This window comes from Aquarana catesbeiana, linkage group LG10 (genome assembly GCF_042186555.1).
Source record: "Aquarana catesbeiana isolate 2022-GZ linkage group LG10, ASM4218655v1, whole genome shotgun sequence".
Classification (NCBI taxonomy): Eukaryota; Metazoa; Chordata; class Amphibia; order Anura; family Ranidae; genus Aquarana; species Aquarana catesbeiana.
In genome coordinates this window covers 87028759-87317116 of record NC_133333.1, presented here as the reverse complement: position 1 = coordinate 87317116, position 288358 = coordinate 87028759, and the positions used below count along the sequence as shown (strand labels likewise).

Sequence of the window (288358 nt, the reverse complement as noted above, 5' to 3'; positions counted from 1 at the left end):
AGATTTTTCATAGTTGATCTTATATTGCATGCTACCAAGTTCATAAGGTGAGCAGCGGGTCCTCCATTCACTCCATTTAGAGTCTCCTGATGGAAGTCCGTGCACGCCCCTGCCAGGCCTTGGTTTCTATCCAAGGCTTCCTGAGAAGTATTGAACTCTCAGGTTTGCAACAACTTTTATTTTTTTTTCTTCTCTTTTGTTTGGTGTTATATCTGCTGTTTTTTTTACTCATTTGTCCATGTTTATAGATTTACTCTATAAATTGAAATTACATTATCCTGTCTTCTTTATTCTGGAGCTGTCCGGGGAGGGAGGAGCCTGGTAATGGCTCTGTGCACGGCGTGAGGATCCTGAGAACCCTCTCCCTGCAGCTGAGAGGAATGATCGGCCTGATGAGAAGGTGTAGGTAGCTTCCCTCCCCGCCCCCCCTGCTCATCACTCTCTGAGCTGTCTTGCAGTGTAAGCCAGAGGAAGTCTGTACCTGCATCTGCCTGCATCCCCCCCCACCCCTCCGTAGTCGGACGGGCTAGAAGGCTTATCGAGGACGGGGGGTTAGGAGAACTGGAAAACCGCGGAGATCGGAGCGCTTCGGAAGCGACGGCAGCAGGGAAAACGGTGCGCTGCTGGGGGCTGTTTCAAGTCCCCAGTGGAGTTGCCGGCCGCGGAGAGCGGAGGAACCAGCTGAAGTGCACCGGGGAATTTCGGAGGAGAGAGCCAGGAAGGTGGGTGAGCGGAGCAAGGAGCAGCGGCAGCGGACACTGAAGAGCTGAGAGCGGAGAACAGCTGCGACTTCAGCGGGTCAGACAGACCTGGGCAGATTGATAACATCAGAGAGCAGCAGCAAGCAGTAGTGAGCGTCCCTTTGTATCCCAACTTCAACAACAACTAAAAGATAAGTACCGTATTTTTTTTTTTTTTTTCCTCTTTTGGCTTTTTTCTATTGCAATTGTCTTGAAGTGAACAAGCAAAGGAAAAGTAATAGAACAAAAGAAAGGGAAAGGGAAAGAACACATTGAAATAAAATGGAATGAAAAGCGAAAGTAAATGAAAGTAAACGAAGGCGAAAGAGCTGAAAAAGTAGAATCAAGTGAGCTAAGAAAAATAATAAAAACAGGGGGGGGAACAGGGGAGAAGAGAAGGAGAAGGTGAAAGAGAGACAAGCCAACGGAAGAGTTGTCTCCCAGCCCCCACCTGTTTGCTGCTGCTGCAGTATCTCCCTTTCTTGTGATTTTTTTTTTTTTTTTTTCTTTTTTTTGTTTGTTTTTTGGTTTTTGTTTTTGTTTTTTGCAAATGGTACTAACTATAGGCTTGATAGTACAAACTATAGAATAAGAAGAAATTTCATAGTAACAAAAATGTGGAACATATAAGCTCATACTGGAACTATACTGCTGAATATATAAATCATCTTGCTGAATACTTGAATTAGATTGCATTATATCGCTAAAACATTTGAATTATTTTGCTGAGCACCTGGGCCCTCATGCACACGGGCTGTTAGAAAAGCGCTGTGAAGACGCCGGTGTCTTTGCAGTGACTTTTTTAAACTTTTTTCAGCTTTTTGCAGCGTTTTTGCAATAGCGTTTTTGAGCGTTTTTGAGCGTTTTTTTTTTTTTTTTTTTTGCAGCTTAGGAACGCCTATGCCACTTGCAGCTTAGAGACGCCTAGGTGGGCATGAAGCCATAGACTAACGTAGACAGGCCTTTTTGAGCTGCAGAAAGGGCTTAGAAAAGCAGCTGTAGAGATGTCCGTGTGCATGGGGACTTAATACTATGGTTTAAACAATTGAATAGCACCAAGGAATGCTTAATGTACTTAAGGTAGTAACATAACTTCTGGGAAACGGTGACTACTCATATCTCATTAATTATCTCTATTATTGGATTGTGGGGAGGATGGTGGGTATGAGAACGGAACAAAAGAAATATTAGTAAAAATAAGTCAATTTAAGAAGGCTGGGAGATTTTTTCATCATTAAGAGACCCCAACCAAGGGGTATTCTGGAAGGCAGCTTCGAAGATCCTATAAATCCAGCCATAGAAACAAACATGAAGGGGAAAACAACAAGAAGTGCGGGAGCAATACCGAAATCACCTAGGACCAGCCTAGGCCCAAGTCCAGGCCCTATGAACAGGTATATACAGCAAGGAATCGGAGAAGGAGAGAAACAAGTGGGTTCAAAGGGCAGACAAATAGATACAAAAGAGAAGGACAACAAGGATAAAAAAGGCCAGTATAAAGTACAAATAGAAACCAGCCACCTCTCAGAACCCAGAATGGAGCCAGAAATGGGAGAGGAAGACAGAGGAAAGGAGGAAGGACAACAAGGGCCACAGTTGCCAACAAAACAGGATATGGAAAAAATGTTCGCGGCACTAGAGAATTCCCTAAAAGCAGAGATATCAACACTCCATAAAGACATGGGATATATGTTAAACAGAGTGGAAGAAGTAGAGATCAAAGTAGACCTACATCAAAAAAACATAAAGGAACTGGAAGAGGAAATAAAGAAACTAAAACGGGAACAACAAGAACAATCATATAAAATAGAAGAGCAAGAAAATAGAGATAAAAAGAAAAACTTGAGAATACGCGGGTTACCGGAAACAGAACAAGCAGAAAACCTAATAGAAAAAATGAACAATCTCCTCAACCAAATCTTGGGAAAGGATGCAACCAACATAATAGGAATAGAAAGTGTCTTTCGAGTAAAAAAACCTCAAAGGTTCTCAAGGGAAACACCTAGAGATGTAATAGTACGCTTCGAAAAATGGGAAGAAAAAAAACAGATCTGGATAAACCTAAAGAGGAAAACACAAATAGAGTTTGCGGAAGGTAAATTACAAATATTTCAAGATTTGTCTCAAGAAACGTTGAAAAGACGACGGACATTAAAACCACTATTAGGAATCCTCCGGGAGCAAGAAATTCAATACAACTGGGGTTTTCCAGCATGTCTAATAGCAAGGAAAAACGGAATAAGTGCGAGGCTAAGATATGTGGAGGAGATTCCGGACTTTTGCAACAAACTAGAAATCCCCTCCCCAGAACTGGAAAAATATGCAAATAGACAGGAGCGAATAACGGCAGGGGATGACCTGCAATGGCAATTAAATTCAAGGAACAGACATCAAGATGTGGAATCTCGAGGAAATTAATAACTGAGAAAATACCACACATTAGTGAAAGGGGCCTTAGAGTGGAAAGGGGGGGGGGGGGGGGCTGGGGTTGATGGGATGGGAAAAAAGGAAAGTGAAAGGATTGGTAAAACACAACAAAAATGCAGGGAGAGGAAGACAGGGACTCACGGAGTGGACAGGGGGTCGCCCTATTAGTGCTTAGGCGAGGGGGGAATAGGGTGTCTCACAGAGCTCCGCCTCACAATAAATAGAGCAGAGGGGGCAGGGTGTGCCCCACAAAACAAAGTAAAATGCTCTCAGCTCTAGAGAATATGGGGGTAAAAAACCCATATCAGAAAAAAGGGAGGGGGAGGGTGGGAGGAGGGAAAAGGGAGGGAAGGAGGGAGGGGAGGGAAAGGTCTGATCCACATGAGTGGTTACATAGGCGCACCTATTTTGAGACAAGAGATGAGGAGACCCCGTGCGTCCGCTGGGTGTCCCCTCCACCCGGCCTTCTAAGAGGACCGGGTGGGGGGGAGGGCCGGAGGACGGGCGGAGAAGAAAAGGCACAAGAATGGAAAACGTAAACAGCATAAAAATAATCTCCTATAATGTCCGAGGACTAAATTCCCTAGGGAAGAGAAACATCATTCTCCGAGAACTAGAAAAAAGTAAAGCAGAAATAATTTTCCTACAGGAGACGCATATAACCCAAAACTCAAATACCAAAATTTATTCAAGAAACATACCAACATGGTATCAAGGAGACTCGCCAATAAGAAGGGCCAAAGGAGTAGCCATCGGTTTAGGGAAAAATGTACGTTTTCTAATAGATCAAAGGAAAATAGATCCGGAGGGTCGATATCTTTTTATTACAGGAACTATACAAGGGGTAAAATATACATTGGCTAATGTAAGCTAATGTAAGCACAATACCACACCCACTGAGAGACGAAACGAAATTAACCGCACTGGAAAAGCTATGTAGCAATGAAATACCATTGAAAAACGGAACATCAAAAATTTATAGTACACTGACAGATTTGGAAGCACAAGAAAGACCAGAATACATAAATCAATGGGAAAAAGAAATGAATATAAAAATAGATAACCAAAAAGTGGAAAAAATGATAGAAATGGGATATAATAAGGCCTGGGACATGAAGACTATTGAAATGAATTATAAACTAGTATCAAGATGGTATATGACCCCAGTAAGAATACACAGATTTCATCAAGACAAAACCTCTTTGTGTTGGAGAAAATGTGGCCAAATAGCAACGATCATACACATATGGTGGGAATGCCCAATAATAATGGAGTACTGGAAGGAAGTGTTAAATAACATAAAAGAAATAACTGAAGAAGAAATAGAACAAAACATCTGGACTTGCCTCTTCCATATCTATAATAAACCTAAGAAACAATATAGAAAATCAATAGTACCTAACCTCCTGAATGCGGCCAAGGCCTTAATTTCCAAGAATTGGCTAAAAAGTGGAAAACCAGATATTAGAAACTGGCTAAAGGAAATAGATTATCACTACAAAATGGAAGGAGGAGAGAAAAGGAATAATAGTAGATGGGAAAGTTGGAAAAAATACAAAGTCTCAGACATTTATTTAGATAAGATAAAAGAAAGAATAGGTGCAGAGCCAAGTGGATAAATAAATAACATAAAGGAACGGACCAAACACAGGGGAGGGGGAGGGGGGGTGGGGGTAAATAAGAGGGACTGAGAGAGAATAAGATAATAGTGGGTTCATATTTATAGGAGGCGTTTTGTCGTCGATTTTTAAAATTATTAAATAATATCCTAGAAGGGAAAAACAATAAAGATGTGACGGAAACAATCCACAATGATGTGAAAAATGAGAAGAGATAAAGTTTGACATATAAAGTTGAAATAATGTCTCTCAGAAAAATTTTCGCTGAAGTGGAAAAAAAAAAATTCTGGAGCTGTCCCACCACAGGTTGTGTATGTCCATACCTAGATACCGAGGACTAACGAGTTTTGGTAACACTCACACACAGCATTATATCTATTTTCATGTATTCGATATTATATACTTTATCCCTTTCATGATTCTCATACTAGCCTATCTGAATAGACCTCATCCATGGCCTTGAGGATCTTATCATACAATGTGAAGGGTTTAGGTTCTATTAGCAAGCGCTGGATGGCCCTGAAGGATTTCAGGGCTTCTGGCACTGATGTGATATTGATACAGGAAACACATTTCCGAGCGGGAGGTTCATTTAAATTTGCCTCAAAGTTTTTTCCCACCTCCTTCCTTGCCTCTGATTCCACGGGTAAGGCAGGAGTAACCATATTAATAAGGAAATCATGTCCTATTCAGGTCAAAAAGTCTCACGTTGACCCCTACGGAAGATTCCTTGTTTTGGACTGTGAATTTATGTCCACTTCTTTTACTCTGGTTAATCTATATGCCCCTAATATAGGCCAGATCGACTCCCTTAACAAACTTTTTGACTCTCCCCAATACTACTCACAACCTTTTATGGTTAATGGCTGGGATTTCAATCTGATTATGTCACCCATTAGAGATAGACAAACCCTCCTCGGTAATATACCTTCCAAAAAGATTATATCCCAAGCTGCTGCCTTTCGTAGATATATTAGATCTCGTCGGCTATTCGATTCATGGAGGATAAGACATCCCTCTGCCAAACAGCTCACGTTTTATTCGCCGGCACATAAGATGTACTCACCTCTTGACCACTTTTTCATCTCAGCTCCACTTATCCCCTATGTGGTTGAGTCTGACACTCTCCCTATTACATGGTCGGACCATGCACCCATAATCTTGGATCTAACGCTCTCCAAGACATACCCCAAATCCTGTCATTGGCGTTTAAACGATCATCTCTTACAGTCCGAGGTTTCCCGTTCTATCCTAGAGAAAAGTCTAATGGGGCGTACACACGGTCGGACTTTTCATCTACAAAAGTCCGACAGCCTGTCCGACAGACTTCCGGCGGACTTTCGGCGGACTTGCAGCAGACTTTCTAACGAACGGACTTGCCTACACACGACCACACAAAAGTCCGACGGATTCGTACGTGATGACGTACACCGGACTAAAATAAGGAAGTTCATAGCCAGTAGCCAATAGCTGCCCTAGCGTGGGTTTTTGTCCGTCGGACTAGCACACAGACGAGCGGATTTCGGGGTCCGTCGTAGTTACGACGTAAAGATTTGAAGCATGTTTCAAATCTAAAGTCCGTCGGATTTGAGGCTGAAAAAGTCTGCTGAAAGTCCGGAGAAGCCCACACACGATCGGATTACCAGCCAGCTTTAGTCCGTCGGCGTCCGTTGGACTTTTGTAGACGAAAAGTCCGACCGTGTGTACGCCCCATAAGAGATTATTTACAACTTAACACAGGATCAGTACCTCAGTTCTCTACACTGTGGGAAGCGCACAAAGCCGTGTTTCGTGGTAATTGCATTGCTGAAAGCTCTCGGTTGAAGAGAGATAGGTATGCACTTATACAGCCCCTGAGATCTGCTCTGATAGCTGCTGAGCGTAGGCTGCTGTGTGCTCCCACAGTGGCGAAGCTGCGTAGAGTCACCTCTCTCAGAGAACAAAATAAACTGATAAAGTTAGAAAAAACAACTAGGTCCCTACTGTGAACAAAACATAAATTTTACGCATACTCTAATAAACCTCATGTTAGTAAATAAACTGTGCCCACGACCATTTAGCTCATTCCCTGACTTCCTCCAGCAAGCAGACGGATCTAGAACGCATTGCCCTCATGAGATGTTCAAGATTTTTGGTAAATTCTATAGCAAACTGTATAACTGCTTAATTTTAATTTTTCCCAGGAAAAATTTGAATCCTTCTTTTCTAATATAAAGCTACCGACATTATCTGCGACAGATCTAGACAGTTTGAACATGCCCATAACGGCTGAAGAACTCCTGGCTGTGGTTAAGAATCTCCCATTACATAAGTCACCTGGCCCTGATGGTCTATCTTATTTTTATTACAAAACTTTTTTTGACGTTCTCTCTCCACACATGTTAACTCTATATCACTCTCTGCTTAAAGGTACATCCCCACGCCCACATTTCTCCCACTCATTCATTTCAGTTATCCCGAAACCTGGTAAGGATCCCTCTATCTCAGATAACTACAGACCCATAGCCCTTCTAAATTTGGACTATAAAATATTTACCAAAATCCTCGCTTCCAGATTATCCAAACTTATCCCCAAACTGATTTATAGGGACCAGGTGGGTTTTGTGCCGGGCAGACATGCGGGGGATAATACCCGCCGTACAATAGATCTAATAGATCTTCTTGACAGGTCTTCCCGCTCGGCACTGATCTTAAGTTTAGACGCACAGAAGGCCTTATATGTTTGCCACCTTAAAAACATAGTTTTAATGGCCCTTTTTTAAAAGCTTTAGAGGCTCTTTATTCCTCTGTCATGGATCAAGTACAGATGTCATCCTTCCTGTCGCCTGGTTTCCCCATGACTAATGGAACTCGGCAGGGTTGTCCTTTATCACCCTTACTTTTTATCCTGTGTCTGGAACCACTGGCCGAGTCCATTCGTACTCATCCGGATATTCGTGAGGTGCTGATGCGACAGGGGGAATATAAACTGTCACTCTTTGCAGACGACATTCTGTTAACTATTACCAACCCACTGATATCTTTCCCTTCTTTACACAAACTACTGACCTCCTTTGGTGCCATCTCTGGGTACAGAGTCAATACTTCCAAAACTGAAGTCCTTCCCATACATATTCCCCCGCCACTGCTATCTCAGCCTAAAGACTCATACCCTTATAAATGGTGCACTGCTTCTCTTAAATATTTAGGTGTCGTACTTACCCCATCTTACTCTTCCCTTTACTCCGCAAATTTTCCTCCTTTGATCTTAGATATTAATAAATCTTTATCGACTTGGACAAAATATCCTCTATCTCTATTAGGCAGGATTAATGTCCTCAAGATGTCTATTTTACCCAGGTTGCTTTATCACTTTGAGACATTACCAGTTGCCTTACCCTCCTCTCAAATGAAAGGACTCCAGAGGAATTTCTTAAAATTCATATGGAACGGCAAAGCTCACCGCATTGCAGGCTTGGTAGTATTTTCTTTGAGATCCAGGGGAGGTTTGGGTGCTCCGGACATCACCAAATATTATTACGCCACACACTTGAGGGCTATCGCATTGTGGTCCTCTCTACATGCATCTAATCAATGGACTGCTATTGAAAAGGGAGTCCTATACCCGGTTCACCCGTGTTCTCTGGTTTGGGGTGCCCCCCCTTCCCTGGATCCCATATACAAACGTCAATGCACTGCTTCAATGGCTTTTATCCTAACCATTTGGCGTAAGTGTCTCAAAAACTATTCTCTCGCTTCGTCATGTTCTCCTCTTGCTAACGTGCTATTTAATCCGCTCATACCAGATAGCTTGTCCCTGGGTAGGGTCTTCCCATGGCTCACCGCAATCCTCTTCCAGCTCCGAAACCCAGTCCACCCCATTACACGAAAATTACATACTTTCAACACTTTATGTGAGAAATGTAATATACCCCCCTATCTCTTCCATTTCTATATGCAGGTAAGACACTTCTTTCAATCTAAATCTTCAACTCTGACCCTTGACATATCCACTGCTTTTGAACACTTATGTGCACAGGGTCCGCCCCAATTACACTTAATTTTGTGCATCTACCGTATCCTCCATGAATCAACTCCCCTCGCGGAGACCTCACACCATTACATGAGAAAGTGGTCCCATATACTAAGCCGACCTATCACGGTACAAGTGTGGGACAAGATTTGGTCCTCTATTTTTAAATCTTCAAAATGTGTAACCCAGAGAGAGACATCCATTAAGATCCTTATGTTCTGGTACAGGTCTCCAGATGTAATTCATAAATTTGACCCCTCAGTCTCGCCGCACTGTTGGCATTGCGGAAGACACTGAAATGAATAGGGTTCTACTAACTGAAAGAAGTTCCACTTTAATAGAGCGTCCTAAAAACACTTGTGACTCTAGATTTAAATGGTCTTTTACCACCACTCATTCTACCTAATCCAAACAAATCAGGGAAATCTTTAGAAGACACTGGAGGGTGCTTTTAAATGATAGATTGCTCGGCCCTGCGCTCCCTGAACAGGCTGCAGTCATTTTCAGGGGTGCACGGTCTATTCAGGGTCAAGTCGCCCCAAATATTATTGACCCCCCTAAAAAAAGTGTCTTTCTTTCAAGACTGTAAGGGTTATTACCCATGTCGCAAATGTAATGTGTGTTTGCACAATGTTGGAGGGAGGTGTAAGTCTGTTACGTTTAAATCTACAGTTAGTTTCCAGATTTATCACATGAAGTAGTTTGCTACTTGCTCCTCCCAATATATTGTTTATTTGCTTACCTGTCCCTGCCACAACAATACGTTGGTCGTACGATCAGGACCTTTTCCATCAGGGTCAACGAGCATGTGGCTGGAATTAAAGGTGGCAAAAGCAAACACACTGTACCACGTCACTATTTACAGTACCATAATAAAAATCCCTCGGGTACTTTGTTCCAGGTGATCAACAGGTTTGTCCCCCATTGGAGGGGTGAATCTCGTCTTCGAGGCGTTTCACGCCTCGAAACGTATTGGATACATGAGTTGAGGTCCTACTTTCCATTTGGGTTGAACGTTGAGTGGGACCTCAACTCATTCATCAATCAATCGTAGATATTTTTTCCTCTCCATGACTCTCATTCATTACTCATATTGGCCTCAGTCTGTATATGCGATTTGTATATTTTTATTATTTCCCATATTTTTTAGTGCCATCACACTTTTTAATGCTTTTCTACTGTGTAGATTTATAATTTGCATTATTCTGTTCCCAACTTTATATTTGGCAGATATAAATTTTTATTATTACACATTTCCGAGTTTTTTCTTTCACTATATGTGTTTTCCTTCAGTGACCTGCGACAGGTGTCATGTGGGTTGGCCCATCTGTAAGTTGGGAGGCACTGCGTTTGCCGCTGCGGTTGTTTCTCACCGATCTCGCGAGACTCTTTCCCCACTTTGGTTGTGTGGCGCTCCCCTCTCATGTGTCATGTGTCCTGGGATCGCCGTAGTGATTGCTTTTTGCGGTAAGATCTCCGCCCGTCGCGGTCACGTGGCACTTCCTCTTCATGGGTCACGTGATTGAGGATTGACATTTGGCGGCCTTTTTGGTGCTACGTCATATCCTTTTGTTTGACACGCTGGCTGATGGCCTTACTGACGTGACCTTCCCGTCGGTCAGTTGATTGGCTCTTAGACCTGCCTGTCTTTTTTAAAGTGCATGTCATTTGTTAGTTCTATCACGTGTTCCATTTGATAGTCAGATGACCTCCTTAGCCCAATGAGGTTTTGGTTTGATCTCTTCCTTTGTTATTGGTCTTGTATCTTTTATTTATAAATATAGGCAACATGGAGCAGGTTGTTTATGCACCAGTAGAAGACCATTAGGTCGAAACGCGTCGGACTGTCATACCTTCTTCATGTTGCTCTTCATTTTATTGTGATCACGTTTTTTATACGCCTGTTTTAAAAAAAAATAAAATCACCTTTTATCTGCACTATGTGGAAGCATCTCTTTTTTCTCCACATATTACTTTGATGGGAGAGAATGTCCAGTCTTTGCCATACGGGGTATACTTACCTTCAGGATTTCCATCTTGAGTTCCAGTGGTGACGATCCACCTTGAGTATCTTTGGAGGTCCTGTGGAATCCACTTCGGAAGCTTTCAACTGCCTGGATACTCCTCTATCTGCCCTGCTGGGCACATTGCCTTTAAGACTCCATGTCGCTGACAAGGGAGTCCACCGGATCCGGTAAGAGTATGCATTTATCATTCATCTATTGATGCAGACCTTTGTGACGGTGTTCTTACCCAGCGATCCACTTCACCCTTACCAGCCTTTGGATACCCACCATCCCTGAGTGATCGTGCTTGTATTTTTTTCACAGTGGCCACTCCATCACTTTGTTAATTGTGTTTATATATGGTTTTGGTGGTTTTCATCTTGATTATATTTTATTAGGTTCCAATGACTTATTCACATGGACTTATTTTGTTGTCATAACAGAATTTTTTAATATGTTTAGTATGCGCTACATTTCTTTTCTCTTTTGCATAGGTTGCTTGTCACACTGTATGTAGCTGCTCCTCTCTTTCAGTGGTTAGCGCAGTGTTTTGCATTTTTGTTTTACCATTACAGTAATCTTGAAGGAGGGGAAAGACGGGACGATGTGCTCCAGCTATAGGCCAATATCGCTGTTGAATGCAGATACAAAACTGTACGCCAAAGTACTAGCAGGTCGGATTAAAGGAGTGATGACTCTCCTGGTACATCCAGACTAGGTGGGCTTTACGCCTGGAAGGGAGGGAAGAGATAATGGGGTAAGAACACTCCTCCTCCTCCAGAGGATAAAAGAAAGTGGGCCCCCAGGTCTACTTCTGTCAATAGATGCCGAAAAGGCCTTTGACAGGGTAGACTGGGGGCTCAAGATACAGACTCTGGAAATCATGGGAATTGGCCCAAGAATGATCCAGTGGATCAAAACCCTATACCATCACCCAACAGCAGCTATAAGAATAAACGGTGCACTGTCCACACCCTTTGAGATGAAAAATGGGACAAGTCAGGGATGCCCGCTATCCCCGCTCTTGTTCGTACTATCTCTGGAACCACTACTGGCCACGGTACGAATGAACCCCGACATAAGCGGATTTAGGATTGGAGAGGAGGAGCACAAACTTTCAGTCTTTGCGGATGACGTATTGTTTTATGCCTCCAACCCGCGGATCACATTGCCTAACTTATTAAATACTTTGAAACACTACGGGGAGATATCCAACTTTAGATTAAATCTAGCAAAGTCAGAAATTCCCAATATAAGTATAAGCAAGATAGAAGAACTAACATTGAAAACGGAATTTAAGTTTGCCTGGAGGAGGGAACTGAATTATTTGGGAATCAAGCTAGCGAACACTATGAACAAGATTTATAAAATAAATTTTATACCATTATTGGATGAAATTAGAACCGAGTGCAATATAATAGTTCGGAGGCCTATATAATGGATAGGCCGTATAAATATTATAAAGATGGTTCTTCAACCAAAGATTTCTTATAAGTTTCTGATGTTGCCAATAGCTCTGCCCCTATCTTACTTTAGAAAATTAAAAACAATAATCATGAACGCAATATGGAAATATAGAAAACCGAGAGCCTTTTCTAAGACAGGAAAAGGAAAGAGGAGGTTTAGCGGTTCCAGACATCCACAGCTATTACAAGGCAATTGTGTTGTCGAGAGTGGTGGAATGGGCCAAGGAAAAGAACAAAAAAAGATGGGTCAAGATAAAAAAAACACTTAGTAGGGCACAACTAGGAAATATAATCTGGAATCCATCACACTATAGAACGATTGATGTAAATACACCCTCACTTACACGGAATGTCTTAAAAATATGAGATCAAATGTATAAACAATTAAATGGGAACTATAATTCTCCACTAATTGGGTTAAAATATAACGAATTTTTCGCACCTGGGGAAAAGGTAATAGGGGGAAATTTGATAAAAAAAGACACAATACAGTTAAGAGACATAACTAAAAAAGGAAAAATTCTCTCACTTTTAGAGTTAAAACACAATAATAACTTTTGGTTGATAGATGAGTGGCAGTATCTCCAGCTGTATCACTTCATTCAGAGTCTTCCTCACCCTATTAGATCAGGGGAAGAGTTGACTCCGTTGGAAAGGGTTTGTAGTGCTGACAACGCAAAAAATAAGATCCTGCCATACATTAGGAAATGGGAACAGGAGTTGGGGTCACATAGGGATAATATTAGCATTGGAAAAATACTGACCTTGACACATGGCTCAGCGGCTGATACCAAAACCGCAGAAATGAATTATAAATGCTTAACGAGATGGTATGCTACCCCCGACAAAATTAGCAAATACCAAAAGGATAAATCAGCAGATTGTTGGCGAGGTTGCAGGGAAGCAGTGACTATGGTACACATATGGTGGTTCTGTCCCAAAATTAGAAAATTTTGGAGAAAGATTATTTATTACATAAAAGAAATCACTAAAAAAGAAATAGTGGAAGATCCGTGGGTGGTATTGTTCCACAGAGTAGAGGGAGACGTGAAGCAATACAAGGATTCATTAATACCACATCTCTTAAATGCGGCCAAAAAACTCATCCCCAAGAAATGGCAAGAGGAGGAAAGCCCTTCAACATGGGATTGGATCAACATGGTTGAGGAAACATTTAAAATGGAGCGCTTGAGAACAAATCTTGAAGATAATAATGAAGGGTTTAGAGCGAAATGGGCTTGCTGGAGGGAGTTTAAAAGATCTTGGAGTTTTCCTGAGGAATTGAGACTATAGCTTTATCAGGGAAGTAGAAGAATTGAAGTTTCCTTATAGGGCAAATACGCAGGGGTGGGGGAGGGGGAGGGGGGAGGGGGGAGGGAGGGAGGTGGTAGACCGGGCTCTAGACTGGGTATTACGGATGGTGACCCCTGGGGAATGTTTGTTTGTAATTTTTCTATCAGTACATATATTAAGCTACAATGATGTGACAATGAATTGGGATAGCAATGAGCCCGAACTGTGATTTAAGCTTCCCTATTAGAGTCTGCTGAAGTGGCAACAAAAAAAAAAGAAAAAAAAAAAAGATGATTCCCAAAACCACATTTACGTAAAATATATTGCATGTATGGCCAAGTGACAGAGTCAAATGGCTTTCTGATATCAAAAGAAAGGAGGCAGGTTGGGGTACGTCTATTTTAAGCAGCATGAATGAGTAAGAGGGTCCGTTGAATATTATCTCCCGCTTGTCATGTGGGCATGAATCCTATTTGATCACGATGGATTAAATGGCCTATAATGGGATTAAGACGATTCGCTATTATTTTAGCTAAAAGTTTAATGTCCAGGTTCAGTAGAGATATAGGACGGAAATTGTTCCAAGAGATGGAATCTGATTTGTGTTTAGGGAGCATAGTTATTATGGTGGTCAACGTTTCCGTTCTAAACGTGTGTCCATTAAGTATGGGATTGAAGGCTCTAGTTAATATAGGTGTCAGTGTGGGAGCAAACTATTTATTATAAGATGCTGAGAACCCATCCGGGCCTGGTCGTTTGTGAGGTTTCAAAGCTTTTATGGCATTTCGAACTTCTAATTCTGTAATGGGATTCTCAAGATGGGCAAGCTGTTCACTGTCTATAGAGGGAAGATTGATAGTATCAAATAGGGTATCTGCTTTTGTCTCATCAAAGCCTGAGGTGGGAGAATAAAGTTTAGCCAAATTAGAACGGAACACCTCAAGTATTGCAACAGGGTTACTAGTATATACATTTTGTGATGTCTTTAACCACTTGAGCCCCGGACCATTATGCTGCCTACAGACCAGAGGTCTTTTTCCAATTTGGCACTGCGTCGCTTTAGCTGCTAATTGCGCGGTCTTGCAATGCTGTACCCAAACGAAATTTGCGTCCTTTTCTTCCCACAAATAGAGCTTTCTTTTGATGGTATTTGATCACCTCTGCGGTTTTTATTTTTTGCGCTATAAATGGAAAAAGACCGAAAATTTTGAAAAAAAATGATATTTTCTACTTTTTGTTATAAAAAAAATCCAATAAACTCAATTTTAGTCATAAATTTAGGCCAAAATGTATTCGGCCACATGTCTTTGGTAAAAAAAATGTCAATAAGCGTATATTTATTGGTTTGCGCAAAAGTTATAGCGTTTCTTAGGCCATAGAGATGTTTGGAGCCACTCTGGTCTCTGATCAGCTCTATGGTCAGCTGGCTGAATCACCGGCTGCATTCTCAGGTTCCCTGTTGAGACAGGAGAGCCAGAGAAAAACACGGAAGACGGTGGGGGGGGCATTCCCTCCCACGGCTTGTAAAAGCAGTCTAGAGGCTAATTAGCCACTAGGATTGCTTTTACATGAAAGCCGACCGCTGGCTGAAAAGAATGATACCAAGATGATACCTAAACCTGCAGGCATCATTCTGGTATAACCACTCAAAGTCGTGAATGGCGTACCTGAAGACAAAAAAATGGTTAACAATAAAGCACAGTAAACGGTAAAGTATAAAAAATTGCATACCTGAAAAGCAAACATGATAAAACATAATAACAATAAAACATTGCAGAATAGAATACAGTAAAAAAGAGCAGAACAATAGAGAGAGAGAATAGAGAGAGAGAGAACAATAAAACGACAACAATTTTTTTTTATTTTATATATATATTTTTTTTTTTACACTTTTTTTGTAACTAACTTTTATAACTGCAACAGGTTCCAGGTTCGGGTCTCTCAAAATGCGATGGCATCTTGGGAGACCCTGTGAAAGTGTGCCTAGTCTGTGCAATGCTGTACCCTACACTAATACTCAACTAGTGCATAGTAGCGTTCAAAACATTCACCAATGCAAAAACCAGGTTTGTCAGGACAGGAGGGACAATAATAGCGGGTGTCACGCCTATATCCGCGCTTGCTGCAGACATGACATCTTTTTTGGGGGGTTCGTTGGGTAGGGGTACTCGGGAGGACATAAAGAAAATGCCTCTCATGCAGCCGACTGCACTTGGTTGGGGATGTGAATGGGGGAAGTACGGGCGCTGCAGAAGTGGTGGGTTCCCAATTAGGATTGGCGAATGCAGCAGGAAGGGCATTATGGGCACGACGGGCCTGTGTTTGTCTTTTTGGTGGCAGCGGGACACTACTTGTGCTTGCCACCTCACCAGCTTGAACTGCACTTATGGGACTCGCCACGTCACCAAGTGTTACTGCAGTGCTGGTTTGACTACGACCGGGGTGCAATGGCGACCCTAGGGGGGGGGCAGAGGGGGCCCTGACCCCCCCAACATTATGCTGTGCCCCACCATGTGCCCCCCCAAAAAAAAAAAATTTTTTTTTTTTTTTTTTTTTTACAAAAAATCAATGTCTAAGAGGGAGAGAGTCCCCAGTCAGCTCCTGCGGGTGATTCCTCCCCCCTCCCCTGCTCGCTGACACTGCATAATGCGAGCGCTCACACAACCACGGCCGCCTGATCTGCTCCTTCACCTGCATCCTCATTGGCAGGGAGAATAGCGAGTTGCAGGAAGGACTCCACCAGGACTTTCAGTTACTGAAAAAACAGACTGATTTCTCCCGTCCTTAGGACAGGAGGACCAGCCTGTAAATTCCAAGAGATGCCAGACCAGCGCTGTCAATAGCAGGGGCAGGACAGCAAGAGGAGGCTGGGGAACCCCACAGTGGCAGAACACCAGGGCCCGGAGGCAAGACAACCTTTGCAACCCTGATAGTTCTCCCACTGCTTTGGATCCTTATATTTTCTTGATATGCTGGTGACATATATCTCTTGTTTTCTGCCACCCTGGGGGACCCCAATACAGTAGGAAGGGAGCTCACTGCAGAACATGTGAAAGGGCCCGTTGTGGGGTCGTAGTAAAGGGCCCCAGGATATATATATATATATATATATATATATATATATATATATATATATATGCATTTTATAGTTGCCCCCCTACTTTTGTCCCTGTCCCCCCATGTGCCCCCCCTAAATTTGAAAGCTGGAGACGCCACTGCCGGGGTGTACTAGGCCACTGGTGCTTGCCAGTTCACCAAAATGCTACAAAAAACCTGTTAGCGATCGCAGGGATCAGGCCTGACTCTGCGAACGCTGCAGTTATGCGTTTACTGTTTTGTAAGTGACAGTGATCGATCAATACTGCACTTGGGTGGGCTGGGCTGGGCCGGGCGGAGGGGCAAAACGCAGGTGCTAGCAGGTATCTGGGCTGATCCCACTAACACTGCGTTTTTGGGAACCCTAAACTGCTGGGGACGCTAGTATAGATCTGATCGGATCAGATATTGATCCGTTCAGATACTATACCACTAAGGGAGGTGTACGCTGCGTGCGTGGGTGTTAGCGGTACTGGCGCTAACCTGACGCTGCTTGGGGCTGGTGCTTGCCAGTTCACCAAAATGCTACCAAAAAAACTGTTAGCGATTGCAGGGATCAGGCCTGACTCTGCGAATGCTGCAGTTATGCATTTAGTGTTTTGTAAGTGTCAGTGATCGATCGATACTGCACTTGGGTGGGCTGGGCGGGGCCGGGCGGAGGGGCAAAACGCAGGTGCTAGCAGGTATCTGGGTTGATCCAGCTAACACTGCGTTTTTGGGAACCCTAAACTGCTGGGGACGCTAGTATAGATCTGATCGGATCAGATATTGATCCGTTCAGATACTATACCACTAAGGGAGTTGTACGGTGCGTGCGTGGGTGTTAGCGCTACTGGCGCTAACCTGACGCTGCCTGGGGCTGGTGCTTGCTTGCCAGTTCACCAAAATGCTACCAAAAAAACTGTTAGCGATCGCAGGGATCAGGCCTGACTCTGCGAACGCTGCAGTTATGCGTTTAGTGTTTTGTAAGTGACAGTGATCGATCGATACTGCACTTGGGTGGGCTGGGCCGGGCGGAGGGGCAAAACGCAGGTGCTAGCAGGTATCTGGGCTGATCCCGCTAACACTGCGTTTTTGGGAACCCTAAACTGCTGGGGACGCCAGTATAGATCTGATCAGATATTGATCCGATCAGATACTATACCACTAAGGAAGGCGTATGCTGCGTGCGTGGGTGTTAGCGGTACTGGCGCTAATCTGACGCTGCCTGGGGCGACGCATATCACCGCCGGGCGATTAGGGGGCTAAACCTTTATTCGGTAATAAACGGCGGGTGCCCTGACACTATAAAAAATAAACGAACTAACCAGCGTCACCTGTAACGGTTATACGGTGATCAGTGGTGAAAGGGTTAACTAGGGGGCCATCAAGGGGTTAAAACATTTATTAGGTAGTATATGGGGGTCCCTGACGCTATAAAACACTGACGGCGAACCTAAATATTTACGTCCCTAACTAGCGTCTCCAGCAACACTAATACAGCGATTAGAAAAATGATCGCTTAGTGACACTGGTGACGGGGGGTGATCAAGGGGTTAAAACTTTATTAGGGGGGGTTAGGGGGGTATCCTACACCTACAGGGGGCTAACCCTAACTGTCCCAACACTGTAACTGTCACAAACTTACACCAATGCAGTAATCAGATAAAAAAAAAAAAAACTGCTTGGTGTCAGTTTGTGACGGGGGGGGTGATTGGGGGGGGATCGGGGGGCGATCGGGGGGGGGATCGGGGTGTTTTGTGTGCCTGGCATGTTCTACTGTGTGTGTTTGTGTTTTACACTCACATAGATGTCTTCTCTCCTCGGCGCTGGAACGGAAAATACCGAGCTGAGGAGAGATGACATCACTTCCTTTGCTGCTGTTTAGCATACAGCAGCAAAGGAAGATTCTCATTGGCCGGCGGCGATCGCGGGGGGGGGGCCGCGAACGGATGGCCTCCCCCTCACCTCCGATCGCCGGGGGACAAAACAGGACCGCCTCGGGCACTGGGGGGGGGGTCGGATCGGACCCCCCACCCGCGGGAGGCAAATCACGTATATGTACGTGATTTTGCCTGCCCGTGTCGCCTTGCCGACGTACATCGGCGTGAGGCGGTCCTTAAGTGGTTAACCTAATTGGTGTCTGAGTATACTTTATCGCATTTAAACTCCGTGCCATATAGGTATCAGGTTTATTAGTTTAAAAATATTGGGTATGTTGACGTTTACGTATTAGTCTCTCTGCTGAGTCTGTTAAAAAAAAAGATCTAGGTCAAGGCAAGCTTTATCTAGTTTCACATTATTGGTGGCTGTCAGGGATGATTGAAAAGTTAAATGACACGCGTTAAAGTCTAGTTTAGCAAATAAGCTAACGTGTTCTTTTAAGAGCTGCAGCATGTTGTATTAATTTGCCCCTAATTACAGTTTTGTGAGCTTCCCATAAAGATCAGAGACATCTGCTGTGTCATTAACCAAAAAATATTCTGTGAGTGCTTTTTCGATCTCCAAATGATGAGAAGGATGGGTCAACGTAGTATCATTGATATACCAAGTTGTGTCCTGTGACCTGGGTATTAGAGAGGCTATAGTGGTAAAGACTGCACAATGATCCGTCCAAGGGGAGGGAATGATTTTAGAGGAGAGTATCTCCGGGATCATACTAGATAGGACAAAAATGTGGTCTATGCGCGAAAAGGAATTATGTGGATAAGAGTAATGTGTGAATCGTCTACTAGTTGGGTGAAGTTCACGCCATGTATCAAATAATTTAAAAGGGAAAATAGTCGCATTTGAATCTCCACATAAGATTACTGTACCAAACTTATGTGCTTCAACAACCTGGAGAAGATGTGATAAAAAGGCCACTGGGTGTTTATTAGGGGCATAGTAAGATACAGTTGTGATTGCTGTGACGGATTCTATCCCACACTCTGCTGAGTGATTCCGTCAGTAATACCGCTTCCTCCAGTCTGACCATCAGAGAGATTTATTATTATAGCTGCAATGAATACAAGTCTAGCAGAAAATAGCTTGTAGAATCTTGAATGATTTATTATGCAGAATACAGCCTTTTTATACACTTTTAACACAAGGGGTTAGATAATGAGGTAGGGCTGGCTCATGGATATGTCCCCCTCCCCTCTAGCAACAACTTAGCAGACAATTATATAATTAACATAATTAACACAGCAATTAATGCAGCCTAGGTGACCAGACAGTCCGTCTGTGCAGGTCAATGTGATCAGCTCTTTCAAGGATCATGTATTGTTCAGAATTAACAACCTAAAATAGTCTTTGGGCAAGTCCAAGAAAACAGTCTCTCAAAAATGTAACAAAAAAAAGACTAATATAGCAATACCAAATAACAGGGTGAATGTGGACAGAAAATGTCCCTGCAGCCAGTGTCCGCAACAATTGCCATATCCAAAATATAACCTATGAGTAGAAGATATCTGCCCTCAGGATCTTTCATTTGTGAGGTAAGAGTCAGCGGGTCAGCTTGGGGCTGTTCGGGAGAGTCTTATAGTTCAGTTTGCCGGGAAAGTCCATCAGCGTTCCCATTCTGCTTTCCTGGCCGATACTGGATGGTAAAATTGTAATGCCCTGTACACATGGTCGGACATTGATCGGACATTCCGACAACAAAATCCATGGATTTTTTCCGACGGGTGTTGGCTCAAACTTGTCTTGCATACACACAAAGTTATCGGAAAATCTGATCGTTCTGAATGCGGTGATGTAAAACATGTACGTTGGGACTATAAATGGGGCAGTAGCCAATAGCTTTCGTCTCCTAATTTATTCTGAGCATGCGTGGCACTTTGTGCGTCGAATTTGTGTATACACGATCGGAATTTCCGCCAACGGATTTTGTTGTCGGAAAATTTTGTAGCAAGCTCTCAAACTTTGTGTGTCGGAAATTCCGATGGAAAATGTGTGATGGAGCCCACACACGGTCGGAATTTCCGACAACAAAATCCGGCCGTGTGTACGGAGCATAAGGCTGCAGGGCCAAGCTTCATTGTAACAAACCTCCATTATCCCTGGAGACGCGATTAAGCCAGATTAATTGATTGTGGTCGGTGAGCACCGTAAAAGATTGTCCGTAGAGAAAAGTTTGGAATTTCTTGAGAACCCACACCAGCGCCAAACACTCCTTCTCCACGGCTGCATAACTGACTTCCCTTGGTAGCAGCTTCCGACTGATGTAGGCCACTGAGTGCTCACTGCCATCAGGTCCTACTTGGCTCAGTACTACCCCCAGCCCAAATGTAGAGGCATCTGTGTGGACACAAAAACTTTTGGTTGGGTCAGCTAGAACAGGAGCTGAAGTTAGTGCATTCTCTAATCGTTGGAAGGCAGCTTCACACTCTGGGGACCACAGTACCTGTCGGGGAAGGTGCTTCTTAGTCAGGTCTGTCAGGGGCTTAGCGATAGAACTATATTGCGGGACAAACTTCCTATAGTATCCAGCTGTGCCGAGGAAGGCCAGGACCTGGGTTTTAGTGTGGGGGGTCAGCCACTTGGCAACTGCCTTGATCTTAGCAGGCTTGGGTTGTTGTTGTCCACTGCCTACTCAATGTCCAAGGTACTGTACCTCGGACATCCCTATGCTGCATTTTTCTGGCTTAAGGGTTAGTCCTGCAGCCTTGATGCGGTCTAACACGACACCCAGGTGAACAAGATGGTCCTCCCAGGTATCACTCTAGATCGCAATGTCGTCCAGATATGCACTAGCATAGTCCTGGAGGCCATCGAGGAGTTGGTCTACCATCCTCTGGAAAGTTGCCGGTGCATTCTTCATCCCAAATGGCATTACTTAAGACTGGTATAGGCCAAATGGAGTAATGAATGCCGATTTCGAAATAGATTCCGCATCCAGCCGAATTTGCCAGTAACCTTTGCATAGGTGGAGGGTTGTCAGAAATTTTCCCCGAGCAATGCGATCTAACAGATCATCCACCCGGGGCATAGGGTAAGCCTCAGTGGTGGGGCACTCATTTAATCTGCGGTAGTCTACGCAGAAGCGAGTCGTGCCATCCGGGGAAGCCCAGGGGCTGCTAGATGGCTCAATGAGTGAGGATACGCGGTATCCGGTAAGCCTCCTGTCTTAGTGGCAGTTGTCCTGGGGTCTCCACTCGGTGCACTGCCATAGTAGTGTACCCAGGGACTGTGGAGAACATTTCCCTTCTCTGACTAAGTACCTGTCTAGCTTGTTCTCTCTGTGTCGGCCCTAGCTGGTCATCAAGCTTTATCGTCTCTATCCTTGCAGTAATTCTATTTAGCTCCGGGAGCACCAGCAGGGGTAGGTTCTCAGAATCTTCCATAGATAGAGCACATATAGAGGCTACCTCTCCTGATCTTTCCCAGTATGCTTTCAACATGTTCACATGAAAGGTCCGTCGGACTCTTTCATCCGAACATTTAGCCACTAGGTAGGTTGTGTCACAGAGCTTTGCCACAACCTGGTAAGGTCCCTGCCAAGTAACTTGTCCTGTTGGTTGGCCTGAGGGCAAGAACCTTCTGCCCAACCTCCAGAGTGTGGTTGCGAGCAGTACGATCGTACCATCGTTTCTGCCGCCTTTGGGCAGCCCGAAGGTTCTCTTGGACAGTGTCTGTGAGCTCCTTCAGTCTATTCCTAAACTCAAGAACGTATGCTATGATAGAGGACCCTTGGGGATCAATTCCCCATTTCCAGTGGGCTCTGACTAGATCTAGGAGCCCCCTCACCCGCCTCCCATACAGTAACTCAAACGGGGAGAACCCGGTAGATTCCTGCGGCACCTCCCGATAAGCAAAGAGAAGGTGTGGCAGATATCTCTCCCAATCCCTGTGAGAGGATGCGAATGTCCTTAACAGCTGTTTCAGTGTTCCATTGAACCTCTCACACAGTCCATTGGTCTGGGGGTGATAAGGAGAGCTCTGTAGAGTCTTTATCCCACAGAGCCTCCATAACTGCTGAGTGAGCTCAGCAGTGAACTGGGTCCCCTGGTCGGAGATAATTTCCCGAGGGAAACCCACCCTGGCAAAGGTCTGAAACAAGGCATCAGCCACGGTTTCTGCGTGGATATTTGCCAGGGGAATGGCCTCTGGGTACCGGGTGGCTTAATCCACCACAGTAAGGATATATCACGTCCCAAAAGGACTAGGTCGGGGCAATGGTCCAACCAGGTCTACGGCAACGTGGCTAAAGGGTTCATCAATGATCGGTAAAGGGTGTAGGGGAACTTTCAGTGGGCCCCCATGCTTATCCACCCGCTGGCATGTGTCACAGGTCCGGCAATACTGTCAGACATCCCCTGTAATCCCTGGCCAAAAAAATGACTGAATCAGACGGTGTAGGGTCCGGGACATCCCCAGGTGTCCGGCTAAGGGTATGTCATGCCCAATGCACAGCATGTCATGCCGATATTTCTGCGGCACAACCAGCTGCCGCTTGGGTGGATGGGAGGCTGTCTTTCCCTCAGTAATCCCTGGACTCACTCTATGCACTCCCCCTCCAACCCCCCCGGAGTCCAATCCTGCTCTTTCCCTATAGATAGCCAGGGAAGAGTCGCTGAGAGTTGCCTGTGCAAAGTCTTGGGGAGAAGCCCAAGTCGGGGTAGGAATAGCTGGGGTAGTACAGTCTAGGTCAGGGGTGACAGGTCTTACCTGGGTTCCGTCCTCCAGGGAGCACACCTCCATCCGGGCTTGCTGGCTGGTGGTAACAGGACAGGCTTCCGGGGATACATCCAGGGAGAAGGCTGAATTTAAACGTCCCAAATCGTTGCCCAACAAAACCTCTGCAGGTAAGAGCTGCATTATTCCAACTTCCACTTCTTTGGCCCCCGAATCCCAATCAAGGTGAACCCTGGCAGTGGGGACCCGCATAACATTTCCCCCGGCCACCCGCACAGTCCCGTCTGCTCTGCCAGGGTTATCATCTGGGACTGTATCAGGGTAATAGAAGCTCCCGTGTCCCACAGTCCCTGGGCAGCCCAACCATTAATCCACACGGCTTGTCGATGGTGCAAATGATTATCCGTAGCGGCAGCTTGCACAGGGTCTGCCTCATGTAGAATTCCAATATTCTCCTCACTTGGGTAAGTCACATCATCTCTCTCCAGACAGTGTGCAGCAGCAGGCCCGAGAGGGGCCTGTTGTTCTGCGTGTCCTGAGGAAACATTCTGCGGACAATACCTGCTAACATGCCCTTCTTGGTTGCATCTGTAGCAGAGGTCCCCTTTCTCTTGTGAAGATGGTAGCTGAGTGGGACCGTAGATTGATGGCTGGTGTGGAGGGGCAATGCTCCATGGAATGTTGGGGAAAGGCCGGGCTGGGGTCTTAGGCTCTGGTTGTACAGTCCGACTTGAATCCATGTATTGGTCAGCTAGGGTGGCAGCTTCATTTACTGTGACTGGCCACCGATCCTTTACCCAGACTCTAACTTCAAGTGGGGTACGATCGTAGAATTGGTCCTGGAGGATTAGCTGGAGTGCATCTGCCATTGTAACAGCTTGGCACCCGGTCATCCAACTCTCCGCTGCTCGGGTCATTTGATGAGCCCATTCTGTGTAAGGCTCTCTCTCCTTTCGGCATCCCACAGCTTGCCACCAATTGTGATGGATCCTATCCCACACTCCGAGTGCTTCCATCAGTAATACCGCTTCCTCCAGTCTGACCATCAGAGAGATATATTATTATAGCTGCATTGAATACAAGTCTAGCCGAAAATAGCTTGTAGAATCTTGAATGATTTATTGGGCAGAATACAGCCTTTTTATACACTTTTAACACAAGGGGTTAGATAATGAGGTAGGGCTGGCTCATGGATACGTCCCCCTCCCCTCTAGCAACAACTTAGCAGACATTTATATAATTAACATGTTAATTAACACAGCACTTAAGGCCGCCTAGGTGACCAGACAGTCCGTCTCTGCAGGACAATTTGATCTGCTCTTTCAAGGATCATGTATTGTTCAGAATTAACAACCAAGAATAGTCTTTGGGCAAGTCCAAGAAAACAGTCTCTCAAAAATGTAACAAAAAAAAGATTAATATAACAATACCAAATAACAGGGTGAATGTGGACAGAAAAGGTCCCTGCAGCCAGTGTCCGCGACAATTGCCATATCCTTTCATTTGTGAGGTAAGTGTAAACAGAACGTTACAATGGAAACCAATCAGTGTACCTCATTGCTTGACTGTGGCTGAAGCTGTGTAAACATGAGGATAAGAAGCAGATAAGAATTTAGGGGTAGTTTTGTCATTGAAATGGGTTTCCTGTAAACAAATATGTGCTCTTTTGGCTGAGAAAAAGCGCATTGTTTTAGTACGTTTGTGTGGAATGTTGAAACCTTGCACGTTTAAGGATATAATATTTAGGGGTGCCATAACACGTCTAGGACAAGTATCATGACAAGAAAAGCTAATCTTGAGACCAGAGCTGCAACCACCACCAGGGGAAAGGGAGGAGAAGGGGAGGAAGCTAGGAAGAAAAAACAAAACAATATTTATCAACCCTAGTAGGAATAAAAAATATATATAAATAGCTGAACAATAGGGTATGAGAACATCTCAGGGGAGCAACAAATGGACCCTGAGAGGTTCCAGGGCCTCCATCAGAATCCCGCATAACTGTAACAGGAGACCGAGGTTGGTAAAGGGGGCAGCAAGACGCTCCCAAAGGCAAGACAATACCGGAGAACCACAAACCATGTAAGTTAATATGAGTTTAAACACAAGCTCAATTATAGATAAATTATAACAAATTCAATTTAGCCAGAATTGCCCTAAAATGTATAATACCTATTGAGTAAAAGAAAAATAAGGGTAATAAGGAGGAAAGGCACAAGAAAAAGTATCTTAAGCTAAGGATTACTAGATTATTAAATTATGTGGGTTAACGAGGTCTAATGGGTAATAGGTGTATAAAAATAAAATTTACTTGTATTAATGAACCCAATGGCATATTGATTCGTATTAATGCAGAGACTCTGCGTACAGAGACCAGGCTTGAAACAGCAATATATCTCACCAACCTAAGAAGACCTAACAAATGATTTTAGATGAATTACAAGCTTTATAAAAAATTAAACAAACACAGACATGTAAAAAAGTAAGCAAAAAAAAAAGAGGGGGCGGGGGGTTCCTGGATAATTTCCTGGAAAAAAAATCTAAATATTAGGTCATGTCAGGACAAGTATCTAGGCCGTATAAAGTTGCAATGTAGTTAACGGTGTATATAATCGATGTAAATTGCTGGAGTATGAAGGCAAAAAAAGAAAAAGAGTTAAGCAAACAAACAATTTTCAATCCATCGTATCCTCATTGATTGGGGATGAATTATCATAGCATCCACGTTTATGAAGATTTTGCCGTGTGGAGATGGAAGAACCTGAGTATGTCATCTTTTGCTGTGAAGGGGATTGAGAGGCCGATCGTCTGCAAGTGTGATTACTGGGTGAAACTCGATCCACAAGGCCCATTTCTATTAAGGCCGACTGTAGTTCATCAGAGGTTCGACAAGTATATTTAGTTTGAAGATGAGTGAAGCGGAGAGAAAATGGAAAGCCTCAGTTATATGCAATTTCATTGCATTGAAGTATTAGTAGCTAGGGTTTGAGTGCACGTCTCTTAGTTATTGTCAGAGGGTAAAGATCTGCGAAGAGTTGATAAGTGTGACCCTGGAAATTAAGTGGGTCCTTCCCTCTGGCTGCTGCAAGTAATTGTTCCTTGCTGCGATAATAATGTAGCTTAACTCTTATGTCCCTGGGAGGACCATTAGGCTTACGTGGAGCTAAGGCTCGGTGAGCTCTATCCATTTCTAACCTCTCAACAGGTATGCCAGGCTGTAATTCCTGAAAGAGAGCTAACATGGATGCCTGGATAGCCACAATAGTTTCAGGAATCCCTCTGATTCTCAAGTTGGAACGACGGTCCCTATTTTCTTGGTCTTCAATGCGGGATTGTAACATTAAATTTTCCTCTTTAAGAAGTTCAATTTCAGTAACATAATGTTGCGAATGGCTCTCTATTTCATCCACTCTCACTTCCAATTCTGCTGTTCTCTGTGACAATTCTCTAATTTCTCTTGTTAATTTATCAGTAATATGGTCAGAAGTTTGTTTCAGGGAACTTTCTGTCCGATCGGGCAAAGGTAGCCCATATTGTATCCCTCCTGTCCGGCGAGGCGTTAGCCTGGGCTGCCCCTCTGTGGCAACTGAATGATCCAGTGGTATCTAACCTTTGGTGGTCTTGAGATTGATGGCACTGTTCTCCCAGAGGGCCCTATCCACTTCCAGACCCTCCCTGTTAAGATGTCGGTAGGGACACTCGACCAGGAGTGGATATCCTTCCTTATCTTACCTAAGGCCTCATCTCCTATCGTTTTAGGTCTTCCTTGGTTATGGCTCCATTCTCCACAAATTGACTGGACTGCTGGACAGATCTTGGCTTGGAGTTTCTCCTGTTCCTCATCCTGCCTACTGAAGGTTGCCCCAAAAGAGAAACTTCCTGTTGCTACCATCCCAGTATCTTCTGCTCTTCCCCCAGCATATAGCGATTTCTGGGATGTGTCCTGCAATAGTCGGACTGATGGACTCTCTAGGTCATGTGGCAATCTGGATGAGGAGCCCACCTGTGAACCTGAGCCGATCATTTACTCCAGTTTGCATAACCATTTAACCTTGCCTGTCCCTAAACTCCCTTGGACACACAGCCAGGTTAACTTGTCAGCAAGTTCCACAGTCGCTACTCCCTGCGATGCGATTGAGGTAGTCGCTACACCTGGCAATGCTATTCAGTCGGCCTTTGCACCAGTTATGCCAGCCAAGCCCATGCCCAGTGAGCTTCCTGCTTTTTCCTATTCAAGACCTTGTGTAACCTGGCCTCACTCTACTACTATGTCCATTCAAACTTGTCTAAGAGGCTCAATCCATCCTTTGGATAGACTGCCTCATTTGGACAGGTGGGGTTTTCAACCTTTCTTTCTGGACTCTCTGCATTCTGCTTGTGTTTCAGCTATCCAGCTTGACTCTTGGGACACATCACCTTCTAACCAACCTGGTCTCAGGGATCCACTGACCTCTGCCCAGTCTGATGGTCTTTTCATGCCCTTACCCGTTCCCATAAAGTACGAGGTTAGTCAAGTTCTGGATTCCCTGCGCCGTAGAGGGATTCTTCAGTCCCTCGTACATCTGAAAGGGTTTGGTCCTGAGGAGAGGTCTTGGATCACTGCATCTGAGATCTTTGTGCCTCGTCTGTTGAGAAGGTTTCATCTGGAGTTTCCCTTCAAACCTGGGCCCAGGTGGGGGAGGGAGAGGCCTCGTAAGGGGGGGGGGGGGGTACTGTCATGGTTATGCAGTAATCTTTCTCTGTCAGCTTACCTCTCCTCCATGTGTTCACCTTTAGAGGCCAGCCACCCTCACCTGACTGCTTATATAATCTTCCCTCAGCATAGCTCCACCTCAACCTCTAATTTGGAACACTATATTAACCTGTGCATTGCAAGCCAACCTTGCTGATCAACCATTGTGTGTTTAGCTTTCGTGTGCTACTTGCTACTTGATCTTGGCCTGTTCTTGACTATCTCTGTCTGCTTGTGACCCTGACCTTTGGCGTGTTCTATGTTTATCCTAGTCTGCTAGTCACCCCGACCTTGGTTTATCCCTTTACTATCCTTGTTGTTCCAGCCTGCTGTTTCCTTCCTCTTTCTCCTGTAGTCTACCGTGAGCGAGAGCTGTGAGACCCTGGGGGCCGCGACCTGGAGCCAGACTGCAGCGCAGTCCATCCTGACCACTAGAGGGCTCTGGTGGACACTAGACATGTGCAGGATGAAAAAATTCGTTTAGTTTCGTTTCGTTTCGATTCGTTATTTAACTTAATTCGTTTAGTTAAATTCGTTGCACTCATTACATTCGTTTTCGGAATTCGTTTCGTATCGCATTCGAAAAAATTCGACCGTATTCGAAAAAAACTATCAAATTCGAAAAAAATTCTAACACATTCGAAAAAAACTGTCAAATTCGAAAAAATTCTACCACATTCGAAAAAAACTATCAAATTCGAAAAAATTCTACCACATTCGAAAAAAACTATCAAATTCGAAAAAATTCTACCACATTCGAAAAAAACTATCAAATTCGAAAAAATTCTACCACATTCGAAAAAACTATCAAATTCGAAAAAATTCTACCACATTCGAAAAAAACTGTCAAATTCGAAAAAATTCTACCACATTCGAAAAAAACTATCAAATTAAAAAAAAAATATTACTACATTTGAAAAAAATATTAAATTCGAAAAAATTCTACCACATTCGAAAAAAACTGTCAAATTCGAAAAATTTCTACCACATTCGAAAAAAACTATAAAATTCGAAAAAAACAATAACTGAATTTGAAAAAGTAAACTATATATAACCATTTTGCGAAATTTGACATTCGTATAGAATGAAATCGAATTCCAATAGAAAAGATTAGGATAGAATAGAAAGTATAAAAGAATAGCATAGAAAAACAATAGATCAGAATAGAAAAAAATATAATATATTGTATTCTAAGCTTTTCTATTTGAATTCGAATTCATTCTGTACCAAATTCCAATTTTGGAAGATGGTTAAATATATATATTATATTTTTTTTCTATTCTGTTCCATTGTTTTTCTATGCTATTCTTTTCTATTCTATTCTAAACTTTTCTATTTGAATTTGAATTAATTCTATGCGAAATTCGAATTTCGGAAGATGGCTTCTAAAATTAGAATTTGGTACAGAATGAATTCGAATAGAAAAGATTAGAATAGAATATTTTATATTTTTTTCTATTCTGTTCTATTGTTTTTCTATGCTATTCTTTTATATTATTTTCTGTTCTATTCTAATCTTTTCTATTTGAATTCATTCTGTACCAAATTCCAATTTCGGAAGATGTGTGTGTGTATATATATATATATATATATATATATATATATATATATATATATATATATTTTTTTTTTTTCTATTCTGTTCTATTGTTTTTCTGTTCTAGTCTTTTCTATTAGAATTCGATTTCATTCTATTTCATTCTGTTTCTGTATAACCATTTTCGGAAATTCAAATTTCGTATAGAATGATTTTGCATTCAAATAGAAAAGATTAGAATAAAATAGAAAAGAATAGAAAAGAATAGAAAAACAATAGACCAGCATAGAAAAAAAATAAAAATAAAAAAAATATATATAAATATATATACCGTATTTATCGGCATATAACACGCACTTTTTTCCCCTTAAAATCAGGGGAAAATCATGGGTGCGTGTTATACGCCGATCCCTTGCGATCCTGAGCTGACAGATCTTCAAAATCGCCGACCGCGATTTGAAAATGGCGCCGAAATACACAGAGCCGGTCCTCGGCTCTTCTCGGCCACTTTCGGCTTCACTCGAGTGCCGCCCAAACCTAGCCAATTGTACTCGGCTAGGTTCGGATAGCTCCGCTCACAGTCACGCCCATCCCGGGCGGGACTACAAGTGGAGCCGAAAGTGAACGAGAGCCACCGAGAAGAGCCGAGGACCGGCTCTGTGTATTTTGGCGCCGGCGGCACCATTTTCAAATCGCGGTCGGCGATTTTGAAGCTCAGGATCGCAGGGGATCACAGGATTTTCAAACTGCGAGCTGCAAGGCTGCACTGGGGCAAGGCTGCACTGGGGCAAGGCTGCACTGGGATAAGGCTGCAATGGACACTGGGAAGGCTGCACTGACAAGGCTGCACTGACAAGGCTGCACTGACATGGCTGCACTGGGGCAAGGCTGCACTGAGAAGGCTGCAATGATGGGCATTTAAATGTAAGTTTTTTTCCCTTAAACTTCCCTCCTAAAAGTTTTTTTTTCCTTAAAATTCCCTCCTAAACTTGGGGTGCGTGTTATACGCCAGTGCGTGTTATACGCCGATAAATACGGTAATTTTTTTGTATTATTCTCTTCTATTTTTTTTTATGCTTTTCTTTTCTATTATTTTATATTCTATAATAGTCTTTTCAATACAAATTCATTCTATACGAAATTCGAATTTCGGAACATGGCTTCTGAAGTTTGAATTTCTTATAGAATGAATTCGAATTAGAACAGAAAATAATAGAAAAGAATAGACTAGAAAAACAATAGAACAGAATAGAAGAAAATATAATATATATATATATATATTATATATTATATTTTCTTCTATTCTGTTCTATTGTTTTTCTAGTCTATTCTTTTCTATTATTTTCTATTCTATTCTAATCTTTTATATTCAAATTTGATTTCGGTCTACATGAAATTCGAATTTTGGAAGATGTTTTATATATATATATATATATATATATATATATATATATATATATATATATATATATATATATAAAATTTTCTATTCTGTTTCATTGTTTTTCTATGCTATTCTTTTCTATTCTATTCTAAACTTTTCTATTCGAATTTGAATTCATTCTATACGAAATTCGAATTTCGGAAGATGGCTTCTGAAAGTGGAATTTCGTATAGAATGAATTCGAATTTGAATAGAAAAGATTAGAATAGAAAATAATAGACTAGACAAACAATAGAACAGAATAAAATATAATATATATAATTTTTTGTATTCTGTTCTATTGTTTTTCTAGTCTTTTCTCTTCTACTCTGTTCTAATCTTTTCTATTCAAATTCGAATTCATTTTATAAGAAATTCAAATTTCGGAAGATGGTTTTATATATATATATATATATATATATATATATATATATATATATATATATATATATATATATATATATATATATATTATACATATACATATATATATATATATATGTATAATATATATATACATATATATATATTATACATATACACACACACACACATATATATATATATTATACATATACACACATATATATATATATATATATATATATATATATATATATATATATATATATATATAAAACCATCTTCCGAAATTTGAATTTCTTATAATATGAATTCGAATTTGAATAGAAAAGATTAGAATAGAGTAGAAGAGAAAAGACTAGAAAAGCAATAGAACAGAATAGAATAAATTATATATATTATATTTTATTCTGTTCTGTTCTATTGTTTGTCTAGTCTATTATTTTCTATTCTAATCTTTTCTATTCAAATTCGAATTCATTCTATACGAAATTCCACTTTCAGAAGCCATCTTCCGAAATTCGAATTTCGTATAAAATGAATTCAAATTCGAATAGAAAAGTTTAGAATAGAATAGAAAAGAATAGCATAGAAAAACAATGAAACAGAATAGAAAATTATATATATATATATATATATATATATATATATATATATATATATATATATATATATATATAACATCTTCCAAAATTCGAATTTCATATAGACCGAAATCAAATTTGAATGTAAAAGATTAGAATAGAATAGAAAATAATAGAAAAGAATAGACTAGAAAAACAATAGAACAGAATAGAAGAAAATATAATATATATATTATATTTTCTTCTGTTCTGTTCTATTGTTTTTATAGTCTATACTTTTCTATTATTTTCTGTTCTAATCTTTTCTATTCAAATTCGAATTCATTCTATACGAAATTCAAACTTCAGAAGCCATGTTCCGAAATTCGAATTTCGTATAGAATGAATTTGAATTTGAATTGAAAATACTATTATAGAATATAAAATAATAGAAAAGAAAAGCATAAAAAAACATATATATATATATATATATATATATATATATATATATATATATATATATACATATTCTATTGCTTTATTATTTTATATTCTACCTTATTGTTTTTTTTAGAAAAACGTTTTCTATTTTTTTTTAATTTGATTATGTTTTCGAATTCGATTCGAATATGTTTTCGAATTCGATTCAAATATGTTTTCGAATTCGATTCGAATTCGTTCGTTTTTTTTCGGATTCGTTTAAATTCTTTACTTTTGTCATTCGGAAATTCGGATGCATCCGAATTTCCGAATAATGAAAAATTCGTCCGAATTTCGATTTGGAACAAAACGAAATGCACATGCCTAGTGGACACCTGCTGGCTCTTAGACTCCGCGCCTTGGGGAATCTATGCTCTAGCTCCCAGTGGGATCTGTGTTGATGCTCCAGTAGACCTGATTCCTGAGCCTCCCAGAGTTCAATCCTCAGCAGTCAGTCCTAGGGTCCACTACCTTAGCGGTGCACTCCTGACTCCTACGGAGTGCATCTGTCACCTGGACTCAGGTGACCTGACAGGTAGTCACTCTCAGTTTAATACCCATAGCGATACCTCAGACATACCTATTTCAGTTAGTAGCCCTGGATCTTCCTTGCATGCATCTACCACTTCAATAACCACATGATCACAGTCTCACAGTCTTCACTTCCAGGTACTTTTTTAGACCAATTGAGGGGCTACACACAGGCCCACCAAAGGAAACTTCAATCACATCCATCCAAAATTCACAAAACCAACAAGTAAAAACCACATTAAATGTGGTTAATTTATCTTCACTTTCACTTAGTTCACATGAGATGGATGTCCTTGCGCATGGCCTCACTTTCTGCCTAGACTCTAGTCTGGACAGATTTGGGGCCATCGAGGACATCCACCTCTTTATTCGTAAGATTCTACTAAAAAGTTTATATGCAAAAAAACAAAGTCCAGAATCCGGACAAACCAGTCAGGATATGCAAGCACTGGACAACCTAATTAATCTACTAGAAGAGAATGAACCTGAAAACCTCATAGATTCAGTTGACATAGAGGCCCTTTTTGCAGCAGTAGACGACATTCCCACCATGCAAACAAAAGCACATGTTTCTGACCCTTCATTAAAAAAGAAATCCACTTTGTATCCCTCACCAAGCTCAAACCACAATGCATCTGTCTTTTTAAAACTTGTGACAGCAGATAATAAGAAAATGAGAAACTTCCCTAAACCGCATGGTAATCTCGATCGTAATGAACGAGCTGCACTTGATGCATTGGCCCACAACCACGACATTGTGATCAAACCATCCGACAAGGGTGGTCATTTCGTGGTTATGGACAGCGCTCAGTACATCGAGATGTGCAGGAACATACTCTGTAACTATGAGTGGTATCAACCGATTCAATGGTCTTCACTGACCAAATTTACCAGGGATTTCTATCTATTGGTGGACACGGCATTCCACCAAAATGTTATAACTAAACATGTGTGGGAATTTATTAGAACCAGTCACCCCAGAGAAGCCACTTTCTACGCATTGCCCAAACTACACAAGCAGAAAAGAAAACCAGCTGGCAGACCTATCATTTCCGGATGTGGCAATCTTACTGAAAATCTCAGCCGCGTGGTAGTCAGCCATCTAAAACCACTTGCTGCTTGCCTGTCATCATATGTGCGTGACACCATCCATTTTTTGCAAACATACAGGTTTTGCACATTATGGATGGTGTCTTATTAGTTACCATAGATGTCGAATCACTGTATTGCACCATTCCCCCATGAAAGGTCTAGCAGCAATGCGTTATGTATTGTCGCAATTCAGTGAATGCAAACTCGAATATACAGAATTCATTCTGAATTCTCTAGAATTCATACTGTATCACAATGTTTTCTGCTTTGATGGTTCCCACTACCTACAGGTACAGAGCGTGGAGATGGGGACATGCCCCATCGTACGCAAACCTATACCTGGGGGAGTGGGAACATTCACTGCTTACCAACGATTCGTTATCTGTCTATATGTGCCATGTACTTACATGGCGACGATATATAGATGATGTGTTCCTTACATTGGATGGCTCAGTTGAGCTCTTACAGGAGTTTTTTTCCTCCATCAACAATAACGAGTTTAATCTCAGCTTTACAATGTCACATAGTACAACTGAAATTACATTTCTCGATATACTTGTTAAAAAACAATAGAGCTGGCCTTTCAAGCCAGCTCTATCACAAACCTACAGCAGGGAACTCGTAAAAACTGTTCAGATGATATCACATTAAAAAATGAGGCTGCGAAGTTAAGAGAAAGACTCCTCGAAAGAGGATACTCTAGTACTTGCCTCAAAAAGGCATACAAAAAAACCACAATGGTGTCCCACCATGACTTACTCAATGTACAAAAACAACCTTCCACTGATGATACAACTAGAATCATCACCACATACACAAGCAGAAAAGAAAACCAGCTGGCAGACCTATCATTTCCGGATGTGGCAATCTTACTGAAAATCTCAGCCGCGTGGTAGTCAGCCATCTAAAACCACTTGCTGCTTGCCTGTCATCATATGTGCGTGACACCATCCATTTTTTGCAAACATACAGGTTTTGCACATTATGGATGGTGTCTTATTAGTTACCATAGATGTCGAATCACTGTATTGCACCATTCCCCCATGAAAGGTCTAGCAGCAATGCGTTATGTATTGTCGCAATTCAGTGAATGCAAACTCGAATATACAGAATTCATTCTGAATTCTCTAGAATTCATACTGTATCACAATGTTTTCTGCTTTGATGGTTCCCACTACCTACAGGTACAGAGCGTGGAGATGGGGACATGCCCCATCGTACGCAAACCTATACCTGGGGGAGTGGGAACATTCACTGCTTACCAACGATTCGTTATCTGTCTATATGTGCCATGTACTTACATGGCGACGATATATAGATGATGTGTTCCTTACATTGGATGGCTCAGTTGAGCTCTTACAGGAGTTTTTTTCCTCCATCAACAATAACGAGTTTAATCTCAGCTTTACAATGTCACATAGTACAACTGAAATTACATTTCTCGATATACTTGTTAAAAAACAATAGAGCTGGCCTTTCAAGCCAGCTCTATCACAAACCTACAGCAGGGAACTCGTAAAAACTGTTCAGATGATATCACATTAAAAAATGAGGCTGCGAAGTTAAGAGAAAGACTCCTCGAAAGAGGATACTCTAGTACTTGCCTCAAAAAGGCATACAAAAAAACCACAATGGTGTCCCACCATGACTTACTCAATGTACAAAAACAACCTTCCACTGATGATACAACTAGAATCATCACCACATACTCAACACAACACAAACAACTGAAATAAATTTTGAATAAATACTGGCACTTACTAACTATGGATTCCTCACTGTCTCCATTTGTATCTGATACACCTGTTCTTACATATAGGAGAGCTCCCTCTGTGGGTGATAAGGTGGTTAGAAGTGAACACAAATCTTACAGAGGCGATTCATGTAAAACGTTAGGTACTTTCTTATGCGGAGGGTGTCCATATTGCCAGTATATGGACAGGCGTAAGGACATAAACCTACCAAATGAACATCATTTCTGTCCTAAGCACTATATCAACTGCAAGACTCCCAGCATAGTATACTTACTCACATGTCAATGTGGGTGTTACTATGTCGAGAAGACAATCAATGAGTTCTGGAAAAGAAAATACCAACACATCTCTACAATCCGTAAACGTGATCCTGATGTACCTATTGGCCGTCACATGGCTTCAGTACATCCAGACTCAATCCCCAAGATTTATTTCTTGGGACTTGACCGTATCCACTTCCATTCGAGAGGAGGCAACTTTAACAAATGCCTCCTCCAATGTGAACTAAGGTGGATATTTAATCTACAGGCCACCTCGCCACCAGGATTAAACAAGGCTTTCAACTTTAGATCGTTCCTTCCAGGATTCACCTCTGGGGTCTGTGAACTAAATCTTTAAGGTTTCAGATATAAAATAGATATTCAAAACAAATATCTTAAAATCCCACTCTCGCTTCAATGCTTTTCTCCTCCTCTCCTTGCACCATCAATTTTTGACATATTTCAACATGGCCTTGTCCTCTTTGATCGAGTACTGGTTTGCCAACATAATTAGATATACAGTGACAAATCTGAGTGACAGGGATGTCCCTTCTTTACATCTGCTTCCTCAGTTATATTAATATACTGCTATTACTATGTCCCCTCTTTATATAATTTTCTATTTCCATTCTTGTACGCCCTCTCTAGGACCATGACCATGTTTGTTTGCAACCTAGTATTTGCCTCCATGGGTTCTCCCTGCTCTTAAGATCTGATGCCTTAATATGTCATATGTATGTACTATAATAATTTTTCATATATATACTTTTTACCATTTCTCTTTTGTCCTTCCCCTTTGTAAACATGCTGGCTGCTATGATCTTCTTTGTCCACTAGGTGGCTCTAAGCTCCGTTCCCATGCCGCTCTGCTTGCACGCAGACACACAGCGGGTAAGCTCCACTGGCGCTGGATGGGCAGATGATGAGCTGTTTTTCGCCCCTGCTCTGGTCCTACTGCACTAGGAGGAGCTTGTCTACATCCCTGCCGTTGTTTCCATGATGAGCAGGAAGCATTCCCCCGCCGGTGACGCGGCAACATGTCACATCATCGCGCCCTACGGGGCGTGGCTATGCCGTGTGCCCCCCATCAGAGAGACACTCTGATTTCCGCAATCAGCTGCATGTTATGCAGCTGAGCATGCAGAATGGACAATCTGATTGTCTGACACCAATCAGACTTGGTATGTAAATGCTGACACTCGGCTGGTCTGTGTCAGTTCACTGGCTGCCGCCTTGATGTCAGCAGTGCATACAGCTCTAATCTGAGGTAATTACTCCCACTATAACAGACACTGTTTGGACATGCCTTTTGTCCATGTGTATACCAATACCTTTTTTACTCCTTTTACTATACTCTGACAAAAGGAGGCTTGTTTCAAACGTCTCCTTGTCATAATTGTCCCCACTGTGCTAACTCCGATCGCTGTTGGTATAATCAGGCATCCCTTGTGAATGAGTCCCAGCGACCGGCCTGTGGGTACACGAATTACCATCTATGTTGTGTGTATGTGGACTCATACAGCCAGCATGTATCCTTCCTTGCTGTTTTTATCTCTTTAAATCTTCAATGAATCAAATATATGGAAGTACTTTTTGGCCTTGATAAGATTCTGATGTCTTTGCCAAATTACTATGTAAATATTATTATACACGTATATATTTGTGTTACAGACAAGAAAATATCATACCCAACTGTAAACCTCCCCTGATGAAGGAAAAAAAATGTTCCAATGCGATTTTTCGAAATATGTCGGGATGTATGCTACAAATCTTAAACTGAACTCAATTTAATTTGAGCAGTATTTTGGATTACTAGCTTTGGGTGGTATATATTTGTATGTCCTACTGACCTTGATTCATTGGTGTATTGTTTATACTTTATAAGCAAATTGTGTCTATATTTTATAATTTTTCAATTTTTGTATACTAATAAAGTTGGCACCCTTGTGCCTTTTTTTACTTATTTACCTTACATTACTTCTTTCTGCCATTTTAAAGTCCAAGGGGCGTCCTCCCAATGCACTTTGCTGCATGTTCTTTTTACAGCTTCTTTAGCAAGGCAGTGGTCGTCTTGGAGGTGTGTTTGGGGTCTTTGTCATGTTGGAATACTGCCCTGCGACCCAGTCTCCGAAGGTAGGGGATCATGCTCTGCTTCAGTATGTCACAGTACATATTGGCATTTATGGTTCCTTCAATTAACTGTAGCTCCCCAGTGTCGTCAGCACTCATGCAGCCCCAGTCCATGACACTCCCACCACCATGCTTGACTGTAGGCAAGACGCACTTGTCTTTGTACTCCTCATCTGGTTGTCACCACACACGCTTGATACCATCTGAACCAAATAAGTTTATCTAGGTCTCATCAGCCCACAGGACATGGTTCCAGTAATCCTTGTCATAAGTCTGCTTGTCTTCAGCAAACTGTTTGCAGACTTTCTTGTGCATCATCTTTAGAAGAGGCTTCCTTCTGGGACAAGAGGTGTGCAGACCAAATCGATGCAGTGTGCTGCGTATGGTCTGAGCACCGACAGGTTGACCCCCAACCCCTTCAACCTCTGCAGCAATGCTGACAGCACTCATCCGTCTATCTCCCAAAGACAACCTCTGGATATGACGCTGAGCATGTGCACTCAACTTCTTTGGTCGACCATGGTGAGGCCTGTTCTGAGTGGAACCTGTCCTGTTAAACCGCTGTATGGTCTTGGCCACCGTACTGCAGCTCAGTTTCAGGGTCTTGGTGATCTTTTTATAGGCTAGGCCACCTTTATTTAGAGCTTCAATTTTTTTTTTTCAGATCCTTAGAGAGTACTTTGCTATGATGAACTTCCAATGACCAGTATGAGAGAATGAGAGCGATAACACCAAATTTAACACACCTGCTCCCCATTCTCACCTGAGACACTAACGAGTCACATGACACCGGGGAGGCAAAATGGCTAATTGGGACCAATTTGGACATTTTCACTAATGCCGCGTACACATGATCAGAATTTTCATCGGAAAAACCTTGGATGGAATTCCGCTCAAGCTTGGTTTGCATACACACGGTCATACAAAAGTTCTCTGAACTTTCGATAGTCAAGAACACGGTGACGTACAAAACGTACGACAGCACTAGAAAAGGCAAGTTCCATACAAAGCGCGCCACCCTTTGGGCTCCTTGTGCTTATCTCGTGTTATTAGAAGTTTGGTGAGAGACAATTCGCGTTTTTCAGCCTCGTGCTTTTTAAGATCATTACTGCTCTTCAGTTTGTGCTTGTGGGTTCATAATGACATGGACATTCACTGTACTGTTCATTTAAGAACAAGAGACTCCATTTTGTTCTCACTGATGAAATGTGTTCTGTAACCTTCACCTAACACACAGACACTTCTCCTACTAAACGCTCTCTACTCCCCCCTCCCTTCTCAAGGTTTTACTTTTGCAATTGTTCTATTCCCTAGTTTTTAATAATATATTTCTATTTGTTAGCTTTTAATAACATATTTCTGTTTGTTAGTTTTTAATAACATCTCACACCACCCCTTTCTTATCTATGTATAAAATAACATGTAATAATAAATTTTGACGGAACGGACATTTTAAACACAGTGATTGAGTCCTGTGAATCTGCAGCTGCAGTATTAACTTTGTTTTAAAGTCCCAAACAGGAACAATACCCATGATAGCAATGCCTCTTAAATTCACTGATCTAAACAGGACCAGAATAAATGGCTCATACATAGTCTCCACGGCTAATGAGCACAGATCAGTAACTTTGATGGTTTCAAAACAGATAAACACTCCACAGATTTGTTTAAACATTACATGCCCGTTTAACACTAAATGTACACGGTTGGGCAATTCAGATTGCACAAGAGCAAAAATTACAGTTTATGGAGGAAACTATGGTCAATATTATTATATCCCAGATCCAGAACTAAATAGAACCCGTTATAGTACAAATTGCTCACAGTTCCCAATATGTGAAAATATCGGTTACCTGAGATTCCATGTTATTGCTTCCAGTTTTTTAGGAGCAGGCATACCGTCCATACGTAGAGGGTTATATTATATATGTGGAAATAAACCTTACGCCTGGCTTCCTACTAATGTTACAGGTACATGTTATATTGGGAAGTTAGCACCTGCTTTGGCTGTTCGCAAAGATACAGTGCGACCAGATCAAAGTCCAGAATACCCTTTAGTGTTCAAAAGAGAGGTGTTCACTGGAGGTGACATGACATGGTCATGGTTCCCTTTCTGGAAAGGATGGGGAATTGAAGCAATGAAAAGAATAAATAATTACACTAGAATTGTAGATGAAATTACTAACCTTACTACCACTGATATAGGTTTATTAAATGAAGAAATGGCTCAGCTTAAAAAAGTAGTATTAGAGCACAGATTAACACTAAATTATCTCACTGCAGCTAAAAGTGGGATGTGTAAGGTATTTTGCACTGACTGTTGTATATACATTTCTGATAATGAGGACATTATTAAAGGGCATCTTGCTAAGATAAGAGAACGACAGAATAAGGCCAGGGATATTGCTAAAGATGGATGGAACCCCTTTCAGGGTTTAGGAGGTTTTGGTGATTTTTTTATATGGCATAGCAACATGGTTACAGAAACTAGGCATTTACATTGTGATGTTCCTATTTCTCATATTTGTTATTTACTTCCTCATCAGGCTATGCCTCTGTGTGACTACCCACTGTACCAACAAATGTACCACCAGCCCTGATGAACCCATTATTGTGAGAAAGCTAGGAGAGAGCTGAACAGGACGCCGTCTCTCTATGCCAATGTAACAAGAGTTACCAGCAATCGGCTGAATGTAACGCGGAGAAGAATGGTATCAAATAAACAAAAGGGGGGAAATGAAATGGACATTCACTGTACTGTTCATTTAAGCACAAGAGACTCCATTTTGTTCTCACTGTTGAAATGTGTTCTGTAACCTTCACCTAACACACAGACACTTCTCCTACTAAACGCTCTCTACTCCCCCCTCCCTTCTCAAGGTTTTACTTTTGCAATTCTTCTATTCACTAGTTTTTAATAATATATTTCTATTTGTTAGCTTTTAATAACATATTTCTATTTGTTAGTTTTTAATAACATCTCTCACCACCCCTTTCGTATCTATGTATAAAATAACATGTAATAATAAATTTTGACGGAACGGACATTTTAAACACAGTGATTGAGTCGTGTGAATCTGTTCCTGCAGCTGCAGTATTAACTTTGTTTTAAAGTCCCAATCAGAAATCATTCATATCAGCGTGGCGAGCCAGCCAGGAGTTTGGCAGAGTCTCCAGAAGGAACCGCGCTTTGAACCGGGATCATCGGGAAACTCAGATCTCAAATGCCGGCTAGGTAAGCTGCCCTTAAGCTTGCTGTATTTCTGCCTTTTCCTATGTATCCTATCTGTCAGTTCTCAAGGAAACCAGACCACTCTCGGACCTTTCTGGTTGGGTAACGTGTGTGTGTGAATGTGTATGTGTCCCCCTTCACGGGTTGGACTGTGTGTGGATAGGAAAAATCCTCTGCAGTTCCCTGCGTCGACTCCTTGCGGGCGACCTGGGTCAGAGGCACATGGTAGGGTCAGATAAAACTCACAGAGAAGAGACGAGGAGGGTCTCTTAATGAGTGTTTTGTCTATTGTCATAAACCCCTTCTATCCACGTAGATAAGTGGAGACTATTCTTGTGAATCTGCAGATTTGCTGTACTATTTGTTTTAGAGGCAAGAGGGTATAGGCACAAGTAGAGAAGACTGGCCAGTCATTATGGGCATTAAATTAATTAAGGGAATGAAGGGAGAGAGGCCTTCAGAAAATGCCCAGCGCAAGATGAGCGCTAGAGAATATATGAACCGAAAGTACGGTTCCACCTATACTGAGCCCCTAGATAAATGGGAAGAATGGAAAAAGGGAACAGCTAAACCTTTAAAATCTGAAGGGACTTTTGATTTACAAGTATGGCAAACTTTTCTGCACGATTATGGCCCACTACTGTGCAGTGAAGGAACGTGGAGAATAGCTTGCACATGGGAGACAGAAGCTAAAGTAGCAAATTAAACTGGCTTGACAGAGATGTTTAATAAAAGTACTGCCCAAATTTACTACGTTCGGCCAGAAGACTCTGCAGAGGAGGACCCCCCACCTTATGTGGCTGCCAGTTTGGCTTTAAGGGGTCCACGCACAAAAGCAAAAGAATTAGATTACATGGAACACACAAAAGATGAGCTATGCAATATAGTAGAGAGCAGAGGTTTAACAGCCCTATATCAACCTACAAAGAGGATTTTGGCTCGTATCCTAGAAACAGATGATTGGCATAAATCAAAAGGCACATATGCAAAACTAGATCTCTCTGAACTTAAGGCTTTGACCAGAGAAAGAGAGATAGAGTCTGAACTTCCGGAGCAAACCATAATTTCCAAATTGTGGCAGCAAGATGAAGAGGGAAGGAAGGGAGATGCCAGCCCTTCTTCCCCTGGCACAGAGCAATCTGTTGCAGTTTATCCTGTCAGAACCCAATTAGTTTTGGAAGGTAATGCTGTTGACAGTAAGTCTCAAATTAAATGGCATGTACCTTTTAGTCCCCAAGATATGAGAGCCATATTAGAGGGATTGGGAGATCCTAGAAAGAATCCAACTGGGTTTGCAAACAAACTTAGTGCTGCACAGGAAGCATATGAGGCTTCTGCTACTGACATTCATCAGCTTCTTATTAAAGCAGTTGGAAGCAACATGTCTGGCTATATACTTAAAGAATGTGGTGTAGACGTCAAAAATCTATGTAAGATGGTTAGTGGATGGGAGGTTTGTGAGAAATTGAAGGAAAAATTGCCCCAAATATATGGACAAACCAGACATGCTGAATTTATGAATGCTAAGCAAGGGAAAGAGGAAGCCGCAGGGGCTTATTGGAGACGGTTAAGCGATATGGCTGAGGAAGCAGGCATTAAAATAGAGGAAGAGAAGGCGGGAGAAACTGCAAGTCCATCTACACAACTGGTGAAACCAAGGTTTCTTGATAGTTTAATACCCCAGTTGAAAGAAAAGTTGTTCACAGCAAGGCCTGAGGCAGGCAATATGTCTATTCGAGACATCCTGCCTATCCTGTTATCCATAGAAAACAGGATTAACCAAAAAGACAGCAAACCCAAGGTTATGTACATAGGGAAGCAGAGAGGAAGAGGAAGAGGCAAAGGCAATTTCAGAAATCATGGCAATCGGGGACCAATTATATGCTACAATTGTGATGGGGAAGGACACATAGCCAAATTCTGCCATCGTCCTGACCGTAGACTGGAAAAGAGCTTAGAGGCACCTCATGCTGATCCCAGTTCTCTGCCAAAAGCAGTGGATCAGGCATAGAAAAATGGCATGCCAGTATCAATCATGTTAAATAAGGGAGACAATGGTCCCGAGGCCAGAGTAAAAGTATTTTTACAAGAACTCCCCTATCCTGGAGGAGAAACAGAATTAACCTGTTTAATCGATACTGGTGCAAGCCGAAGTGTTTTTAATATAGAGGACTTACCTCCAGGAATATTATCTACAAATGTTATCTCTGGTGTTGGCCTAACCGAGACCTCTACTGATTTGGTTGAGTCCAAGCCACTTAAACTCAGGCTAGGACAGCAAACAGAAATTGTCACTAAAGTGTCAGTTTCAGACACAGATCCTACAAATCTTTTGGGAGCTGACATTTTGAACCAAATTTTAGCAAACATAGACTACACTCCTACAGGAGTCCAGGTGGTTAGTAGTCTGTCAGGAGAAGTTTTAAATTCTGCCTGTGGAGTATTTTTAATCCAGGACTCCACTCCGCCATTTCCACCAGAATTGAAAGTGATTCCCGCTGAATTATGGGCCACCAGCAAATATGATGTAGGTCTGCTGGATTGCACCCCAGTCATGATAAAAATTAAACCAGGAGCCCATCTCCCACAGATTAAACAGTACCCACTGAGTATTGCTCAGACTGAGGGGATAAAGGATCAAATCACTCAACTGAAAGCAGCACGGGCTGTTGTACCAATTAAGTCCCAAGTCAATACACCCCTGTTCCCAATTGCAAAGAAGCCAGACAAGAAGGGTGGGCAGGTGATATACCGCATGGTGCATGATTTTAGAGCCATTAACAATATAATAGAGGCAGATACCCCGATCGTGCCCAACCCCCGCACTTTACTAAGTGGAATACCTGCCTCCAGCACCTGCTTTACAGTGATTGATCTTGCAAATGCTTTCTTTTCGGTGCCCCTGCACCCAGATTGCTGGCACCTTTTTTCATTTACCCATGATGCCCAAAAGTTAGCATGGACAAGATTGCCCCAAGGCTGTGTGAGTAGCCCCTCTGAATATAATACTGCGTTAAAGCAAGTATTGGACCAATGGTCCCCCTCACACCCAAACACAGTTTTGCTTCAGTACATAGACGATTTGCTTATTTGTTCTGATACAAAGGACATTTGTAGCAGAGAAACAGTAAGTCTTCTCATGTTTCTCTATAACAGTAACAACAAAGTTAGCAAAGATAAGCTACAATACTGCCAAGAGAAAGTGATCCTCCTGGGTCACTGCATTTCACATGGAATCCGTCACCTAACCCCAGATCGAGTTAAAACTCTACAAAACTTTGAAAAGCCAAGAAATGTACGGTAACTACGTGCCTTCCTGGGGTTAGTGGGATATTGTAGGGACTGGATTCCAAATGTATCAGAACTTATGGCTCCTCTATATGAGGCTACCACTAGAAACCCTTTCAACTCACATGGGACAATGAATTACAGATGAAGGAGCTTATTAAAATTTTGTCTGAAGCTCCCACCATTGGACTTCCTGACTATACTAAGACTTTCTCGTTGTTCTGTCATGAAGTCAATGGATTTGCTGCAGGTGTACTCACCCAGCTACATGGAGATAAACAGAGGCCTGTGATGTATGTATCAGCCTCATTAGACCCTGTCATCAAAGGCTCCCCCAGTTGTATGCGAGCCATAGCAGCCTGCATTTTGCTGCTAGACAAAGTAACGGAGCTTGTACTAGATTCTGCTCTGATCCTGTATGTGCCACATGCAGTACAGGAAATCATGTATCAAGTAAATACCAGACATGTATCTGCCAGTAGATTTGACAAGTACCAGTCTGCTCTTTTTGCTCCATCGAATTTAACAATCAAACGATGTGTTACTTTAAATCCGGCTACTCTTCTTCCTATAATTGATGAGGAAGATGCAACAAATGGTACAGATGTAGAACCTGAGAGTTTTTCTCATGATTGTATGGCTCTGATGGAGGTAGAAAGGGCCTCTGTCACACCAGCAAAAGATGAGCCTTTATCAGATTGTGACACACACTTATTCGTAGATGGTTCCAGATTTTACACTGATGGTGGTCAGCCACACACAGGGTTTTCTGTAACCACTACAGACACCATTTTTACATCAGGAAGCATTGACACCACAGATGTCAGCACAGGAAGCGGAGATGTGTGCTGTAGTCAAAGCATGTCATCTCCTAGAGAATCAAAGGGGAAACATTTACACTGACAGCAGATATGCATTTGGAATAGCCCACGATTTCGGGCCTATTTGGAAAGCACAGAACTTTCTGACTAGTGCAGGGAAGCCAGTGAGACATGCAAAACTCATAGAGCAGCTATTTGAGGCTTTTCAGAAACCAGCAGAAGTTGCAATCTTGAAGGTAAAAGGGCATGCAAGGGGAAACGACATGACAGCCAGAGGAAATGCTTTAGCGGACCAAGCGGCAAAGGATGCTGCCCTTATGGCATTTGGAGTCACACCCACTGTAGGGGTCACCCAGGTAGCGGGGACAGATTCCCCTCATCAGGAGCAGTGGGATGTAAAAAATCTAATTCAGTTGCAGAACCAGGCCCCTGATGAAGAGAAGGATAAGTGGATCAAATGTAATGCTACCCAAAATCAGCAGGGCCTGTGGAGCGCTGACAACAGGTGGTGTCTACCCAGGAGTTTGTACCCAGTTTTAGCACAACTGGCACATGGCATCAGTCATCTTGCTAAGGGTGCGATGGTGGCACTTACTGACTGCTATTGGATAGCACTTGGATTTAGTGCATTTGCAGCCAGGTTTTGTGCTTCATGTCTCACTTGTGCTCTGTACAATGCAGGGAGGCCTGTCCATGTTCCCCAAAAGCATTCTCCTAAGCCAGATTTCCCTTTTCAAAGAATTCAAATAGACTACATTCAGATGCCCAGAATAGGCACCTATGAGTTCGCTTTAGTGTGTGTTGACATGTTCTCAGGTTGGCCCGAGAGCTGGCCAGTAGCTAAAGCAAATGCAAAAACAACAGCAAAGAAAATTTTGAATGAAATAGTTTGTAGATATGGAGTTCCTGAAACTATTGAGAGTGACAGAGGAACCCATTTTACTGGGGAAGTAATGAAAGAGGTAATGGAAGCACTTCACATACAGCAAGCTTTCCATACACCTTATCATCCACAAAGTAGTGGTAAAGTTGAGAGACTTAGTTGAATTTTGAAAAACAGATGTACAATAATTAAAGCTGATACAGGAAAAGGATGGGTGGAAGCTTTGCCATTAGCCCTATATTCTGTACGAACTACCCCTAAACAACCACATGGACTGTCCCTCTATGAAATTTTATTTGGAGGCAGGGGCGGATCCAGTGGGGGCAACGGGGCAATTGCCCCCTCCGAGAAATGCAGGTGAGTGACTGTCAGAGTGAGAGAGCCGCTGGGCGGCTCCGTGAGTGAGAGAGCCGCTGGGTGGCTCTGTGAGTGAGAGAGCCGCTGGGCGGCTCCGTGAGTAAAAGAGCCGCCGGGCGGCTCCGTGAGTGTGAGAGAGAGAGCCGCTGGGCGGCTCCGTGAGTAAAAGAGCCGCTGGGCAGCTCCATAGGTGAGAGAGAGAGAGAGCTGCCGCTGACATGTGCCACTCGATGTGTTTGTGGACGGGCTGCTGGCCAGTCAGGGAGCCGGCGGGCGGGGGAGCAGAGAGATGACATCATCTCTCACCGCCCGGCGCCCGCCCTGCATCCCTGCAGTCCCCCACCACCATGCAGGCAGCTGCGGCAGCAGAGAGATTACATAATCTCTCTGCTGCCTGTCTCTGGGACACAAGAGACCACCTTAGCAGGTGGCAAGTGACAATCTGCATCTGGTGATAGGCGACATGGCAAGTGACAATCCGTAACATGTGGCAGACGACGTGGCAAGTGACATGGCAAGTGACAATCCGCAACGTGGCAGGCGATGTGGCAAGTGACAATCTGCATCTGGTGACAGGCGACGTGGCAAGTGACAATCCGCAACATGTGGCAGGCGACGTGGCAAGTGACAATCTGCATCTGGTGACAGGCAATGTGGCAAGTGACAATCCGCAACATGTGGCAGGCGACGTGGCAAGTGACAATCTGCATCTGGTGACAGGTGACGTGGCAAGTGACAAGCCGCAACATGTGGCAGGCGACGTGGCAAGAGACATGGCAAGTGACAATCCGCAACGTGGCAGGCGACGTGGCAAGTGACAATCTGCATCTGGTGACAGGTGACGTGGCAAGTGACAATCCGCAACATGTGGCAGGCGACGTGCCAAGTGACAATCTGCATCTGGTGACAGGTGACGTGGCAAGTGACACACTCGGGGCTCCCACTGATTCTGCATTATGGTGAGTTAAACTATTTAATTTTTTATAACAATGTAATAATAGTAATAATGTGCTTCAACCATCCTGACACCATAACAACCATGGTGCCGTGATGATTGAAGCGCCAACACCAGCCATTTCCCCGATAGATGTACCCCAAAATAATATATTTTCTGGCAGTGCCCCTCCCGAGACTAGACTCTGGATCCGCCCCTGTTTGGAGGGCTACCCAAAACAGGGCTATATTTTCCCCAACAGTTGCAGGCTTCTCACTCGAATATGTTCAGATTTTGCAAAGAACATTGAATAAAATACATGAAGGTGTTTATAAATCTATCCCCGCCCAGATTCTGTTTCAGGTATTCACAGAATCCAACCAGGTGAATGGGTGGTGGTCAAGCGACACGTCAGAAAGCCACTAGAACCAAAATTTGATGGACCACATTTGGTGCTTTTGACAACCGGTTCCGCTGTCAAGTTGGAAGGAAAGCCCACCTGGATTCACGCCAGTCACTGCAAGAAAATCCTGAAGTGATGATATCCTTTGAAAAAATGATGATAATGTTTCCTTTCTTTTTGTTGTTTGTGAGAACTGAGACATGGAAAAATAAAATTGTATGCAACCCATAGCAACGCTATTAACCGCTGGGTGTGTTCTCACTTACATCCCCAAACAGGAACAATACCCATGATAGCAATGCCTCTCAACTTCACTGAGCTAAACAGGACCAGAACAATCGGCTCATACATAGTCTCCACAGCTAATGAGCACAGATCAGTAACTTTGATGGTTTCAAAACAGATAAACACTCCACAGATTTGTTTAAACATTACATGCCCGTTTAACACTAAATGTACACGGTTGGGCAATTCAGATTGCACCAGAGCAAAAATTACAGTTTATGGAGGAAACTATGGTCAATATTATTATATCCCAGATCCAGAACTAAATAGAACCCTTTATAGTACAAATTGCTCACAGTTCCCAATATGTGAAAATATTGGTTACCTGAGATTCCATGTTATTGCTTTCAGTTTTTTAGGAGCAGGCATACCGTCCATACGTAGAGGGTTATATTATATATGTGGAAATAAAGCTTACGACTGTTACAGGTACATGTTATATTGGGAAGTTAGCACCTGCTTTGGCTATTCGGAAAAGATACAGTGCGACCAGATCAAAGTCCAGAATACCCTTTAGTGTTCAAAAGAGAGCTGTTCACTAAAGGTGACATGGCATGGTCATGGTTCCCTTCCTGGACAGGATGGGGAATTGAAGCAATGAAAAGAATAAATAATTACACTAGATTTGTAGATGAGATTATTAACCTTACTACCACTGATATAGGTTTATTAAATGAAGAAATGGCTCAGCTTAAAAAAGTAGTATTAGAGCACAGATTAATTATTAATATCTCACTACAGCTAAAAGTGGGATGTGTAAGGTATTTCGCACTGACTGTTGTATATACATTTCTGATAATGAGGACATTATTAAAGGGCATCTTGCTAAGATAAGAGAACGACAGAATAAGGCCAGGGATATTGCTAAAGATGGATGGAACCCCTTTCAGGGTTTAGGAGGTTTTGGTGATTTTTTATATGGCATAGCAACATGGTTACAGAAACTAGACATTTACATTGTGATGTTCCTATTTCTCATATTTGTTATTTACTTCCTCATCAGGCTATGCCTCTGTGTGACTACCCGCTGTACCAACAAATGTACCACCAGCCCTGATGAACCCATTATTGTGAGAAAGCTAGGAGAGAGCTGAACAGGACGCCGTCTCTCTGTGCCAATGTAACAGGAGTTACCAGCAATCGGCTGAATGTAACGCGGAGAAGAATGGTGTCAAATAAACAAAAGGGGGGAAATGACATGGACATTCACTGTACTGTTCATTTAAGCACAAGAGACTCCATTTTGTTCTCACTGTTGAAATGTGTTCTGTAACCTTCACCTAACACACAAACACTTCTCCTACTAAACACCCTCTACTCCCCCCTCCCTTCTCAAGGTTTTACTTTTGCAATTGTTCTATTCGCTAGTTTTTAATAATATATTTCTATTTGTTAGCTTTTAATAACATATTTCTATTTGTTAGTTTTTAATAACATCTCACACCACTACTTTCTTATCTATGTATAAAATAACATGTAATAAATTTTGACGGAACGGACATTTTAAACACAGTGATTGAGTCCTGTGAATCTGTTCCTGCAGCTGCAGTATTAACTTTCTTTTAGAGTCCCAATCAGAAATCATTCATATCAATATCTTTTCTTCAGTACGTGTAGTCAGTTCGTATCTGGGTTTCAGTGCGTATTATTATAGTACGTATTTGTTTCTCAGTGCGTTCTTGTCCGCTCATTTCTGATTTTCAGATCACTCTTCTCAGGCTTTTCTGTTTTTTCAGTGCTCTTTGTTAGTTCGTTCTGACCAGCCGACTGTTTTGAAGCCATGTTGCAGTTACGTACTTGTCGTAGAGTTCGTGCTGTGCAGGGGGCTTGGTGTTGGGGTTCTTGCTTTGACCCAAGCCCAGTCCATGAACAGGGCGGGGAGGAGTTCATGGACCAAGAATTGGTTACTCCAGCTTGACCAATTCTGTTATATGCTTTTGTTGCAGGAGATCCAGGAGAATAATCCTGATGATTTCAGGAATTTTCTCCGGATGACGGACCTAATTTTTCACCGTCTGTTGGCTTTGCTGTCCCCTTATATTACGAAGCAGGACACCTGCATGCGGCAAGCCATCACTCCTGAACAGAGGCTCATCACCACGTTGCGGTACTTGGCAACAGGGAAAAGTCTGCAGGACATCAAGTTCTTGACAGGCATCTCCCCCCCAGGCTCTGGGGATCATTATTCCAGAGACCTGTTCTGCCAATTTACAGGTCCTGCAGAAGGACTATATTAAGGTAAGTTTTCTCCTTTAACATCACATTCTATCTATTTAATGTTTGTTAATGTATTGTATTTCTTTCATCATTCCCTAATTACCATGATTGTAATATGCTGTGAGTGTCCCCTTTGTCCTCATGCATGCTGTAAGCTTTTAATGCTCCTTATTTGTCCTTCATGCATATTTGCTTTCACTAACCTCCCCAGCATGCTATCTTGGACCCATACACACCTAGCCTAGTCACTTAACAATGTATTTTGTCAGCTCCATAGTAGTGCTTTACCCTAAACACCCCCAAAAATGTGTACAAATGTTATTGTTGTCCTTAAATTCAGGCAGTGTGCCATAATCTTTTTTTTGAGGTTTGAAACTCATCTAGAACCCCTCCCCCCACCCTAAAATTTTTACAATGGGCCATTAGAGGGGGTGAGGAATATGATATAAGTGTACCTTATCTTTTTGTCTTTAAATACTCCTTAAAATAAATGTTATACTGATGTTGGCCAAGAATGTTTGTGTCTAATCTGCTTGCAATGTTATGTGCAAAAGTACTAATTTTATTTTTTCTGGTTTGACTCCATAGGAAACTTCAACGCCACAGGAATGGCAGACTGTGGCCTCCCAGTTTGCCGAGCGGTGGGACTTTCCCAACTGCGGAGGGGCAATCGATGGGAAACATGTCCACATCATCCCACCACCCCACTCGGAGTCATACTATTTTAACTATAAGGGGTTTCATAGTATCGTGTTGATGGCGGTGGTGTCGGCGACATATGAGTTTCTCTATATGGACCTGGGGAAGAATGGCCGGATGTCGGATGGTGGAGTCTTTGCCCAGATCGAGTTCTACTGACGTCTCCAGAGTGGTAGCTTGGGATTGCCACCTGCTGAAGATAACGTGGAAGGACTCCCGTTTGTGTTTGTCGCGGATGAAGCATTTGGTCTGGGTGAACATCTGATGAGGCCATTCCCCCAGAGGTCCCTCACCCCAGAAAAGAGAGTTTTTAATTACCTGCTGGGCAGAGCCAGAAGAGTGGTGGAGAATGCGTTTGGTATAATGGCCAGCCGGTTCCACCTATTCCTTACGGCAATCAACTGAATCACATAGTGCTATCATGCTGTATTCTACATAATTATTTAAGGAGAAATGCTCCACATTATGTGGTCTCAGTTGGCCCTGAGGCTGCAATTCAGGATACAAATCCAATGACGGCCCTGGAAGCTGGCCATCCTGGCTTGCCCCCCCAAAGAGCCCGTGATGTGCAGCAAAAGTATCTGGACTATTTTACGGGTAGGGTGGCCATTGCTATGCCAGCACATTTTTGATTCTTTTCTAAAATTTAAAATTATTTTGATCTGAAATCATCTTGAATTTGATTTAGTGCTTGTGTTTAGCTGTCTCCTCGGTTCTCCTAGTGCACTTGTAGTGCCAAGTGGAATTTGCTTTATTAAATAACCCCCATTGTCACTGTAAACACCAACTTAATACAAAAACTGGTATTGAGCATTGAAAGAAGAAGCCACACATTGTTGAGGATAAAAAATTTAACTCCGTGCACGTTCACATGTGCGTTTTAAAACATTTTTCCACCAAAAATACATCTTTGTTTAATTAATTTTGACATTTTTAGTTTTATATTTTGCTTTAACAGGCATGTTTCAAACCATAACATACACAACTCTGTTTTCAATTTCTCTTTATTAAATTTTCTTTTAAAAAAAAAAAAACAACCCATACATTGTCATTCATACAACATTTCATATTCTTTACAATCAATTAAAAACATCTCTAATTCAATGACCAATCTCTTATCACTCCCCTCTCTAGTTGCTTTTATTTCCTTCCAATCATCCAATTCCTTCCTTAACCTTCATACATACAGAAAAAAAAAAAAAAACCCTAAATCTGTTCCTATCATATGAATTTTAACACTTCTTTTGAGAACCGAAACTCGTCCCATTTTTGCCATATTTCTAGCAGTTTATTTATTATATACCCTTCTTCTCTCATCTGTTTTTCCATATACTGGATTTTGTTCATTTCACATATCCATTCTGCAATTGTAGGTCCTTCTTCTCCTTTCCATTTTCGTGCTATTATTGTTCTAGCCACAGATGTCATGTGATGCAAGATATCTTTTCTAATTTTCTTTATTGGATCTCTTGTCAGAGAGAATATCGAGATTTCTATACTTGGTTTTACTACTTTTCCTGACACTTTCCGGGAGATCTCAAAAATCTTATTCCAAAATTCCTTCACCCTCTGACAACCATACCATATATGATCCATGGTCCCTCTCTCCCTCTTACATCTCCAACTCTGAATTTGCCTTATTCATTCTATTTAATGCTGGCACCTATACCATCTCATTGCGATCTTGTAATTTCTCTCCTGATATTTATTTGCTATAGTTGTTTTGTGTATTATTTCAATTTTTTTTTTCCCATTCTTCTTCTTCTATTATGTCCCCCATTTCTTTTTCCAATTCTTTCATTCCTATTAGCTCTCTAAAGGGGCCAGAAGGGAGTAATAGATCACATATCTTTGATAATCAAACCAAAGAAAAGGGAATACAGGGATTATAACGGTGCCAGGGCAAACACAGTACATTCAAAAGTTTTTTAAAAAGAGTAATTTTTATTAATACATAGAGATTATAAAAAATAGACAAAGAAATCACAAAAACATGGTGTGCATAGACATTAAAAACATATCTGTAGCGAGCTTCACGTTGCTTGGCCTCAGGAATGTAACGGCCAAAGCAGTAGATAGGTATTTTAAGTGCCCGACATGTTTCGCCAGTATTGGCTTCTTCAGGGATAGATTGTTAATACCTAAAGCTCTACAGTAATTCTATAGAAAGAAATATGACAATCAGTATACATACTAAGACAAATGATACATTCATTGCACAAAGGATATCAAAGATCTAAACATACATATGTTTGCGAACTGTCAGTGTAGGCCAGCCCCCACCACCACCCAAAGAGCGCCAAGAGAACCTCCCCACACATAAGGCACCAGATGCCCTAGACACCCAACCAGACATTCTAAAGATGGAAATCAAGTACCTGCAAATCACCAGGGGGGTGTCACACACCTCTCCAGGGCCAAGCCTCCAGCATAGATCACACTAGGTAGCTGCAGGGAGCAATAAGAATGACCTGGCCGAGTGTACGTCTAAAAGGTATAATTATTTGTAGATAGATTAATTATCAAAAGGGGTCAAGTGTCCTCCATTAGTTAATGAAAATATATAGGACTAACATAGTCTCAAGTTGCTTTACTTACAAAGAAATACTCCTTGAAATTAATAGCAGGACACCGATAGATCCCTAGTGTTGAGGAGAGTTTTTCTCTTTCAGCCACAGCAAAAAACGTATCTCTATGGATTAAATAGAAAGAGGATTCTATGGCACTGTGAAGTTTTCTAAAGAATAGTATAAGTTGCACATTAGCTAATCCATAAATAAATTTGAACCAGCAAAGGACAAAGTAAATTTAACACTCACCACTAAATATGTATAGAGTGAAATGATGGAGTAAGAAAGAGCCTGCAGCCAATTACAGCGTCAGATGGAATATGCTAAAGGGCAGAAGATAATGTCAGCAAGGGATAAATCCATTTCTCCCCTGAAAGTAAATGATTCATAAAGATGCCTACCGGATCAGAAAGTAATAGGTACGTGGGTGTCCTGGAACATCCCTGGCGTGTCTGATGGCCTGGGCTGCCGGCGTTCTTATGCCCCCCACACACGTGCGGCGTCTGACGTCACCGCACGTGTGAGCGGACGAAAAAGAGCCACATCGCATGTGCCGCCCGCAGATCCATCCAGGCCTACAAGGTCCAGAGGGCATTGCGGTGGTGTCTATGGTGATGTGTAAACACATCACAGACAAACCGCGGTAGTCAAACGCCGCTAAAGGCAGCGTGATACCTGGAAGTTGGTATCAATTTCCAATGCGCCGTGGCTAAAGTGGGCAGAGGATAATCCAATGCCCTTAGGTGTCCATACAGCTGATTGTGTCCCATAACAGGGGGCCAACAGCGCCAGATCGAATGCGCATCCACCATAGCGAAGTGCAGGGACTCGAGGCAAAGAAAAACAAGAAGGGGAGGGAATGAAGAAGAAAAAAGGAAAAAGAGAAAAAGGAGGGAGGGAAGGAATAAGAGCCAGAAAGGGAAGGGGGAGGGGAAGGAAAAGATGGGGCATCTGGAAGTGCGGAGATGTCACCAGGGCAATCAAAGGGGAGAGGCAGGGGTGGGTGAAGACAAGCCAAGGATATATTTTCAAGATGGTCTTTGCGAACTGTCAGGACGACCTGCGTGGACACATCCCAGGGATTCAGCCCCCCTCTATTGTTCTTTTCTATTTCTGTCCCAATTTTTCATGCCTTGTGTGCAGGCGACCCTTTGGGGCTTACATATATCCTTGGCTTGTCTTCACCCACCCCTGCCTCTCCCCTTTGATTGCCCTGGTGACATCTCCGCACTTCCAGATGCCCCATCTTTTCCTTCCCCTCCCCCTTCCCTTTCTGGCTCTTATTCCTTCCCTCCCTCCTTTTTCTCTTTTTCCTTTTTTCTTCTTCATTCCCTCCCCTTCTTGTTTTTCTTTGCCTCGAGTCCCTGCACTTCGTTATGGTGGATGCGCATTCGATCTGGCGCTGTTGGCCCCCTGTTATGGGACACAATCAGCTGTATGGACACCTAAGGGCATTGGATTATCCTCTGCCCGCTTTAGCCACGGCGCATTGGAAATTGATACCAACTTCCAGGTATCACGCTGCCTTTAGCGGCGTTTGACTACCGCGGTTTGTCTGTGATGTGTTTACACATCACCATAGACACCACCGCAATGCCCTCTGGACCTTGTAGGCCTGGATGGATCTGCGGGCGGCACATGCGCTGTGGCTCTTTTTCGTCCGCTCACACGTGCGGTGACGTCAGACGCCGCACGTGTGTGGGGGGCATAAGAACGCCGGCAGCCCAGGCCATCAGACACGCCAGGGATGTTCCAGGACACCCACGTACCTATTACTTTCTGATCCGGTAGGCATCTTTATGAATCATTTACTTTCAGGGGAGAAATGGATTTATCCCTTGCTGACATTATCTTCTGCCCTTTAGCATATTCCATCTGACGCTGTAATTGGCTGCAGGCTCTTTCTTACTCCATCATTTCACTCTATACATATTTAGTGGTGAGTGTTAAATTTACTTTGTCCTTTGCTGGTTCAAATTTATTTATGGATTAGCTAATGTGCAACTTATACTATTCTTTAGAAAACTTCACAGTGCCATAGAATCCTCTTTCTATTTAATCCATAGAGATACGTTTTTTGCTGTGGCTGAAAGAGAAAAACTCTCCTCAACACTAGGGATCTATCGGTGTCCTGCTATTAATTTCAAGGAGTATTTCTTTGTAAGTAAAGCAACTTGAGACTATGTTAGTCCTATATATTTTCATTAACTAATGGAGGACACTTGACCCCTTTTGATAATTAATCTATCTACAAATAATTATACCTTTTAGACGTACACTCGGCCAGGTCATTCTTATTGCTCCCTGCAGCTACCTAGTGTGATCTATGCTGGAGGCTTGGCCCTGGAGAGGTGTGTGACACCCCCCTGGTGATTTGCAGGTACTTGATTTCCATCTTTAGAATGTCTGGTTGGGTGTCTTGGACATCTGGTGCCTTATGTGTGGGGAGGTTCTCTTGGCGCTCTTTGGGTGGTGGTGGGGGCTGGCCTACACTGACAGTTCGCAAACATATGTATGTTTAGATCTTTGATATCCTTTGTGCAATGAATGTATCATTTGTCTTAGTATGTATACTGATTGTCATATTTCTTTCTATAGAATTACTGTAGAGCTTTAGGTATTAACAATCTATCCCTGAAGAAGCCAATACTGGCAAAACATGTCGGGCACTTAAAATACCTATCTACTGCTTTGGCCGTTACATTCCTGAGGCCAAGCAACGTGAAGCTCGCTACAGATATGTTTTTAATGTCTATGCACACCATGTTTTTGTGATTTCTTTGTCTATTTTTTATAATCTCTATGTATTAATAAAAATTACTCTTTTTAAAAAACTTTTGAATGTACTGTGTTTGCCCTGGCACCGTTATAATCCCTGTATTCCCTTTTCTTTGGTTTGATTTTCAATTTTTGGGATGAGGTGCTGTATTACATTGAGGGCCGCCCAGCCACCTAGTAATTTACATATCTTTGATAGTTTTTTAATTGGGTCCTTCTCCTCTACTAGTATTTTGTTCAAATCTAGTTAATGGTCTATTTATCTTCAATATTTTTTCTTCTATAGATGATTTTAACTGCTGATATTGTAGCCATTTATTTTTATATTCAAATCCTATATCCTGCAGTTTTGGTATTTTCCCGTCCTCTAGTATCCGTACCATCCTTATGTTCTTGTTTCTATGCCATTTAAGGTATTTTATGACCCCCAGAGCTGGCGGGAATTCGGGGTTGAAAAACAGGGGTGTCATGGGTCCAACTATTGTGGAGAGTTTTTCCCCTTTTATTAAAGTATCCCAATTCTTTAGTGTAGCATTAACAGAAATTGTTAATTCTTTTTTTTTGGTCTTAATTGGGGATTTATCCATGGGAGAAACCTCAATTGTGGACCTATTATCTCTTCTTCTAATTTGACCCATTGTTTGGCCTCTTTATTATGATGCCAGTCTATAATACTAGTCAATGATGCTGCCTGAAGATATTTTACAAAGTCTGGCACTGCCAATCCTCCATTTTTTTTTCCTAAATAATGTTTCACTCTTAATGCGGGGATTTTTGTGAACCCATATAAAGCTCACTACAGCTTTCTTTAAGTCCGTCAATAGCTTTTTAGGAGGAGCAAGAGGGATTGTTTGAAAAACATATAATAACTTTGGAAGTATGTCCAATTTAACTATATTAATTCTTGCCGTCCAAGAACGTGCTATTTTATCATATTTTTGTAATAACTTAATCAGTTTATAAATTGTCGCCTCATAATTCAACTCCTGTAATAAGTCCAAGTCTTTCGGAATCATTATTCCCAAATACTTGATTGCTTCTTGTTTCCATTTAAACGGGAAATCTTTCTTCAAGAGTGAGTATGTTTGTTTATTTATTTATTTATTTATTTCAGGTACTTATATAGCGCCGTCAATTTACGCAGCGCTTTACATATATATATATATATTATACATTCACATCAGTCCCTATACCCTCAAGGAGCTTACAATCTAAGGTCCCTAACTCACATTCATACCTATACTAGGGCCAATTTAGACTGGATCCAATTAACCTACCAGCATGTCTTTGGAGTGTGGGAGGAAACCGGAGTACCCGGAGGAAACCCACGCAGACACAGGGAGAACATGCAAACTCCAGGCAGGTAGTGTCGTGGTCGGGATTCGAACCAGCAACCCTTCTTACTGCAAGGCGAGAGTGCTACCCACTGCACCACTGTGCCGCCCATATGCCGTTTGTTCTGTTAATGATATGTTCAGCATCTCAGATCTATCGTAATTAACTTTAAAATTACTTATTTCCCCAAATCTCTTAAATTCTTTTATTACATTTGGTATTGTTATGATAGGATTAGTTACATATATTAGCAGATCATCTGCATATACAGCAGTCTTATATTCCTTATCTCTCACTTTTATACCTTTAATGTCTTTATTTTTTCTTATAGCCGTAATTAGATGTTCCATTGCTATTATATATAGCAATGGAGAAAGGGGACATCCTTGTCGAGTTCCATTTGATATTTGTATGTATTCTGATAGTATTCAATTTGTTCTCACTTTGGCTCTTGAGTTGGAATATAAAGCGACAATTCTACTAAGCATCTTTGGGCCCATCCCTAGTTGTATTAATGCTTCCTTTAAGAACCACCATCCCACCCTATCTAATGCTTTTTCTGCATCCACTGTTAAAAGGCATGTCTGGATGGCGGCTCTCTGGCATATTCCACCAGTGTACATGTTTTTATAATATTATCTTTAGTTTCTCTTCCCTTCATAAATGCTGCCTGCTCTAACTTAATATAGTTAGGTAAAATGGGTGTTAATCTATTCGATATAATTTTTGAGTACAGTCTAATATATTAGTCAGGGATATTGGTCAATAATTTTTACATAATGTATGGTCTTTCTCTGGTTTTGGGATTAATATGGTATGGGCTTCTGTACTCTGTGGTGTAAAAATTTGTGTGTTGGATATAGAGTTATAAGTTTTCTTAAGAATAGGAATAATTAGATCTTGAAATTTTTTATAGAATCTGGCAGTATACCCGCCCGTTCCAGGGCTTTTTCCTGGGACCAGTCCGGTAATAGCTTGTTGGATCTCTTCTGTAGAAATTTCTCTCTCCAGATCCACTATTATTTCTTTAGAGAACCTAGGCAATGCTGTCTCTTCCATATATTCCTTAATCCTCTCCCAATCCTCGTCTCTTTCCTTATTCTCTGGATGTGATCTAATATTATACAATTTAGAATAATATGTATGGAACGTTTTAGATATCTCCAATGGGTCATAAGTTAATTCCCCATTTGTTTTTAAAATCTTCAGGGTCAGGGGTTGTTGCTCCTTTAATATTTTCGCCAATAATTTGCCTGTTTTATTACCATATTGATACCATTGTGTTCTATTTCTATCTCTTAACCGGAGGGATTCCTCAACAAGCACGGTTCGTAATTCCATCCGTTTGTTTTTTAAATTTATTTTGTCTACTGAGTTAATACTCTGCTTATGTTCTCTTTCTAATTTATCAATTTCTACCATCAACTGTGATTTTTTTTGTTCTTTTTAGTCTCGAACCGTGCTTGATGAACACCCCCCTCAGAACACACTTTAGTGCTTCCCACTGCATTGGGATTGATGTTTCATCTTTTTCATGGATTAATAAAAACTCTTTTATCGTTTTCTTTATATCCTCTTCACATTCTTTATGCATTAATAGGTTATCGTTCAATCTCCAAGTCCCCCTTGATTTTACATGTTCTGTTATCCTAAGTTCCAAATATATCGGGGCATGGTCTGACCATAAAAACCACCTATATCCGTTGAGGGAGTCAGCATCATTCCAAGATGGTTAATAAAAAAAAAACTATTCTATGATATGAATCATGTATGTTTGAATAATATGAATAATTCTTTGCTTTTTGATGCTGGACCCTCCAAATATCCACTAATAAAAATGTTCTCAATAACTCTTAAATTCTTTTAAGTGGCCATTTTTTCTATACGTATGGATCTTGGTTGTATCCATGTCAATATCCATAATGAAATTTAAATCGCCCCCTAGGATAATTATGCCTTCCGCCTTCTCCATAGCACCTGATAGGGCCCTTACCCCATACTTAATTTGATCTTGGTTTGGTAGATACAAATTTACAATTGTGAAGATTTTGCCGTATGTTATCACTTTTAACATCAAAAATCTACCATCCTTTCCTTTATCAACTTGCATCAATTGATGGGGGACATCCCTATGAAGTGCTATAGATACCCCTTTTGATTTGGAGTATGAGAATGTGTCGTGAAACCAGGTAGCATAATTTCTATTGTTTATTTTCGGAATGTGATCTGAACGAAAATGCGTTTCTTGAAACAGAATAATATCTATCTTTTGTTTATTAAATGAGTTTAATATTTGATTTCTTTTGGAGGGAGAGTTTAGGCCTCTTGCATTAAAGGAACATAATTTAATCCCACCCATAATAAAAAAAAAAAAAAAAGAGAAAGAAAAAAAAAAACCCCACACAAATACACAGTTAACTCACTCACTTCCCCTTTCAACCTAATTCTATTTGACTTCTATTAAGTCTTTCTTACAATCGTAAGTTCCCTAGTGAGGGGGGAACCGGATTTACCGTTTCCAATATGGCGCCCGATCGGTTGCCGCATTCCACATTTTCTTTTCCTTATGGTTTACCTAACCTTATTCCTTTTTCTGCTTTATTAAGCTATTCTTTCTAACCTTTTTCTCTTACCCTTTATTCCTTACTTCTCCATTATTACTATGTTACCCTTATACCGCTTTCAACCCGTTCCTAATTCCCACCCCATAAATCCTTTCCCCTTATTAAACTCAAAGAGGCTGTAGAGGCTTAGAATGGAGAAGAAGGAAAGAAGGAGAAAGGAAGAGGAGAAAAGAAAAAAAAAAACACAAACACCCCCCCCCCCCCAGGTGTATTGTTTCTTGGACTGACCATATTATAACCACAAAGCTTGTATATATAACTTAATTCTTCAAATATATACATATTACAAATAACAGTTGTATTTCATAACCCTCTAAATTCTCCCTCCCCATTACACAAAAAAAAAAAAAAAAACCCACATTACCTCTTATCAATGTAGTGTGCCACAATCTAACCATTTTTTATTCATAGTGTTGTGCATATTGTTCCTATATTTTAGTAAACACAGTGAACTAACAAAACATACAAATATTATAAATTCCATTTGTGATTAATAATCCATTCAACCTCCCTCCTTTCTTCCCACAAAACAAAACAAACAAAAAAAGACCCCCATCACTCATTTCACCTAATCTGTGTAGCGTGCCACTATCCCATCAATTTATATTCATAGTGTTGCAATCACAGTGAGTTTACAAAACATACAAATATTACAAGTTGCATTTCTAATTAATAACCCATTTATCCACGCCTCCCCCCTTCCCATACCAAGAGAAGGAAAAAAGAAAAACACCTCCTGCCTATCAGTGCATCCTATTTTGATCTGGCCTTTTTATGACCTTAGAGTTAATTCCTATTATATCTAACTATTATCATTCACAGTGAACCTTCAACACGTGCAAATTTTGTATAGCACAATTCCACTTAATAAAACCATTTATCCCTCCTCCATCCGGAAAAAAAAAACCCAGTCTCCTTTATCTACTATGATATTGTACCATCATATCCATTAATCCCCTTATTCCTCCCTTTCTCCATTCTCCCTCCCTCCCCCCCCCCTCCAACCCTCTCCTCCCCCTACTTCTTTTAGGGCCTATTCGTAACCTCTTTTTCTATTTTAAAAGAATTTGTGTATACATGGGGCCAATCCGGTAGTGTTATTTCTGGGATTTGAAAGTTTTTCAAGAACTCTGGTAAGTCCTCCAAGTCCCTAAATGTTGCTGTAAGTCCTTCATGTTGAACTAGTAGCTGGAATGGGTATTTCCATCTATATTGAATATTTTTCTTTATTAATTGTTCCAGCAGGGGTTTTAATGCTCTTCTTCTATCCAATGTAAATTTAGATCAGTTATTCCCCTTCATATTGAATGTTTCTGTTTTGTCGTGCTGCATACATTATCTTATCCTTAACTTGAACATAATGCATTTTACAGATAACGTCCCTTGGTTTGCTAGGGTCTGGTCTTCTTGATCCTATAACTCTATGTGCCCGGTCGATTGTTAAGTCCTTTACATCAAGGTCCTGTGCCATTTCCTGGAATATCTTCTGCAATACCGTTATCATATCCCTTGGGCTCATGTTTTCAGACAACCCTCTAATTCTTATGTTACCGCTTCTATTTCTATTTTCCTGTTCATCCACCATATTTATAATTTGCTTTACTTGCTTATCTTGCTCTAGAATTTTTTCTTTTACTTTTATCAGATCTTGTTCCACGCAAGTCACTTTTGTATCTATTATTCCCAATTTTTCTTGTGTATTTTTGGTAGATAATTTGAGCTCTTGTATTTCCTTTTTATATGAGTTTTCCAGTCTATGCACATAATTGTCCATGTCTGCTCTAGTCGGGATTGATTGTATATAAGAGCTCATATCCCATTTTTCTTTATCAATTTCTTTCTGCTCTATTGATGTCCACATTATGTCAATTGGTGAACTAATTCTAGGGTGGTCTACCTGTTCCTCCCCTGATGATCTTTATGTTGTAGAGGATTCAGCTATATTTAGTAATTCCTGAGATGTCTGAGACGTCTGCAGCACTTGCCCCGATTGGGGAGATTGCAACTGCAATTGCTGAAAATATTCTTTAATGTCTGTCGTTTGTGTTGCTTGCGCCCCTGTAGTGTTTTTGTTTAAATTTTCCGCTTTATCCCCTTTATTCTTTTGAGATTGTGGTGACGTGTTGCCTTTCTTAGGTGCCATAATAAATCCCAAGTTACCACCAGCTTGATAAACGGACAGGAAGGGAACAAATTGCCGTCGGCCAATAATTTGTAACTATCAGCAAAGATCACTTATTTTGTTCTTAAATCACAGTAGAACCTTCTTTAAACATTGAAAGTGCTGTATCTTTTAAGAGAATCCCGTTCTTATACAGTCTGTAAGCAGTGGGCAGAATATAATCTTAGTGATAGCAAATGTATCTTAAACTCACCCCTCTCTTCTTCTGACACTCATCCTACTCAGGAGTCCATCTTCAGTAAAGGCAGTGTAAATCTATTTATTTATTATTTACCTTCTTTACTTTTCTTTAATTTCACCTACTTTCCTCCGCATTTATTCATCTGCGTCTGATACTGCTTGCTTTCAGCGTCCTCGTGTCCTCAGAGCTTCCCAGGAACCTCCTGATCACCACTGCATGTTCTCTGGGAGACCGCCGGAGGTGTGTTGCCTTAATCCTTGATAGGCTTCATGAACAGCGTTCATGCAAGCCTCCTGTGCTGCAGCATGCTATCCTCCCGACCTTACTCGGCAGCCATACTGGTCTGCAGCAGCTCCTCTCCCCTCACAGATGAAGCATTTGGTCTGGGTGAACATCTGATGAGGCCACATTATGTGGCCTCAGTTGGGCCTGAGGCCGCAATTCAGGATACAAATCAAATGACGGCCCTGTAAGCTGGCCGTCCTGGCTTGCCCCCCCAAAGAGCCAGTGATGTGCAGCTAAAGTATCTGGACTATTTTACGGGTAGGGCGGCCATTGCTATGCCAGCACATTTTTGATTCTTTTCTAAAATTTAAAATTATTTTGATCTGAAATCATCTTGAATTTGATTTAGTGCTTGTGTTTCTTTTAGCTGTCTCCTCGGTTCTCCTAGTGCACTTGTAGTGCCAAGTGGAATTTGCTTTATTAAATAACCCCCATTGTCACTGTAAACACCAACTTAATACAAAAACTGGTATTGAGCATTGAAAGAAGAAGCCACACATTGTTGAGGATAAAAACTTTTTCTCCGTGCACATTCACATGTGTGTTTTAAAATATTTTTCCACCAAAAATACATCTTTGTTTAATTAATTTTGACATTTTTAGTTTTATATTTTGCTTTAACAGGCATGTTTCAAACCATAACATACACAACTCTGGAACTTACAAAGTTCAACGTACAAAAAGTGAAGGCAATATCAGACATGAGTATGTCAAAATTGTGCTGATCTTGCCTTCATCAGATGGGGTGATGTCACTCCTGTAAAAGCTAAATTTTGAAGATGCACAAAATTGGGATTCAAAATGGGGATTTCCCTCCTGATCCCATGCCCCTAGTGTCAACATGTGCTATCTCCCATCATGGGGGTTCAAAGGACGTGTTTTGGGGGTGCAACCCCTTCCTCTCACCTACTAGAGTTGCGAGGAAGGGGTTGCACCCACAAAACGCGTACATTGATATCCCATGATGGCAGATAGCAGATGTTGACACACTGTGTGCATCTTCAAAATTTGGCTTTAGGAAATTTCTCAAAAAACTTCTAAAATGGTGTCATTTTGTTGTTATTTAGATTCTACTTAATACAACAATCATGTTCTTAATTTTTTGTTCAACATCATTGTTTTTTGCTTTATGATGTCTAAATCCTGACTACACACCATTATGTCCTGGATTAGCATTTGTGCCATTGCACTGGTGAAATGAGGAGATTGTTCTTCCACAACATGCACATCACCTAAAATAAAAAAAACACACCATGTGTTATAAGTATGCAGGCATACATCTATTACCTGAAGCTGTGGTCTCAGACACTCACCTGTTGTGGTCACTATTTTAACCACGTCATCCACCTCTCTTTCCTTCACATCCTCAGGTTGTGGATGTTCTCCCCTTGAGGTTGGGGGTTCCTGGTGTCCTCAGACGTCCCGAGTCTTTTCTCCCCTATGAGAATTAAACAAAAGGTGTACTTTGCACACAGATATTTGAGGCCAGAAATAGGAATATGAAACATTGCTTGGAAGTGTGGTACAATTGTCGGTTTTGAGCTGTGCCCACGAGCCTGAAAGTTGCCATTTAAAACTGTACAACAGTAAAGAAAAGCACATGGAGCAGCCTGCAAGTAATAATAATAATAGGAACACACGACAACTACTTACTTTTTAGAAGCAGTTTCTTGATCCTTCTGTACTGATCCTACTCCCTCAATTTCAGGTCTGACTAGCGTTTCCTTAATTGCTCCTTGGATCGCCGTACCCCAAAATTCCTGTGCAGACTTCTCACAACTTTAGACATGATCTTGGCCTTTCTTACATTTGGGTTTAGGTAAGGTCCATACTTACCATCATAGTCGGCCCTCTTCAAGATGTCCACCATCTCCACCATCTCTACAAAGGACATGTTTGAGGCCTAAGATCTCGTGATCGTGACATTTCTTGCTCCAGGCTTTCCTCGTCATTACTGGAATTCCGCACCTGCTGTGTCTCCACCATGTCCTCTCCCACTGTTCTGAAAGAGAAGGGGTGGGGAATATTCTAGCAAGAACGTCAGGGGCGGGCGCCGCGGCGGAGTTTCACGCATGCGCAGTGTATATAAAGGGTAACGCGCGTGCGTCCGGCGTACGATCTGTGAGTGGAGGAAGTGCCGATCGTGAGAATGAAGGTAACATTTTAACTTGGGGGATCAGTGGCCTATACTGCTTCTAGATTGAGGCCTATATTGTGATAAGATTATGAGAGTTTAGCCTGACTAGTATTTTTCTCTTGTTTTTTGTCTTGCAGAAATAATGAATCCGTTCATAAAGCCTGAGTTTATGAGCCAGTTTATCTATAGGTACAGGGAGCTACCCAGTTTGTGGCAAACATAATTTATTTTATAACAGACCAGCTAGGAAGGCAGTGCTGGAGAAACTGCTGGAATTTGTAAAGACAGAGGTCCCCAATGCAGACAGCGATTTTTTTGGACAGTAAAATTGGTAGCTTGAGAAGCACATACAAGAAGGAGCATAATAAGGTCCTGGCATCCCAGAGGTCAGGAGCAGCAACAGAGGAGGTGTATGTGCCCAGTCTGTAGTACTACAACAAAATGCGTTTTCTGGAAGACCAGGTCAAGTGAGGTCATCACTTTCCACACTTCCTTCCCCCCCAGCTGAGGCTTCCGAGGACCAACCTGGGCTTTCCATCCAGGAAGAAGTGGAGGAGCCCAGCTTGAGGCAGGTATAGTATTTTTCTACATATTTCTTGTCCTAAAATTAATGATGTTAACTAGATGTTATTATTGATAAGAAATTAATGATTGAACAAAAACTGTTTTACATATCAATAGACAGTAGTGGCCAAAACTTATTGGGACAAGAATGAAAATGCTGGGGTCAGAATGATAGTCTTTTCTATTTATTAACATTCAATTTGCAACAGTCATGAGCTGAAAATTGTGTGTGATTGATGAAACAAAAACTAAAACTATGTCCCTTTTTCATACACAGGAAAGCCTCAGCCAGGATGAGGGTCTGGAATGTGGCAGGGGGAAGTGGCAGCCAGGAGGTGGCCAGGCCCAGTGGACTGACCCAATCCCTATTCTCTCCCCTCCGCCTTCCATCCAAAAGGCCCAGGAAGGGGAGGAACGTGGAGGAGGCAGCACTTGCCCTCCTTCAGGATGCTCATGCAACCCTGAGAGACCCCCCCAGCGTTCAAGAGGGCTATGGCTGCATAGTAGCAGCAAAAATGCAGGAAATGGAGGAGGGCCAATGCTTCATCTGTGAGAACATAATTTTTCTGACCCAAAATAAGGGGTTGAGTGGCCAACTGACAGAAAATACACACCTTTCTAAGTTTGTCCATCCACCTCCTCCACCTCCCCCTCCACCTCCTCCACAACTCGACAAACAAAGCCACAGTGTGCAGGGAAGCATGCAAGTAAGACAAGAAAGTGTTGGCCTGGGTTCAGACTGGTCTGACAGAAGACACAGGCTGTGGTAGTACCATAGCCTGGGGACGTATGTGTGATCTGCTGCTGTTCCTGATCTCTCGGAGTCCAGGACCAGATTGTGCTCCCTATTGTATGGACTCCTCAGGCTACCAATTTTCTTTTTTAAATAGTTGATGTGTGCCATCTCCAGCGTTGCCTGCCCTCTTTCTTTTGTTATGACTCAGAATAAATGGTAATTTTGTTTTCAGCAAATACTTGCCTATGTGTCAGGAAATGTTCCATCCGCTGGTAATATCTGTTATTCGGGATGCAGTACTGAGGTCCACCAGCAGGTGTCTCCTGGCAGTTTGGAACTGTCAGGAGAGCTTTTCCCTGATGATGTTATGTCATCTTTGGGCTGCAGTACTGGCGTCCACCAGCGGATGGATCCTGGCAGTATGGAGCAGGTATTCCTCTCTGCAGACAGGTGTCACCTGACATTAATTAGCAGAGCTGCAGTATAAATACCCGGCAACTACACACTTATGTTGCCCTGGTATTGTCCTTGAGCCCTGATCTGCATCCTGTTACCCTGATCCTGTAACCTGAACCCGAACCTGAACCCTGCTTCCTGGAACCTGGAACCTGTTGATCCTGTTTCCTGTCCGTTACCTGAACCCTGGACTCTGCACTATGAGCCTTGTACCTGACCCGTCCCTCCTGTATCCATCCATCCTCTCTTGTCCTGTTTATCTCCCTTCCCAGCTACTGATTCCGTGTTTATGACCCTGGCCTGGCTTGACTACGATTCTGGTACTCCCTCTTGCTACATATGCTGGTTGGTTTTATATCACTGATTGTTTGGTTGTTCACTTGTATTTGTGGTGTGTTCACATATGCATTTTCCTTAAATAAACTTACTTTCACCTATTTATGTCTGGTTCACTCTGTTGCAGTCACACAGTTCTGGTTACATCTGGTTTATGACAGAATACCAGGGCCATCCCTGACCAGAAGTGGCTGCACTGGGGAACCATTTTGATTCAGTTGGTTGCAAACATGAATGCCGATGAGGTTATTTATTTTTCTCTGCTGGCATCTGAAAGTAGTGATTATTGCCGCTAGGCTTAGAAAGGATGGTCTAGTGACCAGTTGTTTGCCACTATACGTTTGGCTCACTCACTGGTCGATCAGGGTTATATATTGTTTGGGGAAGTGCAGCCTTTGATCAAGATCTGTACTGAGCTGGCCTCCATTCCAGAGGGCCGTGATGATTTCACTCCTCCTTTTGATTTGAATCAGGTTGTATACCTAGTGTGGCTTTTTGAAGATGATCCAGCCGATTTTTGTGAGCACTATTCAGCCTGTTCCCCACAGGTGATTGCGGAGTGTATTGTGTCTGCTCAGTCTTTTGTTAGACAGGGAGATTTAAAAGCACAGTTTGTACAACCTATACTTTCAGCATGGTCTGACATGATGCAAGCAGCTCCAGCCAAACAAACCACCTCTGCCACCAAACACCAGCCTACCCAAATGTATGTTTCCCCATCACCTGTGTCAACCGCGGTTGCAGCTCAGTATACGCTACTCCCAACCAAATATTCATATCCAGTCTCTGCTCCCTGTACCTATCCTGCATTCAACCCACCTGTCTCTTCTCAGCTGCCCACAAACCCACAGGAACTTTCTCCAGCTACTGTTACCTCTTCTCTACCATATCCCAATCCTCCTTTCCAGTCTGCTGCACCCCTCACCTACAGAGCTTCAGTGGCTAAGCCAAAGAAAAAACGAAAGTTTTTTCCAACCAAGACAATCCTGCCAGTAACCCAACCTGCCTCCGCACCAGCTAATCCAACCCAGTCTGACATCCCAGTGTCCGCCTTCCAGCCTGATGTCTCTGTTCCTGCCTTCCAGCCTGATGTCTCTGTGCCTGCCTTCCAGCCTGATGTCTCTGTGCCTGCCTTCCAGCCTGATGTACCTGACTTCCAGCCTGATGTACCTGCCTTCCAGCCTGACGTGTCCGCCGTCCAGCCTGATGTATCGTGCCTGCTTTCCAGCCTGATGTATCGTGCCTGCTTTCCAGCCTGATGTATCGGTGCCTGCCTTCCAGCCTTACGCCTCGGTGCCTGCCTTCCAGCCTGACGCCTCGGTGCCTGCCTTCCAGCCTGACGCCTCGGTGCCTGCCTCCCAGCCTGACGTCTCGGTGCCTGCCTCCCAGCCTGACGTCTCGGTGCCTGCCTCCCAGCCTGACGTCTCGGTGCCTGCCTCCCAGCCTGACGTCTCTGTGCCTGCCTCCCAGCCTGACGTCTCGGTGCCTGCCTCCCAGCCTGACGTCTCGGTGCCTGCCTCCCAGCCTGACGTCTCGGTGCCTGCCTCCCAGCCTGATGTCTCGGTGCCTGCCTCCCAGCCTGATGTCTTGGTGCCTGCCTCCCAGCCTGATGTCTTGGTGCCTGCCTCCCAGCCTGATGTCTTGGTGCCTGCCTCCCAGCCTGATGTCTCGGTGCCTGCCTCCCAGCCTGATGTCTCCAAGCTTGATGAGCCCGCTGCCCAGCTTGATGAGCCCGCTGCCCAGCTTGATGAGCCGGCTGCCCAGCTTGAAGTGCCCATTCCTGCTGCCCAGCTTGAAGTGCCCATTCCTGCTGCCCAGCTTGAAGTGCCCATTCCTGCTGCCCAGCTTGAAGTGCCCATGCCTGCTGCCCAGCTTGAAGTGCCCATGCCTGCTGCCCAGCTTGAAGTGCCCATGCCTGCTGCCCAGCTTGAAGTGCCCATGCCTGCTGCCCAGCCTGTTGTGCCACCGTCTGCTGCCCAGCCTGTTGTGCCACCGTCTGCTGCCCAGCCTGTTGTGCCACCGTCTGCTGCCCAGCCTGAAGTGCCAGTGTCTGCTACTCAGCCTGTTGTACTAATGCCTGTGCCCGCTGTCCAGATTGAGGGTCCAGTACCTGCTGCCTGGTCTGATGTCTCGGTACCCGCTGTCCAGTCCGATGAGCCTGCTGCCCAGCTCAAGGACCCGGAGCCCGCTGTCTGGCCTGATGTGCCCGCTGTCTGCCCTGAGGTGCCTGATGCCCCACCTGAAGTGCCTGTGGCCCAGCCTGATGTACCGCCATCTGTTGTTCTGCTTGATGCCATAGACTATGGACAATTACAACCAGTTGGAGCGTCCAGGGGCCGCTCCTTTGAGGGGGAGGTACTGTCAGGAAATGTTCCATCCGCTGATAATATCTGTTATTCGGCATGCAGTACTGAGGTCCACCAGCAGGTGTCTCCTGGCAGTTTGGAACTGTCAGGAGAGCTTTTCCCTGTTGATGTTATGTCATCTTTGGGCTGCAGTACTGGCGTCCACCAGCGGATGGATCCTGGCAGTATGGAGCAGGTATTCCCCTCTGCAGACAGGTGTCACCTGACGTTAATTAGCAGAGCTTCAGTATAAATACCCGGCAATTGCACACTTATGTTGCCCTGGCATTGTCCTTGAGCCCTGATCTGCATCCTGTTACCCTGATCCTGTAGCCTGATCCTGTAACCTGAACCCTGATTCCTGGAACCTGGAACCTGGAACCTGTTGATCCTGTTTCCTGTCCGTTACCTGAACCCTGAACCCTGGACTCTGGACTCTGAGCCTTGTACCTGACCCGTCCCTCCTGTATCCATCCATCCTCTCTTGTCCTGTTTATCTCCCTTCCCAGCTACTGATTCCGTGTTTATGACCCCGGTCTGGCTTGACTACGATTCTGGTACTCCCTCTTGCTACATATGCTGGTTGGTTTTATATCACTGATTGTTTGGTTGTTCACTTGTATTTGTGGTGTGTTCACATATGCATTTTCCCTAAATAAACTTACTTTCACCTATTTATGTCTGGTTCACTCTGTTGCAGTCACATAGTTCTGGTCACATCTGGTTTATGACACTATGTGTTTTTATTAAAAAAGGATAGTTTGTTTGTGAGTAGGCAGGTACATTTAAAAAATACAATGTCAAATTAACAAGGGACACCAACCTCCTTGAGGTTAAAAAATACAAGATAATAATGTTGTTGTGGTAACTTGACACAAAAAAAAAATATGGAGATCATTAGAAAATAATTTTAAAATAATCAAAAAAAAGGAGATTTTGATTTAAATTAAAAAAGGAAAAAAAATCACTATAAAAAAATAATTCTAAACATTATTATGGAGATTTGGCTTTAGAAAAATAAAAATATTATTAAGGAGATCACAAGAAATAATAAAGAAATAAGTTTGTCAGAACTCTGTGTGATTACCAGCAGCAAAACAACTTCATTCTTCTAGCATTAGAAAGAACAAAAGAATGCGCTGCATTAAAAGATCCAAAAATTGACAGCGTGACGAATGTGCTATCTCCATTACGAACTGTGGATGGCTTCCCTGGTGGTCCTGGGCGGCTTCCCTGGTGGTCCTGGGCGGGATCCGAGGTGGGGGCTTTGCTGATAAACAATCAGCACAGACCCCCCCCCTGTCAGGAGAGCAGCTGATTGGCTCTCCTCTACTCGCGTCTTTCAGACGCGAGTAAGGAAAAGCCGATTACCGGCTCTTCCTATTTACATCATGATCAGCTGTGATTGGACACGGCTGATCACGTGGTAAAGAGTCTCCATCAGAGACTCTTTACCTAGATCGGTGTTGCGGGGTGTCAGACTGACACACCACAACAACGATCGCCACGATGCGTGCCCCCGGGGGCACGCAGCGGCGCCCAGCGGCTCGATATTTCTGATCACATCATAGGACGTCCGGTCAGGAATATCAAACCACTTTGCCGCCGTCATTTTGTAATAGGGTGGGTGGCAAATGGTTAAAGCACTAAGTTGTTTTTATTTGTGTATTAGTACTGATTTTAAGTGTGATGTATTTCATTTCAGATAGTGAGATTTTTTTCTCTTATCTGTTGTATCTTTGAACTTTGGTCGTGTCCTGAAGAAGCCTAACGGCGAAACGTATAGACGCGCAAGGGCTCTCTGTACAACTGTATAATGCATATGTATGATGGTTTTTTACCTTTACATTAATTATGTGTACATTTTGTAATTTTCAATAAATATGGTGATGTATTTGTAATATTCCTTTTCCATTGTTTCCTGGCCCATAAAGTCAGATTTTGGTAATATCGTTAGTATTACCCCCCTTTTCCCCCTATACTACGGACATGGCTCTAGAGTGGCTCTGGAGTGCCTTTTTTCTATTTATGTGTGTTGAATTATTTTGAGGGGACAGCAAATTTACATTGTTATACAAGCTGTACACTCACTACTTTACATTGTAACAAAGTGTCATTTCTCCAGTGTTGTCACATGAAAAGATATCCAGGGGGTCCCCTAGTTACAAACATCCGACTTACAAACGACTCCTACTTACAAATGGAGGGAGACAACAGGAAGTGAGAGGAAATCTACCCCTAGGAAGGGAAATTCACTCCTGTAAGAGCTATTATGGGGAAAAGGTACCTCTACTGATGCTTTATCACCAAGGCTTGTTTCCACAACAACCCAAAATTTTCAAAATCCAACTGTCATTGGGACAGAAAGTGAGGTGAAATCTTCTGAACAGGGGCACACACAGCAAAACAAATGTTAGGGGGGTGATAACCCTTCCCTATGCTATCCAAAAAGCTTAAAAATATTTTTTTTGGCTGGAGCTACACTTAAAAAATTTACCTGTTCCGTCTTGCAAACAGATTCAACTTAAGAACAAACCTACAGTCCCTAACTTGTTTGAAACCGGGGACCCCTTGTAATAAAATATTTACAAAAATGTGAGGGGTGTATTCACTTTTGTGAGATACCGTATATAAATATATACGCACGTATGTGTGTTTGAGTTTTGGAATGCACGCTGTAATGCAATAGGCTGCGCACACCTATGCTGCTGTAACAGCCTCTACATTTTAGTAAGGGAGGCACACTCTTTTCCTTGGATGCAGCCTGAGCTGAAAACATCTAGGAATAAACAGAAAACAAGCGGGACTGCTGAGAGCTATGCACAGGCTGTACTTCTGCCTGGTTCTCTCCTCCTCACTCCCAGGGCTGAGCTGACAGTAGTGATGCCGCTGTCACTACTTCTGCCAGCGGCGGCACCCTCTAACTTCCATTTTTGCTGCACAGCTTGGTCTGGGGCGCTGCAAAATAACAGCAGGATCACCAGGTAAAATTACATGGGGGGGGGGGGGGGGGGTGCGATGACATGACAATCCTTGTGGCAGACTGCATCATACAGTATATGTCTTTTTTTTTTTTTTTGCCTTAAAGTGATTATAAATGTAATTATTATTATTATTTTTATTACTTTAGCCGCTTCAGCCCGGACCATTTGTCTGCCCAAAGACCAGAGCGTTTTTTGCGATTCGGCACTGCGTCGCTTTAACTGACAATTGCGCTGTCGTGCGACGTGGCTCCCAAACAAAATTGACGTCCTTTTTTCCCCACAAATAGAGCTTTCTTTTGGTGGTATTTGATCACCTCTGCGGTTTTTATTTTGTGCGCGATAAACAAAAAAATAGCGACAATTTTGAAAAAAACACATTATTTTTTACTTTTTGCTATAATAAATATCCCCAAAAAATATAAAAAAAAAACATTTTTTTTCCTCAGTTTAGGCCGATACGTATTCTTCTACATATTTTTGGTAAAAAAAAAAAAATCGCAATAATCGTATATTGATTGGTTTGCGCAAAAGTTATAGCGTCTACAAAATAGGGGATAGTTTTATGGTATTTTTATTAATAATTTTTTTTTTTACTAGTAATGGCAGCGATCAGCAATTTTTTTCATAACTGCTACATTATGGCGGACACGTCAGACAATTTTGACACATTTTTGGGACCATTGGCATTAATACAGTGATCAGTGCAATTAAAAATGCATTGATTACTGTAAAAATGTCACTGGCAGTGAAGGGGTTAACACTAGGGGGCAGTGAAGGGGTTAATGTGTGTCCTAGTTTGTGTTCTAAAGTAGTGAGCAAACCCTGCGAGCCACTTACGGATGAATGCCTACAAAATGGTGAGTAATTAGTCTTAAGTGGAGACCAGCTGCAAACACTCAGTCACGTTTCATAATCGTGAAAAATGGTAAAAATGAAAATAAAATAATGTGTCTGCGCTGGAAAAAAATCACATCAATCAAAAATTCAGCAATAATAAACATAAGCAACATGGGTGTTTAACAAATAATACACTTGAGTGAAAATACCACTAAGTGCTAAAGTATAAAGTGCACAGTGCTATATAAAACACACAATGTGAGTGATCAATCAAAGAACATATCACATAGATATTGAATCAAATGAAATGTGAAGAGATATAACTACTGGTGAATGAAATAAAGTCCAAAACAGTATATATCCAGAAATATAAGAGTGACCAGAAAAAACCAAAGTCCGGAGATTTAGTGAAATTCGCATATCCTTCCTTCCAAAAGTGTGTCACCAAGAAACATGATGTAGTGTCTTCCAGCCACCCCCACAGGTGTATATGCTCACCTTCCTGTGTGTGACACAGCGATTAAACTATGTCAAACAAAGCCTTGGAGCCACTCCTGTGCTCGTTTGGAACCAGCTGTACAGACCTCCAATGCTCTCAAATGAAGATAGTATATGCAAAAGAAAAAGACTCCATAGCGCAATATTGCAAGTGTAATAAAGGATTTTAATAAAAAAGTTTCTCTCCCCTTGCTGGGGTACTCACATACTATGGGTGCGTGAGTGCACCATCCTTAACAAACAAAGAACGGTCAATCTCGTGGTGTGGCATGCGATACGGTGTGTGTATTGAAACTCTCCTTCTCCCTCTCTGCTGACAGCTCCGTCCAGGGGCCTGGACGGAGCTGTCAGCAGAGAGGGAGAAGGAGAGTTTCAATACACACACCGTATCGCATGCCACACCACGAGATTGACCGTTCTTTGTTTGTTAAGGATGGTGCACTCACGCACCCATAGTATGTGAGTACCCCAGCAAGGGGAGAGAAACTTTTTTATTAAAATCCTTTATTACACTTGCAATATTGCGCTATGGAGTCTTTTTCTTTTGCATATACTATCTTCATTTGAGAGCATTGGAGGTCTGTACAGCTGGTTCCAAACGAGCACAGGAGTGGCTCCAAGGCTTTGTTTGACATAGTTTAATCGCTGTGTCACACACAGGAAGGTGAGCATATACACCTGTGGGGGTGGCTGGAAGACACTACATCATGTTTCTTGGTGACACACTTTTGGAAGGAAGGATATGCGAATTTCACTAAATCTCCGGACTTTGGTTTTTTCTGGTCACTCTTATATTTCTGGATATATACTGTTTTGGACTTTATTTCATTCACCAGTAGTTATATCTCTTCACATTTCATTTGATTCAATATCTATGTGATATGTTCTTTGATTGATCACTCACATTGTGTGTTTTATATAGCACTGTGCACTTTATACTTTAGCACTTAGTGGTATTTTCACTCAAGTGTATTATTTGTTAAACACCCATGTTGCTTATGTTTATTATTGCTGAATTTTTGATTGATGTGATTTTTTTCCAGCGCAGACACATTATTTTATTTTCATTTCTAGTTTGTGTTCTAACTGAAGGGGGATGGGGACTGTGCAGGGAAACTAACAGATCGCTGTTCATACTCTGTATGAACAGACGATCTGTCAGTTCCCTGCTCAGAGAACGGGAAACACACAGTTCCGGGCTCTCTAAGTGTCCCGAGCGATCGCGGGAGCGCGGCGGTGATCGAGACCGCCGGGCACTCACATCGGCTCGGGGAGCGAGCGGGTACAACTGCGGCAGTTAGTCGGCATGTGGTTAAAATGACAAACGTGTTATACGTACCTGCTCTGTACAATGGTTTTGCACAGAGCAGCCCCAAAGCTTCCCTTCTCGGGTTCCTCGTCTGGCACTCCTGGCTCCTCCCCCCACCGAGTGCTCCCGTAGGAAGCTGCTTGTCATGGGGGCACTCATGCAAGCTCATTTCTGAGCCTCGCTGTCTATTGACACAGACAGCAGAACTCGGCCCTCCCCCCGCTCCCTCATCACTGGCTGTGAGTGACAGAAGCAGGAGCCAATGGTGCCCAAGGGCTCTGAGTCAAGGAGACAAAGGAGGGAGAAAGCAGACAGAGCTTCTGCTCTAGTGCACATTGCTGGATCGTGTGGGGGTGGGGGGGGGTGGTTTAGCTTGCAGAAGGTTTTACGCATTCATGCATTAAAGTAAAAAACCTTCTGCATTTAGGTATCACTTTAAACTAAACATGACCCTAACCTTAATTTTCAAACGGAAGTTAAACCCTTTAATCCCTGACCCTAATAACATTAACATACCAATAAAGTACACTAAACCAACCCCAGCTAATCCCTTCAGCATGTTCACATTATCCTGTTCAAGGAGGCGCTGCTGCAAACCCTCACATTTCTGCTCATAGCTCTGTATGGAAAGACATCACAGTTCAGCTGACAACAGCTAAAGGTCTGATCTTTCTATCCAGACAAGTGCATTGAATTCCAAAAAAAACTCAAACTATTCTATTGGCCAATAAGGCTAACACTGTGGTCTTAAAGCAGTATTAAATCAAAAAGCAAATATTTTATACAGTATAGTCCAGATTACCAATCCTTAAATGAGGTGTCTGCATCCTTTTTATTAGTTTTTTTCCCCTTTATTTTCACCTGGCAAGCCAGCCTCCTGTTTTAGGATGTCTCTAATCCACTGGAGGAGCAACAGAGGCACTTTTGTACAGCAGCATTGTCAATCTAGGAAGAGTATAGTATTTAGACTAGTAGATTTAGACTTGACTAACAACTCCAGCTTACACTTTATGTAACTACAGCGACAGTTTTTTTTCCTTTTGGGATAAAGGTTTTAGCATAGGCGTGTGCAAATGGTATGCCAGGTGTGCCTGGGCACCCCCTAATACTGGGGTTGGCAACCCGTCAATCGCTGGTAAGAGACAGGCCAACCATGATCCTTCCTTGCCAACCCCCAGAACCTGGACAGAAGAGCCGGCGGGGGTGGAATTTTGTGGAACAGATCTGTATTTTCCTCCTGCAACAGATGAAAGTAGGCTTCTCCTCCTCTCCCTCTCGCCGACATTCAGCTGCCGCAGGAGGAAAATACAAGGGATCAGTACCAATATATGCAACGGGCGGGGGTGGAATTTTGTGTAACCGATCTGTATTTTCCTCCTGCAACAGATGAAAGTAGGCTTCTCCTCCTCTCCCTCTCGCCGACATTCAGCTGCCACAGGAGGAAAATACAAGGGATCAGTACCAATATATGCAACCCCTCCTGTCCCTGTTCCTTTTCTTTCTGCTGCCCAGGTCCCCCTGTGTGCTCCCTTGTTACTGCCTTCCCCCATTGTTTCAGGATAGAGAGCAGGGAAAAGGCCGGTAAATATGGCACAAACGCATATGTGTTGGAGCTTTAAGGTGCTCACCCTAATGCCACAGGCTGCGCACACCTATTGGTTTTAGATAGATGAAAAAAGTTAACTATTGTATGCAGGGCAGCCATTAGAAATTTTGGGGCTCCTTTCACAGCTTAAGGCCAGGCCTTTCCCCCAGGCCTGACCACCAACATTCCCTTAGGGCCCACCCACTGGCCGTCCTACCGAATCCACCCACTGGCCATCCCACTGAGTCCCATCCCATGTCCTCCTCTTTCCCTATCCCACGTCCTCCTCCTCCATTCGCATCTCGTCCCCCCATACAGGAGGGGGACAACGTGACAGAGGGAAGGCAGCGAGACAGTGGGTGCATCGTCACAGGAGGGGGCAACATCACAGTAGGGAGGCAGTGTCACTCTGATTACACACACACCTTGGTAAGCACCAGTCCTCCCAGCTCTCACCTGTCCTGTCTCATGTGTAGGACAGGTGACAGGAGGGGAGCAGTGGGATAGGCGGGTGGTAGTGTCACAAGAGATGGGCAGTGTCACTCTGATCACACACACACCTTGGGAAGCACCAGTCCTTCCAGCTCTCACCTGTTCTGCAGCGGCTTCTCCAGATGGTGTCAGAGGAGAGGATCTGGTGTGATATGATGTCCACCAGAATCTCCGGTGGCAGCTGCTACAAAGAGCGAGGGGGCTCCTCCACCCTGACCTCTTCTTCTTCTTCCTCCTCCTCCATGCGGCACCCCTTGGCCTGACCCTCCCTGCACAGCTGGGCACACACTGCCTTACTTGACCAGAGCCTGCCTGACAGTGGGCCCTGACTGCTCCCTGCACACACTTGGGATCTTCCCACCACTCCAACCTTGTTGGGGCCCGGGTCCCCTACATGTGTATGGGCTGTCCCTCCCCCCTGATGGCAGTCCTGATTGTAAGCATCCCTGTCAGTGTTAAATGGTTTGTCTCAACATTCTAAAGCCGGCCATACATGGATTGAAATTTGGCAGGTTCAGCAGGGACCAGCCAAATTTTGATCCATGTATGGGCACTTTAGTTGTACAGAAGTCGATCTACTGATTGAATTCTGTACAACCACCCAGTTTTCCCTGCTCAGTCAGGCTATAGCCTGCAGCTCTAATCAGCGTATTCTGATGGCGAGGAAGTCTCCCCACTGTCAGAATACAAAGGCTCAGTAGGGAGGATTCCCCTATCCACAACTAGTGTGTAGATGGGAGGAAAAGAGTAATTGTTTTTCATTCAACCTGCTGGTTGAATGCAAAAAAAAAGACTTTTACTGGACAGCTTACTAGGTGAAAAAGGAAAAAAAAGCCTATAAAAGGGAAACTAGTGCAACCACCACATCTAACAATAGAGAAACCAAAATAAATTTGATTTTTGCTTTAGGGTTTAATATCACTTTAATAGTTCATAAAATGTTTTCTCGCACCTTTAGCATGGCTATGTGCATGCAATAATAGTCAGTACCCACTAGGGGATGCTCTAGCCTAGAAGGTTCTCCTTCATTATCTTCCATTAGAATGCAATTTCTTGAATGGCTGCTTAGCCGTGTACAACATTATATTTGTATCGCTGCTAGCTTTTCACATCATTGCACTCTGTTCTATCTTTCATATGCATGATAATTGACAATCCATTGCCTGCCATCCAGTCCAGCAATGACTGTTCTGCTGCTGGCTTTCTTTGTCATCATTGTGTGCACAGCATCCGCCCCTGCCTCCCTGTCTCCTGAGGACCACAGCAGATTAGATGGGGGCAGGAATGTTATAGAAGGATTCAACATCTCTAGCCAAGTAAGTAGCATTTCAAACACCGTAATATATTAACTGACATAATGGGTGGATCTGAATAGGTGCATTTAAAGGGGTTGTAAAGGTTTATGTTTTTTCACCTTAATGCATTCTATGCATTCTTATAAAAATGCTAGGTGAGTAGTAATCTTTTCTGAAAGTGGAAGTAAAGTCTTGATATACACATGTACCTATAGGTAAGGTTATAATGGAGCTTACCTGTAAGTACTATGATAATCTTCTAAACCTGCATTGTTTAGAAGGTATTCACTCCAGCTGCAGCCGGTGAGGTCACCAATGCATGCATAGTAGCTCTGCATTCAAGGCATACTGTTTGTGCTGTCAATCCAGAGAGCAATGTGCTGCGATGGTGATTCCTGTACGCATGCGTGGGAGTGACGTCATCGCAGCCCAGTCATTCAAATGGCCAGAGCTGAACCAGGAAGAAAGACCGGGCAGTGATGGAAGTGCTGGCAGCGGTGATAGCACATTGCTGAAGGGCTCCATTTAAAAGGTAAGTTTGTCATAATGTGCTAGTATGTAGCATAAGTTAGCACATTATGGCATCAGTCTGCAGGGGGAACATGAAAAAAAAAATTGATAGAATTTACTTTTGCTTGAAAGTGTATGCTACCCTGGCTCTTGAAAACTATAGCTGCATAAGCAGCATATTCTGACATTAGTGCTTGCTACTAATACAGTCCAAACACATTACTGTAAAAAGCCATGTTACACAGGTGATTATGTCACCGGCAGTGCTGTGCGACAGGGCCATCTAGAGCCCAGGGAGAACATACCAAATTGCATCCCCCAAGATGTATGAGCATTATGTGTCAGCAAAAATCTCCCTACAAAAACACTGAGCACTTATCTCCATGCCTACTCTCTAAGCATAAATTCCCCATTCTCCAAGTACAAATCTGCCCCCCTGCTGAAATCCCCCGTCTCAACACAATCCCCCCTTCTAGCACAAATCCTCTACCCCTAAAATTTCCCCTCTTAGTACACATCATCTCCCCCTCACTTCAAAATTCCCCCTCCCAGCACAAATCCTCCCCCCCCTTCTTTCCTCCACACACAAATCCCCCTAAAGCATCCCTCCCAAATTTTCGCTCCTAGAATAATACTTACCCCTTGTTGCCCCCCCAAATTCCCCCTCCTAGAACAATACTTACCCCCGTTGCCCCCAAATTCCCCCTTCTAAGACAAATCCCCTCGCCCCCAATATCCCCCCCCCAATCTCACATGATATGATCAGTTTATGAAGCTGCGATCTCAGCACTTCACTGGTGATCTGAGTCAGAATTCACACTCCCCGATTCACCAGCTCAGAGGTGGAGAATCGGGGAGTGAAGAGGGAATCTCAGGGGATCTGAGGGGGAAGGAGGAAGATTTTTAACTTCCTTATGCCTCGTTCAGCCCCCCAACACTGTAACCATGTCCCCCTGTCATATTTATGTGTATACATATATATATATAAATATAATGTGTGTGCATATACATGTATATATAATATGTGTGTGTGTGTATACATATATATATAATGTGGGGGGAATCGTTATTTTTTTAACATTAACCACACCGTCTGTCAGTGTATTGAGCGGTGATAATTTATCACTGCTTAATAAACTGACAGCTCGGTGTTTCTGTGAATTTCTGGTGCTGTAATCTCGTAAAGTCCCACGGGATTCCAGTATCAGGGGCCGTTCTCCACTGTTGGAAGCGTTGGTAGATCACTTCACTCCTCCGAAGGTGACGCGATCTACAAAGCTTCATAAACAGGCACACAGAGAAAGATCTCCTCTGTGAATGCCAGAGAATGAAGCACTAAATAGATTTCACTGCTTTATAAACGGACACCTAAAGGAACAACTTCATAAGAAAAGTTAATTTTCAGAATTTTTCAGTAAACTATACCCTTAAAATACATTCAGTTGTATAATATAACAAGGGATACCAATAAACTTTGCAAATGTAATCTGTTACCTCTGTTTTTTTCTTTCACTGTGCCTTTAAAGCTGTTGGTAAATACCTGTGTCAGTTTTAATTGTTGCCATTTTTACTTATCTTTTGTATCTTGTATCTACTGTATCCAGTGGTGTATTTAGGTTTTGTGCTGCCCTAGGCCTGACTAAACTTGTGCACCCCCTAATTTAAATACGACCCACCCTTTCCTGTCAATGCCATGCCCCTTCCTGTTTAAGACCTGCCCTGTCATCTGTAAACCACACCCTTTCCTCTTTACGCTCCACTTTTTCTTCTTAGAGCTTCACCTCTTTCTCTCTGTACATTAACCACCTCCCACCCGGCCACTGCACATAAACGGCCAGGTGGTCATTTCCTTGTCCTGAGTGAACATTCAGGAACGTCCCTCAGAGCAAGTGCTCACAGCACGGCTAAAAGGTGCACTGCGGCTTGATCCTGTAATTATTATGATCACAGAATCCAGCTGAGCAGAAATCTGGATATGGGTGCTGTGATCGGCCCTCCCGATCACGTGATGGCTGTGTCCAATTGCAGCCGTCAAAATGTAAACAGAGGCGCATGTCTCTGTGAAAGTTCTCCCCGCCAAGCTCAGTGTGGTGGGGGAGGGGGGGGGAGGGGGAATCTGCAGATCTGTGACAGCTCTCTGTGCGAGAATGATTTTACACAAAGAGCTGTTACAGATTACCCCACAAACAGTACACCAAGCACCACTGTCACCCCTGTCCCCATACACACAGGGCTTTTTTTCAGGGGGAACTTGGTGGAACTCAGTTCCACCACCTCTGGCTCAGACCCTTTGGTGCCTGCTCACCACAATCACTTGTAAACACAGAAGTCTGGTTTCTGTGTTTACAAGTGACAGCTCTGCACTCTGTATGTAACCCCCATGAACTCTGCACTCTGTATGTAATGCAATCCTGATATTTAATGCCCCTTTAAGACCCTTCTACTGTTTGTGAAATATGACCATAACCACTATTTTATGTGATTTGGAGGGTGTGTGGGTGGAGAGGTTTTGGGGGGTTGTGGTTGAGTTCCAGCACCTATTGTTTGAGAAAAAAAGCCCTGCATACACATGTCTGTGTCCCCATAAATCATCTGTCTGTCCCCCATCACTGCCAACACTAAATAAACACTGATTTGGGTTATTTTTACCAAAGAAATGTACCAGCATCATTTTTGGTAAAAATTTATCAAAAGAAAATACTTATTTGCAAAATTTTATAACAGAAACTAAGAAACATGCTTTTTTTTTTTTTAAATTGTCAGTCCTTTTTTATTTGTAGCGTAAAAAATAAAAATCCCAGCGGTGATTAAATACCACCAAAGAAAAGCTCTATTTATGTGAAAAGAATGGTAAAAATGTAATTTGAGTACAATGTAGCATGACCGTGCAATTGTCATTCAAAGTGTGACAGTGCTGAAAGCTAAAAATTGGTCTGGGAAGGAGAGGGTTGAAAGTGCCCAGTATTGAAGTGGTTAAAAGTGGGTACCAAGTGCAGCCTCATCGTTGCCCATCAAAGCAGCCTCATTAGTGCCCATCAAAGCTGCTTCATTAGTGCCCATCAAAGCAGCCTCATCAGTGCCCATGAAAGCTGCTTCATTAGTGCCCATCAAAGCAGCCTCATCAGTGCCCATCAAAGCTGCTTCATCAGTGCCCATCAAAGCAGCCTCATCAGTGCTCATCAAAGCTGCTTCATCAGTGCCCATCAAAGTAGCCTCATCAGTGCCCATCAAAGCAGTCTCATCAGTGCCCATCAAAGCAGCCTCATCAGTGCTCATCAAAGCTGCTTCATCAGTGCCCATCAAAGTAGCCTCATCAGTGCCCATCAAAGCAGTCTCATCAGTGCCCATCAAAGCAGCCTCGTCAGTGCCCATCAATGCAGCCTCGTCAGTGCCCATCAATGCAGCCTCGTCAGTGCCCATCAATGCAGCCTCATCAGTGCCCATCAATGCAGCCTCATCAGTGCCCATCAAAGCAGCCTCATTAGTGCTCATCAGTGCAGCCTCGTCAGTGCCCATCAATGCAGCCTCGTCAGTGCCTATCAAAGCTGCCTCATCAGAGCCCATCAGCGCAGCCTCGTTAGTGCCCATCAGTGCAGCCTCATTAGTGCCCATCAGTGCAGCCTCATTAGTGCCCATCAGTGCAGCCTCATTAGTGCCCATCAATGCAGCCTCATTAGTGCCCATTAATGCAGCCTCATCAGTGCCCATCAATGTAGCCTCATCAGTGCCCATCAATGTAGCCTCATCAGTGCATGGAGAACAGGGATGCACATCGTTCCTGTGTGATCCGAGGCCGGTTCCAGTGTGAACTGAGCCTAAGCCTAGGTTCACATTGGAGCAAATTGTCATGCGATTTGAGAGATCAAATCGCATGACAAGTCGCATGCTATTGGAGGCAATGACACTGTTTCAATCGGTGCGACACTGATTTTGCAGCGTCGCACCGATTTGCAAAATTAGTTTCTGTACTACTTTTGCCGATTTCAGGTGCGACTTCAATAGACATCTGTGAATGAAGCCACACAAATGTCTATCAAGTAGCACCTAATATCGCGCTGACCTTGCTACTTTGAAATCACGCTACTTCAAGTGAAATAGCGTGATTTCAAAGTAGCATCAATGTGAATCAGGGCTTAGAGATACAAGTAGCTATGAAAGGTTAACCACATATACAAGCAGACACTAAGGTGTTAAATGCCATTGATTCCAGAAGCACCAGACTGCAGATATTGAGCTGTAAAGAGTTAACCATATATGTAAGAATCAGTGTACATGTGTCCATTGAAACAGAGTAGTAAAGCATAGCAAGAACACAGAGGGTTAATTATCAGAGAGTCCTATTTCAGATAACAGGGAGATAGGAGAAACAAAGTCAGAGCACATATAAGGCTTGTGTGAGGTTTTCAAGGAGAGACAGTGAAGAGGAACGGGATTTTACTCTCACCCTCCAGGATTAGCAGACTGTAGCTGGGTCTGTCCACTGAAGCCACAATCCGAGCAACCCTGGAATCACAACACCGGAGAAGACTGAGAAGACGCTGACAAGTTCTCTCTCCCTCCTGTCTGTGCAGAGGGAAGGGGAGGGGGGAACTGTGAGCACACGCTGTGTGTGCTCCATGTAAGAGACGCTGCAGCCAGCAACCTCCTGCACTGAATGGGAGGTTGCTCGGGTGGCAGAGGGGGTTTTTTTTTCGTTGGGGGGGGGGCGGCGCCGACCGCTGCCCCCCCACAAAGTGCCGGCCTGGGCCTTGTTGGCCTAGGCCAAAATACAGCACTGACTGTATCTGCATACAAGGATTTATAACAAGGCATCTATATACCTGTTTGATTCGATTTGGTCGCTGCTAGGAACCATAAAGAATGATTTCTATGCTGTGCTGCACTCATATAATCAGAGAAGATCACAATCCGCTAGAAGCAGGCAGCTCCTGCAATTTAGTTCCCAGCCATCAGTATATGGGAATGAACCAAAAAACGTGTAAGGCTGGCCGGAGGCTAGCCTGTATTTGTGGGAGGAATCCGAGAGCGCTATTTAAGCCTCCTCCTCTGTCAAGGCTAAGTGTTGTTGGCGTTTCTGGGTGGACGCACGTCATTTCCGGCCTCCTTACAGAGCAGCGGTCAGCCGCAGCTATGGTGTCGGTTCCTCTCCGGGGCACCACCGTCCACCCGTCCCCCCTGTCATCCGTGGGGGCCGCCCCGCCCGTCCTCCCTTTCAGCCCCATGTTCCATCCAGCATCGTGGGGGGGCCACCCGCCCGCTTCTCCCGGCGCTCATGCAGGGGGTCTTTCCATCCTCCACCCACCCTCTTTCCCATGGCTCCATCTGGTCAGGGTACTGCCCACCCGCTTCTCCTGGCGCTCATGCCAGGGGGAGCGGGGGGGCCGTCCGTCCATCCATCACCTTAGCTGGGCTCAATCCCGCATGGTCAGGGTGGGCCCGCCTGCTTCTCCCTTTCATCCCTGTGTTCCTGCCAGCGCCGTGGGGGCCACCCGCTTCTCCTGGCGCTCATGCCGGGGGGGAGTGGGGGGCAGTCTTTCCGTCCATCCATCCTCCAACCGCCCACTTTCCCCACGGCTCCATCTGGCCAGAGTGCCGCCCGCCCGCTTCTCCCGGCACTCATGCTGGGGGGGAGGGAACGGGGGGCGTCTGTCCATCCATCCATCCTCCAACCACGTGCCACTCACCCGCCAGTTCACCTCCCTGGAACCACGCTGTGCATCATGAAGGGACGCCTGCACGCCTCCCAGTTCTCATGGGGGTTGCTCACCCACCTGCTCACCTCCCGGTATTCACGTGGGGCATCATGGGGGGATCCCGCACGCCTCCTGGGCATCCAAGTGTTTATATTGTGGCGTTTCGGCCCAGGTTTTCTGTCATAGCGTTTCTGTCCAGGCATTTAGTCTCAGCGTTTTTTTTCTGTCATAGCGTTCCTGTCATAGCGTTTCTGGCTTAGCATTTCTGTTGTAGCGTTCTGCCCCAGCATTTCTGTCATCGCTCCTGTAGACGTCCAATGACGAAATGGGTTTACGAACGTCTTGCGTCACCTCCAGTCAGACGAACACAGGCCATTTTTGACGGTTCTTATCCTTCCATGCTTATACTAACCTTTTAAAATGTGAGTACGATCTTTGCTTATGTTAAAATAAAGCTTTTTAAATGGTTTTACGCTATGGGCATCCCTTCTTTTTCATATGGTGAACACATTAAAAGTCGCTAGACAACATTTAAAGCACGGACCAGAGCTATCCAGGGTTGCTACACAGTGGCAGATACTGTGACCGCGTAATACCCCTGCAGGGGTGAGGCTATTTGGTGAGTGTATGCACATTAGGAGCACGAATAAGAAGCGCTATCACCAAGCCAGCACCTGGATAAGAAGATCTTTAAATAATATTGTCTCTCAATAAGGACTCACTTTTTCTGAGCACAAGTCACTTTGCCATATAAGAAGACCTTTTAAAACAAAATTGTTTTTCCAGAAAGTACTGGTTTTCCTTTGGAGCACAAGTCACTTTGTTAATTAACCTTTTGAGCACTAGTCACTTTGCTAATTAATAGCTGCTAAACTAGCACACATTTTTGATCACGAAGCACTTTTTGCACTTTTACTAAAAAATTCATTAATGCAATTGTACGTGATATAACATTGGGCACATATTTAATGTAATTCCATTTTTATATTTGTAAAATAGCGTATATTATTTGTGACTAACATTCAAGGAGTGTAACCCACACCACCTTTGGTAAACAATACACACTGAAGCACATTCTATGGCCACTGAAACTACACTGCCAAGCAGCCGCCAGAGGTTGTAACACAATCCAAAATCCATTGCAAACTAGGCGACAGAGGCTGTAACACATGTTGTTTCTTTTATGTTTTATTCATTCACCTATTTTTGTTTGAATTAGTCCAATTGCTAATGGACACCATAAGTTTGTAGCACCACACTGTGATTTATGTGCACACATACAAGGTTTGAGGCACTTGCCACTAATTTATAGTATATACAATTTAAACCATCCAGCTTTCATACCTAGTCTAGGAGACTACACAAGGTATAAAACAGTGGTTTTACCATCAAATATTTACTCCACTAGAACAGCGCCACATCTACATTTGTTCTCTATATATATTCTAGTACACTCCACCCAGGTGGAATTGTACCTGTAGAGGCAGCAGTTTTATATTCCATCTGTACCCATATCCACTACGCGGACTTATATTATATTCTTCATTTCTGTCATGGCGTTCGGCCCTAGTGTTTCTGTCATGGTGTTTCTGCCCCAGCTTTTCTGTCGTAGCGTTCGGCCCCAGCATTTCTGTCGTATCTTTCTGCCCAGCATTTCTGTCATAGCGTTCAGCATTTCTGTCTTAGCGTTCTGCCCTAGCATTTCTGTCATAGCATTCAGCATTTCTGTCTTAGCGTTCTGCCCTAGCATTTCTGTTACAGCATTCTGCCCCAGCATTTCCGTCATAAGCGTTCTGCCCCGGCATTCCTGTCTCGGCGTTCAGTCTCTGCATTTCTGTCATAGCGTTTCTGCCCCAGGATTTTTGTCATAGCGTTCTGCCCCAGCATTTATGTCATAGCGTTCTGCCTCAGCATTTCTGTCATAGCGTTCTGCCCCAGCATTTCTGTCATAGCGTTCTGCCCCAGCATTTCTGTCATAGCGTTCTGCCCCAGCATTTCTGTCATAGCGTTCTGCCCAGGCATTTTTGTCATAGCGTTCTGCCCCGGCATTTCTGTCATAGCGTTCTGCCCCAGGGTTTCTGTCATAGCGTCTCTGCCCCAGGATTTCTGTCATGGCGTTTTTCTGTCATGGTGTTTTTCTGTCATGGCGTTTTCTGTCATGGCGTTTTCTGTCATAGCATTTCTGTCATAGTGTTCTGCCCCAGCATTTCTGGCTCGGCGTTCAGTCTCAACTTTTCTGTCTCGGCATTCAGTCTCAGCATTTCTGTCATAGCGTTTCTGTCCCAGGATTCTGTCTTTGCATTTCTGCCTCAGCGTTTCAGTCTCAGCGTTCTGTCATAGCGTTTCTGCCCAGGATTTCTGTCATGGCATTTCTGCCTTAGTGTTTCTGCCCCAGGATTTCTGTCATTGCATTTCTGCCTCAGCGTTCTGTCATAGCGTTTCTGCCCCAGGATTTCTCTCATGGCATTTCTGCCTCAGCGTTTCTGCCCCAGGATTTCTGTCATTGCATTTCTGCCTCAGCATTTCAGTCTCAGCGTTTCTGTCATTGTGTTTCTCCCCAGGATTTCTGTCATGGCATTTCTGCCTCAGCGTTTCTGCCCCAGGATTTCTGTCATCACATTTCTGCCTCAGCGTTCTGTCATAGCGTTTCTGCCCCAGGATTTCTGTCATGGCATTTCTGCCTCAGCATTTCTGCCCCAGGAATTCTGTCATGGCATTTCTGCCTCAGCATTTCTGCCCCAGGAATTCTGTCATTGCATTTCTGCTTCAGCATTTCAGTCTCAGCGTTTCTGTCATTGCGTTTCTGCCCCAGGTTTTCTGTCATTACGTTTCTGCCTCAGCATTCAGTTTCAGCATTTCTGTCATAGCGTTTTCTGTCATAGCGTTGCTGTCCTTGCGTTTCTGCCCCAAGATTTCTGTCATAGCGTTTCTGCCTCAGCATTCAGTCTCAGCATTTCTGTCATAGCGTTTCAGCCTCAGCGTTTCTAAGAGGGGCATTGTTGTTCAGTCACGGCATATACTACGGTGGCTGTTTTCAACTTCGTTGGTTGTCATGTCTTATCGTTTCTTTGTTCATGTTTGTACCTGGGTCAGTTAGCTAGGGCTCACATGTCAGGATCTGTCATGTCTACAGATCCATATGGGCAGAGGTTTCGTTTTTTAATGATTGTTGGCCACAATCTTCTCGCCCGTATACCATGCGTCATACGATGCACGTTCACTCACCACACCTGTATGACTACCCACCACGGTCTGTGGGTACACCAGCGCTGAGTTTTCAGTTAATTACCTGTCTCGGCGCTGCAGGTTACTCAGGCTCACTCACTACTTACGCGCAGTGGTCTTGATAATTCTGTTCATGTTCCCATACTTAGGTAGGCACAGAGGGGCATTGTTCTCATGTCTGGTTGTCTGTCATTTCTCTAGTTTGTGTTCTCAGGTTGGGCTGCATTGGCATCCATACCGTTATCAACCATGCTTGCACTCACGTTCATCAGCCCTGCCCGTTGTTAGGGCTAATTTATTGGTGCCGATGTCGTTTCGCCACTGGGCTCACCCTTGGGTCGGAAGCAGTCGTCAATCTTCTTTCAGTTGACGTCCTGTTGCTTAGAGGCCCTGGTTACCGCCAGGGATTCATAGTCTCTCTCAGGGTGTGTGCTGAGCCATGTCCCATTGACGGACCTTAAGTGGTAGGTTGGGCAAACGTCATCATTATTCTGGATTCCACTCTCGGCTCTGATCTCTTGTCTAGGATGTTGCCTGGAGAACTGCTCAGGGACGTCAGTCCAGTCATCTTTTCCAATCCCCAGCCTGTTCCAGGTAGAGGGGCTTCAGCCACTTTGGGTACGACTGTATCATGGCATGGGACTTAATTCCCCGGGGTGGAGTCTGGCCCTCCTTCCTCGGTTGAGGATTCAGACTCGGTTGTCAGGTCACAGGCTGAAGCACGACCCGATCTAATCAGGTGGGACCAGTGTTCTGTGTCTGGCATGGTTTCTCCATGTTGACAATGTTTATTGCCATAGTGCATGGGCCTCATCCGCCTACTCCATCACATTCTTCAGGTATTCAGCATTTTGAACTCCTGCCAGTTGTCCTTTTGCAGTCACCCTCACACTTCCCCATACCAAGTATGGGTAGGCCAGGGGTTGGGGGCTTTTCACTGAGCACTTCACTGATGTCCGTTTGAAGTTTCGATCTTCTCGGCCATCATTTTGCAGGGGCTCCTCGGGCCAGCCATTGCTCCCCTTCCCCCACGTATCCTCTCATTCACAAGCACTTCATTCTCATGTCTGGGTTGTCTCGGGTCTCAGGCTCAATCCAATCTTTCACGGGACGTTTAGTTGGGTTCTGGGTAGCTTTGCAGGTTCTATAGGGGGTTCCGTCTCATCACCAAGTCAGGAGTTGTGGGGGGGTGTTTCTCCTATCATAGCGGATACTTACCGGATACATACTGTTGCCATGCGGGCGCGCACTACTCCACTTGATGGATTGTTACCTTTCCTTCTTCAACTAAATTTGTGTCTTTTTGCCCTCTTTCAGGCATACTGACCAGCCAGGCCAAGGCACACCTCAGGCCTTTGTGCTTAGGAGTATCACTTTCTCACTTGAAGACTCTGACTTCAAATACAGTATAGTGTAGTATAGCATAAGTGTAAGGCTGGCTGGAGGCTAGCCTGTATTTGTGGGTGGAGTCCGAGAGGGCTATTTAAGCCTCCTCCTTTTTTCAAGGCCATTAGTCGTGGGTGCCTCTGGGTTCCCACCCACCCGTTTTCCCCAGCCTTCATACATACTCATAGTACTTTTTCTTATTCTTACATTCAGGGTATGCCCTCTTTCAGGCATACTGACCAGCTAGGCCAAGGCACACCTCAGGCCTTGGTGCTTAGGAGTATCACTTTCTCACTCGAAGACTCTGACTACAAATACAGTATACAATATTAGATCTATTGCTATGAAACCCACAGATCAGTTCTAATTAGATACATTAACCACTTGCCGACCGGCGCACGCCGATGTACGTCCAAAGTTTGGCGGCAGATATTGTTGTTATGGCAGCAGCTAGCTGCCATAACCCCGGTATCCCCGTTTTCGTGCGGCGGTCGGCTTTCAGATAAAAGTGGTCTCTGCGGCGGATTAGCCGAAGATCACTTTTATCAGTGGCGGGAAAGGGGCCACCCCCCCTGCACCGACGCGATCCGGTGCCTTCCGCCGCTTACCGGAGCCGTCGGTAGCGGCGGAGGCGATCGCGTCTGTCTCCCTACTGTGCCTGGAGACGAGTGAGGCTAAGATGGTGCCCACTCGTCTCCATGACACTGCTGGGCGGAAACGACATCAAAATGTTACTTCCGCCCATACGTCTTAAAGGCACATTTTTTTCAATGTCATTTTTTTAATGACTTTTTTTTTCTTTTTTTTTATTGCATTTTGGTGTAAATATGAGATCTGAGGTCTTTTTGACCCCAGATCTCATATTTAAGAGGTCCTGTCATGCTTTTTTCTATTACAAGGGATGTTTACATTCCTTGTAATAGGAATAAAAGTGACACAATTTTTTTTTTTTTTTTAAACAGTGTAAAAATAAATAAAATCATGTAAAATGCTTCTGCGTCCGGACAAGCTCATGCGCAGAAGCAAAAGCATATGTGAGTATGAAAACGGTGGTCAAACCACACATGTGAGGTATCGCCGCAATCGTTATAGCGAGAGTAATAATTCTAGCCCTAGTCCTCCTCTGTAATGCAAAACATGCAACCTGTAGAATTTTTTAAACGTCGCCTATGGAGATTTTTGAGGGTAAAAGTTTGACACCATTCCACGAGCGGGCGCAATTTTGAAGCGTGACATGTTGGGTATCAATTTACTCGGCGTAACAGTATATTTCACAATATACAAAAAAATTGGGCTAACTTTACTGTTGTCTTATTTTTTTTATCAAAAAAGTGATTTTTTTTCCAAAAAAAGCGCGCTTGTAAGACCGCTGCGCAAATACGGTCTGAAAAAAAGTATTGCAATGACTGCCATTTTATTCTCTAGGGTGTTAGAAAAAAAACAATATATAATGTTTGGGGGTTCTAAGTAATTTTCTAGCAAAAAAAACTGTTTTAAACAGATTCCCCCAGAGGTTCTCCCCCCAGTGTATAGATTGCATTCATATTTTTGCCACCCAAATGCATTATTTTACATTTTTCTACATTGAACCTGATTTGCCATGTAGTTGCACACCCCATTAATTTGTTCAGATCTTTTTGCAAGGTTTCCACATCCTGCGGAGAAGTTATTGCCGTGCTTAGCTTAGTATCGTCTGCAAATACAGAGAATGAACTGTTTACCCCATCCTCCAGGTTGTTTATGAACAAATTAAACAGGATTGGTCCCAGCACAGAACCCTGAGGGACCCCACTACCCACCCCTGACCAGAGTACTCCCCATTTATCACCACCCTCTGAACTCACCCTTGTAACCAGTTTTCCATCCAGGTACTCACCCTATGGTCCATGCCAACGCACCTTATTTTGTACAGTAAACGTTTATGGGGGACTGTGTCAAATGCTTTTGCAAAATCCAGATACACCACATCTACGGGCCTTCCTTTATCTAGATGGCAACTCACCTCCTCATAGCAGGTTAATAGATTGGTTTGGCAAGAACGATTCTTCATGAATCCATGCTGATTACTGCTAATGATACCGTTCTCATTACTAAAATCTTGTATATAGTCCCTTATCATCCCCTCCAAGAGTTTACATACTATTGATGTTAGGCTAACTGGTCTGTAATTCCCAGGGATGTATTTTGGGCCCTTTTTAAATATTGGTGCTACGTTGTCTTTTCTCCAATTAGCTGGTACCATTCCAGTCAGTAGACTGTCAGTAAAAATTAGGAACAATGGTCTGGCAATTACTTGACTGAGTTCCCTAAGTACTCTCGGGTGCAAGCCATTTGGTCCCAGTGATTTATTAATGTTAAGTTTCCCAAGTCTAATTTTAATTCTGTCCTCTGTTAACCATGGAGGTGCTTCCTGTGATGTGTCATGAGGATAAACACTGCAGTTTTGGTTACTGAAGCCCCCGATTCCCTTGTGAAGACTGAGGAGAAGAAGAAATTCAATACCTTCTCCCCATCCTTTGTAACCAGCTGTCCTTCCTCATTCTTTATGGGGCCAATATGGTCTGTCCTCCCTTTTTTACTGTTTACATACTTAAAGATTTTTTGGGGATTTTTTTTGCTCTCCTCTGCTATGTGTCTTTCATGTTCTATCTTAGCTGTTCTTATTGCACCCTTACATTTCTTGTTGCATTCTTTATAAAGTCTGAATGCTGATGATGATCCCTCAACCTTGTATTTTTTGAAGGCCTTCTCCTTTGCTTTTATATGCATTTTTACATTGGAGTTAAGCCATCCAGGACTTTTGTTCGCTCTTTTAAATTTATTACCCAATAGTATGCATTGGCTAATGCCCTTATTTAATATGCTCCTAAAGCAAACCCACCTCATCTCCGTGTTCTTTGTTCTTAAGATTTTATCCCAATTTATGCCTTCTAGCAAGATTCGTATTTTAGGGAAGTTGGCTCTTTTGAAATTCAGTGTCTTTGTATTCCCCTTATGTTTTCTATTTGTGTAATTTATACTGAAACCAAATGACCTGTGAGCAGGTCTGTATTGTTGGTAATCAGTAGATCCAGTAACACTTTATTTCTGGTTGATGCGTCTACCATCTGACCCATAAAATTGTCCTGGAAGACATTTAGGAACTGGGGAGCCTTAGATGAATGCGTGGTTCCCTCCGCCCAGTCTATGTCTGAATAATTAAAATCCCCCGTTATGATAACACTTCCCATCCTTGATGCTAATCCAATTTGAGATATGAGATCTGTCTCCCCTTCCTCCCTCAGGTTAGGGGGCCTATAGCATACTCCCAGTATTATTTTCCCCTTAGTTTCATCCCTTTGGAGATCCACCCATAAGAATTCCACCTCCTCCCTAGCTTCCTTAGTGATGTCATCTCTCACATTCACTTATACATTATTCTTCATATATAGGCATACCCCTCCCCCTTTTTTACCCCCTCTATCCTTACGATAAAGGGTATACCCTTGAATGGTTGCCAGCCAATCATGAGAGCTGTTGAGCTAGGTCTCTGAAATTCCCACAAAATCCAAATCCTCCTCGTACAACAGTATCTCTAGTTCACCCATCTTGTCCGCCAGGCTCCTGGCATTGGTGAACATGCCACGTAGTTTAGACCGGTTGCATGTCATCCTCTTATTGGGTGTTCCAAGATTGCAACTAGGACTTGCTACTATACTTACATTGGGTTTATGTGATTTGGTCAACCTATCACTAATGCCCCCAATACTACCCTCTGGAATATGTTCTGTGCTGACTATCCCTACCTCTGGACCCTCCCCCCGTCACCCAGTTTAAAAACCCCTCTAACTTTTTGGCCATCTTCATTCCCAGCTGATCTGCACCCTCCTCATTTAGGTGCAGTCCATCCCTTCTATAGTACTGATTATCGACAGAGAAGTCGGCCCAGTCCTCCAGGAACCCAAACCCCTCCTTACTACACAAGCGCTTCAGCCACTTGTTTGCTTCCCTAATCTCCCTCTGCCTTTCTTGAGAATACTACCTTGGAGGTCCTTTTCCTCAATTTAGCTCCCAAGTCCCTAAAATAGTTCTTTAGGACACTCCATCTGCCTCTGACTTTGTCATTGGTGCCAACATGCACCATGACAGCCGGGTCCTCCCTAGCCCCTCCCAGTAATCTGTCCACAAGATCTGTGATGTGCCTAACCCGAGTGCCCGGTAGGCAACATACAGTTCGGCGCTTCAGGTCTCTATCCTTCTAAGAATTGAGTCCCCTACCACCAGAATCTGTCTTTCCTTTCTCTTTGCTTCCCCCCAACTCTCACTGGAGTTCTTCCCCTGGCAGCTAGGAGAGTCCCTCAGCTCCAGCAGTGCTGGTCCCTGACTGGTTTCACCAATGCCACTCAATGGAGCGTACTTATTGGGATGTTCCAGCCCTGGATCGGCCTCCCTTGCACTTCCCCCTCTACCCTCCCTGACTGTCATTCATCTATGCTTTCCTAGTGCCTGCACCTCTTTGTCTCCATCCGACTCTGTTCTGTGCTTTATTTATCCAAAAAAGGGCTCAACATAGTAAACAGATGTCCTAACTTCTATTTTAACTTACTATAATAATTAAAGACTGTTGTAACATCTTTTAAATACACTGTACCTGTACTAAACAAAAATAGGTATTTATTATCGTAATACATACAATCGGGTCTAACAACAAAAGGATACACATAAAATAAAAATGTCCAATATGAGAGAAAATATTTATAATTATTCTTAGAAAAAAAAAATTATATGAATCCAGAATTTATGAAGAGATCATGCCTTTCACTGTTCTTAAGCTGAACTCCAGGTATGTTCTTTATTGCATACTTACATTGGACCAATGTAAGTATGCATATTTCATACCTGATTGACAGTGATAATCGCAATCTTCTGCATAATGACCACAGAGGGTTGCTCACTCAGCACTGCAAGATATATGGGCCGTACACACGATAGGATGTTCCGACAACAAATGTTGGATGTGAGCTTGTTGTCGGAAAGTCCGACCGTGTGTATACTTCATGTATATTCCAAGTCGGAATTTCCGCCAACAAATGTTTGAGAGCAGGTTCTCAAATTTTCCGACAACAAGTCCGAGCATGTGTACACAATTCCGACGCACAAAAGTTCACCCATACTCGGAATCAAGCAGAAGAGCCACACTGGCTATTGAACTTCATTTTTCTCGGCTCGTCGTACGTGTTGTATACATCACCGTGTTCTTGACGTTCGGAATTTCCGACATTTGTGTGACCGTGTGTATGCAAGACAAGTTTGAGCCAACATCCTTTGGAAAAAAATCCTCGGTTTTGTTGTCGGAAAATCCTATTGTGTGTACATGGCATAAGGCTATCACTGTAGTAGCAACAACTCTAATGCCCCGTACACACGGTCGGATTTTCCGATGGAAAATGTCCGATCGGAGCGTGTTGTCGGAAATTCCGACCGTGTGTGGGCTCCATCGGACATTTTCCATCGGATTTTCCGACACGGAACAGCTTGGTCTGGTAAAATGAGCGTTCGCAATGGATACAGCACTTTCGTCACGCTGCAATGTTAAAAATGGTTTAATACAGCGCACTCTCTTCTTCTTCTTTATAATGGGACAAGAATTAAGTAGTTTTGCTGCTCATATTCACACACACTTCTCACAAACTAATTTCTTTACTATTTTTTGGGATTCCCTCAATATATTTTGATATATTTTGATTTGTCACATCTGACATAATTTTTTTTTTTTTTTGGTTTTTAAGGCCGATTAATTTTTTTAGGGTTTGTATTTTTTCAAGGCGTATTTTTGGTTTTTGGGATTTTTATTTGTACTCGTGAAAATTTTAGTGTGTGTTTTTTGTGTCAAGTTACCACAACACCACTGATATGTTGTTCTATTTAATCTGTAGGAGATTGTTTGGTGTTGTTGTCCCTTGTTAATTTCACATTTTATGTTAGAAATGTACCTGAATCGTCACCAACAAACTGTCCTTTTTGGATGAAAACACACACAGGAGAGTAGAATTTCACAAATAAAAAACTTTTATTAAGGGCTCACAACTAAACAAAGAGGGAGGCAACGCTGGAGAAACTGCAGAAATTGGCGAAGCCTGGGACCCCCAGGGCAGACATCAATAATTTTCATGCAAAATTGGTGGCCTGAGGAGTCCATATCTAAGGAAGTGCAGTCTGGTCCAGAATTCCCAGATATCCGGAAAGCAGCAGATGACATCTGTGTCCCCAGGCTGTGGTCATACGAGAGACTGCAGCTTTTGTCAGACCAGACTGAACCCAGGGCAATCACTCTCTGGCCTTCTTTCCACGCTTCCTTCCACGCTGTGGCTGTGGTGGTGGAGTTGTGGCAGCAGGAGGAGGAGGAGGAGGATGGTCCAACTCAATCACGTCGGTCTTGGGTGTTAGTTCCCCACTCACCCCTTTACTTAGGACTTTATAAAGAAGGTCCTCACATAGTTTGCGTTGACCCTCCTGCATGCCCTGAATTTTTTTGGCAGCCATGCAGGCAAAGGCCTCTTCAGGAGTGGGTAAGGCTCGGAGGGACGCAGAAGCCTCCTGAATGAGCCTGAGCGCTGAATCCTGCATGGGAGTCGTCTTCCTCCCTCTTTTGTATGGAAGGCGGAGGGGAGGAACCTGCGATTCAGTCAGGCTGCGACTGGTCCCAGGCTTCTCTTGGCTGACACTTAGCCCCGCCTAGTCCTGGCTGCCACTAACCCCCGCCTCCTCCTGACTGCCACATTCCACAACCTCCTCCTGGCTGAGGTCTTCCTGTGTATGAAAAAGGGACATAGTTTTAGTATTTTATTCATCAATCACACACAATTTTCACCTTCTGACTGTTGCAAATTGAATGTTCACAAATATAACAGACTAGCATTCTGAGCCCAGCATTTTTCATTCTTGTCCCAATTATTTTTGCCCACTACTGTCTATTGATCTGTAAAACACTTTTTTCAATCAGCAATTAGTGATCAATAATAACTTCTAGTAAACACCATTTCTTTATTGTCCTGAAATCTGTAGAGGAATGCTATACCTGACTCCAGCTGGGCTCCTCCACTTCTTCCTGGCTGGAAGGCCCAGGTTGGACATCGGAAGCCTCAGCTGGGGTGGAAGGAAGAGTGGAAGGAAGGGTTGAGAGGGATTCCCTGACTTCAGTGTGGTCTGACAAAAATCGCAGTCTCTCATAGTACCACAGCCTGGGGACATAAACGTCATCTGCTGCAGCTCCGGACCTCTGGGAATCTGTGACCTTCTTGCGCTCCCTAAGATAAGTGCTCCTCAGGCCACCAATTTTGGTTTTTAAATATGGGATGGTTGCTGTGGGGACCACCGGCTTCACCAACTCCAGCAGTTTCTCCAGCACTGCCTGCCTCTTTTGTTTATTATTGTAATGGGGGTGTCTCACCTGCCACAGACAGGGCAGCTCCCTGTATTTGTCTATGAACAGGGGGAGGAAGTTGTGGTCATTGAAGCCATCCATTTTCTCTGCAAGACACAACACAAGACAAACCCTAATGTCAGGCCAAACTCTCCTAATCTTGTTAAAATTTATGTTTCCATTTCGAAGCAGCATAGGCCCAAGTTTAGATCTTACCTTCGTTATCACGATCGGCACTTTCGATGCTCCTTTCTCCGCTCACAGATCGTACGTAATTTGCACGCATGTTATGATTTATACACACTGCGCATGCGTGTAACTCCGCCCGCCCCTGACATTCTTTCGAGTCTGTTCCCCGCCCCTTTTCGTTCTGCACAGTGGGGCAAGAGCACATGGCGGATACACAGCAGGATCGTGCTAATTATAGCAACGAGGAGGAGGAGGAGGAAAGCCCGGAGCCGGAAATGTCCCGATCCAGAAGGAGATTTAAGGCCTCAAATATGTCCTTTGGGGAGATGTTGGAGATGGTGGACACCCTGAAGAAGGCCGACTATGACGGGAAGTATGGACCTTACCCCAACCCCAATGTCAGAAAGGCCAAGATAATTGCGAAAGTGGTGAAAAGTCTGCACCGGAAATTCGGGGTACGACGATCGAAAGATCAGCTCAGGAAGCGGTGGTCGGACCTCAAATTACGAGAACATGAGCAGTACAGAAAGATCCGGAGAGTGCTGCAAAAAAGTAAGTAGTTGTGCTGTGTTCCTATTCTTTAGGTTTCTTACGTTCGTGCTGCTCCATGTGCTTTTCTTATAAGTGTACATTATTAAATGGCAACTTTCATGTTCATGGGCCCATTATTCGTTCGTATCAAACATTTTTCTTTCGGCCTTTAAAACACCATTGTTTAGGCCATATGCATTTGGACACATTTTTTACGCCCTACTTGTCATAAACTAATTTGGTTGTGTAGATGGCTTTGTTACTAGAATGAAATGCAAACTAGATTCTGTGTAAGGAGAGGACACTCAGCAGCTGCATTCACATCTGGACACTGGGGCACTAGTGTGGGACACAAGAACACCATTTTTATTATGGGGCCACACAGGTGCTCCAGTGTATACTATAGGGGTGTCTCCATCTGTGAAGCTTGTACAAAACAGGTAAAGTATTGCAGCTTGACAAAGGACACTGAAAACGCTACATTTTTTCACTAGGCAAAAATAGACACTTGTACCCCACTTCCAAGCAATGTTTCCTATTTATAGTTCTGCCATCAAATCACTGTGTGCTAAGTATAGCATTTGTGTTTTACATAGGGGAAAAAAGACTCGGAGGACACCCCTCATCCGAGGAGACCAGAGACCCCCCACCTCTGGAAGAAGGGGAAATTCCCCCAAACCAAAAAGTGCAGGAGGATGAAGAAGACGTGGTGGAACTAGTCACCACAACAGGTGAGTGTCTGCAACCACAGGGTCAGGTAAGAGATGGATGCCGGCATATTTTTTATACCTGTTTTTGTTTGGTTTATCTCTTTTTAGGTGATCGTGATGTTGGGGATCCAGATCCTTTCACATCAGAAAGTGCCCAGATCCTGATCGGGGAGATCATGGGGTGTAATTTACAATTGGAAAACCTAAAGAAAACCTTCAATGATGTTATCCAAAAAAATAAGAACATCATTGATGTTTTGGGGCGAGTTTAAAACCCCTCCCAATCCCTTGTTTTTTTGGTGTGATCCAATTTTCAAAATGTTTGCAAGATTTGTAGAAAAGCCTAAAATTTGTAGGATGCACACAGTGTGCCAACATGTGCTATCTGCCATCACGGGAGATCAATGGACGCGTTTTGGGGTTGCAACCCCTTCCTCTATAATAAAGTAGCTGAGAGGAAGGGGTTTCTCCCCCAAAACATGTCCCTTGATCCCCCGTGATGGCAGGTAGCACATGTTGACATTGGTAAATTTGTGTGCATCTTCCAAATTTGCCTTTGCCTGGGGTGACTTCACCCCATCTGAACGCAATATCAAACACAGTTCTTAAATACTCATGTCTGATATTGCCTTCAAGTTCTACCAAATGTGAACTTTGTAAGTTTAAGATTTGTGTCTTTCTTGTTGGTTTTACACATGCCTGTTTTATTTTAAATAAATGGAGCTTTATCTGGTTTATAATGCTATCCCAAAAATGTATAAACAACAAACCTGTGGGTTTGTTAGAAAAACCTTTTCGAAATGCACATGTGATTGTGCAGGTATTAAAGAGATTGTTAATCAAGAATGTGTGGATTATTGTGTCAACGCTAATAAAACACTTTGTTGGTGATGTAATTGGTGATTTAAATGAAAATGGGGGTTATTTCCTAAGGGCAAATCCTCGTTGCACTTCAAGTGCAGTTTCAGTGCAGTTGCAAGTGCACTTGTAGTGAAAAGTGTCTTTGCCTTTAGTAAATAACACCCAACAGTGCTTTGTATAAGGTTACACAATCACGCCATTTTCTGGACTCAACACATTTCTGTCAGGGTCAGCTAAAACAAACACAAGCAGTAAATGTCCACAAAGAATTTCTTTTTTTTTGCTTTTTTATTTGAAAAAGGCTTCACAAATTTGAAGGCATATTGATGGCCCCCCTACCCGCAAAGAACTCCAGGTATCGTAATCGGACATCACGGGCACTCAGGGAGGGCAAGCCAGGACGGCCGCTTTCAAGCGCCGTCATTGTTGTTTGAGGTATCACTCCGGCCTCAGGCCCAACTGAGCCAGCATAGTTGGCCGAATGTTTCCGTAAAAAGTTATGGAGAATACAGCACGCCATGATTGTATGATTAAGTTTATACTCCGCCATATGGATAGGTGTCAGAAATAGGCGGAACTGGCTGGCCAGAATTCCAAATGTGTTCTCCACCACTCTTTGGGCTCTGGCCAGCCGGTAATTAAAAACCCTCTGTTCCGGGGTGAGGGTCCTCATAGGGAATGGCCGCATAAGGTGGTCCCCCAGCGCAAACGCTTCATCACCCCTTATAGTTGAAATAGTACAACCCCGAGTTGGGTGGCGGGATGATGTGGACATGTTTCCCATCAATTGCCCCTCCGCAGTTAGGAAAGTCCCACTGCTCGGCAAAGTGGGAGGCCACAGTCTGCCATTCCTGTGGCGTGGAAGGAAACTGTTGAGGAAAAAAAACAATTAATATTTTTGCTCAGAAACATGGCAAGCAGATTAGGCACAAACATTCTGGTGCAACCTCCAGATAGCATTTATTAAGGGGAATTTAACAACACCAAAGTATAAGGTACACCTATCATATTCCCCCTCTCTCATGGGCCATTTCTAACATTATGGGGGGGGGGTGAAATCTTGGACAGGCAACCCTCTTCACTTCATTGAGAGATGAATGCCTAAATACAGGGTATTACTTGGAACAGCCCCGCCATAGTTACACTATTGGCAGCCCACTGGACGGGTAAGAAGTGTCATAATACAAAGATATAAATACACACTGTACACATTTGAGCACATTTGAACATTCTGCTATTACTTGACTCAAGATAATAATAGGATCTTAAAAATTCAAACAGTACCATTTGAAAGTATACAGGCAGGCCCTTGCACTACATGCTTTAGGGAATTCATCCATAAATCAGAGCACAAAAAAGATGGGTATAGTGTGTATGGGTTTGACAAAGTCAGCAGATAGATGATTGAGGATAGATAGAGAATTGGGATCAGCTGACTTAGCAGTTGGGGGAGGGAGGGTTACTAAAAACGATTTGGGTACACCACAAAAAAAAAGCCTCTGCCACTCTGCCTGAATTTAAAGCTAAAATAACTTTTCTAAACATTTTAGGGGGTGTTTGGGCTAAAGCACTACTATGGAGCTGATAAAATACATTGTTTTAAGTGACTACATGCGGTGAATATAGGGCCCGTAGAGCATGCTGGGGAGGTTAGTGAAGGACAATCTGTATGAAGGACGTAAAAAATGAATTACATAAAAATCAAGCATGCACGAGAACAAAGGGGACATTCACAGCATATTACAATCATGGTAATTAGGGAATGAGGAAAGAAATACAATATATTAGCAAACATTAAAGCGGAGTTCCACACAAAAATGGAACTTCCGCTTTTCGGAACCCTCCCCCCCTCCGGTGTCACATTTGGCACCTTTCAGGGGGGAGGGGGGTGCAGATACCTGTCTAAGACAGGTATCTGCACCCACTTCCGGCATAGACTCCCATTGGAGTCTATGCCTCTTCCCGTCCCCACCGCGCTGTCTGCTGGGAACACACAGCTCCCAGGAGAGAGCGGGGACCACTTGGGATGCACAGCGCGACTCGCGCATGCGCAATAGGGAACCGGGAAGTGAAGCCGCAACGCTTCACTTCCTGATTCCCTCACCTAGGATGGCGGTGGCAGCTGCCGAGAACCGAGTGGGTTCTCGGCGTCCCCTGCCGACATCGCTGGACCCTGGGACAGGTAAGTGACCGTGTATTAAAAGTCAGCAGCTGCAGTATTTGTAGCTGCTGGCTTTTAATTTTTTTTTTTTGGGCGGTGTGGGTGGACCCCCGCTTTAAATACAATGAAATGTGAGATTAAAGGATAAAAATCTTACCTTCATATACTCCTTCTGCAGGACCTGTACGATGGCAGAACAGGTCTCTGGGATAATGATCCCCAGAGCCTGGGGGGAGATGCCTGTCGAGAACTTCAAGTCCTGCAGACTTCTCCCTGTCGCCAAGTACCGCAGGGTAGCGACCAGCCTCTGCTCCGGAGTGATGGCTTGCCTCATGCAGGTATCCTGCCTGCTAATATAAGGGGTCAGCAAAGCCAACAAACGGTGAAACACGGGGTCCGTTATCCTGAGAAAGTTCCTGAAATCATCAGGATTATTCTCACGGATCTCACGGAGCAAAGGCATGTGGTAGAACTGGTCACGCTGAAGCAACCAATTCTTGGTCCATGAACTCCTCCCCACCCTGTTCATGGACTGGACTTGTGTCAAGGTCAGGACCCCAACACCAAGCCCCCGCACAGCACGAACTGTACGAGGAGTACGCATACGCAACATGGCTAGAAAACGGTCGGCTGCTCAGAACGAAGTAACAGAATGCACTGAAGAACAGCAAGGCCTGTGAAGAGCGACCTGAGAAACAGTAACGAACGAACAAGAACACAATGACTAAGTCACGCGGAACTTGCTTGCACGCACTGAAGAGCAGATACAAACCCACAAGCACAAACTGAACGGCAGAAAACGATCTGAAAACCACGAGTCTAAAAAAGCACGAATCGTCTCTCACCAAACTTTTACTAACACAAGATTAGCAAAAGGAGCCCAAAGGGTGCCGCGCTTGGTTCTGAACTGGCCTTTTCTAGTCTCGTCGTACGTGCTTGACGTCACCGCGTTCTTGGCGATCGGAAATTCCGACAACTTTGTGCGACCGTGTGTATGCAAAACAAGTTTGAGCCAACATCCGTCGGAAAAAATCCTAGGATTTTGTTGTCGGAATGTCCGAACAAAGTCCAACCGTGTGTACGGGGCATTACAGTGGTTGTCAGGTTCCCCAGTGACCACTGAGATATGAAATATGCATATTTACATTTGGTCCAAGCTGGATTAATGTAAATATGCAATAAAGATCATTCCTGGATTTCAGGTTTAATTAAATTTATAATGACAAATGTAACAGAGGATTGCATAAAATAAGTTATCTATATACAGGCTAATGCAATCTACAAATTCTGTATAAGCATGTAAGAGGACTCCAGTGGGAACTATGGTTCCAGAAACATCCCTATTTGCAAAGATCACATCAAGTGTTCCAAGTTTACAGGCTTTTGAAGCCTTGACATACATCATATTACCAAACGTATTGGGACACCTGCCTTTACATGCACATAAACTTTAATGGCATTCCAGTCTTATAGGGCGTACACACGGTCGGACTTTGTTCGGACATTCCGACAACAAAATCCTAGGATTTTTTCCGACGGATGTTGGCTCAAACTTGTTTTGCCTACACACGGTCGCACAAAGTTGTCGGAATTTCCGATCGACAACCACGCGGTGACGTCAAGTACGTACGACGAGACTAGAAAAGGCCAGTTCAGAACCAAGCGCGGCACCCTTTGGGCTCCTTTTGCTAATCTCGTGTTAGTAAAAGTTTGGTGAGAGACGATTCGCGCTTTTTCAGACTCGTGGCTTTCAGATCGTTTTCTGCCATTCAGTTTGTGCTTGTGGGTTTGTATCTGCTCTTCAGTGCGTGCAAGCAAGTTCCGTGTGACTTTAGTCATTGTATTCTTGTTCGTTCGTTACTGGTTTTCAGGTCGCTCTTAACAGGCCTTGCTGTTCTTCAGTGCGTTCTGTTACTTCGTTCTGAGCAGCCGACCGTTTTCTAGCCATGTTTCGTATGCGTACTCCTCGTACAGTTCGTGCTGTGCGGGGGCTTGGTGTTGGGGTCCTGACCTTGACACAAGTCCAGTCCATGAACAGGGTGGGGAGGAGTTCATGGACCAAGAATTGGTTGCTTCAGCGTGACCAGTTCTGTCATATGCCTTTGCTCCGTGAGATCCGTGAGAATAATCCTGATGATTTCAGGAACTTTCTCCGGATGACGGACACCGTGTTTCACAGTTTGTTGGCTTCGCTGACCCCCTATATCAGCAGGCAGGATACCTGCATGAGGCAAGCCATCACTCCGGAGCAGAGGTTGGTCGCTACCCTGCGGTATTTGGCCACAGGGAGAAGCCTGCAGGACTTGAAGTTCTCAACAGGCATCTCCCCCCAGGCTCTTCTTTGTGGACATTTACTGCTTGTGTTTGTTTGAGCTGACCCTGACAGAAATGTGTGGAGTCCAGAAAATGGCGTGATTGTGTAACCTTACAAAGCACTGTTGGCTGTTATTTACTAAATGCAAAGACACTTTTCACTACAAGTGCACTTGCAACTGCACTGAAACTGCACTTGTAGTGCAAAGAGTATTTGCCCTTAGGAAATAACCCCCATTTTCTCATAAAACAACAATTACATCACCCCAAAAATGTTGTAGCGTTGAGACAATAATCCACACATTCTTGATGAACAATCTTTTTAATACCAGTACAATCACATGTGCATTTACCAAAGGTTTTTCTGACAAACCGACATGTTTGTTGTATAACAATTTTTGTAATGTCATTATCCAAAATCAAAATGTCCATTTTATAGAAAACAGGCCTGTGTAAAACCCACAAGAAAGACACAAATCTTGATCTTACAAAGTTCACATTTGGTAGAACTTGAAGGCAATATCAGACATGAGTATTTAGGAACTGTGTTTGATATTGCGTTCAGATGGGGGGAAATCACCCCTGGAAAAGCCAAATTTGGAAGATGCACACAAATTTCACAATGTCAACATGTGCTAGCTGCCATCAGGGGGGATCAAGGGACGTGTTTTGGGGGAGAAAGCCCTTCCTCACCGCTACTTTATTATTGAGGAAGGGGTTGCACCCCCAAAACGCATCCATTGATCTCCCGTGATGGCAGATAGCACATGTTGACACACTGTGTGCATCCTCCAAATTTGGCTTTGGGAAAAATCACAAAAACATTTCGCACATTGTAGCACACAAAAGAAGAAAGTGATTTGGAGGGGCTTTAAACTCGCCCCAAAACATCAATGATGTTTTTATATTTTGGAATAACATCATTGATGTTTTGCTTGATGTTTTCCAATTGTAAATTACACCCCATGATCTCCTCGATCAGGATCTGGGCACTTTCGGATGTGAAAGGATCTTCATCCACAACCTCACGATCACCTAAAAAGAGAGGAAACCCAAAATAAATTAGGTTTCAAAAAAATGCCGCCATCCATCTCCTACGTGAGCCTGTGGTCGCAGACACTCACCTGTTGTGGTGACTAGTTCCACCACATCTTCCTCCTCCTGCTCATCTTGTGTTGTTGGGATTTCCCCTTCTTCCAGAGGGGGGGGGGCTCTGGTCTCCTCAGATGAGGGGTGTCCTCCGAGTCTTTTCTCCCCTATGTAAAACAAAAATGGTATAATTAGCACACAGATATTTAATGTCAGAACTATAAAGATGAAACATTGCTTGGAAGTGGGGTACAATGATCTATTTTAGCCGAGTTCCAAGATGTAGCTTTTTTAGTGTCCTTTGTCAAGCTGCAATACTTTACCTGTTTAGTACAAGCTTCACAGATGTAGCCCCCCCTATAGTATACACTGGAGCACCTGTGTGCCCCCCCCTAATAAAAATGGTGTTCTGGGGTCCCACACTAGTGCTCCAGTGTCCAGATGTGAAAACAGCTGCTCAGTGTCCTCTCCTTACACAGAATCTAGTTTGCATTTCATTCTATTAACAAAGCCATCTACACAACCCAATTCTTTGAAGACAAGTATAGGGCGTCAAAATGGTGGCCAAATGCATATGGGCTAAACAATGGTATTTTATAGTCCGAAAGAAAAATGTGTGATCCGAACGAATAATGTGCCCATGAACATGAAAGTTGCCATTTTAAAATGTACAACAGTTCCTAAAAGCACATGGAGCAGCACGAACGTAATAAACACAAAAAGAATAGGAACACAGCACAACTACTTACTTTTTTGCAGCACTCTCCGGATCTTTCTGTACTGCTCATGTTCTCGTAATTTCAGGTCCGACCACCGCTTCCTGAGCTGATCTTTCGATCGTCGTACCCCGAATTTCCGGTGCAGACTCCTGACCACTTTCGCCATGATCTTGGCCTTTCGGATACTGGGGTTGGGGTAAGGCCCATACTTTCCATCATAGTCGGCCTTCTTCAGGATGTCCACCATTTCCAACATCTCCCCAAAGGACATATTTGAGTCCTTTAATCTCCTTCTGGATCGGGACGTTTCAGGCTCCGGCCTTTCCTCCCCCTCCTCCTCGTTGCTACAATTAGCACGATCCTGCTGTCTATCCGCCATATGCTCTTCCCCCACTGCGCCGAACGAAAAGGGGCGGGGAATAGACTAGAAAGAACGTCAGGGGCAGGCGGAGTTATACGCATGCGCAGTGTGTATAAATCGTAACACGCGCGTCTTACGTACGATCTGTGAGCGGAGGAAGGAGCATCGGAGACGCCGATCGTGCTAACGAAGGTAGGATCTGAACTTGGGCCTATACTGCTTCGAAATGGAAGCCTATATTGTAACAAGATTAGGGGAGTTTGGCCTGACATTAGGGTTTGTCTTGTGTTGTGTCTTGCAGAGAAAATGGATGGGTTCAAAGACCACAATTTCCTGCCCCTGTTTATTGACAAGTACAGGGAGCTGCCCTGTCTGTGGCAGGTGAGACACCCCCACTATAACCATAAACAAAAGAGGCAGGCAGCGCTGGAGAAACTGCTGGAGTTGGTGAAGCCGGTGGTCCCCACAGCAACCATCCCCTATTTAAAAGCTAAAATTGGTGGCCTGAGGAGCACTTATCTTAGGGAGCGCAAGAAGGTCACAGATTCCCAGAGGTCCGGAGCTGCAGCAGATGACGTTTATGTCCCCCAGGCTGTGGTACTACGAGAGACTGCGATTTCTGTCAGACCACACTGAAGTCAGGGAATCCCTCTCCACTCTTCCTTCCACTCTTCCTTCCATACCAGCTGAGGCTTCCGATGTCCAACCTGGGCCTTCCAGCCAGGAAGAAGTGGAGGAGCCCAGCTGGAGTCAGGTATAGCATTCTTCTACAGATTTCTGGGCAATAAATAAATGATGTTTACTAGATGTTATTATTGATCATTAATTGCTGATTAAAAAAAGTGTTTTACATATCAATAGACAGTAGTGGGCACCCAAAATTGGGACAAGAATGCAAAATGCTGGGCTCAGAATGATAGTCTGTTATATTTGTTAACATTCAATTTGCAGCAGTCAGGAGGTGAAAATTGTGTGTGATTGATGAAAACAATACTAAAACTATGTCCCTTTTTCATACACAGGAAGCCCTCAGCCAGGAGGAGGTTGTGGAATGTGTCAGCCAGGAGGAGGCGGGGATTAGTGTCAGCCAGGAGGAGGCGGGGATTAGTGTCAGCCAGGAGGAGGCGGGGCTAAGTCACAGCCTGACTGAGTCTCAGGTTCCTCCCCTCCGCCTGCCACATAAACGAGCCAGGAAGATGACTCCCAGTCCTGTGCAGGATTCAGCATACAGGCTGATCCAGGAGGCTTCGGCGTCCCTCCGAGCCTTCCCCAGTCCCGCAGAGGCCTTTGCCTGCATGGCTGCCACCGAATTGCAGGGCATGCAGGAGGGCCAACGCAGGATCTCTGAGGACCTGATTTATAAAGTCCTACGTAAGGGGGAGAGTGGGGAACTGACACACAAGACGGATGTCATTGAGATCGACGATCCTCCTCCTCCTCCTCCTCCTGCTGCCACAACTCCACCACCACAGCCACCACGTGGAAGGAGGCGTGGAAAGAAGACCAAAGAGTGATGGCCCTGGGTTCAGTCTGGTCTGACAGAAGATGCAGTCTCTCGTATGACCACAGCCTGGGGACACAGATGTCATCTGCTGCTTTCCGGATCTCTGGGACTTCTGGACCAGACTGCCCTCCCTTAGATATGGACTCCTCAGGCCACCAATTTTGCTTTTAAATAATTGATGTCTGCCCTGGGGGTCCAAGGCTTCGCCCACTTCTGCAGTTTCTCCAGCGTTGCCTCCCACTTTGTTTTTTTATAGTTGTGACCCCTTAATTAAATTTTTTTACGTAAATTCTACTCTCCTGTGTGTGTTTTCATCCAAAAAGGACAGTTTGTTGGTGACGATTCAGGTACATTTCTAACATAAAATGTGAAATTAACAAGAGACAACAACACCAAACAATCTCCTACAGATTAAATAGAACAACATATCAATGGTGTTGTGGGAACTTGTCACAAAAAACACACAAACATTTTCGGGAGTACAAATCAAAATCACCAAAAAAAAAAAGAGAAACACAAAAAAAGATTCTACATTAAAGGCAAAAAAAAAAAAAATATGTTGTCAGATGTGAGAAATCAAAATATATTGAGGGAATCCCGATAAATAGTAACGAAATAAGTTTGTGAGAAGTGTGTGTGAATATGAGCAGCAAAACTACTTAATTCTTGTCACATTATAAAGAAGAAGAGAGTGCGCTGTATTAAACCATTTTGAACATTGCAGCGTGACGAAAGTGCTGTATCCATTGCAAACGCTAAGTTTACCAGAACGAGCTGTCCCGTCTCGGAATTTCTTCTGAGCATGCGTGGCACTTTGTGCGTCGGAACAGGCCACACACGGACGGAATTGACGCGATCGGATTTTGTTGTCGGAAAATTTTATCTCCTGCTGTCCAACTTTGTGTGTCGGAAAATCCGATGGAAAATGTCCGATGGCGCCCACACACGGTCGGAATTTCCGATAACACGCTCCGATCAGACATTGTCCATCGGAAAATCCGATCGTGTGTACGGGGCATTAGTCTGTAGGGTTCAATATTGAACCCAACTCTTCTGGGAAAGCTGTCCATGAGGTTTAGGAGTGTGGAAATGTTTGACCATTTTTCCTGAAGCGCATTTGTGAGGTCAGGCACTGATGTGGACAAGAAGGCCTGGCTCGCAGTCTCCGCTCTAATTCACCTCAAAGGTGTTCTATCAGTTGAGGTCAAGACTCTGTGCAGGCCAGTCAAGTTCCTCCACCCCAAACTCGCTTATTCATGCATTTATGGACCTTGCTTTGTGCACTAGTCCAAATCATTTGGTGGAGGAGGGATTATGGGGTGTGGTTGCTTTTCAGGGGTTGGGCTTGGCCCCTAAGTTCCAGTGAAGGGAACACTTAAGGTGTCAGCATGCCAAGACATGTTGGACAATTTCATGCTTGAGACTTTGTGGGAACAGTTTGGGGATTGCCCCTTCCTGTTTCAACATGACTGCACACCAGTGCACAAAGTAAGGTCTAAAAAGACATTAATGAGTGAGTTTGGGGTGGAGGAACTTGATTGGCCTGCACAGAGTCCTGGCCTCAACCCGATAGAACACCTTTGAGAAGAATAATGCCCCGTACACACGGTCGGACTTTGTTCGGACATTCCGACAACAAAATCCTAGGATTTTTTCCGACGGATGTTGGCTCAAACTTGTCTTGCATACACGCGGTCACACAAAGTTGTTGGAAAATCCGATCGTTCTAAACGCGGTGACGTAAAACACGTACGTCGGGACTATAAACGGGGCAGTGGCCAATAGCTTTCATCTCTTTATTTATTCTGAGCATGCGTGGCACTTTGTCCGTCGGATTTGTGTACACACGATCGGAATTTCCGACAACGAATTTTGTTGTCGGAAAATTTTATATCCTGCTCTCAAACTTTGTGTGTCGAAAAATCCGATGGAAAATGTGTGATGGAGCCTACACACGGTCGGAATTTCCGACAACAAGGTCCTATCACACATTTTCCGTTGGAAAATCCGACCATGTGTACGGGGCATTAGAGTGGAGACTACGAGCCAGGCCTTCTCGTCCACATCAGCGCCTGAACTCACAAATGTACTTCTGGAAGAATGGTCAAACATTCCCATAGACACACTTCTAAAAAATGTTGACAGCCTTCCCAGAAGAGCTGAAGCTGTTATAGCTGCAAAGGGTGGGCCAACTCAATATTGAACCCTATGGACTAAGCCTGGGATGCCATTAAATGTTATGTGCGTGTAAAGACAGGCGCTCTAATATATTTGTTAATATAGTTTATATTATGGAAGAATTTATACAGATTCTTGTGTACCTGAACAAGAATTCCAGAGGAAGAGTTTGCATGTGTAAATGTTAACTCAGGATAAAACTTTAAAGGATTAAAATTTCAAAATAAAGCTGAAAGTGATGTCCAGACAGTATCGCATTTTCAGCGATATGATGTAATTCTGCACTGGTAGATGGATATCATGCGATACAAACTACGGAGACGCTCTTCTGAATAGATTTTTCAGCAAAAGACAGGCTTCTTCAGTAAGTGAAAAATGCCTGCATAATTCCCTATTACATGTGATACAAGAAAGTCAGTTGTGCAAAGCAGAAAAAACATATAGCTAGATTGCTTATGCCATGTGATTTAGAGTGAGTGCCTGAGCAGTAGAAAAAGGTTAACACCCCCTGGTTTGGTTCATGCCAGAACTCTTGAATATCGCAAAAGTTCGGACCTGAATCGCGAACCCTATTAAAGTCTATTGGACCCCAACTTGAAAAATCAAAAGTCCCCATTTTGAAGGCTTATATGCAAGTTATTTGCCATAAAAAGGGTATGAGGGCCCGGGTACTGCCCTGGGGGACATGTACCAATGCAAAAAACTTTTAAAAAAGATTGTTTTAAAAGAAGCGGTGATTTTAATGATGCTTAAAGTGAAACAATGAAAATGAAAAATTCCTTTACATATAGTGCCTGGGGGTCCCCTTAGTCTGTCTGCAAAGCACCTGTACCGTGTATAGAACCTGCTAAAGTAAAACTGACATGTATAAAGTAAAAAAAATACATTTAAATTAATTTTCCCTGCAAGCTTTCTTTATTTGGACAGGCTGAATTTTAGACACTGGGCATGTGGATGTCAGGGAGTGTATTTCTTTTTTCGATGCAGCAGCTGGGGCAGAAAAAGTTGCCTGTTATAGTCTACAGCTGGTGGTGTGCTACTGGCAGATGTGTTGCAAGGACCTGTGAAACCCTTTGCTATACTATCTTCCCTGTCAGTGGAGTCTGCTGAGATATGATGAGATATAGGGGGGTAGACATGAAAGGTGAGGAGTAAGGAGGAGAAGAATTGTGTCCCTTGTGAGTGGCTTTCAGGTGCTCTTGCCAACGGGTTGAGTGGTGGGAGGTTAAATGGCTTGTTAAGTATGTGGTACCCAAATGGCTGGTATTTTTGCACACTTGGTCTGCTTGCGGCAGAGATGGAAAAATTGCAACAGTGCGATTGGTTGCACATGTGCTAAAAAAGGCCCACACAGCTTAGCGATGGAATATGGGCCGGGAGATAACAGCTCCACAATCTGATGGAATAGGGTGACTGCTCTCTATTCTTTCATGATGGCTGCCTCCAGGGGACATCCTGCCTCGTTGGGGTTGTGCCTCCCCCTCACTTTCCTGCTCTGCTCTATCCGACACCCAAGTCACGTCAGTGACATCATCGCTATCCCCTCCATCCTCATCATGATTGGAGCCAACTTGACAATATGTGATCCATAGAAGGATTTCTGCGCTACTATATCAAAACTAGAAAATTAATAATCCATGTAATGGTATTGCTGCAGGAATCAAAAAGTGAACACCACTCACTGTGAACAAACTAAAACTTGAAAATATGCTGCGGTTGGGGGAACATGACTGCCAATTTGTTATTTATTAGTGTTTTCCCCTCTCTGTAGGCTCATGTTACTCCCTTCCTCAACCTCAGAACCAACATCAGAATCAATGAATGTCTGTGCATCCTCTAGAAGCAAGTGGCTGACGCTGTGATGGCAGGAGTAGTTGTGGACAAGGAGGCAGAATAAGCTGCTCTGGCAGGTGCGCTGGACTGCGCACCAGTGTCAACTTGGTTCATAGAGGATGAGGAGGATGGGGATGATTTAGTAAGCCAGTCCACCACCTCCTCTGCATGTTGTGGCTGGATACCACAGGCAAAATCACTAAACAGAAACAAATGTGCCCCTGCTTGAGGACGGACCACGCCCACCTTTGCGTGTGGACACAGATGCTGCTGGTCCCCTCATAGTGGCATGGGAACGTCTCCCTCTCCTTGTTGGCCTCCCAGACATGATGGGGGGGCTTATTACCCAAATTTAATAGAAACTGGGAAATGTGTGAATGGATGCACTTTATTGAATGAAAAGTGGTGTTTGGTGCACTTTAAATTGCGGACTGACGCTGAAATGTAAAAACTATAAAAAATACTGGGCATGGGCACTGGACATGTGGATTTTAGGGATGTTTATCCCTCCCTCAAAATAACTAAGCCACCGTTATGACTCCTACTTCCCCAGCTTTCCAGAATAAACAGCTGACAGCATTTGGAGTGAAAATTGGCTGTAGCGACCATTTATTATTAACATATAACCAAAAACACATTCCTTTAACAGAAACATAATAATAATCGCAATGATACACGATAATCCAGGTTGCTGATCTTTGAAGGCACTGATGAACAAAAATTAGCTTTGTATCTGCGTAACCACATACAGGTCCCCAGCCGCAACACACCAACTTGGGGACGATCTAAACTTTCATCTTCTACGCAGATAGCTTCTTATCCCAAATGTCCGGTTAAACCTCCGTTAACTGGAATTTTACAGGCGACCCCATACCATAGATCAGTGGTCATCAACCCTGTCCTCAGGGCCCACTAACAGGCCAAGTTTGCAAGATAAGTGAAATACATCACAGGTGATATAATTTGCTGCTCAGTGATTGAAGTATTCTAGTCTGCATCTCCCCAAGGTAATACATAAAACCTAGCCTGTTGGTGGGCCCTGCCCTGAGGACAGGGTTGATGGCCACAGCCATAGATGGTTCCCCACTATGCCATATCGCTGATTACTTTAGAAGGCCTCCAAAGATCCCAACCGCCACAGCACGCGGGTGTAAAACCTTAGCGCCCCAAGAACTGCAGAGCCCGCTGAATGCCATCCTGCAAGTCCAAGAACCAAAAATCTGTACCAATGGCGTAAAGATGCACACCCCCCCCCAAATACTGCCTAATATCCACCTCCAGGTCCTCGTGCCCGACCACAAAACCTCCATTGCGACACATAAATCTGCCCACCTCATTATTAACTTTGATACAGGCCTTATTAACTTTAGCTACAGACCTTGCCAGGCACCAAAATGTATGGCTAAAAGTATCCAATTGCGTGTTTGGGAAATCCATGCATAGCCTAAGGACATCAAATTTTTTTTATATAATCTTTATTTTAAGGATATTTCCATGAAAAACATACAGAGAGACATAGCATAACAGTTAATACATACGAAGTATGTACGAATTACATAAGGGGGTGTTATGTATCAGATGAATATGTGTATTACCCAGGATCTTGCACACATCAGGGGCAATATGGTAGGGGGATATTCATAGTCATCTAATCGACACATAAATTCACACAACCATTAATCGCTCCTATTGCTCCCCGATGGAAGATCCCAGAACAAGACTATAACCATCAGTCAACTGTATGGGTTTAACTGGAACCCATAGTACCTGAGACCAGGTCGAACGCTAGGTCATAAACCTTGATGTAAGTCATAACATACTGTAATTATTCTTTTTATAATAATGAAAGTATCAGAAAAAACAGGAAAAAGAAAAAAAAAAAAAAAAAAGGGGAAAAAGGGAGGGTGGGTGGAACAAAGGGAGAACGAAAAAGAAAAAGGAAATGTTACACCTCTTATCATATTCAACCATATTGAACTGCTCTGGGCTTATTAGAGCACGTCTGTGCATCAGTCCCTGTTGGTAGTTACTTCAATATCTGTCGAAAAACAACCTCAGACGCGAGGATCAATTGGGGTTCTGTGTCTGAGAAGATCTTCTGGCTGGTACCTTCCCCTGACCTGTGTAGTGCATCCATGTGGCCCATATTGAGTAGAACTTTTCGTATTTGTCCTTACACTTCGCCATCCATTCCTCTGCGGCCATGATATTATCAACCAACCCTATCCATTCAGCACGTGTGGGTATTTGAGGCTTTTTCCTATGTATAGGGATCAGCCTTCGTGCTGCGTTAAGTAAGTGTGGTAAAATTGACTTGCGATACTGGCCGAGAGGAATGGTAGGGAAGTGCAGTAAGGATTCCAGTGGTGAGTCTGGGAGTTCTACATCCAAGATGAGTTTAATTTGAGTATGTATGTCCAGCCAGAATGGTCGTAGTTTGGGGCATTCCCACCAAATGTGGAGGAATGAACCCCGAAGTCCGCATTCCCTCCAGCATGCGGCGGAAAGAGACGGATAGATCTTAGTGAGCTTGGCGGGGACCCTGTACCACCTGGTCAAAACCTTATAGCTGTTCTCTTGCATTTTGGTGTCAACAGTGCTCGAATGGGTAAGGCGGAAAAGATGTTCTAATTGGGGTTCTGTAAAGATGTGGTTAAGATCTTTCTCCCACTCCCTAATAAATCCCAGTTTTCCCTCTTCCTGTGAAGATTGCAGTAACTCATATAACACTGAGATCGCATGGGGGGTGATAGAGGATGACATACATAATCGTTCAAAAGGCGATGCCACCGTGGGGGAACGAACCCCCTGTGGTAAGCTATCAATAAAATGTTTAAGTTGTCTATATCGCCATTCGTCCATTGGGAATGGGCCGAACAGTTCCCTCAGCTTAGCCAATGGTATTAGGCCTTGATCCTGAACAAATCTGCCGCATCTGATCTCCCCATCAGCTGTCCACGTACGGAAAAAAGATGGGTGTTCCCCCGGAGTGAACCATGGGAAGCCACCTAGGGGTGCCAGAGGGGAAATCGCCGGAGCGAGCTTCCCTTTCCTATTCAAGGCATCCCACACGTTTAAGGTGTGTGAAGCCATAGGAGAGACCAGCATTGACAGACCTCTGTTCTCCCTGGGAACCCATGGTGCATGTGATAGATTTCGGCCAGCTAGGAATTTATCGAGCGGGACCCACAGTTTAAGGGAGAAATTGTGATACCAATCCAAAATACGCTGTAAGGCTATAGCTTCATAGTACTTGCGTATCATTGGGACCCCCATTCCCCCTCTTGCTTTAGGGCGTTGTATCGTGCGAAGGGCTAGTCTGGGGCACTTCCCACTCCATATATACTGTATAAACAGGCTGTTGAGGGTCGAGAAGAAAGCCTTAGGCAGGGCGATGGGCACCATCTGCAGGAAAAATAAAATGCGGGGTAGCACATTCATCTTCAAAATGCTGACTCGGCCCATCCATGAGAATGCAGCTCTATTCCAAGATTTTAGGTCTGTTCTGATGTTAGTGAGCAGTAGTGAATAGTTACATGTATAGAGCTGGGAACATTGTGTGGGTAGATAAATCCCCAAATATTTCAGGGAGGTCTGGCACCACGTAAACGAGAAGGCAGTCTGCAGCTGTGTACGTAAAGCCATGGGTATATTTAGGGACAAGATCTCAGATTTGTTGTAGTTGATCTTAAAGTTAGATAGTAAGTGAAATTCCTTCAGTTCTGCCATGATGTTGGGTAGTGATATGAGGGGCTCCGAGACGTAGAATAAGACGTCGTCCGCGTAGGCGGAAAGCTTATGTTCAATTGGCCCCACAGTGAAGCCCCTGATATCCCTATTAAGGCGTATTTTGTTTAGCAAGGGCTCCAATGTCAGAGCAAAGATCAAAGGGGATAAAGGACACCCCTGGCGTGTCCCATTATGTATTGGAAAGGCGTCTGACAGTAAACCATTCACCTTTACTCTAGCTGTTGGAGAACTGTATAGGGAGGATATCCATGAGAGCATGCTGGGGCCCAGGCCAAGCCTGGTCAGCACTGCCCTCATGTAAGTCCAATCAACCCTATCGAATGCCTTTTCGGCATCGGTAGAAAGCAAGAGACGAGGATGTGCTGTGGTCCGAGACTCTGCCCAGTGTATCAGTTGGAGTGCTCTATTGGAGTTGTCCCTGGCCTCCCTACCCATTATGAATCCCGTCTGGTCCGGGTGTATAAGTGACGGAAGGATCGGTTTGAGTCTATTGGCCAGAATTTTTGCTAGGATTTTGACATCGGTGTTTAGAAGGGATATCGGCCTATAGCTCCCTGGCATGGAATGATCTTTCCCTTCTTTTGGAAGGACTGTGATGTGCGCCATCAGAGCTTCCTTAGGCATCACCGTACCGGAAGCCAAGGCTGTGAAATAAGCACACATGGGTTCCGTGAGTACTTCTGAGTACTTCTTATAGTATGCGTTGGTATAGCCATCTGGACCCGGGCTTTTCCCATTAGGGAGATCTTTAATCACAGTCTTAATTTCCAAAAGGGAGATAGGTATATCCAGCTGTTTACTAATGGAAGCCGCCAGCTGTGGGCATTGGGCTTCTGTAAGATATTGTGCAATACGGTCAGTCCGTTGGGTATCCGTTAGACCAGATACTGTGCTCGGGAGGTGATATAGCTGAGCATAGTATTCTTTGAAGGCTTGGGCTATTTTTGAGGAGTGCACCACCGGTGTACCTGTTGTCGAAGTCAGTTTGTGTACATGGCCTGAAGCCCGTTGGGGCCTAAGAGCTCTCGCCAATAGTCGCCCACACTTATTACCAAATTCGTAGAATTTGTGTGCTACATGCCTCATTCGTGCCCTGATCCTAGCATCCAGCAGTCTGGATAAATCCTGTCTGAGGGCCTGTAATTCTGAGGTGACTGTAGGGGTTATGTGTCGTTTGTGTATCAGTTCTGTTTTTTGAATCTTCCCTAATAGGTCCTGCAATTCCCCTTCTCTAGCCCTCTTTAATCTTGATCCCTGAGATATTAGCTCCCCTCGGATAACCGCTTTATGTCCTTCCCACACCGAGCCCATGCCCACCTCACCCGTTGTGTTCTCATCAAAGTATAGAGAGATGGCATCTAGCACCTGTTTGTGTGCTACCGCATCATCCAAAATGCATTCGTTTAGGCGCCAGCTCCACGTCCGAGCTTCCGCAGACAAGGGCCGCAAGGAGATGAAGACCGGAGCGTGGTCCGACAGTGTGATGGAGCCAATTGATGCACCAGACAGGGAGTCTAGGGAGTATTGGTCCATTAGTAGTAAGTCTATACGAGTGTAGACATTGTGTGTAGCTGAGAAGTAGCTATAATCTCTATCTACTGGGTGTAATAGCCTCCAGCAGTCCACTAAATGGTGTGCCTGTAGTGATTTCCTGAAGTGTTTCAAGAAGGCAAAGGAGTGGGCTGAGCGACTGGAAGAAGTGTCTATCTGTGGGTCGGGGCTGACATTGAAATCCCCTCCCATTATAAGTTGGCCTTCTTTAAAGGAGGTCAGGGTATCTAAGATAGAGTCTATAAAGGTAAGTTGTTTGTTATTTGGGGCATACACAGCTGCAAACGTGAACCTACGGGAGTAAATGGAGCCCTTGACAAACACATACCTGCCATGGGGGTCTATTAGTTGATCCGTTAGGACAAAGGGGCAATTTTTGTGTATCGCAATGGCAACACCTCCAGATTTGGGTCTTGGGGAGTTGCTAAGAAACCAGGACCGATATAGGTGTGTGGGGAGCCGGGGGACTGAGTCAGCACTGAAGTGAGTTTCCTGCAAAAAAAACACATGCGCCCCTGAACGTTTCATCTCAAGCCACAACTTACCCCTTTTGGAGGGTGATCCCAGGCCTCGCACATTGTAGGACCCGATTTTTAGATCAGCCATGGTAGAAGAGTATGGGGGAGGGTCGCCATTCTGTCAGCAAGAGGGGGATTGATCCAAAGCGTAATCTTATCATCATAATGTAGCCTGAGGGACACATTAAGCGCCAATATGTACCTAAGAAATAAACCATGGTTATTGCAGGTGTAAAGAACATAAACATATAAGAAAAAACAGTCACAACAAAAAACATAGAAAAACCAAAAACCCTAAAAGTAGGGAAAAGTGCAACTTTGCCACCGGTCGGTGACCCCCACCCCTCCCCCAGGAAGAAGGAGCAGTGGGGGTCAGCGAGCAGCGCCAATTCCCAATACGGGAACAAAACTCCTAGGAGTTGACCTATTGGAGATAAGTGAAACAGCACGGGGGGTGAGACCGTGGTGAAACCCGCTCATTGTGTTGGGCACAAAAATTGCACCTCAATACCAAGTGCATATGATGAATCAGCAGCTGGGGGGATGTCAAAAAATGACAAAGAAAAAAAAAAAAACAGAGAAAAAATAACGTCCAGGGGACATTTAGGATACCCTTGTTGGGAAGTTCTGTTTCTTAGGTTTCTCCTTGAGGAGATGGGGGGTGGGATGCCCGAGCAGGGGGGCCTCTCCTGGATCCTCGGTGGCGTCTGCGGCGATTCGCTTGCCACTGTTCAGGGCGGTTTGGGAGGGGTATCTCCGGCGAGGTCCTCCAGTCCGGAATGTCCACCTGCGGCAGTCCAAGAGACTCCAGAAAATGGGGTAAATCAGCCTTGCTCCGCAGTGTAGATTGTTTACCGTCTTTAGTTGCAGATAGGCTGAAGGGGAATCCCCACCTATAGGGCAGTTGGGCATCCTGTAAGGCCGCCAGCAGTGGTTTGAGGGCACGACGCTGCATCAGCGTGCGTCTGGAGAGGTCTGGAAAAAAAGATAGTTTGGCTCCATCAAAATCCACATGTCTGAGTCCGCGGACTTGAGTCATGATCTGTTCCTTAAGAGAATACTTATGCAGTTTGCAGATAATGTCTCTGGGCTTGTCAGGGTCTTCAGATGGAGGTCTCAGGGCTCTATGTGCCCGGTCTATCTCAATATGTTCTGGCGCCTGGCGGCCTAATATTTGTTTAAAGACTCCTTGCAGGGTAGGAACAATATCTCTCTGGCCTGTGGCCTCAGGTAGGCCTCTAATGCGTATGTTAACCCTTCTGCTCCTGTTCTCAGCATCATCCATTTGGTCAAGCAGGGCTTCAATCCTGCGATCCTGCGATTTACAGCGGTCTGTAAGGGCTTGTAATGTAAAGTCTCTTCCCACTGTGTCTCCAGCGTTTCCACTCTCCCCCCTAGATGTGCTGTGTCTGCTTGTAAGTCCTCTATGTCCTGCCTCATGGCCTTCTCTACTCTGTGCACAAACTTCTCCAAGTCATCTTTGGTGGGAAGGGAGAGTATATGAGAGCGAATGTCTCTATCCCCCCAGGCATCTCCTCTTTCAGGGAGCCTTTCTGACCTGTCCGATCCGGAGGGAGAGGAGGGGGGAGGCAGGGAAGGTAGCGGTAAGCGTGGGGAGCTGATAGGGGAGGTAGCTCTGGAAGCGTGGCCTCCGGGCGCCATCTTGGCTGTACTTGCCGTTCCTCTGCGAGTCCCATAAAAGTAGTTTTCCAGCGATTCTGACCGGCCTCGAGGGGTCCGCTGAGGTTGAGGAGATGGTTTGCGTTTCGGGGGCATCGTTGCGGGTGATAAAGCCCCCTTTAGTGCTGCTGATCAGGCTTTGTGTAGAGCGGGCTGCACGGAGCTCAAGGAGAGCACGTCTTCACTCCTGCATGCCGTAGCCACGCCCCCAGGACATCAAATTTAATATTCCGTACAAGGTGGTGCATGGGGCCCAAATCTTTGCCACCTGCATGGATGATCAAAACATCCGGTGCCCTATCCAAATGTGCATAGCGGTGCACTTCGGGTAAAACTCTGCTCCACAACATACCCGGGACACCTATCCACCTGACCTTGGCCACCTCACGTGGAATGCCTAACTGGCGACCATTGGGCTGCACATCAGCACGCTTTGCCCCCCCAAAAGACGAATGAGTGGCCCAAGATCCACACAAAGTGAGCAGCGCCATCTGAAAACAAATACAGCAAACAAAACAAGTAATGAAAAACAATGGAAACCCCCCCCCAAAGTCTTAAATAAACAACTAGGCAGAGAACATGTATATATATTTATATAGCAATTATACAACAGCATAAACGTTACATAACCAAATGTGGGCGTATATAAAGCTTGAACCTGTCTGACTCCCAGCGACCTATGCGTTTTATAACAGAGTCCTCCAATCCCCACCAGGCAGTCCCAATGTGAAAGGAGTGTGCTGAATAACCCAGGGGATCATAACCCGCAGCCACCAGACATCGCCGGAAGAGGGACACAACATGAAACTGGGATAATGCAAAACCATCCCGGTGTACTAAGAAGGTACCCCCACCCATCGGCCAAATACTGCAATACTCCTCCACTGCTGCAACGGGACAAATGGACGAACTTGGAATGTGGTGCAAGTGTACATACCTGCCCTTTCCATGCTGATCGTTTTAGACTGGCAGAGAAAAATGGCCACTGATTCACTACTGCAGAAAACCTCACTTGCTAAGAGGCCCCCATGCAAAGATTTTGACGGGCTAACCACTTCACTTACTCGAAAGGCACCGTAGAAAGCCAACGTAAATGCAGTCTGGAACAAACAGGGTTTTTTGGAAATCCATGCTCGTAGCCTGAATTGCATACAGAACTTATCTGCTGAAACAATTCCTGCAGCATGGAGAAAGCAACTGGATGTCTTTCATCCCGCCGCCTAGCCCCCTTCCTATATACCTTCAAGGCCTGTTTTATTATAAAATCCTTTGTGATATCCAGTGAACCTGTAACCATGAATCAAAACGCTATCCCAGCCAATTTACGATCAATGGCCAAAACGGACACGTTGCATTCGTAGTTCTTTCAATATCATTTTATTAAGGTTTTCCAATATTTGAAACAAAATTTACAATATACAAAAGAGATGTGGTGTATATAAAAACATCTACATATATTTTCAAGGTACAACGTAAACCTTCCTTTAATCACATATCTTCCCTATCTAGGATATAAAAAGAGTGCTCTATATCAGCTTTTAATACAATTCAGATATTATAGTTAGAATTTAAATAGTCTAATATTCCATTCATATAGTGGGGAGCACATGTATGTGTAAATTATTCACATTAGAGCTATATAGAATAGAAGGAAAGAACAAGCAAACCACAGAAGAAAAAAGGGAAGAAGGAAAAATGAAAATAAATAAATAAAATAAAACTAGGTTAGGAGAACAGAAACTATTGAGCTCACTCCAGCATGGCTAAATAGAAATAGTGGTAAAATTTAGGTCCTGCCGCTTAGCAGTCTTGATTTCTAGGATGCAGGTGGCTCCAGCAACCTAGCTTCCTTTGTTGCTAGGATGCAGGTCTCTCCTGCCACCTAGCGTCCTTGTTTGCTACGACGCGATCAGCTTCAAGAGAGTACATTAACACAAATGTTTATATGCATACAGTGTGAAATATGCTCCATATATAGATCCTCTAATACAGATTTTTTTCATTTAGTTTTACGCAGCTTTACGATGCGAGCCAATACAGACCAATATGCATTGGCTCATACAATACAATATTGCTCAATACTTTCAGATCCATATAAACTATGTTGCTTCTGAAATGTATCACATTTCTAGGAATAACGTAACCACTTCAGCTCCGGAAGGATTCACCCCCTTAATGACCAAGCCATTTTTTGCTATACGGCACTGCGTCGCTTTAACTGACAATTGCTCAATCGTGCGATGTTGTACCCAAACAAAATTGATGTCCTTTTTTTTCCACAAATAGAGCTTTCTTTTGGTGGTATTTGATCATTTTTGGATTTTTTTTTTGTGCTATAAACAACAAAAAGACTGACAATTTTGATAAAAACATATATTTTTTACTTTCTGCTATAATACATATCCAAAAAAAAATATGAAAAAAAATGATTCATCAGTTTAGGCCAATATGTATTTTTCTACATATTTTTGGTATAAAAAATCTCTAAGCGTATATTGATTGGTTTGCGGAAAAGTTATAGCGTCTACAAAATAGGAGATAGATTTATTGACTTTTTTTTTTTTTTTACGTTTTTACTGGTAATGGCAGCGATCTGCGATTTTTAGCGGGACTGCAACATTGCGGCAGACAAATCTGACCCCAAGTGACACTTTTTGGGGACCAGTGACTTTATTACAGTGAACAGTGCTAAAAAAATGCACTGATCAATGTATAAATGACACTGGTAGGGAAGGGGTTAACACTAGGGGGGCGATCAAGTGGTTAACTGTGTTCCCTGGGTGTGTTCTGTGTGGGGATGGGCTCACTGGGACAACACAGAGATCGATGTTCCTGATCACTAGAAACAGCAGATTTCCATGTTGTCCCCTGTCAGAATGGGGATCTGCCTTGTTTACATAGGCAGATCCCTGTTCTGCCTCTCTGTGGAGCGATCGCCGGTGGCCAGAGTCCACAGCCCACAGTATTTATTACACGAAATGGCATACAGGTACGTATATAGAGCAGTATATGTACTGTGGCTGGTTGGCATGTGGTTAAAGGCATTGTACACATTCAGATATTGTTGCTCTTGTTATTTTAACTTTATATTAGTGTGGTTCTATTCCCTGTGTTGTTTGTTTGCCTTACTTTGTAATGATGGGCTCACATGTTGTGGCTGCAATTTGTAGTGTCATGGCTGATCGATTCTTCTATGTACATGTATTAAATTACCTAAGGGACAGGCAATTTCTTTTTCAGGGTCACACGGTGTCCATCCAACTCATGCCTAACCATTTCCTATGTGTTGTATAACGTGCTCTCTTTCAGTATGGTGATCTCTCTGTTAATTGCTCTGTCTTTTTGTGTCTGTGTCAGATCTAATTATTATTTAGCTCTCACCTGCACTAGTTCTAGACTGAGAGGCCCAGGGATTGTGATATGTAGTTTCTGCACAAGAAGTGTCAGTTCTCAGGCTACAGTCAGAGGCCATGCATTAACCTATGCCTCATGTTTGAAAACAAACTGAAATTTCTGACACCAGATTTACTATACGATAGGTACATACAGTACAGAGCAGCAGATGACACCATGGAACGACATGATCTTTGCACATCTTTTGCAGGTGAAAGGTCCAGGCAGGAAGGTTTATAATGCCTTTAACAAATACTGAATTGACCCTGACTTTCATTAGCAGCTTTCTTTTCCTGGCCTGTGACTCAGAAGTATTTAGGACAGGCACACTCAGACAGCTAGAATTTTCAGGAGGCCTATGATCATACCTCCCAACGTTTTGAGATGGGAATGAGGGACACTTATCAGCAAAAGTATCCAGGCATAGGACATAGGACACACCCCTTGCCACACCCCCTTAAAGGAGAATTGTACATAAAAACCAGATTGGTTAAACCCACAAGTGCCTTATTTGTTATTCTTTATGAAAGATTTGCCCATGTAAGTGTAGTGTCATTATACATAAATAGGGCCTTCATTGTTTGACTGATATACAGGTATATTGATATCCGCTCCTTGTTTTACCGTAGTTGCCAACATTTAAAAAAAATTCCAGGGACACCTTTTTTTGCTATGGGTTCAGCAAGCCATTGTAAGTGAAGAATGCCCTTTAATTAAGGTGAGGCATTCATTTAAAATGGGCGTGGTTGTAAAAGAGGCATATTGCTCATGTACAATTTAATTTTAAAATACTGTATACAGGAAGCTTTAGCAAAATAAAGATAGAAACACGGCCAAGAAGATATTGTTCATTAATAAAATTATTTATGTATTTGTTTAGCTAGCTACAATGCTCACTCTCTACAGTCTGTATATAAAGTGCAGCAACCAAAGAGCTCGTGCAGAGAATACAGTTATAAACACCAGATACACTGCAAATACATTTGGTATAAAATATTTAGAAAACCATTTTTGACACTGACCTTTCTGCTGAGTACTGGAAAACCTGTTGTAGTTACTGATGGGTTGAGGGTTTTTGTAGGTGATCAAAATTCTAGTTAAGACCAGCTTAACAACTTCAAAACCTGCCATTGTATATAAACGTCCTTGTCTTTGTGAGGGGATATGTGAATAATGCCTGTAGCTACAGACATCATTCAGATATCATTCTTTTCAGCTGGCGATTCTGTGCACGATAAGAATGATCATAGTGGTGGTTCCACCACTTGATCGTTCTTATAGGCGACGGGAGGGGACGTTCCCCCCCTCCCGCCGCCATCCGGTGCTTCTCCGGGTTCTCCCGTGCCATCGGGGGCCCTGAGAAAGAATCGGCCGGTGCCAGATAAGGACGATAGAGATGACTGGTGACCAGATGGTCACCAGTCATCTCTATGACCGTCGGAGGCCCGGGCGCGACATTATGACGTCACGCCCTGGTACCCAGAAATAAACGAAGCCGCGATCGCGGCCGTCAGCATGAGATCAGTGAATTTTTTTTCTCGATCTCATGCTTTCCAGCCTGGAGGAGAGATGTGGGGTCTTATTGACTAGGGATGAGCCGAACACCCCCCTGTTCGGTTCACACCAGAACATGCGAACAGGAAAAAAGCTTGTTCGAACACGCGAACACCGTTAAAGTCTATGGGACACGAACATGAATAATCAAAAGTGCTAATTTTAAAATCTTATATGCAAGTTATTGTCATAAAACGTGTTTGGGGACCTGGGTCCTGCCCCAGGGGACATGAATCAATGCAAAAAAAAGTTTTAAAAATGGACGTTTTTTCAGGAGCAGTGATTTTAATAATGCTTAAAGTCAAACAATAAAAGTGTAATATCCCTTTAAATTTGGTAGCTGGGGGGTGTCTATAGTATGCCTGTAAAGGGGCGCATGTTTCCAGTGTTTAGAACAGTCTGACAGCAAAATGACTTTTCAAAGGAAAAAAGTAATTTAAAACTACTCGCGGCTATTGCATTGCCGGTCCGACAATACACATAAAAGTTCATTGATAAAAACAGCATGGAAATTCCCCACAGGGGAACCCCGAACCAAAATTTAAAAAAAAAAATGACGTGGAGGTCCCCCTGAATTCCATACCAGGCCCTTCAGGTCTGGTATGGATATTAAGGGGAACCCCGGCCAAAATTTTTAAAAAAAACGACGTGGGGGTCCCCTAAATTCCATACCAGACCCTTCAGGTCTGGTATGGATTTTAAGGGGAACCCCGCACCAAAATTTAAAAAAAACGGCGTGGGGTCCCCCCAAAAATCCATACCATACCCTTAACCGAGCACGCAACCTGGCAGGCCGCAGGAAAAGAGGGGGGGACGAGAGAGCGCCCCCCCTCCTGAACCGTACCAGGCCACATGCCCTCAACATTTGGAGGGTGCTTTGGGGTAGCCCCCCAAAACACCTTGTCCCCATGTTGATGAGGACAAGGGCCTCATCCCCACAACCCTGGCTGGTGGTTGTGGGGGTCTGCGGGTGGAGGCTTATCGGAATCTGGAAGCCCCTTTAACAAGGGGACCCCCAGATCCCGCCCCCCCGTGTGAAATGGTAAGGGGGTACAAAAGTACCCCTACCATTTCACTAAAAAACTGTCAAAAATGTTAAAAATGACAAGAGACAGTTTTTGACAATTCCTTTATTTAAATGCTTCTTCTTTCTTCTTTCTTCTTTCTTCTATCTTCCTTCATCTTCTTCTTCTTCTTCTGGTTCTTCTGGCTCTTCTGGTTCTTCCTCCAGTGTTCTCATCCAGCATCTCCTCCGCGGCGTCTTCTATCTTCTTCTCCTCAGGCCGCTCCGCACCCATGGCATGGGGGGAGGCTCCCGCTCTTCTCTTCATCTTCTTCTCTTCTTCATCTTCTTCTTCATCTTCTTCTCTTCTTCTCTTCTTCATTTTCTTCTCCGGGCCGCTCCGCACCCATGCTGGCATGGAAGAGGCTCCTGCTGTGTGACACGTCTCCTCTTCTGACGGTTCTTAAATAACAGGGGGCGGGGCCACCCGGTGACCCCGCCCCCTCTGACGCACGGTGACTTGACGGGACTTCCCTGTGACGTCACAGGGAGTGCCACAGGGAAGTCCCATCATGTCCTGTGCCTCAGAGGGGGGCAGGGTCACCGGGTGGCCCTGCCCCCCCGTTATTTATTGTTATTGTTAGGTGCTGTGTACACCATTAGGTTTTGCTGCAGATTTTTTTCACTTAGCATTACTTCCAGTCAACCACCTATTACTAAGAGTAGCGCGAGGGACACTTACACTGTACACACATCATGACCCCATTTTGCAACCCATTCATAAAATGCGGACTGCAATAGGGAGCTTGTGGTGCCCATTGAGTTATTTTTAGTTAATGCCACGGACTAGAGGTTTTATATGACTTTGTGTGACTTTCACAGGTCACATGACTGGGCTCTCCTACCAGCTATCTTTTAATTTTTTTTACAACTACTATTATATTTATCACCCACTGCTGTGCTTTATAATATTTGCAGAACTTTTTATTTTATTTTTTAAGTAAAGGAATGACCATGGTATTGGTATACCTTTGCTTTGTAAATAGACCTCTACCTCTACCGCTGGCCATAGATGGATCAAAATTTGACCAGTTCAGCAGGGACCAGCCATTTTGATCATGTTGGAAAACTTTTGTTGCTCAGTGGTAGGGATGAGCCGAACACCCCCCTGTTCGGTTCGCACCAGAACATGCGAACAGGAAAAAAGTTCGTTCGAACATGCGAACACCGTTAAAGTCTATGGGACACGAACATGAATAATCAAAAGTGCTAATTTTCAAGGCTTATATGCAAGTTATTGTCATAAAAAGTGTTTGGGGACCTGGGTCCTGCCCCAGGGGACATGGATCAATGCAAAAAAAAGTTTTAAAAACGGCCGTTTTTTCAGGAGCAGTGATTTTAATAATGCTTAAAGTCAAACAATAAAAGTGTAATATCCCTTTAAATTTCGTACCTGGGGGGTGTCTATAGTGTGCCTGTAAAGGGGCGCATGTTTCCTGTGTTTAGAACAGTCTGACAGCAAAATGACATTTTGAAGGAAAAAACTCATTTAAAACTACCCGCGGCTATTGCATTGCCGACAATACACATAGAAGTTCATTGATAAAAACGGCATGGGAATTCCCCAAAGGGGAACCCCGAACCAAAATTAAAAAAAAAAAATGACGTGGGGGTCCCCCTAAATTCCATACCAGGCCCTTTAGGTCTGGTATGGATATTAAGGGGAACCCCGGCCAAAATTTTAAAAAAAAAATGACGTGGGGTTCCCCCTAAATTCCATACCAGACCCTTCAGGTCTGGTATGGATTTTAAGGGGAACCCCGCGCCCAAAAAAAAAAAAAAAAAACGGCGTGGGGTCCCCCCAAAAATCCATACCAGACCCTTATCCGAGCACGCAACCTGGCAGGCCGCAGGAAAAGAGGGGGGGACGAGAGTGCGGCCCCCCCTCCCTCTTGAACCGTACCAGGCCACATGCCCTCAACATTGGGAGGGTGCTTTGGGGTAGCCCCCCAAAACACCTTGTCCCCATGTTGATGAGGACAAGGGCCTCATCCCCACAACCCTGGCCGGTGGTTGTGGGGGTCTGCGGGCGGGGGGCTTATCGGAATCTGGAAGCCCCCTTTAACAAGGTGACCCCCAGATCCCGGCCCCCCCCCTGTGTGAAATGGTAAGGGGGTACATAAGTACCCCTACCATTTCACGAAAAAAGTGTCAAAAATGTTAAAAATGACAAGAGACAGTTTTTGACAATTCCTTTATTTAAATGCTTCTTCTTTCTTCTATCTTCCTTCATCTTCTGGTTCTTCTGGCTCTTCTGGTTCTTCTGGTTCTTCCTCCGGCGTTCTCGTCCAGCATCTCCTCCGCGGCGTCTTCTGTCTTCTTCTCCTCGGGCCGCTCCGCACCCATGGCATGGGGGGGAGGCTCCCGCTCTTCTCTTCTTCTCTTCTTCTTTTCTTCTTTTCTTCTTTTCTTCTCTTCTTCTCTTCTTCTTCATTTTCTTCTCCGGGCCGCTCCGCAATCCATGCTGGCATGGAGGGAGGCTCCCGCTGTGTGACGGCGCTCCTCGTCTGACAGTTCTTAAATAACGGGGGGGGGGGGCCACCCGGTGACCCCGCCCCCCTCTGACGCACGGTGACTTGACGGGACTTCCCTGTGACGTCACGGGGAATGCCACAGGGAAGTCCCGTCAAGTCACCGTGCGTCAGAGGGGGGCGGGGTCACCGGGTGGCCCCCCCCCGTTATTTAAGAACTGTCAGACGAGGAGCGCCGTCACACAGCGGGAGCCTCCCTCCATGCCAGCATGGATTGCGGAGCGGCCCGGAGAAGAAAATGAAGAAGAAGAGAAGAAGAGAAGAAAAGAAGAAAAGAAGAAAAGAAGAAGAGAAGAAGAGAAGAGCGGGAGCCTCCCCCCCATGCCATGGGTGCGGAGCGGCCCGAGGAGAAGAAGACAGAAGACGCCGCGGAGGAGATGCTGGATGAGAACGCCGGAGGAAGAACCAGAAGAACCAGAAGAGCCAGAAGAACCAGAAGATGAAGGAAGATAGAAGAAAGAAGAAGCATTTAAATAAAGGAATTGTCAAAAACTGTCTCTTGTCATTTTTAACATTTTTGACACTTTTTTCGTGAAATGGTAGGGGTACTTATGTACCCCCTTACCATTTCACACAGGGGGGGGGCCGGGATCTGGGGGTCACCTTGTTAAAGGGGGCTTCCAGATTCCGATAAGCCCCCCGCCCGCAGACCCCCACAACCACCGGCCAGGGTTGTGGGGATGAGGCCCTTGTCCTCATCAACATGGGGACAAGGTGTTTTGGGGGGCTACCCCAAAGCACCCTCCCAATGTTGAGGGCATGTGGCCTGGTACGGTTCAGGAGGGAGGGGGGGCCGCACTCTTGTCCCCCCCTCTTTTCCTGCGGCCTGCCAGGTTGCGTGCTCGGATAAGGGTCTGGTATGGATTTTTGGGGGGACCCCACGTCGTTTTTTTTTTTTTTTTTTTGGCGCGGGGTTCCCCTTAAAATCCATACCAGACCTGAAGGGTCTGGTATGGAATTTAGGGGGAACCCCACGTCATTTTTTTTAAAAAATTTTGGCTGGGGTTCCCCTTAATATCCATACCAGACCTGAAGGGCCTGGTATGGAATTTAGGGGGACCCCCACGTCATTTTTTTTTTTAATTTTGGTTCGGGGTTCCCCTTTGGGGAATTCCCATGCCGTTTTTATCAATGAACTTCTATGTGTATTGTCGGCAATGCAATAGCCGCGGGTAGTTTTAAATGAGTTTTTTCCTTCAAAATGTCATTTTGCTGTCAGACTGTTCTAAACACAGGAAACATGCGCCCCTTTACAGGCACACTATAGACACCCCCCAGGTACGAAATTTAAAGGGATATTACACTTTTATTGATTGACTTTAAGTATTATTAAAATCACTGCTCCTGAAAAAACGGCCGTTTTTAAAACTTTTTTTTGCATTGATCCATGTCCCCTGGGGCAGGACCCAGGTCCCCAAACACTTTTTATGACAATAACTTGCATATTAGCCTTTAAAATTAGCACTTTTGATTTCTCCCATAGACTTTTAAAGGGTGTTCCGCGGCATTCGAATTTGCCGCGAACACCCCAAATTGTTCGCTGTTCGGTGAACTTGCGAACAGCCAATGTTCGAGTCGAACATGAGTTCGACTCGAACTCGAAGCTCATCCCTACTCAGTGGCTGCAGCCGCTGATCAGTGTATTCTGACAGCAGTGAGTCCCGCTGTCAATATACAATGTCTCGGTGAGATGATCCCTCCATCCACCTTGTTTGTGTGGATGGAGGAACCTGTTATATGTTTTTTTTTTCATTCAGTCCTCTGGCTGGATGAAAAAAAATTGTCTATGACCACCATAACATTAGCCAGATTTATATTGCAGCACGCTCACATCTCCATTGCCAAGTATGCAAGAACTATAGTAAATATTATTTTTTTGTTGCCAGCAATTCACTACATTGAATGTTACTTTCCATGGTAGATTAAAAAAAAAAATCTTTAGACTTCTGTTAGGACACCTAGAATTATGTAAATATTTAATGATACCTTTTATTTAGTGTCAAGATCAGTAATAAACAGTCCTGGGTATCCATGAAACTAACTGGCAATTAGAATTTTTTTCCAGGCAGGTAAATGCCAATCTTATTGTTACCAGGTCACAAATGACTCATAACCTGTAAAAGTATTTCTGAATAGCATATACTGCATCATTATGTAAATTAAGTTTATTCAAGTCTGTAGAACATTTGTCACAGGGAAGGAATGATGATGATCATGTGACTGCTACTATTATTCATGAGCAAAAGTTGACATGAATATAATATAGTTACTTAGTTAGGTAGAAAAGAGACACAAGTCCATCTAGTTCACCAAACAGAAAAAAAAAAAAACGAACAATTATGCCGCGTACACACGACCGGACTTTACGGCATACTTTGTCCTGCGGACCTTTCCACAGACTTTCCGAATGAACGGACTTGCCTACACACGATCAACCAAAGTCCGACGGATTTGTACGTGATGACGTACGACCGGACTAAAACAAGGAAGTTCATAGCCAGTAGCCAATAGCTGCCCTAGCGTCGGTTTTTGTCCGATGGACTAGCATACAGATGAGCGGACTTTTCGACCGGACTCGAGTCCGTCAAAAAGATTTGAAACATGTTTCATTTCTAGGTCCGTCAAACTTATGGGGAAAAAAGTCAGCTGGAGCCCACACATGATCGAATTGTCCGACGGACTCCGGTTCGCCGGACCAAGTATGCCGTAAAGTCCGGTCATGTGTACGCGGCATTAGAAAACCTCCATATACACAATCCTATACCCACAGCTGTTCCAAAGGATGACAAAAAGACCCTACAAAGCATGATCCAATTTGTTTCAGTGGGGGAAAAATTCCTTCCTGATCCTCCAGTAGGCAATTGGATATTCCCTGGATAAACAATCTCTGGTGTTAGTACTTATACAGGAAGTCCCCGAGTTACGAACACAATAGGGACTGTAGGTTTGTTCGTAAGTCGAAGTTGTTCGTAAGTCTCAACACTGCATTTGTAAGTGTAACTTCTGGTCGGAACACTGCATTTGTAAGTGTAACATCCGCCTGTGCATGGATGTGGGATGTTCCGGGCGCTTGTTATGTTATCTGGGGTTCTTCTGGCCATGCAGTACATGTAGTACTGCAGTATGGGTTGTGTCCGGAGGTATCCAGAACCAACATGGAGCACAAGTGGCTGGCATTTGAGGCCGTTCATAAGTAGGAGTCGTTCGTAACTCAGATGTTCGTAACCCGGGGACTGCCTGTAAATGGTAATACCCACATGTTAATTACATATACAGTACATGTTGATAAAACTTACATCAAATGAGATCTAAACATTTACATGCTTTGATTACACTGAGCCTCCTTCAATTTAATAATACTGAAATCTGCTGCTAGATATAAATTGCAGGCATCAAGAGGTGCCATACCTTTAGCAGCTTTCCTTCGCCCTGTTCAAATGGTTCCACAGCTTGGCCACCCTCCTTTCACCTCCCACACATTCCTTTTACCCAGTGGGGCAGCCCATCATTTCAAGAGGTCAAAGAGAATGTGTCGGGGTGGGCTTAGTGACAAGCTTTGACATTACCTAGAAGTGCTGTAACTTTGCCTGATAAGGACAGTCAGGCATCCAAGTAAAGGAAAGGATGATTATAGCTACTACACATATAGGCAGGTACCTCTGGGTGTCTGTATTTAATACTTGTCTGCTCCTTTCCTTGTCCTCGCAATGCATGTGAATCCTAATAATGAACTTATCTTATTTGCTTAATTTTTGTCTACTATTCCCTTGAGGATATTTTGTTGTATCTGATTGATAATCACCTCAATATGAGAGATGTTGGTGAGAACACATATACCAGCAGAAAATACCAGGGTTGGGCCAGAGCATCCGTTCCTCTAGCTTTCGGATAGAAGAAACGGGAGAAGAACAGTGATAGCTGGTAACTGAGAGGTGTTGCCATAAAATCTACCTCCAGAGTACCTCACTCCATAAACAGTGGCGGAGATACCTTCCATTCAGCATCCATTTGTTCTGATCCAGAAAATATCTGCTCAAAATGTCTGCATCGAATTCTCCACTCCCAAAAGATACAAGGCCAACAGGGACAACATATTGTACTCTGCCCACCAAAAGATTTGCCTCACAATCTGCAGAAAAGGTAGGCTCCTTTTCACACATAAGAAAATTGTCATTGATTTTTACACATAAGATTTCACACATAAGAAATTGTCATTTTGTAGCCCATGTGTATTTTTACATGATGGCCTTGGAGCAGCGACACAAAGGCTTTAAATGCCTCCTGTGCTACCATCAACTCCCGAAGTTTGGAGGAACGAGGAACTGCTCTATCTTCCTTGGGCGACTTGGTTCTGGCAGTGCACCCCCTAACCTCTTAGGCTTGCGTCGTTAGTAAGTGTGGTCACATCTGTGATAGAAGTAGCAGCCCTTGGTTTAAAATATATCTAAAGGCAAAACTTTAGTTTTAATTTTAGATAGAGTGGAGAGTAATTAGAACACTTGTCAGTTTTTATTGCTGTCTGTGTCCCTGTTAGGGAGATTCACCCCCTCTGTTTGTCCTGTTTGCTTCTATCATTGAAAGTGAAAGCAAAAGAAAATCACAAATATTGGGTTTAGGGTGCCCACATGTCCCTGATTGCCCGGGACAGTCCGCATTTGGCATGTCTGTCCCGGGCACCTTCATTCCGGAACAATAAGTGTCCTGGAATAAAATTGACACAGCCAGCCTACCAGCTGCATTGTCCAAACTGGCTGTAGGGCCGCCTGGTGTCTAGCAACCAGTGTCATCACGTACACAGTCACAGACAGACTCAGTGAGGCCATGCCTAGTGCTGCTTAGCTTCACATAAATCAGACAACTCTGTGTATTTATGTTCTGAGAATATTTACTTGAATCAATTAAAGGAGCTGTTGTCACAAAAAGGAGGTAACAGATCTGCTGAGTTCTAGGCAACAGCACCAACTCAGCAAAAGAATTCCTTCGAAAGGCACGAGACAAATATTAACAATGACAGTATTATATACACGCTTCATTAAGAAATAATGTTACCCCTAATAGGACGTTTCAGCTAACTAATGTTATTGACACTCTGTAGAAGATGGAACCAGGCCAGCCAATGCTGCTATCCTAAGGAGAGAGAGAGCAGATCTAAAATGATAGTACAGAGGCCCTTTTATCAGTAATGGCAATAAAGTCCACGTTGCAGATCTGATATTCTTCACCGGTACGTAGGAGCTCGTTAACTGTAATCTGATTAAGTGTAGCAGGAAAACAATGGGTTTCTTGTAGTGAGGAAAGCTAAAGATGCTTAAGCACAGTGTTTGAATAGATTCAGTAAGATATTCTTAGAGTAGAGATGTCTGTGCAAAGTGTCCCATTGTAGCTGTGACAAAGGAAGGATGGGTAAAGGTTGGGCAATTGCCCTCTCACCAACGACCAGATTGATACGCTTTCTTCCGGACAGTAACTCATGTAGCAACACTCGTGTAATGACACTTGTGCAGCGGATCCGCTGTCTCGATCTCCCGATGTGAAGCTTGTTACACCATCCAGCAGGCAACCAGAGTGATGCTGGAAACATGTCTGATGGCAAACGACAGAGCTAGGCCCCTCAGGTATAGGTTGGAAGGTGGTACTCCGCGTGGTAGGCTGTGACCCCTCTCTCGATGCACAGAGTGGTCCGTCTTGCGTCAGGCCCGGGAGGAAGAGAGCTCCATGCGTACTTTTGCTTATTTTATAGCTACTCCCAGCAATCTGCCAATGGCAGCAAAGATCTCAGGGATATGTAATTCTGGCACATAATCATGCAAAAGAATTGTCTGACGGGAAGAGTATTCATCCCACAATTCTTTTGTTTAGCACACAAATATGATGTCACCTGATACATTGATCACTAGAGGGACAGGCGATGCTTTGAGATACTGGAAGGTACGGTGCTTTATGATTGTAGTCCATATTGCTACATATATTATAAAGTCTTTCCTCAATGTATTATCAGAGGATATGAACTGTTAAAGTCCTTCACACTTGACTTGATGGGCTTGTGTCTTTTTTCAACCTCACCTAATATGTAACATAATCAAAAACACATTACGGCTCAGTTTACACATGAGCCGCATGCGGATCACAGCAGGGGTCCGGTGCGTGCTGGTTCACAATTTTAGGTCCGATTTCAGGCCACATTTTGGGCTAAATTCGGACCTGAAATGGACCGAAAGACGCACATCATTTTTGTGCAAAAAGCACCGGACCCACTGCTCCATAGAGAGCAGGTCAAAATCTCCTGCTTTGCAAATTGGATGCAAGAATTCCACATCCAATTCGCAATGGTGTGAACCCAGCCTTAATGTTTAAAGTGATGAAAGTGTCCAAACACCAGTTAATCCTTAGGTGAAAAAAGGGTGGTGTCCTTCCAGTTAAGGACAGGTGTATCACCTTGTGCTCCCCAAGAGATAGATAAGACAAAAATATCTTCTTACTAGATAATAAGATCTTTCAAGGCCTATACATGCATTATTGAGTATTCACCCCTCACTTCAGGTATAACCCAGCTCAACTGTTCAACCTGTTAAGGGACGCCAGTGATGCATATATCGATCCCATAGGAGCCTCAGACCCGATCATGCAGTAAACCAGAAGGAAGAGGTCACAAACTCATTGCGCAGCGTTCAATTAAAAACACAAGAGTTTAATAGCAAATATACTTACAGCACAGTTAATTACACAGGCATATCGGAAAAATATCAGTCAGTCACTCTTTATGAGTGCTAAGACATAACCGCTATTCCTTGCCTTGCCTGACGTATGTTTCGTTCAATAGAACATCTTCTGTGAGGCACCCCTTACTGCTCTCCTTGAATGATCAGACTTGTACTGACACGTCTCCCACATTCACAGCCATTCACTGGGAAGTTGAATGAGCTGTTGTTTCCCCTCCCCTGGCTCTCTGAGCTGCTTATCAGCTGAGAACAGTGGGTATGTGATCACTCATAAAAAAGGGGGAAAAGTTATTTATAGTCTTTTTTTGTTTAACAAGGTGAAGGTTCACATATACTTTAAATTAGGGAAATATATACCTATCTTCTGTGAAGGTTGAGATGACTTCTCCTTCCAGGCAATTGCCTGCTTCACTGCCTTAATAAAAGATGGCACCAATGAAAACTCAAAGTCATAGGACTCACTCTGCTCCTCCTCCTCTGAAGATGATTCCCCTGCCTCCATGTGGGCCTAATCCAGAAGACGGTGAAACAATTTACATCTCTGCTGACGCACTTGGCCCCTTTGAACTTAATGCCTTTACGGAGTCCTCTTCAAGGCCCTTTGCTACCACCCTGCGGGTGTATTCTTTGACTTGCTGGGACTCTGCTACCTTGTCTCGGGATTCCTCCTTAAAACACTCCTCATACACCAGTTTTATTGGCATGGCAGAAGAGCCACATGCCCAGCAGGCTTTGGGTAGGTATGCCTGCAGGATCTTGACAGATGTTGTAAAAGCAAACGGGAACACCTCCTTTTGGAGCTACCTGAACCATGTCCACCTTCTCACCATGAGGCAGACCGGTAGCTGGAAGATTCTTGCAATGAGCGGCTAGACTTGGACTTGTATTTTCCTCCTTTCTGATCCTTTCCCATATGGATGAGTAGAAAAAGATCTTTAGCACTCTTTTAGGTATATTTCACATTCCACCACCATCCAGACGTATTCCCTACCTGGAGTCATCCGATCTTTGTGCCTCACCTTCAGGTTCTGGTAAGCTTGTGGTAGCTTCAACCTAACTGATCAAAGAATAATGGTCCATAGGTGGAAAACAATCAACCCCCCTCCTCCTCCCTCAGCCAATGTTGCCCCCCCCTACCTGTGGCCGGATGCACGCCAAGCACCAATGCCCCTTAAATAGAGGAAAATCAACCCCCCAGAGGGCAGAACCTCCTCTATACCGCTCACAAAGGACCGCCAAATTGTGCCATTTAGACAGCCATGACTAACCCGGGCACCAGAGCACTCCTGCAATGCGGGATTTATCTCCTGCCAGGAAGCCCTCAGAGGCTGAAACAGGCAGGAAAGGTAGGGAATCTTCAGTCTCCTACTGTTCTTCTACAGCAGGGTAGTTGTCCCGGAGTGAGGGCAAAAAAAGGAACATTGTGGAATCAGGCATTCTCCTTTAATTTAAACAGGGGTGTTGTCTTATGGGGTCATAGTGGTGGTTATGACTCATTCATAGGCTGACATGATTATCCTCAGTAATAAAACATTTCCATTTGTGTTGATGTTGGAAAATTCCCCTCACTTTCTGCCTGGGAAAACATTGTTTGCAAGACAGAAATTGAGGGACTTTTTTTTTTTTTTTAGCTTGACATGCACTTTAAAATTTTATTCTTCTGTTTTGCTACTTTTCAGAATGACTGAATTTTTTTAAAGATATTTAAAATTGTTCTTGTGTTTTAGTACATCTTTAATGTGGCATTCCAATGAAACATCTAAATTCTGAGATGAAATGCACACCTGGCAAAGGATGCCAAAGGATTTTGTAATTCTCTGTAATTCTCTGCAGCTAACTTTTACATAAAAAAATAAAATCATACAATCCCATATACACAATCCTTTACCCACAGTTGATCCAGAGGAAGGCGAAAAACACCAGCAAAGCATGCTCCAATTTTCTACAGCAGGGAAGTCTGAAGCATTATGGGTGGAACTTCATATAGATGTGCGTAGTTCAAAGTTAATCATTGGAGTTTCTTATAGACCACCCAATGTTAATGAGGAGGTGGAGACTCAGCTCCTTGCACAGATGGAAAGGGCTGCAAGGGCTGAGATGGTGATAATAATGGGGGAATTTAACTACGCAGAAATTGACTGGAGTAATGGCACTGCTGGGACAGTTAAAGGGCAAAAATGTATAAACCTAATAAAGGACAATTTTATGGTCCAGTTTATTGAGGCCCCAACTAGGAATGATGCTCTGTTGGACCTGGTAATCTCAAACCATGCAGAGCTTATTACTAATGTTCCTATAAAGGAACATCTTGGTAGCAGTGTCTATAACATGATTTAATTTGATGTTAGCTGTAAGCAAAAAACACATACGGGAAAGATAAAAACACTTAACTTCAAGAGAGCAAATTTTCCAAGGATGAGGGCTGCTCTCCAGGTCATGGACTGGGAGGGAATATGGGCATCAATGGGCACAGAACAGAAATGGGAATTCTTCAAAGTGACTGTTTGTGAACTCACTGCAAAGTATATTCCCATGGACAATAAGTTTAAAAGGCTAAAAATAAAACCTCACAGCCTAAGTTAAAAAAGCTATAAACAATAAGAAAAGAGCTTTTAAATAAAATATAAAAATGAAGGAACACTAGTGTTGTTTAAATGTTACAAAGAATATAACAGAATATGTAAAAAGGAAATCAAGGACGCAAAAACTCAAAACAAATGACAGATTGCAAAAGATAGTGGGACAAACCCCCAAAAAATCTTCAAATATATTAAATAGTATAAAGGTAATAGTAAAAAGGTTAGTTCTGAGCATGTAGGCCCTTTACATAATAATATTGAGTGGGTGACTGGGGACAAAGAGAAGGCAAATTTATTAAATACATTTTTCAGCTCTGTGTATACAAAGGAGCATGGGGGAGCTCATGTCCATAATGGGGGTGGTAGTGACACAGCCCCAAAATGATCCACAATGGCTTAAAAGGGATATGGTCCAGAAATATTAAGACAGAATAAAGGTGGATAAAGCAAGTGGACCAGATGGCATCCACCCACAGATCGTAAAAGAATTGAGCTCTATAATTTCAAAGCCATTGGTTCTAATTTTTAGGGACTCATTAATGATGGGAATAGTACCACTGGATTGGCGTAGGGCCAATGTGGTGCCTATATTTAAAAAAGGGAACAAAGTCTTTACCAAGTAACTATAGACTTGTTAGTTTAACTTCTATAGTCGGGAAGATACTGGAAAGTTTAATAAAAGACCACATAGACAAGTTCTTGCAGGAAAAAATATTTTAAGCAACAGACAGCATGGATTCATGAAAGACAGAAGTTGTCAAACAAACCTGATTTCTTTTTATGAGGAGGTAAGTAAAACCTTGGACAGAGGGGTGGCGGTAGACGTGGTATACTTGGATTTTGCAAAAGTATTTGACACAGTTCCCCACACATAGCTCATGTGTAAGGTAAAGTCTACAGGCTTGGAAATATCAGTTTGTAAATGGATAGAAAACTGGCTAAAAGACAAAATTCAGAGAGCAGTGGTTAATGATTCTTATAGGGCGTACACTCGGTCGGACTTTGTTCGGATTTTTTCAGACAGATGTTGGCTCAAACTTATTTTGTCTACACACGGTCGCACAAAGTTGTCGGAATTTCCGATCGCCAACCACGCGGTCACGTACACCATGTACGACGAGACTAGAAAAGGCCAGTTCAGAACCAAGCGCGGCACCTTTTGGACTCCTTTTGCTAATCTCGTGTTAGTAAAAGTTTGGTGAGAGACGATTCACGCTTTTTCAGACTCATGGCTTTCAGATCGTTTTCTGCTTTTGTGCTTGTGGGTTTGTATCTGCTCTTCAGTGCGTGCGAGCAAGTTCCGCGTGACTTTAGGTAGTCATTGTATTCTTGTTCGTTCGTTACTGTTTTTCAGGTCGCTCTTCACAGGCCTTGCTGTTCTTCAGTGCGTTCTGTTACTTCGTTCTGAGCAGCCGACCGTTTTCTAGCCATGTTTCGTATGCGTACTCCTCGTAGAGTTCGTGCTGTGCGGGGGCTTGGTGTTGGGGTCCTGACCTTGACACAAGTCCAGTCCATGAACAGGGTGGGGAGGAGTTCATGGACCAAGAATTGGTTGCTTCAGCGTGACCAGTTCTGTCATATGCCTTTGCTCCGTGAGATCCGTGAGAATAATCCTGATGATTTCAGGAACTTTCTCAGGATGACGGACCCCGTATTTCACCGTTTGTTGGCTTCGCTGACCCCCTATATCAGCAGGCAGGATACCTGCATGAGACAAGCCATCACTCCGGAGCAGAGGTTGGTTGCTACCCTGCGGTACTTGGCCACAGGGAGAAGTCTGCAGGACTTGAAGTTCTCGACAGGCATCTCCCCCCAGGCTCTGGGTATCATTATCCCAGAGACCTGTTCTGCCATCATACAGGTCCTGCAGAAGGAGTATATGAAGGTAAGATTTTTATCCTTTAATATCACATTTTATTGTATTGAATGTTTGATAATATATTGTATTTCTTTCCTCATTCCCTAATTACCATGATTGGAATATGCTGTGTATGTCCCCTTTGTTCTCATGCATGCTGGATTTTTATGTAATTATTATTTTATGTCCTTCATTCATATTTGCCCTTCAATAACCTCCCCAGCATGGTGTCTCCTGGCCTATATTCACCTCATGTAGTCACTTAACAATGTATTTTATCAGCTCCATAGTAGTGCTTTACCCCAAACACCCCCTAAAATGTTTGGAAATGTTATTTTTGATTTAAATTCAGGCAGAGTGCCAGAGGCTTTTTTTGTGGTGTCCCCAAATAATTTTTAGTAACCCTCCCTCCCCCCAACTGCTAAGTCAGCTGATTCCAATTCTCTATCCTCAATCATCTATCTGCTGACTTTGCCAAACCCATACACACTATACCCACCTCTTTACTGGTCAGATTTATGGATGAATTCCCCAAAGCATGTAGTGCAAGGGCCTGCCTGTATACTTTCAAATGGTACTGTTTAAAGTTTTTGTATCCTATTATTATCTTGATAGGTAATAGCAGAATGTCCAAATGTCCTCAAATGTGTACAGTGTGTATTTTTATCTTTGTATTATGACACTTCTTACCTGTCCAGTGGTCTGCCAATAGTGTAACTAAGGAGGGGCTGTTCAAAGTAATACCCATTATTTAGGCATTCATCTCTCAATGAAGTGAAGAGGGTTACCTGTCCAAGATTTACACACACCCCCTATAATGTTAGAAATGGCCCATGAGAGGGGGGGAGGGGGAATATGATAGGTGTATCTTATACTTTGGCCTTGTTAAATTCCCCTTACTAAATGCTATCTGGAGGTTGGCCCAGAATGTTTGTGTCTAATCAGCTTGCCATGTTTCTGTGAAAAAATAGTAATGTTTATTGTTTTTTCCTCAACAGTTTCCTTCCACGCCACAGGAATGGCAGACTGTGGCCTCCCACTTTGCCCAGCGGTGGGACTTTCCTAACTGTGGAGGGGCAATTGATGGGAAACACGTCCACCCAACTCGGGGTCGTACTATTATAATTACAAGGGGTTTAATAGTATAGTGATGTTGGCGGTGGTGTCGGCTCAGTTGGGCCTGAGGCCGGAATCCTACATCAAACCACACTGACGGCACTTGAAAGTGGCCATCCTGGCTTGCCCTCCCTGAGTGCCCGTGATGTCCGGTTACGCTACCTGGAGTTCTTTGCGGGTAGGGGGGCTATCAATATGCCAGACAATATGTGAAGCCTTTTTATAATAAAAAAAAAAAAAAAAATTCTTGGTGGACATTTACTGCTTGTGTTTGTTTTAGCTGACCCTGACAGAAATGTGTTGAGTCCAGAAAATGTCGTGATTGTGTAACCTTATACAAAGCACTGTTGGCTGTTATTTCCTAAATGCAAAAACACATTTCACTACAAGTGCACTTGCAACTGCACTGAAACTGCACTTGTAGTTGAAAGAGGATTTGCCCTTAGGAAATAACCCCCATTTTTGCATAAAACAGCAATTACATCACCCCAAAAGTGTTGTATTGTAGTGTTGAGACAATAATCCACACATTCTTGAGTAAGCCACTTTTTTATACCTGCACAATCACATGTGCATTTACCAAAGGTTTTTAAAACAAACCAACATGTTTGCTGTATAACAATTTTTGCAGTAGCATTATCAAAAATCGAAATGTCCATTTCAGATAAAACAGGCCTGTGTAAAACCAACAAGAAAGGCAAAAAACTTGAACTTACAAAGTTCACATTAGGTAAAACCTGAAGGCTATATCAGACATGAGTATTTAGGAACTGTGTTTGATATAGCATTCAGATGGGGGGAAATCACCCCTGGAAAAGCCAAATTTGGAAGATGCACACCAATTTACGAATGTCAACATGTGCTATCTGCCATCAGGGGGGATCAAGGGACGTGTTTTGGGGGAGCAAGCCCTTCCTCAACGCTACTTTATAATTGAGGAAGGGGTTGCACCCCCAAAACGCGTCCATTGATCTCCCGTGATGGCAGATAGCACATGTTGGCACACTGTGTGCATCCTCCAAATTTGGCTTTTCAAAACATTGCAAAAAGATTTTAAAAATTGGACCACGATCCCAAAAATAGATTTTGTGGGGTTTTAAATTCGCCCCAAAACATCAATGATGCTATTATTTTTTTTAATAACATCATTGATTTTTTGCTGTATGTTGTGCAATTTGAGATTACACCCCATGATCTCCCCGATCAGGATCTGGGCACTTTCTGAAGTAAAGCGTTCTGGATCCACAACATCACGATCACCTAAAAAGAGAGAAACCAAACAAAAACAAGTATCAAAAATCTGCCACCATCCATCTCTTTTACCTGAGCCTGTGGTCGCAGACACTCACCTGTTGTGGTGCCAATCTCCACCACATCTTCTTCTTCCTCCTGCTCTTCTTCGTTTGGGGGTATTTCACCTTCTTCCATAGGTGGGGGGTCTCTGGTCTCCTCGGATGAGGGGTGTCCTCCGAGTCTTTTCTCCCCTATGTAAAACAAAAATGGTATAATTAGCACACAGATATTTGATGGCAGAACTAGAAATAGGAAACATTGCTTGGAAGTGGGGTACAATTGTCAATTTTAGCCGAGTTCCAAGATGTCTTTTTTTTATTGCCCTTTGTCAAGCTGCAATACTTTACCTGTTTAGTACAAGCTTCACAGATGGAGACCCCCCTATAGTATACACTGGAGCACCTGTGTGGCCCCCCTAATAAAAATGGTGTTCTTGTGTCCCACACTAGTGCTCCAGTGTCCAGATGTGAAAACAGCTGCTCAGTGTCCTCTCCTTACACAGAATCTAGTTTGCATTTCATTCTAGTAACAAACCCATCTACACAAACAAATATTTGGCATCCAAGTAGGCCCAAAAAAAATGTGGGAAAATGCATATGGCCTAAACAATGATGTTTTAGAGGCCGAAAGAAAAATGTTTGATACGAACGAATAATAGGCCCATGAACATTAAAGTTGCCCTTTTAAACGTTACAATTAATAAAAGCATATGGAGCAGCATGAACGGAATAAAGACAGAAAGAATAGGAACACAGCACAACTACTTACTTTTTTGCAGCACTCTCCGGGTCTTTCGGTACTGCTCTGGCTCTCTCAATTTCAGGTCCGACCACCGCTTCCTGAGCTGATCTTTCGATCTTCGGACCCCGAAATTCTTGTGAAGGCGTTTGACCACTTTCGCCATGATCTTTGCCTTTCTGATGTTGGGGTTGGGGTAAGGCCCATACTTTCCGTCATAGTCGGACTTCTTCATGATGTCGACCATCTCCAACATCTCCCCAAAGGACATATTTGTGGCCTTAAAACGTCTCCTTCTGGATCGGGACGTGTCCGGATCCGGGCTTTCCTCCTCCTCCTCCTCGTTGCTATAATTAGCACACACCTGCTCTAACTCCGCCATGTGCTCTTCACCCACTACGCCGAACGAAAAGGGGCGGGGAATAGACTAGAAAGAACGTCAGGGGCGGGCGGAGTTACACGCATGCGCAGTGTGTATAAAGCGTAACACGCGTGCGTATTACGTACGATCTGTGAGCGGAGGAAGGAGCATTGGACGCGCCGATCGTAAGAACGAAGGTAAGAGACAAACTTGTGCCTATACTGCTTCTACATTGAAGCCTATATTGTAACAAGATTAGGAGAGTTTTGTCTGACATTAGGCTTTGTCTTGTGTTGTGTCTTGCAGTGAACATGGATATCTTACTGAAAGATAATGACTTCATGTCAGTATTCATAGATATCTTAAGAGAGCTGCCCTGTCTGTGGGAGATTAACCACCCCCATTTCAAGAACCAAACAAAGAGGAAGGCAGCACTGGTGCAATTGTGTGAAATTGTGAAGCAGATGATCCCCACGGCAGACATCACCTATTTAAAGATATTAATTGGTGGCCTGAGGAGCACATATCTAAGGGAGCGCAAGAAAGTCCTGGATTCACAGAGATCCGGAGCAGCAGATGACATCTATGTCCCCAGGATGTTGTACTACGACAGGCTGCATTTTCTGGCAGGCCAGACTGAACCCAGGCCAGCACTCTCCAGTCTTTCTTCCACGCTTCCTTCCCCCCCGGCTGAGGCTTCTGACGCCCAACCTGGGCCTTCCAGGCCACATGTGGAGGAGCCCAGATTGAGCCAGGTATAGCATTCCTCTAAATATTTCTGCTTGTCCAATCAATGATGTTAACTAGATGTTAGTTGGGAGTACTAATTTAGGATTGTGATTGATGAAGCAAAAACTAAAACCATGTCCCTTTTTCATACACAGGGAAGTCTCAGCCAGGAGGTGATCTGCAGGTCCCTCCACTCCCCCTGGAAAGAGAAAGTGGCAGTAGGAGGAGTGCCCTAGAGGAGGCTACCGGAGGACTCTTTTGGAGGGCTACAGAGGTCCTGGGAGCACGACAGACCGTGGAGGAGGACATTGCTGCCGTCATTGCATATAAAATGCAGAGGATGGAGGAGGGACAACAAGTCTTGTGTGAGGCGCTCATATTGAAGGCTCTTAACAAAGGTATGATGGGCCAAATGACAGCTCAGACACACCTTTGCGATGGTCCTCCTCCTCCTCCTGCAGGTCCTCCTCCTCGTCCTCCCTCTCCTCCAGGTCCTCCCAGTCCTCCTCCTCCTCCAGGTCCTACTCCTCCTCCTGCCACATCTCCAACTGCACAGCCACAGCCGGGAATGAAGCGTGAAAGGAAGACCAGAAAGTGAGGACCCTGGATCCAGTCTGGTCTGGCAAAAAATGCAGCCTCTTGTGGTACCACAGCCTGGGGACACACATGTCATCTGCTGCTATCCGGATCTCTGCGAATTCTGGACCAGACTGCCCTCCCTTACATATGGACTCCTCAGGCCACCAATTTTGATGTTCAAGAATTGATGTCTGCCGTGGGGGTCCCAGGCTTCGCTAATTTCTCATGTTGATCCAGTGTTGCCTCCCTCTTTGTTTGGTTCTGAGCCCTTAATAAAGGATTTTTGTTTTGAATTATACTCTCCTATGTGTTTTACTTCAAAAAGGACAGTTTGTTTGTGAGGATTCAGGTACATTTCAAATATACAATGTGAAATGAACAAGGGACACCAACACCAAACAATATCCTGGAGATTAAATAATAAAAGATATCAATGGTGTTGGGGTAACTTGACACACAAAACACACACAAAAATATTCAGAAGTAAAAATAAAAATAACATTGAACAAAGATCAGCCTTTGAAAAAATACAAACATTAAATCCAAAAAAAAGGCTTAAAATCCCAAAAAAAATTAAATAAAAAAAAAACAAAATACTGTCAGATGTGACAACTAATAACAATATATTCAGGGAATCCCAATAAAAAAACAAAAATAAAACTTTGTGAGAAGTGTGTGTGAATATGAGCAGCAAAACGACTTAATTCTTGTCACATTATAAAGAAGAAGAGAGTGCGCTGTATTAAACCATTTTTAACATTGCAGCGTGACGAAAGTGCTGTATCCATTGCGAACGCTAAGTTTACCAGAACGAGCTGTTCTGTCTTGGAATTTCTTCTGAGCATGCGTGGCACTTTGTGCGTCGGCACAGGCCACACACGGTCGGAATTGATGCGATCGGATTTTGTTGTCGGAAAATTTTATCTCCTGCTGTCCAACTTTGTGTGTCGGAAAATCCGATGGAAAATGTCCGATGGAGCCCACACACGGTCGGAATTTCCGACAACACGCTCCGATCAGATATTTTCCATCGGAAAATCCGACCGTGTGTACGGGGCATTACTCTGAATGGTCTAATGTTGATCAGTGGTGTACCCCAAGGTTCAGTGCTGGGACCCTTACTTTTCAATACCTTTATAAATGATATTGGGTCTGGGATTAAAAGTAACATTTCTGTCTTTGCAGATGATACAAAGCTATGCAGTGGAATAACATTCTTATGCAGCGTACACATGAGTGGACTTTTCGACCGGACTGGTCTGATGGACCGAGTCCGGCGGACAATCCAATCATGTGTTGGCTTCATCGGACCTTCAGCGGACTTTTCCAGTCGAAAATCTGATGGACTTTAGATTTGAAACATGCTTCAAATCTTTCCGACGGACTCGAGTCCAGTCGAAAAATCCGCTCGTCTGTATGCTAGTCCGACGGACGAAAAACCCACGCTAGGGCAGCTATTGGCTACTGGCTATCAACTTCCTTATTTTAGTCCGGTCGTACGTCATCACGTACGAATCCGTCAGATTTTGGTGTGATCGTGTGTAGGCAAGTCCGTTCCTTCAAAAGTTCGTCGGAAGCCCGCCAAAAGTCTGACGAAAGTCCGCTGGAATGGCCATCAGACTTTTGTTGCCGAGTGTATGCGGCCTAACAGGATGTCTCCAATTTACAAGCCCACCTCAATGTATTGTCTAATTGGGCGACTATGTGGCAGATGAGGTTCAATGTTGATAAATGTAAAGTTATGCACTTGGGGGCTAATAATATGCATGCATCATACATACTAGGGGAGTACAACTTGGGGGATCCATAGTGGAGAAGGATCTGGGGGTCTTGGTAGAGCATAAGCTCAATAATAGCATGCAATGCCAAGCTGCGGTTTCCAAAGCGAGCAAAGGCTTTTCTTGTATTAAGAGAGGTATGGACTCGAGAGAGAGATATAATTTTGCTCCTGTACAAATCATTAGTAAGACCTCATCTAGAATATGCAGTTCAGTTTTGGGTACTAGTTCTCAAAAAGGATATCGGGGAACTGGGGAAAGTGCAGAGAAGGCCAACCAAACTGATAAGAGGCATGGAGGAGCTCAACTATGAGGAAAGATTAGAGGAACTGAATTTGTTCACTCTTGTGAAGAGGAGATCAAGGGGGGATATGATCAACATGTATAAATATATAAGGGGTCCATATAGTGAACTTGGTGTTGTTATTCACTTTACGGTCAACACTGAGGACAAAGGGGCACTCTTTACGTCTAGAGGAAAAGAGATTTCATCTCCAAATACGGAAAGGTTTCTTCACAGTAAGGGCTGTGAAAATGTGGAATAGACTCCCTCCAGAGGTGGTTCTGGCCAGCTCAGTAGATTGTTTTAAGAAAGGCCTGGATTCTTTCCTAAATGTACATACTATAACTGGATACTAACATTTATAGGTAAAGTTGATCCAGGGAAAATCTTATTGCCTCTCTGGGATCAGGAAGGAATTTTTTCCTCTGCTGTAGCAAATTCGATCCTGCTTTTCTGGGGGGGTTTTCGCCTTCCTCTGGATCAACTGTGGATATAGGATTGGGTATATGGGATTGTATGATATTTTTTAATTCATTTTTTTTTTTTTTAATGGTTGAACTAGATGGACTTGTGTCTGTTTTCAACCTGAATAACTATGTAACTATGAATCAGGAAGTAGCAGAATCAAATTCTTGGCTATGCAATGAGGTACATAAATTGTAAAATGAGCTGAACAGAATTTTTCTGGTTAACAGTTCACAGTGATAGTGGAGCACTGCCTGAAGCGCACACGTTGTTCAGGCTCTTGGTTGTGGAGAGAGGCATGCTCCTCAGTAGTGCTGTGCCTGGTCTTCAGCAATCATCCAGCCTACTAACCAGTAATATAAATAAGGGAGAAGGCAGGGTTTGTGGCTTGCTTTTGGCCTGAGCTTGATTACATATGCTGTTAAGAGGACTGCTGTGCCTTGCAGTCCATCGGAGGCACTGGGAACCTGGAGATCAGCCAGCACCTTGAGAATGCCAATGTGGACTATTACTTTGAAGAGGTATGCCTGAGCAGCCATTCCGTTATAGTTAGAATTAGGAGATGAACTCTGTTCATCTTGGACTGTATCACTGAAGAACTTTTAAGTAAAGTTATATCAACTGTTCTGAGCCTGGTCTGAAGTTATTCAAAGGGGTGCATGTTGGTTCTGGTGTATCAAAAGAACCAGGGTCTGTAAAGCACAAAGTGGTATGAAGCTTGGCTACTATGTTAACTCGGCAAGACAAGGAAGAAGAATGTAGTTGCTATGAGTACCAAGTACTAACACAAGCAATTAGTGGTTAGGTATAGGTAACAGGTCCTCCGGTAGAGAGGGAGTCAATGTTCTGGCTCCCTCCCTAGCGGCCGGTTTCCAGTAATAACCAGAACCGAATTCGAGAACCAGAACCGAGATTCATGGCCAGGTCACATGGGTATGGAAGTGAAAGAGTTAATGAGTGCACACATGAGGTCCACACTATGTGCATGGTGGGACCCCATTCTGTTACTGGGAGTGAGGTAACAGATGTACGCTGAACTGATGGAGTAGGTGCAGGCTCAGCATGTCCCTTCCAATGCAACATTTACCAAGCTACAGTGTGTAGTGACACTGGACAGTACTTTCAGAGAAACTCTGCACTTTTACTGCATACGGTGTGAAGGCTTATCGCTAAGTCAGGGAACTGCCTTAATGTTAGATTTTTGACTGCAGTCTCCGCCTGGTCACAGGCATTGACGAGAGCGCTCCGCATGAAAGGTACCCCCGCATGCAGAGTGAGTAGGCCCTGTTCACAAGTAGTTATACAAATAGCAACCAGGAGAAAAATGCTACCTTCATAGTGTGATTTGATAGCTTAGCATCTCCCGGTTTTGTGCTTGTTTTGCAGGAAGGCGCTAAGCTATCGACTCATGCAAGTAGGAGTTTGCAGTGCCCATAGCAAATATCTCCCTTTACCTATCACAGAAAAGTACAAATGTCTTTAAAGCGGAACTCTACCCACAACAACTTGATAAAAAATAATTTTCTTTAGCATGGAGCATACATTCCACATTATTAATTAATTAAAAATGAGTGTGTGCTGTACATTGCCTTCAGCATTGCTCCTGTTTCTTCTTGCAGGAGGCTGCCATTTTGAGGAAGCCCCTGAACAGCAGTGGAACTAAACCCATCGATTTACAGTTTTAAAAATCAGTTACATTCCTGGAATGCCAGGATTGCTAACTGTCACATTTGCCTGTGTCCTCAACCAAACTGTCAAACCATCAAAGTGTCATAACTGATCACATGTGCAGCGTCTTGACAGTTGCAGATTAAACAGAAGCAGCTTCCGACTTGCGAGCAGTGAACCAAGATGGCCGCATGGTGATCTCACTCACACATCGACATCAGGGGCATGATAGCTGCTCCTAATCCAGGACTGATTTATTTTGATAAATGTCAGCCTGTCCATGGAGTCTGTGGACAGACGTGCGCTCTCTTATCTGTCACAAAACCTCCGGCAGCACTAAATACCCATTCAGAAAGCATGCTGGATGCGGGGCAGCCCAGCAGCTCAATTCTCATGACCCAGTAACCCAGTGGATTGTCAGCTGGAAAGCTCTCCATGTCTGTTTTCGCCCTTAGATAATTTCCCACCATATGATGCAGATGCTGCTGATGGGATGTGGAAGCAGACAGCCCTGGGCGCTGAGGAATAAAAATGTTTTGAAATGCAACACTGAGGCAGCCCCTCTTCTCCACCACTCCTCTCTTGACCAACAAAAGCCTCAAAGCTATATTTTCCACCAGACTGTAACCTACCAGAGTCTGGAAAAGCATTACATAAACTCCTCAAGAGATTTCATCTTCTGCTACCTCTGTGGAATGGGATGAGTTCTGAGACTTTCCCCTTGTAACGATGGTCAAGGAGGGTTGCCAACCAATAGTGATCCTTCTCCATGATGAATCACTCAGGTCTTTTCGCAGGCTTTGAAGAATGAGGGAGCCCATGCACCGCACATTTGTGGAGGCATAAAAAGCAGACTCCTCTGGGTCACTGAGGATTACAGTATCTGGAACTGCCACCTCCCAGCCATGTTCTACTTCCAAGGGTTCTGGGGATGGAAAACTATCTGTTAAAGTACAGTATGTCTTCCTCTGTTTCAATACCTCCAAAACTGCCAGAATCCTCCTCCTCCTCCCTCTCGTCTTGTGTGTTGTGTGGTGTCGCAAGAATGGTATCTGCATAAAGTGGGCCTTGAAAGTAAGTCCTCCCCTCCTCCCACTGCTCTGCCGTGAGTGCCCTGTCCACAATGTCACGCAGTTTGCTCCAACAGGAACACAACAGGGATTGTGTCACTGATGCATGCATTGTTACGGCTCTCCATCATTGTCGCCTCCTCACATGGTGACAGTACAGTGCATGCATCCTTTATCAGCAGCCATTGGCATGGAGAAAAAAAGCTGAGGCGGCCTGAGCCTGTCGTTGTGCCATACTCACACATGTACTCATTGACGGCTCTTTGCTGCATGTGCAGCTGCTACAGAATTGCCAAAATCGCGTGGGCATGGTGGGCATGTCACAAATCAAGCGGTTTATGGGCAATTCCCACTGAATTTCAGACAACCGAGCGCTGGCTGTGTATGACGGCCTGAAAAGGCTACAGACTCTTCTGGCCTGCTTTAGCAGATCCTCCAACCCTGGGTACCTGCTTAAGAAATGCTGCACCACCAAATTGAGGACATGTGCCAGGCATGGCACATGTGTCAACTTTCACTGTCTAAGGGCAGACAGGAGCTTTGTGCCATTATCACACACCACTATTCCTGGCTCCAGCTGGCGTGGTGTGGAGTTAACCACTTCTGGGTGTGCCCCTGCAGAGCTGCAAGAATCTCTACTCTGGTGTGGCTCCTATCCCCTACACAGATCAGCTGCAGCACTGCATGGCACCATTTAGCCTGACTCATTGCATAGCCCCTTGAACGCTTAGGGGGTAGTGGTGTGGTTCATAGGACAATTCAGCAGCGAAGGGCATGGGGGAGGAGGAGGATGTGGGGGTGGAGGTGACAAATTTCACATCATCACCAGTAGCTGTATGGAGACGTGGCAGCACAACAAGCTGCAGAACTGAGCCCTGTCCTTCATCCTTCCGAGTCGCAAGCAAGGTTACCCTGTGTGCTGTGAATGAAATATAGCATCCCTGACCATGCTTGCTGGACCACGTGTCAGCAGTAATGTAGACCTTCCGGCCGACTGCCTTGCACAACGATGCCACAACATTGCCATGTGATGGTACAAAGCTGGAATGGCCCTACATGAAAAGAAATAGCAACTGGAAACCTGCCTTTGTGGTAAAGCACATTCTGCAAAATCACGGAAGGGGCAGAATCTACCAGACGGAAAGACAGACGTTGTAAAGCCAGCAGCTTTGACAAGCTTGAAATTAGATGCTGGGCATGTGGGTGGCAGTGACTGTATTTTTTTTTCAATGCAGCAGATGGGGTAGAGAAATTTGCCTGCTATAGTCTACAGCTGGCGGTGTGCTACTGGTAGACGTGCTGCAAGGACCTGTGACACCCTTCGCTATACCATCATCCCTGTCAGTGGAGGCTGCTGAGAGGTCATGAGTAGGGATGAGCTTCGAGTTCGAGTCGAACTCATGTTCGACTCGAACATTGGCTGTTCGCAAGTTCACCGAACAGCGAACAATTTGGGGTGTTCGCGGCAAATTCGAATGCCGCGGAACACCCTTTAAAAGTCTATGGGAGAAATCAAAAGTGCTAATTTTAAAGGCTAATATGCAAGTTATTGTCATAAAAAGTGTTTGGGGACCTGGGTCCTGCCCCAGGGGACATGGATCAATGCAAAAAAAAGTTTTAAAAACGGCCGTTTTTTCAGGAGCAGTGATTTTAATAATGCTTAAAGTCAATCAATAAAAGTGTAATATCCCTTTAAATTTCGTACCTGGGGGGTGTCTATAGTGTGCCTGTAAAGGGGCGCATGTTTCCTGTGTTTAGAACAGTCTGACAGCAAAATGACATTTTGAAGGAAAAAACTCATTTAAAACTATTCCGGGCCGCTCCGCAATCCATGCTGGCATGGAGGGAGGCTCCCGCTGTGTGACGGCGCTCCTCGTCTGACAGTTCTTAAATAAGGGGGGGGGGGCCACCCGGTGACCCCGCCCCCCTCTGACGCACGGTGACTTGACAGGACTTCCCTGTGGCATTCCCCGTGACGTCACAGGGAAGTCCCGTCAAGTCACCGTGCGTCAGAGGGGGGCGGGGTCACCGGGTGGCCCCCCCCCCCGTTATTTAAGAACTGTCAGACGAGGAGCACCGTCACACAGCGGGAGCCTCCCTCCATGCCAGCATGGATTGCGGAGCGGCCCGGAGAAGAAAAGAAGAAAAGAAGAAGAGAAGAAGAGAAGAAAAGAAGAAGAGAAGAGCGGGAGCCTCCCCCCCATGCCATGGGTGCGGAGCGGCCCGAGGAGAAGAAGATTGAAGACGCCGCGGAGGAGATGCTGGACGAGAACGCCGGAGGAAGAACCAGAAGAGCCAGAAGAACCAGAAGAACCAGAAGATGAAGGAAGATAGAAGAAAGAAGAAGCATTTAAATAAAGGAATTGTCAAAAACTGTCTCTTGTCATTTTTAACATTTTTGACACTTTCTTCGTGAAATGGTAGGGGTACTTATGTACCCCCTTACCATTTCACACAGGGGGGGGGCCGGGATCTGGGGGTCACCTTGTTAAAGGGGGCTTCCAGATTCCGATAAGCCCCCCGCCCGCAGACCCCCACCACCGGCCAGGGTTGTGGGGATGAGGCCCTTGTCCTCATCAACATGGGGACAAGGTGTTTTGGGGGGCTACCCCAAAGCACCCTCCCAATGTTGAGGGCATGTGGCCTGGTACGGTTCAGGAGGGAGGGGGGGCCGCACTCTCGTCCCCCCCTCTTTTCCTGCGGCCTGCCAGGTTGCGTGCTCGGATAAGGGTCTGGTATGGATTTTTGGGGGGACCCCACGCCGTTTTTTTTTTTTTTTTTGGCGCGGGGTTCCCCTTAAAATCCATACCAGACCTGAAGGGTCTGGTATGGAATTTAGGGGGAACCCCACGTCATTTTTTTTTTTAATTTTGGCCGGGGTTCCCCTTAATATCCATACCAGACCTGAAGGGCCTGGTATGGAATTTAGGAGGACTCCCACGTCATTTTTTTTTTTTCATTTTGGTTCGGGGTTCCCCTTTGGGGAATTCCCATGCCGTTTTTATCAATGAACTTTGGCCAACATTGGCCATCCTGGCTCCGGTCATGGGATCCCATCAATTCAGCTCAACCTCGTCTCCTGGTCATGGCTCAGACTCTGCTAAAGATCTACTCACACAATATCCATTGGTTTAACTCCCTACTGGAAGGAATTTCATCACCTAAAATCCAAACATGTTGATATAGTATGCCTACAAGAGACCAGGTTTTCTTCCTCCTGTGCCCAAAATATCTTTCTCCCTATTTCTCCACATTTTACCTGGTCTCCGATCCTGAAAACATAGAGGGATGCTGATCGTCTTCCGACCCAATCTCTTATTCTCATACAACAAATTTCAACACAAATTTTCTCACACCTCTTCAAAGTGATCTCTCACCACTGCTCTGGCATGCCCATCTTAATGGACAACACCAACGTGGCCCTAGACTCTTCGATGGATAGGAGATACACAACGGGAGCCCTCCCACAACTTGGCCATAGAAGAACAAATGAGAGATTCCTTAGAGTCCCACGGTCTTGTGGAATCTTGGAGGGAACTCAATTCCTGTGACTTCACTTTTTACTCTCACCACACAACAGTTTTTTTTGCAGGATCGACCATGTCTTCATCCAGCTACGCTTTATCTCTAATATACGCAAAATCATGATCCCCACCTCTCTGTGATCAGACCATGATCCTAGCATCTTCTTGCTCATGCTTCCGGGCCTGGCCCATCATACCTTTCAATGGCGGCTTAACGACTCTCTCCTCAAGTACCAAGATGCCTTACTCAACATTTATTCTCGCCTCCAAACCTTTTTCTTGGATAACGTAGGCTCCGTGACATTGGCAATTTCCCTGTGGGAAGCCCACAAGGCCAACATGCGGGGCCATTGCATACAGCTAGCCTCCTTTCTGCCCAAATTACATCAGCAGATGCACAATGGAATTCTCACTCTAAGCCCGCTAACAAGAAGGCCCACGATGCCATTGTCACAGAATTGGACCTATTGGCCTCTGACAAGGCCGAGAAGGTCCTACGTTGGACCAAGCATAAGTTCTATTCCTGTGCTAACAAACCTGGTGCGATGCTGGCAAGTAAGCTAAATGCGTCTGGTTGTGTACACAAACCCATCCACCTCCACTCTGCCAACGGAGACCTCACCTCTGACCCAATGAAAATTTCCACAGCTTTCGCCAACTTTCTAGCATCTCTCTATAGTAAACCCTCTACCTTTCCCCTTGACTTAGCGGACAACTTTTTCAGGACCTTCACCACCCTCCTCTATCTTCAGAGGCTCGCACAGCCCTTAATGCAGCTGTCATGGAGCTTGAGGTAACCCAGGCTATAAAGGACATCTGCTTATCGAAAGCCCCAGGTCCGTACGGCTTCTCAGGCTCGTATTACCGCCCAAACTGTCTCCTCTTTTGGTCCCCACCTGACGGTTTACTTCAGTCGTATGAAGCAGGGAGCATTGCCTTCCTCCGACTCCTTACGAACACATATCTCTATGATTCTCAAATCAAATGAAATGGCCCATGACCCCCAAGCCTTTCGCCCAATCTTCTTATTGAACGAAGATATGAAACTCTTAAGGAAAAGCTTGTGTTCCCGCATTATTAAATAGCTGCGCTCCCTGATTCATAGGAATCAGGTAGGCTTCATATCTGGACGTCAGGTGGGGTCAATGTTCAAAAATCAGTTCATTTGATCACCCTGTTACAACATTGCAAAATCCATAGATTCCTCCAGTCGTTTGACATATACAGAGCTTTTGACTCCCTATAATAGGACTTCCTGCAATACGTGTTACAACGTTGGGGCTTTGGGGACTCAATCCTCACTTGGTTGGCGGCTCTTTACTCATCCCCCTCTGCCACTGTTCGCTACTCAGTTTGTGTTTCACCCTCATTCCCCATATATAGATGAACGAGACAGGGGTGCCTGCTATAAACTAAACTTGTTTGCAGATGATGTCCTTCTGACACTTACTAACCCGATAGTCTCCGTTTAGGCTTCCCCCTAAACTGAGCCCCCCTTCCGTCAGCCCTCAATGGCATATAGCCTAAAACTTTGGGACTCAGTACAATGCTCAGGCAGACTCATGTCGCCATTTCTCCCTCTTCTTCCCCTCCTGAACAATCCCATGTTCCCTGCGGGACTCAAAAAAACACACGCTTTCTCATGGTGGCCTGCACACAGGTTTTCCCAAGTTCGACATTTTCTTGGATCACGCACATTCCCCTCATGGTCCTCCATCCAAGAAACCCATGAGGCCCCCCTCAGTGGAACTTTTCCACTACATTCAACTGTGACACTGGATAACCTCTCTAAGGCACCATGATACCTTCCCATACAAGAAAACAGCCTTCAGGCACATCTGTATGCACTCCCCAGGTGCCCCCGGCACCACCTCTGATTAATCCCTCCCTCAACACAAGCGGAGCTCCTGCCCCACTTTCCTACATACTCAAGTGGGAGTAAGACCTATCCCCTATTGATCTGGCAGATTGGAACAAAGCCTGGTCCAGCATAGCAAAATGATCCTTCAATATGACACTAGAGGCGGCCTCAAAGGTCCTCTTCTACTGATACTGGATCCCGGCTGGTATTGCCAAATCGAATCCATTGCACAGTCACAGATGTTTCCGAGGATGCGGCCAGCAAGCAGATTAATTTCATATGTGGTGGTCCTGTCGAGGGACTTTGGACTCTTATACACCATTTTTCATATACAGTACATGTCGGCAAGGACGCTAAGTTAACACTGTTCCATTGTCCGAAACCCCGGGCATATTTTCCTACCAACAGAAATTGTCCACCTACTTATTTATTGCCGCCAAGCGTGTGATAGCCAGGGCCTAGAAAAAGCCTGCTGTCTTGTTTGCAGAGGTGAAGAGCATCCTGACGACCCTCATGATCAATGAGAAGATGACCAGTATCCTCCACGACTCCCACGCTAAATTTCTTAAGATGTGGTCCCCGTGGTGATCCTATGCTCTTACAACCCTGCATCCGACCAGCTTGGGCCTTCCCACCTAAAATATTTCAATCCCCTGCTTGGGGGAACTCTCTCGAATCTCTCCACTCTTTTCTCCTCTCCTTTCTCTTCACTTCTTCTCACCCTCCCTCCCCCATTTTTTTTATGTTCTATTAGTCCCCCCTTTTAGTGGACCCATCCACTCCCCACACCATCCTAGCCCCTGGACCGTGGGGTCCAGGCACCCTGTGTTTTCCCCTGGCTCCAGTCGAGAAGTCATTTTAGTTCAATATAGTACACACTATAGGCAAGTTCTGTTTGGAGCTTTCTGTGGCTCTATATATTGTGCTTACTGTTTATATTCCCTGCGTGGGAATTCTGTGGTTGTATATGTCAATATACCTCAATAAAAATATTGTACCAGAAACAGAAGCAGATTCCTTGGCTGTAAAAGATAGGAGGGTTTAACCCCGCTTCAAGACTGTCAGCAGATCAGCTTCTATAAACCTGGCAGTGCCTATTAATATCTACAGTAAAAATGGAGAGAAAGACATAAAAAGAGAAAAGGGCGCACCAGCCATGTGCATTATCTTTTGTAAAACATTTATTAAATAAAATGATAAAGGAAATTACTCACAAGCAGTAAAAAATCATGTACCATAAACCTTGGACATCAACTTGCAACAAGTGGTATAGATGATGAACAAAACCTTCCAAAGGTGTTTCCGAGGAATATATACACTGCCCGCTTACGCGTTTCGAAGGGCTCATCCCTTCTTCATCAGAGCTCAGCAGTGAACCCTCCTTCAGTAGGCCCTGTATATATATAGTAATGAATGCCAAACAAGCCCAATCAACGGATGGGGTGGGGCACATAGGGCTTCTCCCTTCCTGGGAGATCCTCCCTCCTACACTCTTTGCCTGTACAAACAGATAGCCCATCATGATTTAAAAAATGTATAAATATAATAAAAAGTGTTCGGGATTGAATCCATTGGAGGCGGCCTCGATAGGGATAGGAGACACCAAAGGCTCTGCAAACGCGAAGCCTATTGGATCTTCACCCTTGGGAGTATGACCCCTGGGGGCCTTAATGAGGACCCTGAGGTTCACAAAATCACGTGACCCCATAGTATCCACCCACGGCGCTTCTATATGTCACTGCCATTTTATCCACATATATACACCTTTCTGTCCTTTCTGCTTCTGGCCCTAGGTCGACTTTCGATTGTTGCATTCTAATGTATCTTTTCAGTTTTATTTGGTGTAGCATATTTCATATTTCTCTCAGTGTCTTATGGTTAATCAAATCTACACTGAACTATCATAATGTGGTTATGTTATTATTGTGGTACCATTGTTGATATGTTTAGCATATATGATATAGGTATCTTCTGTGTTTTTTAATGATAAGTTCGTCACGTCACACATGTTGCACACAGTAATGAGAAAGGGACCACCCGGCTTTCGCCTGGAAAATATCAACTATAAAACAAAAACACATATACATATATGTGCATATACATCCTTTTCAAATCCCCCCACCCTCCGTTGTGGGGTATATGATGACTACCATGAGCACATCAGCACTAAGTAGTCACTATGCCAGTTACTGTTCGTGCCACATGTGTTCTCTCCTTCAGTACCATCCTGGTGGATCCAATCACCCTTCCCCCCCCCCTTTTTTTTTATTAAGAACATTTTTAATTCTTATTGTTACATAATTTGTTTTATAACAATTTTTAATAATAATTAATTATTATTTCTTATACATTATTTTAAAATATTCATACACTCTGGTCTGGCCTGGATTAGTCCTTCATTTATATAATAATTTTTCCTTGTTGCCTCAGGTGCCACATGGTTTACAGTAATGTGGGCACTTATGCAATGTGCAGATGGGCATATGGGTTGTGCATCCTGTTATATTGTGCATCTATCTCTATACACATATACATGTACTACTAGTACCGCTGACAGTCCTAAATGCTATTTAGCATAACACTATACAAGCTGTTTACTATCCATTAGTCACCATTGACTTTTGGTAAAGATCTGTGACATAGATATGTGTGTGTTCACTGCCTGTCAGTGTGCAGCAGCCCCCGTGACTTGGTGTGTGACGGCCGGCTTGTCTGTGAAGTGCTTTCGTGTAGTCACTTGCGGGGCGGGCCCGTGGTCTACACTGTGCTGGCCTCGCCCCCTCGAAGCGTCTGCCTCTACTAGCATGGCGCCGCGCTATCCCCTGCCGCTTGCGTCATCGGTAAGCGGCAGGGGGCACAGAGGAAATGACGCGCACCGCCCCTTCCTCCTGTCTGGAACGCAAACGCACTGGCGTGCGTTCCAACACTTAATACACATCCAGATGGAACCGGCGAGCTGCTCTTCTCCACACACATTACAGCTTTTAAGCGATCAGGGTGTACTGAACATGTAAGGTACAGTGTCGATCTCTGTTTATATATAAGTCTAATAACATGAACTTTCCTTCTTGCCTAACAGATGCATTTACCCCATGCCACTCTGCACCTTTCTGTGCCCACATATCCCTTTCTCTATATATATATATACAGGTGTGTGTACACATGCACACATCTATCACTGCTGAACATGCACCCCTATGACTAGCCCCTGCTGGGTTTTAACTGCATTACAATACAGCGACACTCACCAGTTTTTTCTTCTTTTTTCTTTTTACTATATCTAGTAATGAATCTATTCATTAATCTATTTCCATTTTTTTATTATATTTATACATTTTTTAAATCATGATGGGCTATCTGTTTGTACAGGCAAAGAGTGTAGGAGGGAGGATCTCCCAGGAAGGGAGAAGCCCTATGTGCCCCGCCCCATCCGTTGATTGGGCTTGTTTGGCATTCATTACTATATATATACAGGGCCTACTGAAGGAGGGTTCACTGCTGAGCCCTGATGAAGAAGGGATGAGCCCTTCGAAACGCGTAAGCGGGCAGTGTATATATTCCTCGGAAACACCTTTGGAAGGTTTTGTTCATCATCTATACCACTTGTTGCAAGTTGATGTCCAAGGTTTATGGCACATGATTTTTTACTGCTTGTGAGTAATTTCCTTTATCATTTTATTTAATAAATGTTTTACAAAAGATAATGCACATGGCTGGTGCGCCCTTTTCTCTTTTTATGTCTTTGTTTGCTAGGAATCCCCATCCTTGAGGGCAGCAAGGCCAGTGTGTTCCTTCTATATTGGGTCGACCACTTGTGCGCAGGAGTCATTTTCTGTTTTTATAAAAATGGAGAGAAACTGAGCATGGTGAGACAGGGTATTACTGTTTATTTTAACAGTATAGTCATTTATTTTAATTTTTTTACATAGCTATACCTGCAAAAGGGGCCAGCCTGAAGTGATCTAGAAGGACTTAAAGGTGTTGTAAAGCCTCAAGGTTTTTCACTTTAATGCATTCTATGCATTAAGGTGAAAAAAACCTTTTGTGGTGCAGCTGCCCCCCAGAGCTCCCCTTTTACTTACTTAAACTTGATCTTTCCAGCGACGAGAAGGAGCCCAGCAGTTCCAGCCGTTGTACTGGGTCCTCATTAGATAGATTGATAGCAGCAGGAGTCATTGGCTCCCACTGCTGTCAATCACATCCAGTGACACTGGAGCCAGGGGGCAGGGTCGAGTCCTGCTGTCTGTGTCAATTGACTCGGGAGCGCACCTGCATGAGTGCCCCCATGAAATGAAGCTCTCCATGGGGGCACTCGATGCGGAGAAGGAGCCAGGAGCGCCGCCGGGGGGCCCCAGAAGAGGAGGATCGGGGCCACTCTGTGCAAAACCCTTGCACCGAGGAGGTAAGTATGACATCTTTGTTATTTAAAATTAAAAAAAGACCTTTACAATCACTTTAATTTGCTGACTAAAGTTACACTTTAAGGATCCTGGTAAGAAATTTGTAACTTGTACAGAGAAACCTGCACTATTCAGACGGTGCATCTTTAAAGATTCATACAATAATGTCAGTATTGCAGGTTCAGCCTGAGCAAATTCATAGAAGAGAGCCATGGTTGAGAGCCATCTAACCAGATTCACAAGAAGAACTTCAGCATGTTGTGTTAATGGTTAAGTAGTGGTTTTACCTATCACGCAGTGTCATGCCCACTTTTCCTATAGTATCTCATAGAGTACATAATGTTTTTTATGTCATGACATGCATTTGATTTTTGCCCTTTTTTGGGACATTTACAGGTGGAGGTATGTAATGAGTCCAGTGACTGCCCAGAGAACCAGTATTGTCACTCTACATCCCTGTCTGCTGAATGCCGGCAATGTAAAGAAAATGAAATGGTGAGGAGTCTATTAAAAATAAAATTAAAAAATAAAAATTACATATTTGCATTGTGTATGTGTTCACTATGTTTACAGACATAATAACGGAAACTCATCTGGAACCCCACAAAGAGTTTAAACAGAACTATAGGCAAGTACAGTAGCTTGAAATACATACAGTATGTGTTGTCTGTTTTACCTGCCAAAAGTTATGTGATTCCAGTTAGCCACACTTGGGAACAGAATTAACAATTTTCATTTAATGTGTACCATTTTCGTACAATTTTTGTACAATCAAAAATCAGAAAAGAAAGACTGCCTGGAGAACCAGTATCGTCAGGATATCTTTTAACCACTTTGCGCATGATCAGAAACAATAAACAACAAAAAGGTCTTTCGTATGAGAATTTTCGTACGAATTTGCGTTCATCGGTTCCGATTTGCTGTGAAGCAACGGGAGAAACCATTCGCCCGATTTTCTTATAGTGCATACCCCACTTAACTCTGCTATTGAAGGAGCAGGATATCTGTATGCGGCCATGTATTACCTAGGTAATTCCAAAGTTATCACAATATGTAAAGTGGTAAGTGTCTGACTATTCTTAAAAATGTCCTGTCCCCCTCAACTCCTACCTATCCCACAAAAGATCTGTGTGCACTTAGTGATAACAGTTGGGGCAAGTCCCCACCTTATATCTGCCTGTTCACACACCCAAAGATTCATTGAGACACCATTCCTTGTTTCAGCTCACTGTCACTGTTTCATGCATGTGTATTTTTGTTTGTATATGTTCCTTTCACTGCATCTTACATTTTTGGTTTCTTTTCTTGCATTCCGTAAATTTTAATTAAGAGTTAAAGAAAAAAAAAATCTGTGCATTTAGCTATTTGTAATCCATTCTGGTCCGGTCACATGAATCAGCAGGTTTGGCTCCCCTTTGTGCAATAGCTGTGATTTCCTGATGCTGTGACATCACCCATAGGTCCCCATGGCCCAGCCTTTGTTGTTTTAACTTTGGATAGTAAAGTATTTTTTATTAAGATATTTTTCACATAAAAACATTCCATATCATTACATTTCAGAAAACCATATATATATATATATATATATATATATATATATATATGTACATACATAAACATGCTTAACATACATATATATAAAACTAAACACATAAAAACCACAATTAACATAACACAAGGATCAATCTCTTATTATCTTCCAAGAATGTTAAAGATATTCCCCCGTCACCTCCCCCCAAAGAGGAAAACAAAAAAAAAAACAACCTTCCAAATATATAGTGTGGTATACCCCAATGCCCAGTTCCCTTTATTTTAGTGACTCCCACTCCCTTATTTCTTATACCCAATTATGATTATCCTATATGCCATATCATGTCCCTAATATATGTATATGTTTTTACTGTATCTTCCCCAAACCTATTATATTTGTTTTGAAGAGGAGAAAGTCGCAACTCTCTACCAACATTATATTTCTCCTAAGTGGGAAAAAAAATATTTTGTATCCACCCACCAATTAGTCAAAATCTCCAATTACTAAAATATTAAATAAACCAGAAGTGTTTTCTCATTATTTCCCTTTATTTCTCTCTTTTCCCTTTTACATACATCCCCCCCCCCCCCACTACTTTACCCATGTGTAATAAATAAAATCCTACATCTATGTCATTCTATTGTGTTCTCAAAGTGACTTCCTTTTTATATTTGTGTTAAAAAAAAAAATGATGGGAGGGAGGAGACTGGGAGACACGAAAATCCTAATTCCTACCAATATAATTCACATACACCTGAATTTGTCTAAATTCCATGCAGCTTTTCCAAGTATTGACATATTTTATTTCTGAATTGTTTTGCATATGTATTACTTACTCCATTTGGAGGAGGTAATACATAAACAAATCCTTTATCGTCAGGATATCTTTTCACTTCCACTGTTTCGGAATTAGTGCCTTAGCAGCATTCAGCATGAATGGTAAAATTGCTTCCCTATATTTTTTCCTTGGCATTGTCGTTTCATTGAACAGGCACTGCCAAGGGTCAAAATCTCAATCCCGCTAATCTTCGTTATCCACTCTATTACTTCCCTCCAATATGATTGAACTAGGGGAAATTGCCACCATATATGAGCGCGGGTTCCCTCCCCCCTGCATTCCCTCCAGCAAAGAGAAGGTAAATCAGGATTTATTTTATGCAATTTTAATGGGACGTAGTACCACTTCATTGATAGTTTATAGTTCATTTCTTTCATCCTTGTGTCCATTGACGATGAGTGAACATAATCATAGACTTTACTTCTCATTATTTCAGGCAGTGAATGGTTTAGTTCTAATTCCCAGCATTCCAAAGGGCGCAAGGAGTCCTCATCTAGAGGGGTCATCAACAGCCTATATACGCTGGAGATCCCTTGTCTATTTTTCCCCCCTTGGTCAACTAATCTTTCCCATGGATCCAACCCCCTTACTGATTAATGGGGCTTTGATAGGGATCCTACAAAGTGTTGAAGTTGTCTATATCTCCATACATCCCAAGGCGTTGTACCGTATTTTTCTCGTAATTCTGAAAGTGAGCAAAGGGTATTTCCTTTCAGAACATCTTTTAGTTTTAGGTAGTCCAAAGAGGTCTATTTTAAATATAATTTATTATCCTTACCTGGAGGAAAATAATTATTACCCATGAGGGGTAGGGATGAGCTTCGTGTTCGAATCGTGTATTCGGTCGTTCGTCGAATTACGAACTTTATGGGCCGTTCGCGCCAAATTCAAATGGCGCGTCACGGCCCATAATTCACTGCGGCATCGCAGTGCTTTGCTGGCTGATGATTGGCCAAGCATGCATCACAGGGCCGTGTGTACAGAGAGCCATAATTGGCCAAAGCCAGGGAGGCTTTGGCCAATTATGGCTCAGGGGGTTTAGTACACGCCCCACACTATATAAGGCCGCCTGCACGTTGGCCCTGTGTAATGTGTTGCGGTGGAGAGAGATAGATAGACAGAGAGACAGTGTCATTTGATTTAAGTTAGATAGAGTAGGCAGTTAGCTGCACTTGCAGTGTATTGTGTATATATATATATATATATATATATATATATATATATATATATATATGCATCCCAGGTGTTGTATATATATATATATATATATATACATATACTGTATTCAGTTTAGCTAGATCCTGTTCTTCTCTTCCTAATATACTGACAGGCAGGCGGGCAAGTGTTTTTACAGTATTTCCAGTTACTGTACTGTGTACCCTGCATAGTTGCACCTACAGTATAGCTACCTGAAGCCAGGTGCTTGTGTGGGCTCTTGACGTATTTCCAGTTACTGTACTGTGTACCCTGCACAGTTGCACCTACAGTATAGCTACCTGAAGCCAGGTGCTTGTGTGGGCTCTTGACGTATTTCCAGTTACTGTACTGTGTACCCTGCACAGTTGCACCTACAGTATAACTACCTAAAGCCAGGTGCTTGTGTAGGCTCTTGACGTATTTCCAGTTACTGTACTGAGGAGGAGGCACATCACCAATGAGGCAGGATGCCCTCCAGGGGCCAGCCTAAGGGCAGCACACTGACTGCATCACACTGCAGAGCTCTGCATGTGCTACGCAAGTACGCAGGCCAAAAGATGCCATGCAGTGCTTGAGCTGGTGTGCTTGGGGGACAGGAGCCACACTGGGGCAGAGATTCTGTCAGCTCTGCAGGGGCAGGTTCAGAGGTGGTTGATGCCACGCCAACTTAAGGCAGGAATGGTGGTTTGCGACAATGGCACCAACCTCCTCTCTGCTCTCCGACAGGGACAACTGACCCATGTGCCCTGTTTGGCTCATGTCCTTAACTTGGTGGTGCAGCGGTTCTTGGGCAGTCACCCGGGCTTACAGGATGTCCTGAGGCAGGCCAGGAAAGTCTGTGTGCATTTCCGCCGGTCATATAATGCCAGTGCTCGGCTGGCAGACCTCCAAAAGGAATTTAACCTGCCCAAGAACCGCCTAATCTGTGACATGCCCACCAGGTGGAACTCAACCTTAGCCATGCTGCAGCGGCTGCACACACAGCAGAGGGCCATCTATGAGTACCTGTGCGACTATGGCACCAGGACAGGGGAGCTTGTTTTTTTTTCCCCACGCCAGTGGGTCATGATCAGGGATGCATGCACTGTCCTGTCACCATTTGTGGAGGCCACAAGGATGGTGAGCAGTGACAGTGCATGCATCAGTGACACTGTCCCCCCTGTCCACCTGTTGGGGCACACGCTGCCTGGAATAATGGACAGGGCACTTGAGGCAGAACAGAGGCAGAAAGAGGAGGACTTTCTTAGCTCTCAAGGCCCCCTTTATCCAGACAGTGTTCCTGCGTGCCTGCGGATCACACAGGAAGAGGACGAGGAGGAGGAGGATTGTGTCAGCATGGAGGTGGAGCCTGGCACTCAGCATCAGCAGCAGTCTTTAAGGGATCATTTCCAGTCCCAAGAAACCCATGGACTTGTACGTGGCTGGGAGGAGGTGGCTGCGGACCATGTCGTCCTTAGTGACCCAGAGGACTCCGGACCGAATGCCTCAGCAAACCTACGCTGCATGGCCTCCCTGATCCTGCAAAACCTTCGGAAGGATCCTCGTATTCGTGGTATCAAGGAGAGGGATCAATACTGGCTGGCAACCCTCCTTGATCGACGTTACAAGAGTAAGGTTGCAGACCTTATCTTGCTGTCGCAGAGGGAGCAGAGGATGAAACATCTTTGGGAGGCCTTGCAGAAAGGTCTGTGCAACACGTTCCCAGAGACTGGGAGGTTACAAACTCCTGTTCCTGGACAACGTGTTGCCGAGGCTTCGGTCAGTCAAAGAAGGAGCGGTGGTGAAGGTGGCCATCTGACGAATGCGTTCAGGCAATTTTTTAGTCCGCAGCCCCAAGGTATGATTGGTTCCAGCAACCATCACCAGCGTCTGTTTTACATGGTGCAGAAATACCTAGGGGCAAGATCTGACTTGGACACCTTTCCCACCGAAAATCCTCTGGGTTACTGAGTCTTGAGGATGGATCACTGGCCAGAGCTTGCACAGTATGAAATTGAGCTACTGGTCTGTCCTGCATCCAGCGTTCTTTCAGAACGCACATTCAGTGCTGCTGGAGGCTTTGTAACCAATCACAGGGTGCGCCTGTCCACCAACTCGGTTGATCGACTGACTCTCATAAAAATGAATCAGTTTTGGATCACCACCAGCTACCAAGCACCTGATGCTGATGTAACTGAATACATTTTTTTTTTAAATGTCAGATCCCTTCAAGACTGCCTATGCTGATGCTGAGTGACTATCCTGTTATGCTGAGTGACTATCCTCTTCCTCCTCAATGATCATGCCGATAGCTTGTAAGAATATTTTTGTTTCTGGGCGCCACCACCAGTGGCTAAGGCCCAATTTTTCAGCCCCTGTTTAACAGGGGCGTGTAATTACAATTTTTGATGCAATTCTTTGCAGCAGGGCTCATTCCTGCGCTCCAACTAGAGTATCTGTGAGGGGTTGCAGTGTTGTGGCACCAGCACCAGTGCCTAAGGCCCAATTTTTCAGCCCCTGTTTAACAGGGGCGTGTAATTACAATTTTTGATGCAATTCTTTGCAGCAGGGCTTGTTCCTGCGCTCCAACTAGAGTATCTGTGAGGGGTTGCAGTGTTGTGGCACCAGTGCCTAAGGCCCAATTTTTCAGCCCTTGTTTAACAGGGGCGTGTAATTACAATTTTTGATGCAATTCTTTGCAGCAGGGCTCGTTCCTGCGCTCCAACTAGAGTATCTGTGAGGGGTTGCAGTGTTTTGGCACCAGCACCAGTGCCTAAGGCCCAATTTTTCAGCCCCTGTTTAACAGGGGCGTGTAATTACAATTTTTGATGCAATTCTTTGCAGCAGGGCTCGTTCCTGCTCTCCAACTAGAGTATCTGTGAGGGGTTGCAGTGTTGTGGCACCGGTGCCTAAGGCCCAATTTTTCAGCCCCTGTTTAACAGGGGCGTGTAATTACATTTTTTGATGTAATTCTTTGCAGCAGGGCTCATTCCTGTGCTCCAACTAGAGTATCTGTGAGGGGTTGCAGTGTTGTGGCACCGGTGCCTAAGGCCCAATTTTTCAGCCCCTGTTCAACAGGGGCGTGTAATTACAATTTTTGATGCAATTCTTTGCAGCAGGGCTCGTTCCTGCTCTCCAACCAGAGTATCTGTGAGGGGTTGCAGTGTTTTGGCACCAGTGCCTAAGGCCCAATTTTTCAGCCCCTGTTTAACAGGGGAGTGTAATTACAATTTTTGATGTAATTCTTTGCAGCAGAGCTCGTTCCTGCGCTCCAACTAGAGTATCTGTGAGGGGCTGCAGTGTTGTGGCACCAGTGCCTAAGGCCCAGTTTTTCATCCCCTGTTTAACAGGGGCGTGTAATTACAATTTTTGATGCAATTCTTTGCAGCAGGGCTCGTTCCTGCGCTCCAGCTAGAGTATCTGTGAGGGGTTGCAGTGTTGTGACACCAGCACCAGTGCCTAAGGCCCAATTTTTCTGTCCCTGTTCAGCAGGGGCATGTAATTACAATTCTTGATCTTATATTTCACAGCAGGGCCCGTTCCAGCGCCCACCAAGAGTAATTATATAAATATGGATGAGTAAATAATCACTATATATCAACCATTAACCCATCAAAGCGGCGCTATTCTCAGTCCTAAATGCTGACTGATAAATCACAAAGTCTTTGTAAAATGCAGGCAAAACAAATGCAGGCAGGAAAATTCCAGCAAAGACACACAGGCTAGGACTTTCAGAGGATACCCCAGACGAAGTCTTGTATGACGAAACGCGTCGGGAGGACTCCACTGCCGCCATTTTACTTGCAAGCGCTTTTTATTCTGAAATGTAAGTGTTTTTCCTTTTAATAAAATTTTTTATGGTTTACGGAATTACGCTATGAGCCCCTTCTTCATTACATGTGGGTAATGTCCGTTGGTGTCCGAGCTTCCATATGAAGAAGACCTTTTTGGGATAGCAACGTTACTACTTCACCATTCACCAGCCTTTGGTTCCTTACCTTCATTGCCAGTGAGCAATCCAAGCCTGTTTGACCCATATAGCATATGCTAGGTGGGTCCCAACTTTCTGGTAAGCCTCCAGTCATCCTAGGTGGTGGTTTCGCACAAGTGTCTGTCAGCACATGTTGGATTACATACAGAAATCTCTCACGAATATATGTTTTGGAATTTATCACCATTGCAATATTTATGTTCACCGTATCTGCATATTCAGTTTTGGACTTTATTGCCATTTTACATCCGGTCATCACTTTTGGTGACCCTAAGGCTTTATAACATAAGTGTTCTATATGTATGAATGTTCACAAAGTATCTAATCTTTTCACAATTCATTTTGCTATTTTATGTGATATAGCAATATTCTCTTTTTCATTTTTTAGCGCTACACTTGGTTACATATGACTTTCAGAGGATAGCCTTCCAGCTTTCAGTTGGTTGGTAATAGTGGATAACTCAAATAGCTTCTCTCAAAGTACAAGGGAGCTGGTTACAGACTGGATGGATGATACACACTCACAACTGATCAGCCCTTCATCCCACTGGTAACAGAAAGCTACGAGCTTGGAGCACAGTGCGTGTCCACTAGTCTCAGCTGATCGGCAATTCCTCCCTCTCGTGTCTGAAGCTTCAGGCTTAGAGCACACTGCGTCCTCACGTGATAACGGTTGCCGTGGTATCAAGCTCTGCACCAAGAGTAACTGTGAGGACTTACAGTGTTGTGGCACCAGCAAAACCACCACTACCAAAGGCCCATTTTTTCTGCCACTGTTCAACAGGTGCATGTAATTACAATTCTTGATCTAATATTTCACAGCAGGGCCTATTCCAGCGCCCACCAAGAGTAACTGTGAGGACTTACAGTGTTGTGGCACCAGCACCACCACCATCACCACCACCAAAGGCCCAATTTTCCTGCCCCCGTTCAACAGGTGCATGTAATTACAATTCTTGATCTAATATTTCACAGCAGGGCCTGTTCCAGCGCCCACCAAGAGTAACTGTGAGGACTTACAGTGTTGTGGCACCAGCACCACCACCATCACCAAAGGCCCAATTTTTCTGCCCCTGTTCAACAGGGGCATGTAATTACAATTCTTGATCTAATATTTCACAGCAGGGCCCTGTGAGGGCTTACAGTGTTGTGGCAACACCAACACCTAAGGCCACAATTTCTGCAGAGTATATAGGGCAGGCCCCTACTTTCAAACATCCAACTTACAAATGACTCCTACTTGCAAACGGAAGGAGACAACAGGAAGTGAGATGAAATCTACCCCTAGGAAGGGAAATTCTCTCCTGTAAGAGTTAATATGGGAAAAATGTTTCTCCTTTCCACTGATGCTTTATCACCAATCCTTGTTTCACTAAAAACCCCAAATTTTCTAAAAACATTTGTCATTGTGACGGAAAGTGAGGTGAAATCTTCTGAAGAGGAGCACAGACAGCAAAAAAAATGTCACAGGGGTGATAACCCTTCCCTATGTTTTCCAAAAAGCTTAAAAACAGATTTTTTGGCTGGAGCTACACTTTAAAAATGTACCAGTTCAAAATTACAAACAGATTCTACTTAACAACAAACCTACAGTCCCTGTCTAGTTTGCACCGCCTGTATACTGCTGTTCAGAGTATATAGGGCCTGGGGGCCCCACGCCTTTCCTTTTTTTAATTTGGGTGCGGGGTTCCCCTTAATATCCATACAAGACCCAAAGGGCCTGGTAATGGACTGGGGGGGGTTATCCATGCCGTTTGTCTCACTGATTTTCATCCATATTGTTGGGACCCGACATTACACTAAAGCCGCAAGAAGTTTTAAATAACGTTTATTCCTTTAAAAATTTCATTTTGTGCAGGGACTGTTCTAAGCACGGGAAACAGGCGCCACTTTACAGGCATACTATAGACACCCCCCAGGTATGATATTTAAAGGAGTATTTCACTTTTTTTTTCACTTTAAGCATCATTAAAATCACTGCTGCCGAAAAAACAGCCGTTTTTAAACGTTTTTTTTGCATTGATACATGTCCCCTGGGGCAGGACCCAGGTCCCCAAAACCTTTTTAAGACAATACCATGCAAATTAGCCTTTAAAATTAGCACTTTTGATTTTGAACGTTCGAGTCCCATAGACTTCAATGGGGTTCTAACGTTCGTGTGAAGTTTCGGTCCGTTCGCAGGTTCTGGTTTGAACTGAACCGGGGGTGTTCGGCTCATACCTAGTGAGGGGTATCAAAGGGCTATTGTACTGCCAGGATCACTTTTAGAGAGCTTGTCCCACATTCTAAATGTCTCTACAGTAATTGGAGCCATATCTAGAGAGACCTCTATATTTACTTGGTATCCAAATAATCTGAGTCAGAGCTGAATTACTCAGCTCTGACTCGAGTGGCACCCATTTTTTATACGGAGAACCATGGACCCAGTCCATAATTCTCCGTAGTACTGCCGCCTCATGATATTTTTCTAAATCTGGAAGAGATAGTCCCCCCTCTCCTTTGGTCTACTCAAGATTTTATAGACAATACGATTCCCTCTGTTATTTTTGTAATATCAATCTAAGAGTTTTGAAGTATGCCACGGGAATATTTATCAGAAGACACTGGAAAATATACAGAGCTTTTGGGAGAATCATCATTTTAATCACGCTTATCCTACCAAACCATAACAGTTTGTGGCCAGGGTAGCCTTTCAAATCTTGTTTGATTTTATTCAATAAAGGAATATAGTTATCCTGATAAAAATCTATTATTTGTGTATACAAAAACACTCCCAGATATTTCAATACTCTCTTCCTCCACGTAAAAGGGTATAGGGTTCTAAGATCCCTACCTTCATCTTAGAGAACAGAGATATCTAATATCTCAGTTTTCTCCATATTTATCTTAAGGTTTGAAATACCCCCATAATTATTTAGTTCTTTCAAAATCTCCGGCAGTGTTTTTGTGGGATACGTTATATATAACATAACATCATCCGCAAACGCTGATATCTTATGTTCCTGTCCTGCGACTTCTATACCCGTAATTTTATGATTAGCTCTTATAGAGGCTAAAAGGGGTTCCAGAGAAAATACATAGAGTAAAGGCAAGAGTGGGCATCCCTGTCATGTACCATTAAATAACCGAAGAGTCTCTGATTGAGTTCCATTAACTTGAATTTTAGCCGTAAGATTCGAGTACAAGGCCTCTATCCACCTCAGCATTCGCAGGCCCATACAGAATCTATGTAATGTCCGTAACATAAAATCCCAGTCTAATCTATCAAAGGCCTTTTTGGCATCTATTGATAGAAAAAGAGCAGGTTTTGTCCCCTTTTTTGCAGCATGTATCAATAAAGTTGTAATATATTATCTCTTGCCTCCCTCCCGGGAACAAAACCCACTTGATCATTCTCAATACAGTCAGGCATAAGTGGTCTCAGTCTTTCAGCCAAGATTCGAGCGTATATTTTAACATCCTCATTAATCAAGGATATTGGCCTAAAGCTCGAGCACAGTGATGGATACTTTCCTTCCTTGCATATAAGTGTTATATAGGCCCCCAAAGCTTCTTGACAGATTTTCAGGCCTTCCCCAATGGAATTTATATATAAGTGATTGAAAGGAGTCAGAATACCTATAAACTTTTTAAAGTATAAGGATTTGTAACCGTCGGGACCCAGGCTTTTACCAGCCTTACTTTTCCAAATTGCCTGCTCAATTTCTTCCCTAGAGATATCTTTTTCTTACTTGAATCCTTCTCCGAAATTACCGACACCTTAATCTTCCGTAAATACTGGTCTATTTTATTGCCTTTATTTTGTCTATCTTCTAAGTTTTGAGTGGCATTTACTTGATATAATGTTTGATAGTACTCCAAAAACATTTTACTTATATCCCTAGTGGAATATTTCCTCTCTCACTTTTTATCTTTCATTTTTGCAATAAAATTTAAATTCCTTCTAGGTTTAACCACATGGCGACCAGCCCCTGCAGTTGTACTGCGGCAGAATGACACAGCTGGGCGAAACAACGTTACATAACGTCGCTTCGCCCTGTGGCCACTAGCCGCCGGAGGCACGCGCGTGCACCCCCCCCGTTTGCCCCCCGAGCTGATGCGAGTGCCCGGCGATCTCGATCACTGCCGGGCTCCCATAATCGCCGCTGAAACATGGAGAACCCGGAACTGTGTGTGTAAACACACAGTTTACGGTTCTCTGAGGGGAGAACAGACAGATCGTCTGTTCATACAGAGTATGAACAGACGATTTGTTATCTTCCCTGCACAGTCCCCATGCCCCTTCAGTTAGAACACAAACTAGGACACACTTAACCCCTTCACTGCCCCTAGTGTTAACCCCTGCACTGCCTTTGACATTTTTACAGTATTCAATACATTTTTAATCGCACTGATCGCTGTATTAATGCCAATGGTCCCAAAAATGTGTCAAAATTGTCCGACGTGTCCACCATAATGCTGGTGTCATGATAAAAATCGCAGATCGCCGCCATTACTAGAAAAAAGAAATGAATAATAAACATGCTATAAATCTGTCCCCTATTTTGTAGACGCTCTAACTTTTGCACAAACCAATCAATATACGCTTATTGCGATTTTTTGACCAAAAATATGTAGAAGGATACATATTGGCCTAAACTGAGGAAAAAAATAGTTTTTTATATATTTTTGTGGGATATTTATTATAGCAAAAAGTAAAAAATAATGCGCTTTTTTCAAAATTGTCGCTCTTTTTTTGTATAGCGCAAAAAATAAAAACCGCAGAGGTGATCAAATACCACCAAAAGAAAGCTCTATTTGTGGGAAAAAAAGGACGTCAATTTTGTTTGGGTGCAACGTTGCACGACCACGCAATTGTCAGTTAAAGCGACGCAGTGCTGAATCGCAAAAAGTGCTCTGGCCGGGAAGGGGGTAAAATCTTCCGGTGCTGAAGTGGTAATTACCCCTGCCAACATTTTCCCAGGTCTGTTGCCAAACTCAAATTGGCTTTTTGCTGTTCTAATAAGTGCACGTTTAGCTTCTTGCTCCATCAATTCCCTCAATGCCTCACGTTTTCCTATCAACTCCCTCTTTACTTTATTATCATTTACATTTTTATGCAACTGCTCCAAATCTTGAATCTCTTGTAAAAGGGATTGTTTATGGGCTATCCAATTCTAAAAATCCTCTGCCATAATTACTTTCTCTTCTTTAAAGTTATCTAGCTTATTCATTACTTTTCTCAAGAAGGAGCATGGATGGATATTAGGACAGTATATGTTCACCAATGTATATTCAATGTTACATAGACATAGAGCCCTTGATGAACAGATACCTTCCCTCAGAATCAGATTCCATTGCATTTAAATTAAATAATGTGTTTTTGTCAAAGCCTATTGCTATTCCTTTGGATCTCTTATCAGAAGAAAATCTGTGATACCAGACCGGAACATTTTTAGAGTTCAGTCCAACCCTGGATGACCATTTAAAATGAGTCTCTTGTAAAAAAACAATATTAGATGACCAACTTTTTAATTCCTGCAATACTTGATGTCGCTTACTAGGGCTATTTAAGCCCCTGACATTATATGTCACTATCTTCAATGGCGCCATATTTTACAAAGGTAGATGATAAAATCCCATACATTTTTTACTCTGAAGTGGAGATAGAAATACTTTGAATTCACCCGAGATGATCCATTTAACTAACACACAATTTTGGGAGTTATAGTATGTCCGTCTGGGCCCCCAGACCTCATCCCAAATTCAGGAATGGAACTGGGGAACAGACGGCCATCGCCGGAACCCCAAGCACCCATGAGCAAGTTCCTCCCTTACTGAACCATTGTGCCCTTATCCCCTTCCATACTATTCATTTATTTATTATGACCCTAGTATATTCAGTTTATTGAGGGCTAAGCTTTTTTCCATTGCTGATTTGTTAACTTCCCCCATCTCTAGGTTAATGTACGGCAAATCTAATTTGCTACAGAAATCTTTCAAGTCTTCTGGGAATCGCAATGTAGCTGATATCCCTTGATTTTTGGCCACCAAACACGCTGCTAAGCCCCATCTATATGAAATATTTTTTGCCTGTAACTGATTTATCAGAGGTTTCAAAGCTCTCCTTCTGGATAAAGTCTTTTGTGACAGATCCATAAAAATTAATATCTTGCTTCAATTAAATTTATTGGTGCAGCACTTCTCATACCGTATGAGACTTGTTTTATTTCATAATAAGTAAATCTCGCTATTACATCCCTTACAACATCCGTTGATGACATCGTTGTTTTTTGTATCTGATGGACTCTATCAAAATGTATAGGAGATGATATTTCTTTATCCAGTATTTTATTAAACACCTCACGGACCGTTTTTTCAAGATCACTATTTTTCACGGACTCAGGTAGGCCACGAATCCTTAAATTATTCTACAGTCTACTGCGGTTCGCCTGGCCCTCCAATCTATAACTTATATTCCTAATTTTTCCCCTGCTGTAGCAAATTGGAGCATGCTCTGCTGGGGTTTTTTGCCTTCCTCTGGATCAACTGAGGGTATAAAATTGGGTATATTGGATTGTACGATATTTTTTATTTTATTTATTTATTGTTTTTAAGGTTGAACTGGATAGACTTGTGTCTTTTTTCAACCTGACTAACTATGTAACTATGTAACTATATTTCCAGCCAGTCAGATTCTGCCCTCGTCCGCAAATCCATAATTGCCTTTTTATGTTCATCCAAATGTGCTTCAGTTTCTTCAACCCTTTGTAATACATTTTGTATGTCCATTCTAGTAGCATTCAGTTCTCATTTGATCATGCACTCTAGATTAGGGATGAGCTTCGAGTTCGAGTCGAACTCATGTTCTACTCGAACATTGGCTGTTCGCAAGTTCGCCGAACAGCGAACAATTTGGGGTGTTCGCGGCAAATTCGAATGCCGCGGAACACCCTTTAAAAGTCTATGGGAGAAATCAAAAGTGCTAATTTTAAAGGCTTATATGCAAGTTATTGTCATAAAAAGTGTTTGGGGACCCGGGTCCTGCCCCAGGGGACATGGATCAATGCAAAAAAAAGTTTTAAAAACGGACGTTTTTTCAGGAGCAGTGATTTTATTAATGCTTAAAGTCAAACAATAAAAGTGTAATATCCCTTTAAATTTCGTACCTGGGGGGTGTCTATAGTATGCCTGTAAAGGGGCGCATGTTTCCCATGTTTAGAACAGTCTGACAGCAAAATGACATTTGGAAGGAAAAAACTCATTTAAAACTACCCGCGGCTATTGCATTGCCGACAATACACATAGAAGTTCATTGATAAAAACGGCATGGGAATTCCCCACAGGGCAACCCCGAACCAAAATAAAAAAAAAAAAATGATGTGGGGGTCCCCCTAAATTCCATACAAGGCCCTTCGGGTCTGGTATGGATATTAAGGGGAACCCCAGCCAAAATTAAAAAAAAAAATTGACGTGGGGTTCCCCCTAAATTCCATACCAGACCCTTCAGGTCTGGTATGGATTTTAAGGGGAACCCCGCGCCAAAAAAAAAAAAAAAAAACGGCGTGGGGTCCCCCTAAAAATCCATACCAGACCCTTATCCGAGCACGCAACCTGGCAGGCCGCAGGAAAAGAGGGGGGGACGAGAGTGCGGCCCCCCCCCCCTCCTGAACCGTACCAGGCCACATGCCCTCAACATTGGGAGGGTGCTTTGGGGTAGCCCCCCAAAGCACCTTGTCCCCATGTTGATGAAGACAAGGGCCTCATCCCCACAACCGTGGCCGGTGGTTGTGGGGGTCTGCGGGCGGGGGGCTTATCGGAATCTGGAAGCCCCCTTTACCAAGGGGACCCCCAGATCCCGGCCCCCCCCCCTGTGTGAAATGGTAAGGGGTTACTTACCCCTACCATTTCACTAAAAAACTGTCAAAAATGTTAAAAATGACAAGAGACAGTTTTTGACAATTCCTTTATTTAAATGCTTCTTCTTTCTTCCTTCATCTTCTTCTTCTTCTGGTTCTTCTGGCTCTTCTGGTTCTTCCTCCGGCGTTCTCGTCCAGCATCTCCTCCGCGGCGTCTTCTATCTTCTTCTCCTCGGGCCGCTCCGCACCCATGGCATGAGGGGAGGCTCCCGCTCTTCTCTTCATCTTCTTCTTCATCTTCATCTTCTTCTTCATCTTCTTCTTCTTCTTCTTCTTCTCTTCTTCATCTCTTCTTCCTTCTTCATTTCTTCTGCGGGCCGCTCCGCATCCATGCATGGAGGGAGGCTCCCGCTGTGTGACGGCGTCTCTTCGTCTGACGGTTCTTAAATAACGGGGGGCGGGGCCATCCGGTGACCCCGCCCCCCTCTGACGCACGGTGAATTGACGGGACTTCCCTGTGACGTCACGGGGAATGCCACAGGGAAGTCCCGTCATGTCCCGTGCGTCAGAGGGGGGCGGGGTCACCGGATGGCCCCGCCCCCCGTTATTTAAGAACCGTCAGACGAAGAGACGCCGTCACACAGCGGGAGCCTCCCTCCATGCATGGATGCGGAGCGGCCCGCAGAAGAAATGAAGAAGGAAGAAGAGATGAAGAAGAGAAGAAGAAGAAGAAGAAGAAGATGAAGAAGAAGATGAAGATGAAGAAGAAGATGAAGAGAAGAGCGGGAGCCTCCCCTCATGCCATGGGTGCGGAGCGGCCCGAGGAGAAGAAGATAGAAGACGCCGCGGAGGAGATGCTGGACGAGAACGCCGGAGGAAGAACCAGAAGAGCCAGAAGAACCAGAAGAAGAAGAAGATGAAGGAAGAAAGAAGAAGCATTTAAATAAAGGAATTGTCAAAAACTGTCTCTTGTCATTTTTAACATTTTTGACAGTTTTTTAGTGAAATGGTAGGGGTAAGTAACCCCTTACCATTTCACACAGGGGGGGGCCGGGATCTGGGGGTCCCCTTGGTAAAGGGGGCTTCCAGATTCCGATAAGCCCCCCGCCCGCAGACCCCCACAACCACCGGCCACGGTTGTGGGGATGAGGCCCTTGTCTTCATCAACATGGGGACAAGGTGCTTTGGGGGGCTACCCCAAAGCACCCTCCCAATGTTGAGGGCATGTGGCCTGGTACGGTTCAGGAGGGGGGGGGGGCCGCACTCTCGTCCCCCCCTCTTTTCCTGCGGCCTGCCAGGTTGCGTGCTCGGATAAGGGTCTGGTATGGATTTTTAGGGGGACCCCACGCCGTTTTTTTTTTTTTTTTTTTGGCGCGGGGTTCCCCTTAAAATCCATACCAGACCTGAAGGGTCTGGTATGGAATTTAGGGGGAACCCCACGTCAATTTTTTTTTTAAATTTTGGCTGGGGTTCCCCTTAATATCCATACCAGACCTGAAGGGCCTTGTATGGAATTTAGGGGGACTCCCACATCATTTTTTTTTTTAAATTTTGGTTCGGGGTTGCCCTGTGGGGAATTCCCATACCGTTTTTATCAATGAACTTCTATGTGTATTGTCGGCAATGCAATAGCCGCGGTAGTTTTAAATGAGTTTTTTCCTTCAAAATGTCATTTTGCTGTCAGACTGTTCTAAACACAGGAAACATGCGCCCCTTTACAGGCATACTATAGACACCCCCCAGGTATGAAATTTAAAGGGATATTACACTTTTATTGTTTGACTTTAAGCATTATTAAAATCACTGCTCCTGAAAAAACGGCCGTTTTTAAAACTTTTTTTTGCATTGATCCATGTCCCCTGGGGCAGGACCCAGGTCCCCAAACACTTTTATTGACAATAACTTGCATATTAGCCTTTAAAATTAGCACTTTTGATTATTCATGTTCGTGTCCCATAGACTTTAACGGTGTTCGCGTGTTCGAACGAATTTTTTTCCTGTTCGCATGTTCTGGTGCGAACCGAACAGGGGGGTGTTCGGCTCATCCCTACTCTAGATGAGACATCATCTAAGCCATATCTTGCTTTGTGGGGAGAGCTTGTAAGCTCTCCAGATCTTTATCTCCTGCCATCTTCGGTTGTTGCTGGTCCTTCAGCTGACTTGCTTCTTCCCCAGACCCCCCACTTTTATTCATTTATTCCTCTGGGAAGAAGTTGTTGCCTCTACACCTTCAGTTATATTTTCAACTGTATGCTCCGTTTTTTGATCACCTTTATCCTGTACCATATACGTTTTTATAGAGTTACAATTCTGACTATCTGCTTGATTAGTTTTTACCCCTTTTCTTCCCATATTTTCTTTACCCAAATTGTTATTCCTTCTGTTCATGCACTCATCTCAGAAATAGACTTTACTACCAGATCATATAAACAGAATGCTGTGTGGGAGATTTAAGGGGAACCACAAGTGACTATTTTAGTACAGGTTATATTAGAATATTAAAAGTGAAACAGATATTGACAGTGGTAAGAAAAAAATTATCTATTACCCAACCTTATCTATTAAGTTGTTCCTCAAAATGCCTACACTGCCCCCTACAGCCGTTCAGCTCAGATTGCATACGCAATCTGCTTTGTAGACAGTTGGAAAGGCAGATATTGGCTTCTCATGTAAGCTCAGGTCAAGTACTTCAAACTACCCCAGACCACCTTATTTATTTATTTATTTATTTATTTATTTATTTCAGGTACTTATATAGCGCCGTCAATTTACGCAGCGCTTTACATATACATTGTACATTCACATCAGTCCCTACCCTCAAGGAGCTTACACCTTCACTTCTCCCTTTAGCTACCCAATTCACATAGCGTATGGTAGTCTGAGGCAATCCAAAGCAAATACCAGGATTATTCTGCAGCTGAAAAGCAGATATATGCAGATGTAAACTCACGCATATACCAATATATACCAGTGTATCCAATCAATTAAAATTATGTAGTTTTTAAGGAGACAGGTACAAACAGGCACAAATATTCCCCAGGAACCCTAGCAAAGCATAAAACAATAATACACAATAAGGAAGGATAAAGCAAAATTACAATAGCTTCAGTGCCTGGCTCACAGTTATCCAGAACAGTCTGTAGCATAGATATCGCTATGGTAATTAATAAAGATGCAAAAAAAAAAATAAGTGAGTAACAATTGTCACACACAAAAGGCAGGTTTGGGCTGCATATATAGGCTTGGGCTTCCACCAGGAAATTTTCAGTACGTTATTTAGTTTTCAAAGAACAGTCTTTACACCACTGTAGAGCAAAGCAATGCAGTATTCCGGGATTTAAATGATCTTATTAATCCTCCTTCTAATACACCCGCTTGCAGAGTACTCTGATTGAACCAAAGGCACTTTAGACAGGTTATTCTAAGGTATTTTAATCGGGTTTTTAAATGATAGAGCAGTCCTACCCGATCTTCAGGTCTCCGCCTGTCAGTGCCGCTAGCGAGGTCTGCTGTAAACTTTTCTCCACGGATGTCCCTGGATATTCACACATCCACAGTAAGGCTCTCAATGGTAATCTCAGTAAAATTTATATTTGGTTCAGACCTCTAGGGGCTTCTGTAGGGCCAGCTGTCCCACTGCACCCTGCATTCCGTTCGGCTCCATTGCTTCAGCGGCTCATCCACGTGGCACCCTCCATTAGGCGACCCAGCTACCTCCTAGCCTCTCTCACAGACCAGGTAGGAGACTACATCCAACAAACCCTTCTGGTGTCAGGGGACGTCTCAGCGGGTGCCTGTATTGCAGGTATACCGGGCGCTGGTGTTGTATTAATAATAAAAATAATTTAAATGAAAAGAAAAATTTGGATAGTAAAACATTTTTTTTTTTCTGCCAGTAAATAAATGCCTTATACAGCCCACTTTCTGTTTGTTGTCTGGTAAAAAGCCTAGGCTTATGACATTATGCACAGCTCTCTCTCTGTCTGTCTCGTGAGAGTTTGCAAGGAAGGGAGGGAGGATGAGAGTCATAAGTGGGCAAATGAGAGCTGCAGAGCTGGAGGTGTGCCTCTGTGTGTCTGTGTAAATCCAGGAAGTGAACAGGCTGCAGCTTCAGCTGCCCACAGTTAAAATTATTGCAGTCAGACTTACCACGTGGTAAGGTTGCAGCTGTTACTTCACAGCAACTTTAAACTTTCCAGTGGATGTCCGGCTGGGAACTGTATTGCAACAGGGGACAGCGAGTCCTCCCTCTCCCCCCTTCCCCCTTGTGAGTGGATGACCCGGATTGGGCTACATGGAAGGACATTGACACCTGAGGAATCGGGAGGGTATTAACACCTGAGGATTAACATCCCACGCTCATACCCCTGCAGGGGCAGAGCGCTCCACGGAGTGCAATCACATCAGGGGGAGATTGTCAATAACTACTGCACGGTTTTCTATTATAAAGGAGAGATTTTCTGGGAGACACATTATATCATCTTTATTAACATTTTGCACTGCACATCATATGGGACTTTGTTCTCGATATAGAGTCAGCTGAGGATTTGTTATAAAAAATTATTATATATACTTTTTAGCTTTTTTGCACATTATTGCACAGTGGTTTGAACACCACAGTATTAATTTAGTATAACTTGGCACTTGTCACTTTGTATTTTCCAGAGGATTGGATTTATATAAGTTGTATCAGCACATGGCTCACAGTGTTTATAGTGTATGATTTTTTCTGTTTGTTCACTATATGGGATTATAACTGTGTTAATGTATGTATATACAGTTTACAATTCTCTTTTGCACTAACCAAGCACTTATCACTTTATATTTATAATACACACTATTACATTTTGTTTCATTATATTTTAATTTATTTAATTGATTATTACACTTGTCTATTCACATTAGTGAAGGGATTGAACCACCGCACTGGTGCACCTGTCACTTTAGAAATTAGAGTTATTTTACACCAATACTCCCTCTTCATGACACAGCGCCATCCCCTATATCCTGATCTTATTCTCTCGAGGTTTCACTGAGGTGTTCCCTACTCACATAGGGGGGCAGCAGTCGTTTAAATATCCTGAAGCGTGGATCCATTGATATAGCATTATTACTATAATTACATTGTTATAAAATGAATGAAATGGTTCAACTCACCATAATGCAGAATCAGTGGGAGCCCCGAGTGTGTCACTTGCCACTGTCACCTGCCACACGTTGCGGATTGTCACTTGCCACGTCGCCTGCCACCAGATGCAGATTGTCACTTGCCACGTCACCTGTCACCAGATGCAGATTGTCACTTGCCACGTCCCTTGCCAAACGTTGCAGATTGTCACTTGCCATGTCATTTGCCATGTCCCATGCCACATGTTGCAGATTGTCACTTGCCACGTCCCATGCCACACATTGATGATGATGATATTGATTGATGATGTTTTGGAACAGGATATTTTGTGAGCTGCGTAAGGTGACAGGTCTGGTTATTCCAAAAACACTGGAGATTGCATTACTGAATAGTAGACCACTTGATTATTCCAGATCTCTTCTGATGCTCACTCATTTTATATTCATGGGTGACAAAATCACGAGAGCTCGGTCTTGGAAACAGCCAAGCGTGTCATTCGCGGCAGCAAAAAGGAAAATATCTTGGATAATAGTCCAGGAAAATACGGTTAGCATCCTCCAGTCCACTATGGAAAAATACGATTTGGTCTGGGAACCATAGCACTCCTATATACAACAAGTGAATTCCCTCTTAGATTCATAGCCCATTGGTGCCTCACCTTCTCTTTCATACCTTCTCTCTTTCTCTTCGATTTGTCTCCTATTCTATACCCTTTTTCTATGTGGTTACTTATATTTGGTTACTAGATGACAGGATGTGGTTTTCTCTCTCTGACGGAACAAAAGACAGGGCCTGAGGTCCTCAAGCATACTCTAGATCTCAATACCCAAGGCATATATGCAAAGTTGATAGACCATTAGATTATACCCTATATTTCTTAATTTTAACAATAGCTTCATTTACTGCCCACTTGCTTTACAATATGACCTAAATTTTATGCTGTTATTATGATTGTACCTACCTTAGTCACATTTCTTCTATGCATTTTAAAAGCAACTGATAACTTGATGGTATTGTTCTCCTTCTCCTCATGACACAGTATGTTTCCAATTGGGGTGTCTGAGGTCGGGGAGCAATACCCTATATATTAGATCATTGCAATTCATTGAAATGTGGTCCTAAATCGTTAACATCTTTAACCTATATATGTCATTCATTTCAATAATGGTCTGATTTCTGTCGGTCAGTGTAACAGAAGGTGTCAATGTTATCTTATATTTGTGTTCCTGTCTACTCGTTTGTGAAAACTTTAATAAAAAACATTGAAAGATAAAAAAAAAATTATGTTCTTTTTTTTTTCTTTTTTTCTCCTTCAAAAATCTTATTGAATTTCAATAAGATGTCAGTACAGGGAAAGGTAATAATGACATTTTCCAAATCAGAAGCAAAATAATCAGTGGAACAAACTTGTAGAACCAGAATTATTACATGTGTACAATAAGTATTATAGTACATACAATGGACGCTCTAGGGTACTAGCAGTGAGTTGATGAGACCACTCCCGCCCCCGAACCCCCTATGGGAACACGCTGTGTCATGGGGTAGCTGGAGTTGCCACCCCCCCATCCCTAGACCTTAGAGTTCATGTTGCGACCTTCAACTGGGATATACTTTGTACCTCCAATCATTTCCGGGTAACTGGATCGATTTGTTTATTAAATTAGTGTCGAAAAGGAGTCACAATGAAAACCATTTTGGATGGACAAACAAGTAAATGTTGAGTTCCTGGTTCCCGGTAAAGATAAGGAACACTTAACCTAAACACAATGTCATGTGTATATGTAATCTTATAGTAAAGTAAAGACAGAAGAAAAGGAGAAAAGGAAGAGGTAGAGTAGAGAAGAGTAGGAAGATACCTGTCAGCCTCCAAGATGTCCCCTCGTCCACTAATGTACAGCTGGATCCATGTAGCAGAGAGATACTAACATGTTGGGCACATGGTTCCCAGATTGCTTCAAATTTTTTTTAATCATCTAGAATAGCGCTTACTATCTTTTCTTGGGTCATTATCCATGAGCTCTTTCTTTTAGTTGATAGAGGATGGAGACCTTGGGTTGTTTCCAGGCTTTAGCGATGGATAATTTGGTTCCCAGCAGCATAAAGAGGATTTGTTTTTGGGTATGTTTGGGAGTTTTCGGAATGGGGGAATTAAGTAGGGCTACTGAGGGAGTCTGTGGAATCGCATAGTCAATGACTCTGCAGATAAGGTGAAATATTTTGTTCCAGTACCCTCGGATTTTCGGCATTCCCACCATACATGTATCATTGTGCCAAGTGTGTCACATCACCTAAAGCATAACGGGGAGGAGAAGGGATAGATAGTAGCCAGTCTAGTAGGGACTAGGTACCATCTTGTGAGTACCTTGAGGTTGGCTTCTATTTGGGTGGAGTTTAATTTTTTTTTGTAGGCTCTGGAGAAGGATTAATGCCAATCCTCCAAATCCCAGTCCTCTTTGAGACCTTTCTCCCATGCCTCCATATATGGGAGTTTCATAGTACGCCTCGCTAGTGAAGGGCCCCCCCCCCCTTTGCTCCATGACCTGGCCACACCACAGTTCATAATCCATGAACGTCGGGGGATCAGTTTTTCCAAAGCGAGTGTAAATAATGTGAGATTTGGTGAACCTAAATTTTTCAGAGATAGGGAGTTCTAATTTTATTACTGTCAGGGCTGGGCTCAGCCCTTCCTTTTCTGAGCTGGCTGCTCAGCTGTCAGCTAATTGCCAACTCCTATCTCTCCACAGTTACTCAGCTGTTGATATCCTGCTAGTCAGTCCTGCCTACTTAAGCCGTCCAGTCCAGAGGAGCTCGGCCTTCACCTTGGTCAACATCACAGAAACCATCTCCTGCAATCCTGTTCAAGACTTGCTATGCTGACATCCCTTCTGGCTCCAGATCCTGCTGGTTCCACTACATTGATCCTTGACTTCTGGCTTGGCTGACTATCCATTCTGGTTACTGAACTTTGGCTATGTTTTGACTACGTTTGTTCTTTTCACTTTTATTATTAAACAAGTGTGATTTAACTGTACTTCTGTTTTGGCCTGTTTTAATGGTTTCTGACAGTAGCGAAGGCCATGAATTCAGAAGATGCAGTCAATCCACTTGTTGGTAATATTTTTTCCAGATTGGGTGAACTGGATCACCGCACGAATCAGTTTGCCATGGCGTTACAAATGCTCCTGAGTCGCACGGCTCACCTGGAATCTCCCACTGTGGCCGCCCCAGAACAACCTATGTTGCAGGCCAACCCTGCTGCTGCGCCAGTCTCTGTGCAAGCACCCACCTCGAGTATTACCTCTATGAGAGGTATGTCTGGTTCCGCTCCGCTTCCCCAGCGATTTGGGGGCGATCCAGTCCAATGCAAATGGTTTCTTAACCATGTTGAGATATACTTTGAGATGCTGCCCCAGGCCTTTCCCATGGACAGAAGCAAAGTAGGTTTCGTGATATCTTTGCTTTCTGAGAGAGCCTTGGCCTGGGCAAACCAAGTACGAGAACTGTTGCTGACTACACCATTGAATTCTGTACTCTGGCAGCAGAGGTTGCATGGAACAATGAGGCCCTCGTGACTGCTTTTTCTCATGGTCTCTCAGATACCATCAAGGATGAGATAGCAGCCTGAGATATACCCACTGAGCTGGAGAAGTTGATCACATTTGCCATTCTCATTGACTCCAGACTCAGAGAAAGACTCTCTTTTAAGAAGCGCTTGCAGAAGCTTCCTGTACGTTTGTCTCCGAGCTTTGCAGTCCCACCCGTGCCTCCTTCACCTCCCATGCCTCCTGGTACCGAGTCGGTCAGTGAAGGTGAACACGTGCACTTCACGCATCTTTCTGCGGATGAGAGATCCTTTAGAAGGAGGGAGAGATTGTGCCTTTATTATGGCCAGGCAGGTCACTTTTTGAAGTCTTGTCCTACCCGTCGAGGGAACGCCCGAACCTTGTGGTCCTGTCACGGACAGACCTTAGGTGACGTTGTTTCGTCCCCAGTTATCCAGAAGGGTAAGCCCCTGGTTCCGGTTACCCTTTCTTGGGCTGAGTCGTCCATTGAGATACAGGCTCTAATTGACTCTGGGGCTGCAGGCCTGTTCATTAACCACTTAAGGACCAGCCTCGTTTTGGAATTTAGGTGTTTACATGGTAAACACAGGTGTTTAAAACAGTTTTTTTTGATAGAAAATTACTTAGAACCCCCAAACATATATTGTTTTTTTTCTAACACCCTAGAGAATAAAATGGCGGTCATTGCAATACTTTTTTTCACACCATATTTGCGCAGCAGTCTTACAAGCCTGCTTTTTTTTGGAAAAAATTCACTTTTTTTGAATAAAAAAATAAGACATCAGTAAAGTTAGCCCAATTTTTTTTTATATTGTGAAAGATAATGTTACTCTGAGTAAATTTATACCCAACATGTCACTCTTCAAAATTGCACCCGCTCGTGGAATGGCGTCAAACTTTTACCCTCAAAAATCTCCATAGGTGACGTTTAAAAAATTCTAGAGGTTGCATGTTTTGCGTTACAGAGGAGGTCTAGGGCTAGAATTATTGCTCTCGCTCTAATAATTGCGGCGATACCTCTCATGTGTGGTTTGACCACCGTTTTCATATGCGGGCGCTACTCACGTATGCGTTCGCTTCTGCGCGTGAGCTTGTCGGGACGGGGGGGGTTTTAAAAAAATATTATTTTTTTTATTTTTATTATTTATTTTACATGAGTTTATTTATTTTTACACTGTTTAAAAAAAAAATTGCGTCACTTTTATTCCTATTACAAGGAATGTAAACATCCCTTGTAATAGAAAAAAGCATGACAGGACCTCTTAAATATGAGATCTGGGGTCAAAAAGACCTCAGATCTCATATTTACACTAAAATGTAATAAAAAAAATGAAAAAAAAGTCATTTAAAAAAATTACATTGAAAAAAATGTGCCTTTAAGACGTATGGGCGGAAGTGACGTTTTGACGTCGCTTCCGCCCTGCAATGTCATGGAGATGAGTGGGCGCCAATTTAGCCTCACTCCTCTCCAGGCACAGCAAGGAGACAGACGCGATCGACTCCAAGATATGGTACCATTCTGCTCCACTACATCCAGCTGAAATGGTACTCCTTGTCTCATGGGTCCTAATCCCTGATACTGCAAAATAGCTTCTTTAGCAGCCAGGAATGCAGTCCGCTGCTCTGAACCCCATGAGAACTCAGTCTTTTTTCTGGTAATATTATATATAGGCCTCAGAATCAGCCCATGATGTGGGATGAACAATATCCAGAACCCCACAACTCCAATGAACTTCTGTGCCTCCTCTTTGCTAGTAGGGGGCGACAGAGCCTGGATAGTCTGCACAACTGTCTCTGGAATTTTCCTCTGCGGCCTAGTCCACATCATTCCCAGGAATTTCACTTCTGTGGCAGGTCCTTGGACTTTGTCTTTCTCGATAGCCCACCCTCTGTTCTCCATGTGATGTATCAGCAGGTGCAGTGCTTCAGTTACATCTTCTTTTGTTCCAGAGATCATGATGTCATCAATGTAGTGGAACACAGCGACTTTCAAACTCAGGGTACTTAAATCTTGGGCAATCAGTCCATGACAAATCATTGGAGAATGAACATAGTCTTCAGGAAGCACAGTGAAAGTGTACTGGGGGCCATCCCACACCACAGCAAACTGGTCTATCAAAATTGAAGAGAAAGCATTAGCCAGGTCTATCACAGCATGATATTCTCCTGCATCTCTAGCAATTTTCTCAACAATTGAGATCATATCTGGTACAGATGACTTCAATGGAGGTGCCACTTTGTTTAGACCTCTGTAATCCATAGTCATTCTATTTGTCCCATCAGGTTCCTTTACTGGGAAAACCGGAGACGAGAAAGGACTTACAGCAGGTCTAAGGATCCCTACTCTCAACAGTTCTTGAATAGTCTCCCCAATTTCTTTGTGGCTTCCAGGAAGTCTGTACTGCTTGAGACAGACTGGCTTCTCTGGTGAAGGAATGTGGACGGGGTCCATTTCGCATGACCTCTGACCACAGCCTTCACCGCCCTTACCAGATACGCTTTATCAGGATACCCGAATGTGAATGTACCTCTTTGAGTCTGAATTGACTGACCTTGAAGTACATCCATCCCAAGAATATTTTCGGGTAACTCTGATACCAAAACATTTGTCATAAATCCTGATCCCTTGCCAATAGCCAATTTCACCCGTATCCTAACTGCTGGTGTAGTTTGCCCTCCCAAACCTTCTACATAAATCAATTCTCCTTTGTGATGGGAAGGATTGCCTTACAAAAGTGTAACTTCAGCTCCGCTATCAACTAAAGCCATTACATGTGTAGGAGAAGATGACTTCCCCCACCATACAGTGACAGGTGCATATGGGCGTCAGCAGGGCCGGACTTACAATTGGGCTTGACTGGGCTCAAGCCCATGGACCCCGTCCAATAGGGGCCCCCGCAGACAGGGCCGGATTCACGGCAAACACCCGCCCGCTAGCCAGCCCGTTTCGTCTGTACCGCTGCTTATTTACCGATCAGGTAAACAGTGATGTCATGGCCACGTTGCCTTCCATGTCTTGCATCATTTCCGGCTGATTACATCACGTCCACCCTATGGTGTGTTCCACCACTACCATGAAGAGGGAGTACACAAGCCCGATCGGTCGCCATGAAATAAGCAGCGGTGCCGGCGAAACGGGCTTGCTAGCGGGCGGGAGTTTGCCGCCCCCCTGAATGTGCCCCTGAATGTTAGAAATCATGGGGCCCCCGTACATCCTACATGACAGGACCCCCTTCGACCCGGTGGCAAGTGACACCCTGCATCAGCTGACAAGTGACACCCTGCATCCGCTGACAAGTGACACCCTGCATCGCTGACAAGTGGCGTGGCAAGTGACACCCTGCATCCGCTGACAAGTGACACCTTGCATCCGCTGACAAGTGACACCCTGCATCCGCTGACAAGTGACACCCTGCATCCGCTGACAAGTGACACCCTGCATCCACTGATAAGTGACACCCTGCATCTGCTGACAAGTGACGTGGCAAGTGACAATCCGCAATGTGTGGCAAGTGACAATCCACATCTGAAGGCAGGTGACCTTGGCAAGTGACACGCTCAGGCTCCAACTGATTCTGCTTATTTTATATAACAATGTAATAATAGAAATATTGCACTTCAATCATTTTTTTTGCGATACTGTACTGCGTCGATTTAACTGACAATTGCACAGTTGTGTGATGCTGTACCCAAACACTCGGCTACTCTTGGCTCTGCTCAGGACGGCGAGAGGACCCGAGAGCCACTGAGAGGACCCGAGAGCCATCGAGATACACAGGACTCTGTATCTCGGCGGCACCATTTTTAAACTTCAAGACTGCAATGACAAGGCTGCAAATGACAAGGCTGCAAATGACACTGGGGCAAGGCTGCAAATGACAAGGCTGCAAATGACACTGGGGCAAGGCTGCAAATGACAAGGCTACACTGACAAGGCTGCAATGACACTGACAAGGCTGCCGATGGACGCTGTGCAAGGCTGCATTAATTTAAATGTAAGTTTTTTTCTTAAACTTCCCTCCTAAAAGTGTTTTTCCTTAAAATTCCCTACTAAACTTGGGGTGCGTGTTATACGCCAGCGTGTATTATACGCCGATAAATACGGTAATGTATAGAGGGTAGGGCCCGAAAGTGACTCAAGCCCAGGGGCCCCCACCACCCTAGGTCCTGCCCTGGGCGTCAGTCTCCTGCTGTCACTGCTATTACAGGAGACTTACCTTCCCTTCATAAAGGATAAGGAACCTCCCAATCCCCTTTTCTGATTGTCTCTCTAACTCCTCCCCAGGATAAAGGGATTTGGGTTCATGTTCAGTTTTGGGAATTGGTTTGGGGCTAACAGGAGGGGTCTGTTCTGTTTTCTCTAAGTCCAGGCTGATGTTATCTTCACTAGGAGTAGTGTTTCTAACCCTGACAGTTTTCCCTACTAAATGTTTCCACCTCTTCAGCATTTCTGCAGTAGAAATCCCATCTATCTCATCTTTAGGTACTGCTGCCTTTAATAGGTCCACCCACATTTTTTTCCTAGAAATAACTAGCCTGGTTTTCTCTTTACCTCCTGTCTTCTCTACCCCATTCCCTTTCCTCTCTGTTCTTTTCTGCTTGTATTCTTCCTGTCTGGCCTTGACCTTATCTACTGCCCTGACAGGTTTTGTTTTACTCTCCTCTAGCTCCCCCAACTGGCTTAAAAGGGTTGTGGCTTCATGAATCCTGCTGTTTAATCCCAGGCCTCCCAGCAAGGACAATAATGGAGCCCTGAGATTAAATGGCGCAGACTTCATCAGCTTAGAGCGCAGAGCAGACATAAAGGGTTTCATATCTGGACCCATCCATTTAATCCGGTTATACAACCCATCTCACGTAACCTGGAAATACCCTCTCCTATTGCTCGCCAGGGGTAGGTATTTTTCAGGTCAGTAGGACTAGTGTATACTCAGACTATTCCATCTCTCACGAGGTCTAACAGTGAAAAATTCACGCTAAACTCTCATGCTTTTCGCATTGCCTGACGCAATTGTGGATCATGGGTTAACACTCCCATAGTCACTGCTTCCTTGCCAGACAAAACAACACTGTCCACCCTTTCATCCCATAAGCGTAGGAGCCAACTCAATAGGGGTTCCCCAAACCTTTGTTTGTATTGTTTTGCCAGCTCATGGAGTTCAGTTTGTGTAAACTCCTACTACTTCTTCAAATTCAACATCTCTGGGGTTGCGATAATGCACCTCCCCACCTGCCATATCCTCTCTATCATGTTGCTGTTTCCTATGCTTAGTAATGAGAGGTCTGGCATACTTTTTCTTTCGCACCAGCAGATCATCATGCAAAATATCAAACTCTACCTCCTCATCCACGCCACGTACCCTGGCTTTACTAACAGGTTTAAGGCCCTTCCTTTTCCTTAAGGCATTAATTGATTTGGTCATGAGGGCTGCACACCGCTCTTGCAAATCATCAGCCCAACTAGCAGTTGAATGTACACACTCTGAACCAACTGCTAGCTGGTCTTTTAATACCTTAACTTCTGCCTCTTCCTTCTCCCTTCTATGTGATTCGGTGTAAATTGCATGAAGAAAATACCAGCCCACTGTGGACACTGTCCTCTTCTCTTTTTTACTTAAATCCAACCCCTTAAGGCTAAAATCTACAAAATGATCTGAGACTTTATCACCCCAAGTCAGCTTAAAGGGAGAAGCATACTTCACAAATTTTTTAGCAAGAGGCTCCCACTCATTGTCTCTGGCCCAGATAGGTAAGCTGCACATTTCCTTCTGGTCACCAGAACCCTCGGAAGCCTTGCTTTTCCTAAACAGCTTACGCAGCATTTTACCTAGCACAAGTTACACAACACACTACAGAAAAACAGGTCTGCTTCAATTGAATTATAGCACAGATCGTGGCACAAGCCCCCAAATGTTTTGCTTATGTCTATCTAGCAAGGTTACTCTGTGGTATAAGCAAGGAAGCTGAGATTTCTGCAGTGTGTAAATGTGCTTTTACTATACAAAGATGCTGTACATACAAAACTATTACAATATTAGGAATGCAATACAAGACTGACAGATATCTATAACAAGCAAAATGCCTAGCAAATGAATAGCCTATGGTCTATACCAGTACAAATACACTTAAAGGTTATTTATCTTCTGTTACTGTATGTTCGTGATCTCCATTGGCAATGATTCTCCTGGAGCATCAGGCACCTTTTTTCTATCATGAGTGGCTTCTGATCTTACAAAGCATGATAATGTGTGTGTCCCTAGCTTATGCCTGAATTCCCCTTTTATGTGTCAGGCTGTTTACCATAGTTACCAAACAACAGAAAACATACCTGTTTACTTTAGCTGTAGAAACAATGGACTGTTGAAAACTGTCAATTGAATACAACAAAGGTATCTACGTACCCATTGTATACTCAAGCCAACACCTGACAGTAATCTAACAGTCATTCTTTCAGTTTGAGAGCTGAAACAACCTCAAACAAGTACGTTTCTTACTTGTTTACTGTAGCTATAGAGACAAAAGCCTGTTGAAAACTGTCAACTGAATACAACAATGGTATCTACGTACCCATTGTATGAAACAGCATTTGTTTGAGAAATCTGCTCAAGCCAAAAACTGACAGTAATCTGACCAACTCACTATTGTGTAATGTTATGTCCCATGTATCTTATGTCTGATTAATATAAAAAAATCATATTGTAACAAATGCAACAAACTATCTGATTCCGTTGATTGCAAAATTTTTTGACCGCCTCAAGGGAGCAACGGTTTTCACAAAGCTTGATTTGAGAGGGGCATACAATCTCATGAGGATTAAGAAGGGCAATGAGTGGAAAACTGCGTTTAATACCAGAACAGGCCATTATGAGTACCTCATAATGCTTTTTGGCCTTTGTAATGCCCCGGCAGTTTTCCAGGAATTTATTAACGATGTCCTCAGAGATTTGTTGCAGTTATTAGTGGTGGTTTATCTCGATGATATCCTCATATTTTACAAGTCCCTGGAGAGCCACCACACAGATGTCTGTCGTGTGCTTCAGAAACTAAAAGAGAAAAATCTCTATTGTAAACTGGAGAAGTGCGAGTTCCATTGTGAACAGTATAAATTCCTGGGTTATGTAATTTCCACTGCTGTATTTTTTTCCGATGGACCCAGAAAAACTTTCAGCAGTTCTACAGTGGCCCCGACCCGTGGGTTTACGTCCTCTGCAGTGTTTCCTGGGCTTTGCCAACTATTATCGGATGTTTATTCGTAACTTCTCATTGAAGTGCAATCAAACACTATTTCTATATACCTGACAAGACCAGCTAGGTATAATCAAGTATATATAAAACACAAAGCGCTGTGATGCTAAATAGCTGATAATTACACATAAAACCAAGTGAGGCTGCTATCAAAAGAGAGTGTTTTCAGAGTCACTTAAAAAGAATAAATAATGATATTTGAAGCGCTTCACAATGTGCATGAAAATGAATATATAAGAATAAATATAAATAGTCAAATAAATCCAGCGGTGAGTAAAAATTCCTAAAAAATCCAGCAATCAAAATAGTGTAAAATTATAAAAAATTAGTGACACCAAATGTGTAAAAAATTCACATAAAAAATCCACATAAAAATAAATATATAGGGATGTATTCAGAAGGTTCAATTATACAGGTGTAGAATCCTGATTGGTATAGAGCTTTTGATCACTAGCAAAGCTGTTTAAAAACACTTGCTTAATTAAGGTGCTCGTTGATAGTACCAATGTGTTTTTTGCTTCTATTCACAACCAATGTGAGAATCATAAACAGGCAGATAAGAGAAAAAACCAATCATTGTGCAATAGTTAGGATACCAAGGTACACAGGCAAACTTCAATCCACTCACGTGTGCCTTATAATGATAAGGCATATGCAGGTTTTACTATAGCAGTCAGCCGCCTTAGACAGGAGCAGATTCACTGCAGTACACTGTGTGATACTGCTGATCTGCACAGAGCGTCCTTGGCTCCTCCCACGCGTTACATCACAGTCACGTGACTTTTTCAAGGATAATACAAGCTCTGACGGACTCAGCTTTATAGCACAACAGCAGAGTGGTTGCCATGGCTACAGCATGAGTTTGTCATCATTCTGCTTCCTGCATAAACTTCAATCCTGTTAAAACCTACTTTTATTAGACATGTAATTCATATGAATATCGTTGGTTTATCAAAACCACGATTCAATGTGTAAAAAACACAGTGTGTAAAAAGTAAAAAATATATCTATTGATATCTCTAATCACGTTTACTTCTTCAACTCCCTCCAGTGGTCACAATTGGTATAACATCTCACAGAGGGAGTATATGGCAAAGCATTGTCTCTAATGGTTTTGATAATTGACCAGTGCCCCATGATATCACAAAAATGAGGTATCCACATGCTCTGCTCATAAATGTATGGAAAACGGAGTAAACAAGATGACATGATATATATATAAAATATACATATATAAAATTAAAATAAGATATGATATAAGAAATAGGGAAATAATATTAAAATATAAAATTAAAATCTAAAAATTCCATGATAGAATATTGCAAAAATGGATGATGACCATTATTTATAGGCTAGAACTGAACCAAATACTGCCACTCAGAAAAAACTGGTATTGGACAAATAATGAGAATATTGGACCAAAAAATAAATAAAAATAAAATATATACCATAATATATATATATATAAATCTGAAAAACCTCTAAAAATCAGAAATAAAACAATTCAGGTCAAATTCAATGTTCAAACCATGGGGTTCTAATGTACCCATCTGGAATATCCATTTGGATTCATTCTTGCTGAGTTCCTTCACTTTATGGGAACCCCTCCAATGAGCCAGAAACTCCTACCAACAACCTCATAGGGATCAGCCAAAGGATTATCGGTATGATCAGGATAGGAGAGATCATAGGGACTATCAACAGAGCAATGGTGAATCTCGAGACCACCAGTCCAATGGTAATAGGAATGGGACCAGAGAATACGACCAATACAGATATCCTGATAGGAGGAGCCCATTGCCTACCACCAATAGATATGAGCCTCTTAGAAATTACATAGAGGAAGAAGAGTCAAGATCTTTTTTAGATTTCCGCAGAAACGAAGATCCCCCACCCCTACAGGAATATACAAACAGAGAAAGAAGTCCAAACACCATAAAAGGGGATGCAGAGCAGGATGGCAAACCCAAAAGAAAAAGAGAGTACTAGGGGAAGGCATCTACAACCTCAGCGGCAAAGAGCTCACACGAGCGGAATTAATCACACTGGACAAAGGCCTTAAATATGCACCAAAAAAGAATCTGGACAAATTCCAGATTTATATTGACATACAAAAATACACCAGGAAATTGAATATCAAGAAATACTTATTATCCAGACCACCATCTACATTGAACAAAGGAGTGGAACTTGGCAGAGGAGTACAGCATAGTGATTTAAGAAATAAGTCACTATTCAATCCACCCTCTACAAATAATGAACATATTGAGGTGTTTAAAAAAATGGTGATCAAAGACCTGGAACAACTCAAGTTCAGTAGAATCTCGGAATCCCAGCATATACAACAAGGTATAAAACAATTGGAAGCAAATAAAGATATTATAATTAGACCGGCCGACAAAGGGGGCGCCATTGTAGTACTAACAAAGGAATACTACCACCAGGAACTGATGGGACAACTTAACGATAATAACACATATCTGAAACTCAGTAGCAATCCTACTAGAGAATACAAACGAGATCTGTCCTCTTTGATTCAAAAAGGAATCAACAAAAATATTCTATCCAAAAAAGAATCTAGATATTTAGTACCGGATACATGTAGAGTTCCAATCATTTACACCATCCCGAAGATCCATAAGAATGCTGAGGCACCACCAGGAAGACCCATCATTAATGGGATTCAATCGATCAATGCAAGACTAGGGGAATATGTGGACAAATTCTTGCAACCCCTAGTACCTAACACTAAAGCTTATCTACGTGATACCAAACATTTATTACAAATATTAAAATCTCTGACCCTGGACCCTAATGGAAGATATCTGTTAGCAACTGCTGATGTTGCTTCACTGTACACAATAATTGAACATAGCGATGCAATAGAAGCATCTAAATGGGCTATGGATTCATTCAGCCATCTCATTTCTAAACAGAAAAGATTTCTTCTTAGAAGCCTGGCCTTTGGTATTCAACATAACTACTTCTGGTATAATGACAATTATTTTCGACAACTAACGGGTATTGGGATGGGAGCTAAATATGCCCCAAGTGTAGCCAACATATTCATGGCAAAATGGGAGGAGGATGCCATCTTTTTAACCACTTCAGCCCCGGAAGGATTTACCCCCTTCCTGACCAGAGCACTTTTTACAATTTGGCACTGCGTCGCTTTAACTGCTAATTGCGCGGTCATGCAATGCTGTAACCAAACGAAATTTGCGTCCTTTTCTTCCCACAAATAGAGCTTTCTTTTGATGGTATTTGATCACCTCTGCCGTTTTTATTTTTTGCGCTATACACGGAAAAAGACCGAAAATTTTGAAAAAAAATGATATTTTCTACTTTTTGTTCTAAAAAAAATCCAATAAACTCAATTTTAGTCATACATTTAGGCCAAAATGTATTTGGCCACATGTCTTTGGTAAAAAAAATGTCAATAAGTGTATATTTATTGGTTTGCGCAAAAGTTATAGCGCCTACAAACTAGGGTACATTTTCTGGAATTTACACAGTCTTTAATTTATGACTGCCTATGTCATTTCTTGAGGTGCTAAAATGACAGGGCAGTACAAAACCCCCACAAATGACCCCATTTTGGAAAGTAGACACCCCAAGGAAATTGCTGAGAGGCATGTTGAGCCCATTGAATATTCATTTTTTTTGTCCCAAGTGATTGAATAATGAAAAAAAAAAAAAAAATTACAAAAAGTTGTCACTAAATGATATATTGCTCACACAGGCCATGGGCCTATGTGGAATTGCACCCCAAAATACATTTAGCTGCTTCTCCTGAGTATGGGGATACCACATGTGTGGGACTTTTTGGGAGCCTAGCCGCATACGGGGCCCCGAAAACCAATCACTGCCTTCAGGATTTCTAAGGGCGTACATTTTTGATTTTACTCCTCACTACCTATCACAGTTTTGAAGGCCATAAAATGCCCAGATGGCACAAACCCCCCCCAAATGACCCCATTTTGGAAAGTAGACACCCCAAGCTATTTGCTGAGAGGCATGTTGAGTCCATGGAATATTTTATATTTTGACACAAGTTGCGGGAAAGTGACAATTTATTTTTTTTTTTTTTTGCACAAAGTTGTCACTAAATGATATATTGCTCACACAGGTCATGGGCATATGTGGAATTGCACCCCAAAATACATTCTGCTGCTTCTCTTGAGTACGGGGATACCACATGTGTGGGACTTTTTAGGAGCCTAGCCGCGTACGGGACCCCGAAAACTAATCACCGCCTTCAGGATTTCTAAGGGTGTACATTTTTGATTTCACTCTTCACTGCCTATCACAGTTTCGGAGGCCATGGAATGCCCAGGTGGCACAAACCCCCCCCCAAATGACCCCATTTTGGAAAGTAGACACCCCAAGCTATTTGCTGAGAGGCATGGTGAGTATTTTGCAGCTCTCATTTGTTTTTGAAAATGAAGAAAGACAAAAAAAAAAATTTTTTTTTTCTTTTTTTAATTTTCAAAACTTTGTGACAAAAAGTGAGGTCTGCAAAATACTCACTATACCTCTCAGCAAATAGCTTGGGGTGTCTACTTTCCAAAATGGGGTCATTTGGGGGGGGGTTTGTGCCACCTGGGCATTCCATGGCCTCCGAGACTGTGATAGGCAGTGAAGAGTGAAATCAAAAATTTACGCCCTTAGAAAGCCTGAAGGCGGTGCTTGGTTTTCGGGGTCCCATACGTGGCTAGGCTCCCAAAAAGTCTCACACATGTGGTATCCCCGTACTCAGGAGAAGCAACAGAATGTATTTTGGGGTGTAATTTCACATATTCCCATGGCATGTTTGAGCAATATATCATTTAGTGACAACTTTGTGCAAAAAAAAAAAAAAAATAATAATTTGTCTCTTTCCCGCAACTTGTGTCACAATATAAAATATTCCATGGACTCGACATGCCTCTCAGCAAATAGCTTGGGGTGTCTACTTTCCAAAATGGGGTCATTTGGGGGGGTTTGAACTGTCCTGGCATTTTATGCACAACATTTAGAAGCTTATGTCACACATCACCCACTCTTCTAACCACTTGAAGACAAAGCCCTTTCTGACACTTTTTGATTACATGAAAAAATTATTTTTTTTTGCAAGAAAATTACTTTGAACCCCCACACATTATATATTGATTAAAATGGTGGGTGTTTAATTTTTTTTTTCACACAGTATTTGCGCAGCGATTTTTCAAACGCATTTTTTGGGGAAAAAACACACTTTTTTACATTTTAATGCACTAAAACACACTATATTGCCCAAATGTTTGATGAAATAAAAAAGATGATCTTAGGCCGAGTACATGGATACCAAACATGACATGCTTTACAATTGCGCACAAACGTGCAGTGACAACAAAATAAATACATTTTTAAAAGCCTTTAAAAGCCTTTACAGGTTACCACTTTAGATTTACAGAGGAGGTCTACTGCTAAAATTACTGCCCTCGATCTGACCGTCGCGGTGATACCTCACATGCATGGTGCAATTGCTGTTTACATTTGACGCCAGACCGACGCTTGCGTTCGCCTTAGCGCGAGAGCAGGGGGGACAGGGGTGCTTTTTTTTTTTTTTTTTTTTTTCTTTATTATTTTTTTGCTTTTTTATCTTATTTTAAAACTGTTCCTTTCATTTTTTTTTTTTTTTAATCATTTTTATTGTTATCTCAGGGAATGTAAATATCCCCTATGATAGCAATAGGTAGTGACAGGTACTCTTTTTTGAAAAAATTGGGGTCTATTAGACCCTAGATTTCTCCTCTGCCCTCAAAGCATCTGACCACACCAAGATCGGTATGATAAAATGCTTTCCCAATTTCCCAATGGCGCTATTTACATCCGGCGAAATCTAAGTCATAAAATGCTCGTAGCTTCCGGTTTCTTAGGCCATAGAGATGTTTGGAGCCACTCTGGTCTCTGATCAGGTCTATGGTCAGCTGGCTGAATCACCGGCTGCATTCTCAGGTTCCCTGTTGAGACAGGAGAGCCAGAGAAAAACACGGAAGACGGTGGGGGGGGGGCATTCTCTCCCACTGCTTGTAAAAGCAGTCTAGAGGCTAATTAGCCGCTAGGATTGCTTCTACATGAAAGCCGACCGCTGGCTGAAAAGAATGATACCAAGATGATACCTAAACCTGCAAGCATCATTCTGGTATAACCACTCAAAGTCGTGAATGCTGTACCTGAAGACAAAAATATGGTTAACAATAAAGCACAGTAAACGGTAAAGTATAAAAAATTGCAGACCTGAAAAGCAAACATGATAAAACATAATAACAATAAAACATTGCAGAATAGAATACAGTAAAAAAGAGCAGAACAATAGAGAGAATAGAGAGAGAGAGAATAGAGAGAGAACAATAAAACGACAACTATTATTTTTTATTTTATATTTTTGTTTGTGTTTTTTTTTTTTTTTTTTTTTACACTTTTTTTGTAACTGTAACTTTTATAACTGTAACCGGTTCCAGGTTCGGGTCTCTCAAAATGCGATGGCATCTTGGGAGACCCTGTGAAAGTGTGTCCTAGTCTGTGCAATGCTGTACCCTACGCTAATACTCAGCTAGTGAATGGTAGCGTTCAAAACATTCACCAATGCAAAGACCAGGATTGTCAGGACAGGAGGGACAATAATAGTGGGTGTCACGCCTATATCCGCGCTTGCTGCAGACACAACATCTTTTTGGGGGGGTTCGTTGGGTAGGGGTACTCGGGAGGACATAAAAATGCCTCTCATGCAGCCGACTGCATTTGGTTGGGGATGTGAATGGGGGAAGTACGGGCGCTGCAGAAGTGGTGGGTTCCCAATTAGGATTGGCGAATGCAGCAGGAAGGGCACTATGGGCATGACGGGCCTGTGTTTGTCTTCTTGGTGGCAGCGGGACACTATTTGTGCTTGCCACCTCACCAGCTTGAACTGCACTTATGGGACTCGCCACGTCACCAAGTGTTACTGCAGTGCTGGTTTGACTACGACCGGGGTGTACTAGGCCGCTGGCGCTTGCCAGTTCACCAAAACGCTACCAAAAAAACTGTTAACGATCGCAGGGATCAGGCCTGACTCTGCGAACGCTGCAGTTATGCATTTAGTGTTTTGTAAGTGACAGTGATCGATCGATACTGCACTTGGGTGGGCTGGGCTGGGCCGGGCGGAGGGGCAAAACGCAGGTGCTAGCAGGTATCTGGGCTGATCCCGCTAACACTGCGTTTTTGGGAACCCTAAACTGCTGGGGACGCCAGTATAGATCTGATCGGATCAGATATTGATCAGTTCAGATACTATACCACTAAGGGAGGTGTACGGTGCGTGCGTGGGTGTTAGCGCTACTGGCACTAACCTGACGCTGCCTGGGGCTGGTGCTTGCCAGTTCACCAAAACGCTACAAAAAAAACTGTTAGCGATCGCAGGGATCAGGCCTGACTCTGCGAACGCTGCAGTTATGCGTTTAGTGTTTTGTAAGTGACAGTGATCGATCGATACTGCACTTGGGTGGGCTGGGCTGGGCCGGGCGGAGGGGTAAAACGCAGTTGCTAGCAGGTATCTGGGTTGATCCCGCTAACACTGCGTTTTTGGGAACCCTAAACTGCTGGGGACGCTAGTATAGATCTGATCGGATCAGATATTGATGCGTTCAGATACTATACCACTAAGGGAGGTGTACGGTGCGTGGGTGTTAGCGGTACTGGCACTAACCTGACGCTGCCTGGGGCTGGTGCTTGCCATTTCACCAAAATGCTACCAAAAAAACTGTTAGCGATCGCAGGGATCAGGCCTGACTCTGCGAACGCTGCAGTTATGCGTTTAGTGTTTTGTAAGTGACAGTGATCGATCGATACTGCACTTGGGTGGGCTGGGCCGAGCTGGGCGGAGGGGCAAAACGCAGGTGCTAGCAGGTATCTGGGCTGATCCCGCTAACACTGTGTTTTTGGGAACCCTAAACTGCTGGGGACGCCAGTATAGATCTGATCGGATCAGATATTGATGCGATCAGATACTATACCACTAAGGGAGGCGTATGCTGCGTGTGTGGGTGTTAGCGGTACTGGCGCTAATCTGACGCTGCCTGGGGCGACGCATATCACCGCCGGGCGATCAGGGGGCTAAATCTTTATTCGGTAATAAACGGCGGGTGCCCTGACACTATAAAAAATAAACAAACTAACCAGCGTCACCCGTAACGGTTATACAGTGATCAGTGGTGAAAGGGTTAACTAGGGGGCAATCAAGGGGTTAAAACATTTATTAGATAGTATATGGGGTCCCTGTCGCTATAAAACTCTGACGGCGAACCTAAATATTTACGTCCCTAACTAGCATCACCAGCGACACTAATACAGCGATCAGAAAAATGATCGCTTAGCGACACTGGTGACAGGGGGTGATCAAGGGGTTAAAACTTTATTAGGGGGGGTTAGGGGGGTACCCTAGACCTACAGGGGGCCTAACACTCACTGCCCTGACACTGTAACTGTCACAAACTGACACCAATACAGTAATCAGAAAAAAAAAAAAAAAAAAACTGCTGGTGTCAGTTTGTGACGGGGGGGGGGGGTGATCGGGGGGCGATCGGGGAGGGATCGGGGTGTTTAGTGTGCCTGGCATGTTCTACTGTGTGTAGTGTGTTGGTGCACTTACATTGCAGTCTTCTCTCCTCGGCCCGGAACGGAAAATACCGAGCCGAGGAGAGATGACATCATTTCCTCTGCCTCTGTGTACAATACAGAGGCAGGGAAATGATCCCATTGGCTGAGAGCGATCGCGAGGGGGGGGCCACGAATGGATGGCCTCCCCCTCACCTCCGATCGCCGGGGGAGATTTGCCGACCGCCGCAGGCACCGGGGGGGGGTCCGATCGGACCCCCCACCCGCGGGCAGGCAAGGACGTACATATACGTCCTTTTGCCTGCCCGTGCCGCTCTGTCGACGTATATAGTCGTGCGGCGGTCGGCAAGTGGTTAAATACTCCAAAGGAACTGGTTCTATATAAAAGATTCATAGACGATTGTATTTTTATTTGTAAGGGTGATGAACTGAGTTTAAGATCCTTTTTCCAACGTTTGAATATGAACCAAAAAAATATTAAACTTGAACATCAAATTAGTGAGACTAAAATCCAGTTCCTTGATCTTGAAATAGAACTAACAGCCAATATCATCAGCACAAAAACTTTCTTCAAACCGGTGGAAAGGAACAGCTATATACCAGTAACGAGTTGCCACTATGAGCCATGGTTAATCAACATTCCGAAGGGCCAGTTTATTCGCTTACGGAGAAATTGTTCAGAAAATATTGACTATCTTAAACAAGCTCAGTGGATAGGTAAGAGGTTTGAAGAAAAAGGGTACAATAAATGTTTTATAGAAGAAAAAATAACAGAAGTCAATCAAACCTCAAGAGAAGCGCTGATCCAAGATAAAATCAAGGTAAATGACAAAACAGATGACATACCTCTGATAATGGACTTCAGTATACAACACAGGAGGATGGAGAGGATTATAAAAAGACATTGGTCTATTTTAAAAACTGATACTACTTTGGCAAATATACTCCCAGAAAAACCGAGATTCATTTATAGACGAGCTCCAACTCTAAGGGACATCATAGCTAAAAATGTACCCAACCCACCCAAGAGAATAACTGATTTAACCTTTTTTCAGGGTAAAGGATTCTATCCCTGTAAAAGGTGTTATGCCTGCATAAATACTAATCAAAATGGATACAAATGTCAGAAATTTTCTTCAACAAATACTGGACAAGAATTTGAAATAAAGGATTTTATATCTTGCAGGACTGAGGGGGTGGTATATGCTTTACAGTGCTCCTGCTCCCTCCAATACATTGGCAGAACTAAGCGACCAATGTGGAAGAGAATAAGAGAGCATATCCAGAACATTAGAAAAGGCTATCCAAAACACAGTGTTTCAAAACATTTTGATAGGTATCATAACAGAGACCCTAGGGGTCTCCAATTCTGGGCTATTCAAAAGTATAAGGCTCATTGGAGGGGTTCCCATAAAGTGAGGGAACTCAGCAAGAATGAATCCAAATGGATATTCCAGATGGGTACATTAGAACCCCATGATTTGAACATTGAATTCGACCTGAATTGTTTTATTTCTGATTTTTAGAGGTTTTTCAGATTTATATATATATATATTTTTTTTTTTTTTTTTTTATGGTATATATTTTATTTTTATTTATTTTTTATTTTTTATTTTTATTTATTTTTTGGTCCAATAGTCTCATTATTTGTCCAATACCAGTTTTTTCTGAGTGGCAATATTTGGTTCAGTTCTAGCCTATAAATAATGGTCATCATCCATTTTTGCAATATTCTATCATGGAATTTTTAGATTTTAATTTTATATTTTAATATTATTTCCCTATTTCTTATATCATATCTTATTTTAATTTTATATATGTATATTTTATATATATATCATGTCATCTTGTTTACTCCGTTTTCCATACATTTATGAGCAGAGCATGTGGATACCCCATTTTTGTGATATCATGGGGCACTGGTCAATTATCAAAACCATTAGAGACAATGCTTTGCCATATACTCCCTCTGTGAGATGTTATACCAATTGTGACCACTGGAGGGAGTTGAAGAAGTAAACGTGATTAGAGATATCAATAGATATATTTTTTACTTTTTACACACTGCGTTTTTTACACATTGAATCGTGGTTTTGATAAACCAACGATATTCATATGAATTACATGTCTAATAAAAGTAGGTTTTAACAGGATTGAAGTTTATGCAGGAAGCAGAATGATGACAAACTCATGCTGTAGCCATGGCAACCACTCTGCTGTTGTGCTATAAAGCTGAGTCCGTCAGAGCTTGTATTATCCTTGAAAAAGTCACGTGACTGTGATGTAACGCGTGGGAATAGCCAAGGACGCTCTGTGCAGATCAGCAGTATCACGCAGTGTACTGCAGTGAATCTGCTCCTGTCTAAGGCGGCTGACTGCTATAGTAAAACCTGCATATGCCTTATCATTATAAGGCACACGTGAGTGGATTGAAGTTTGCCTGTGTACCTTGGTATCCTAACTATTGCACAATGATTGTTTTTTTCTCTTATCTGCCTGTTTATGATTCTCACATTGGTTGTGAATAGAAGCAAAAAACACATTGGTACTATCAACGAGCACCTTAATTAAGCAAGTGTTTTTAAACAGCTTTGCTAGTGATCAAAAGCTCTATACCAATCAGGATTCTACACCTGTATAATTGAACCTTCTGAATACATCCCTATATATTTATTTTTATGTGGATTTTTTATGTGAATTTTTTACACATTTGGTGTCACTAATTTTTTATAATTTTACACTATTTTGATTGCTGGATTTTTTAGGAATTTTTACTCACCGCTGGATTTATTTGACTATTTATATTTATTCTTATATATTCATTTTCATGCACATTGTGAAGCGCTTCAAATATCATTATTTATAGGTATAATCAAGGCAATCACCACACTCACAGGACCCTCCCAGTACTGTACAGTACATAGTCTAAATGTTCAAAGCTATCTGATTTAATTCTGGGCGTGTATACAATTTATATACGTTATTATCAACCAATCATTTCATAGAACATGGGAGTGATTTAATACAGGGGTGTACATTTCATATCATTACATATCATTACATAACATCAATACTCAAATGCCCAACCCCTTAAACATTGCTGACAATAGCAACCATAGTAACCATGCCATCTGCTTCCATGACTCATAGTCATGCCTTTGATGTTTCCCTTTACACAGGAAAACATCCCAGACAACTCTTACCACAAAAGCTTTATATAGAAAGGTGCAGAGCATAGATGTTGCTGTAAGCTATATTTTTTTATAAGTGTGCCTTGCAAAAACTGTTACAGCCTGAGAATACAGAACTTAAATTAACTAGCAGATTAACCCAAGTTAATCTTATATGAACTTATAAAGATGGAGTCACTACAGTTCAGTCATATTACTACACTCATCTCTGGTCAAGCCCCTGATTGATATGACTAGAAAGGACGGTAACCCACAGAGTTGGTCTCCAAAGTCCATTAAGGCCTTTGAGAGTCTCAAGGCTGCCTTTGTTTCTGCTCCTGTATTGGCACATCCTGATCCTACGTTGCCCTTTATCCTAGAAGTTGATGCTTCTGAGACTGGAGTTGGCACCCTTCTGTCTCATCACCCTAACTCTGAGAGCGCTATGCATCCGTGTGGCTACTTTTCCAAGAAATTGTCACCTGCAGAGTGCAATTACGAGATTGGTGACAGAGAGCTGTTGGCGATCATTTTAGCCTTGAAAGAATGGAGACATCTCCTCGAAGGTACCACTGTGCTGGTTCTCATTCTTACTGACCATAAGAATCTCATTCTTGTCTGAGGCTAAACGTCTTTCTCCTAGAAGGGCACGATGGGCTCTTTTCTTGTCGAGTTTCAATTACATTGTCTCATTCTTACCCGGTACTAAGAATGTAAGGGCTGACGCCTTGTCACAACAGTTTTCCTCCACTTCCAAGTCGGAGTCGGTTCCGGTTCCTGTGATTCCTCCTGATCGTATTCTGGCTACAGTTTGCACCAGTCTCACTTCTCCTTTGGGTAACAAAATTTTTGCTGCTCAGGTCCATGCTCCTTCTGAGAAACCTTGTGACCGCTGCTTTGTCCCAGAGAGTCTCCGTACTGCCGTGCTCCAGACTTACCATTCTCCCAAGGCTGCTGGCCACCCTAGGAAGAATCAACTCTTTTGGGCCATTTCCCAACAATTCTGGTGGTCTAGTCTACGTGCTGATGTAACTGCCTTCGTAACTGCTTGTTCCCTGTGTGCTCAGAGTAAGACTCCACAACACCTTCCAGTGGGTCTCCTACAACCCATACCCAATGGAGAGAGGCCCTGGACCCACCTGTCTATGGATTTCATTGTGGAGTTACCCAACTCCCAGGGCAACACTGTTATCCTTATGGTGGTTGACCGGTTCTCAAAGATGTGTCATTGTATTCCACTTAAGAAGTTGCCCACTTCTAAGGAACTGGCTTCCATTTTTGCTCGGGAGATCTTTCGCTTACATGGGCTACCCAAGGTGATTGTCTCGGACAGGGGTAGTCAGTTTCTGTCCCAGTTCTGGCGAGCCTTTTGTACACAGTTGGGCCGCAGAACGAGCCAAGCAGTCCTTGGAGCAATTCCTATGTTGCTATATTTCTGACCATCATAACAACTGGTCAGACCTATTACCCAGGGCAAAGTTTGCTCACAACAGTGCCTTGAATTCTGCTTCCCGATTGTCCCTGTTTATGGCGAATTATGGTTTCTCACCTTCCATGTTGCCTGACTGAGTATTCCTTTTTTTTTTTTTTCTTTTTTTTCCACTTCAGCGAATGTTTCTGAGAGATGTTATTTCAACTTTGTAGCTCAATTTTGTCCCATCTCATATTCACATCATAGTGGCTTATTCAAAATTATCTTAATTAATTATTTAAATATTAATTTATTCTAATTAAAAAGAAGAGGCATAAAGATTTAAGACTACTCTTACTACCTTATTTATTCCCCATCTCTCTTTCTCCCATCCCCCCCCCCCCCCCCCGTCTGTCTGGTTTGTTTTTTCCTCAGGTCCCTTAGATTTCTAACTTATAGCCCTTCTCCTTCCTTCATCTTGTTTAGATATGTGTCCAAGGTTTTAAATTGTTTCCAACCCTCCCAGGTACTAATATGCTTATTGTATTGTCCTCCCTCCCTACTACTCAACAGGTCCATTTTACAGTAGTAATCTATGTTCATACCACTCTCTTATATCTGTTTTTTCACTTTTTAACCATTTTTTTGGGATCAAACCCTTTACGGCATTTAGGAGATTTGGAACCACTGTTCTCATATACTGTTTCTTTGGAACCTTATGGTCATGAAACAAACAGGTCCAAATATTTTGTTCCATTCTCTCACCAGTTATCTCCCTTATATTATTTACCACTTCTTGCCAGTAGTCCTTTATTGTTGGACACTCCCACCATATATGTGTCATCGTTGCTCTTTGATTGCAGTTTCTCCAACACAAAGGTGCTTTTTCTTGCTGGTGTCTATGGGTTCTCACTGGTGTCAGGTACCACCTTGCTAAGAATTCATAATTCATTTCTATGGTATTCATATCCCAGTCATTATTATATCCTATTCCTATAATCTTTTCAACTTTTTGATCTTCTAGCTTTAAATCCAGTTCTTTTTCCTATTGCTCAAAGAAATCAGGTCTTCCCTGTCCTTCTAGATCCGTCAATATTTCGTACGTTTTTGATATTCCATTTTTCAGTGGTGTTCGGGTATAACAGAGTTTTTCCAGTGGATTTAATTTCTCTTCTTCTCTGAGTGGATGTGGTAGTGTGTTTACTAAGTGTCTTAATTGATAGAAATTCCATTCATTTATCTTCCACCCGTTGAGTTCTTCTAATTCTAATCGTGATCTTATCCTGCCTTTTGTGATGATGTCTTTCAGTTGTGGATTTCTATTTTCATGTCCAGCGAATATCTCCTTCCCTGGTATAAAAAATTTTGTTCCTGTGAGGGCTATTAGTGGTGAGTTATATGTCAATTCTTTTTCCGCATGTACTGTGTCCCAAATTTTAAAAACATTCTTAGTTATTTCGTGAGTTTCTGAATCAATTTTCCTGAACTTTCGTGGTATCCATATGTTTTTGTGCAATGTGGTCTTACTTATCTTGTTTTCTATCTCCACACATTTTTTTCCCTATTTCCATTTGTCCACTCAATCATTCGTGACAAAACTATTGCTTTATAATATCGACTTATGTCTGGGGTTGCTAATCCACGGTGTTCCCTTTTCCTCGTGATTTGTATAAATTTAATTCTCTGCTTTTTATTACGCCAGATGTATTTTATCAATATTGTTTTTATTATCTTGGAAAAGCTCTGTGGAATCCCAATTGGCAACAGCTGAAATTTGTATATTATTTTTGGTAGTATCATCATTTTAAACATGTTTATTTTTCCAATCCAAGATATTGGTTGTACACTTATTTTTTTTATATCTTCCTTGATCTCATTAATTAGTGGAATATAATTTGCCGGATAGATTTCCTCTACCGTTGATGTTAATTTGATTCCAAGGTATTTTTAGTTCTTCTTTTACCCATGTAAATGGGAATTCTTTTTGGAGGGACCGGACTTCCCTTTTTCCTAATCCAATATTTAATATTTCTGGATTTATTTTGAAATTTGAGAGTTCCCCATAATCTTTTATCTCTTTGATTATATTTAGCAGAGTCACTCTTGGGTTGGTTACAAACATCAAGATGTCATCCGCATATGCCGCAATTTTGTGCTCTTTTTCTCCAACTCTCACTCCTCTCATGTCTTGATTATTTCGGAGTGCCGCCAAGAATGGTTCCATTTCCAGTACATATAATAGTGAGGAGAGCGGGCATCCTTGCCGTGTTCCGTTTTGCATCTTGATCACAGGTGAAAGTCTCCCGTTGACCTTTACCATTGCTGTTGGTCCGTTATATAAGTTTCTTATCCACTTCATAATTTTTGGTCCCAATCCCAAATGCCGCATCATATCCAACATGAATCTATAGTCTACCCTGTCAAATGCTTTTTCTGCATCTATTGGCAGGAGTAGAGCTGGGGATTCACCCGGTTTCCCCCTACGTAACAACAAAATTGTTTTTAAACTATTATCCCTTCCCTCTCTACACGGCACAAATCCAGTTTGATCGGGATTTATCCAAAATGGTATTAATTTCTTTAGTCGCGTAGCTAGAATTTTTGCATATAATTTTGTGTACACATTTAGGAGAGCGATCGGTCTATAGCTTGAACAATTAGTTCTATCTTTCCCCTCTTTGGGTATAATTGTAATATATGCTAGTAATGATTCTTGTCTTACTTCTTCTTCTTCTCCTATGTTATTCAAATATTCATGCATCTTGGGGATCAGTTGTTCTTGGAATTTTTTATAATATTTAATCGTGAACCCATCTGGTCCTGGGCTTTTTCCTACTGGGGTTTCTTTTAGGGCCAATTTGATCTCCTCTTAAGTAATTTTTTTTTCCAGTTCTTTTAATTGCTCGAGTTGTATTTTTGGTAATTTTGCTTTCTTTAGATAGTCTTGTATCTTCTTTTTTCTTAATTCTTCTTTTAGTTATGTCTCCTGTTTTTTTATCGCATATAGTGAGCTGAAATATTTTTGAAAGGCTATTGCGATATCAGTTGTCTTATTTACTAATTCTCCTTTCTCATTTTTAATCTTTTCAATATTCAATAATTTAGAGACTTCTTTTTTCTTATCATTTTTGCATTCTTTCTGGCTTGTTACCCCATTTAAATCTCTCCTGTAGTACTCTGTTAAATTCCCTCCTCTCTTCTTGTTCCATCCATTCCTTTAATTGTTCTCTCTTCAGGATTAGAGTCCAGTACATTTCCTTTTCTGATTGCTTTTTATGCCTTTGTTCCAGTTCATATATTTCCTTTATAGTTCTCATCATATTTTCTCTTCTTTTCTTCTTTTTTCCTGCTCCAATAGATATTAATTTACCCCTAATGACGGCCTTGGGTGCCTCCCAGAGGATTGCTTTTGATAATTCTGGGGTGTCGTTCTCCTGGAAATATTTTTTGATTTCTTCTGTTATAATTTTTTCTGTTTCCCTGTCTTCAATTATATCTTCATTTAGTCTCCATGTACCTTTCCCAAAGGATTCTCCTTGTAGTTTGATTTCCAACATTACTGGGGAATGATCTGAAGCTGTTATTATTCCTATTTTTGTTTCTGTTGTTTCGTCAACGTTTCTATGTTCTTTTATAATATAATCCGACCTGGAATATGTTCCGTGTACTGTTGAATAAAAAGTATAGTCTTTTGTACTTGGGTGTTGTATTCTCCATGGATCTACTAGTTGATATTCGTATAGTTTTTTTTTAATTTCCTTAGTAGTCTTATTTCTCTATCCATTGCATTGGAGGTACTGTCTAATCTGTGGTCCATGGAGAAATTAAAATCTCCTGCCAGAATTAGTTTACCTTGTTTAAATTCCATTAGAACTTTTAATATCTCCAGGAAATATTTTTTAGGGTTTGTATTGGGGCAGTATACATTAGCAAGTGTATATTTTATACCCTGTATGGAACCTATGAGGAAGAGGAAGCGTCCTTCTGGGTCCACTTTTCTTTGTTCTATTATAAAACGAATGTTTTTCCCCACTCCGATAGCCACTCCTTTAGCCCTTCTTATTGGTGAATCTCCATAAAACCATGTTGGAATATTTCTTGAGTATATTTTAATATTTAAGTTTTGGGTAATATGTGTCTCTTGGAGAAATATTATTCAGCCTTACTTCTTGAAGTATTATGCTTCTCTTCCCTGGGGAGTTTAATCCTCGAACGTTGTATGACAACAATTTTATACTGTTCATATTTTCCATTCCTTTCTACTCCCCACGTGTCTTCCCAGGGTCCTCCCCCCCGGCCCGGCCAGAGGGCCAGGAGGGGGGCCCCCCGGGTCGACACGCATGGGTACCTTAATTTTATTCCAGGGCACTGGGGCACTGTATCTACTCATATAAACAAACCTCTTCCCTCCCCTACCCCTCAAAGGACTTAAAATGATCTCCTCTGATCGGGATTGGGATCAAGCGGAATAGGTACAACATTCTGGAAAGCAGAGTCATCTTAACAGAATTCACTCTACCCATCCACGCCAGTTTAAACAAAGTCCAAGCCTTAAGGTTGGATTTCAGTTTGTAGAAAATGGGGGGGTAGTTCACCTGAAATTTGAGAGGAGTGACTCGACCATCGGATACCTGGGGATTATTCTCACTCCCAAGATTGAACAACTTTCAATCTTGGGAGTGAGATTAATCCCCAGGTATCCGATGGTCGAGTCACTCCTCTCAAATTTAAATGAGTGTTTCAGATGCTTTACCACTGTTTCCTGGAGGGAAACACTCGGTGCTTGAGATTTTGAGAGATGGACATGAAGGCCTCACGCTTTAGCAAATTCATCTAGTAGTTTACAAATATTGGGAAGGGAAATAATCGGGGAAGTGAAAAAGAGAAGTATATCCTTAGCAAAAAGGGCACACTTATGGGATGATTGGCCACACTGAACCCCCTTCACATTAGGATGGGCACAAATGGCAATTGCTATCGATTCGATCGCCATGGTAAAAATCAGGGGTGAAAGTGGACACCCCTGACATGTCCCTCTGGCAGTCTTAATTGGTTCAGATTAGTGACCCTGTAGCCTGATCCTGACTCCCGGACGCGAGTAAAGGGTTTCCAACAGCCCTATAAAGTTCAGGCCAAACCCCCATTGTTGCAGAACTGCATATAGGTAACGTCAACATATCCGTAATAAATTCGTTCCTTGACAACCTTCCACTTCCAACTATCGGGGAGGACCACAGAGACAGACTAGAGGTTCCCATCACAACTAAGGAAGTATTGGAAGTCATCCAAAATCTGAAAGGGGGCTCTGCCCCAGGCCCAGACGGCTTATCCGTTCCATACTATAAAACATTTGCAAGCATTCCAAGCTTTTTATACTGATCTACAGGGCTTTTTTCAGTGGGAATGTGGGGGAATGCATGTCCGGCACCTCCAGCACCAAATGTATGTAATAGCAAGGGATGTGCTGGAGGGTCTATTGATGCTGTCTGCTGGGGGATATATGGTCACTGGTGGGGATCTGTTTTTGTGTGAGGGTCTATTATTGCTTGTGGGGGATCTGTTGTTGCTGGAGAGGGGTGTCTTATGGTGCTTGTAGGGATCTACTGTTGAAGTAGAGGTCTATTGTTGCTGGCTGGTCTATTAATGCTGACCGCTGGGAGATCTGTTGAAAAAAGTGTACTTATCTGTGGAGGGAAAGGAAGGGAGCGCATCTCGCTCCTGGGGGCGGGATCTAATGTTTCTGAGGGTGGTATTTTGTTGTGGTTGGTCCATTGTTTCTGTGTGGGGGGGTCTATTATTGTGTGGAGAACTATTGTTTCTTGGGTGGGGTCTATTGTTGCTGGGGGGAACTATTGTTACTGGGGTGAGGGCCATTGTTGCTGGGGGAGTCTATTGTTGGGTGAGGGCTCTATTGTTGCTGGGAGGGGAACCTACTGTTGTTGGGGTGGGATCCATTGTTGCTGGGGGAGTCTATTGTTGCGTGGGGGATCTATTGTTGCTGGGGTGGGGTCTATCATTGCTGGGAGGGGAATTTTTGTTGCTTGGGAGAACCTATTGTTGTTGGGGTGGGGTCTATTATTGGTGGGAGGGGAATCTATTGTTGCTTGGGAGGCTCTATTATTACTGGGGTGTTGTTTATTGTTGCTGGCTTCAGTGCATCTATTTTTTTTACTGCTTTTCTTGTTATTAGACAAGAACAAATTCCATACAAATTATTTAGCAAATGATACTTGGGGCAGTACTGGGAGGTGGGTAGGGGGTGGAATCAAGGGATGGTGCTTGGAGGTGGGTAGGGGGCGGAGACAAGGGGGGGACTCAGAAGGTGGGAGTTCCTGCACCTATTCTTTGAGAAAAAAAGCCTTATATAAAAAAGGCGCCTTATATAGATCAGTATAAAAAGCTTGGAAGGATTGCATTATGCGTAGGGGGTTACATAGTTACATAGTTAGTAAGGTTGAATAAAGACACCAGTCCATCCAGTTCAACCTGAGTGTGTGTGGGTGCGTGTCTACAATTGTCCCTATCCCTATACATTGTGTCTCATTAAGATGCTCATCTATTATTATTATTTTTATTTAAGGTACCCATATAGCGCCATCAATTTTATGCAGCGCTCCACACATACAGTCAGGTCCATAAATATTGGGACATCAACACAATTCTAATCTTTTTGGCTCTGTACACCAACACAATGGATTTGAAATGAAACGAACAAGATGTGCTTTAACTGCAGACTTTCAGCTTTAATTTGAGGGTATTTACATCCAAATCAGGTGAACGGTGTAGGAATCACAACAGTTTGTATATGTGCCTCCCACTTTTTATGGGACCAAAAGTAATGGGACAGATTAACAATCATCCATCAAACTTTCACTTTTTAATACTTGATTGCAAATCCTTTGCAGTCAATTAGAGCCTGAAGTCTGGAACGCATAGACATCACCAGACGCTGGGTTTCATCCCTGGTGATGCTCTGCCAGGCCTCTGCTGCAACTGTCTTCAGTTCCTGCTTGTTCTTGGGTCATTTTACCTTCAGTTTTGTCTTCAGCAAGTAAAATGATGCTCAGTCGGATTCAGGTCAGGTGATTGACTTGGCCATTGCATAACATTCCACTTCTTTCCCTTAAAAAACTCTTTGGTTGCTTTCGCAGTATGCTTCGGGTCATTGTCCATCTGCACTGTGAAGCGCCATCCAATGAGTTCTGAAGCATTTTGCTGAATATGAGCAGATAATATTGCCGAAACACTTCAGAATTCATCCTGCTGCTTATAATGGGATAATGAGGGAATAACACAAACCTGGCCATGGAACAGCTGAGCAGCCAATTGTCCTATTACTTTTAGTCCCTTAAAAAGTGGGAGGCACATATACAAACTGTTGTAATTCCTACACCGTTCACCTGATTTGGATGTAAATACCCTCAAATTGAAACTGAAAGTCTGCAGTTAAAGCACATCTTGTTCGTTTCATTTCAAATCCATTGTGGTGGTGTATAGAGCCAAAAAGATTATAATTGTGTCGATGTCCCAATATTTATGGACCTGACTGTACAATGCACACTCACATCGGTCCCTACCCTCAAGGAGCCCACAGTCCAAGGACCCCAACTCACATTTGTATACTAGGGCCAATATTTTGGACAGAAGCCAATTAACCTACCAGCATGTCTTTGGAGTGTGGGAGGAAACCGGAGTAAACCCACGCAGGCACAGGGAGAACATGCAAACTCCAGGAAGGTAGTGTCTTGGTTGGGATTTGAACCAGTGACCCTTTTTACTGCTAGAGTAGAGTGTTACCCACTACACCACTGTGCCACCCAGGGTTTAGTGTTAAGGTACCGTCTTGCATCCGACTTTTCGGTAACGCGAACGAGCGAGTTTTCGGGGATAGTTTTGAAGCTAGCATCGGTCTGATGTTATCTCGTTGTTGGTAAAATTTAGCCCCACTCCATCTAATGCTTCTTTCTGCTTTAATCGTAAACGCTAGATTTAAGGCTAGACAAGACGTGTCCAGTTGTCCAGTTGGGTCTTTTTTTAAGCTGTGATTGTAAGCAGGCAAATTCCCTCTGCTAGTTTTTGCCTTTTTAACTGGGTTGCTATTTCAATGATAAGAAAACAAAGTAGATATGGCACTGTTCTCTTATTAACACATAGTGGTAAAAAAATATACATAAGTTACTACCTTTAGAAAAATCCTAAAGACTAAGAAGATATTACGCCGTGTGAATTATGAGTGTTACCAATGTGTATCAATAGTGTTTTACCAAATAAAACCAAACCAAAAATTACTTATATTAGCGGTCTTGCATTAATCTAAAATCAAACAAAGTGTGTGGTCCTTGGTGTGGAAAGTCAATATATATAATGCCCGTTAGGATAAAATAAAGCACTATGAAAACTATTATGCATACTGAAACAATCTAAGATGCAATTACAATTGATATACTTATATATGATACCCGTTGGGATAAAATTAAAACACTAAAACCCTGAATAAAATTATTGTGCATGCTGAAACAGTCTAAGGTGCAATTACAATTAATATGCTAACATGAGACTTTCTGAAGTGCTATCATTATTGTTTTAAACCAACAACAGGCAGTTTTTTATGTCTGCATTTCTATATTGTCCATTTCAAATGAAACTAATAAAGAATTAGTGAAAAATCTTCAAGAAAACACCAAATTACTCAATAATAAAATAAATTAAGGATTATAAAGTGCTCTTGTGCCCGTGCAAAAATCCTCTTTCTAGTCTGATGGACTTTTCAATGAGTGAACACACCGTGCATATCTTAGTGCCTGTTCCTGCACTCACCAGATTCTTCTTCCCCTCCTGGGGTTAAATGCATCCACAGTATGTGCCACTGTGTAGCAATAGGAAGAAAACCGTCCTTAATACTGGCTATGAGGAGATTCCATTATATGTTGTACGTCATGGAAGAGAGAAAGGGAGCCCAAATAGCGTAATACTGTATCAAACTGTTTTATAACCAAACACATAAAAAGGTACTCACATTCGGTAGAATAAAAAAAAGCATTTGTTGCTGACACCGTTTGTGACAGGAAGTGATGCAAGGATGTATGCTGACTCTGCCCTATATGTTTCGTCACTCTGACATCATCTGGAGCATGCATAGTGCTTGCTACAGTTCCTATTTATAGTACTTGGTGATTTGCATGCTTCATTGATAATTGTGGCCGCCATTTTCTGAGTGATATTGCAGACAGAAGTCCCGTCGGCCATTTTGGGTGTGATATGCGGACCGAAGTCCACTATATTGAAGCCTATGTGTAAAATGACGGTCCTTTATGGTGCAATAATTCAAATCCGAAGTACGTATCTTAATACACTAAATTTTACATCAATGTCATGTCGTGGTCTGTCATATTCTTGCTCCCCAGACAATGGAAGATCTCCGTCATAGTGGCCATATTGGGTGTGATAATGCCGACCGAAGTCCGTAATGGCATTAATCACCCCCTATTCGTGGGCTCGTTAGGTGTGTGTTGCTAGGCAGAAGTTCATAATCGCCTTATACAATAGAATGACTAAACCACATCATTAATCCATTATGCGAATTTCGTGCAGGGTCACCAGTACTGTAAATAGTGTCATTAATGTGTTATGCAGATAATATTGAAACACATATAAAAATGCTATGTTCTGATACAAACATCCCAACATCACTTAAATAAATAAATACATTGTGCAAACCAGCATAAATAGGCGAGAAATATAGTATTGATAAAAATGAGATGGTATTAATAAAAAGGAAAATGTTTTTATTGAATAATTAAAATAAATAAGATTAAAATGTAAAATAAAAACAAAAATATGTCTCTAAGTGTACATGTATCTTCCACACACATACATAGTTGTATGTGAAATATTTAAACTTAATGTAAACTTGCATGTATATAAAAATATTTTTAAAAAACTTTTAAAAAACTTTGTTCTAGAAGGGGGCATATAACAGAAAGGTGTGTGAAGTTTCGAGAGTTCATGGGGGAATTGAATAATAGTTGAAAAAAAAAGGGAGCCTATATCACACTAATATTATGTTTAAAAAATAGTTAAAAAACAGTTGAGATCTATATCTATATTCATTCCCCTAGGTTGAAGGGTATCTAATTGGAAAATCCATTTGGTTTCGTTTTGGGAGATTTTGATTTTCTTATTCTCTCCTCTCCAGTGTCCTTTGATTTTGTCTATGCCATAAAAGGTCATGCATGTAGGGTCCTTGTTGTGGTAGTCCCTAAAATGCCTTGAGACACTATGTTTATTGAATCCGTTTTTGATATTATTGATATGTTCACGGATCCTTACGTGTAATGCTCTTGTTGTTCTACCCACGTACTGTTTGTGGCAAGGGCATTCCAATACATACATCACATGAGTGCTAGTGCATGTAATGAGTTCTTTTATGGTATATTGAGTTCCCTTTGACATAGACGTGAAATCTGTTTTTTTCTTGTTAGTTTTTTTACTGATTTTACATGGAAGACATTTGCCACATTTGTAGAAACCTCTAAGACGATTCGAAATTTTAATTTGTTTTGGGGGGTCCAGGGCATTGTGAACCAATCTGTTTCTGAGATTAGGTGCCTTTCTATAGAAGAAGGTAGGTCTTGTTGGTATGGTGGTCTTTAAAATTTGGTCAGATTGGAGGATTGGCAAGTGTTTTTTTATTATTTTTTCCACCGCCTTGTGTTGGATGTTGAAACCCGTGATAAAAGCCACATCTCCTTTACCTCTTTTGTTTTTATTATTGTCCTTGTTCTTACCATCTATCATTGAATTTCTAGCCATATGTTTGATGTTCTCTTTCAATGTTACTAGTTCCTTTTTCCTATATCCTTTTTCTACAAATCTTTCTATGATGATGTCTGCTTGGTTGTTATAATCCTCAATGTTACTACACTTTCTAAACAGTCTCATCAGTTGGCCTTTTGGTATATTCCCGATCAATTGCCGATGATGGCAGCTATTGGTTGGGATATACCCATTTCTGTCAGTTGTTTTAAAAAAGGTCCTTGTACCAATGTGTCCATTATTTTTGTAGAGTTGAAGATCTAGGTAGTCGATTGTTTGTTTGTTCCAAGTGCCGGAGAAAGTAATCCCATAGATGTTCTGGTTAATTTAATCGAAAAAGGATTGCAAATCTATTTCTGTACCCCTCCAGATGATTATAATGTCATTGATGTATCTTTGATAAAATTTTAAGTTGGTCCTCTGTATACTAAATATCTGTTCTTCTTCCCAGTGATTAAGGAACAAGTTAGCTACACTGGGGGCATACTTAGTCCCCATGGCTACGCCCTTTGTTTGGACAAAATAATCTCTCTTATGCCAAAAACAATTGTTACTCATGGCTAATTTTAGGCCTTCCAGAATGTATTGAATTTGTTCCTCTTTCATGTCTGTTTGATTGTGTAATGTCCAATCTACACTGTTAATTCCATCATTTTGTAATATATTTCTATACAACGAATTTACATCGATTTTGACAAAAATATCGGTTTCTTCGATTCCTAGATTTCTTAGTTCATCCACCAACTTTTTGCTGTCCTTGAGATAGGACTTTCCTTCTTTAACTAATGGTTGTAAAAATCCATCCAAGTATGCTCCCAACCGGGAAAAAAGAGAGTCTATCCCACTAACTATTGGTCTACCTGGTGAGTTAGTTTGACTCTTATGGATTTTTGGGACATAATAGATGACAGGTGTTTTTTCTGCCTCTGGTACCAGATAGGTTGCCTCTTTCGTTGTAAGAATTCCTTTATCTTCCCCTTTTTTTACAAACGTTTTGAGTTTCTTCTTGTATTCAATTTTTGGTTTACCTTTTAATTTCTTATATGTATCTGGTTGATTCAGTAGGTTGGTCATCTCACATTCATAGTCCGTTTTATTGAGGATTACAAGTCCTCCCCCCTTGTCAGCTGGTCGTATAATTATATTTTTCTTCTTTTCTATTTCTTTTATAGTCTTCCAGATGTTGTTTCTTTTTGATTTAGTTACATTCAATTTCCTAATGTCCTCTTCCACCATTTTTTTGAACACTATTAGACTCTCATTTTGTTGTGTCTTTGGATTAAATGTGGAATTATTCCTTAAATTAGAATGTCTATAGGTAGTGGCTTCTTTTTCTACTTGTTTGTACTTGTACTTGTTTCTTTTCTAAAAAAATTTCCTAATATTCAATCTTCTCACAAATTTTTGTAAGTCAATATAGGCTTCAAATTTGTCCAATTCTTTATCTGGGGCGTATTTAAGACCCAGATCCAAGATTTTCAATTCTTCCTCATTAAATATCACCTCGCTCAGATTAAAGATGCCCTTTCCTAATACTCTCTTCTTCTTTTTCTTGATGCCCCCTCATTTTCCTCTGGTCTGTTTCCTCTTGCCCATCTCTGGGGTCGGTTTGTCATTTGTCTGTATTCCTCTGTTTCCCAATCTTTTTCCCCTTCTCTCCCTTGTTGTGGTTATCCTTGGGTTCCACCCTTGTGGTCTTCCTTGGTACCTGGAATCTTCTTGATAATGATTGACACATATATTGAGGTAACACTCATAATTCACACGGCGTAATATCTTCTTAGTCTTTAGGATTTTCTTAAAGGAAGTAGCTTATGTATATTTTTTTACCACTATGTGTTAATAAGAGAACAGCGCCATATCTACTTTGTTTTCTTATCATATGACATTGCTCCACTTAGTGGTAGCAATTAGTAGAGGCAGCAGTTCCCTTAACCCCCTCCAACTCTTTATTTAGCACCTAGTCCTTTGCGCAGAGATTTTTTCTTTTTTCCTTTTTTTTTGCTATTTCAATGAACCTTCCTGTGAAGGTTTTCCCACAAATAGAGCTTTATTTTGGTGGTATTTGATTACCTCTGCGGTTTTTATTTTTTGCGTTATAAACAAAAAAAGAGCGTCAATTTTAAGAAACAAACACATTTTTTTACTTTCTGCTGTAATACATATCCAAAAAAAATGTAAAAAAACTAATTTATTCATCAGTTTAGGCCAATATGTATTCTTCTACATATTTTTGAAAAATAAAAATCCCAATAAGCATATATTGATTGGTTTGCACAAAAGTTATAGCGTCTACAAAATAGGGGATAGATTTAGGGACTGTTAATTTTTTTATTGTTTTTACTGGTAATGGCAGCAATCTGGGATTTTTAGCAGCACTGCGACATTGCGACAAACAAATCTGACCCTAAGTGACACTTTTTGGGGATTAGTGACACCAATACAGTGATCAGTGCTAAAAAAATGCACTGATCAATGTATAAATGACAAAATGACACTGGCAGGGAAGAGGTTAACACTAGGGTCGATCAAAGGGTTAACTGTGTTCCCTTAGTGTGTGTTCTAACTGTGTGGGGGATGGGCTCACTAGGACAACACAGAGATCGCTGTTCCTGTTTACTAGGAACAGACGATCTCAGTGTTGTCCCCTGTCAGAATGGGGATCTGCCTTGTTTACATAGGCAGATCCCCATTCTGCCTCTCTGTGAAGCGATCACTGGTGGCCATTGGACATTGAGTGCGCTGGACCCGTGCACGTGCTCCCCCGGCGTTCAGCTAATGCGCACCCACAGTATCTCATGCATGAAACGACGTACAGGTATGTCGTTTCGCGCAGTTGGGCTGTCCTGTCGCAGAATATGTGCGGTCTGGAAATAGTTAATTTTTTACATAGCTATACCTGCAAAAGGGGCCAGCCTGAAGTGATCTAGCAGGACTTAATTTTCTGACTAAAGTTCCATTTTAAGAAGAAAAGCAGCTCTGCAGGACACGCATTACATTTCAAATCTTTGGACTTTTTTGTGTATGTGATATAGGAATACATTATACATACAGTAGGTATCATATAAATTTAAATATCTTTATTTAGCAAAAAGCAAACCATATATTTTACAAGACATTTGTAATAAACCACCGCCATTCCAAGTTTAGCCCTTGGAAAGTTCCAAACAGGGTACACTCATCTGCACTGATTTACCAATACAGTATGTGATGTAGCCCAAAGCAACTAATTAGCATGGTTAGAAATATGACTGCTGAGAGGTATTGTAAGTTAAAATATGTTTATTGCTCTTTTAAGTGGCCTAATTAGATTTGGATTTACTTTGGAAGAGGGTAATCCATGCTCTGTTCCTTAAAGTGATACTAAACACACACTGTTTAATTTACATTGTCCCTTCTCTTTCTGTATGTGGATGATGGCACTGTATTTTTTTAAATAAAAGAAACAGCTAAGTACCCTTTTCCTAATCAATATACATCTGTCACATGACCCAGATCTTTCCTAGCCTGTCTGCAGGGAAACTTTTAGTCCTCTCCTGCTGGTCACATGTTCAAAATAAAAAAAAAACAGCCTTTGGAATACAGAGTAAAAATAAATAAAAAATATCAATAAACTGTTTTAAATTGTCATACAAATATATATTTGAAATGAAATCTTTATAATTTTGTGGAAATAACATGGTGTGGGTAGATTTCTGCCAGACACAGGCTGTGTCACATGCCTCCAGCCTGTGTCTAATGCCCCGTACACACGATCGGAATTTCTGTCAGAAAAACCTTGGATAGTTTTTCTGACGAAATTCCGCTCAAGCTTGCCTTGCATACACACGGTCACACAAAAGTTCTCTGAACTTTTGACCATCAAGAACGCGGTGACGTACAACACTACGATGAGCCGAAAAAATTAAGTTCAATGCTTGAAGCATGCGTCAAATTGTTTCCGAGCATGCGTAGGAATTTTGCGCATCAGAATTGCTACAGACTATCAGAATTTAAATCAGAAAAATAGAGACCCTGCTCTCAATCTTTTGCTGGCGGAAATTCCGCCAGCAAAAGTCCTATGGAGCATACACACGGTCGGAGTTTCCGACCAAAAGCTCACATTGGACTTTTGCTGGAGGAATTTCCGATCATGTGTACAGGGCATTAGAATAAGAGGAAGGTGAAGCCTCTATTAATCTACATATAATATCCCACTCTCATGGTGTTTTGCTGGTTAGTGGGCATGGAGGAGGTAGGGGGGAGTAGGCTGTCATTTACCACTGTGTATACGCCTACGTGTGTGACTCTATAGTCACATGGGCTGCTCAGATGTGATAGGGAGGAAATGCTCAGCATAGAAACTCACTGAAAACTGTGCATGTGCAGAGATGCCACCACAGCTGCAAAATCTCTAGTTGAATTGGGGACATGAACAGAGGGTGGTGATAGAGAACAGCAGGATCAACCAGTTTTTTTGCAGGATACAGAAAATGAATCTTATAGTGACTGAGTGAGTATGAACAGCATGTAATACAGCTTTTTATGATGTGGGTTTAGTGACATTTTATTGATGTAGGACTCCTGTCCATTGATGATAAATTTGAAAACTCTTTGCATCCTTTGATAAAATGTCTGAATTTGCACATCAGCACAGTAGTGCTGTTTAATTTGCTAAGGCTGCACATTTTGGGGAACGTAGTATGATTGACATAGTTGATTGAGCAAAGTTACCACTGTATTCCAATGTTAACATGCTTGGAGAGGTTCCAAGGTTCACTTTAGGAAGTTCATAGCTCATTATTGCCCCATATATGAATTTTTAGAGCCTCAAAGGATGTGTTTGGTGTAAATTGGGTGGGTATATGAGTAGGCAAGACATGGCTTGTGTTAGTTGAGTATCATCAAGGTATACTGATGTTTGAGCTTATTTTTGGCCTTATTTTGTTCTTCAAGAATGGAATATGTATTGTTGCAAAGCATTATGCGATTATTTTTGTAAAGCTAATCAGGGTACATTTTTGGCCTTTTGTTGTTCACAAATGTTAAATAGAACCAGTCATCAGCATGCATTTGTAATAATCTGTAATAACTGTAATTTATTTTACTGAATTGTTTCTGACTAGTTCTCTTTAATGCTTCTCCCAACAAACACAGATTCATTTTAGCTATACTCTTGCATATTAGTAACAATTTTGCAATCCGTTTTCATGTTTAGTCCTGCCTAATGTGCTCTGAATTCCAGCTAATCATTTATCCCCAGATAACCCGTGTCGTTTACTGCCAATGCTTTTTTGACTGCTACTAGCTCTACTTCTTACTTTTCTTACGGAAATTTCTAAGGCCTAGTTCACACCTATTTTTGGTGCTTTTTGCAGAAACGCACTGCAGTTCATTTAACATGGTTTCCTAATAATGTTGCCAATATATCCCTTATTACTTTTCTTTGCATGTTCAGGTGTTGTTGGTTACTTTTGTTTTGACACTTACAGTCATGTCCAAATGTACTGGTACCCATCCAATTTTTCCCAAAGAATCCCAATGTGCTGTGAAATAAGTTGAAGCTTTGGGTAAAGATTTTGGTAAATTACTGTACATTCATCATTCTTTATTCCATAGTACAAGGAGAGAAATATTTGTTTTATGACTTAACATAGTCTTGTAAATAATAAACAAATGTAAATGGCATGAACCTAATCACTGGTATGCTTAAAAGTTAAGACCTTATTGGATTTTAGAGATCCTTCAAGCAGATTATTCACTTTAATTAGCACCACAGGGTTCTACAATTTTAGAATAAGTTACTTAGCCTATTCAGGTCCGGTTCTCACTGGTCCGACATGCGCTCCGAATTTCAAGAGCATAAGTCGCATGACATATCAAAATCCCTATGAGAGCCATCTTAACTGGTCCGACTTATGACGGTCCGACTTTGAAAAAGGTTCCTGCACTACTTTTATCCGACTTGGGCATGATTTCAGCCCATTGATTTAAATGGAAGTCCCATCCAAGTCATTATCTTAACTGATATCCGACTTGTGGATAGGGTTTGTGATGCCACAAGGGGATGGAGTCTCCGAGTCACGTCACTGCATGGCCACGCCCCATAGATATATAAGATCTGTCAGACACAGGAGCTGACAGAATGAAGCCAGTGTTGGAGGAAGAGTGTTTTTTTATTTTCAGCATACCAGGCTGTGGCGGAAAAAGAAGACATCGGCGAAGGAAGTGGAGAAAGAAGACATCATGTTTGATGTTGGAGCTACGACAGGGGACTGTCTTCATTTTTAATAAAGGACTTGTTTCTTGATTATTGTAACACTACACTGCTTTTTTTTGGTAAATAGGTAGGGGTACAATGTACCCTGTACTCATTCACATAGGGGGGCTGGGATCTGGGGGGCTGCATTCTAAAAGGTGGCTTTCAAATTCCGATAAGTCCCCTGCCCGCAGACCCCCACCACCACCAGCCAGGGTTGTGGGGAAGAAGCCCTTTTCCCCATCAACATGCGGACAAGGTGCTTTGGGCAGGAGGGGGGCAGAGACCTCCTTGCCCCAAAGCACCCACCCCCCATGTTGGGGAAATGTGGCCAGGTATGGTTAGGGGGGGCATTTGCTTGTTCCTCCCTCTTTTCTGACCTGCCGGGCTGCATGCTTGGATAAGGGTCTGGTATGAATTCTGAGGGGGGCCCCCTATGCCTTTTTTTTTCTTGGCGTGGGGTTTCCCCAAGGGGCCTGGTATGGATTTGGGGGGACGCCACATGTTTTTTTAATTGATCAATGAGGTTTTTCATGCATTCTAGAGCCAAAGGAATTGTTTTGATTGGTCAAAGGACAAGTCGCAATCATCTCAAAGTCAGATCAAAATCAGATCCTGTTCATTGAAGTCACATGGAAGTTGAACATGAAGTCGCAGGGCAAATTTGGAGTGGAAATAGTGCGACTTCCATGTTGGATCAGTGTGAACATAGCCTTAAATGGAAAAAAGTACTCATTTGGGTGATTTGTGCAGCGCAGTAAACAGCAACATGAGAAAGAAAAAGACTATTAAGGGGTCGTTTCTTGTCCTCTGACGAGTGATCTTGGGGTGGATCATTTTCAGAGGGCGTTTGACAGGCAATAAGGAGGCAAAATGTTGCCACCTCATTGCCTATTTAAACCCCTAAAAACCTGCACCACCAGATGCTTATCGGAAACTGGGAAGCCCCCTTTAAAAAAGGGGCCCCCCGGATCCCGGCCCCCCTATGTGAATGAGCATAGGTTGCATTGTACCCCTACCCATTCACCAAAAAAAGCAGTATAGTGTTACAAAAACTAGAGACAGTTTTTGACAAGTCCTTTATTAAAAATGAAGAATGTCCCCCATCGTAGCTCCAATGTCAAGCACAATGTCTTCTTTCTCTGCTTCCTCCACCAATGTCTTTTGTCTCCGCTTCCTGCGCTGATGTCTTCTGTCTCCGCTTCGTCCACCAATGTCTTCTGTCTCTGCCTCCTCTGCCGATGTCTTCTGTCTCCATTTCCTCTGTCACCACTGGCCCACAGAAAATAAAAAAACCCTCCTCCTCCTCCGATCAGGTGATGTCACCCTTTCTTCTTCCCTGCCTGCAGACCCGCATTAACATGGGGACAAGCTGCTTTGGGGTGAGGGGGGCAGAGACCCCCCTGCCCCAAAGCACATCCCCCCCATGTTGATGCATGTGGCCTGGTATGGTTCAGGAGGGGGAGGTGCTCCCTCATCCCCTCTCTTTCCTGACCTACCAGGCTGCATGCAGGGATAAGGGTCTGCTATGGATTTTGAGGGGGGGCATGCTGTTTTTGGGGGGGGGTTTGGTGTGGTGTTTCCCCTCAAAATTCATACCAGTCCCAAAAGACCTGGTATGGATTTGGGGGGGGGGGGAGCCATGTCGCTTTCTTATATGATAAATGTGGTGTGAGGTTTTTATCCATTCCAAAGCCAAAGGAATTGTTTTAGTTGGTCAAAGGACAAGTCGCATTGATCTTAAAGTCGGATTCTGTTCATTGAAGTCGCATGAAAGTCGGACCTGATGTCGCAGGGCAAAGTTAGATCGGAATTCGTGCGAATTCCATGTCAGATCAGCATGAACATAGCCCTAAATAGAAAAAAGCACTCACTCGGGTGATTTGTACAGTGCAGTAAACAGCAACATGAAAAAGAAAAAGGGAGAAGGTAATACTGTAGACCAGTAAGGGCTCGTTTGTTGCCCTCTAACGAGCGATCTAGAAGTGGATTCTTTTTCAGTGGGCATTTGACAGGCAATAAGGAGGTAATATGTTGCCTCCTCACTGCCTATTTAAAACCCTAAAAACCTGCACCACTGTACCGCAATCACGTGCATTGCATGTGGTCACAGGGCAGCCCTATTCAGTTAAATAGGTTGTATTTGGCGGGCACTACAGCCCACCAAATGCAACAGGGAGGATAATTTTTGCAATGCTCCAATGTAAACCTTCACAGCTGTGGCATGTGTACACCCCCATCCTCTGACTTTGCATCTTAAAGGGCAGCAGTTGAGGGGTTGGCAATAAAAATGTGGTTCAACCTCGTGTTTTTTGGCCCCCAGCCACAAGTGTAAATGAGACTAGTAAAGGCTACAAAACCATCTCCAAAGAGCTGTCCCTTTGACCATGGTTGCTATTATTATCAAGAAGTTTCAGGTCCATAGGGCTGCAGCCAATCTCCCTTTATATCTTTGCACAACTAAACTGATCTTTTTTTCTAAATGGCAGAAAAAGAACCAAGAAAAACCTCAAACACAGAGCCTGTCTGACTTTCAGCATCAAGGTACAATTCCAAGTCACAAAATCTATTGCCATCTGAATAAAAGTGCCTACCAAAAGTCAAGCTGGAGCTCACCAAAATGTATGTTAACATGCCACAGTCCCTCTGAAAGAATGTTCTTTGGGCCTATGAAATAAAATTAGTGTGCTTTGTTAAGTTACAGCAGCTACTGTATATGTTCACAGAGGAAAAGAACACTATTCTTACTTTAATACATTAAAAAAAGGCTTCATAATGTTAATGGGATGCAATGCTGCCGATGGCCCAAGGTGCCTTGAATCTGTGTGTGACACTATGACATTAGCAGACTATCAAGGCATTCTGGAATCAAACGTTAGAAAGCTTTGTCTCAGTCACAGTTCATTAACCCTCCAGCATAATAATGACTCAAAGTATACATTTAAGAGAAGCCAAAAAGTGGTTGAAAGGCTAGATAATTGAAACTCTGGAGCTGGAAGAAGAAAAACATCAAATGCAAGACAAATGTGGCAATTTTCTCAAGAACAGTGGGGCATGTTGTCACTGGAGAAGTTTAGTAAGTAGGGCTTATTTAGAGCTACAGAATATGCTTGATTGCAGTTATTGCCCTGGGAGGGTGAGCAATGAACTAATAAATTAGGGGTATCTAATTGATGCACATGCAATTTTTACTTGGTTTAATAATTACAAGAATATGTTAAATCATAAAGAAAAACCAACATGTCTGTTGTGTGGACTATAAAATTAGGAATGATGAATGCCCTTTAATTATGTCAGTTTTACTTAACAGCATTATGCCCTGTACACACGAGCGGAATTTCCGTCAGAAAAATCTTGGATGGTTTCTCCGACGGAATTCCGCTCAAGCTTGGCTTGCATACATACGATCACACAAAAGTTCTCTGAACTTTCGACCGCCAAGAACGCGGTGACATACAACACTACGACGAGCCAAGAAAATTAAGTTCAATGCTTCCGAGCATGCGTCGAATTGTTTCCGAGCATGCGTGTTTTTTTGCGCGTCGAAGTTGCATACAGACTAACGGAATTTCCGTCAAGAACTTTTTCCGTCGGAAAAATAGAGAACCAGCTCTCAATCTTTTGCTGGCAGAAATTCAGACAGAAAAAGTTGGATGTAGCATACACACGGTTGGAATATCCGACCAAAAGCTCCCATCACACTTTTTTTTATGGAAATTCCGCTCCTGTGGCATAACACAGCAAATGTGAACACTTTGGGAAAAGGTGCTGGTGTACCAATACTTTTGGCCATGACTATATAATCTGGTTTTTTTTGCATATCTATAGTGCGTGTATGTACATAATGCTTATACTGTTTCTAAAACTAACTGCTTTGATGGCAAACAATACAGTATTTTGTTAGATTAATTGGTGCATTTTCCTTCTATTCTTGTGCAGAGAAGTTACTGTGTGTGTGTTGTCATTAAGAAAGATCTACCTGGATATGTTAAAATGTCACCTAGCCAGTATACACTGTGCCTTAAAGTGCTGATGGTCCCCTTTGTCATTTATATCAGGACTGTCGGCAAGATGAAGAATGTTGCCCAGGGCAGGTGTGCTCCGGGGGCAGATGTACAAAAGGCCTGGTCTCTGGCACTGGCAGAACAAGATGTGATCCTTCAGAAGAACAATGCCCCTCTGGGTTCTGCTGCTCCAAAACACAAAGTATGTGAGTTAAAATAATAGATATTTATAACAATATAATAATAATAGAGATATTTATGTCTGCCCGATCCTAATCTACTCATTTCACAAAGATCAATTTGCAAGACACATTAACCTTTAACAAGCAATCAGAAATTAACTTGCATCAGTCTGGCTGTCTATTCACCTGTCTGTCTAGTATGCATCAGTCTGTCCATCCAGTCATAATTTACAAGTGCTGGCCCCAACATCCCAATTTTAGGGTGGCTCCTTTCCTTTACAAGGTCCCATGGAGCCACACTTTGGTGCATGTTTCCAGGATTTGACTTTAGGGCAATGCATGCTTTGGCCCAGAGTCCTCATCAGCAATTTATCAATGACAGTGGACATATGTGCTCTAGTTTTGATGAGACGTGTATTCCCGGTGAATGTAATTGAATTAATAATGAGCTTATTAATGCACGCTTCCCAACAGGAAGTTGGTAGAAGCAGTGCATAAGAATCGGGATGCATTTGAATAAGGCCCCTTTCACATGGGCTTTTTGGTCAGGTCCGCCTGTCAGTTTTCAGGTGGACCTGATCGGACACTCCATTCACCTCTATGGAGCAGCGGATGTTAGCTGTGACATGTCCGCTGACACCCGCCCCTATCCGATCCTGTCCCTAAAATACAGACGGATGGAGACCCTATTTTCCATCTGTCTGGCGGATTGGATGAGATGGGATCGGATGAAAACGGACAGGCAGTCCATTTTCATCCGATCTCCCCATAGAGGAGAGCGGGGCTCTGACCGGTCTTTTTCTGCACAGTGAGCGAAGACGGACTTGTCATCCACCTGCTCAGCAGGGATCAGCGAATCGATCCCCCGGTGAGCAAAGCGGACCACCCGTGTGAAAGAACCCTAAGGGTAAAAGTGAGATTTTTTCTAAGTGTTTCTACAGGAAACATTTTACATACTGGTAAACTCTAATGGATGCTGATCCATTGATGTGAAAACAAGAGGATTGGTACTACTTTTTTGTTTACAAACTGTTTATTGAAGAAATAATGTACTGTATGTCAGATACTATTACAAAATATAAGCATCTACAGTATGTTTGCAAAAATAGTATCATTTAGTAGGCATAAAAACTGATATGTTTACAATGTTATAATAAACATAGATCAAATGGAGAAAACATTTTTTGTTCTATAATATGTTCATCCAATAAACAAACACAAAATAAAATGTAAATAAACATTAAAAAAATAAAAAGGGTACATAAACATATCAGTTGTGATCAAGCCAACAAGCCATAATAAGAAATATGTACAAAAAGATAAGAAAAAAACATCAGTCTGCTATTGTATTAAAAATGGAAGACCAGATATCCCATTTTGCATGAAAGGTATGCATGTAATCAGAAAGAGTGTGAAAAATTATTACTGACAATATAATAGATTTGATTCTGTCTTTAATCTGTACAAAAGGTACAGATGGACTTTTCCAATTAAACGCAATGGCCCACATTGTTGCTAGGGTTGGCACTACTTCAACCCTTGCAGTGTTGGAGGAGCCTACAAAGATCTTTTTTTCCTTGAGTTCAGCTTTGCACTAAATCCAGCAATTCCTTTTTCTGTTGACAGCATATTCATTTCCGGTGTGTATTCCATTCCCATCTGAAGGGGAACAGTGCCACAGTCAGACCAGAAGCCTGCTAACTGTGATCATCTATGGTGAAGATTATGGCACTACTCTGAATTACTGTCCTTGTACAGAGGGACTAGTGTGCTCCAGTAGAGGGTAAGGAAATATATGGAATATCCGTTGTCAAGTTTGAAATGTTGAAGGAGGAGGTCCCTCAGTGTATGGAAACAGCCCACACATCACCAATATACCTGTGATAATACTAGAGGAGTTTTTTTTATATTACCATATAAACCATATAATATATAGGTACAAAGTAGCATCTACAAAGAGTTCCTGCACCATCAAATTCTCTATCCAAAGGTTTTATTGCTGTCTTTGTCTTCTTTTTCCCAGTTATCTCTATTACCATAATTTCTTGCCCTGGTGTCAGAATGATAAAAAATGAGGGGAAATGTTCCCAATGGAGTCACAGACAGCAATAAGGGTGAATTCACACATGCGGTGACAAGCATTTAAAAAAAAAAAAATTAAAAATTGTATTTAACTTATAAATAATTATAATTAAATTAATTTAAAAATAATTAAAACTGTTAGGTCATAACTAATACACAAGGCATCTGCATGGCATTTGTGCTTACTATGTGAACAATGTCACTAAGCATTTTTCTATTTGCAAACCTCTAATACGTATTTATATCTACATAAACATTATGATTTTCAGCTGTGAATGACGCCATTAGGTTGATTTGCTAAAGGAATAGATAATGTTCACTTTGCAAGAAAGTTTTCAATTAGCTTAGCGAATGTAGGGAAAATTCACTTTGCAAAGAATATCCAATCACGTGCAAGGAAAATTATTGATGTCAGTTAAGCAAAACATTCCTTGGAAAGTGAACATTTACTTTGCAAAGCGAACATGTTCTGTTCCTTTTGTAAATCAACCTAAATGTAAACTTAAAGTTAAAAAGTTCTCCTGATAGGTAATATCTTTATATCCCTGCCCTTCGAAGCCTTTCCTATTAGATTTTTCAAAACTTGTTTTACTAAATTAAAAAAGTTGAAAAACGTACAATAATACTGATATTCAAAACAAAAGCTAGACAGATGTAGAACTATACACAAATGTGCCAAAACCAATTGCCAGCACAATGTCTGTATTTTATCTCATCATTTCAATAATACAAATAAAACTGAACTACCTTTTTTACAGTTTACAAATAGAAAGGGCTACATCTGCCAGCAAAACGGTTGCTTGACACATTGAGGGGAATCTATTGAATTGGTTGTAAACCTATAGGTTGTACTTGTACCTATAGGTAAGCCTATAAGGTACTGTAAATATCTCCTAAATGTGCACCGTTTAGGAGATATTTACTATTTGTAGTCAGAGTCTTCACTTGGAAATGCGATAATCCTAACTACCAAGACCTGAGGTGTGCCTTGGCCTGGCTAGTCGGTATGCCTAAAAGAGGGCATACCCTGAATGAATATGAATGAAATGTAAATGAAATAATGAAAGCATGGGGAAACGGGTGGGTGGGAACCCAGAAAGGATCCGACAAAGGATCTGATGGAGGAGGAGGAGGGATATATAGCCCTCAGACTTCTCCTACAAATTCAGGCTGGCCTGCGGCCAGCCTTCTAACTTGTAATCAGAGTCTTCACTTGGAAATGCGATAATCCTAACTAGCCTACCAAGACCTAAAGTATGCCTTGGCCTGGCTGGTCAGTATGCCTAAAAGAGGGCAAAAAGACCCAAAGTAGATGTGATGTGAAAGCTACAATGAAGGGCCAGCAACAGCCATCCAGAGTAGTAAAGGAACTGTCAAGAGCACTAACTGCTAACTGCATCAAGGGTAGGAGACAGGAACACTGAAACCCCACGAAAAACCTGGCCGGTAACTGGTAGCCGTGCCAAAGAGAACATCCCTGACTACCCTTTATGATGGCTTAGAGAGGGTGAGCTGCAAAAATGGACATACTGACAGGATTTTGTAGGGGCCTGAAATGCTGGTCACCTGATAGATACTTGATAGTGTTGGCGGATGGCCAAATTTGCAGAGGCAATATGCAGCGAAAGCCAGAGACATGAACCTATGAAACCTTCCCACCCTTGGTAGAAGCCCTCAGAAATACTCTGGATGAAGAACCATTGGCCAGATTGATTGCCTGTGACCAGGCTAGCCCCCAGTTCCACATGCCACTGTTGAAGAAATTCCAACATTACCTGCAGGCACCCTGAAAAGAGCAGGAGCTGGGGTCGTAGCTGACACCTCCGCTCTAGCCGAGCGGGTTATGAACCCCTTCATCCTGTCTAACAATTGTAGCATGGACGTAGAGAGCGCATTAAGTACTGCATGAATCTGGGTTAAGAATCAAGCATGGAAACATGTGCTGTGCTGGTGGATGGAAGAGGTTGGGACGGAGTTTGGAATAACAACCTAAAAAGTACTCCCCCCCCCCAGCTGAGGCTGGAAAAGGGATACACCAGTGAAAAAACTCAGCAATGGGTTTGGTATGGTCCCACCCCTACCTGATGGGGTGCTACCATGCACTGAACCCCCATGCGGCATTGGAGAGATGAATGCGAATTTGTCGCTTCCAGAACGCGTGTCATGCCCTGAACTAAGGAAACACAAACTGGAGAAATGAGAACAGACAACCAACCCATGAGCAACAACACCCTTACGTACCTGACAAGTGTGAGGATGTAAGTGCAGAAATGACAAGACCAACAGCGCGTGAATGTGAACCTAATGACAACCACCCTAGTGTATGCAGTGAGCGAGCCCGAGCGCAACCTGCAGCGCAAAGACAGGTAATTAAAAACAAACACTCAGGGCTGATGTACCCACAGACCGTGGTGGGTAGTAGTAAAGGTGTAATGGTGAATGTGCATGTGTGACGTATGGTATACGGGCGAGAAGATTGTGGGACGACAATCAATTAAAAACAAAACCTCAGCCCGTATGGATCCATAGATGTGACAGACCCTGGATGTGAGCCCTAGCTAACAGAAATGCTACGAATGAAACGCTACGACAGGAATGCTATGAACGAAATACTACGACAGAAAAAACAAAGACAGGTAGCAAACTGAAACCCTCAGGGCTGGTGTACCCACAAACCGTGGTTGGTAGACGTACAAATGTAATGAAAGGAGCGTGCATCGTATGATGTATCGTATACGGGCAAGTAGATTGTGGGACGACAATCAATTAAAAACGAAACCGCAGCCCGTATGTATATGTGGACATGACAGACCCTGGATGTGAGCACTAGCTAACAGAAATGCTACGAACTAAATGCTACAACAGGAATGCTAGGAATGAAAGGCTATGACAGAAAACAGACAGATAGGAAAACTGAAACCCTCAGGGCTGGTGTACCCACAGACCGTGGTGGGTAGTCGTACAAGTGTAATGAAATCAACGTACATCGTATGATCTATGTAGTGGGCGAGAAGATTATGGGACGACAATTAATTAAAAACAAAACCTCAGCCCGTATGGATCCGTGGACGTGACAGACCCTGGAAGTGAGCACTAGCTAACAGAAATGCTACAAACTAAATGCTACGACAGGAATGCTACGAATGAAAGGCTATGACAGAAAACAGACAGATAGGAAAACTGAAACCCTCAGGGCTAGGGATGAGCTTCGCGTTCGAGTCGAACCCATGTTCGACTCGAACATCGGCTGTTCGATCGTTCGCCGAATTGCGAACGCTATGGGCCATTTGCGCCACATTCGTGTGGCGCGTCACGGCCCATAATTCACTGCGGCATCGCAGTGCATTGCTGGCTGATGATTGGCCAAGCATGCACTATGACCCGCATGCTTGGCTAATCACAGCGCCGTCAGCAGAGAGAGCTGTGATTGGCCAAAGCCAGGGTGGCTTTGGCCAATTATGGCTCAGGGGGTTTAGAACATGCCCCACACTATATAAGGCCGCCCCGTGTAGTGTGTTCCAGCGTGCTTAGATAGACATTTCATTTGAGTTAGTTAGATTAGGCAGGACAGTCAGTGAGTTAACTGCACTTACAGTGTATTGTGTATATATATGCATCCCAGATGTTGTATATACACTGTATTCAGTTTCGCTAGATCCGTTCCTGTTATCTTCCTACTGACAGGCAGGCTTGTCTTGTTACAGTATTTACAGCTACCTGAAGAAAATTGCTGGTGTTCTTTTGATCCTATTAGTACCACAGTCAGGAAGCTAGACTATTTAGAGTTAGTATAGTTCGTCCTCCTCACAGTGTTCAGTTAAAGCTACAAGTTAGTTTAGTGTGACCTCTGCACAGTGTTCAGCTAAAGCTAAAAGTTCGGGTAGTGCATCCTCCTCACAGTGTTCAGCTAAAGCTACAAGTTGGTGTAGTGCGTCCTCCTTACAGTGTTCAGCTAAAACTACAAGTTAGTGTAGTGCAACCTCTGCACAGTGTTCAGCTAAAGCTACAAGTTAGTGTAGTGCGTCCTCCTCACAGTGTTCAGCTAAAACTACAAGTTAGTGTAGTGCGACCTCTGCACACTGTTCAGCTAATTCTACAAGTTAGTGTAGTGCGTTCTCCTCACAGTGTTCAGCTAAAACTACAAGTTAGTGTAGTGCGACCTCTGCACAGTGTTCAGCTAAAGCTACAAGTTAGTGTAGTGTGTCCTCCTCACAGTGTTCAGCTAAAACTACAAGTTAGTGTAGTGCGTCTTCTGAACAGTGTTCAGCTAAAACTACAAGTTAGTGTAGTGCGTCCTCCTCACAGTGTTCAGCTAAAGCTACAAGTTAGTTTAGTGTGACCTCTGCACAGTGCTCAGCTAAAGCTACAAGTTAGGGTAGTGCGTCCTCCTCACAGTGTTCAGCTAAAGCTACAAGTTAGTTTAGTGTGACCTCTGCATAGTGTTCAGCTAAAGCTACAAGTTAGGGTAATGCGTCCTCCTCACAGTGTTCAGCTAAAGCTACAAGTTGGTGTAGTGCGTCCTCCTCACAGTGTTCAGCTAAAACTACAAGTTAGTGTAGTGCGACCTCTGCACAGCGTTCAGCTAAAGTTACAAGTTAGTGTAGTGCGTCCTCCTCACAGTGTTCAGCTAAAACTACAAGTTAGTGTAGTGCGTCCTCTGAACAGTGTTCAGCTAAAACTACAAGTTAGTGTAGTGCGTCCTCCTCACAGTGTTCAGCTAAAGCTACAAGTTAGTGTAGTGCGACCTCTGCACAGCGTTCAGCTAAAGCTACAAGTTAGTGTAGTGCGTCCTCCTCACAGTGTTCAGCTAAAACTACAAGTTATTGTAATGTGACCTCTGCACAGCGTTCAGCTAAAGCTACAAGTTAGTGTAGTGCGTCCTCCTCACAGTGTTCAGCTAAAACTACAAGTTAGTGTAGTGCAACCTCTGCACAGCGTTCAGCTAAAGCTACAAGTTAGTGTAGTGCGTCCTCCTCACAGTGTTCAGCTAAAACTACAAGTTAGTGTAGTGCAACCTCTGCACAGCGTTCAGCTAAAGCTACAAGTTAGTGTAGTGCGTCCTCCTCACAGTGCTCAGCTAAAACTACAAGTTAGTGTAGTGCGACCTCTACACAGTGTTCAGATAAAGCTACACGTTAGTGTAGTGCGTCCTCCTCACAGTGTTCAGCTGAAACTACAAGTTAGTGTAGTGCGTCCTCCTCACAGTGTTCAGCTAAAGCTACAAGTTAGTTTAGTGTGACCCCTGCACAGTATTCAGCTAAAGCTACAAGTTAGGGTAGTGCGTCCTCCCCACAGTGTTCAGCTAAAGCTACAAGTTAGTTTAATGTGACCTCTGCACAGTGTTCAGCTAAAGCTACAAGTTAGGATAGTGCGTCCTCCTCACAGTGTTCAGCTAAAGCTACAAGTTAGTTTAGTGTGACCTCTGCACAGTGTTCAGCTAAAGCTACAAGTTAGGATAGTGCGTCCTCCTCACAATGTTCAGCTAAAGCTACAAGTTGGTGTAGTGCGTCCTCCTCACAGTGTTCAGCTAAAACTACAAGTTAGTGTAGTGCGACCTCTGCACAGTGTTCAGCTAAAGCTACAAGTTAGTGTAGTGCGTCCTCTGAACAGTGTTCAGCTAAAACTACAAGTTAGTGTAGTGCGTCCTCCTCACAGTGTTCAGCTAAAGCTACAAGTTAGTTTAGTGCGACCTCTGCACAGTGTTCAGCTAAAACTACAAGTTAGTGTAGTGCATCTTCTGAACAGTGTTCAGCTAAAACTACAAGTTAGTGTAGTGCGTCCTCCTCACAGTGTTCAGCTAAAGCTACAAGTTAGTTTAGTGTGACCTCTGCACAGTGCTCAGCTAAAGCTACAAGTTAGGGTAGTGCGTCCTCCTCACAGTGTTCAGCTAAAGCTACAAGTTAGTTTAGTGTGACCTCTGCATAGTGTTCAGCTAAAGCTACAAGTTAGGGTAATGCGTCCTCCTCACAGTGTTCAGCTAAAGCTACAAGTTGGTGTAGTGCGTCCTCCTCACAGTGTTCAGCTAAAACTACAAGTTAGTGTAGTGCAACCTCTGCACAGCGTTCAGCTAAAGCTACAAGTTAGTGTAGTGCGTCCTCCTCACAGTGTTCAGCTAAAACTACAAGTTATTGTAGTGTGACCTCTGCACAGTGTTCAGCTAAAGCTACAAGTTAGTGTAGTGCGTCCTCCTCACAGTGTTCAGCTAAAACTACAAGTTAGTGTAGTGCAACCTCTGCACAGCGTTCAGCTAAAGCTACAAGTTAGTGTAGTGCGTCCTCCTCACAGTGTTCAGCTAAAACTACAAGTTAGTGTAGTGCAACCTCTGCACAGCGTTCAGCTAAAGCTACAAGTTAGTGTAGTGCGTCCTCCTCACAGTGCTCAGCTAAAACTACAAGTTAGTGTAGTGCGACCTCTACACAGTGTTCAGATAAAGCTACACGTTAGTGTAGTGCGTCCTCCTCACAGTGTTCAGCTGAAACTACAAGTTAGTGTAGTGCGTCCTCCTCACAGTGTTCAGCTAAAGCTACAAGTTAGTTTAGTGTGACCCCTGCACAGTATTCAGCTAAAGCTACAAGTTAGGGTAGTGCGTCCTCCCCACAGTGTTCAGCTAAAGCTACAAGTTAGTTTAATGTGACCTCTGCACAGTGTTCAGCTAAAGCTACAAGTTAGGATAGTGCGTCCTCCTCACAGTGTTCAGCTAAAGCTACAAGTTAGTTTAGTGTGACCTCTGCACAGTGTTCAGCTAAAGCTACAAGTTAGGATAGTGCGTCCTCCTCACAATGTTCAGCTAAAGCTACAAGTTGGTGTAGTGCGTCCTCCTCACAGTGTTCAGCTAAAACTACAAGTTAGTGTAGTGCGACCTCTGCACAGTGTTCAGCTAAAGCTACAAGTTAGTGTAGTGCGTCCTCTGAACAGTGTTCAGCTAAAACTACAAGTTAGTGTAGTGCGTCCTCCTCACAGTGTTCAGCTAAAGCTACAAGTTAGTTTAGTGCGACCTCTGCACAGTGTTCAGCTAAAGCTACAAGTTAGTGTAGTGCGTCCTCCTCACAGTGTTCAGCTAAAACTACAAGTTAGTGTAGTGCGACCTCTGCACAGCGTTCAGCTAAAGCTACAAGTTAGTGTAGTGCGTCCTCCTCACAGTGTTCAGCTAAAACTACAAGTTAGTGTAGTGCGACCTCTGCACAGCATTCAGCTAAAGCTACAAGTTAGTGTAGTGCGTCCTCCTCACAGTGTTCAGCTAAAACTACAAGTTAGTGTAATGCAACCTCTGCACAGCATTCAGCTAAAGCTACAAGTTAGTGTAGTGCGTCCTCCTCACAATGTTTAGCTAAAACTACAAGTTAGTGTAGTGCGTCCTCTGAACAGTGTTCAGCTAAAACTACAAGTTAGTGTAGTGCTTCCTCCTCACAGTGTTCAGCTAAAGCTACAAGTTAGTTTAGTGTGACCTCTGCACAGTGCTCAGATAAAGCTACAAGTTAGGGTAGTGCGTCCTCCTCACAGTGTTCAGCTAAAGCTACAAGTTAGTTTAGTGTGACCTCTGCACAGTGTTCAGCTAAAGCTACAAGTTAGGGTAGTGCGTCCTCTTCACAGTGTTCAGCTAAAGCTACAAGTTAGTTTAGTGTGACCTCTGCATAGTGTTCAGCTAAAGCTACAAGTTAGGGTAATGCGTCCTCCTCACAGTGTTCAGCTAAAGCTACAAGTTGGTGTAGTGCATCCTCCTCACAGTGTTCAGCTAAAACTACAAGTTAGTGTAGTGCGACCTCTGCACAGCGTTCAGCTAAAGCTACAAGTTAGTGTAATGCGTCCTCCTCACAGTGTTCAGCTAAAACTACAAGTTAGTGTAGTGTGACCTCTGCACAGCGTTCAGCTAAAGCTACTAGTTAGTGTAGTGCGTCCTCCTCACAGTGTTCAGCCAAAACTACAAGTTAGTGTAGTGCAACCTCTGCACAGCGTTCAGCTAAAGCTACAAGTTAGTGTAGTGCGTCCTTCTCACAGTGCTCAGCTAAAACTACAAGTTAGTGTAGTGAGACCTCTGCACAGTGTTCAGCTAAAGCTACACGTTAGTGTAGTGCGTCCTCCTCACAGTGTTCAGCTAAAACTACAAGTTAGTGTAGTGCGTCCTCTGAACAGTGTTCAGCTAAAACTACAAGTTAGTGTAGTGCGTCCTCCTCACAGTGTTCAGCTAAAGCTACAAGTTAGTTTTGTGTGACCTCTGCACAGTGTTCAGCTAAAGCTACAAGTTAGGGTAGTGCGTCCTCCTCACAGTGTTCAGCTAAAGCTACAAGTTAGTTTAGTGTGACCTCTGCACAGTATTCAGCTAAAGCTACAAGTTAGGGTAGTGCGTCCTCCTCACAGTGTTCAGCTAAAGCTACAAGTTAGTTTAGTGTGACCTCTGCACAGTGTTCAGCTAAAGCTACAAGTTAGGATAGTGCGTCCTCCTCACAGTGTTCAGCTAAAGCTACAAGTTAGTTTAGTGTGACCTCTGCACAGTGTTCAGCTAAAGCTACAAGTTAGGATAGTGCGTCCTCCTCACAGTGTTCAGCTAAAGCTACAAGTTAGTGTAGTGTGACCTCTGCACAGCGTTCAGCTAAAGCTACTAGTTAGTGTAGTGCGTCCTCCTCACAGTGTTCAGCCAAAACTACAAGTTAGTGTAGTGCAACCTCTGCACAGCGTTCAGCTAAAGCTACAAGTTAGTGTAGTGCGTCCTTCTCACAGTGCTCAGCTAAAACTACAAGTTAGTGTAGTGAGACCTCTGCACAGTGTTCAGCTAAAGCTACACGTTAGTGTAGTGCGTCCTCCTCACAGTGTTCAGCTAAAACTACAAGTTAGTGTAGTGCGTCCTCTGAACAGTGTTCAGCTAAAACTACAAGTTAGTGTAGTGCGTCCTCCTCACAGTGTTCAGCTAAAGCTACAAGTTAGTTTTGTGTGACCTCTGCACAGTGTTCAGCTAAAGCTACAAGTTAGGGTAGTGCGTCCTCCTCACAGTGTTCAGCTAAAGCTACAAGTTAGTTTAGTGTGACCTCTGCACAGTATTCAGCTAAAGCTACAAGTTAGGGTAGTGCGTCCTCCTCACAGTGTTCAGCTAAAGCTACAAGTTAGTTTAGTGTGACCTCTGCACAGTGTTCAGCTAAAGCTACAAGTTAGGATAGTGCGTCCTCCTCACAGTGTTCAGCTAAAGCTACAAGTTAGTTTAGTGTGACCTCTGCACAATGTTCAGCTAAAGCTACAAGTTAGGATAGTGCGTCCTCCTCACAGTGTTCAGCTAAAGTTACAAGTTGGTGTAGTGCGTCCTCCTCACAGTGTTCAGCTAAAACTACAAGTTAGTGTAGTGCGACCTCTGCACAGTGTTCAACTAAAGCTACAAGTTAGTGTAGTGCGTCCTCTGAACAGTGTTCGGCTAAAACTACAAGTTAGTGTAGTGCGACTTCTGCACAGTGTTTCACAAAGCTACAAGTTAGTGTAGTGCATCCTCTGAACAGTGTTCAGCTAAAGCTACAAGTTAGTGTAGTGCGTCCTTCTCACAGTGCTCAGCTAAAACTACAAGTTAGTGTAGTGCGAGCTCTGCACAGTGTTCTGCTAAAGCTACCTGTCAAAGGTTGGTGGTGTTTTCCTGATCCTATCATTACCGCAGGCAGCTAAATAAGCTACAAGTTAGTTTTTTGCAAGCTCTGCAAAGTGTTCACCTAAAGCTACCTGTAGAAGGTTGGTGGTGTTTTCCTGATCCTATCACTACCGCAGGCAGCTAAATAAGCTACAAGTTAGTTTTTTGCGAGCTCTGCACGGTGTTCAACTAAAGCTACCTGTAGAAGGTTGGTGGTGTTTTCCTTATACTATCACTACCGCAGGCAGCTAAATAAGCTACAAGTTAGTTTTTTGCGAGCTCTGCGCAAGTGTTCACTTAAAGCTACCTGTCGAAGGTTGATGGTGTTTTCCTGATCCTATCACTACCGCAGGCAGCTAAATAAGCTACAAGTTAGTTTTTTGCGAGCTCTGTACAGTGTTCACCTAAAGCTACCTGTAGAAGGTTGGTGGTGTTTTCCTGATCCTATCACTACCGCAGGCAGCTAAATAAGCTACAAGTTCGTTTTTTGCGAGCTCTGCACAGTGTTCACCTAAAGCTCATTGTCGAAGGTTGGAGGTGTTTTCCTGATCCTATCACTACCGCAGGCAGCTAAATAAGCTACAAGTTAGTTTTTTGCGAGCTCTGCACAGTGTTCAGCTAAAGCTACCTGTAGAAGGTTGGTGGTGTTCTCATACTACAGGCAGGCAGTTGATTTTGCTAGCTGCAGTATCAGTATATATATATATATATATATATATATATATATATACTGATACTGCAGCTAGCAAAATCAACTGCCTGCCTGTAGTATGAGAACACCACCAACCTTCTACAGGTAGCTTTAGCTGAACACTGTGCAGAGCTCGCAAAAAACTATATATATATATATCCCAGCTTAGTGCAGCTACAGGCCATTAGTATGTCTGGAAGGCCAACAAGGAGAGGCAGACAGTCACAAGCCAATAAAATAGGGCAAGCAGCCTCTGTCTCTGTGTCTAGAGGCAACAGTGCTGGTTGTGGAGATGGTGCATCCTCATCAGCACGTGGCCCTGGGACACGCTTGGCCTTTTTTTCGGCAGCTGGCCGTGTTGAGCCGCAACATGCGGAAGACTTGGTCGAGTGGATGACCAAGGCGTCCTCATCTTCCTCATCCTCTCTTACCCATGCTCAGGGTACTTTGTCTGGCAAAGCAGCGGCCTCTTCCTTCGGCTCAATGGCATCAGTGACTCCTTCCCTAGCCCCACCATGTTCTCCTGAGGAGTCCCTCGAACTGTTTGACCACAGTGTTGGGTACATGCTCCAGAAGGATGCCCAGCGTTCAGAAGGCTCTGATGATGATACTGAGCTAGATGAAGGCAGTAACGTGAGCACAAACAGAGGGGGTGCCCAAAAAAGACAGCAATCTGGCAGTCATGCTCCCCCCGCTGCAGCATACTGCCAGGTTTGCTCCAGTGATGAGGAGGGAGGGGATGATGAGGTCACTGACTCAACGTGGGTGCCTGATAGAAGAGAGGAGGAGGCACATCACCAACGAGGCAGGATGCCCTCCAGCGGCCAGCCTAAGGGCAGAGCACTGACTGCATCACACCCCAAAGCTCCGCATGTGCAGGGCGCTGCTGTCTCTGTGCATTATTCCAAAAGTTCTTTGGTGTGGGCCTTTTTTGAGACAAGTGCATCAGATCGCACCGCTGCTATTTGCAACATATGTCTCAAGCGTATCTCGCGTAGCCAAAACATCTCCCGCTTGGGCACCACATGCTTGACCAGATATATGTTGACCTGCCATGCAGTTCATTGGCAAGTGTATCTAAAAGACCCACACCAAAGAACAAAGAGGACCTCTCCTTGCTCCTCATCAGCTGAGATCTCCAACCCCACTATACCTTTAGTCCTCTCTGAGACCTGCACTGAGAGGAATGAAGGTGTAGAATTAGGCGTGTCACAGCCAAGTACTTGTGGGCAATCTGCTTTCGGTACACTGACGTCAGATTGTACCAGGCAAATTTCCCTGCCCCAGCTGCTGCACCACCAAAAGAAGTTTGCTCCCAGCCATCCACATGCCCAGCGGTTGAATGCTAGCTTTGCAAAATTGCTAGCACTTCAACTGCTGCCTTTTCAGTTGGTAGACTCTGCCCCCTTCCGTGAGTTTGTGGAATGTGCGTTTCCTCAGTGGCAGGTACCCAAACGCCACTTTTTCTCACGGAAGGCAATTCCGGCTCTCTACCGGCATGTGGAAGGCAATGTCTTGGCCTCGCTGGACAGGGCGGTCAGCGGTAAGGTGCATATTACCGCTGACTCATGGTCCAGCAGGCATGGACAGGGACGTTACCTAAGTTTTACCGCGCATTGGGTGATTCTGCTGGCAGCTGGGAAGGATGCAGGACAAGGTGCAGTAGTGTTGGAGGTTGTTCCACCACCACGCCTCCAAAATGCCACTACTAATGAATGTGACACACATCTCTCCTCCACCCCCTTCTCTTCTTCTTCCTTCATGGCCTGTTTCTGTGCTTTGCCCTCGGAACCAGTGGTGCTCCGTAGCCGTTCAAGGGGCTACGCAAGTATGCAGGCCAAAAGATGCCATGCAGTGCTTGAGCTGGTGTGCTTGGGGAACAGGAGCCACACCGGGGCAGAGGTTCTGCCAGCTCTGCAGGGGCAGGTTCAGAGGTGGTTGACGCCACGCCAACTTAAGGCAGGAATGGTGGATGGGGACAATGGCACCAACCTCCTCTATGCCCTCCGACAGGGACAAATGACCCATGTGCCCTGTTTGGCTCTTGGGCAGGTACCCGGGCTTACAGGATGTCCTGAGGCAGGCCAGGAAAGTCTGTGTGCATTTCCGCCGGTCATATAATGCCAGTGCTCAGCTGGCAGACCTCCAAAAGGAGTTTAACCTGCCCAAGAACCGCCTAATCTGTGACATGCCCACCAGGTGGAACTCAACATTGGCCATGCTGCAGCGGCTGTACACGCAGCAGAGGGCCATCAATGAGTACCTGTGCGACTATGGCACCAGGACAGGGTCAGGGGAACTTGTTTTTTTTTCCCCACGCCAGTGGGCCATCAGGGATGCATGCACTGTCCTGTCACCATTTGAGGAGGCCACGAGGATGGTGAGCAGTGACAGTGCATGCATCAGTGACACTGTCCCCCTTGTCCACCTGTTGGAGCACACGCTGCGTGGAATAATGGACAGGGCACTTGAGGCAGAACAGAGGCAGGAAGATTAGGTCTTCCTTAGCTCTCAAGGCCCCCTTTATCCAGACAGTGTTCCTGCGTGCCCGCCGATCACACAGGAAGAGGACGAGGACGAGGAGGACGACGAGGAGGTTTGTGTCAGTATGGAGGTGGAGCCTGGCACTCAGCATCAGCATCAGTCTTTAAGGGATCAGTCCCAAGAAACACATGGACTTGTAAGTGGCTGGGAGGAGGTGGCTGTGGACCATGTCGTCCTTTGTGACCCAGAGGACTCCGGACGAATGCCTCAGCAAACCTACGCTGCATGGCCTCCCTGATCCTGCAGAGACTGAGTAAGGATCCTCGTATTCGTGGTATCAAGGAGAAGGACCAATACTGGCTGGCAACCCTCCTTGATCCACGTTACAAGGGTAAGGTTGCGGACCTTATCTTGCCATCGCAGAGGGAGCAGAGGATGAAACATCTTCGGGAGGCCTTGCAGAAAGGTCTGTACAACACGTTCCCAGAGACTGGGAGGTTACAAACTCCTGTTTCTGGACAACGTGTTGCTGAGGCTTTGGTCAGTCAAAGAAGGAGCGGTGGAGAAGGTGGCCGTCTGACCGATGCGTTCAGACAATTTTTTGGTCCGCAGCCCCAAGGTATGATCGATTCCAGCAACCATCTCCAGCGTCTGTTTTACATGGTGCAGGAATACCTAGGGGCAAGATCTGACTTGGACACCTTTCCCACCGAAAATCCTCTGGGTTACTGGGTCTTGAGGATGGATCACTGGCCAGAGCTTGCACAGTATGCAATTGAGCTACTGGCCTGTCCTGCATCCAGCGTTCTTTCAGAACGCACATTCAGTGCTGCTGGAGGCTTTGTAACTGATCACAGGGCGTGTCTGTCCACCGACTCGGTCGATCGACTGACCTTCATAAAAATTAATCAGTCTTGGATCACCACCAGCTACCAAGCACCTGGTGCTGATGTAACCGAATACTTTTTTTTGAAATCTCAGATCCCTTCAAAGACTGCCTATGCTGATGCTGAGTGACTATCCTGAGTAATTATCCTCTTCCTCAATGATCACGCTGATAGCTTGTAAGAAAATTTTTGGTTCTGGGCGCCACCACCAGTGCCTAAGGCCCAATTTTACAGCCCCTGTTTAACAGGGGTGTGTAATTACAATTTTTGATGCAATACTTTGCAGCAGGGCTCGTTTCTGCTTTTCAACTAGAGTATCTGTGAGGGGTTGCAGTGTTGTGGCACCAGCACCAGTGCCTAAGACCCAATTTTTCAGCCCCTGTTTAACAGGGGCATGTAATTACAATTTTTGATGCAATACTTTGCAGCAGGGCTTGTTCCTGCATTCCAACTAGAGTATCTGTGAGGGGTTGCAGTGTTGTGGCACCAGCACTAGTGCCTAAGTTCTAATTTTTCAGCCCCTGTTTAACAGGGGCGTGTAATTACAATTTTTGATGCAATACTTTGCAGCAGGGCTCGTTTCTGCATTCCAACTAGAGTATCTGTGAGGGGTTGCAGTGTTGTGGCACCAGCACCAGTGCCTAAGGCCCAATTTTTTAGCCCCTGTGGCATGTAATTACAATTTTTGATGCAATACTTTGCAGCAGGGCTTGTTCCTGTGTTCCAACTAGAGTATCTTTGAGGGGTTTCAGTGTTGTGGCACCAGCACCAGTGCCTAAGGCCCAATTTTTCAGCCCCTGTTCAACAGGGGCATGTAATTACAATTCTTGATCTAATATTTCACAGCAGGGCGCTGTGAGGGCTTACAGTGTTGTGGCCACAACAACACCTAAGGCCCAAATTTTTGCTGAGTATATAGGGAAGGCCCCTACTTTCAAACATCCAACTTACAAACGACTCCTACTTGCAAACGGAAGGAGACAACAGGAAGTGAGATGAAATCTACCCCTAGGAAGGAAAATTCTCTCCTGTAAGAGTTAATATGAGAAAAACGTTTCTCCTTTCCACTGATGATTTATCACCAATCCTTTTTTCACAAAAAACCCCAAATTTTCAAAAAACATTTGTCATTGGGACAAAAAGTGAGGTGAAATCTTCTGAAGAGGAGCACAGACAGCAAAACAAATGTCACAGGGGTGGAGCTAAACACTTTAAAAATGTACCAGTTCAAAATTACAAACAGATTCTACTTAACAACAAACCTACAGTCCCTGTCTTGTTTGCACCGCCAGTATACTGCTGTTCAGAGTATATAGGGCCTGGTGGCCCCACGCCTTTCCTTTTTTTAATTTGGGTGCGGGGTTCCCCTTAATATCCATACAAGACCCAAAGGGCCTGGTAATGGACTGGGGGGTACCCATGCTGTTTGTCTCACTGATTTTCATCCATATTGCCAGGACCCGACATTACATTAAAGCCGCAAGCAGTTTTAAATGACCTTTTTCCTTTAAAAATGACATTTTGTGCAGGGACTGTTCTAAGTACGGGAAACACGCGCCACTTTACAGGCATACTATAGACACCCCCCAGGTACGATATTTAAAGGAATATTTCACTTTTTTTTTAACTTTAAGCATAATTAAAATCACTGCTCCTGAAAAAACGGCAGTTTTTAAACATTTTTTTTGCATTGATACATGTCCCCTGGGGCAGGACCCGGGTTCCCAAACCCTTTTTAGGACAATACCATGCAATTAGCCTTTAAAATGAGCACTTTTGATTTAGAACGTTCGAGTCCCATAGACGTCAATGGGGTTCTAACGTTCGTGCGAATTTTCGGTCCGTTCGCAGGGGGGTGTTCGGCTCATCCCTACTCAGGGCTGGTGTACCCACAGACCATGGTGGGTAGTCGTACAAGTGTAATGAAAGGAGCGTGCATCGTATGATGTATGTAGTGGGCGAGAAGATTATGGGACGACAATTAATTAAAAACAAAACCTCAGCCCGTAAGGATCCGTAGACGTGACAGACCCTGATGTGAGCACTAGCTAACAGAAATGCTACAACAGGAATACTATGAACGAAAATGCTGCTACAGGACAAAGCTACGAAAGAAAGCTACGCAGGAAAATGCTATGACAGGAAAATGCTACGAATGAAAGCTACAACAAGCAAATCACTATGACAGGAAAATCGCTACGAACGAAATGCTACGACAGGAAATGCTATGAATGAAAGCTACACAGGAAAATCCTGCGACAGGAAAATCGCTACGACAGGAAAAACGCTACTAATGAAAAGCTACGACAGGAAAAGCTATGAATGAAACCTACACGGGAAAATGCAATGACAGGAAAATCGCTATGACAGGAAATAGCTACGAATGAAAGCTACACGGGAAAATGCTGCGACAGGAAATCGCTATGACAGGAAAAAATGCTACGAACGAAATGCTACGACAGGAAATGCCACGAATGACAGCTACAAGGGAAAACCCTGTGACAGAAAAACGCTACAAACAAAATGCTACGACAGGAAATGCTGCAAATGAAAGCTACGACAGGAAAATCGCTACGAACGAAATGCTACGAATAAAGCTATACAGGAAAATGCTACTACAGGAAAATCGATATGACAGGAAAATGCTATGAACGAAATGCTACGACAGGAAATGCTACGAATGACAACTACAGTGGAAAATGCTGCGACAGGAAAATCGCTATGACAGGAAAAATTACTACGAACGGAAAAGCTACGACAGGAAATGCTATGAATGAAACTTATACGGGAAAATGCTACGACAGAAAACGCTGTGACAGGAACATTGTGACAGGAAATGCTGTGACAGAAATGCTGTTATGAACCCACTGTGACAGAACTGCTATGACAGGACCCCAGACCATGCTAACAAGAACTGCTTTAACGATCTGCTATAACAGGAAAATGCCATGACCGAACCACTGTGCCTGACCCGCTGCGACTGGAACCCGCTTGTGACAGCACCAGTTATGACTGAACATGCAGCGACTTGACACATGACAGCACCTGCCGATTTTTAGAAGCAGCACCAACTGTGTTACCCAGAATCCCCAGCACACCAGAGATCAAGCTGGCAGAGCGTGTGTCTGTACTATGACCTCAGCAGGATCAGCCCGCTCACACCTTCTGCCAGCACAACATGTTTCAGGCACTAGGGGAATGGTGGGCAAATATGAAAAAGGAACTCCCCTCCCCCTAGAAAGATCCAGGGGATGGTCTCTGCTGACTTTCTCAGTGGCCCCCTCATGAAGCCGGAACTGCACAAGGAGAGAGGAGCTGGCGGGCGGCCGATCACCCCCCCCGGCGTGAAACACCGGGAGAAGCAGGCAGAAAAGTGAAGAATTCATTCACGCCAACAGAACAAACCATGCGAGTGCTCACAGAACGGCATTCAGAAATGACAGGCTTACTGGTATGAATGTTTCTGGAACCACACAGCCCCCCAGGACACAGAATAGAATAAAAAGGGGTGACAGGCGATGAGAAGGTGTTGCACTGATGCGTGTGCATTGCACACGGTGTCAGGGCACTAGCGGCATGGCCCCAAGCAGGGGAATGGGTAATGTTTAGCAGGCAGTACTGCCTGCCAAATGTTGCGACATGCGGACACCCCCATCCGCTGCCACTGCAGCACAAGGGGGAGCGATTGGGGCAGCGAACAGCGTGAAGTAAACGTCCAGGACAAGCCCCCCCTCAACCGAGGTCCCCTTGCGATCTGGCTGACCCCCCCCACGCTGAGCTCAGGTCGGCACCTAAGCGGGACAGGTGGCATCCGATGCGGGCCCTCTGTAGATGCCACCTGCCCGCACCTGCCAGAACCGCGACCCCTGGGAGAGGGAAACCATGAGATTCCTGCAACCAACCGTGCTGCTACTCAGCTAGCCGAAGACCGGAAGAGACGTGTTGGCTAACCTGGAAATGATCAGACGAAGGATCTGATGGAGGAGGAGGAGGGATATATAGCCCTCAGACTCCTCCTACAAATTCAGGCTAGCTGCAGGCTAGCTGCGGCCAGCCTTCTAACATATGCAGTTGCTGGCATCCACCCGGATCTTTCCTTCAGAATCCTTTCCCGTAAATGATGACTCCCCCACGCATGCACGGGAGTGACATCATCGCGGCTCCGGCCAGTCAGACAGGCGGAGCCCGCGGACCCAAGAGGAAGACTGGTAAAGATGGAACTGGCCTCCAGCGATGAGATTGCAGCGCTGGAATGCTTAGTTTTCAGGTAAGTTTCACATAATGAGCTAGTATGCAATGCATACTAGCACATTTTGCCTTTACCCCTGCAGGTTAGCAAGAAAAAAAAAGCACCCATGGGTTTACAACTGCTTTAAAACTGGAGCAGCTGTGCATAGAAACCAATCAGCTTTTATCTTTCATTCTCAAAGCTTAACTGGACAAGCTGCAGATTGAAGCTGATTGATTGCCATGCACAGCTGCTCCAAATTCTGTCTGCTGAAATTTTACTAAATACCTACCATGTGTTACAGAAAGAATTTAGCTGCAAGTCTATTTTAGGTGACTTATCTCAAACAAAGTTTAATATATTACAAGACAGTTGGATAGTAGTCTATATACTGTACAGCAGTGATGGGTGAATGGTTTGATCTGAGCATCGGTTCGGCCCCGAACAGGGCCGTTCAGGTGTTTGCCGAACACCCAAATTAACGGGGCGCTCGGCGGGATGTTCAACCGCCAAGCACCCCACAATGCACTGAGCACTGTACAGTCCATTCTAAGCCTTGATTGGCTGAAGCAATGCACCTGACCGCTGGCTCAGGGAATAGCTGGTTGATAAGGAGTGGCCACCGCGTCTTTAACAATGGATGAGTCATCAGTCAGTCAAGTAGATTTTAAGAGGAACCCCATGGCAAAATTTAAAAAAATGGAGTGGGGTCCCCCCCAAAATCCATACCAGACCCTTCCAAGCATGCAGCCTGGCAGGCCAGGAAAGGGGGGGGGACAAGTGAACGCTCCCCCCTCATAAACCATACCAGGCCACATGCCCTCAACACAGGGGATGCTTTGGGGCAGGGGGGGCAGGGGGGCCTCACATACATGGTGCAATTGCTGTTTACATATGACACAAGGCCGATGCTTGCGTTCGCCTTTGCGCGTGAGCATGGGGGGACAGGGATTGCTTTTTATTTTTAATTATTTATTTTGCTTTTTTAATTTTATTTTTACACTGTTCCTTTCAATTTTTTTTTTCATTTTTATTGTTATCACAGAGAATGTAAATATCCCTTATGATAGAAATAGGTAATGACAGGTACTCTTTTTTTTAAAAATGGAGTCTATTAGACTCTAGATTTCTCCTCTGCCCTTAAAGATGCTTGTAGTTTACGGTTTCTTAGGCCATAGAGATAATTGGAGCCGTTCTTAAATCACCTCCTACAGCGCTGGAGTTGCTGATTTACGTATCGTGAGAGCAAACGCTGTTGCTGTCAAGATAAAAAATCAGTGCTGCAGCTGAATGGTGTACCTGAAAAGAAAACAATGGTAACAAAAAAAAAACATTAACTCAATAAAACAACAATCTGTGGCAAAAAAAGAGTAAAAAGTATATGGGGACACCCGCCCCTAATGTTGGGGGCAAATCGTCCCTCCACCCTTGCTTTGGCATATATGTTTTTTGTTTTTTTTTTAAACTGTGTTGGTGAAATCACCTCCTGCAGCGCTGGAGTCACTGATTTAGATATCGTGGGAGCAAACACTGTTGCTGTCAAGATAAATAAATCAGTGCTGCAGCTGAATGGCATACCTGAAAACAAAAGAATGGCGACAATAAAACACAGTAAACAGTAAAGTCGAAAAGAATTACATACCTGAAAAGCAAACATGATAAAACATAGTAACAATAAAACATTGCAGTTAAGCATAGAATACAGTAAAAAAGAGAAGAATAAAATGATAACTATGTTTGGCTTTTTTATATATATATATATATATATATATATATATATATATATATATAAATTTTTTTTTTTTACACTTTGGATAAATAGGTGATAGGTGGTATGTCCTAGTAGATACGGCACCTCATCCCTATTAAAGAATATTCTAATGGGGAAGGGATGGGATTATTGCGGTGCCACAAATGAAGTAGAACAGTTTTTTTATAAAAATTTATTTTTTATTTTAATCATATCAGAAAGGCTAAAACAATGTACATTAGACATACATATATAGAAAATTTCAAAAGACAAGAGAGCACAAATACAATTCAAAATAATGACCATCACCAATGTTAGAGGGTGATCGCTGGTCATTTGTTCCCAACTAGTTTCGCCAAAACATTGGCTTCATCAGGGGAATGTACAAATTAACACATGAAATAAAAACACTGAAACAAGAAAAAAGGAGTAAATTATTAGATTGGGTCCACATGATCTGGTATCATTGAGGCGAACTGTCATATCGTGAAGCAGTCAAAATACTGTCCAACCCCTGTCCCCAGTCTCCCAGTCCCCACACCCAGAACATACCATGCAGGAATTCCAGGATACAGGGAGGACACCACCAGAGCACTGAGAATGAAAGTCACACCCAGCCCTGTATTTGGCTACAGGGGAATCAAGAGTCGCCTAAAGAGATGAAAATTAGCATATAAGTATTCAGTTATTTATTAATTAATAAGGGGAACTAAGCCTCAATTACATACCCTGATTATATGCAAAAAGGACACCCACTGGTGCACAGGAAAAATTCACGGCACAGTAGATTGGATACATGTATACATGGCTCCCAATTAGGATTGGCAAATGCAGCAGGAAGGGCACTATGGGCTTAACGGCCCTGTCTTTGTCTTTTTGATGGCTGTAGGACTCTATTTGTGCTAGCCATGGCACCAGCTTGAACTGCACTTATGGGACTACGTGATACTGCAGTGCTGGTTTGACTACGACCAGGGTGTACTAGGCCACTGGTGCTTGCCAGTTCACCAGAAGGATGAGAGACACTAGTACTGGCTCTCTGCTCCATACGAGAGCCCTGTGGTTCTTGCACCTCAACAACAGCAGAAGAACGGGGTCAGGTACGCCTGACCTTGGCAGGGACCACTACTCTGTCGTCAGAGCTATCTGTCAGGGTGCCGCTGCTGTCTATGGGTTTGAATACTGAGCCTGAATCTGACAGATGGGGGACTTCCTCTTCACTCTCATCTGTCATGCTCAGAAAAGTGTAGGCCTCTTCACTAGAGGCTTGACTCTGTGAACACTGCAGCTATGTGTGTTGTGTGACAGTGATCGATTGATACTGCACTTGGGTGGGCTGGGCTGTGCTGGGCGGAGGGGCTAGCAGGTATCTGGGCTGATCCCGCTAACGCTGCATTTTTAGGAACCCTAAACTACTGGGGATGCTAGTAAATCTGATCAGATCAAAGATATTGATGTCAGAAACCATGAAATCAGACCGAGACAGAAGTACAGTTAAATCACATTTGTTTAATAATAAAAGTAAAAACAACAAACATGGTCAAAACATAGCCAAAGTTCAGTAACCGGAACGGATAGTCAGCCAAGCCGGAAGTCAGGGATCAAAGTAGTGGAACAGCAAGCAGGATCTGGAGCCAGAAGGGATGTCAGCAAAGCTAGTCTTTAAACAAGGCAGAGACCCTCTGGACTGGACAGCTTAAGTAGACAGGACTGACGAGCAGGATTTGAACAACAGCTGAGTAACTGTGGAGAGAGATGGGAGCTGGCAATTAGCCGACAGCTGAGAGGCCAGCTCAGAGAAGGAAGGGCTGAGCCCAGCCCTGACAGTACCCCTTCCTCAACGACCCCTCCCCCTCGGAGGACCACCAGGCTTGACGGGAAAACGTCTATGGAAATCACGGAGGAGGACAGGGGCATGTACGTCCGAGGATGAGACCCAAGAGCATTCCTCCAGACCGTACCCCTTCCAATGCACCAGGTACTGTATGCTCCTCTCAAATCAAGCTTCGTGAAAACCATTGCTCCCTTGAGGCGGTCAAATAACACCGTAATCAATGGAATCGGATAGGCATTCTTAATCGTGAAACAATTGAGACCCCTATGATCAATACAAGGTCTCAATTCACCACTCTTCTTCTTCACAAAGAAGAAAACAGCACCAGCAGGAGACGAGGATTTGGGGATGAAACCTCGAGTGCGTCTGCAACATACTCCTCCATGGCCTTATCCTCCAAGACTGGACAAAGAGTAAACCCGACCATGAGGGGGTATGGCCCCACGTTGAAGGTCAATTGCGCAATCATATGGTCGGTGTGGAGGCAAACTACCGGCTTGACCTTTGTCAAAGACATCGCTAAAATCGCAGCACTCCTCTGGCAGGGAGGAGAGTGAAGAGGTGCACAGAACCTTGGCTACCTTCTGGAAGCATGTCTCACTGCATTGTGGTGACCAGGAGAGAACCTCAGCAAAAAGAGGGGTTGTGCCTCTGTAACCAAGGATAACCAATAACCAGCAGAAACTGGGGTGAGGAAATAACTTGGAATTAGATTATCTCATGGTGAAGACCCCTTCAGCCATGGACAACGGAACCGTCTCATGAGTCACATGGGCAGGCTGTAGAGGTCTCCCGTCAAGTGCCTCAATGGCAAGTGGAGTGTCACGCAGCTGCAGCGGAATCAAGTGCTTCGATACAAAGGCAACATCAATGAACAGGCCTGCAGCCCAAGAGTCGATTAGAGCCTGTATCTCGATGGATGACTCAGAAAGAGAAGAGAAGAAGAAAGGGTAACCAAGACCAGGGGCTTATCCTTCTGGATAACTGGGGAGGAAACAACGCCACCTAAGGTCTGTCCGTGACAGGACCTCAAGGTTGTTCCATGCGGTGATCCAGTTCATTCAATCTGGAAAAAATATTAACAACAAGTGGATTGACTGCATCTTCTGAATTCATGGCCTTCGCCTACTGTCAGAAACCATGAAATCAGACCGAGACAGAAGTACAGTTAAATCACACTTGTTTAATAATAAAAGAACAAACATAGTCAAAACATAGCCAAAGTTCAGTAACCGGAACGGATAGTAAGCCAAGCCAGGAGTCAGGGATCAATGTAGTGATTCTGTAGCCAGAAGGGATGTCAGCAAAGCCAGCCTTTAAACAGGAACGTGGGAGATAGTTTCTTGTGATGGGGAAGGCAGAGCTCCTCTGGACTAGATGGCTTAAGTAAGCAGGACTGATGAGCAGGATCATCAACAGCTGGGTAACTGTGGAGAGAGATGGGAGCTGGCAATTAGCCGACAGCTGAGCTGATCCAATTCCAAGTTATTTCCTCACCCAAGTTTCCGCTTGTTATTGGTTATCCTTGCTTACAGAGGCACAACCCCTCTTTTGATTGGCTCTGTGCTGAGGTTCTCGCCTGGTCACCACAATGCAGTGAGACATGCTTCCAGAAGGTAGCAGAGGTTCTGTGCACCTCTTCACTCTCCTCCCTGCCAGAGGAGTATTGTGATTTTAGCAATTTCGTTTAGACATGTGTGATTAGTTTCGTACAAATTTCCGTAAATTTGTACATTCGGGAGGTTCCAAAATTCGAATTGTTATGCTTCCGAATTTTGTACGAAATTTCATTTGAAACATGACTGGTGTTTTGTTGACCAATCAGAGGTTTTCTTCTGCTGCTGAGTGAGGGTTGGGAAAATGACCTTTTTTAATATGGGAGTGGGAGACTGGTACTGGTAGTCGATGGGAGATTCAGAATCGGACAAAATAAGAATGTTTGTTAATTACGATTATTCGTTATGATGAAGTTAAAAACCCAGGAAGTCAGCACAGCACAGGGATGGTGGGAGCCTCTCATAATGAGCACAGCACAGGGATGGTGGGAGCCCCTCATAATGAGCACAGCAGAGGTACAGCCCCAGGAGGAAGTCAGCACAGCACAGGGAAGGAAGTTCCTCCTGGGGCTGTACCCCTGCTGTGCTCATTATGAGGGGCTCCCACCATCCCTGTGCTGTGCTGACTTTCTCCTGGGGCTGTACCCCTGCTGTGCTCATTAAGAGGGGCTCCCACCATCCCTGTGCTGTGCTGACTTCCTGGGTTTGTACCCCTGCTGTGCTCATTATGAGGGGCTCCCACCATCCCTGTGCTGTGCTGACTTGCTGGGGCTGTGCCCCTGCTGTGCTCATTATGAGGTAATCCCACCATCCTCGTGATGTGCTAACTTACTGGGTTTGTACCCTGCTGTGCTCATTATGAGGGGCTCCCACCATCCCTGTGCTGTGCTGACTTCCCAGAGGAAGTCAGCACAGCACAGGGATGGTGAGAGCCCCCTCATAATGAGCACAGCAGGGGTACAGCCCCAGGAGGAAGTCAGAACAGCACAGGGATGGTGGGAGCCTCTCATAATGAGCACAGCACAGGGATGGTGGGAGCCCCTCATAATGAACACAGCAGGGGTACAAGCCTAGGAAGTCAGCACAGCACAGGGATGGTGGGAGCCCCTCATAATGAGCACAGCAGGGGTACAGCCCCAGGAAGTCAAAAACAAATAATAATAGCTGCTACACTAAATGGGACAAACATCGATACAAAGGGTGAGAAAAAAGTAGCGCTTAGCAAAATAGATGTACAAATAATATGTGCATTACTGCAAAAGTAATATATATAAAGTCCAACATATATAATAATATTGAGGTGAGTCTCTAACCCCAAATCCTAACCAGGAAATGGGAAAAAAAACAAACATATAAAAAGTCCTCCAACAATAAAAGGAGCATCTTCTTGGACGTGCAGGAAATAATGTGAAACACCAACACTGATTAATCCAGGATAATAAAACAAATAGGTACTCTTACCAGAGCAGATGGACCCGGATGTCAGTGACACTGAATCGTAAAAGCTTGAGAATCAAATCCGTGGCACTTTTAGATAGAAGTGGGGGTCCAAGGTCTTCTGAAGTTGGCTCCAAAGGATCTCAGTGAACCCGACCGGACCAGGGAACAAACATCTTGTAGGAACCTCAGCAACAACTCTCATCAAAAACAACGATGTATAAAAAGAAGAGGGGTGGGGCTCCTGCTAGCAGCTTCAGTGATGTGTCCCGATCACTGGCTGACTCCTCTGCTCGTGTTCTGACCAGCCAGCAGTGACTGATCCGAACACTGAGATCCTTTGGAGCCAACTTCAGAAGACCTTGGACCCCCACTTCCATCTGAGAGTGCCACAGATTCGATTCTCAAGCTTTTACGATTCGGTGTCACTGACATCCGGGTCCATCTGCTCTGGTAAGAGTATCCATTTGTTTTATTATCCTGGATTCATCAGTGTTGGTGTTTCACATTATTTCCTGCACGTCCAAGAAGATTCTCCCTTTAATGTTGGAGGACTTTTTATATGTTTGTTTTTTTTTCCCATTTCCTGGTTAGGATTTGGGGTTAGAGACTCACCTCAATATTATTATATATGTTGGACTTTATATATATTACTTTTGCAGTAATGCACATATTATTTGTACATCTATTTTGCTAAGCGCTACTTTTTTCTCACCCTTCTGAGATTGGTGTTGGCACCCTTCTCAACGTCCTACCTCTGAGAGCGCTATGCATCCTTGTGGCTACTTTTCCAAGAAATTGACACCTGCAGTGTGCAGTTATGAGATTGGTAACAGAGAGCTGTTGGCGATCATTTTAGCCCTGAAAGAATGGAGACATCTACTCGAAGGTACAACTGTGCCAATTCTCATTCTTACTGACCATAAGAATCTCACATTCTTGTCTGAGGCTAAACGCCTCTCTCCCAGAAGGGCGCGATGGGCTCTTTTCTTGTCAGGTTTCAATTACATTGTCTCATTCTTACCCGGTATTAAGAATGTAAGGTCTGACGCCTTGTCACAACAATTTTCCTCCACTTCCAAGTTGGAGTCGGTTCCGGTTCCTGTGATTCCACCTGAACGTATTCTGGCTACGGTTCACACCAGTCTCACTTCTCCTTTGGATGACAAAATTCTTGCTGCTCAGGTCCATGCTCCTCCTGAGAAACCTTGTGACCACTGCTTTGTCCCAGAGAGTCTCCGTACTGCCGTGCTGCAGAGTTACCATTCTCCCAAGGCAGCTGGCCCTCCTGGGAAGAATCAACTCATTTAGGCCATTTCCCAACAATTCTGGTGGCCTAGTCTACGTGCTGATTTAACTGCCTTTGTAGCTGCCTGTTCCATGTGTGCTCATAGTAAGACTCCACGACACCTTCCAGTGGGCCTCCTACAACCCATACCCAATGGAGAGAGGCCCTGGACCCACCTGTCTATGGATTTCATTGTGGAGTTACCCAACTTCCAAGGCAACACTGTTATCCTTATGGTGGTTGACCGGTTCTCAAAGATGTGTCATTGTATTCCACTTAAGAAATTGCCCACTTCCAAGGAACTGGCCTCCATTCGCTTACATTGGCTACCCAAGGGGTAGTCAGTTTGTGTTCCAGTTCTGGCGAGCCTTTTGTGCACAGTTGGGAATTCAGCTTGCTTTCTCCTCTGCGTATCACCCGCAGTCTAATGGGGCCACAGAATGAGCCAACCAGTCCGTGGAGCAATACCTACGTTGCTATATTTCTGACCATCATAGCAACTGGTCAGACCTATTACCGTGGGCAGAGTTTGCTCACAACAGTGCCTTGAATTCTGCTTCCCGATTGTCCCTGTTTATGGCAAATTATGGTTTCCAACCTTCCATGTTGCCTGACTCGTTTGTTCCGCAGAGTATTCCTGCGTTGGAGTAGCATCTCCGTGGTCTTCATTCTACTTGGGCACAAGTCCAGGAGGCTTTGCGTCATGCTAATGATAGGTATAGAAAAGAAGAAAGGTAACAGCGCTCTCTGCAGGGACAACTCAATCCACACACCAGGTCCACTCACAGGTGCCGAGTCTCGATGTGTTCCAACACACTCCAATGCAACAGTAATAAGGAGAGCCGGCAAAACTGTAATCCTTGAAGTGTCGTTTATTGGTACATCAGAGTGACAATAAAGCTGACGCATTTCGGCAATAGCCTTATTCGTAGCTAGTTTGAAACAGATATGGCAAAATATATATATATACTCACATACACATATGCAAACTCCATCTCTAAAAAATTGGCCTATCAGGTTAGTGTCACAGAAAATTAACATATTTGATTGATACCACCAATTGTTCAAGTGGTTAGTGACTACACCTATTTTTAGCCAGCATGAGAAGAGGGAGAGGAAAGAAAGGCAATATAAAAAGTTACTTTGTTGAGCCAAAAAGAAGTGTGTAGAAAAAATGCTACATGAGATATTAGGACCTTATTACTCCAAGGGAGAAATATATTCCTTAAAAGAAGGGAAAATGATCAAATAAAATACTTTGTGGTAGCAACAAAATGTAAAGTCAAGATTAATGGCAGGATCAAAAGAAAAAAAAAAAGGGGGAGGGGGGATTCAATTTATGACGGGATCGAAAAAGAAGGATGCAATTTATGGCAGGATCAAAAAAGAGGGGGATTAAATTTATGGCAGGATCACAAAAAAGGGAATTAAATTTATGGCAGGATCAAAAAAGATACAATTAATGAAAAAAGAGGGATGGAATTTATGGCAGAATCAAAGAAGAGGGATGCAATTTATGGCAGGATCAAAAAAGAGGGGGATTACATTTATGGCAGAATCGCAAAAAAGGGGATTGAATTTATGGCAGGATCAAAAAACAGATACAATTCATGAAAAAAGAGGGATGCAGTAATGCTAATGGCAGGATAAAAAAAAAAAAAACAAGCAGAAAACAAGCACAGAAGGAACATACTGGGACAAAAAGACAAATACTGAAGCACGTGACAATAAAACTGAAGATGGGATAAGATTATGTCATTTGAGAAATAGATCCACATCCCATCTGTGGTTCATGCCTGTGGGGATGCGTGTCCCCAACAGGAAAATCCACTTAACTTCCTGTTCCGGTAGCCTTCTGTGCTTGTCTCCTCCACGTATCGACATTTTGATTTTTTGAACTGCAGAGAAAGAGAAGGAATCCATGTTAACATCATGTATAAATTTAAAGTGTTTAGATACATTGGATAACCTTCTCTCATTACTATATGCTGCTCCGTTATAATGTTCGCTAATCCTCGTGCGAAGGGGCCTAGTGGTGCATCCCACATATTGTAATTTACAAACATCACATTCTATCACGTAGACTACGTATTGAGTACTACAATTTATAAAATCCTTAATAGGAAATACCTTATTATTATGGTACGAGGTGATAGACTTGTGATTCTTGTTATGTTTGTTACAATACCTACAAGTATTTAAACCACAACTATACGAGCCATTAGTACTGAGCCACGTTTTGCAAGTGGTGGTGGTTTGGTGTAGACTGGGCGACAAAAAGTTACCTAAAGTTGGGGCACGACGACAGGAGAAATTACTACCTTTAGAAAGCACATCTGTTAGGTCATTGTCACCATAAAGAATGGGAAGATGTTTATTTACAATCTGTTTGATCTGATTAAACTCTCTGGAGAAAGTGGTGACAAAGGTAAGGGAACTCTTGTGCTTGTTCTTTTGATTTTTATGGTGTGTATATTTTGAAAAGCAAGGGGATTTCTCTCTGTTGTGCAATAGATTGTACCTGTCCTTCTCTGAGGCTATGGAAATGGCTCTATTAATATGCCACTTCTGATAGCCTCTATCGCCTAATCGTTTTGAGATGTTAGAGCATTCTAGCTGAAAACTTTCCGGGGTGGAGCAATTGCGCTTAGCTCTAATAAACTCACCCACCGGGATGGAACGAATAGTATGGGGTGGATGGCAGCTGGAGGCCAGAAGTAAGGAATTTCCGGCAGTAGCTTTGTGGAAGGTTTCAGTATTTATAAGACCAGTGCTGGGGTCACTCCTGAGTGTGATATCTAGAAAATCAATCATGATCTTATTGCTCACATAAGAGAATTTAAGATTAAGGCTGTTATTGTTAAGGTATGAAACAAAAGAGGTTAAAGAGGAATCAGTGTACCAAAGGATGTGCGGTGCATAGATATCGAGATGTGAAGGAAGAAAACATTCTTCCCACCATCCCCTGTATAAATTAGCTAATGATGGAGAAAATTTTGCTCCCATGAAGGCTCCACAGCATTGTACATAGAAGGAATCACGAAAGAAGAAGTAATTGTGTTGTAATAAAAAGGTAACAGCCATAATGATGAATTCTTTGAGCTGAGGATCATAAAAGCTATATTTGACTTTACATTTGTTGCTACCAAAAAGTATTTTATTTGAACATTTTCCCTTCTTAAGGAATATATTTCTCCCTTGGAGTAATAAGGTCCTAATATCTCATGTAGCATTTTTTCTACAGACTTCTTTTTGGCTCAACAAAATAACTTTTTATATTGCCTTTCTTTCCTCTCCCTCTTCTCATGCTGGCTAAAAACAGGTGTAGTCACTAACCACTTGAATAATTGGTGGTATGTATATCGCGTGTGGCAGTCGGCAAGTGGTTAAGCCTTGTACATGCGGGCCGAATGTCTGGAGACATTGGCTGGTTAGAAAAAAATGTCCAACATTCAGCAAATTCACGGAAGGGGGCAGTAACGCACAATACCATATGTTGTTAAACTTGCAGTAACGCAATGAAATATGTGGCGTTAAATTTGCAGTAAGGCACAGAACTATATGGCATAAAACTTGCAGTAACGCACAGAACTATATGGCGTAAACTTGCAGTAACGCACAGAAAAAAAAACTGTTAAAAGGTCACTACACTCACACTGACTGAGCTACCCCTACATTGACACTAATGTAAAGATGAATGGTGGTCGCACTACACTCACAATGACTGAACTATCCCTACATTGACACTAATGTAAAGATGAATGGTCACACTACACTCACTGAACTATCCCTACATTGACACTAATGTAAAGATGAATTGTGGTCGCACTACACTCACAATCACTGAACTATCCCTAAATTAACACTAATGTAAAGATGAATGGTCGCACTACACTCACAGTGAACTATCCCTAGATGCACACTAAACTGATATTCTACTGACAATAGAATCAGAATAGAACACTATAGCACACTAACTGTCTAATAGCACTAATAGCACTGATCAGAGCCCTGTTCTATATCTCTCCAGGCCGCTATCACACTACAAATGGCCACTATAGAAAGAATACTTTTATAGTGTGGGGCAGGATTAGGAGCAATGAGCCATAATTGGATACAGTCATCATGACAGCATCCAATCATGGCTCTGACAGTGCTCTGTGCCCTGATTGGGCGAAGCTTTCATTGCTTCAGCCAATCAGGACTTTCAATGCACTGTGCGGCGGTGCAGTGCATTGTGGTCGTTCGGCGGGCAAACAAACAGTCGAATGACCTTTTAATTCAGTTGCTCTGAGAACTTCCGAACAGCCAATATTCGGCCCAATCATGCTCAGTCCGAACTGTTCACCCATCCCTACTGTGCATATGATAAAATAATATTATCAAATGCCATATATTATATATTTGGCAAAAAGGTACAAAAAATTCTATCCAAACATGATTTCTCCAACAGCATTAAAAATGTACATTTAACTGTGTTCCTATTTGTATTCTCCTCTAATTCTGTAAAATATCACTAACACTTCAACCCTCTTGCTAACAAATTATCCAGAATTGTTGACCTTTTAAGGAGTTAAAGTATAGCTAAAGGCAAAACTCTTTTTAAATTTTGGATAGAGTAAAGTTGGATTAGAATGTTTGTCAGTTTTTATTGTTGTCTGTGCCCCCATTAAGAAGATTCACTCTCTCTATCTGTCCTGTTTACCATTGTCATTGAAAGTTAAAGTAAAAGAAAAATCCCAATTTTTAGGCAATCCCCAGAAACGTAATACAGGGGAAATCTTCCAATGAGGACACTAGTTCTGGTGGCCAGGGGGTCACCAAGGAATTACCTTGATTTGCAGGGATTTCCTTTCACTTCTTGTTTGGCTATAGGACAGGAAGTAGGGGTCAGTCTCTGCAATGGAACACATATGGTGGGAAAAAATCTGACCCTCCCTTACTCTATCCAAAATAAAAATAAAAAAATTGCCTATAGTACTACTTTAATCTTAGAAAGTCATCAAAGACCTAAAAGCATTCTCTGTCTCTATGAAAAAAAACTGTAGCATTCTCTTTCATCCTCCAGAAAGAATAAAACTTTAATAATGTACCTGTTCAAATATTTATTAAACACATAAAACATATAGAAACTGACTTAGTTTGTTAGTGCCTATACAACACTTGGATTATGACCATTAAGCAAATCAAACCTGCACCTTGGTGTGCATGCGCAATGATGTCCCCCCTGCTCTCAGGATATGTTTTAAAGCGGAGTTTCAAGAAAAAAACATTTTTTAGATGTCACCAGCTGCAAATACTGCAGCTGCTGACTTTTAAAATAAGGACACTTACCTGTCCCGGGGTCCAGCGATGTCGGCACCCGAGACCGAACCGTCCCTCTATCCTCGGGTGCTGCCGCCGCCATTCTCACTGAGGGAATCAGGAAGTGAAGCGTTGCGGTTTCACTACCCGGTTCCCTACTGCGCATGCGCGAGTCGCGCTGCGCGTCTACACTGGTCCCCGTTGTGTTGTGGGAACTAGGTATTTCCACAACACAACGGGGGTGGGCGGGGAGTCTGCGGCTTGCTGCGGCTAGCTATACCCGGAAGTGGGTGCAGATACCTGTATTATACAGGTATCTGCACCCCCCTCCCCCCTGAAAGGTGCCAATTGTGACACCGGAGGGGGGGGGAAATCCGATGAGCGGAAGTTCCACTTTAGGGTGGAACTCCGCTTTAAGGACTTTTATCCCTAACAGCAGTATTTATGTCAGTGGCAGCAACACCTGCTGTTAGACTGGATTTAGACATTTGTGTTCCTATACAGGATTTACATAGCACCAACAGTTTGCATGGCACTATTTACAAAACAATTCAAGAGACAGGGTTAGGAGGGCTCTGCTCATGAGAACAAAAGGGTGGGTGGGAGAGAGGGCAAGCAATACAAAAGGTAATAGCTTTAAGTGGATGAGTAGACAAATAAAGCAAATGTTCCATGTTTGGGTAGAGGCAGATTAGGCTTCCCTGTACACATGAGTTTTCAGGGATCGCCAAAGGCATAAATAGTAAGAGATAGCTGGAGAAATTTGGGTAGGCAGTTTCAGAGGATGGTAGAGACTCTGTATAACTCTGAAGGTGAGCATGGAAGAATATAACAAGGGAGCTAGATAACATAGTAGGGGGTCCTGAGAGATGTGAAGAAGATGATTTGGGTGATAATTAAAATTAGGTTTCAGCCTTACTGACTATGTGATGTAGCTGGAAGCAGATTTGGGGATGATTTTGTATAATGTTGTTATTGTTAGTAGTTTGCATTTTGAACAGAAGGGAGAGGAGTAATGGCTGAGAGGTGAAGTGGACACTGTATGATTGATAAAGTAGATAAGTCTGGCAGCAGCATTCCTAATAGACCTAAGAAGGGATAGACTAATCACTTGTGCAAAGTGTCACCACAGGGTGGTACTGTGGACACCAACAAAATACACTATGCCACATCTTAATATTACATGGAAGGAAGTTTGCAAGGAAAATATGGACTTTTCGGGCATAGATATTACGGTTAAAAACACATGTACATCTTTATTTTAACAAAATTGTTCAAAAAAGAAAAACACTACATTTTCAAAATTGAGTATTGTCCACATATATCCAAATGTTCATTGCACTATTAAATAGCACCCTTCTAGTTGGTTAGTTACCCTGGTACAGAGTGACATTACAAATTAAACAACTGGAATCTGTCTGACGATTGTCGTTTGGGGACTATTCCAGCCTAGGGTGTGAACAATTCCTGCTCAACTAGTTTTGCGGTGCAAAGCGCTTCCTCAGGAGCTTAAACTTATAACTAAATAGATGAAATGTACAACGTTAATGATCTATCTATGCATTTTTTCAAAACAATCCTCATTATACAATCACTTAAAATTATCCACTTACATAAATTGGTATATGGCTATGATCAATACAGGTGGGTGGATGAAGAGACCTAACACCGACACCGACCAAACAGGCAGATATGGAAGTGTCCTATAGGTAGCAGCCAACAAAACGCAACACAGGTCTGTACTGTATATGGTTATGACTGAAAATGTTTAATGTTTAAGTTTGATAGGGGTACTTATATCTTACAATAAATACTTGAAGCAGATGTTCCTGTCTCGATTATTCAATTGCTACCGCCAGATATAGCCAGCAAGCCACCAGGTAATTCTGTAGGTGAGGGGAGTGGTATTAGTAATGATTAAAGTGTATCTCTTTAAAGGTGTAGCTTTGGGCCCTAATGGCCTCCATACACTCACCTGAAACTAAATTATAGCCACTAGGAGTGTAGGACCATGATAAGGTATATGAGAGTGTAGTACTGGGTCTCACAGCATGGTATCAGAATTCAAGGTAAAGAGGTTTTGAACCCAGCCAATTGAGAGCGGCTAAAAACACTCTAAATCTTGACCATGGTAAATGTGTATATGTAAATAGCATAAATAAAGTCAGAGGTTCTGCACTGTAAGTGCAATCAGTGCCAAGTTCGTGCTTCCAGGGAATGTTTATTCACCATTCTAAATGGTTGACAAGGCTAATTCAGTCCATAATGATGTCCTAAGTCCTATTGTCTTATTGTCCTAATGTCCTAAGAGCATCTCCTGTGTGGTTCAAAAGAGGCTGCTCCATATATACACACCCCAACCAGGGCGCCAAATAACGCCGGAGATCAGCGTGTGACGTCACCCAGCCCAGTGTTCTGCCAAAACAGCCAACTCGCCAAAATCTCCAACCATGTCATTTCCAGTGACTCTCCAGCAGCAGTAATTGGAGATTTAGACGAGTTACCTGTTTTCACAGAACACTGGCAGCGTATACACTACGGTACACGATATAAAGTAAACATTGACAGTCTAATAACCAACAACATGGCTGCCTCCAAGGCGGGGACAACTTTTTTCCTCCTTAGCCGGTGTTCTGTGAAAATAGCCAACTCGTTGAAATCTCCAATTACAGCTGCTGGAGGGTCAACGGAAGTGATGTGGTTGGAGATCTTGACGGGTTGGCCATTTTCGCAGAACTCCGATCGTAATGTGAGCCCGCACAGCAGGGAAAGAGAAGCCATATCTGGGACATAGGAGGCAGCTGGTGGCAAGGGCGCCCTCCAGCTAAACCTCCCAGCACTGCACTGCATCAGCCAGTCAAGACCGTTAAATGGTCAATGGATGATGGCAGATGTGGGCGGCACTTACAGCCACACATCTGCCCATGGGGGCCCGCATCCATGTCCATCTCAACAACCACCATCCTGAAATTGCAAATCTAAATCATGCTTGTATTAAAATGTATAGAGTACTCAGCATAATAATAGTTAAACAAAAACAGTACAATGCATTAACCGGTAATAACCCCTTAACAAGAACTACATATTGCAAAGGAATATAGCTACATTATGTTCAATAGTGATCTTGTTCAGTAGGGTGGGGAGGAGGGAGGGGAAGAAGGGGAAAGGCATCACTATTTTAAGGGGCATAACATGAGCTCACAAAGGGGTTCACATGATATCTAACATCTCAAGCAAGATCAGTAATAGAAGGGAATTTTTTTTAAATAATATATTATATCACAGAAAAGATTTATAGGACAAGACTTTGTTTAGACCAGGCGATCTTGTGGCATTAAGTCTTTCTATCCATAATGTTTCCTTCTGCAGGATACTCTTGTCCCAGTGGCCACCCCTGGGATCTTTGGGGATAACTTTCAATATTATAAATGATACAAAACAATGGTATAAATCCAGGTAGTGATGGTATAAATCACTTACTGGGGGTGATCATCTTGCCATTGTAAGAGTAATATATATGGTCATTGCCTGAGTTGTGGAATCGTTTTACCGACATAAAACGATCTGCAACGACAGATCATCAAGTAGATCACTCCTTGAGTGCTGCAGTTCCCATGAAATCCAGGGGTGAATGTTTCCCCATTTGGAGAAATCAAATTGGGTGCCCTCTCTCACCCAAGGACATTGACCGCATCTGTACATCCGCCTGGGTAGCTTTTCTCCCCTCTATTAGGTACATAGTGACTGTTGGTCAAGCAATCGCGAAAGAGGTATTTCTATGGAACACTAGCTCCAGAGAATGCCTAATGCATTTGGAAACAATCGGATCATCCAAAAGCAAGTGCCAGTATTTGGATAGTAGATTAAGTCCTGATGCTGGGCTGAAAACTTGGTGATGAATTTCCCCACAGAAAAATTAATAGTTTGGATTTTGTTGTGTTGAATTTGAACACCAGTGCATTCCTGTCCTGAGCTAGTGCTTTGTTGTACAGGGGGTCCCCTAGTTACAAACATCCGACTTACAAACGACTCCTACTTACGAAGGAGACAACAGGAAGTGAGAGCAAATCTACCCCTAGGAAGGGAAATCCACTCCTGTAAGAGCTATTATGGGGAAAAGGTACCTCCACTGATGCTTTATCACCAATCCTTGTTTCCACAACAACCCAAAATTTTCAAAATCCAATTGTCATTGGGACAGAAAGGGAGGTGAAATCTTCTGAACAGGGGCACACACAGCAAAACAAATGTTACAGGGGTGTTAACCCTTCCCTATGCTATCCAAAAAGCTTAAAAATTGTTATTTTGGCTGGAGCTACACTTAAAAAATGTACCTGTTCCGACTTACAAACAGATTCAACTTAAGAATAAACCTACAGTCCCTAACTTGTTTGTAACCCGGGGACCCCCTGTATGCCTTTCTAAGCAGAGATTTGCTATAGCCACATATGAGGAGGTGCTGTTTAAGTAAGGCAGCCTGAGCTTTGAATTCTGTCAATTGTACGCAGTTTCATCTTGAAAATACTTCACATAAGGTATACTATGTATTAGGGGTTTTGGGTGGGCACTGGCCGCATGCAAGATAATATTGCTGTATTCTTGCGATAAAGATTAGTGGCTAGGCAATGATTGGAATCTATATAAATTTGTAGATCTAAAAATGTGATCAGATGGGATGGTAGCTTAATGTAAATTTCAAATTGCAGTTATTGATGTTGATTTGTGCCACAAAACTAGTTAACGCCTCCACTAAGTAGTTGCACATGTTTGCAAATATATGTGAAAGCTGCACTGCCTCATCAAGGTTCCTCTGTTAACTTGACATGTGCACACTGAAATATTTCATTTCGGAATTTCAGTTTCGTCCGAATAATAAATTTATTTACTTACTCCCAAAATGTGTTTTATTTATTTTGTTTATTTAAAAAATGCATTTGTACGAAAATCCAAATTAATTAAGGTCAAATCTGTCAATTGAAGGCTTATGGTGTCTGTCGGATGTTCCAAGAAGATTCGATGAAGCAGCTAAACTGCACGACGCCATGATCGTACATTTCTGGTCAAATGCTCCGCCCACAAGCTTTAGTAGAATTATAATGTTGTTTGACTAGTAATAATTATAATTATTAATAATTATTATTACTAGTCAAACAACATTAGAATTCTTCTATAGCCTATGGGCGGAGCATTTGACCTTAAATGTCTGGTTGCAGCAATCATATGTTTTTAGCTGCTTCGTTGAATCTTCATGTCGAATGGTATTACCGCAGGTTCGATAGACACAGATCGCTATTGTCACCATCATGTCGAATCTTCTATCTATCTATATCGAACAGTTGTCGCAACGATACGAAAATAAAGCATTTTTTATTTCGGATCTTTCGGATTTCGGATTCTGCGCTTTCGTTATCATTTTGTTAAAACAAACATGAAAATCCCCGAAATTTGGGCGAAAATACATTCGGACGATAAGGAAAGCACATGTCTACTGTCAACTGCAGTACCATTTGAGTCTCCAAGTTGGAGTATATACAGTATATTGCAATAGATAAATTGAAGGCAGGTATAGTGCCTTGAAAAAGTATTCATACACCTTGAAATTTTCCACATTTTGTCATGTTACAACCAAAAACGTAAATGGATTTTATGTGATAGACCAACACAAAGTGGCACATAATTGTGAAGTGGAAGGAAAATAATAAATGGTTTTCCAATTTTTTTACAAATAAATATCTGAAAAGTGTGGCTAGCAATTCCCTTTACTCTGATTTTTTTTTTTTACTGCTTGTGACTTTGTTGCATCAATCAGCCATCACCCCAACAGACACACTTTTTTGAAACTGTCTCTGTTCATAGTTACATAGCAACATAGTTACATAGTAGGTGAGGTTGAAAAAAGACACAAGTCCATCAAGTCCAACCTCTGTGTGTGTTTATATGTCAGTATTCCATTGTATACCCTTGTATTTTGCGGTCGTTAGGTGCTTATCTAATAGTTTCTTGAAACTATTGATGCCCCCTGCTGAGACCACCGCCTGTGGAAGGGAATTTCACATCCTTGCCACTCTTACAGTAAAGAACCCTCTACATAGTTTAAGGTTAAAACTCTTTTCTTCTAATTTTAATGAATGGCTATGAGTCTTGTTAAACTCCCTTCTGCAAAAAAGTTTTATCCCCATTGTGAGGTCACCAGTATGGTATTTGTATATTGATGATATTCTATTTCTTATGTTAGTGTTGTCTTTTTTGTCTTTAGAAACCTTATTTCTACTTGTGAGAAGCCCGAAGACATAATGGATTTTACAAACTACAGGGATGATTCTCTATTCCAACCAGTGGTCCGCCGAGAAGCAGAGTTAACATACTATGATTCAGATCTTGTTCCATGGCCTGGTCAAAATGACCAGTTAGCATTTGTTGGCTTTCCCAGGGCAGCTGGGGAGGTGGAAGCAAAAACTGAACAGCTCAATGTGGGTATGAATGATAATTTAGAGGAAGGAAATCTACAACTTTATGACCATGGTGACAAGCCAGATGACCCAAGTCCTGTTGATTTCCAAGAACTCAAACGTCTTGCTAGTGAAATGGGCCAATATTTTGGTGCAAGTTTTTATTAGAGTAACATATTTTGCTTTAATAGTTACAGCTATGATAATTATTTTTTTGCTTTTTGATCATTGTTTTGAGCTATGTATAAGGGGTATGTTTGCAATAATGTCTTCTCCCTCCGGTAGCTTAGCCTACATTGTGTTTTTCTAATTTATTTACTTCCAGCATTAGCTACATGATAATAAGAATAATATCCTAACCTGCAAAAGAATAAAACCAAGACAAAATCCCACCAGGGAACTAATTATCCCTCTTCACTAACCCCAGTGTTAAAGCACTACTCTAGGCTAATGTTAATTGTCCCCAGCGGGTGTAATTTCATACTGTGAGTGCAGGGCATCCTGAATTCATATGTGATGATTGCACACTCCCAGCCTCAATCTGTACAGAGATTTTAAAGCACTTTGGACAACAATCTAAGTAACAACAGACTGAAAGTGATCATTACTGGGGTAGGTAATCTGGGTATTTAACCCTTAGGCACACATGGTAGCTGCCACTATGGAGGGAATTCAGTAAAGCTGCTGCGCCATTTTTCTGGCCCTAATCCCTCTTGTAATGTATTGTGCCAAATTCATGAAGCATCAGCAACACTTTTGGTTTTGACAACGACACATGCTCCACATTCAGGTAGTTCCAAAATGTGCCACTTTTACATTGTAGTGCAATGCCTGCACCAATTTAACAATAAAGTACCAACAGTTTCATATCTTAGGAAAGTGGAGCTAATTAAAAGCAGCTCTCTTTTGGCTTACAGAAAGATTCTAGCACAGACAGATTTTGGGAACGTTTCTCATGTGTGTTCTAAATATGGCACAGGGTGTGCCAAATTAAAGTACCAGTTCTAGACCAGTACATAAATTTTGTACATGCTGCGCCACTTTTAACTGCCTCTCACTGGGTCAGTGTACACAAACAACCAGGTGGGAGCTTCCCCGTTCTGAGTGGATGTACCTGTACATCCCTTAGCATGCAGCACATCACAGATCAGGATGTGGACACTGTGATTGGCCCTCCCGATCATGTGGTACCTGTGTCTGGGGCCGCTGTTCATGGCGACCTGTACAGTCTACCTGACTGGCCCCCCTCCCCTGCAAAAATATCAAAATTATATTTTCACTAAAAAATACATGGAAATCATTATTAGTGGACGCAAACATTCCGTCATACATGAAAAACATAAATTCCATCGTCAAGCCAAAATTCTCCCCAAACAATCATGCACGTATTCCACCAACTCCCAGTTCCAATCCCATCTCCCAGCACAAATCTTTGCCCCCCCTCCAATCCAGCCCCCCCCCCCCCGCTCAAATCCTACCCAAATCCCCCCTCCTAGCACAAATCTCCCTCATCACAAAAAATCACCCGCCTAGCACACATCCTAGTTTTTTTCAAACTCTCTATCCTAGCACAAATCTTCTCCTCCAAATCCCCCCTGCTAGCACAAATCCATCCCCAATCCCTCCTATTAGCCCAAATTCCCCCACCCCCTTCTGGCACAAAATACACCCCCCCATCTCCCCTCCCAGCACAAATCTTCTTTCTTCCATTCCCCTTCTAGGACAAATTCCCACAAATCCCTCCTTCTAGCCCAATCCCCTCTAAATTACCCTTCCCAGCACAAATTCTTCCTTCCTACCAAAATACCGCCCACCCCCAGCACTGATACCCCACCACCATCCTAGAACAAACATCCTCTCTCCTGGCACAAACATCCCCTCTTCTGGTTAAACCAAGGAAGGGGAGTGGGGGGTGCTGCAACCTGTGACAGCTCTCTGTGTAACTGATGATTTTAATGTTCAGTTACACAGAGATCACACAGACTGCAGCCATCCCCACACAGTAGTACACCAAGAACCACTGTCCCTGTCTATGTGTCCCATGAACATCTGTACCAGTGTACAAGTGCACAAAAACATCTGCAATAGTGTTCCATTGTAACATCAACATCTGTCAGTGTCTGCTGGTGGACGATCAACATACATCTGTCACAGGTAAGATCAATTTTCAATGATTGGCACCATAGCTTTTAGACGCTATAACTTTAAAACAGACTAAATATTATACACTGATTTGGGTTATTTTTAACCAAAGAAATGTAGCAGTATAAATTTTGATCCAAATTTATGAAGAAAAATTACTTATTTGCAAAACTGTATAACAGAAATTGAGAAAAACAATTTTTTTTTCAAACACTTGCAGTCTTTTTTCATTTATAGCGCAAAAAATAAAAAACCCAATGGTGATTTAATACCACCAAAAGAAAGCTCACTTGTGTGAAAACAATGATAACAATTCCATATGGGTACAGTGTTGCATGACTGAGTAATTATCATTCAAAACGCAACAGCACTTTTTCCATTAAGTCTTCTGTGCAGGTGCGGGTTGGCGCACTGAGGCTTCTTTGGCGCATGCTCAGTTGGCACGGATTTCCTCTTGCAGCAAAGCGACATTGGTGCATATGTAGTAAGCCCTGGACTCTTACAGAGCCCCCCCGAAGGGGCGGCCTCAGGAAGCCCATCCGGGATAGAGCTTGCTGAAAGAACCACCGGAGAAGATCTGGAGCATGGATAAACCACTCGGTTTCCCAGGAATTCTCTTCAGGTCCATAACCCCTCCACTGTACCAGAAATTGGTGTCCGCGGCCCCTTCTACGGCAGTCCAGGATGGCCTCCACTTCGTACTCCTCAATCCCTTTAATCATAGAAGGAGGCGTAGGACGTGCCCCATGTTCCCCAAAGGGGTTCATGGCCAGGGGCTTCAGGAGGGAGGCATGGAAGACAGGGTGGATCCGGTAAGTTGAGGGCAGTTTGAATTTGTAGACAACAGGGTTGAATCGGGACAGGACAGGGAAGGGCCCAATGAATTTAGGGCCCAATTTCTTGGAGGGACAGGCCAACTTCAAATGCCTGGTAGAGAGCCAAACCTTGTCTCTCGGTTGAAGATCCAGGTCCCCCCGTCGTCTTCCATCATAGATGGTCTTGTAATCTAGCTGTGCCTTGGCCATGGTATCCTTTAGGAACTCTAAGTTGTTGTGTAGAAACTCCACTCTGTTCCAGACAGCTGGGACCGAAGCGGAAGCGGGTAGGACAGGGGGAAAAGAAGGGTGGTACCCCAGGTTGGCGTGGAACAGTGATTGCTTAGTGGTAGAATGTATTGCGTTGTTGTATGCGAATTCTGTGCAAGGAAATAGGGATGCCCAATTGTCTTGGACAAAGGTGGAGAAACAAAGAAGGCAGCGTTCAAGAGTTTGGTTCATGCGTTCCGTTTGTCCATTGGTCCGAGGGTGGTAGGCCGAAGAGTAGTGGTTCTCAATGTCTAGAGCAAGACAGAGCTCCTTCCAGAATTTGAGGTGAATTGGACCCCACAATCTGATACAATTTTGCTGGGGATCCCATGGAGGTGTATGATCTTGATAAAAGCCTAAGCTGTTTCTGGGTCGGAAGGAATGCCAATCATAGGAATAAAATGAGCCATTTTTGTAAGGAGGTCCACAACAACAAATATGGATGTAAACCCATCAGAGGGTGGTAGTTCCACTATGTAATCCATGCTGATCTGTTCCCAGGGTCTGGAGGAAACAGGCAGGGGTGAAGGAGACCCCATGATTTATTCTTTTCTGTTTTGCTGTGATTGCATACCGGGAAGGAATTGACGTAAGTGTGTCAGTCTGCTAACTTGTTGTCATGGCGCAGTTTGAGCACAGGAACTCTCAGTTGAAGGGGCACAAACACAGCATGGTCATGGAAGAAAAGTCTGTCATTTTCTTGCAGATGTTCTCCTGAGGGCAGTTGGTCTAGAGAGGAGGCCAGTTTAATCCTGGACAAGAGGTCATCTGTAAGTAGGAAGAAATTATAGGCAGGGAGTATCGCGTCCATCGTTGGCGAGTTATCTGATGTGGGATACATGCAGGATAGAGCATCGGGTTTACAATTCTTGGATCCCGGACGGTACGTGATATGCATTTGAAATTGGGTGAAGAAGAGAGCCCATCTGGCTTGTCTAGGTCTGAGACGTTTAGCTCTACAGAGGTATTCCAAATTCCTATGATCAGTGTAGATAAGTATAGGGTGCGAGGCTCCTTCCAATAGATATCGCCATTCTTCCAGGGCCATCTTAATAGCAAGGAGTTCCCGGTCCCCTACATCATAGTTCCTTTCGGCTGGGGACAACTTCCTGGAAAAGAAGGCAACAGGATGCAACATGGCTGTGGTTTCGTGGCGCTGGGAAAGGACTGCCCCAACCGCAGTCTCTGAAGCATCGACCTCCAACACGTAAGGCAGGGCTGGGTCATGATGATGAAGGATCGGGGCAGAGTTGAATTGCTTCTTGAGTTTGTCGAAAGCCATTTGTGCTGAGGAGGACCACAGAAAATGGCTGTTTTGCTTGGTGAGTTGTGTGATGGGTGAAATTATTGACGAGAGGCTTTTGATGAATCTTCTATAAAAATTGGCCAATCCCACAAACCTCTGGACGCTCTTACAATCTGAGGGTACTGGCCATTCAAGAACTGCAGTTACCTTCTGGGGGTCCATGGTCGAAATAATGAGGCCAAGGAATTATATGGTATCTTTCTCTAACTCACATTTTTCAAGCTTGGCGTAGAGTTTATGGGCTCGGAGGCGGAAAAGGACTTTTCACATGTGGATGTGATGTGCCTCGATGGAAGGTGAAAAAACAAGGATGTCATCTAAGTACACTATCATGAAGAGGTCAAGAAAATCCCAAAAGATGTCATTCACTAAGTGTTGGAAAGTTGCTGGGGCGTTATACAGCCCAAATGGCGTGACCAAATACTCAAAATGGCCAAACCTAGTACGAAAGGCTGCTTTCCATTCATCACCTTCTCTTATCCGTATTAAATTGTAGGCCCCCGTAGGTCCAATTTTGAGAAGACCTTGGCGGTGCGGAACCTCTGAACGAGCTCAGGGACTAGAGGCAACGGGTATCGATTCTTCATTGTGATAATGTTCAATTCTCTGTAGTCGATACATGGTCTTAAAGAATGGTCCTTGTTTTCCACAAAGAAGAGTCCAGTGCCAGCAGGAGAGGTAGAGGGCCAGATGAACCCTTTCTTAAGATTGTCATCAATGTATTTTTGGAGGACTAATTCAGGCTCAGAGAGTGGGAAGATCCTCCCAAATGGTATTGCAGAACCAGGAAGAAGCTCAATGAGGCAATCATGAGGCGGTAGGGATTCAGCCCCCTTCTTATGGAAGATGTCCAGGAAGTCTCTGTAAACCTGGGGGAGAAGAGTGTTGTCATCTGTGGAAAGGGGTTGAACCATCAAACTCATTGTGGGAAACATTGCTGTAAGCAATAGGGTGAGCCGAAAGACACAACTTCAGTGGATCAATCAATCTGTGGCTGGTGCTGTCGCAGCTACAGTATCCCCAAAATAACCAGAAAATGGGGGAAGAAATCACGTCCATCCGAAGATATTCTTGATGGTCTTCTTCGGTGGTGGCCAATATGAGGGTTGTCTCATGGGTTATGGGACCCGAGGTTGGTATGGAGCCATCTGCCAGGTGAACGGTAAATGGCTGGGGCTTCTTGCATAGTGGGATTCCATACCTTTTGGAGAAGTGGATGTCAATAAAGCAGCTGCAAGCCCCAGAGTCAATAATGGCTGCTACTTGGATTATCCTTCCCGGTATCTGCAAAGAGAGACAGAGAGTGAGATGCAAGGATTTAGCGGCGTATGGTGAAACAGATGGGGGTTCGATCCACTTACTCGGCATAATGGGACATCCCTGAAGAAAGTGACCCGCTCTACCACAATACAGGCATAGATTGTTCAAGCGATGGCATTGTCGCTCTTCGGGTGTGAGGGGTGCACGAACTAAGCCAAGTTGCATCAGTTCTGCGTAATGAATTGGGGTTGATGCGTGGGTCTCAGGGGTTCTCAGGTGTGGAGCCATGGGTACCCGTGGGAGCATCCATGTGGGACGGGCCATACCGGATCATTCCCTTCGACGTTCTCTGAGTCTGAGATCAAGCTGGATAGCCAACTGAATTGTAGGTTCCAATGTATCAGGGAGCCCCACTCTTGCTAATTCGTTTTTGAGGGTCTCGGACAGGCCCAAACGAAACTGATGGTGCAAGGCAGCATCGTTCCATGCAGTGTCTGCAGCCCACTTGCGGAATTCCGTTACATAGTCCTCAACAGGGCGTTTCCCCTGTTGTAGAGAGGTCAACACTGTTTCAGCCGTGGTGGGTCATCATAGAGCATTGCCATGGCATCAAAGAAAGAAGACAGTGAGTGCAGTATAGGACTCTCCCTTTGCAATAGCTGATGAGCCCATGCTTGAGGTTCTTCTGTAATAAGGTTAATACGAACCCGACCTTTGTATCCTCTAAAGAGAAGGTCCTAGGCTGTAAGGTAAAGTATAGCCGACAGGCGTTCCTGAAATCCCGGAACTTGTGGTGAACCCCTGAAAAGTGTTCCGGCATAGGAACCCAATGGTTTAGGAGCTGGAGTAGAGATGGGCTGCTCCATAGCCGTAACAGGTGGTTCCGCAGGGCGCAGAACTGAGGTATTGGCCATTGCAGTCAGCCGACCTTCCAATTGAACCCTCTGGTATGGACATCAGGGCCTGAGACACAAAGGCCACTTGTTGGCATAGGGCTTTGAAGGCGGAAGCACTCCCCTCAGACATGGCTGAATTATTCTGTCATGAGGGCCTAGTACCTGATGTGAGATTGAAGTAGTGAGGAGGCCTCCCTTGCACCTCGGGTCCTTGAAGCCTCTGGAGATGGAGACAGAGACTTGGTGGACACCGAGTGGCATGGGTGCCAGGGGTACGGAGCACCGTGCAAGCCTTAGTCCGAGATCCGAGCCGAAGTCAAGTCCAGTTTGGCAACGAAGTATAAAAGGTTTAATCAGAAGGAGGATGGTCGAGATCCAAGCCGGGGTCGATTCCAATCTGGCAGCTGAGTACAAAAGAGGCAAAGAAGTAGAATGGTCAAGGTACAAATCCGAGGTCAATGGCAAGCAGCAATCAAGAGTAGTCAAATAGGTTTCCAGGTCACAACAAGTTCAGACAGATCACACACTAGCACAGGAACAAGGGGGGACTGAAGATAATCCAGCAATTTGGCAGTGTCTGGGCTGGGCTTATATAGTGAAGTTTGAGGTCACTTCATGTGCGCCTCCTATGCATTTTACCGCCTTTTTCCATCAGGTTGAGGTCACTTCCTGTGCGCCTCCTGGGCATTTTCCTGCCTTTTTCCATCAGGGTGAGGTCACTTCCTGTTCGCCTCCTGGGCATTGACCTGCCTTTTTCCATCAAGTCTTCCGCGCAGGTGTGGGTTGGCGCACTGAGGCGTCTTTGGCGCATGCTCAGTTGGCACGGATTTGCTCTTGCTGCAAAGCACCATTGGTGCATGCGTAGTAAGCCCTGGACTCTTTCAGGAAGTTTTGCAAAAGACAGGGGTCTGAAAGAAAAAATTATGCCTGGGATGGAGTAACAGAGGTGACTCTGCCGCTGAAGATCCTGTGAAGGAAGAACTCGCGGAAAGGGTGGGAAAACATTAGGAGGATCACTGTGGATTCTGTTGCTACTGGAGATACTCCTGCTACTTCAGGAAAAGGTACAGGTTGCTGGTTTCAGCATAAAGGTCCTTTTTTGTTGCCTGTATTGAGGTCTATGGAAGGAGTCTGGGTTCAGGTATTCTGGGTTCCCTGCCCCTCTCCACTGAGTTGCTGTGGAAAATAAAATCCTTTAAATTGTTCTTAACCACTTGCTGACTGGCTCCTGCACATATACATCGGCAAAGTGGTTCGTTCCCATGAAACGCCGTACCCGTACGTCGGCTCCTTTAACGGGGACCCGATGCGTGTTGCCGGCAGATGCAATCGCTGCCGGCCACCCGCGATTGCGGGCACAAGAGCCAGAAAATCCTCATTCTGACAGGAAAGAAGAGACGGATCTGCTGTTTGTAGTAATTACGAACAGTGATATGTCTCCTCCTCCAGTCAGTTCCATTCCCCCACAGTAAGAAACACTCACGAGGGAACACATTTAACCCCTTGATTGCACCCTAGTGTTAACACCTTCCCTGCCAGTGACATTTACACAGTAATCAGTGCATTTTTATAGCTCTGATCGCCAATTCCTGCTATTACGATTACCATTTACCGCCATTACTAGTAAAAAAATTAAATAAATAAAAATGCCATAAAAATGCCATAAATCTTTCCCATAGTTTGTAGACACTTGCAATTTTTTTTACCAAAAATATGTAGAAGAATACATATTGGCCTAAACTGATGAAGAAATTTGTTTTTTATAAACATTTTAGGGAATATTTATTATAGCAAAAAGTAAAAAATATTGTTTTTTTTTTCAAAATTGTCGCTCTTTTTTTGTTTATAGCGCAAAAAATAAAAACCACAGAGGTGATTAAATACCACCAAAAGAAAGATCTATTTGTGGGAAAAAAGGACATCAATTTTGTTTGGGTACAACGTTGCACGACCGCACAATTGTCAGTTAAAGCGACACAGTGCTGTATCGCAAAAAATGTCCTGGTCATTAAGGGGAAAAATCTTCCGGGGCTGAAGTGGTTAACGTGACTGGTACCCAATTATTACACATACACCACCTTTTAGCCATGGACTCAACCTTGGGAAGATGGTAGCTCTACCTGTCTCTGAGGGTATTATCCCTGCCTCCAGGGTTTTAGGGGGGGTGCTACGCTTTTGTAGGGAAAAGAACCACCGATTACTGAATAGCATTGGGGCTGGTATCAGGATGGCAGGGGGCTACATGCTCCCCTCAAAATAACTCAAAACATAGTCATAAATGTATAAAACCACTGGCAACAAAAGTGAATACACCCCTAAGTGAACATGTCCAAATTGGGCCCAAAGTGTCAAAATTTTGTGTGGCCACCATTATTTTCCAGCACTGCCTTAACCCTCTTGGCCATGGAGTTCACCAGAGCTTCCCAGTTTGCCACTGGAGTCCTCTTCCACTCCTCCATGATGACATCACAGAGCTGATGGATGTTAGAGACCTTGCACTCCTCCACCTTCCATTTGAGGATGCCCTACAGATGCTCAATAGGGTTTAGGTCTGGAGACATGCTTGGCCAGTACACCACCTTTACCCTCAGCTTCTTTAGCAAGGCAGTGGTCATCTTGGAGGTGTGTTTGGGGTCGTTATCATATTAGAGTATTGCCCTGTGGCCCAGTCTCCGAAGGGAGGGGGTCATGCTCTGCTTCAGTATGTCACAGAACATGTTGGCATTCATGGTTCCCTCAATGAACTGTAGCTCCCCAGTGCCGGCAGCACTCATGCAGCCCCAGACCATGACATTTCCACCACCATGCTTGACTGTAGGCAAGACACACTTGTCTTTGTGCTCCTCACCTGGTTGCCGCCACACACGCTTGGCACCACCTGAGCCAAATACGTTTATCTTGGTCTCATCAGACCACAGGACATGGTTCCAGTAATCCATGTCCTTAGTCTGCTTGTCTTCAGTAAACTGTTTGCAGGGTTTCTTGTGCATCATCTTTAGAAGAGGCTTCCTTCTGGGACAACAGCCATGGAGATCAATTTGATGCAGTATGTGGCGTATGGTCTGAGCACTGACAGGCTGACCCCCCACCCCTTCAACCTCATCAGCAATGCTGGCAGCACTCATATGTCTATTTCCCAAAGACAACCTATGGATATGACGCTGAGCATGTGTACTCAACTTCTTTGGTCGACCATGGAGAGGCTTGTTCTGAGTGGAACCTGTTCTGTTAAATCGCTGTATGGTCTTGGCCACCATGCTGCTGCTCAGTTTCAAGGTCTTGGCAATCTTCTTATAGCCTAGGCCATCTTTATGTAGAGCAACAATTCTTTTTTTCAGATCCTCAGAGAGTTCTTTGCATTGAGATGTCATGTTGAACTTCCAGTGACCAGTATGAGAGAGTGAGAGTGATAACACCAAATTTAACGCACCTGCTCCCCATTCACATCTAAGACCCTGTAACACTAAGGAGTCACATGACACCAGGGAGGGAAAATGGCTAATTGGGCCCAATTTGGACATTTTCACTTATGGGGTGTAATCACTTTTGTTGCCAGCGGTTTAGACATTAATGGCTGTGTGTTGAGTTATTTTGAGGGGACAGCAAATTTGCACTGTTATACAAGCTGTACACTCACTGCTTTACATTGTAGCAAAGTGTAATTTTTTTCAGTGTTGTCACATGAAAATATATAATAAAATATTTACAAAAATATGAGGGGTGTACTCACTTTTGTGAGATACTGTATATAATACAGTTCAGAGTATATAGTGCAGTTAGTGTAGTATATATAATAAAGTTCTGAGTATATAGTGCCATCAGTGTAGTATATATAATACATTGCAGAGTATATAGTGCAGTCAGTGTAGTATATATAATATAGTGGAGAATATATAGTACAGTCAGTGTAGTATATATAATACAGTGCAGAGTATATAATACAGTGTATTGAACTGGTTAAGAGAAACCCTATGACAGAATTAAGAAAAAAAAACTATGTGGGGGTCCCCCCAAAATCCATACTAGGCCCTTAGGGTCTGGTATAGATTTTAAGGGGAACTCCACACCAAAATTTAAAAAAAACCTGGCGTGGGGTCCCCCCCAAAATCAATACCAGACCCTTATCCGAGCATGCAGCCTGGCAGGCCAGGAAAGGGAGGGGACGAGCGAGCACCCTCCCCCCTCCTGAACCATACCAGCCCGCTTGCCCTCAACATGGAAAGGATGCTTTTGGGTGCCCCTCAAAGCACCTTGTCCCCATGTTGATGGGGACAAGAGCCTCTTCACAACAACCCTGGCTGGAGGTTGTTGGGGTCTACAGCAGGGGGCTTATCGGAATCTGGAAGCCCCATTTAACAAGGGGGCCCCAGATCCCGCCCCCCATGTGAATGGGTATCGGGTTCATTGTACACCTACCCATTCACCAAAAAAGTGTCAAAAAAGTAAAAACCACAACAGACAGTTTTTGACAATTCCTTTATTAAAAAAGAAAGATGTCCATCCATTTTCAATCACGTCGCCCAATGGACCCAAAAAATAGAAAAATTTAAAAAGCTCTGCCTCCATAGGAGACCTCCTAGTGACTGCTGTCTTTTGGCTTTGACAGCTGTTATATAGGCAAGGGCGGGGCCACCCGGTCATGTAACTGAGTGACCCTACCCCTTCTGACGTTATGTGATGTCATGTGACGCCAGAGGGGGGCAGGGTCATCTGGTTACGTCAACGGGTGGCCCCACCCTTGCCTATATAAGAGCTGTCAAAGCGAAAAGACAGCAGTCGCTGGGGGGGCCTCCCATGGAAGCTGAGTTTTCTAGTTTTTTCTATTTTTGGGTCTGTCAGGCGGCGTGATTGAAGATGGATGGACATCGTGGGACATTTTTTTTAATTTATTTTTTAATAAAGGAATTGTCAAACTGTCTCTTGTGGTTTTTACTTTTTGACACTTTTTTGGTGAATGGGTAGGGGTACAATGTACCGATACCCATTCACATGGGGGGTGGGATCTGGGGGCCCCCTTGTTAAAGGGGGCTTCCAGATTCTGATAAGCCCCCTGCCTGCAGACCCCCGACAACCAATGGCCAGGGTTGTCGGGAAGAGACCCTTGTCCCCATCAACATCTTTTTTTTTTTTTTCAAATAATTTTTATTGGTAATTAACAAGCATCTGTTACAAGCTTTTCAATACAGGGTATTGTGTACATATAAAACAATATGCATCTTAACAAATCAGAATAACGATGACATAAGTAAGGTAAAAGCTTACAAACATTAGATACTCTGTCAAGTAATTCAGGATCCAGTAAAGCTGAGCATGCTAACAATAAGAGGGACCAGGGTCCCTTATTTAGTCACAATGCATTGCTGGTGATAATATTCATGGGTCGGTCACGAAAACAGGCGAGAGCAACTCAACAAATAAAAAAGAAAAAGAAACAGAGTATAACACCAATAGTTATCGGGGATAAGTAAAGGGGGAAGTAAAAGGAAAAAGAAAAGCGTAAAGAAAAGGGGAACAGAAAGGAAGAAGTGAGGGAGAGCTGAGAAGGGGTGGTGGGACGGCCGAGTCGCGCGGGCACCGGTGTAGTTTCAAAAATCATAAGGGGTAGGGATGAGCCGAACACCCCCCGGTTCGGTTCGCACCAGAACCCGCGAACGGACCGAAAGTTCGCACGAACGTTAGAACCCCATTGACGTCTATGGGACTCGAACGTTCGAAATCAAAAGTGCTCATTTTAAAGGCTAATTTGCATGGTATTGTCCTAAAAAGGGTTTGGGGACCCGGGTCCTACCCCAGGGGACATGTATCAATGCAAAAAAAACTTTTAAAAACGGCCGTTTTTTCGGGAGCAGTGATTTTAATGATGCTTAAAGTAAAAAAAAAAAAAGTGAAATATTCCTTTAAATATCGTACCTGGGGGGTGTCTATAGTATGCCTGTAAAGTGACGCGTGTTTCCCATGTTTAGAACAGTCCCTGCACCAAATGTCATTTTTAAAGGAAAAAATCTCATTTAAAACTGCTTGCGGGTTTAATGTCATGTCGGGTCATGGCAATATGGATGAAAATCAGTGAGACAAACGGCATGGGTACCCCCCAGTCCATTACCAGGCCCTTTGGGTCTTGTATGGATATTAAGGGGAACCCCGCACCCAAATTAAAATAAGGAAAGGTGTGGGGCCACCAGGCCCTATATACTCTGAACAGCAGTATACAGGCGGTGCAAACAAGACAGGGACTGTAGGTTTGTTGTTAAGTAGAATCTGTTTGTAATTTTGAACATTTTTAACGTGTTTAGCTCCAGCCAAAAAATCTTTTCTAAGCTTTTTGGAAAACATAGGGAAGGGTTATCACCCCTGTGACATTTGTTTTGCTGTCTTTCCTCCTCTTCAGAATATTTCACCTCACTTTTTTGTCCCAATGAAAAATGTTTTTTGAAAATTTGGGTTTTTTTGTGGAACAAGGATTGGAAAGCATCAGTGGAAAGGAGAAATTGTTTTCCCATATTAACTCTTACAGGAGAGAATTTCCCTTCCTAGGGGTAGATTTCATCTCACTTCCTGTTGTCTCCTTCCGTTTGCAAGTAGGAGTCGTTTGTAAGTTAGATGTTTGAAAGTAGGGTCCTGCCCTATATACTCAGCAGAAATTTGGGCCTTAGGTGTTGCTGTGGCCACAACACTGTAAGCCCTCACAGGGCCCTGCTGTGAAATATTAGATCAAGAATTGTAATTACATGCCCCTGTTGAACAGGAGCTGAAAAATTAGACCTTAGGCACTGGTGCTGGTGCCACAACATTGCAACCCCTCACAGACACTCTAGTTGGAACGCAGGAACGAGCCCTGCTGCAAAGTGTTGCTTCAAAAATTGTAATTACACGCCCCTGTTAGACAGGGGCAGAAAAATTGGGCCTTAGGCACTGGTGCTGGTGCCACAACACTGCAACCCCTCACAGACACTCTAGTTGGAACGCAGGAACGAGCCCTGCTGCAAAGTATTGCATCAAAAATTGTAATTACACGCCCCTGTTAGACAGGGGCAGAAAAATTGGGCCTTAGGCACTGGTGCTGGTGCCACAACACTGCAACCCCTCACAGACACTCTAGTTGGAACGCAGGAACGAGCCCTGCTGCAAAGTATTGCATCAAAAATTGTAATTACACGCCCCTGTTAGACAGGGGCAGAAAAATTGGGCCTTAGGCACTGGTGCTGGTGCCACAACACTGCAACCCCTCACAGACACTCTAGTTGGAATGCAGGAACGAGCCCTGCTGCAAAGTATTACATCAAAAATTGTAATTACACGCCCCTGTTAAACAGGGGCTGAAAAATTGTGCCTTAGGCACTGGTGGTGGCGCCCAGAACCAAAAATGTTCTTACAAGCTATCAGCGTGATGATTGAGGAGGAAGAGGATAATTACTCAGGGATAGTCACTCAGCATCAGCATAGACAGTCTTTGAAGGGATCTGAGATTTCAAAAAAAATTATTCGGTTACATCAGCATCAGGTGCTTGGTAGCTGGTGGTGATCCAAGACTCATTCATTTTTATGAAGGTCAGCCGATCGACCGAGTCGGTGGACAGACGCACCCTGTGATCGGTTACCACGCCTCCAGCAGCACTGAATGTGCGTTCCGAAAGAACGCTGGATGCAGGACAGGCCAGTAGCTCAATTGCATACTGTGCAAGCTCTGGCCAGTGATCCATCCTCAAGACCCAGTAACCCAGAGGATTTTCGGTGGGAAAGGTGTCCAAGTCTGATCATGCCCCTAGGTATTCCTGCACCATGTAAAACAGACGCTGGCGATGGTTGCTGGAACCGATCATACCTTGGGGCTGCGGACCAAAAAATTGTCTGAACGCATCGGTCAGACGGCCACCTTCTCCACCGCTCCTTCTTTGACTGACCGAAGCCTCAGCAACACGTTGTCCAGAAACAGGAGTTTGTAACCTCCCAGTCTCTGGGAACGCGTTGCACAGACCTTTCTGCAAGGCCTCCCGAAGATGTTTCATCCTCTGCTCCCTCTGCGATGGCAAGATAAGGTCCGCAACCTTACCCTTGTAACGTGGATCAAGGAGGGTTGCCAGCCAGTATTGGTCCTTCTCCTTGATACCACGAATACGAGGATCCTTACGCAGGCTTTGCAGGATCAGGGAGGCCATGCAGCGTAGGTTTGCTGAGGCATTCGGTCCGGAGTCCTCTGGGTCACTAAGGACAACAACGTCCGCAGCCACCTCCTCCCAGCCACGTACAAGTCCATGTGTTCCTTGGGACTGATCCCTTAAAGACTGCTGCTGATGCTGAGTGCCAGGCTCCACCTCCATACTGACACAATCTTCCTCCTCCTCCTCCTCCTCCTCGTCCTCTTCCTGTGTGATCGGCGGGCACGCAGGAACACTGTCTGGATAAAGGGGGCCTTGAGAGCTAAGGAAGTCCTCCTCTTCCTGCCTCTGTTCTGCCTCAAGTGCCCTGTCCATTATTCCACGCAGCGTGTGCTCCAACAGGTGGACAAGGGGGACAGTGTCACTGATGCATGCACTGTCAGTGCTCACCATCCTCGTGGCCTCCTCGAATGGTGACAGGACAGTGCATGCATCCCTGATCATGGCCCACTGGCATGGGGAAAAAAAAACAAGCTCCCCTGACCCTGTCCTGGTGCCATAGTCGCACAGGTACTCATTGATGGCCCTCTGCTGTGTGTGCAGCCGCTGCAGCATGGCCAACGTTGAGTTCCACCTGGTGGGCATGTCACAGATTAGGCGGTTCTTGGGCAGGTTAAACTCCTTTTGGAGGTCCGTCAGCCGAGCACTGGCATTATATGACCGGCGGAAATGCACACAGACTTTCCTGGCCTGCCTCAGGACATCCTGTAAGCCCGGGTACCTGCCCAAGAACCGCTGCACCACCAAGTTAAGGACGTGAGCCAAACAGGGCACATGGGTCATTTGTCCCTGTCGGAGGGCAGAGAGGAGGTTGGTGCCATTGTCGCAAACCACCATTCCTGCCTTAAGTTGGCGTGGCGTCAACCACCTCTGAACCTGCCCCTGCAGAGCTGACAGAACCTCTGCCCCAGTGTGGCTCCTGTCCCCCAAGCACACCAGTTCAAGCACCGCATGGCATCTTTTGGCCTGCGTACTTGCGTAGCCCCTTGAACGCCTACGGAGCACCGCTGGTTCCGAGGAAGAGGCCATGGAGGAAGAAGAAGAGGAGGGGGTGGAGGAGAGAGGTGTGTCACAATCAGCATTTTGGAGGCGTGGTGGCGGAACAACCTCCAACACTACTGCACCTTGTCCTGCATCCTTCCCAGCTGCCAGCAGAGTCACCCAATGCGCCGTGAAACTTAGGTAACGTCCCTGTCCATGCCTGCTGGACCATGAGTCAGCGGTAATATGCACCTTACCGCTGACCGCCCTGTCCAGCGAGGCATGGACATTGCCTTCCACATGCCGGTAGAGAGCCGGAATCGCCTTCCGTGAGAAAAAGTGGCGTTTGGGTACCTGCCACTGAGGAACCGCACATTCCACAAACTCACGGAAGGGGGCAGAGTGAAAAGGCAGCAGTTGAAGCGCTAGCAATTTTGCCAAGCTAGCATTCAACCGCTGGGCATGTGGATGGCTGGGAGCAAACTTCTTTCGGCGGTGCAGCAGCTGGGGCAGGGAAATTTGCCTGGTACAATCTGACGTCGGTGTACCAAAAGCAGATTGCCCACAAGTACTTGGCTGTGACACACCTAATTCTACACCTTCATTCCTCTCACTGCAGGTCTCAGAGAGGACTGAAGGTCTAGTGGGGTTGGAAATCTCAGCTGATGAGGAGCAAGGAGAGATCCTCTTTGTTCTTTGGTGTGGGTCTTTTAGATACGCTTGCCAACGAACTGCATGGCAGGTCAACATATGTCTGGTCAAGCATGTGGTACCCAAGCGGGAGATGTTTTGGCCACGCGAGATACGCTTGAGACATATGTTGCAAATAGCAGCGGTGCGATCTGATGCACTCGTCTCAAAAAAGGCCCACACCAAAGAACTTTTTGAATAACGCGCAGAGACTGCAGCGCCCTGCACATGTGGAGCTTTGGGGTGTGATGCAGTCAATGTGCTGCCCTTAGGCTGGCCCCTGGAGGGCATCCTGCCTCGTTGGTGATGTGCCGCCGCCTCCTCCTCCTCCTCCCCCTCCTCCTCCTCCTCCTCTCTCCTATCAGGCACCCACGTTGAGTCAGTGACCTCATCATCCCCTCCCTCCTCATCACTGGAGCAAACCTGGCAGTATGCTGCAGCAGGGGGAGCATGACTGCCAGATTGCTGTCCTTCTTGGGCACCCCCTCTGTCCGTGCTCATGTTACTGCCTTCATCGAGCTCAGTATCGTCATCAGAGCCTTCCAAACGCTGGGCATCCTCCTGGAGCATGTACCCAACACTGTGGTCAAACAGTTCGAGGGAATCCTCATGAGGACATGGTGGAGCTAGGGAAGGAGTCACTGATGACATTGAGCTGAGGGAAGAGGCCGCTGCTTTGCCAGACAAAGCACCCTGGGCATGGGTGAGAGAGGATGAGGAGGATGAGGACGGCTTGGTCATCCACTCGACCAAGTCTTCCGCATGTTGCGGCTCAACACGGCCAGCTGCCGAAAAAAAGGCCAAGCGTGTCCCATGGCCACGTGCTGATGAGGATGCACCGTCTCCACGACCAGCACTAGACACAGAGCCTGCTTGCCCTCTCTTATTGGCTTGTGACTGTCTGCCTCTCCTTCTTGGCCTTCCAGACATACTAATGGCCTGTAGCTGCACTAAGCTGGGATAGAACACCTGTAATTTTCTTCAGGTAGCTTTATATACTGTAACCAGACAAGCCTGCCTGTCAGTAGGAAGATAACAGGAACGGATCTAGCTGAACACTGTGAGCAGGACGCACTGTACTAAATGTAAATAGTCTAGCTGCCTGACCGTGGTACTAATAGGATCAAATAGAACACCTGTAATTTTCTTCAGGTAGCTTTATATACTGTAACCAGACAAGCCTGCCTGTCAGTAGGAAGATAACAGGAACGGATCTAGCTGTACACTGTGAGCAGGACGCACTGCACTAAATGTAAATAGTCTAGAAGATAACAGGAACGGATCTAGCTGAACACTGTGAGCAGGACGCACTGCACTAAATGTAAATAGTCTAGAAGATAACAGGAACGGATCTAGCTGAACACTGTGAGCAGGACGCACTGCACTAAATGTAAATAGTCTAGAAGATAACAGGAACGGATCTAGCTGAACACTGTGAGCAGGACGCACTGCACTAAATGTAAATAGTCTAGAAGATAACAGGAACGGATCTAGCTGAACACTGTGAGCAGGACGCACTGCACTAAATGTAAATAGCAGGAACGGATCTAGCTGAACACTGTGAGCAGGACGCACTGCACTAAATGTAAATAGTCTAGAAGATAACAGGAACGGATCTAGCTGAACACTGTGAGCAGGACGCACTGCACTAAATGTAAATAGCAGGAACGGCTCTAGCTGAACACTGAGCAGGACGCACTGCACTAAATGTAAATAACAGGAACGGATCTAGCTGAACACTGTGAGCAGGACGCACTGCACTAAATGTAAATAGTCTAGAAGATAACAGGAACGGATCTAGCTGAACACTGTGAGCAGGACGCACTGCACTAAATGTAAATAGCAGGAACGGATCTAGCTGAACACTGTGAGCAGGACGCACTGCACTAAATGTAAATAGCAGGAACGGATCTAGCTGAACACTGTGAGCAGGACGCACTGCACTAAATGTAAATAGCAGGAACGGATCTAGCTGAACACTGTGAGCAGGACGCACTGCACTAAATGTAAATAGCAGGAACGGATCTAGCTGAACACTGTGAGCAGGACGCACTGCACTAAATGTAAATAGCAGGAACGGATCTAGCTGAACACTGTGAGCAGGACGCACTGCACTAAATGTAAATAACAGGAACGGATCTAGCTGAACACTGTGAGCAGGACGCACTGCACTAAATGTAAATAGCAGGAACGGATCTAGCTGAACACTGTGAGCAGGACGCACTGCACTAAATGTAAATAGCAGGAACGGATCTAGCTGAACACTGTGAGCAGGACGCACTGCACTAAATGTAAATTGCAGGAACGGATCTAGCTGAACACTGTGAGCAGGACGCACTGCACTAAATGTAAATAGTCTAGAAGATAACAGGAACGGATCTAGCTGAACACTGTGAGCAGGACGCACTGCACTAAATGTAAATAGCAGGAACGGATCTAGCTGAACACTGTGAGCAGGACGCACTGCATTAAATGTAAATAGTCTAGATAGAAGATAACAGGAACGGATCTTGCTAAACTGAATACAGTGTATATATATATATGCAACACCTGGGATGCATATATATACACAATACACTGTAAGTGCAGCTAACTGACTGACTGTTCTGCCTAATCTATCTAACTCAAATCAAATGACACTGTCTCTCTCTCTCTCTATCTCTCAGCACACCGGAACACACACTACACAGGGCCGCCGTGCAGGCGGCCTTATATAGTGTGGGGTGTGTACTAAATCCCCTGAGCCATAATTGGCCAAAGCCACCCTGGCTTTGGCCAATTACAGCTCTCTCTACTGACGGCGCTGTGATTGGCCAAGCATGCGGGTCATAGTGCATGCTTGGCCAATCATCAGCCAGCAATGCACTGCGATGCCGCAGTGAATTATGGGCCGTGACGCGCCACACGAATTTAGCGCGAACGGCCCATATCGTTCGCAATTCGGCGAACGGGCGAACAGCCGATGTTCGAGTCGAACATGGGTTCGACTCGAACACGAAGCTCATCCCTAATAAGGGGTTATTAGGGCTATCTCAGGGTTCTAGTAGGCTCTTGTCTATATCTGTGGGCAAGAAGTGCTCAATCCACGGTTGCCAAGTTCTGAAGTGCTGCGGGACTTTATCCAGAATTGTTGCTTCAATTTTGCTGTGTATCATTGCCTGGGTAATCCTATTTTTCATTTCAATTATGCTAAGCGCAGGTGTCTTCCAAGCCTTAGCTATCGTTTGCTTGGCTGCTGTAAATAGGTGGAGGAGGAGACGGCGTTGGGCTCTGGTGTAGTCTTGCGGTATAAGGTTGAGTAGAGCTATAGTTGGGTTAGGCTCTAGAGTAACTTGGTGGAGAGTAGAAGCCATCTGGAATGTTGTTGCCCAGAAACATTGCACCAGTGGACATGTCCACCAGATGTGAATGTGTGTTCCTTTATCCTTGCAACCCCTGAAACAAGCCTGGGGATAGTCAGGTAGGAATTTGGCAATTCTAGATGGGACCAGGTACCATCGCATGAACACCTTGTAGTTTGCTTCCGAGGCAACAACATTTTGTGATGAATTTTTCGTGTTAGTCGAAATGGAAGTCCAGTCATCTGTCTCCAGATCGATATTTAAGTCTTTAGACCATTGCTGCGCGTAGGTGGGGAGATTTGAGGGTGGCGACGTGAGATGGGTATAAAGGCGAGAGATGATACCTGGTACATGCGGGTCCGAATCGCACATATTCTCAAACTCAGTTAGGGTCTCCAGCCCAGAGCTAGATTTTACATTCGTTTTGACAAAATGAGCAATTTGGAGGTAACGGAAGCACTCTCTTGATGAAAGATGCGCTTGCGCTTGTATATCCGAAAAAGATTTTATAGCGTTACCTCTGATTATGTCACATATACGAATCAGACCCGCACGGGCCCAGGCTTGGAATAAGGCTGGTTCAGTGTATGCTGGGTAGAACAATGGATGGCCTAAAAAGGATAAAAGTGGGGAGTGTGAAGAGATCAGTTTAAAGGGGATTCTCAATCTATCCCAAAGTTTGAGGGTGCATTGTGTTATTGGGTTGGTTATAGTGCCACGTGCTGCAGGGGGGAGACAAAGCAAATTAGTTACTGTAATTGGGTGGAGATCTATGGCCTCAAGGCTGACCCAGAGCGGAGTTTCAGTCTTAGAATGATATAAAATAGACTGGGCCAGTCGGGCTGCGTGGTAATAATGTAAGAAGTTGGGTATACCAAGACCTCCACTAAGCTTATGGTGGAGTAATACCGGCCTAGCCACTCTAGGTTTAGTGAGACCCCAAATGTATTTAAAAACTCAGTTTTGTATGGTCCTATGATAGTAAGGGGGGATCGCAATCGGGAGTACCCTATATAGATAAAGTAGTTTCGGTAGCAAGGACATTTTCACAGCTGCCACACGTCCAAGCCAGGAGACACATAAGGGCTGCCAAGAGTTAAGCAAAGAAGAGAGCTGGGTTAGCATTGGGAGGTAATTGGTGTGGAATAAGTTCAGTGGGTCACTGGTCAATTTAATCCCCAGGTAGGATATTGATGTGGAGGACCAATTAAAAGAGTAGTTTTGGCGAAGTAGCTCAAGATCAGTTTGTGGTAGTGATACATTGAGGGCTTTGGACTTCGTTTGGTTGACTTCTAACCCGGAGATCAAAGCGAACTTATCTAAAATAAGCATGAGGTTTGGTAAGGTGGTGTGTGGTGACGTAACAAACAACAATGCATCGTCTGCGAAAAGGCATAATTTATGTGTAGTAGAAGCTACCTCCAGACCTCGGACATCAGGGTTTGCTCTGATCAAGGCTGCCAGGGGTTCTATTACGAGAGCGAACAATAAGGGAGATAGGGGGCAACCCTGTCTGGTTCCACGAGAGATTGGAAAGGGATCTGAACGGAATCCTGAGTATTGTACGTATGCTTCTGGATGGTTATATAGGGCATTGATCCAACCAAGGAAATGTGGGCCGAAGCCCCAGCGTTGGAGGATATAAAGTAGATAGGGCCAGGAAACTGTATCAGAGAAATTGGCCTAAAATTAGACCACACTGTATTGTCTGTGTTTGGTTTCGGGATCATAGAAATGAGTGCCGTCAATGTATCACGACCAAAGGAATGCTGCCTGAGTAAAGCGTTGAAAGTGTTAGTGAGGAGAGGGGCGAGTTCAGCTGCAAATTTTTTATAGTAGAGACTGGAGAGGCCGTCCGGGCCCGGACGTTTATGAGGTTTAAGTGTCTTAATGGCTGCTAAGACTTCTTCGATCGTGATCATGCTCTCCATAGACTCACGATTGGTGTTGGATAGTGTAGGAATTGGCAGATTGTGGAAAAGCTTTTCTGCTTGACGCAAAGGAAAAGCAGCTTTTGCCTCGTAAAGTTTCGCCAACTGTTTACGGAACTCTGAGAGTACCTTGATCGGGTTACTAGTAACAACATCTTTGGTCAAACTGAGTCTGATGGGGACACGAACATGATCTGGTCTACGAAGACGTAAGGCCAAAAAAGTATCTGGCTTGTTGGCTTTGGTGTAGATTGTGTGATTGGACCTGCGTATGGCCTTATCAGCCGATTCAGCTAGAAGGATGTCAAGTTCTAATTTAATTTTGTCCAGAATTCTTTTATGAGCTTCAGTGGGGGGGGGATTGAAACTGCAGGAAACTCTGGTGATAGTCTGACTCAAGCTGCTGTTACTTACGGATTCTGTCCTTCTTGAGGTGCGATGCAACTGAGATACATGTGCCTCTGATCACTGGTTTATGTGCCTCCCAGAGGAGCATGGGTCTGGGGTGGTGTTGTGTAGTAGGTAGTCTTTGAGGGCAATTTGGATATCTAGACAATATGATTGGTTGGTTAAGAGTGCATCGTTCATGCACCATGTTCTATTTGTGGGTTGTGGTATCAAGGAAGATACTGTGGTGATCACAGCACAATGGTCCGTCCAGGTGATTGGCTGGATATGGGATTGAAGTAGGATTGGTGCAGATGCTATGGAAATGAAGATATGGTCAATCCTGGAGAAGGATTTATGGGGGTGGGAGTAAAATGTAAAATTTTTCTTGATGGGGTTGCATTCTCTCCAGGTGTCTAGAAGAGAAGCCTTTAATATTTGTCTACGAAATTGCGTTGAGGGGGTGTAGTGCTCTGGAGTATAGGGTGACTTGTCTATGTGTGGTTGTAAAACTGAATTGGAGTCGCCACACAGGAACAAGGTTCCCTTACTGTGTGTTTTTACTACCTGCAAAAGGTGTGAGAAGAAGGGGTTAGGGTTTGTATTAGGGGCATAATAGGAAACAAATGTTGCCGTTATATCCTGTAGCAACCCCACCAGGATTAGATACCGACCTTCCGGGTCTTTTATTTCAGACTGTAGGGTGAACGGCGTGGTGTGGTGGAAAGCGAGCAGAACCCCTCTATGTTTTGTTTCCGCTGAAGCGGTGAATACCTGTGGGTATTTAGAGCTAAAAAAGCCCGGGGTGTAGCGTTTGGAAAAATGGGTTTCCTGGAGGGCTACCACACTAGCTCTTAGGAATGCAAACATTTGGAAAGCCTTCACCCGCTTATGGGGAGAGTTCAGTCCTTTAACATTTAAGGTTAGTACATTTAATGGGGCCATTGATGGATGCAAGAGGGAACCATATCAGGGGACACGGGGCCCGCGCGAGCCGACCGGCCAAGAAAAGGGGGAGGAGTAGTAAAGTTAAGTGAGAAAAAGAAATAAGAGGGGAAAGGAGGGGGAAGGACCGAGGGCGTAGGGCAATACACTGAGACACCGCCCATATAGGGAGACTGTGGGTCAGTATTGCCCGACTGGGTAGTGCACCAACCCCGCAACCAGCAAACTAGTCAAAGAGCGAGTGCGCTGTAAGAGAGGGGCGCAATAACTGCTCCCTGCCGCAAACGGAGATAACAACATCAATATAGTTCGTTAGTTCTGCTTACATCAAAGTAATCCCAGTTAACCATAAAGACTAGTAGTAGGAATACGTTTAAGAAAGGGGATACTCATATCAGGAGGTAAGGGGGGTAGGAGGAGGGGGACTGGAGAGGAAGGGGAGGAGGGCGGGGGATGGAGGGAGAGGGAAAGGTGTTGGAAAGAAGGGAGGGGTAAAGGAGCGTAAGGGTGGGGGGGAGCATGGATGGGAGGAAGAGGGATGTTGGGAGGGGAGGGGGAGGAGGGGGGTGGGGAGGGAGGGGAAGAGGGGAGTGGGAGGGAGAGGAGGGGAGTGAGGAGGGGAGTGGGTTGGGGGGGCGAGTAAAGGGACTAGATATAATGAATTACATCAAGTATAGAGTACAGTTCAAATCCGATGGCCTAAACTGTGCTAACATTCCATCGTTTAGAAAGAGGGGTGTGAGCAGCAAAGACTGTGAAGTTAGTTAGATATGCTATACAGGGACCTACTTAAAGTAGAGTAAAAATATATATACCTTACTATCACGTGTGTGAGTTTGCAAAACAATACTATAATAAAGAATAAAACAGTAAAACAATAATAAAACAACTGAACCTGAGAGGGCCCAAAGGGGCCTAGATGCCCTTGAGATTAATGTTCAGGACGTGAAGAAAACTTAACGAGCTGTAGCCGTCTAACAGGTCTCGGCTGCTGCCAAGTCTTCTTGGTGATATCAGAAGTCAATTCCTGCGAATACCACAGAGAACCTGTGTGCAAGAAAGAAAATAAACAAAAGGCAGCTTGCAAGTTATCAACGTAGTGCTTGGGATTTCGGGCTTGGATGGTACGATCGGGCCGGGGTTCCTTTCCGGATTGAAGTAGGATCAGGATTACTTCGTTTCGGGGTCGTGGCATAAGGGTGGGAGGCTGATCGAGCCGATGTGCGAGGAAGAGATGTTTCCGACTGATGTACCGGTGGTGTTAGGTGCAGCGATTCCAGCAACCGTTGGAGTGATTCCGGCGTGGTACAGGTATGCTGTTGCCCCAGGTGGGAGAACTGTAAGGCAAACGGGAACCGCCATGTGTACTTGTTAGAAGATTTTAAGTTTATTATTATTTTAAGTGATAA

General features: G+C 43.6%; 1 protein-coding gene across 2 annotated transcripts; it reads left to right on the top strand.

Annotated features, from left to right (window-relative positions):
- The first annotated feature begins 78464 nt into the window (after positions 1 to 78464).
- LOC141110764 (uncharacterized) lies at positions 78465 to 266184 on the top strand. 2 transcript variants are annotated; one of them, XM_073602356.1, is made up of 5 exons: positions 78465 to 78787; positions 158889 to 158987; positions 224111 to 224258; positions 225865 to 226021; positions 263637 to 266184. In XM_073602356.1, exons 1-5 carry the CDS (start codon positions 78653 to 78655, stop codon positions 263995 to 263997), a joined length of 900 nt encoding a protein of 299 aa, XP_073458457.1. In that variant the 5' UTR covers positions 78465 to 78652; the 3' UTR covers positions 263998 to 266184. The 2 variants fall into 2 exon arrangements, with proteins under 2 accessions (XP_073458457.1, XP_073458458.1); XM_073602357.1 differs by lacking the exon at positions 158889 to 158987.
- Positions 266185 to 288358: the final 22174 nt, after the last annotated feature.

Bases quoted from the DNA above. Each gene is read 5' to 3' on its own strand.
- LOC141110764 (XM_073602356.1), top strand. From the start codon at position 78,653: ATGACTGTTCTGCTGCTGGCTTTCTTTGTCATCATTGTGTGCACAGCA. The intron at 224,259-225,864 runs GTATGTGAGTTA...TTCTGTTGACAG, and splicing joins CTGCTGCTCCAAAACACAAA to CATATTCATTTCCGGTGTGT. The intron at 226,022-263,636 runs GTAAGGAAATAT...TTTTGTCTTTAG, and splicing joins CTAGTGTGCTCCAGTAGAGG to AAACCTTATTTCTACTTGTG.